Source organism: Natator depressus, chromosome 10, assembly GCF_965152275.1.
Source record: "Natator depressus isolate rNatDep1 chromosome 10, rNatDep2.hap1, whole genome shotgun sequence".
Lineage (NCBI taxonomy): Eukaryota > Metazoa > Chordata > Testudines > Cheloniidae > Natator > Natator depressus.
The window spans coordinates 78,297,627-78,548,221 of NC_134243.1; the positions used below are offsets into that span (position 1 = coordinate 78,297,627).

The window sequence follows — 250,595 nt, forward strand, 5'->3', positions numbered from 1 at the left end:
CAGCTTTATGGATATTTATGATCTATGTATCTGGCCCTGGGACTATATGGTCTGGGTCTCCCTGCAATTCTTAGGGCGGCTCACTAGGTTTGCCACAGCAGTGCTTTCCCCCAGCATTAGGGATGTCTGCGGAATAACTCTATGATGCTTGGATTGCCTAAGGAACTGCAACTTTTTTCTGAGGAGGGCAAGCTTCATATGCTCCATAGACCCAGCCGTATGACATTGATTTGAGGGTGGGGTGAGCCACATGTTTCTTCAGCTCTGCTCCCTGCACCCTCATTAAACCCCAGTTCAATGCTCCAGAATTACCAGACCTAAACATGTAGAATCACGAGTTGCCCTCCCCCAAAAACTCATGAGTTGGACTTAAAAATCATGAGAGTTTAGAAACCAGCCCCACAGAAGGGGTATTTTATATTTGCCCTCTGGTGTCTGGGCTGAGAGGATGTGCTTGGGTCACGGTTTTCAAGTTTTGCTCTGCAACTCTGTGGACAGGAAACTGTCTCAGTTTTCATTTTAACAAAAGTTCCTCTCCTATTCACAGGAGTCCAGGAACTGGGGCATAAAAATACCTCACCCCAACTATCACCTGGGTAACAAGGACCCTTCCCTCCTCAGCACCAGCTCCATGCCCCCTCTGGCTCAATTTCCCTCAGAGCCATCCCTCCCGTCCCCCAGGCCATCCCTATCCCCTCAGCACCACCTCCCTCAGGGCCAGCCCTATCCTCCCCGCAGCACCATCCCTGTCCCCTCAGCTCCACCTCCCTCAGCACCAGCCCTATCCTCCCCCCATATCACCATCCCTATGTCCCTCCGCGCCACCTCTCTCAGCACCTGCCCTATCCTCCCCCCATAGCACAATCCCTGTCCCCTCAGCCCCACCTCCCTCACAGCCAGCCCTATCCTCCCCCCAGCACCATCCCTATGCCCCTCAGCCCCACCTCCCTCAGCACCAGCCCTATCCTCCCGCCATAGCACCCCCACTGTCCCCTCAGCCCCACCTCCCTCAGGGCCCGTGCCCTCCTCCCCCCCCCCCGCACCATCCCTGTCCCCTCAGCCCCACCTCCCTCAGCACCAGCCCTATCCTCCCCCCCCAGCACTATCCCTATGTCCCTCCACGCCACCTCCTCCAGCACCAGTCCTATCCTCCCCCCAGCACCATCCGTCCCCTCCGCGCCACCTCCCTCAGCACCAGCCCTATCCTCCCCCCAGCACCATCCGTCCCCTCCGCGCCACCTCCCTCAGCACCAGCCCTATCCTCCCCCCAGCACCATCCGTCCCCTCCGCGCCACCTCCCTCAGCACCAGCCCTATCCTCCCCCCAGCACCATCCCTATGTCCCTCCGCGCCACCTTCCCCCAGCACCAGCCCTATGCCCCTCAGCCCCACCTCCCTCAGCACCAGCACCAGCCCTATCCTCCCCCCCCGCACCATCCCTGTCCCCTCAGCCCCACCTCCCTCAGCGCCCGTGCCCCCCTCCCCCGGCCTCCTGCGCCCCCGCCCCACTCCCTGTGGCTGCCCTCCCGCCCTCCGAGGCAGGCTCCTCCCTGCCGGCGGAGGCCGGCGTTGGGCTGTCGCGCGCGGCGCCGCCTCCATTCTCCTCCGGGCGCGGGCGCTGAGGGGCCTGCCCGGGCGTCCGGCGCCTCCCCGCGGCCCGATGCAGCGCACGGAGAAGGTGCTGCAGCTGCGGGGCCTGCACGGCCGCTCGGTGCGCGTCGTGCGGGAGCACTACCTGCGCCCCGACGTGCCCTGCCGCAGCGCCCTGTGCCAGGCCGCCTGCCCCCGCGGTGAGGGGGGCCGGGGGCGCCTGGCGTGGGCGGGAGTGTCCGGGGGGTGGGCGGGCAGCAGGGGCTAGTGGAGGGAGGGTAAGAGCACAAGGACCATGGTGCTGGGGGGATAGGCGGCCGGGAGGGGTGGTGGAGGCAGGGGAGGAGGAGTAAGGGGCATGGGGGCACAAGGACTAGGGTGTTTGAGGGGTCTGGGAGGCGGAGGGGGGCGCCAGGGACTAGTGGCACCAGGAGTAGAAAGCATGAGAGGCTGGGGGCACAAGCACTGTGGTGCTGGGGGCATAGGAGGGCAGCAGGCCTGGGGGAGAATGGTGGAGGGTGGCTTTCCGGGGCTAGGCTACTGGAGGCTGCTGGCCCCAGGTTTAAGGGGCCCCGGAAGGAGGGTATAGAGGGGGGTCACTCAGGAAGCTAGTGGAAGCGGGTCGCAGGCACCAGGTGTAGAGGGTAAAAGAGGGAATGCAGCCGGTGTAGGGTGCAGAAGGAGACACCCTAGTCTCATGCAGGGGTAGGCAACCTATGGCACGCGAGCTGAGTTTCGGTGGCACTAACACTGCCCGGGTCCTGGCCACCGGTCCGGGGGGCTCTGCATTTTAATTTAATTTTAAATGAAGCTTCTTAAACATTTTAAAAACCTTATTTACTTTACATACAACAATAGTTTAGTTACATATTAAAGGCTTACAGAAAGAGACCTTCCAAAAATGTTAAAATGTATTACTGGCACGCGAAACCTTAAATTAGAGTGAATAAATGAAGAGTTGGCACACCACTTCTCAAAGGTTGCTGACCCCTGGTCTAGTGGTACCATAGAACTTCAGAGCTATAGACACCTTGGGAATGGAGGTTTGTTCGTAATTCTGAAATGTTCATAACTGAGAACAAAATGTTATGGTTGTTCTTTCAACAGTTTACAGTTAAACAGTGATTTAATACAGCTTTGAAACTTTACTATGCAGAAGAAAATGTGCCTTTTAACCATCTTAATTTAAATGAAACGAGCACAGAAACAGTTTCCTTATGCTGGAAAAAATGTCTTAAACTTCCCTTTGTTATGCTGCACTTGCTTCTGTGTGTGTGTGTCTTCTGCTGCCTGATTGCGTGGTTCCGAGTGAGGTGTGTGCTTAACCGGTTATTTCATAACTCTGGTGTTCATAACTCTGAGGTTCTACTGTAGTGGATGGGGTGGCACCATGTGTAAAAGACACTGGAGTCGGGGGTGCAGATAAAGGCACCAGGGACTGGTGGCGAGGCCTGGGGGTATGTTGATACTAGGTGCTGACAAAGGAGATGGGATAGAGGTTAGAAGACAGCAGGTGTAGGGTTCAGGGGTCACAGGCATGTAGAGGAGGGCTTGGAGGCACTAATAATGAATCTTAGTTTTCCCCAGCCAAAGCTTTGGGGGTGCTGTACCACAACAGATACAATAGTAGAACGGGGAAAACTGAGTTCTCAGGTTATAAAAATATCATTTGTTAATGAGACCATTTGCATTGTATCAGTTCTTGGGGAACCTGAGAAAGTCAGTCGATTTGTCAGGATATGCGCAATTTAAATATAGTCCACCGATGCTTGCTGTACATGCTGCAATCCCATGTTAAAAATGGCATTAGGAGCAAATGGATACACAGAGAAAAAAATATAGCTGATCATAAGAAAACATTATTTGCTCTCCCAACAACCCAGGAATGCTAAATGAAATTAAAACAATCAGTGCTGAGGAACATTTTCCAATGTATTTCTGCCATGAAGGATTTCTCAGGAAGTTTTTTAGAGAGTTAGGCCCAGCAGAATGTGTATGGTCTTTCTTTAGGGTAAACGATAGTGATATTTTAGATCTGAAACCTTTCCTGTTACAGAATTCTCTTCTTTCCAAGCATGTACATTTGTGCAATATTTTATATAGACATACAGGTAAAGAACTCTCTGCTAGCTCTCTGGTAGTAAGTGGGTATTAACAAATCATGAAATCTGTGGAAGCAGTGGTATGGAAGTACCTCTCTCCCTCTTCTCCCCCCACATGCCCCTCCCCCCAAATAAATCATAAGAGTATTTGTTTCAGATACTTTAAAAAAAAATCTTTTCATGTGAAAAGTAGAGAAAATTGATCTGTTCTCTGCACTTTAAGTGATCTATTTTGTAATGAAATTAGATTTTTGCTCACTTTAATTTTTTAATTGAATTTTCACCAGATTGTTCCATCGATGCAGATCCCTTATGACCCCAATCACAGATAATGTAGTTTGAGAAGGTTGTATTATATGTGATTATATTTTATTTTATTCATTAGAAAAAATATTGTATAAGAGAGTTAAGGATTACTATGTTTTTCTTTTACACTTCAGGGAAGTTCTGTGGCCTGTGTTATGCAGAAGGTCAGACTAGATAACACCGTAGTCCCTGTTGGCCTTATAATCTAAGAATCTGTGAACTAGGATTTCCTGGCATGGGGGCATTATTAATAAACCACAATTGAAAATGTTTAAACTTTTAAACTTTGAATTATATTTCAGATGGGAAATTGTTGTCAGATGATGTGACTCATTATGTTGTCCCTGACTGGAAGATTGTTCAAGATTACCTTGAGATTCTTGAGTTTCCAGAGCTGAAGGGTATTATCTTCATGCAAACAGCATGTCAAGCTGTCCAGCATCAAAGGGGTCGCAGGTATCTATGCCATAATAATATACTACTTCTTTAGACTTGTAAAATTTGTTGGAATTGAAATGGCAAAATGTAGAAGCATTTAAACATGGAAACCTGAGCTCACCAAGACACTGATTATTTCTAATGTTTAAAAATCCCACAAGAAACTTTATAATGTAATTGGGGGGGCGGGAGAGAAATTGTGACTAGTTGGATATACAGAAGCATCATTTTCTTTTCCTCTTTGACAGGATAAGAGCAATAGTACAACTTGCATAGTATTCAGCAATCAGATGCCTTCTTAGTCGAAGCTAAAGACAGTATGACTGCAGTTTTTGCATTTTACATGCTAAAAATGCATAATTGTAAAGCAATATAATTGTATACATTTTATAAAAGTGTTGTACATGGCTTACATTTGTGTTTTGTACTGTGTATTTCTTTTGTGTTACTATAAAAATGTACATAAAATAGATCAAAGTGAAGATTTTTCTGGCTGATCTGTTTCTGAAATAGTTAAAAAATTACTTGACTCAGACATATTTTGTTGCTACTCTTATGCTCTTTCATCTTTAAAAGAAAATCTAAATGCTAAGTATTATATAATCAATTTCAATTTTTGGTCACTAAAATATATTTCTTGGACATGTAAAGGTTAATAGTGTACTGCAGAAACTATGCGAGTTAATCTGTGCTCTAAAGTCTGAGATACCCAAAAGTTAATCAAGGTTGGTCTAGCTGAAGTTGGTCATAGGAATATTACCTGTGAATATTTCAAAGGTTAGATTTCAAGTATGCTTAATGGAAATATTTCTACTTCCTGAGCGGTTGTAAGCAAAAAACTTTAAGTAAAATACTTCTGGTTATCCCATCATTTGCCTTTTTAGCCCTGGAACATTTCCCTGGCTATGCTTAAGTTTTCTTGTGAGTGGTATGCCACAGCATTTGGGGCATATACTAGCAATATTTTATGGCATACTATTTGACCTTTTGTCTTGAAGTGAATGTCCTCTAAGAACATCTTAATCTTGCTCCATTTTTACATAAAAAGTGTTATGATCCCAATTTTACAAATGGGGAAACTGAGGCATAGAGAGGCTTAGGCTTATCTGATGTCACATAATGCTTTGCTGCTAGAGGCTGAGTAAAGCGTTGGTGTCCTGATTTGCAACTCCCTGGCCTAACCTATAGTTTACTCTGAAAATACTGTATAGAAATAGCAAAGTATTTCTAAAAGTGTTTGGTGTATACATACTGTTTTAGTAACTGTTCATTTTGCTCTACAAAGGTCAAATCCTTTTCCCATTAAAGTCAGTGGCAAGACTTCCATCAACTATACTGGGATCAGGATTCAGCTTTATAGTGTTAAAACTAATTGTTGTAATTTTCCTTCATTTTTCCACTAAATCTTTAACTAGAGTTGAAACAGCATTATTAAAAAGGTGACACAGTGTACATTTGTCTTGCTCATATTCCAGACAGTACAACAAGTTGCGAAATCTAGTGAAGGATGCCCGTCATGACTGTATTCTGTTTGCTAATGAATTCCAGCAGTATTGTTATCTGCCAAGAGAGAGGGGAGAATCAATGGAGAAATGGCAGACTAGGTATGTTTTAACTAATAATGGGGGTGTTCAGTTTTGCACTGAACAAAAAAGGCATGACTGTATAGACCGTTCATGTCTAGAAATTCTAGGGCATTGGATATGTAAGACCTAAAGCGGTCAGACTACCTGGCCACAAGGTAATATAAAGCATTTTAAGTCCTTTTGTGATTAAGAATGTATTAAATTATTTTAAAATATATTTGCCTCTATTTTTATGTAATCATAAGTTTATAATAAGTAGATAAAAATAAACTGAACTGAGGTAAATTCAAAGATGGGTTCTGAAGAGATCTGTAATTGTAGGAGGTAGAACACAGTTTTATTCGGATGTTCAGGCTGAGTAGTTGTAGGCCCTTTCTGAGCAGCAGCACAGCACTGTGTCTATAATGGAAATAACTTTTAATATTCTTATCACAATAGTCTTCTGGAACACATTAAGCCAAACTTCCAAAACTTTGATGCGTACTTTCATGAAGAAAATGTATGCAGCAACAGGCTTGACTTTCATGCTTGTATTGACATATTCAGCTTGCATTCTATTTGCATGGTCAAAGCAGCATTTGCTCACACAATTACTTGACTTGCACTTGCAATTGTAATATATATGCATTTTGAATTTTTTAGGGGGCAAGGGGGCCTGAGTCTTTTAAAAATAAATTGCTCCATTAATGTATGATACCTTACCTGAACCATAGACTCTCACTGACTTCAGTGAAAGATGGATTGGGAGGAACTTGCTTACTTCTGTCTGAGGTACTTGAGGATTTAGGGTGTACAAAACTGTTGTGGCTAAGATATGGTGTTCTTAGGCACTGTGCCTAAAACTGGTCACAGACCGAAGAGCAGCTCTGGCTAGAGTTTTTACACCTGCTTTGGAAAGTAATGAAGTATACTCCCACCAATGCCTGCTGCCAGACATTATTGTAGGTGCCAGAATGTTAGAGACATGGCTACATTCCAACTTGTTTTACAACCTTGCACTCAAAGGTGCCATATGTCTTTGTCGCAGCTGGGTCCCATGTGGATGTGTTTTAGGGAAGGAGTGAGGCTACCTGTTCTATCTTTCTCTGATAGAGCACCCATAATTTTGACTAATATGTTGGCTATATGCTAACCTGATTTCCAGATCTCTGAGTATGCATGTTAGAATGTTAGAAATGTAATCACTGCTATGTAGACCCTAGAAAATGTCTTAAACATAACAGATGTGATGTGATAGACATGTTAGTGTGAACTGTACTTTTCTAGGAGTATTTACAATGCAGCAGTATGGTATTATAATCACTGCTTGGGTCAGCTGCCGGTTGTTATGGTAACAGAAGACGAAGATGCTATCAGAGAATATGGAGGTGAAACGGAAGGAGTGTTTGTGATTTTATTCAAGGTAACGTGTTAAAAGAAGTAGAAGAAAGTTACCTTTGTGCAAGATTAAAATAATGACAAATTAAGGACTATAACGTATAATGTGTGTGTTAAGCCGTCTCAGAGATTGCAAGAAAAAAATACTACACTCCTAACTTTTAAGTTAGGAGGTATAAATGAAAGCAAGGATTTGGATAGTAGGAATACATCAGAATAGATAGAGGTAGATAAAACGGAGGAGGTTTGGAAGAAAACAGCAGGTGCAGGCTGTTCCTTGCTCATGCTTAGATGCTTTGGGGGCCTTTTCATCTTTTTTCCAGTTTTCGTTAAATTTTATGTTAGCGAATGATGTCTGCAGTGCAGGTACAGCGCAGGCAGCACAGCATAAGATTCATCTTCATTGTTCTGCCCATGAGCCTCAGCCTTGAGTAGTTGGGACTGTCTGTAGTAATGGGAAGGTAGTTCAGTCAGCCTCCATGATCCATTCAGTTACTGGCCTCTGTTTTGAGACTGTCAGCGTGTACGTGTGTGGGGAGAGGAGGACAGCTGATGCCAATTGTTATGTGGACACTGTTTTATTAGTAACCAAACTGAAACTTCACCAGTTCACTTATGTAACCACGAAATATCTGCTAAGTGTACACCACTTCTGATTACTACCAACCTGGCTTGTATTCACTCTTGTGACTTAGTGGTAAAAATACTATAGGTGATGAAAGGGGTGTTAGGCTAACAATAACATTTAAACAAACTAACAAAAACCCCACTTCTTTTAAACAGCATCTTGGACTATTAAAAATGAAGTAACTTTAACTAAATCTAATTTACTTTAAATTAGGGCTGTCAATTAATCACAGTTAACTCACACGATTAACTAAAAAAAAATTAATTGTGATTAATCACAGTTTTAATCGCACTGTTAATAAAATACCAATTGAAATTTATTAAATAGTTTTGGATGTTTTTCTACATTTTGAAAGATATCGATTTCAATTACAACACAGAATACAAAGTGTACAGTGCTCACTTTATATTATTTTTTATTACAAATATTTGCATGTCTTCTGGAATGATGGTTGAAGCATGAAAGGACATATGAATCTTTAGTGCATCTGGCATGTAAATATCTTGCAACACGGGCTACAGCAGTGCTATGTGAACACCTGTTCTCACTTTCTGGTGACATTGTAAACAAGAAGCGGGTAGCATTATCTCCTGCAAATTGTAACCAACCTTGTTTGTCTGAGCAACTGGCTGAAGTAGTTACTGAGTGGACTTGTAGGCTCTAAAGTTTTACATTGTTTTATTTTTGAATGCAGTTTTTTTGTACATAATTCTACATTTGTAAGTTCAACTTTCATAATAAAGAGATTGCACTACAGTACTTCTATTAGGTGAATTGAAAAATACTATTTCTTTTGTTTTTACGGTGCAAATATTTGTAATAAAAATAAACATAAAGTGAGCACTGTACACTTTGTAGTCTGTTGTAATTGAAATTAATATATCTGAAAATGTAGAAAACATCCAAAAATATTTAAATAAATGGTATTCTATTATTGTTTAACAGCATGATTAATTGTGATTTTTTTAATTGCTTTATAGTCCTACTTTGAATTAGATCTTTCAAAAAGTTATTTAATTTTTATAGTTAAAATGTTATCTGAAACTAAGATAATGATAAAAACCCCTTCTACAGTATTTGTGGTAGCAAAGTGATTTAGTGGGGTACTACACTGTTCTTCTCTAGAGATATGGATTAAAATGTGTGTTAGCTTACTGCTGGAATGGGTTTGTGGTATTTAGGATACTGACCACCAGCATCACAGAAGCATTGTAGAGTCTGCGTAGAATTCTGTTGTGAATAGAACCATAGCTCTCTATTTAAAATCTTTTGTGCTCTGTTTATAATGTGTATATACAGAATTACTTGGATAATTTTTGGCCTGACTTAAAAGCTATCCATGAACTCTACGATTCTATACTTCAATCTCGGCGTGAACGAGAGTCTGAAAGCCAAGAAAACAATGGGAAGGAATACCCTGAACATCTTCCTATGGAAATATTGGAGGCTGGGATCAAATCTGGAAGATATATACAGGTAATCTATTATTTATAGAGCAGACAAAGAAAGATGAGGCCTGCGCCAAGGAATTTATAGTCTAACTCAGAAAACTGTGATATATGAAATAACATTAAATGCAGAAGGTTGGGAGAATGCATTGGTGAGGGAACATGTATTATAAGGCTTCAAAAAAAGCAGTGTGGTGAGCGGGTGGGCTAAAAAAAGTGGAAAACTGTTCCCAGAATAGAAGTGACATAAAAGAAAACATACAGGTAACAGTGAGAGAAGGGATTGGAAGGAGTGTAATGAGCAAAGAGGGAGTATGAGGTAGATAACAAGTAAACTTTGAGAATCTTTTTGTTCCAGTCCCCTTCTTCTCAAATAAAATGAAAAAGTTGATCAGATGAGTCCTGTGGATTCCATAATTTTTTCTTCAATTTCTTGCTTTCATGGAAAAGGATTTGATGGGAGCCTGTTGGTGCTAATCTTCAGCTGGCCTTTAAAGATCATTGTGTTAGCACATGATTCACACATCAGTTGGGAAAGTAGATACTGTGTTTAGAAGCAACACATCTATTTTTTAAAAAATACAAATAAAATGTGAAGCTATAATACCTCTCACCTTGAGGTTGTCCGTTTGAATCCAGTTCAGGTCATTAGTAATCAGCATTCTGTACCAGCTTATGGCTGTTCATTGGCTTACGTTCAGCTGTTAGTGGATACATGTCCATGTTATGAAAAATAAAAAAACACCAAAAGAGGCAGCAACCTGGTACCTTTATTGGCAACCTCAGCAGAAAGGCAAGAATAGAATACACAGACTTAATTTTTTGCCTCTTAGGTGGTAACTCTGAGTCAAGACAGGGCAGTGCCATGTGTGTAAGTTTGCACTGACTCTGCTTGTGGTCTGCCTAGTCTGTGGATAAAAAGAGAGCTGTAGTAGTCTTCAGAGCTTTCATCTGTGCTACATTAAATAAAAAATATCTAGAAAGAATGCTTGGCTCTTTCAAGAATTCAGTATGTCTGCTCTATTCTATGTAGTATGTGCCCCACAAGGAGAAACAGTCTTGTTCTAAATTTCCTATGAAAATGATTATGATGGATTTTTAAGCAGTGAGTACTTTTAATGTATATAAAGTTGGCCATTTTGAGGTGTGGAGATTTCTTTCCCCCCTGTAGTTGCATCTATTGGTTAGTGACTATTGCTTTATTTTAGGGTGTCCTGAATGTCAATAAGCACAGAGCACAAATGGAAGCTTTTGTTCGACTTCAAGGAGCCAGTGGTAAAGAAACAGGTGAAAATATTTCTGATAAAATGCTATATTTAAAGATTAGTTTGAGTGATTTCCACGCCACCTTCTGGTGACTCCTTCTAGCTTACTCAGGAACAACGGTTCCAGGCTCTCTACAAGAAGCCATACAAACTGCTCAGTCAGTAGGACAGTTGGGAGAGAAAATACAAGAAATTGGGTTGCTCCGGTTTTCTTCATGTGCTGAGAAGGACTCTGAAAACTGCTCCACATGTATCCCCTTTAAACAATAATCTGTATTTCAGCCTTCCCTTCTCCCACACTATACAGTTTAATGGATTATGGCTCTGTCTGTCCTGCATGGTTTGGAACAACCCTGACGCCCCATAGTTGGGCAAACACTTATGCATGTGCTTAGCTTTGGCTTCAGTGAGACTACTCACATGATTAAAGTTAAGCATGTGCACAAATGTTTGCAGGAAAAGGGCATTGGTCATTGTGGGCTGATGACAATGTGATTGTTTTATCCAAGACTCCAAATACCAAACTTAGCTTTTTAAAAAACTAAGAGATTCCTCCTGACAATGTAGCATTGGTACTTGCCCACAGTCTTTTTTGGGAGCAGTCCTATAAGAACTGCCAGATTACTGCAAACTATTGTTTCAACAAAAAATAGCCAGTGGAGGAGTGGTGTGAATTTTCAGGAATGTATAGTCTATTTTGTTATTATTTTAAACCTAGATCTCCAAAGTGATATACTTATTCATGGTACCAAAGCTCGGAACCGTGCAATCCATGGTGATGTAGTAGCTGTAGAGTTGTTACTCCGGCATGAATGGAAAGGAAGAACTGCTTCTCTTTGTGAGAATGATTCTGAAGAAAAGGCACCAGGAGACACCTCCAGTGAACCTATGCCCACAGGTAAAGTAGACAACAGTGCAAAGTAGGTTGAAAGTATTTGCCTTCCTCAATTTATGGGACTGTCTTGTGCTTGTGGTTCCACAAACTGCCCCCTTTCCCAAATTTCCATGTTTAATCATGGAAAGAGATACCATACTAATAAACAAGATTGCAGTTTTGTGTGTAATATATATATATATACACAATGATTTGATTATATATATATACACACACACACACACACACACACACAAAAACATTGTTCAAGTTGCAAAGTCAAGCACTCTGAAGTTAGGAAATGGCAGAATTAAGGTGGTCTGTGCAGCCTTTAATCAGCCTCCTTGTACATATGCATTATGATGCACGATCACATACTGTTTTTTTCCACAGGACCCTCTTTCAGTGCACTGAATGGACAGTGCTCATTGAACAATGAGAAAACAATATAGAACACCTGTTTATTTAATGTGTGGCTCTATGCCTTATTTACTGCATTCTATTCAAACAAACACCTGTTCTCACCTTCAGGTGACATTGTAAATAAGATGCAGGCAGCATTATCTCCCATAAATGTAAACAAACTTGTTTGTCTTAGCGATTGGCTGAACAAGAAGTAGGACTGAGTGGACTTGTAGCCTCTAAAGTTTTACATTGTTTTGTTTTTGAGTGCAGTTATGTAACAAAAAAACCCCCTACATTTGTAAGTTACACTTTCAGGATAAAGAGATTGCACTACAGTATTTGTATGAGGTGAATTGAAAAATACTATTTCTTTTATTTATATTGTTTACAGTGCAAATATTTGTAATAAAAATAATAACAAAGTGAGCACTGTACACTTTGTATTCTGTGTTGTAATAGAAATCAATATATTTGAAAATGTAGAAAAACATCCACAAATATTTAATACATTTCAATTGGTTTTCGATTACTTAACAGTGCGATTAATCCCGATTAATTTTTTTGAGTTAATCGCATGAGTTAACTGCAATTAATCAACAGCCCTAGTCAAAACTGTTCATTAATTTTGGGTGCCCAATTTGAGACACTCAGGACCTGATTTTTCAGAGAATTTATTATATAAAATTTAATATGTTCAAAGTACAGCTCCCATTGACTACAAACCAGGGTCTCCAGTCAGGCTCCCAGAAAATGAGGAACACACTATTAGTGACTATCTGTGAAAAATTTGGCTTAAGTGACTTCACTAGCACAATTTAGGCATTCTGTGGCAGAAACTTAGATAGAATCCAGTTCTCCAGGGCAGCGTTATTCCCTAGCCTTATTCTTGGAAGTGGTTGAACCATTTTGGGCTTAAATTTTCCAGAAATAATTAGCCTGAGGGATGCAGCTGGCATGGAAAACTTCAGTAAAAATGGTTAGTTTAACAAATTTGTAAGTAACTGAAAATAGATCTTACAATAGAAGATATTAAGGTCGACCTTAATAATAAGGCAGTGCTGTTGACCCCACCTATAATATTCCCACAGAGTTATAGTTGCTCAAATGCATTTATCAACAACACAATCACTAAACATTAAGGTGATTGGCAGTTAAGATGAAATTGGTTTGAATGAGAATATCTTGCATACTTTACTATCGAAACACACAGTCTCTCACTTCACAACATATTAACTCTCAAATCCGAGAGAATCACTCACGGTGCACACTGCTCCCAATTCTGCGTAATCACACTCAAACACAAAACATTTAGTGCAACCTCCTACTTTCCCATGTTCAAAGTAACATTACAAGTAAAACTTTCAAAAACACCTAATGACAGGTTTCAGAGTAGCAGCCGTGTTAGTCTGTATTCACAAAAAGAAAAGGAGGACTTGTGGCACCATAGAGACTAACCAATTTATTTGATCATAAGCTTTCGTGAGCTACAGCTCACTTCATCGGATGCATAAAGTGGAAAATACAGTGAGGAGATTTATATACACACAGACCATGAAAAAATGGGTGTTTATCATACACATTGTAAGGAGAGTGATCACTTAAGATGAGCTATTACCAAAAGGTTTTCTCTCCCCCCACCCCACTCTCCTGCTGGTAATAGCTCATCTTAAGTGATCACTCTCCTTACAGTGTGTATGATAACACCCATTTTTTCATGTTCTGTGTGTATATAAATCTCCTCACTGTATTTTCCACTTTATGCATCCGATGAAGTGAGCTGTAGCTCACGAAAGCTTATGCTCAAATAAATTGGTTAGTCTCTAAGGTGCCACAAATACTCCTTTTCTTTTTGCAAAAACACCTAAGTAATTTAAGTGCCCATCTCCCATTGAAAACCAAAGGATCTAGGCTCCAAAATCACTTTGGCACCTTTGAAAATTTTACCCTACCATCATACCAGTAAATTCATACCTACCAGTAAGAGATCTTAAGTTTGCTCAAGTCAGAGTTCACGTTTTAGGAGATGTATTCTTCTTTTCCTGTCATAAAATGAGAAATGAATTTGCTGTTGACGATTAAGCAGTTGCCACATTCCACTCCAGAGTTGGCTGCATTTCAATGATGAATTAAGGAGATTCCTGTGGATAGTTTACGGATAACCGGTTTAAGTCTATAAAGTACACTGGGGTCCTTCGGGATGAATGGTGCTATATAAATTTAGCTCATTATAGCCTAGCTGTGTAAATGTCAGTTTATCATAAACTTGTATTTGAACAACATTCATATTGATTTTGATCCAAACACTAAGGTATAGCTCTCAAAACATATATTCACAATCTAAAGCTCATTAGTCTCTTGCATACCAGATCTTGTTAGCAATGCTGGTATTGACTTGTGGGATACACAAGTTCATACTGCAGAGTGATGAATCCACCAAACCTCCTACTTTAATATTTCTCCCTAACCCAGTGGTCCGCAAACTGTGGGGCACACCCGCCCAGGTGGGGCACAGCAGGGCCCAGGCCAACCCCCATAGGGGGCAGGAAGGGAGCCTCCGGCCCCAGCCATAGCTCTGCCCTCATTCCCTTTCCACCCCTAGGTCAGCTCCGCCTCTAGCCCCGGCTCCTCTTCCATCCCCAGTTCTTCCCCCAGCTCCATCACTGCTGAGGAAGCCTTGGCTGTGCAGTAATGGAGCAGGGGCACAGGTAGATTCCATTACTAGTAACAGAGGCTGGGCACAACAGGCCAAGTTTGGGCACCCCCGGCCTAATCATTTGATGTCTAGCCAACGGTACTCCTCTTTCAAAGGTAGAGTTGTTGGAATCATTCAGAAGAATTGGCGAGATTATGTGGTCACTTTTCCATCCAAAGAAGAGAGTCAATCTCAGGGTAAAAATGCCCAGAAAATCCTTGTTACACCTTGGGATTACAGAATTCCTAAAATCAGGATCAGTACACAGCAGGCTGAGGCACTACAGGTAAATAATATGACTGCTATTTCTGCATTGTGTATGCCAATATGATAGTGCTGGTGTCATATATTTTAATATAATGATTTCAATGGCAGTGAAAGGCTTAAAATTAACTTAAGCCACTAACGGTAGTCCAAATTTTGGCCTCACAAGTGTGTATTCAACTAGTTGCTTCATTTCATGCTAATGGGAGCTTATCGGAATCCTGAATTTGGGCCATTAACTACTTATTCAAACAACACTTTCTTTTGGCATCTTCAGTTAAGCAATGAAATTTGGACTGTTTCTTCATATTTTCAAATTCTTCCTTTTAGGATAATGCCATGGTAAAACCTAATGAGTATATACCTGAAATCCAATTTGAATTAAGTCTTTAATACATTTTAAAGAGACCCTTTTAAGATAAAATTCATGTTTATTTTTTAAAAGTTGTCTTTGTGATACTAAATTCACTTCACGTTATTAAAAATGAATTATTTTAAAATCTAGTGTTCTTTACAGTATTATGCTGTTTATTTTGTGAATTCCTCTGAGCTTGACCATTGAAAATAATTAGTCAACTTCTTTTTGTTTCTAGTGTGTTTCTTTTTCTGGTTGTCATGCATTAACAACATGCTGCAATGTTTGGGTTGCAGATACTTTAGAGGGATGTTTAAATCTCAAGCTATCTATTTTCATGTAATCGTTAAACAAATTACTTGAAAATATTTCTGTTAATATTGGGTTTCATGTAATCTTTTGGGGTATTGGGAGGAAGGGAGGGTGAAGTATAATCTATCTGGCATATGTCCTTTCAGACTGAATCCCAAATGCAGTATTATTTGGGCAATGCTTATAGATGTATAGACAAATAAAATAAATACTCACCGCCCCCAAAATCGTATATGTAAAATAAATGTAAATAAATACATGGAAGATGAGGTAAGAGGCTGTATTTTTGGTATATATAGTGTTTGATAGTTGCTATATCCACTTTTATTTAAATTTTCCTCCTCAATCTGTCAGTCCTCAGAAGCAGATGCAACATCTTATTTTCATGGCAGTCCAGCAGCAGCGAGGACATAATAAACACATGAAATGCCGTCATACAACTATTACTTATAGCATTAGCCACAAATGCACTACATGTGAATTAAAATACATGGGTCTCCTTCCTTCCGACTGCTGGTTATAGACTGTAATATATTTTGCAACGAGTAGCTTCAAGTAGCTAATATATATTTTTTTTAAATGATCAAGAAGTAAATTCTGGTAGTTTGGATAACAAATTCTAATTCCACCATGAAATTAAGAATTTATCAGCTATCTTTGACTTATTTTTTTTTTTTATAGATTATGACTCACATATGCTAGTATAAAGATTGTGTGGGATAGTATGAATGACAGTACTGACTTTAAGTTAAAAACAACATGGCCTAGATTGTCTGCTGCAGCCGAGATCATCTGGAGGCAGCAGAGGTGCCGTCAGAAAGGAGCTATGACTTCTTGATTCTCTGCCCCATTGTACGTCAGATATGCGTGAATGTAGACCTATATGCATCTTGATTTTTAATTTAATGATGCAGATTCTGTTATTAAATGCTTAGCCGTGGTCTTTGATAAGGAAAATGTATAGTCTCCTTCAGTGTGTATTTTATTTATTTTCATGATTGCCAGTGTCTTTGGATTTCACTATTTGTGTCTCTGCTAGCACTTATGTTGATTGCTTTTCAGTAATGCATTGCTGCCCTAACATGAGTTATTGCCTTACCGCAGGACTGTCGAGTTATTGTGCGTATTGATTCTTGGGAGTCAACGTCTGTGTATCCAAATGGACATTTTGTACGAGTTTTAGGACGGATAGGAGATCTCGAAGGGGAAACTGCAGTTATTCTAGTGGAGAATGGCATTTCTGTTGCCCCTTTCTCAGAAGCCCAGGTTTGATTTCGTGATTAATTGCACTGTTTAACATTGTGGTTCCCAAACTGTGGTCTCCCAAAGAGAGGAACCCACGGATGGTTTGAAAAGACCTAGCTGATCACCTGGCACCATCTCTCATCCCACCAATTTCCAGTTTCTGAAAATACAGGATTAAGACTACTTTTTCACCTAAGCAATTGCTATCTTTGCACCAAATCATATTATACAGTTGCAAACCACAGGGAAAGTGGTTTGAGATAATCTCTCTGTTAAGATGTGCTTCACACTGTGAAAAAGTTTAAGAATTTCTGCTTCAATATAGTCGTTCTAGGTGGAGTTTTAAAATAGTTCTGTCTTTAATATGAGGTGTTCATAATAATGATCCTTTATAGCCCAGTCTTACTATTGAAGTCAGTGTCACAATTCCTATTGATTCCAACAGGAGCAGGGACCTGCTGTCCAAGCAGAGTGTTTTGATTCTGTCCATTGTATACTTTATAAACTGAGTGCAATAAACAGATATGCAAAAGACAAGATACATTATTGATATTTGCAAGACCTGTAATATCACTCAGTTATTAGTCTCCAAAGGTCACTTGGAAGATTACCATATTAAAGTATGGGACATTATTACTTTCTGTAAGGCAAACATGAAGGAAAGACTTGGCGAATACAAAGAGGGAACATGTTTCAAATGTCTATTTCCTGAATGAAAAATTTATAAACCAGTAATAGATACTGATATTTTGTGGCACTGTAAGAGAAAAAGGGAATTTTAAATCTAGTTTGTAAACTCTGTATGTAGAAAATTCATAAAGTTATGATTGCCAATACTCTTTGCGCAGACGTGTGAGATGCCTTCCAGTACCTCAGAGAATCCATGGAAAGTGAATCCAGAGGAGGAACTAAAACGCATTGACTTGAGGAATACGCATTTAGTATTCAGCATTGACCCCAAAGGCTGTGAAGATGTGGATGATGCATTGTCCATTCGGACACTAGCCAATGGGAACCTAGAGCTAGGTGTCCATATTGCAGATGTAACCCATTTTGTGGCAGTAAATTCTTACACTGACATTGAGGCCAGAGCAAGGTAAGTTTTATTTGGAAAGTGTGTTTTATTCTATGGAAAGTGTAAAGCATATTGGGGAAGGAAGAGGAGCTGGAAGTTTGAAGTGAGACTGTCTTAAACAATATAAAGAAATTACTGAGCGTGGGAAGCCTTTTGCTTTAAAATTAAAGTAGGTAGATAAGGTGTCATGTTCACTAGGCTCAGCGGCTGCAAAAATATTTGGTGAGCCACTAGTGGCCTGCTGTCTGCTCTGGAGACAGCAGGATTATAGGGCAAGGAATCCCTGTTGACCAGTCTTGTGTCCTTTTGTTATCCATAAAATGTCTCCTTCTCAGTGAGTAATGTCTTGAAGTTTAGTAAACTTAATTACTTTATGCAATTAAAAGTATTGTCCTGTATTATTTCAGTGCTCATATACTCGTTTATTTTGGGAGGGACTGTATCTTTACAGAAGACAGAACATCTGTTGCACAGGAAGCAGCCCTTACATGAATTCCAGCGTATACACATCATTGCTTAAAGCATAAGAGAGGCTCTTTTGTGCTATCACACAGCAGAGCCAACAAGTAAAATTTCTGATCCTTAGAATTGTCAGCTGGAAAACTTATGACTGTGAGGAGGATACTGACGTACTGGATTTTCATTTGCCAGATGTGTCAGTCCTTTTCTAGTCTTGCCATTATTTTGAAATTAAAATATTCAGACATTGTTTTTATTAAATTAAATATATTGCTTTATGCAATTGCAGACTTTTATAAACTTGATAGCAAGTAGTGAAGATACATGGTACAAGTTTATAAAAGTCTGCAATTGCATAAAGCAATATCCTTGTGTACCTACAACTCCAGATTGAAGTTGCATGAGGAAAGCAGGATTGGGCCCATAATTTGTAAATGAATGTTTATTTAACTTGATTGCATTACTGCCCTTGTGTGCATTGTGTAAAACTAACCTTTTGAAATCATGCTGACATTTGTATCTTGTTATGCTGAAGCTATGTTGCAAACTGCTTGAGAGATGTACATGAATGTGTCCCTGTGAAGAGTACAATAAATGTGTTTTATGTTCAGGGCAACAACCTGTTATTTAGCTGATCGTCGTTATGATATGCTGCCTTCCATCCTGAGTGCTGATTTATGCTCTCTTCTTAGCAGAGTTGAAAGGTATGATTTTTGTAATATTTATGACTAAAGAGGGATCTACTGACGCATGAAGGATTTACACAAATAACTTTCTTATTGCTACCAACAGCTACTTGAGTACATCCCTTGTTCAAACATCCAGTATTAACATGTTTGGGATCATGTATATAAATATCCCATGTGTAGTGAGATTAATTCTGTAAAACTAATAAGGAATTGTGACCAGGTGCCTGGAAGGGCCATGCTGAGAGTGCCATACTCAGGGCAGACTGCAAGAAATACGGCAGACAATCCCCAAAAACTAGTGGTTTATTCTATAATTAGATTCACCAAGCCAGTAACAAAGGAGCTTCTGCAGTACCCACACTGGTTAACCAGAAGCCAAACACAGTCCCCTTTAGGCATTCCAGAGCCAAGGGCCAAATATCACGCTGTGAGCCAATCCTTAGTAAACTAACTACAGATGTATTAATAAAAAAGAAGAGTGTTATATATGGTTAAGGAATCATATACATACAAGTGATTGCAAAGTCCTAATATTAGATTTGTAGCAGTGATGGAACAGACTGCTGGCTTGCAAAAGTCTCTCTGCTAATTCCAAAAGGTTGGAAGGTCCTCAGTCTGCAGTTCAGGATGCTCCTTTTAGTTGTAAATCCACAGTCCAGAGAATTAGAGCAGGAAAGAGGCAAAATAGAGGGGTCTCAGAGGTCTTTTATACACTTTGCCATGTGCATGGAAGTTTACTGTTCCAAGCAAAGCCCACACAGCCCAGGTGCATGGAAAATTACTGGCCCAAGATGGAGTCAAGGGTCATATGAGCATATCACATGTCCTTACATGGTTTGCTGAATTGTAGGAGGTGGCCATTGGCTCCTCGTTGTCTGAGGCATCCTCAGGAAGAGCTATCTGGGCAGAATGAATTTTGTCTATGGCCCATTGTGAGTGTGGAGGGTCCTCAAGGGCCATCAACACATAGCTGTTTAGCCTTGATGTAAATCTGTCTGGAGGGTGTCACCCAGAAATACAACACAGGTTTAAGATTCAAGCACATAGTAAATATTCATTACTTCAGATACAAAGATGGTACTTGCATATAAACAGGATAATCATACTTCGCAAATCATAACTTTTCCATTGATACCTTAAATGGTACAAAGAAAAGGAGTACTTGTGGCACCTTAGAGACTAACAAGTACTCCTTTTCTTTTTGCGGATACAGACTAACACGGCTGCTACTCTGAAACCTTACATGGTGTACTTTGTGTAAGATTTATTGCAACTTGGTACCCATGGTGACTGTATTAGTGTAACCAGTCATTTTTATACAGCATCACGGGAATCACTTCTTTAAAAAATTGGGAAACATGTACTTTTAGTTATTTACTTTGGAGGTGTAAGTTAATGTGCATAATGTGTATGTGCATTTTTTTAAATCCCCAAGTTAGAAAATTACATGCATTTTAAAAAAATCGCTATCTTACCTGTGAAATAACTGCCTTATACCATGGTCCTACAAAGATTTATACATGTGCTGCCTTTTTATTTAGTGAGAATAGTTCTGTTTGCCAGTCTAGTATGTACATAACTCTTTGTAAGATTAGAGCCTTAGTGTGCAATCACAATTGAAATTGAGGTGGGGCCTTTTTATTAAAATGTAATATATTCCCACAACATTTTTTGGCATGTAAGTGTCCCTTTGGTAATACTCCCTTAATGGCCATTCCTCTCCATTTTTAAAGAGATTTTTTGGGATGAATTTCATGCTAACAGCAATTCTACGGGTCAGAGTATAGTTGGTTTTTATACCCATTCAAACATTGGCACCTGAGTCTGTCCACAAAAGGGTATCAGTTGTGCTTGATGTTTCCTGACGCGGACACCTCTACAATGGGAATTGCCATCAGATGTTAATAACTTAGGCAACCAGAACTTAATTTAACTGGTGACCTAGAGATGAAAGGGTCTTCTCTTCTTTGAGTGATTGTCCACATGGACTCCACTCCTGGTGTGTGGTGCCCCAAGTGTGCAATATAGGTGTCTGTTGGGGTCACACCTATGCCCGAGATGTCCTCAGCCCCCTTCCTCTCCCTAGGGCATCCCTCAGTTCCTTCTTACTGCCCAGGGTTGTGAGACAGAACCTGTGCAGCGTCTGCCTTCTCTTTGCACTGTTCTACAGTTAGTTGTGTTACAGCTCAGTTACTTACTAGTTCATATAGTTATTTGCCTGTTGACCAGAAAAAAAACAAACAAAGATTTTTTTTCAGTTGAGGCTAGACAGCCCTCCCACTTGTACAATAGTGCTTGCAACATGGCAGGAGCTAAATCTCTGGGGTTCCTGTGATGCTTCAGTACTGATTAACAATGAGCGCATAGGAGAAGGACCTATTCCTGAAAATGTTGCTCTCTTTAAGCAAACTCAGAAAGCTACAGGAGCCAGCCTGAGGTTGTTCCTCCTTGAGACTTTGATGCAAGCCTCCTATGGACACTGTAAGGAAGGACATTGCTAACCACAGTCCCTCTCCATTAGTGGCCAGGTAAACCAAGATTCCACCCCAAGCTCTTGAGCTTGCCAAGAGTGGAATCCATGGGGGCAATAACGCAAAGAAGAGAGAAGGGTTACTTACCTTAACAGTGACTGTGGTCCTTTGAGATGTGTTGTCCATGTGGATTCTATGACCTACTCTCCTTCCCTGCTAGGACAGAGTCCTCTCTGGGATTTTGTATTGGCGAAGGAACTGAGGGATGGCTGAGCCCATTCCACGCTTTATGCCCTCAGATTTTGGGGGGGGGGGTGCAAGGACATATGGGGGGTAAGTGTGGCCTCAGTGGACACTGCTGGCTAAAAGAATCCACTCATGCATGAATGAGGCACATTCATTACCAAGAGTGGAATCCATGTGGACAGCACATCTCAAAGACCCACAGTAACAACTGTTCTTTCTAATTACCGATCACCTGAGCCAATGAGAAATATAAATATAAAACATAGACTTTTTATAGGTTAAAAATAACAAAGATCAAGATGCTCTTGGTATATTTCACTAAGATGCCTTCAAAGTAAATGAAAACATTACAGAACAACTGCACTTTAAAAACAAAAGTGGCGGTATTTCTTAGAAATAGAATACCGCCATTACTGATATAATTCATCTTCACGTATTGGCCACGTTGTCCCCAGGGTTGAAAGGCAAGTGCATGAGCAAGTGGCACTACCATGCCTGTTTGTTTCATGAAGTATGACGATAGAGCTGTTAGTACAAGAAACAAAATGGAATCTGTAGGTTTGTCACATGTTGACATCTTTCAAGTTCTGTTTTATGAAAACTGGAAGTGGTTGATTAACTGAGGTTTTTATTTTTAAGGTATGCTGTCAGTGTCATGTGGGAGCTAGATAAAAATTCCTATGAAATCCTGAGAGTCTGGTACAACAGAACCATCATTCAGTCTTCGTACAAACTGGTCTACGAGGTAGCTCAAGGATTATTAGATGGTGACCTAAGTGTTGTTGATGATATCCTAGAACTCAAAGAACTGGATGAGAGAACTAGACAACAGAAGCTGGAAGAATTGGTCTGGGCAATAGGAAAACTGACTGATATAGCTCGACATGTTCGGGCTAAACGTGACAGCTGTGGTGCTCTAGAGCTGGAAGGAGTAGAAATAAGAGTGCAGCTGGATGATAAAAAGAACATTCATGATCTCATCCCTAAACAGCCACTGGAGGTGCATGAGACTGTTGCTGAATGTATGATCCTTGCCAACCACTGGGTGGCAAAGATAATTTGGGAGAACTTTCCTCACCACGCTTTGCTGCGCCAACACCCTCCACCACGACAAGAGTTTTTTTCTGAGCTCCGAGAATGCGCCAGTGCCAAAGGCTTTTCCATAGACACACGGTACCTTTTACTTCTCTTAATTTGTTTTAAGCACTCAGAGTGAAATTCCAGTGGTTAACCATAGACAAATATTTACAAACTATGATAAAAGTCACTGTAATTGACTTCTCATTTCAGCGTGGCCTTTCAGTGAATTGGGTGTTGCCATTCTAACTGAGGGATGTTATCTGAAGCTCATTTGGCTGGGCCAGGAATAGATGTTACCTGAGTCATCTGGAACAGCCTTCCAAGGGGAATAGTGGGGGCAAAAACCTAACTTGTTTTAAGACTGACCTTGATAAGTTCATGGAGGGGATGATATGAGGAGATTGCCTACAGTGGCATGTGGCCCATCTGAGACTGCTATTAGCAAATCGCTCCCGTGGCCGGAGATGAGACAGTAGAGGGGGAGGGCTCTGAGTTACTACTGAGAATTCTTTCCCAGCTGTCTGGTGGGTCTCGCCAACATGGTCAGGATCTAACTGATTGCCATATTTGGGGTCAGGAAGGAATTTTTCCTAGGTCAGACTGGCAGAGACTCTGGAGGGTTTTCTCCTTCTTCTGCAGCATGTGCCACGGGTCACATGCTGGTTTGAACTAGAGAAAACGGTGGTTTCTCTGTAACTTGAAGTCTTCAAATCAAGATATGAAGACTGCATTAACTCAGTGAGAGGTTATGGGCTTATTACAGGAGTGTGTGGGTGAGGTTCTGTGGCCTGCGATGTGTAATAGGTCAGATTAGAAACTAGACGATCATGATGGTCCCTTCTGGCCTGAGTGTAAATGTGTCCAAACATTCTGTCCAGTCAGTGTGGAAGGGCCAAATTGTATTCACTCTGATTTTTAAGACAGTTCTAGCTTTGGTTGCTCCCTAGTTCCTCTGGTAGCAACCTGAGGGATTGTCCTTGTTTGAGTAAAGGAGATTCAGTGGAATATAAATTAGTATTTAAAATGTAGGGAAAGGTTGTATCAGTGAAGGTCGTGGTGTTGACCAGTGTGACTCCAATGGAAGCACCTTCCGGAGCTCCTGTGAATACCTGTGTATTCACAACTACATCCTTTTTGGTTGGGGTGCAGCTTACCCCACCTGCCATGTGGCCCGCTCTGCAGACCACTGCTTGTAGAGTGGGTGAAACCAGCTCCTCCGTCCATTTTATGATACTGGGCAACCTCACAGAAATAAGGATAGAGTAGCCCCCAGTCCTGCCTGGCATGGCACGCATCAGAGGAGCAGAAGAGGAAGAGTAACTAAATGAAATTTGGCATTTTCAAGTAAGAATACTGTTCTAGGGCAGAGGTGCTGCTACAGTTTTTGGTATAGACGTTTTAATGACTAAGCAGAATGCAATCTGATTATTAATTACTTGAATGTGTATTGCCTTGCTGTTCTTTAATCGCACGCTCTAATGTTCAGGGACGCGTAATGAATTAATGGTTTGTTTTTGGTAGGTCTAATAAAGCACTGGCTGATTCTCTGAGTAAAGCAGATGATCCCTTAGATCCAACTGTGAATAAATTACTGCGGTCCATGGCTACTCAGGCAATGTCTAATGCACTGTACTTCTCGACTGGCTCATGCCCCGAAGAAGAGTTCCATCATTATGGTACCCTAGCCCTGGTCTGTGTGTGTCTGTGTCTGTGTGTGCGCATGTGCAGTTCCATGTATCTTTGTTAAATCACTTGTGGTTTTTTTTTTTTTAATTACTTTCTTTTTTCGTCACTGTTTCCCTTTGTCTTAGGACTTGCCCTAGATAAATATACCCATTTTACTTCTCCAATTAGAAGATATGCTGATATTGTCGTCCACAGACTGCTAATGGCTGCCACTTTAAAAGATACTAAAGTAGATGTTACAGTTAATTTGTTCAGCAACAAAGATCTTGAGGAATTGTGTAGACACATCAACAACAGAAACAGGGTAAGATGGACAGCAGTTATGTCTTCAGATGAGTTTGAACAACACCTTGTGCAATGGGCCCTGATCCTGATTGGGAGCCTCTGGGTGGTACAGTAACACATAGTAAAGTTAGTCTTTTAATTAAATAATTATTAAACATAATTAAATACCAGTGTAAAGTGGAGACCGTAATCAAAGTAAAAAACTTGAAATTGTCATTACAGCTTACACTGAGTCAAAACAGGAAAATATATAACCAGGCATGCAAAGTTTGAGTCCTCTTGAGTATGCGGTGAAGCATGAGAAAGGCAGGGTATTTCCTACACTTAAAGTTAACAGGAACTTGCAACATGTGCTTATTCAGTGAGGGATATTACAGAAACTTTAAATAGTAATTCCTTTTTTTAAATGATTAACAAGAAACCCCAACCTTTTTAAAACATCATGTTTCTCAAAGAAGGCTCTGGAGTTGTAAGGATTTGAAAAAAACAAATCACACTTAGGGTTTCTCTGCTTCAGCCTGAGCCACAGCATTTTGACAACACAGTAACTACTGTATAGGGAAGCTGGCCCTGTTTTGCTTGTGCTGAAAGCAGCCTTGATGGCAGGAGATGCTAAAGTTTGGACTGAAAATACCAAAATGTCTTTTGATTTTGGAGGGCTGAGAGTCTTCAGTCTGTGTGTCCCTTGCCGCAGCTGAGCAAAAATTGGTACCATTGGGCTAAATTTTGTTCTCAAAGCCATGTGCACATTTGAGGAATAGACTGTTGCCTTTTGTTGACCTGGTTGCTTCGTTTCTCAGCTATTGTATTAGTGCTAAAAATGAATGACTGTTATTTTAAGAAGGTTAACAATACTTCAGTTTCTTTGATGGGGCATCTCGGAGTTCTTCAATTTTCTTCTCTAATGTTTTTCAGACCTGAAAACCCTTACTCCCAAAATATTAGTGAGTTTTCACTGAAGTTCTGATGTTCAAAAATGTACAGCTTGATTCTGAGAATATGTAGCTATCTTCAACCTTGGGATAAAAATTTGGGAATTAACCTTCAAAATCTTTTGATGTTCCTGCTAGAACTACATGCTTGACATTTTCATTTTTTTTTTTAAAAAAGTTTTTTGCCAGTTCATAGCCTGACTTGCGTCAGGCAAATTCCGCTGATGTAAGTAAATTTTCCTGTATCGAGCTTTTAACAGAGCAGCTAACAAAGCTGTAAATCTGTAGGGACAGAGTGTGATAAGATCTTGAAGAGACAAACAAGTAATTTAGGTTTAAAGAGTAATGGGACTTGCATCACTTATGAAAAGGGAGGGTCAGAGAGAATAAATCATAGATTTTAGCTACACTTTTTGCTTTGGATTTCTTGCAGAGGCAAACTGTCCCTCTCTCTGGGACAGAAAGCCCCTTCTACCTCTGCAAAGATTGTGTCATCAGCAGGGCCTGCAGCAGAAGCTAGCTAAAAGTAGCCTAAGGGCTTGTCTGCACAGTGGGGTAATGCTCACTATGAGGGTGTGATTTCTAAAGTTCACTAACATATGCCTTAATTGGTCCCTGTGTAGACCCTGCTGGTGTGCACTAAATATTCCCTAACATGCTTTAACGTGTACAAAATAAATAATAAAGAGCTTGCTGGAGTCAGGGACTCCTGAGCCGCTTAGTGGACCAGTTACACTGAAGCCAGCCCTCTGTACTTAGTTTCTGCTCCAGCTGTACTGGCCTAGTCCACCTGTTAATTCTTCCCATCCCATTTGCTCAAAATGGAGGAAATAGTGGGAGTAGGGTTGGTGATAGTGGCTTCTCTCTGCAAACAGAAAGGAAAAGGATCTGATATGGATTTCCCCACACCAAATAAACTATAATAAGCTGTGATGTGCTTGAAGGGGCCTGGTCTACACTACAAAGTTAGGTCAATGACCTAGTTGTGCATTTGTCTACACTTAAATTTGTACCACTGATGTAAGTGCCCCATTACAGCAATGCCATACCACCACTTCTGCAAGCAGCATTGAGCCATGGTCGATGTACTGAGACCGATGCAGTGAGAGTGGATGGAGACAGTTGCACACTGAGAAGTTGACCCCTGGCTCACAGTCACCCCTGCACAACTCGTTTCTGCCCCACATGCATTGCCAAAAGTTCCCAAAAGACAGTGTGCTGGATGGTGGTGGGTTGTACACTGGGATATCTATCCATTGAGCACTGCACTATATGTCAACACAAGCACTCCTGGTGAGTATATGTAGTGCCCATGTGAGGAGCCAAGTATGCCCGCACACAAGCCATGTACTAACTGTGGCGGCTTTATGCCTACATAACTTGCATTGATCAAAGTTTGTAGTGTAGACATGACATTAGGGCTGGTTTACACTGGAAACTTATATTGGCATAACTACATCTCTCAGGGATGTGAAAAATCCACTCCCCTGAGATGTGTAGCTATGCCGAACTAACCCCCAGTGTAGACAGTGCTAAGTGGATGAAAGAATTCTTCCATCAGCCTAGCTCCTGCCTTTTGGGGAGGTGGATTAACTATCGCGACAGGAGAATCCCTCCTGTGGCTATTGAGTGTCTGTCTATGCTTAAGTGCGACAATAGTACAGATTCAGTGCTCCAAGTGTAGACGAGCCCTAAATTGAGCAATGCTGCTGGAGAACCAACACAGGCCTGACAGGGTTGCAGTAAAAAGACAAGGTGGGTGCGGTAATAACTTCTATTGGACCATTTTCTGTTGGTGAAAGACACAAGCTTGTGAGCTTACATAGAGCCCTTCTTCAGGTCTGGGAAAGGTGCTCAGTGTCGTAGTTAAATAAGGGATGGAACAGATAAGGAATTAACATGATGTAAGAGACCATTCAAGGTGAAGTGGGTAGTTAGCACCTCTATAGTTATAGGACAAAGGTGGGTTAGTTGGTTACAGATTGTTGTAATAAGCTGTAAATCCAGTGTCTTTATTATGTCCCTGGTTTTTGGTGTCTAGTAGAGTTATGAATTTAAGTTCCCAGGCTCATCTTTTGAAGGTGTTGTGCAGGTTTCCTTTGAGGACTGAGAGGGTTTGAGTTCATTTGAGAATATAGTGATTGTATTGTTTCACCCACATAGTTGTTGTTGGCGCATTGAATGCACTGGATGAGAGATGCCACATGTGATAAGTATCCGAAGGATCCATGGGCTTGAACGGTGTTGTAGGAGGGTATTGATCAGTATACCCGTGGATATATGTCTGCAGGTTTTGCATATGTTATTGTAGGGGGTGGTGTTGCTTTGGGTTGGTTAACACTCAGTTAATTTATTTGTAGTTAACACTCCATTTATTTCAGTTTCTGTAAGAGATGTTAAATGCACACTGCTCAGCCCTGTACAAGATGGTAGCACAACATTTCAGAAGTACTTCCTAATGTGTTTGCACTGTAATTGATATTAACTTTTGCAAAGCTGTCTGTCTTAAGGCATTTCGTCTTTAAATACCGTTCTCTCTTAAGGTAACTGGAACAGAAAGGTATGAAAATTATAAAATTGAAGAGTTTGGCTAGTTTGTTTTCTTCCAGGAGTTATAATAACTTTAACGTTATACATCTTTCTATGAAGGTGTATTTTTGTAAAAAAAAAAAAAAAAAAAGTGGAATGACCTTTCTAGAGACTTACAATTCCTGAAGTTAAATAAGCGTCTTCTAGAACATTTTATTTTAACATCTTTCTAAAGTCTTTTTATGGGGCACTCTTTTGACAGGCTGCACAACATGCCCAGAAACAGTCTACTGAGCTTTTCCAGTGTATGTATTTCAAAGACAAAGTCCCTGAAACAGAAGAGCGCTGTACAGCAGATGGTGTTATTTATTCCATTCGAACAAATGGTGTACTTGTTTTTGTACCAAGGTAAGTTAGGGCTTGCTGGTGGTAGAGAAATAAGATTTAGCAGGGTGTATTAGTGGTGTATTAATGGAAACTTCTGGTTCTTGAGAAAGGCAGCAGTAGCTAACTATAGCGTTGTTGGAAGATGGCTCAGTTTTAATGTTTGGGTTTTTTTTAAATTTAGGCCCAATGGCTTTCTAGCCCTTGACTCTAAAAAGCATAAAAGTTCCTAAAAGGAGGAAAAAAGAGGATGATATATACAGTATATCTATTTTGAATTCTTAATTTCTGACCTTAAACGACTGTCTGAACCCTCCTCCTTCCGTTGCCCGGCTTCCTTTTAATTGAAATTTGTGTCCCTAACAGCTACTTTAAAATTTTCCAATAACAAAATTAATTTGGTCTACTTAAAACTAAGTGTTTTTATAGTAGAAAAAATGACAACTCTGTTCCCTGGAGGAAGTTTAAAACTGTGCATTCCCCAGCTGCCGCTACTTTGCACTGCATTAATTTCCCCCCATTATTTAACATAAGGGGTATTTAGATTTTCAGGGGTCAGAGTTGATACCAGCTGTGCCCTATTTTTCTTATTTTAATAGCATCCCATCTGTGTCTGAGGATATAAGGGTGGTGGTGGGGAGAGTGAGTAGATGTGACAACACTATATGGGTTGGGAGCATTTGTGGCTCAGCTTTCTTGGCCAAACAGATGTGGTAGCAGTACCCAGAGGAATTGCTTCCATGATGCTAACATAATTATAGATATGGGTTTCTGTAAGTGACGGTACGTTAGCATCATGTGCTGGGGAGATATCCGCTAAGGACCTCTTACATGACACAATTTTAATCTTGAATTTCTGATCTTGGAAATGTGTTTAAAATAGCTTCTCACTCTACTAAATGTGTTAAGCATGTGATATAACAAACTATACTGAACGGAATGAGTTGGGAAAAGCAGCTGGATCTGTGTAGAGGTTGGACAGCCCTACATTTCACAGTAAGGAGAGATTTCTCCAGTCCCCAAATACCAGTGAAGAGCAGCTTGTGCTGCTAAAGTAGCAGGGGCACCCTGCTTTCTATTGACAGTGTAATTATACTTCTGATTAGCTTCTTGAGAGGTGTCTGAGTTGGGGGGTGAGATGGACTTTAGCACCGGTTAAATGGAGGGCAGATATGCAGAATAAGTGTGTAATATCTTTATGGTTTTACTTTTTTGTTCTTCCCCTTCCCAACTGCCTGCTCTTTTTATTTAGATTGTAATTTTTTGACAGAGGGGCTCTCTTCATGACTGTGACACTGAGCACTGTCATTGCTTGATAAATATCTTCCCTCAAACTCAATGTCAATGTACCTGAAACATTAGGGGCATTATGATCAAGATACAATGCATTCCTATTCTGTAGTATTGTTTACATAGGTTTAATCCTTCTTCTTCAGTATGGGAATGGTTTAAATTCACTAAAATGATTGATAGTTCTTAATAGTACCATAATATTATTTGTCAAATACATTTGTATTTTCACTTTGTGCGTCTCGTAGGTATGGCATTAAAGGTGCTGCTTATCTGAAAAACAAGGAAGGTTTGGTCATCTCCTGTCAGTCTGATGGCAGTTGTGTGTGGAAACCTGGTTCTCTTCAGCGTTTTCAGAACAGAATTACTTCCACTACAGTTGCTGGAGAATCTGTTACATTGAGTCTGTTTGACCATATAACAGTAAGTCTTAATAAATTTGCTAATGGAAGCACCAGAGGACAAATGAAGGGAAAAAATAACAGTGTACTTTTGTTTCTAAGGTAAAAGTATCTGTGCAGAGTTCACGCTGCCATCCTGACACCATCAAGCTTGAAATAATTAGCAACATACCTCACAAGAATACAGCCACAGAGCTTTACCAGAAGAATTTCCACATAATGAAAACTGACTTAGTAAAAGAAGTAACCAGATCTGCAGAGGAAGCTCTACTTGCCCAAGAAAAAAACAGAGTTGAAGTAATTCAAGAAGAACATCAGGAGTATTGCCAAACAAAGGGAGTTAGCTTGTACCAACTGCTTGAGGAAATTAGGGACTTGGCTCTACTAGATGTATCAGCTGGTAACTGAGCATGAAGTAGTATTTAGCTGTGCTCCACTGAAGCAGGTTTGCACAATTTTAAATCGTTTTTAAAACGGATAGTGTAAGCTGATAAACCATTTTTAATGTTTTCTGCTTTTTGCTAATTTGAACTGTACCTTAAGTAAAATTTAACAGTGATTTTTAGAGTGAAACAGCACTAGTTGATTTAAGATGTTTTACACATGGTTAACTACTGTATTCTCACTGAAAGACTAAAGATTGTATTGTGGTAAACTACTTAAGATGCCTTTTTAAAAAAACAAATCTGATCTTGATCTAAAAAATAGGTGACTGGACATTGTTTTTTCTAAACTAGATTCTTGTAGGGAACCTACATATATCTGCATAAGCAATACGACACTGATGTAGCCAGAACACCACTAATCTTGCCCCTTTAGTTTTGATCCAATTAATTTAACTTTAAATACCTTTTAATTCTACAGCTTTATTTACATTAAACCTGAATGAAGCAGTTCTGCTTCACCCTTTATATGCTTGTTACACAAAAGTGCACTTTAAAAAAACCTCAAAGCTGTCTACAATTACAATACAAATTAAATCACGCTTCCAGGCCTTATTCCAAGATTATCAACATAGTTGTGGGTGATTTTCACTGGCCTCTAACTCAGTTACTGCATAAACAAACAAAAATGGTTACTGGTACATGTGGTTTTAACTTGATTACTGGAACCTCTGTGGGTATTTATAACATACTAATGGAAGGGACACTTTAGGGGAGCCTTGCTGCCACTATCAAAATTAATATGAAGCTAAATGTAGCATTGTTTGATGGCTTCAATAAAGCATGAAAGGATTATCATCTGAAGAATTTTTTTGGGGAGGTTTTCAAAGACAGAAAAGGGAAGTTAAACACCAATTCCTATAGAAAGTCCATTCAACTTTCCTGTATTGGTATACTACCACACTTAAAAAAGACCTATTCTAACTTAATTTTCAATGGAGTTTTGCAAGCTTTCTGTGCTTACTCCCTTCTCTAAAAGAAGGATTAAAATAGGGGAATAAATACATAGCACTTGTTGTAGGAGGCAAAAATCCTTGAAAAGGATAACCAGAATTATCAGATGATTTGTTGATGAATGGCTAAGTCCACTATCAGATACCCCCCTCTTGACCACAGAATGCTTTAACAATTGTAAATCTGAAGCTACTTAACTTCCTGTCATGTGATTTTCTCATGACTTAAGCAACACCAATGAGTAGAGTATGTTTAGAGCAGATTTGATCAACAAATGTGTGGGCCATCATATGAGTGTATGTAGAGAATATTTTTCAAATTTGGTTTCCAAAATTTAATAACTTACTAAAATATAAGCATTTCATAACGAAGTACTGTTACAAAATGCTTCAGAACAATTAAGACAGGATGCATGTTCATACTGAGCAAAAAGTTCCTGACACTGAACCATCACTTATGTTCTATTTAAAAAAAAAAACAAACCCACAATTAACGTGATGTAAAAAACTTTATACAAACTCAGGCTTTCAAGACCCAGGTAAGTTAAACTTGAGGAATGTGAATTGTATAAATTAAAAAAAAAAGTCACTTCATAGTATAGGTCCAAGAAATTAATGTCAATATTTTCACTGATACCTTTTTTTGTCTCTGTGGAAAACGCAAGTTTTTTTAAAACAGTTGAAATAGAGAGTAGTTGTGTTAGTTTCCTTTCCTGAATTACGGTATTGGAGAAAACAGTTACTAGAGCTGATATCTGCTTTTTTACACAGAGAAACGGATGAATTTGGTCCAGCTACATTGATGTCATGACTAAGATTTCCATAGAATGTCCAAGGTTTAAAGGGGAGGGAGGGAGAATTCAGTGACACTTGAGCATATTAAGATATCTGGGTCTTTCTAAAACGTCATTGTATCCAGATGGAAAGGTTATTTGATTTCTTTTGCACCTTTAAGTTGTATATCTTTGTCTACAGCTTCCATATCAGTAGCTTGAATTTCTACTTCTGTCAGGTCAGCTGGATCCTGAGCCACAATTGTTTTAAATTCTTCATTTGGCTGGGTGGCAGACAGATCTGTTTAAAAAAGTAAAACATTATTGCCTATGATGTTAAAGGACTCCAGTTTAATTTACCATCTGCAATTTAATTGCTCAGGCTCACACCTCTGAGCCATCCTCCTCAAGGATTCAGGACAGTCACTAATTTGAAATCTCTGACCAGCAAAGATAATTGCACAGGGTTTTGCTGGGAGATGGATAAAGATGCAGCAATCAACTTACTTTCTGCATTTTAGAAAAAAAGTGCTATCAGTTATCCCTGAAGTAGAAGTCTAGCTGCAACTTCTTGGTTGGGAATAATAGACAGAGTCAAAATGAACATTTTGCCAAGGATATCTTTCTGTAATAATCCCAGATAAAACCCTAGCAGGAATACAGAGGATGATGATAGAATTTATGTAAAATAATAAAAGATCAAGAATGAGTGCACATACTTTATGCAGACCAGAAATATTCTGTTACTATCAAGCCAGACAGACAGATCAAAGCAGTACTGGACTGGGGGTGCTCTAACCCAGTCAAACACTAGGCCTTTACACTGCCAAAATTTTCTTGTTCAATAATCACACCTTCCAGAAATTTATACACATCCTTTAGCAAAGGCTACTCTATGGGTTTGGACTAGAACTAGAGAAGAAATTATTTTCCCTTGCTAATGACATCTGTTGCAAATGATCCAGATCAGGGGTCGGCAACCTTTGAGAAGTGGTGTGCAGAGTCTTCATTTATTCACTCTAAGGTTTCGTGTGCCAGTAACACATTAATGTTTTTAGAAGGTCTCTTTCTATAAGTCTATAATATACAGTAGTTTAGTTATATGTAAAGTAAATAAGGTTTTTAAAATGTTTAAGAAGCTTCATTTAAAATTGAACTAAAATGCAGAGCCCCCCGGACCGGTGGCCAAGACCCGGGCAGCGTGAGTGCCACTGAAAATCAGTGCGTATGCTGCCTTTGACACACGTGCCATAGGTTGCCTACCCCGATCCAGATCTTAACCCAAACTGCAAACCATAGTGATTTAAAAACTGGGAAAGTCATAGAATACAAACAGTTGACTAGCTATTAAGCAAAAAAAAAAATTGAGATCAAAACTAACTGGCACACACTCCTATGGCAGGGGTTCTCAGCCTTTTCCTCAGTGAGGCCCCCCCCACCCCCCAACATGCTATAAAAACTCCACATCCCAGCTATGCCACAACAACGTTTTTCCTGTATATAAAAGCCAGGGCTGGCGTTAGGAGGTATCAAAGAGGACAACTGCCCAGGGCCCCACACCACAGTGGGCGCCACAAAGCTACATTGCTCAGGCTTTGGCATCTGGTAGTGGGTCTCAGGCCCCAGGCTTCAGTCCCATTCAGCAGGGCTTTGGCTTTCTTCCCTGGGCCCCAGCAAATCTAATGCTAGTCATGCTTGGTGGACCCCCTGAAACCTGCTTGCGGCCCCAGACCTCTGGTTGAGAACCACTGTCCTATGGTACCAGTACTTTCAGGTTAGGCATTACGTTTCTCAACTGTCTATAGAACAGCTTTTCTAGACAGCTAACTTTAATAGAAACAATAGCATCTGGACAAAAAACCCCAAAAACTAATTTGTAGCACCTTTTCAGACAACTTTCCTAACAAAGAAAAAAAATAAGTGTCTATGTGACATGCTGGGAAGGGATCTATATAGACAAATCACCCCAGAGGAATGGAGTCTGATCTACAAAAAAGGGACCAGCAACCTCAGTCTGTAGCATGATAAGAAAATTTATTTGAGATACTATTTCAGTGGTACCCTCACACCCATCAGGTTAATAGATGGATACATTCTGGAGAAATTATGGCGAAAGATTTTTATGCACAGATGATGGCCATATCTAGCCAGAGAGTACTGGGATGGAATTTGTAACCAAATATCACAAATAATTGGATATTTATTACCAATGTATCCTTTGCTTTGTATCCTGGGGCTTCCTAGTGGAAATGGTCACACAGCAGGAAATGAAGAATTATCTTATCTACTACTAGTAGGCTATTGATAGCCTCCCACTTGGGGGTGGGAAAGAGGAGGAAGAGCAAGGGCGCAGCAGACTCAGGGGAAGGGGTGGGGGCCTTAGGGGAAGGAGTGGAGTGACGCTGGGGCAGAGCCAGAGGTTGAGCAGTGAGCACCCTGTAGCACATTGGAAAGTTGGCACCTGTAGTTCCAGCCCCGGAGTTGGCGCCTATGCAAGGAGCTGCATATTAAACCTCTGAAGAGCTGCATGGGGCTCTGGAGCCACAGGGTGGCCACCCCTGCCCTAGAAAATCAGCAGCTTTTTAAAAGTATTTTTAAAGCATGTCCTGGTCTCTTCTTTGGTTTGATGGTGTGGGCTTTGAGATTTCTAAGCTATGAACATTACTTATCAGCATTTAAACTGCAAAATTCTGTTACTATTTACCATTTTGTTGTGACTGACTGTTAAATTGCAACTTTGCCTGTCTTCTTTCCAAGGCTAGTTGCCGGTTTCTCTCAATTCTTCGCTGTTGCTCCTCTGTCAGGGCAGTACTTGAGTGAGAATCAAATTCTTCCTTCACATGTTCAGAAAAGGGGTCTAATTCTTCTTCAGGAGACATTTTGAGCCCATTATTTCCCCCTCCACTACCTGTATATAAAAAGGCATGAGTAAAAACCATCAGCACTTTTGAAGACAAAGTTTTACTATTAGTGAAACCAAAAGTTTCAATGTAGGTCTAAGATTGTAAAACCACGTTAGAAAATAAATTTTAAAATTGTAAAGACTACATTGGTAGCTAGAGATAATTCACTGGTTTAAAATGAGGCTAACTAGTGGGCCTCTGATTTCTATAAAATCTGTGTTCTTTCCCCCTGGAATACTAACAGTGTTGACCAGCACCAAATAGACCACATTAAAAAAAAAACAAACCAAAAAAACATTAAAAGTTCTGAATGCACAGAGGTTTTTGGTTTTTCTGTTTTGTGTTTTTGGCTGCACCAGGGTCCATACATTGGGCTTGAAGGTTTGAGGTGAATAAGAGGTAGGACAAAGGGCTTGTCTTCACATACAGTCTTGCAGTGCTGCCGCTGTAGCGCTTTAGTGAACATGCTACTATGCCAACGGGAGAACTTCTCCCGTTGGCATAGTTAATCTACCTCCCTGAGTGTGGATTTTTATACTGATATAAGTCTGGCCAAATCAATGACACATTAAATCCTCGTTAAAAGGTTCAGATTCTCCACTGTGCCACATTTCCTCCTGGTGAAGAAAAATGGAGGGTTAGAGCTGACTGATTCTCTGATGCTGGGAATCAACAGGACATGTTCAAATACATTTGTTAATTTAGCTGTCTATAAAATGCAAAAACAGTCACTCTTTAGAACTCCTCATTATGTTGCTACAAATAGGGAATACTTATCACCATGACTGCCATATTTTACAATATGCAAAATGGAGGTAGAGAAATCAAGTGACTTGCGCAAGTGTACAGAGTATTAGAAATCAGGAGTTCCTGGTTTTAACTCCATTATAGACACACCCCTCTCCCAGCAGAGTAGAGGATTAGGGTGTCCTTTCACTTGAAAGGAATGCATCTCAGAAGTGCCCCAAGGCAATGAGATGGCAGAAAATGTTTTTGAATAGAATTTTCAAGCTGACTTCCGCCAAGCAACTGCTCAAATTTTTCAACTACTTCTGAAAATTCTCTATGAAACATCTCTCTTTGAAATCTGAGGACTGGTCTACACTAGGAAATTAGGTCAGTATATTTATGTCGCTCAGGGGTGTGAAAAATCCAGACCCCTGAGCAACGCAGTTAAACTGACCTAATACGCAACGTAGATAGCGTTAGGTCGACAGGAAAATTCTCCCGTCGACCTAGCTACCACTGCTCAGGGAGGTGGATTACCAATGCCGTCGGGAGAACCCCTCCTGTTGGTATAGGCAGTAGTGCAGCTGTGCTGCTGCAGTGTTTTAAATGCAGACAAACCCTGAGGCATCTATCATGGCGGTATAACTGCTAGTGCCATTAGTCTTAATCTCTCTCTTTAAAAAAAAAAAAAAAAAAAAAAAGACAGCAGAATCTTGATTTTATGAATGCCAATCTTACGAACAACCTGTAATAAAAACTATTTTTCCCTGACTGGGAGGGAAATAAATGTGTTGTTGAAGAACAAGTGAACATCCCTGCACATTCTGACACCTTGAGTGCATTGACCAACTGCCTGGCATTGGTTTGAAGGACAAGAAGAAACTGATGCAGTGCAGCATACCTACTGTAATTTTGAGTTGTTCAATTTTATTAACTCCTCAATCAGTTTGTAAAATTGGTGTTCTACTATAACATGATTTTAAAAACTAGTGTATGGAGCCATCGCACAGAAAGTCTGATAACTAGACAGACTCTGTCGGCAGGAACCATGTGTTTTAATGTACGTGGCTGCTTAGGGTTGCATTAGATTACTAACAAATACAACCAACAGCAAATACAGCCACATTTATGTAGTTGCACTAATGTCTCACACTGGGTTTGAACTCATGTCTCCTGCACAACATATTTGATCACAAAGCTAGTTAGCTTTTTCTCAGCACTGTTTTTCATGGCACGGAGTCACCTGAAAATATGAAGTGTCATTCACACATTGTCCTATTATCTTTTTTTTTCAGAAACACTGCAGTGAAAGCATGAGTGTTACAAAACACTGTCTGTACATTAACATCTGCGTTCTCTAAAGGTTTTCTGCATTTAATGACAAAATGGTCTATGGACATACGTTTTTGTGTCTATGCTATTCAGTAAGATACCTCATATTTGTAGATGATCAATTAAAATTGATAAAATAAACCTCACTATTTTTTCTAGTATTAACTCTTGTGCTTATAGTTTATATTTCTTGACTTTACATGCCAACATTGTTCCATTGTCACACAGAGGAGAACCTACACAATATTAATAGATCCTTCCCAAAATGAAGTAGATACACTGGGCTATGATAAGGATTGGCCCCAGTCACAGTATCTCCCTCTTCAGGCTGACTCACTGTGGGACAATAAGGAGGCCAGAAGACAAAAAAACACTCAACATGAAAAGGAACAAGGAAGTATAAAAAGAATTGACTGAGATGACTGCAACCCCCTGTGGACACAATTTATTTATTGTGTAGCTCCAAGACATCATCTAGACTGGAGATTTGGCCAGATTACAGTCACTGCTATAGAGGCAACAGCATCTGATCACTAATCTAATCAACTCCCCATGGTAACTAATACCTCATCTAGATAATTTAGAACTACTGTTCATAGCACAGCCTAAACAGATTTTATCCACAATGAAACAAGCCGACAAGGAAGGTGGTAATATGTTTCACTAGTTCTGCCACAGAATGATCATAGAGAAAAAGGAAAAGATTTCTTACTGCTTGCTCACCATAAGCAATGAGGACCCAAGGGAGAACTATGGTCTGTTACTTCTCTCTAGTATTACAATTTCTTGCACAACACTCACTGAATCCAACTCACTTTTCATGCAAGGAAAACATTTTTCCACAGACTAGTAATAAGACTACTTTCTGGTTCATCTGAAACACTATTTGATTATATAAAGAACTGTTGCATTAGCCACTTCAAAATTCCCTATTGCCATTAAAAAAAAAAAAAGTATGATTTTGAGATAGTGGAAAGAATTAAAAGGAGTAGTACGTACACAGAGAGCTAAATACAGTAGTGGCAGCAGACACCAATAAGTATTTTTAACAAGAAAAGAATCATCATATAGACTGACTACTCTGTTAAAATGGGAAACTTATACATACATAAAATCACTTGATGTACTTAATGAACCTTCTATTTCCTATCAACCACAGACTAGTAAACTGCAAGAGCACTTCGATTCTGCACCTCTACAGGTGAAGTGGAACCCTAATGTTCATTTTATGTCAAAATAGAAAGCTTCTTGAAGCCTCTAACAAGTCAAACATTGTTGATGTCCTGCTTTTGGGTTAATGTATTCTCCACTACCTATTTCCCTGCTGAGAATGGATAATAAGATGTTGAGAAACTTCTCCTTTACTGAAAGCTACTCATCCCTAGAGATATATATAGCCTGATCAGGCTGTAGAGGATAGACTTAAATTTGATCAAAGAAAATTTAGCATAATTCTATAAGTCTTCTACAGAGGCATGTTATTAAAAGCGAGGACCAGATAATACTAGGAGTTCCCCCCTCCCCCCATACAAGGATGCAGATGTATTATTTTTCCATTGTACCTTATTTTTTCATTGACTGTGAAAGTTGAGAACAAGTTAATGTTTAAATAAACTACTGGAACAAGCTGCAGAAAAGCATACATGCCTTCATTACTTGTAAAATCTTCATGCAAAATTGGAAGATCAAGTCTAATTCGCTTTAAGCAGGTCTGAAATGAGAACAGATGCTGTTTATTATAGATCAATGTTTTCACCAAAACATCTTTGCACTATTTCTCAGTAAAACAAGAGAGTTACATAAAGCTTAATGTAAAACCTGAAACTTAATTGGTAAATTTATATACAACTGAGGATACAGGGTGTAATCACAGGGCTTCCTGCCACCACACCAGGCGCGCACACCTTTACTAACATTTCAATCACTGATGTCCTGCATAGTCCAGAAGGAAGAAAACCACACTGGGGTCCCTAGGGAAAAGAAAATCAGCTAAATGGTATGCTGCCTTCCATCTACTCACCGTTCTCACACCTACATCAGAATGGAAGAGAAGCTGAACTTGGCAGTAAGCCTCCCTCTCCCTCCAAAAAATTTTAGTATAAATTTATGGAGGTTAATACCATATTAATTCCTACAGCACTTGATCTTCCACTGCCTTTCCCCAAACCCGGGATTCTGCAGAGTGCAACAATGGACTGGCAGTAAATAGCAGCATAATTACTGGTCCTGCCATACTGATGCAGCTTGAAGCAAGTACTGCGGGGCCTCTGGCTTCCACTTCTTTTTTTGGCTCACCCTTAACCAATTCCACTATGCTACACCCGTGTCAAGACTTGTGAGATTTTGAATTACTTTGTTTCCCTCCATATGCTCTTGTATTAGAAGAGATGGTTACGAGCCTTTGTATGTATTAGACCAGGTCAGATAAAATTTAACATCTGTGAGTCAATCAGTTTTAGCAATATAACTTGAATGTCTCCAACAGCCAGGCTAAGAGGAATTGGAGCACATTTTACTTTTAACCAATACAGAGGAAAGTAGACAGATTGTGAACAATTGCCTCTTTTGCTAGGCTTTTGGCGACTAAAAGTTTTCCTACTCAGGTCTCCATTCACAGTTGTCTACTGGTCTGCTATTTTTGCCTGTGAGGTATCATCTCTTTCTAGTGGTAGATGGTAAAGTGTCTAACCTGCTTTCACCCTCTTTTCCCCTCCCAGGAAGATCTGTGCCTTTCTTCACAGTTCCTTACAATTCCTCTTTTTCCCTGCTTCTCTGTTTGGGCTGAAACTCTGTGCTGTTAGAAGTTTGTTTTTCGGGTTCCCCATCTTTCCTTAAGCAGTGCAGGAAACAGCACACCTACTAAACACCCTGCTGCAGATGTAAATGTAAAAATAAATTCCAGCACTCCAAAATAACTTACTTTGGTAATAAAGGATGCACCTACAAGTTACAGCATGTTCTCTGAAATACTGTTTCGAATGAAAGGTAATGTATAATGAACTCTTAAACAATTTATTCAACACTGATTGAGATTGTTACTTCAATTAAATGAAGATGTGCATTTAATTTAATTAATTATTTAGGAGAGCATTATAACTTGTCTTCCTTTTTTGCACAGTATTATTCTCCCAAACTCTGCCTCTTGTACAATATGGTATTTGTAACAAAATAAAAAAAGGACATGACAAGCACTCACTTGAACTTCCTTTTTATTTCCCAAAGACTCTACTCTCTCCATGAAATCATCAAACTGCAGTTTAGGGAACAGCCTATGAGCCCAGTGTTCCATGTGTCGTAAAAGTGTCTTCAAGTCCTCTGTCTGGAACATGAATAAATGACATGCCATTCCAACAGTTGGATAAGTCTGCAGATTATAGCGTGAGAAACATTTTCAAAGAGACACTGGTAGCACTTGTTTTTTGCAAGGCTGAAAGTCTCCTGGAAACTGAACAGGTAAGCGTATCAGGTGATCTTACATTGTACTAGATAAATTAATGATTGCTATTATGGGCTATTACAAAAGAGTGTAGCCAATCTATAATAAGAATGGTGATCAGCATTCAGATACACACCTGCATAGACTTTAAAAGCACCTTTTCAGAAACCTATAAATTGAAAATTAATTTTTTTGTAAACAAAAGCTCTTTAACAGAAGAGAAAAAAAACAAACAAGTGGTGAAAGATTCATTGTCACAATTGTGACAATCAGGGTCCAGAGACCCCAAGCAGAGAACAGAAGGTTTAAAACCCCCCCAAAAGAGCAGATGAAGCAAATGACTGCGTACTGTATTATTGTACTATGCAAGTGTATTGAGTAAAGTCTTATGAAAGCTTGCAATGTTCTGAACTTGATGATCATGAGATACGTAGACTCTGGTTCTGAATGTGGGTGGGTGGAAGGAGGAGGAAAGATGGAAAAGCGTTGTAAAAGCAGGTTTGCAATTGAGGTTTTCTTCCAGAAACTGAGGGGCAGTCATTTGGCAAGTGATGTCAGTGAAACTCTGGATTCTCCCTATGGCTAGGGCATACACTGGGAAACTGTTTAAAGGCAATAGGTATATGGAAGTGTAAAGCCTAAGGTTGCATCTTTTTTATTATAAAAGTTACACAGAAATGTTTAAAGAACGAGGATACTTGTGGCACCTTAGAGACTAACAAATTTATTTGAGCATAAGCTTTCGTGGGCTAAAACCCACTTCACTGGATGCATGCAGTGGGAAATACAGTAGGAAGATTACACACACATACACACATCATGAAAAAATGGGTGCTGTTATAGTGTATGGCAACACCCATTTTTTCCATGTTCTCTGTATGTATATATATATATACACACACACACAGTAGAAAGATATATATATAAAAATGGGTGTTGCCATACACACTATAACAGCACCATTTTTTCATGGGGGGCGGGAGGGGTGTGTGTGTGTGTGTGTGATCTTCCTACTGTATTTTCCACTGCATGCATCCAGTGAAGTGGGTTTTAGCCCACGAAAGTTTATGCTCAAATTTGTTAGTCTGTAAGGTGCCACAAGTACTCCTCATTCTTTTTGTTGATACAGACTAACACGGCTACCACTCTGAAACAGTAATGTTTACTCTCCCTTCCTATTTCATCTTTGAATCTGTGGCTTTTCTATTCAATAAACCTTTAGTTTATTTTTACTCCAAGTAAACAGCAGAAACTGTGTTCCCCCAAAGTCAACTGAGGGGCAAGATTCATACCTTTAGGGGTGATGAACCAAAGGGGAATAATCAGAGGTATGGTAGTTAAGAACTCGGGGAGGATGGATTTGGGGAGACGTGGGGATAGAAGGGTTATTGGTGTCACCCTGCAAGAAGTAAGTAGGCTGGTGGAAACCAGGGTGAGACTTTGTGGGCAGGTGGCTTGTGTCAGGGATCTGAGCCATAGTAGCACAGCATTAAGGGACCCCAAGGTTATACGGCAGGTGATAACAGAACCCCTAACTGGGTGATCCCTAAAACATCACAAAAATAGTCTAACATTAACTGAATTACAAGAATTAAATATAGATATATTTTTAAAACCATCCCATTCTTGCAAACATTTCAGATCAGATCCTTAGTTTTGCCGAAGTCCTTTTCATGCTACTGCTGCTGTGATACAAAGGGAATTTAAAATGACCTCAGATAGGTTTACACCAAATGCTTTTCCCACCACTTCAAGTGGAGAATCATGCCCAAGGGTGAGACCAGAGCACACAGGACTTCAGCTGATCCTCTAACAAAGGAACATTCCAACTCAGTGTCATTTAGAATGGCCCCCAAAAATGCTTAAGTACATGCAATGTTGTAACTGAGATTTTACAAAGTCAAGGAATTTGGTGGTTCCCACAGCAATCATAGCAGTCCACATACATCGTATGTTCTATTCTAGTCATGTTAATTTATTCTTTAAGGTTAAAAATTAAATTACAGCTGTTGTGGGAACAATAACTTTGAATTTCCTAGTACTTTCCTAACTTTTGTATGTGTAAAACTTAATTAAACCACGTTATTAAGTCAAACTATTCAAAGACACTAACAATATCTGTTGAAAACAGAATAATCAGTCTTATTACCCTCCCAAAGTTTAAAAACAATCGTTCTGTGGGCACATCAAAAGTTCCAGCAGAATGGTTCTAGTTTGGAAAGTTAACTAGAAATGGTTTAAGGTCAGGATGCATTTTTCCGATCATATTTCTTCAATTGATGTAGCTTAATATGACTGAAAAATCCCCAACAAGATGCATTTGAAATAGCATTAGCTGGCCCTATTTTAGTCTAGGGTGAAGTTTTTATACATTTTTAGAAGGTAATGTTTGATTTAGTTCTGGAGCTGTACTTCACTCCTCCCAAATTACAAAGAAAAAAAAAAAAGTAAACCTTTCATCCAAACTATATTCCTAAGAAACAGGATAAAAATTGTTCAATATTTCTTACCTCATGTCCTTTACCCTTAAATTTTGCATTATCAAATACATGTCGCAAGGCTGGAAGTCCTCTCTCTGAAATTAACCTGTGAATATGAAAAATGTCCTGAGTTAATATGATTTTCAATTTTTTTTAAAGTTATTCAACTAGAAATTCTAAAGCTTACTATTTGTGATTTTTTATTAGGGCTGTCGATTAATCACAGTTAACTCACGCAATTAACTCAAAAAAATTAATTGCACTGTTAAACAATAGAATACCAATTGAAATTTATTAAATATTTTGGATGTTTTTCTACATTTTCAAATATATTTATTTCAATTACAACACAGAATACAGAGTGTACAGTATTCACTTCATATTTTTATTACAAATATTTGCACTGTAAAAATGATAAAAGAAATAATATGTTTCAATTCACTTCATACAAGTCCTGCAGTGCAATCTCTATCATGAAAGCGCAACTTACAAATGTTGATTTTTTGTTGTTGTTACATAACTGCACTCAAAAAACAAAACAATGTAAAACTTCAGAGCCTACAAGTCCACTCAGTCCTACTTCTTGTTCAGCCAATCGCTAAGACAAACAAGTTTGTTTACATTTATGGGAGATAATGCATGGCACTTTTGTAGCCGGCATTGCAAGGTATTTACATGAGATATGCCAAACATTTGTATTCCTCAATCAGGATCAGGGCCACATTGTACAGTGTCTAATACAAACGTAATAAAAAACGGTCCCAGCCCTAACAATTTAAGTCTATGTGGAACAGAGAGGATGACCAGTGCTAGTATACAGATAACCAAAAGGTTAATATTGAATGCTTCCAAGACACTCAAGTATGATATCCTAGAATAACATTTAGTATACCTAAGAGACACATCTTCACAATATAGGGATTCAGCCCTGTTTACTTTTCCATTTAAAAAGAAACAGAAGGAAATTATTTTGTGCTCCTTAACAATGCTAACTCCAACAAATATAATCTTGAGAGCAAGAATTTGTATAATATCTACAAAAATCAGATTTTACGGCACTTCACAAGACCGGATAACACCTGGGAAAGATCAACAGTCTGAAGTCTTATTTTGAAGGATTTCCCAATTAAAAAAAAAATCAGAAGAAATATTCTTGAGGCAGGCTGAAATCTGAAATAATCTGAAGGACAGATAAAAGATATTATACAGAAAAAATGCACTCTCATATACGACACTTTACCGGTAAGACAGTTTTCATGTCCCAAAGTGCTTACAATAAAAGTATGATGTAGGATAACAGCACTATAAAGGTAAGTGAAGAACAAAAGGATCAGGTACATTTGGCAACAATAAGCTAAATATATTCATCTCTTAATCTAAAACCTGGTAATGACCAAGTGGTTAATGTGAAAACATATAAACACCCTAAATCAATTTCTGCCAGGCAGTCACACAAAGATTACTATTTTTTGAACACTGAAATCACCACCAGTATATAGGAACATTGTGCAATAAATACCTTTGAGCATCTAATTTAGGTATTGGCCTTTTAACTGCCTTCTGTATAGACACAGTAGAATCCTTCGTTTGGGATGGTTTATTTCCATCTTGCTCTGACAAATAGAACACAACATACTATAAATCTATAATGCAAGTGATACAAACTATCATTACTCAAATTAATGTTTTGCATGTTTACGTTCTACTAATATCTCACTGGCTCTACCAGTTGCCAGTTTTCCTCTGAATGTTTACAGTGCACATTCTGTACATGTCATTGTGAATAACTGATACTTGTATGTTCTCTCCTTCCTTTCCCCCCAAATGCACTTTATTAAAAAAGTGTTTAAAAAGAAAAAGGAATATTCCTGGTATCTTAAAAGAATGATCTTTTCTGGCAAATAATAAAACTATTTCCCATCTTAATGAAAAACTCTACTTTTAAAATGTGTACCTTATTTTGTTAATTAGTGTAAACAACAATATACTGTGTGTGCTTTAACACCAAAAGTCAAGGCTATAAATTATAACTATGGTGTCAGGAGCCCTTAAGGATTTTTTTTTGGGGGGGGGAGGTGAGGGGGGGAGAAAGGGTGAGGAGGGGAAGAGAGGAGGAGTTAGCTGCAACAACAAAATAAAAGGTAACTAGACTAAGGCCTGATTGTGCAAAGATTTACACACGTGCTTAACTTTACACAATGCATAATCCTATTTCCTTAAACAGTGCATAAAGTTAAGCATGTGTTAAGAGTAAGGCTTAAGTTAAGTGCTCTCAGGGTAAAGCTATGTGAAACTGGTATCTATTTAGGGAGGCAAAACTTTCTCAAGTGCCCTAAGCCAATGGTATTCAAAATTTTTTCATTTGCGGATCCATAACAAATTTCGAATGGAGGTGTGGACCCTTTTGGAAATCTTAGGCATAGTCTGTAGACCCTCACTGCCCTAAACAGATGGTGATTAATTCAAAATTGAATGAAAAGTAGGGATGCTGACCAGAGCCACCTGAGTAATGGCCATGTCACCTAAACTTTAGAGAGTCATAGTAGAATAACCAACAAAGCAATACTTTAACAGTATTCTTGTTTTGGAGTCAACATGAGATTTCTCAGAGGATTACAAAAACAAGCCAAATTAATTTATTGGTAATTCTCACCCCCTCACTTTTTTCTTTTTCAAAGTATCCAAAAAGAAAGAGGCTCATACATAATTAATCCCCTCAGGTGAAAAATAAACTGGGATATACTGTATCAGCAAATTTTTAAAAATCCTTAGGAGTTTGCTAAATGAGTGTAGTGCATTAGATAGAGAGAAGAGAAGAAAAGAACAGAGACTTCTCTTTGCAATGCCTCTCTGTGACAGTCCTGATATAACTACAGACCTGGTAGCCATTGCCAGTTATGAAAGATAGATTTCTGGGAATCAAAAATAAAACAGCTGAACTCAGTGAAATATGGAAATAATATTACTGGATAACCCTGTAGGATATGACTAAGACCCTGATTGCGTAACGTGTTCTGAAAAGGCAGTTCCATGAACCAAAACTGACTTCAAACAGGACTCTATGTGGTCACAGGGTCCATCCTTACCGGTCTCATCACAAGACTAGGGTCTATGTTAATCAGATTTATTACAGTAATACCTAAGGGCCAACCAAGAACGGTGCCCCATTACTATAGGCACTGTACAATCTGTACATAAATTCTTATATTACAGGCTTTATTCTCTGAAGTTCAGAAAATTCAACAGTTGGGAAATTCATTTCCACATATCAACATTAGTGTGCTTATCCAAACCAATCTATTCCTGATCAGTAAGCGTTTCACTTTATTCTAAAAGGGATGTAAATCAAGAATCAAGGAATTCATATGTAAAATCTAATATTTGAGAAATGGAAGTTTAACATTATTCATAGTCAAAGTGTACCATCTTTATATAAAACAACTGTCCAGTCAACTTATTTGGCTATCAGATATTCAAGTCTTCCAAATTTTTAAACTAAGAATAAACGAGCTACCATAGTGAGTCAGACCATGGTCCATCTTGCCCAGTATCGTGTCTTGGACAGTGGCCCATACCAGAGCCTCAAGGGGCAATTACGGAGTGATCCACCATCTTGGCTTCTCATGGTCAGAAGTTTAGGGTTGCCCCAAACATGCGGTTGCATCCCTGACCCTCTGGATTAATAGCCATTGATGGACTTATTCCTCATTAACTTATGCAGTCCTTGTTTTTAACCCAGTTATACTTTTGGCCACACAATATCCCACAGCAATGAATTCCCCAGGTTATCTGTGTGTTGTGTGAAAAAGTACTTCCTCTTGTTTAATAGGCAGCAGGTTTAATACAATTTCTTAAAAGGTAAACAAAACTTCTCTATTCACTTTTTCCAAAATCAAGAATGGAGTGATAGGCCTCCAACATATTCCCATCCCATGTCATCTCTATTAATCTGAACAGTCCATAAACATTTTTGTTGCCCTTCTCTGACCTTTTTCTAGTTCCACTGTATCCTTTTTGAGATGGGGCAACTAGAATTGGACAGTATTCAAGGTGCGGGTACCCCACAGATTTATAGAGTGGCATTATAATATTTTATTTTCTATCCGTTTCCTAATAGTTTCTAACATACGGTTAGCTTTTTTGACCACTACTGTGCACGGAGCAGAAGTTTTCAGAGAAATATCAATGGTGACGCCAAGATCTCTTTTTTGGGTGCTAACAGCTAATTTGGAATCCACCGTTGTATATGTAAAGTTGGGATTATTTTTTCAGATGTGCTTTACTTTGCACTTATCAACATAGAATTTTATCTGCCATTTTATTTGTTGCCCAGTCACCCAGTTTTGTGAGATCCCCCTGTAATGCCTTGCACTCTATTTGGACTTAACTATCCTGATTAATTTTGCATCATCTGCAAGCTTTGCCACTTCCCTGTTCACCCCCTTAAAATTAAAATATATCCTGAAGTACTTAATAATTGGATTTTTCTTAATCCATATAATTACAACCTGTTATGCTTAGCACCCTTCTTCTTCAGAATGTTACAACTCCTGTTCCATTAAAAAAAAAAGTCACACTTTGCAATGTGTGAAAGTATTTTATTACTGGTAATCTGAAGCAAGTGGTGTTCACTGACTATTTGGTTTCTGTGTTGTAGTATTCATTCCTTTTCATTGATATTACAAGAATATATATTTTTCAGAATAAAAAAGTACATTGAAAGATCTATTTTGTTTTACAGATATTTTGATGGGGAGTGTGCAATACAGAAAATGTTTCCTTCCCCTGCAGGGTTTATCATGCACAATCAGGTCCAATTTTAATTTACAGAAGCAGAACAATTTTTCCAATCAATTTTAGATAACTAGAATTTTATAAACCAATTTAACAGAGTACGACACTAACATCACAGTCAATGTCACAGTATTTCAGTATCTATGCTGCAATACAAATTCTTTAGTTCTAGAAGATATTCACCTTCATTAGCGAGGGCTCCTTCAACATCATCTCTCCCTGGGGAGGAAGGAGGTGGAAGAGGTGGAAAAGTTTCATCTTCTGTATCATCGTACTCAGGAAGATCAAACAAGTTGTTTGCTAGTGGATCTATCATCTTCACAATTAAGCTTTTTCCCCTAAAGAAGAGTGTCAGACATTCAAATAGGTGGGGTGTGGAGAACAGGATGTGAACTATTAAAAAGATACACATACGTTGTCTGACGATACCCGCATTTTATGGAAAATATGTTTGCCAGTTAACATGAGGGATTCAAAACATCAAGTAGTCCAGAAGATTAAAAGGATGGGATACTTACACAGATAATCACAGTGGTAGCCGTGTTAGTCTTCATCTGTAAAAGCGGCAGAGTCCTGTGGCACCTTATAGGCTAACAGATGTATTGGAGCATAAGCTTTCGTGGGTGAATACCCACTTCGTCGGATGCATGTAGTGGAAATTCCCAGAGGCAGGTATAAATATGCAAGCAAGAATCAGGCTAGGGATAACGAGGTTAGTTCAATCAGGGAGGATGAGGCCCTCTTCTAGCAGCCGAGGTGTGAACACCAAGGGAGGAGAAACTGCTTGTAGTTGGCTAGCCATTCACAGTCTTTGTTTAATCCTGAGCTGATAGTGTCAAATTTGCAAATGAACTGAAGCTCAGCAGTTTCTCTTTGAAGTCTGGTCCTGAAGTTTTTTTTGCTACAGGATGGCTACCTTTAAATCTGCTATTGTGTGTCCAACGAGGTTGAAGTGTTCTCCTACAGGCTTTTGTATATTGCCATTCCTAATATCGGATGCGTGTCCATTTATCCTTTTACATAGGGACTGTCCAGTTTGGCCGATGTACATAGCAGAGGGGCATTGCTGGCACATGATGGCGTATATTACATTGGTGGACGTGCAGGTGAATGAGCCGGTGATGGTGTGGCTGATCTGGTTAGGTCCTGTGATAGTGTGGCTGGTGTAGATATGTGGGCAGAGTTGGCATCGAGGTTTGTTGCCTGGATTGGTTTCTGAGTTAGAATTACTATGGTGCAGTGTGTAGTTGCTGGTGAGAATATGCTTCAGGTTGGCAGGTTGTCTGTGGGCGAGGACTGGCCTGCCCCCAAGGCCTGTGAAAGTGAGGGACTGCTGTCCAGGATGGGTTGTAGATCACTGATTATGTGTTGGAAAGGTTTTAGCTGAGGACTGTATGTGATGGCCAGTGGAGTTCTGTTGGTTTCTTCCTTGGGCTTGTCTTGCAGCAGGAGGCTTCTGGGTACACGTCTGGCTCTGCTGATCTGCCTCCTTACTTCCTCGTGTGGGTATCGTAGTTTTGAGAATGCTTGGTGAAGCTCTTGTAGTTGTTGGTCTCTATAGACCGTAGTAACTCTAACTCAGGAACCAATCCATGCAACAAACCTCGATGCCAACTCTGCCCACATATCTACAGCAGCGACATCATCACAGGATCTAACCAGATCAGCCACACAATCACTGGTTCATTCACCTGCACGTCCACCAATGTGATATATGCCATCATGTGCCAGCAATGCCCCTCTGCTATGTACACTGGCCAAACTGGACTGTCCCTATGTAAAAGGATAAATGGACACAAATCAGATATCAGGAATGGCAATATACAAAAACCTGTAGGAGAACAAAAAGAAAAGGAGTACTTGTGGCACCTTAGAGACTAACCAATTTATTTGAGCATAAGCTTTCGTGAGCTACAGGTTGGCAGGTTGTCTGTGGGCGACACTTCAACCTCTTTGGACACACAATAGCAGATTTAAAGGTAGCCATCCTGCAGCAAAAAAACTTCAGGACCAGACTTCAAAGAGAAACTGCTGAGCTTCAGTTCATTTGCAAATTTGACACTATCAGCTCAGGATTAAACAAAGACTGTGAATGGCTAGCCAACTACAAAAGCAGTTTCTCCTCCCTTGGTGTTCACACTTTGACTGCCAGAAGAGGGCCTCATCCTCCCTGATTGAGCTAACCTCATTATCCCTACCCTGATTCTTGCTTGCCTGCCTCTGGGAATTTCCACTACATGCATCCGACGAAGTGGGTATTCACCCACGAAAGCTTATGCTCCAATGCATCTGTTAGCCTATAAGGTGCCACAGGACTCTGCCGCTTGCACAGATAAATTGCCTGGACAGTTTCATTATGGGACATAAATAGGAGGGCTGGTCAAAAACTGTCCATCAGAACAGTCTGACAAAAATATTTGGTCATATTTTATGAGACATGTCTGCTTTCCATGGAAAACATTGTGTCAAAAAATGAAAACATTCTGGGGTATTTTTGATGAAAATAAAAATAATCAACATTTCCTGGAAAAAAAATAATCCAACCAGCTCTAACATAAATCTTTGTGCTTCAAAGCATAGTTTAACCCCAAATTAATGGGACTAGAAATAAAACCTTCCCCTGTCACCAAGCTATTCCATAATGACCGATTATGAGAGGGGTGGGTAACCTACAGCATGCGGGCTGGAAGCCCCAAGCCTTGGCATCCCCCCAGCAGAGCTGGAGCCGGGAGCACTGGCTCACCCCATTGCAGGGGAAGCAGGTGTTGCCAGGCCGTTAAAACTCTGATTGGCTCCACACAGCTCCCAGAAGCGGCCGGCACGTCCCTGCAGCCCCCTAGGAGCAGGAGTGACCAGGGACGCTCCACATGCGCTGCCCATCACCAGTGCCAGCTCCACAGTTCCCACTGGCCGGGAACAGCAGACAATGTTAGCTGTGGGGGTGGCACCTGTGGGCGTGGGCAGCATGCACTGTGCAGACCCTCCTGGCCGCGCCTCCGCCTAGGGGCCAGACATGTTGGCTGCTTCTGGGAACAGTGCGGAGGTCGGGCAGGCAGGGAGCCTGCCTTAGCCCTGCTGCTGACCAGGAGCCGCCGGAGGTAAGCACCACCCGGCCGGAGCCTGCACCCTGAACCCCCTGTCCCAGGTTAGAACCCCACCCCCACTCTAACTCCCTCCCAGAGCCCACATCCCAAACCTCCTCCCAACCCCCTACCCCAGCTGTGAGCCCACTCCTGCATGCCAAAACTTGGCCGCAGCCCAGAGCCCCCTCCTGCACCTCAAACTCCTAGGCCACAGCCGCCCCCTCCCAGAGCTCACACCCCAACCACCGTCCCAGCCTGGAGCCCCCTTCCACACCCTGAACGCCTCATTTCTGCCCCCACCCCAGAGTTTAGGGGACACCCCCAGCCTCTACGCCCTCCCCCCAGGCTGTGTGTGGCCTGCTCTTGATTTTTTCTGTGGGTCAGTGGCCCCTGATAGAAAAAAGGTTCCCCAGCCCTGCACTGTGAGGATTTTAGTGCTTTCCCCTGAAGCAGCTGGTCCACTTATAGAGACAGGTTCGACAAGCCGTCAGCTTGACCCACTCGGGCAGTTCCTAAGGTCCCCAAAACTAGAGAGAGAAATAGTTGGCCTCCGATCTCCTTCAGTTACAGGCGTCCGATCGGTACCCGCAGCAGGAGGCGGAGCCATCTCCAGGCACGGGTGGCTGTTGGACTGCCCGTGTACCCCCTACCCGGCTCCGCCGGGGGTCGGCAGGCTCCGGGCTGGGCCACAGCTCAGCCGGCTGCGTGAGGCCAGCGGGCGACACGGCCCTCCACAGTCGAGGTGCCCAGGGCCAGGCGATCCCGCTCCCCTCTGGCCCCCAACCAAGGCCTGGCCCGGAGCTCGCCTGGGTGCAAAGTACTAACGAGCCGGCCGGCTCCCGGACCGGTCAGGCCACTCACAGAGGCCGGGGGGAGAGGGGTGCTTGCCCCACCCACTGAGGAAGACAGGGTCTGAGAGGACCGAGCCGCCATGGGAAGGAGGGTAACCGAGACCCTCCGCCTGACGGAGGCTCCCCGAGGCAGCCCCTCTTTCATTCCGTCCCCCAGGAGAGCCGGCTGGGCAGTGGGGAGCGAGGGAACGGCGCTCTGTACCTCAGGGCCGGCCCCGGCCTCGCGCCAGCCCCTCCCCCACGTCCCGGCGGCTGGAAGGCAAATCCAGCGCGCCCGCCTCTGCCATCGACCGGGCAGCCGCGCAGGCAGAGGAGGAGTAACGAGGAAAGACCGCGAGAACACGACCGCGCTCGCGCCCTCTCCCCGTCCGGTCAAAGCTTGGCTCTCCTCCCGCCCTCGGTAATGAAATCTCGCGAGTGTTCAAAAAAAACCAAACACCGCGCGCGACGCATTCTCGCAGTTCTTTTGTGCTTCGGCCTCTCTTGGCGCCAAAAATCCCAACGGCCTCGCTCGCTCGGGTTGAGGGACTCGGCGCGTGGTGAAGCACCCCGGGTTCTCCCTCAGCTCTGCTCGGAGTCTCTAACTCCCTCCAGCAACAATTCTCCGCCTTTTTGAACGAGGCCTCGCCTTCGCATTGTGTTGTTCTTGGAGGCCCCTTATAGTCCTGAGTCAGTAATTTATTACTCATTGCTAATTGATCAGTTAATCCAGGAATTAAGGCTGATGGAGCCAAACATAGTGAAATAGCGTGGCGACCCGTTACATTAATTATTCATTATTAGATGGCTCCCCCCATACTGACCCTGCCAAGGGCATCCCTCGTGGGGGGTCGCTGCCTTCGTGCAGCCCGGGGAATGGCCCATTTGCCTGGGCTTAGTTCCCTATAGTTCTGCAGTCAAACAAATGATCTTATGGAATTATTTGTTTGATGTTACATTGGGGGGAGGGGAGCTCATAACGCAGAAGTGAAGGATGGCTCCATTTTACAGTATTGCCAACCCCAAGTATTCAAAAAATTAAAAGTCAAGCCTGCCAAAAATTAGCTTTGTTCCATAATACATTGTGGGTTCTTTTTATTTTCCTTCTGGGTTTTGAGCCTTTTGGTCAGTCTTGGGTCATGTTTTCATGCTTTTTCCATAAGTTGAGGGCTCGGAATCCGCCCTCCCACCCCCGAAAACAAATGATCATATAATGACTGGCTTTCAGGACTTGGGGCTTTAAGGAATGCATAAGTTACTGTGAGAGTTAACAACATTATCAAATATAATAAAATATAACTGAGCTACCCCTAAAAAAATAGGATTGAGATTTTATCATATAGTTTACTATGGGCTGCCTACGTTGCCCATATCACAAATAAAATCACTTTTCAGTAGGTCTCGGAAATGTAAATTGCAAGTGAAAAAATCATTTTCCAGTGTGTCTTTCATATTTCCATACAAATATAATTTATTTTATTCTTAATATGACAAAACAACTATTGACACTTTTCAATGAAGCAAAATAACATTTTATCTTTCAGTTAAAAACTAATTTTACATCTGATACTGTAAAACTGTTTCATCACGAATTGCAGGAACATAATATATAGGCAAGAATGTATGCAAAATACTAAGCAGATTATTTGTTTAGTAGCTGTTTGAAACTATTAAAAGTCATACATGTTTGTCAGCATTCCTGTTTGCATTTATTTCTCTGCTTTCTAGATATCGTGTCAAAGCTCTTCAATTTACTGCAGCTCACTAGTTTGAAAAGAAATCTAGCCAGAGAAATATTAATAGTAACATAGCAAGTGTTGCGCTTACCAATCAAAATACATAACCTGCTTTATATAAAAATATGTACATATCATATCGTAACTAATTCACATTTAATGTTGGTTTCAATAATGACATGAAAGGAAGCATAATTACTGAAAATAAAAATTTCATAAACCATAGCAACACTGCTCTTTGTACTACAAATTAATAAATAACAATAAAATCACTATTTACACATTAACAGAAAATCTCCACAAAAGAAGGAATCAAATGAATAATTTATATGTGGTGGTGAAATGTGAATACATTGTTGATTCAAAAGTGTTACTGTGTGTGGATCTTTTTCTTGAGGTTTTCTTCAATTTTTAATATATTTTTGTCTAAGAATTAATTGGTTTTGGATTACTTTGGCTGTGCTAATTAAGGGGTATATCTTTGATTATGCCAAAGGTGGAAAAATTGTATTTCCCACCATTTGCTTTTAAGTAGCGTGAAGATATCTTGATTTATTCAAAGCCTTGTCTACACTAGAAAACATTTATAACAATTTCTCGTAGTTCCTAATACTGATACAGCTGTATTGAGGTTAGCAACACTAGGATCCCTAACACAGACAGCTCCTTGGTACTGGCCGCTGTTTTCAGTAGCATATTAATAGTGTTCCCTGTTTTCAGTTTTTACCGATTTCTACCAATAAATTAACAGGTTTTTTATTAAAGGAGTTCAATTTTTACTGATTTACATCTGTTTATCAATCCACTCAGTATTTTTTTGGGGTACTTATTTTTGTTAAACACTAATGCTTTACATTCCTGCGTCTCCGAAATTGAAGCAGTTTCACGAAAAACAGAACACATATAGGGTGGTAGTTGGAAAAGTCAAACAATGTTAATATCGCGCTATGGTTAGCTCAGAAGGAGATGCTGCTCACCTATTTCTTTGTGTCCGTTTAGTGCAGCGTTTAGTGCATCGTTAATTGCAATTGTGCACATCTGACATTTTCTCTCTATTCTTACAGGAAGAATTAAATAGTCAGTAGTGTTGACATCTAGATTATCATCTATCTTCACACCGTAGAGATGAATAAGGTAGTTTGCAACAATCAGAGCAAAAACAATTTCTACAGTGCTTAGTTCATTGCTTTTGTTATAAACATGAAGTAGAAACTATCAAAAGATTAAAGCAAAGTCTCATACAGAATGTCTGTGTAACAAGTACGCTGCTTTGTTAGAGTAGAATCTTTACACAACTTTACATAAATCATTTTTAATTTACTTCATTAAATAGAAAGTGTATGGCAAGTGATATGGATTGTTTTTCCCGGGAAATGAATAACTAGCCACATGTTGATAAGTTAAAAAAAAAAAAATCAGGACTTGCTTGTATTATTGAAAGGTCTTTTGCTTTTTAGTTGTAAATGAGTTATAGATGCTACTTGCTGGCTCCAATATTGAACAGTAGTATTTTGTCTGAAAAAGTGGAGAAAATTAGCAGTGTAGTTTCTATTTCTGAAATTTTCCTTTCCAGTTTTGTTCTCCAGAGCAAACGTGACAAAAACAGCCAAGTTTAATGTATGGCATAAAAATATAAAAAAATAGGAGGTTTACATTTAAATTATTTACAAGTTTGTTATTCCAAATTCTACTCTGCATTAATTTAACAAAATAAATTATTATGCCTTCAAGTTCGTTTTTTCTGGTGAAGAATATTGATTTTGTCCATACTATTATTTTTTTCTGAAATTGATCCTTTCACCACTAAATAGACTATATACCAGTCAGTCCTACATAAAGCTGTGCAGGTGCCTGAGCAGTAATATTCACAGTTTTATGTATGCAGTCTAGTTTTAGAAATTGAGCCCTTATTCTATATAGGTAGCTGTGCATGGGGTGGGTGGAGATGATACTGGCAATGCTAATGCTGCTTTTTGTGCATTACATAGTGGCTCTCAAATACTCAGGCCTTATCTTTACTAGAAAAAAAAAGGTGTTTTTTACCACATTAGTTAACTTGGTAAAATCCCAGTGTAGGCGAAGCAGTTGTTTTCACAAATATTAGCAAGTGAAGTAAACCCAGATTCCTTGCTAGCATTTACTTGGACCTGCTCACGCATGTAAAACTATAAATTGCCATTTCCACACTAGGATTATACCAAGCGTTAGTTACCACATTAGTTTACACATGGTTAAAAACTACCTTTTACAGAGTGTGGAAAACGCCTTCAGGTTTCTGGGCAGATTTGAAGGTATGGTCTGGTACAACTTGATGCAAATTTTAATGTCTTATTAACCTTTTTCCGCATAAATCATAATATGGCCCTTTGTTTACCTTGGTTATTAAAACAGGTAGCAGGGACACCTGCCAGCTCACTCTATTTTGGAGGCATAGTCCTTACTTTCATTAATGTCCATTTTCTGTACATGCCCTATTTATATATTTTTTAAAATATTGGCAAACGCCCATTTCTACTTTGGCTTTTTTTTAAGTGTTCTCATATACTTCTATCATAAACATTTTTTTCAAACAATCATTTTTCCTACATGTTAAAGGTTTATTTTTAAAAACAGACACGCATCTATGAAAAAGACACAAAAAATGTATATAATTGTAGTTTATGTTTTAAGAAAAAATGCATTTTAAAATCTGTTGGAGTTTTTTCAGAAAGGGTTAGCAGATTTGGGGCCAATTCTGTTCAGTTACATGGATTTAAATTGATTAATTTTAGTCTAACTGGTCTGAGAGTCACTCTGTGATGCCAGATTCTGCTTTCAACACATTGCTGTAAATCTGGAGCAACTCTTCTGAAGATAGATTCGTGTAATTCAGAGTGGAATCTAGTGTATTCTATATCCGATTTAAAGTTTCAGTGACTTTTAGCACTAGCCAGAACAGACTGGTTTAACTAAATATTTTTGCGGATAATTTGACTATTGATATCTTGGTAAATTAGAGACCAGTTCTTCAAACCTTTACTCCCCTGAGCATTTTTATGCTAGTAATTCCACAGAAATTTGGGATTATGTATTTTAGTGAAGATTTACAGGATTGCACCCTCATTTATTGCATTTTTTAATGTCATCAACAAGAGTTAATAAATTGTTCTTGTTCCTGTAATCAGATCTATGCAGAGTCCTATTGCCTTAAATGAGATTCTGTGCAAAAATAATGGTCAGCCCATGCAGATCAGATTGCAGAATCTGGGCCATTGTTTTTAATACCTTGATATCTATATGCCATAATATTATTTTATTTGTATAGTCAGTCAATTCAGAATATATTTATTTTCTCATTTTAACACAAAATGGCATATTATAGGCCTTAAAAGATAATGGATTAATAAAACACATTTTCCTATTGTTTTACAAAAGTTCAGATTTGTGTTTGCAGTATAAGTATATATTTCACCACAGGAGGGAGCAGTCTCTTAATCAGATATTATCAGTTACTTGGGGCTGGAGAGAAGCTATATGTTTGATGATCAGACCTGTGAAAATGATAAAATAATTTTACCTTTTGTAGTTTAAAAAGGGTAGGTAGCTAGGAGTGATATAATACATTATTTTGTTATATAAAAACAAACAGTATTGACGGGAAAGAGTAATTCAAACACTAGGAGAAATTCTTCAGCTGACAGGAAAAAAATATTTCCTCAATGCACAATTTTTTTTTAAATCACCTTAATAAGCCAGGTGATTCTAGAGAAGAAGACAGAAAAGAACTCCAGTGGAGAAAAAAAGCAGTAGACTTTTAAAATCCCATTGGCAAATTTGTGGGACCGTTATTAGTGCAGGCAGTCACGACAATTGCATGTGCAATAGCAGTATTTTGTGTATGAAATCAACCAGTTAGATATCTAAGTGTTCTGAAATTATCATAATTGACATCAGTGGTTAATTGCACATGTAATTGGATGTGCACAGTTAAAAAGATCTGGCTAATTTTAAAGTCATTTTTGGTGCTTGGTGAACAAATAAGAGTTTTTTGTATTCATTGCATATTGAAGATGAATTAAAAGATTTAGACAAAATAAGTGTGTTAAAACAATATATTTTTATAAGCAAATTTAAAGTGGAATAAATGGCTGCTGTAGAGATAAGCTCTGGAGGATAAGAAAAACGGTTTGGAAAATAAAATGATGGCTCATGTATTATCAGAAGAAAAAGACACCCTGAAATGGAGGCGCTCCTAGCAACTAAGAGTTGTTTTCTGGTTATATGAAAAAATAGCTTTTCTTTTGTTATGAAACATAACAGCCACAGTGAGAAATGGCTACGTCAATTTCTTGTGACAAATAAATCCACTTCTAGTCTAGAGAGAATTCTGTCAAGTGGGTTATCAATGGTAAGCATGTCCCATACATATTGAGGAGTAGTACATCTAGATCAAGAAGGGCCTGCAAGTCAGGACACTTGTCTTGAATTCTATTCTTCGCTAGGGCAAGTTATTTCACCTTTTGTGCCTTTGTTTCACTATGTGTAAAAGAGGGACCTGCTTCACCCAGGCCTTGTCTTTACTAAGAAAAAAAGTAAGTTTTTAACATGTTAGTTAACATGTAAAATCCTAGTGTAGCCAAGACAAGTTGTAATTTTAACATTTTAGTTGGTTGAGATAAACCCTATGGTCCCCACTGGGGTTTACCTTGACCAGGTAACACTTGTTAACACTAAAACTGGCTTGTCTGTATTAGGCTCCAGATCCTCAGCTGGTATAAATTGTCATAGCTCCACTCCTTGGCTTCAATGGTTCTGTACCAATTTACACCAGCTAAAGATCAGGGCCTAGGCTTTTAACATGTTAGCATGCGTTAGCTAACGAAAGTGTCAAAATATACCTTTTTTCCTAGTGTAGACATGGCCCAAAAGACACATGAGGTTGAGATAATGTCAGAGTGAACATCCTCTGGCCCACTAACCAGTTGCATAGCTAAAATGACATACAGACAGTGATCTACAACAAAGGGGTACATTCAGTGACTTGTCTCATACAGAAGCATCTCTGTATGAAGGATTGTCAGAGAATTACTGAAAAGATGCATAATTGCTTACAGTGACACTGTCAACTTGAGATGTTTTAAAACTGATTATTTTCAGTTTTCTGATAGGGCACCTTTAAATACTATATCCTGAATTTTAAAAATAAAAATTCCTTTACAAAGTTGTAGTAGTTTTCCTGCTTCTTTACTGATGTTTAAAGGGGTCTTTTTTGCTAATAGAAAAGCAAATAAAATGCCAAAAAAAAGACATAGCATTCAATTTTAAGGCAGAATAATTTTCTTGATAATTAATACCTTTTAGATTGGCAAATCATTGAGTGAATTATCTCCTAAAATTGCATTCATGCAATAATTAAAAGCTGCCTATTTGTTTTGTGTAACATTTTGTTTCTGTTGATATGAGTACATCTGGAGTGGTGGAATGTGAACTCTGTATTATCTTTTACAATAAACGTGTTCTAAATATCACTGACGAGTGTGTGTAAGTATAGTGAACACACTCAACAGCCATGGTGATTTCAATGCTAAGACTCAAGATAGTATTTATTATTTGTACTAAAAGAACGCTTTAGAGATTGAGATCCTAAAAATAGTGGCAGATAGCACCCATTTACCTATAGTCAAAAAGCCCTATAGATGTGTTAACTGGATTCCACAGTACAGTTTGTTAGCCTTAAGGCTTTACCTCACTCATTAAGAAAAAACACTGAAATTCTTTTCAAAGCCTACAGCATAGTCAGTGATCAGTCTTAGAAGAAAATGTGCTACTGGGAGGGTCTGATCCCAAGCCCATTGAAGTCAATGGAAAGATTTCATTGTCCTAAGACAGTATCAGTTTTTCAAAATTAAACTGTTATTGAAATATGTACTGTATTTCAAAAGTTCTTTTGATTGTTCACCTTATAATTCATGAAAGTAGATTTGGGCATTGAATCCAGGGGCTCAGTTGTGAGCCTTTCTGTGCACTCGCACAGAGGGGCAAAGGAGAACAACAGATGAAACAGGTATCTGTCCCCACACAGGCTGCCTACGTCTCTGGAGTCTGTGTGGGGTGGGGAAAGACCAGCCACTGCCTGGATGCAATGGCATCAGTGGCGTTGGAACAGTTTGTATAGTGGGGGTGCTGAAGGCCATTGAACAAAACTGTAAACCCTGTATATGATGGAAACCACTTTAAGCCAGGGGGTGCTGCCACACACCCAGCACCCCTGAATGGTGTCTACAGCCATGTTCACATTAAGTATCAATGGCAGGGGTGCCAATTGGGGGCAGGGATGCCTAGGGAGGCAAAAGGGTCACTTTGCCCGAGGCCTCTCATTTGAGAGGGCCAAATCAAGGGGCATTGCCACCTGGCATGTGGGGTTGCAGCACCCACTCATTTTTGACTGGCGGCCCCTCTGTCAAGGGTCTGCTGGGCCAAACCTGAGTGGTGCTGCGACCTCACCTCCCAGGTCGCAACAATGTGTTAATAACAGCAATCTTTGTATCTGGTCTTCATGCCTATTTTAATATTTATAATGAGTTATTTTCTAATTGTATTCTTAAAGTTTAATTTTTATTTCAAGTGTTTATGGGGAGAAATACTTAGCAACCATTAATACACAAATTCAGCTAATGTTTTAATTATAAATACAATAGTTCCAATATAAAGTATACAGAGTAATGATTTTATATCGGAAGTAAAATAAATTGTGCTTCATTGAACACTGATTTAACAGTGTAGGAGGATATGCAAAGACAGTATTTATGGTAGACATTTTCTAATTTAATTGCTACTAATATCCTCATAATTCCATTTCACAGTACTTCTGAGAAGTTATAAACAAAAGGTTACATGCCAATAGCAGATTAATTTACTGGATGTTGACAGTTCCTTCTGTAATCCTGTTTTAAATACAAAGCACAAATTAAATTGGGCTCATTTAGTTATGGTACAGTGACATTCTTCTGCTTAATTTATTAAGTATTAGCTTAATTGTCGTACCTTTCAAGCAACCATTAACCTACAGGATGTTCTGGTGACATGGGACCCTAAGATTCACCCTTATGAATTATAAACCATTTGGAACAGCTTAAAAAACAAAACAAAACTGGCCAACAAATTATTAGAATGCAGCAGAGAGGAAAAAGAAGAGCTGGATTGTGTGGGTTTCCTGTTGTCTTTCTGGAAGCATTGACACTGCAAACTAGGTTGCTACAAGGAAACGTCTAAATGCTAAGATGCTTTTAAAAATACATATAACATTGCTCTTTCACACAGTATACCACATTCAATGAACTACTCTATCATGTCATCCAACGCTCATAACTCTGTAATAGTCACAACATTCATATTGTTTTGATCCATTTTCCTGACTTCCGATGGGAATCATGTCCTCCTCTGATCTCACCCTCTATGTCACTGGACATAGCCCATTCTCCTTTCGAAAGAATACATTTCTGTATATTTTGCCCATTGCTCTTGTCTTGTAATCCCCTTTCAATTTATAGTTTTAACCAGTGGCACCCTTTAAGATTGGGGAGTGGGAGGGAGAACTTTAACCATGATTCCATTCCAGGGGATACTTAGGCACCTGAAAACACCTGAAACTTTTTGCAGGTACTAACTTAGAAATTAGCTGACAGGAACACTGTTCCTAATTCCTATTTGGGAAAATCCAGGCATTCACAAAGGAATCAGCATTTCTGTGTCACAGCCTATGAACCTAACCCAAAGCCCATTGTTGGCAAAGGAAAGACTCCAATAGACAAGTGAGACTAAATGGCACAATAAATGGCCACACAGGGGTATCGCCATTCACTACAAAATTAGGGAGTTGGGGAAAAATGGAAAGTTTTAAGTGTAATTGAAACAATATTTGTGGTGGTGGCAGCTCATACTTGGTTCTTCACATCAGGGAAAGATTACAAGTTTTCTATTCTTCAGCACTGCTCTTGCAGCCTGGCTGTGCTTTACTTTCTGCATTTATCTAAGATACATAGCCTTTTAAAAAAGGTTTTGGAACCTTTTGTAGTCTATGGTTTTAAAACGGAAAAGTTTTGTTTTTTTTTAAATAAGTTATAGATACTGGAACTAGGGGTACTGGGGGTGCAGCACCCCCTGGTTTGAAGTGGTTTCCATCATATACAGGGCCAGCACAATGGCTACATGATATCTAGGTTATTCTTGGCCATAATATTTTTGGAGATCTTTCCAATTCATCATGAAAGAAAATTTCAGGTTATGTGTTGTAACTTGATCTTTCTCCACTAACATAAATGAGCTGATGCTAAACTACAGGGGTTAAGATGAACATTTTAAAGTTTGTCAAGTGGGAAAGTAGCATTAGAGGGAAAGTATGTGCATTAATTAACAGATGAAGGGGGGGGATGAAATTAATGATGGCTCAAAAGTAGATGAGGTATCAAATTAAAAAAAAAATCTCTTAAAAAGTCACTGTCTAATTAAAATGATGGATGTTAGCACCATGGATCTATACAAAATTTTGGCAGCCAAATCTTACAAATTGTTCAGATTGACTTGGGTTTATGTGCACTGAAAGGTTTATACAAATAGTTATGATAAATAGAAAGGATTAAGTTGGAAGGATTTGAGAGAGTAAACATCATGTCAATGAAATTCACGAGTGGTACTCAAGTTTGTGAGACTGCCATCCTCAGAAATATTAAAGAAAAAGTAAACAGGAGCTAAGATTACTTACCAGCTGGAAGAGAAGGACATACAGCACAGCAGACACACAGCTATAAGGTGGCTGTGTAAGGGCAGGACAGCAGTTGCTTGTATCTGCACAAAAAGATCAGTTTTCAGAGCAGTAGCCGTGTTAGCCTGTATCAGCAAAAATAACTAAGAGTCCTTGTGGCCCCTTAGAGACTAACAAATTTATTTGGGCATAAGCTTTTGTGGGTTAGAACCGACTTCATCAGATGCATGGAGTGAAAATACAGGAGCAGGTATAAATACATGAAAGGATGGGGGTTGCTTTAGCAAGTGTGAGGTCAGTCTCAGGAGATAAATCAATTAACAACAGGATACCAAGGGAGAAAAAATAACTTTTGAAGTGGTAAGAGAGTGGCCCATTACAGACAGTTGACAAGAAGGTGTGAGTAACAGTAGGGAGAAAGGTCCTAGAAAAGTGCAACCCTGAAGAAATTTGGTAAGATCAAGGCATTCACAGAGGAATCAGCATTTGTGTGTAACAGGTTGTAGAGCTCTATCTGGCAACCTGACCTAAAGTCCACTGTAGGTAAAGGAAACACTCCCACAGACAAGTGGGACTAAATGGCCATACTGGGGTACTGCCCTTCCCCCCAAAATTGGAGAATTGGAAAAAATGGGAAAGCATTAAGGGTAATTTAAGCACTATTTGTGGTGTGACACCTCATATTGGTTTCTTGACAGCAGGGAAAGATCGCAGGTGGTCATTCTTCAGCACTGCTGTTGCAGCCTGAAACTTGGGCTGGCTGTGGGGATAATTATCCCCTGAATGTGCGTGGGGCAGCAGCAGCCCCCTCCTCCCCTGCTTGAGTAGCCGTGTCTACTGATGTCACAAGGGGCTTGCTCCTGCCTTTGTAACATGTCCTCACCTGAAGGTAAGGGGCAGTTGAGTCTAGGCAGATCATGATGAAATTTGCAGCAGGCATCTTCTGACCTAAGCACAGAGGTTCCTTCCCCTGACCACTTCCTGAGCATGTTTGTTTCAAGGAAAAGATGAATTTGAAAAAAGTGCTGCGGAAACCCCCAGCCCTGCTATTGGCTCTGCCAGATACACCTCTGCATTCCTATTGGCTGAGCGAAGACTTGCCAGCCCAGGGAGGGGAGGGGGTCCTCACTGGAATCCTGGGAGGTGAGTGGGCACAAGCCCGCCCATGTCTAAAGGCCCCTCCCCCAGCCTTGCGGGGGGGGACCACTGGGGGAGGGGCCTTTGGGGGGGGGACATGGGGGACAACTAATGAATAACAGGGTTAGGAGTGAAGGTCACACGTTCAAAACTAGGGATCCATTGGGAGACATCGAACAGAGAACGCTGGACAGGGGCTGGGGGACAAGAGTGAGACTTTTAAGCAGAGACTTGGCTCTGGCGGGGGGGCACTCAGCAAAGCTTCCCCTACTGGGTGGGGAGGGGGAAGAGGAGTAAGTGAGGCCAGCAACCTGACTGCTGTCTCCTTTGTGTTTTGCTTTTGCTGCTGCAGTTCTTGCCAGTCAGGAGGTGATTTCAACCCAGCTCCTGATTTCATGACAGCCAGGCGCCAAGCAGGAGTTGGCATTGGCTGGGCCTTTTGTTCTGCTGGATGAGTGTGCCTTGCTGCTCTCACTCCCGGCTGGGGAGGAGTAAGCAACTTGCCCGCGCTGCCTCTTGTCCTGGCTGGGGAGGGGGCAGCCCCCACCCTCCTTAAACGGCGCCAGTGGTTAACAAGAGGGGGGTGTGTGGGTGTGATCTGAAGGATAACCGAGTGATTCCAATCACTTAGTTCTTGCAGACTAGGGGCTGTGTCCGAGAGGTTCCGCGCCCATGCGAAACGGGTGAGAAGCGGTGCTGCACTGGGTGCAGTAGTGAGACTGAAGGGAGAGAAACCCTGAGCTCTGGGGAGTAGCCTTAGGAGGATGGGATCCGGAGTCGAGGGGCGCCCTCGATCCCCAGGCCAACATTTTCCTGCATCGTCCCGCCCTGGTTTTCAAAGGAAAAAGAGTACCTTGCTCGCCACAGCTACGCAGGCGCCAGGCTCACGCACCTTCCCCCATACACTTGAAGGGAAACTAAGGGCAAAGGTTTCCATTGAGCTTCACTTCCCAGTGCCCATGTGCAGCTGCGCCACACTTGCGCACTGGGGGCGCCCGAGAAGTTTGCACATGCACAGTAGCGGAGAGGGACACATTTTGAGAGCGGGCAGTGTTTGCTACCACGGTGCGGCTCGGGGAACTCCTCACTGCTCAGTCGGGGAGTGGCCCCTGGCGCTGGTAGATCTGGAGCTTCTAGGAGAGTCCCTTAACTCTGCTTAGCTAGGGAGAGCCCGCTGGCTGGTAGGAGCGGGAGCTGCTGGAGGAGCCCGCCCCGGGAGCTGGAGAGATCGCCCTGTAGCCCGGCTGGAGCGAGAACTGCCGGAGGAGCCCCTCACTCTGCCTAGCGGGAGGGAGCCCCCTGGAGCTGGCTGGAGCAGGAAGGGGGATTTTCGGAAGTTTAAGCTCTATTATTCCTATTTAAAATGCCTAAAAAGAAGCCCATGCCCATTCAGCTGAACCCGGCTCCAGATAGCTCCACCATCAATGGGACCAGCACTGCAGAGTGAGTACCGCCTCTCTGGGGTTTGGGTGTTACTAGAGGGAGGAGAGGGATGGTGAAGTTAAAACGCACTATTTGCTCTACTGCTGTGTCTATGGGGATTGCTCCTAAATCTCTGAGTCTGGGGATAACGAGAAACGTTATTCCTGCTCGCTCTTTCGGACTCCAGCAATGCAAAGTGAGAGGATGTTATTTTGCAGGAACTCCTCAATCTCTGTTTTAAAAAAATGCACACAGGAGGTGTTAAAGGGTATTGTCAACATGATTTTTTTTTTAAAACCCTACCATTAAAAAAAAAAACACAGGTTCTGTTAGAGCAGCCTTTTATCATGGCCTAATTAAAAAAAAAATCGAGGTTTTTTGTTCCCTTGCTGATGTGTTCTTTCCGAAAAGACAGTGTATTTGGCAACACAAAATGTCAGAGATACATAAAGTAAACAATGTGAAAAAATTGAGAATATAGCTTCAGTTACAGTTTGTAATTCTAGTAGATACAAAATTTCAGGTGGAAATGTAAATGTGATTTCCAGTTAATAGTATCGTTTTAATGTCTGTACTATAGAATAAGTACTTAGCAAATGTCAACTAAATTTTCCTTTTCTAATAGGAAAATTTTATATATGTAGAAAAAATAGGTTGCACTGGAAATCAAAGCATCATTTCTCCACTTTTATTCTATAATAGACTGCAGTCCATTTTATTAAATCTGTCTTTCAGTCACCTCCGCTGTCGCATTTAGTTAAAAAATAATGTGGAAACTAGATACTACATCTGAGCTTTCCTGGGTATAATGAAAACATTGAAAAAAAAATTCAGGAGGGAAATAGCTATGCATGGTGGAAAGGGAGGTCTGACTGACTGACTCTGATTCTTCATTTAACAACAATAAAGATTGCAATCCTTAAACCGTTACACTTTAATTATGGGTTACCTGTGAATTTATGGGTAAGGAAACATACTTGCTTCAGAAGCCTGTATGTAAACTATCTGTAGTATAAAAGAATGAAGTATTACAAAAAGTTTGTTAAAGACAACATGTTTGCACTCATCACTTCGTTCTTAGCCTGAGGTTATGAGAGAGATAAATAGAGGTTTGAAATACCTACATTCCCTGGACTCACAGGTTGCTGTCCCAGAAAGATCAGTTTGGCCCCTCTGCTTTCTTAGGCAGATAAAATGAAGTTTGTGGGCGGGTTTTTCAGAGGACACCTGAAATGGAGGTCCTGTTAGTCATGTGGGGCTGACACCCGCAATTGGTGACAGGTTTTCAAATGAGCTCAGCTTTCATTGTTACCTATATAATACTCCAATTTTCAAAACTATGTAGCACCCAGTAGCTCCCATTGTTTTCCCAGATTTTCAGAAGCACTCAGTACGCATTGTGCTGATCTTTTAAAAAAAAAAATCTAACCAACTGCTTTGGTGCCTAAATGGGAGCTGACTTCTTCTGAAAATCTGTTTTGGACAGCAGGTGTAGAGCTCTTCTGAGAATTCTGGCCTAAATGTCACAGGGGGTTTGTCCTGGATTGCTTGGTAAAGATTAATATAATGATATTTTTATAATATTTCCTATTCAAGGACCTTCATGGTGGTTAAAAACGTAATTTGATTTAACATTACACATCTGTGAGAGGTGGATATTGTTATCCCCATTTTACAGAGGAGAAGCTGAGGCACAAGTCAGTTTTTTTTATTTTGATACCTAAAATTAAAAAGCACCTATCAATTGCATCTCTCCAATGTTCCAACTTTCAAGCAATGTTACTCCTTTTATTGGAAATTTCCATACAACATTGCATTCAAATTTGGAGTCCCCTCACTTCTCTTGTTGCAAGTTATTTACATCAAAAATAGAGTCATGAAACTAAGGTTATATAGAAAATGTTTTTTACACTGAAGATACGGATCTCACCGCATTTTCAGTTTCTTGTAGTAATAATTGTTATGTGTTTTCCCCCCTCATTTTGGATCTTTGTTATATGTTGCATCTCATATTTAAACCTTGGGAGATTTAAAAGGTATGGTAGGTGCTTTTGATGACACAATTAACATAAAGAGCAAATCCAGCAATCTGCCCATGCTTACCCAGAAAGAATTAACCAATCAGAAACACTCAATCTTCCCAACAAATGCTAACCCTCATTGTGATACTTCCTGTGTGACTTTCGATGCATGAAGTAGAGCTGGGAATGAATCCCAAATCTTACTCCATTTCTATGACTTATGAGACCATATTATACTTTCTTTTGCCTTCTACCCCTTCCTTTCCAAGTTCTGCCATGTCATGATTGGTTAATGCCTGCTTTCTACTGCAACAGAGGTGCCTGAATTTCAGTAGTGTTGTATGCATATCATTTGGAAAGTTTTGGGGATTCTATGGGAAGAAAGGTGTTATGTATTTGTAAGGTTATTAGCCTTTTTGACAGTTCATTTGCTAGTTTTATGCAGTCCTGGCCTATTCAGTTGCTGGTCATTTTGAGCCCCAAGTTGTTACTCCTTTGTTGGCCTCGTACACATACTTGCCAATCCAGTGCAATTGTCCTGCTTGTTCCTGTATTCTTTCTCTCACCTGTTCTGTTGTATAGTGAAGTTTTTAAAATATATCTTGCAAAGCCTGTTTCTCATTTACACTAAAGCTCCTTTATACCACTGGTATTATAAAAGTGGCTTTAGTGCAGTGTACTTTAAGGGTATGTACACTGAACATTTAGCCCCTGAATTCCTGGGGCTGTTGCCTACAACCAGTGCTTCATTCCCCACTAATCATTCACCCAGGCTATTTCAAATTCATCTGGGGCTCCCCAGTGCACTTGTCAGCCCGTCAAATACTAGACTAACACTGCTACCACTCTGAAACCTATGAAAACTTGGTGCAGGATTGCAGGTCCTCTGTCAAACTGTTCACTTTTATTTTTAACTCTACTCCGAAGAACAGTCTCATAGGAGGGAGGATTGCACCACTGTTGTACTCTTTGCATCCACTGCTACCTGAGGGAGTAGGTACACCACAGTGGAACTTAGTGCAATACTGACCAGACTCATATTAGTTTTATTCTAGTGCTGCTGCAAGTGGAGAGCAGAGATTAGATAGAGAGGGCAACAAGCAAACAGAAAATAAGAAAACTAATCAGAGTGGAAATAATATTTCTTTCTCTTACTAAATTATTTGTGATAATTCATTGACGTGATAGCCAGAAGAAAGAAGGAAACAACATCAATTTTTCATTCCCCTAAAACTTCTGCATTCCCTTCCTCCATCTGAAACTTTGTAAGCATTCCAGGTCCATGTGAGGTTAAATGTGCTCATTCTTAAGGCCAGGCTGGATTGCGCATCCTAGACAGAACCTATTCAGTGAAGCAGAGACAGAGAGAGTAGTTTTAGAGAGAATACTTCTTTTTATTCTAAAAAAGTTCCTTGTTTATTGTTAGAAAAAAGCAACTCCATGTGATTCCTAGGCTGTGTCTTCACTCCAAAAAAACTAAGTGTATTTTTTATATCGAGATAGGTATCTCGATGTAAAATTCTAGTGGAGCCAAGGCACAGGTAGTTTTTACCTTGAAGTAGCTAGTCAAGGTAAACCCCAGGTGAAGGAGTGTAGGAATGACCTCTGCTAGCAAAATTGAGCTAAAAACTACAGTGCCTTCTCTCCACTAGGATTTTATATCGAGATAGGTATCTTGATGTAAAAACACTTCATTTTTCTAGTGAAGACAAAGCCTTTTACACTGCCACATGACAGTCCTGTGATGGAAAATATGAAATGAAAGCACAGCATTGTCTTAGAACTCCTAGCTCCTGATGTCTCTCCTGAGCACTTCTGTCCTCTTAATTTTGCACTGCCTTAATGACTCATCTGAAACACAATAGCAGAAGTCCCAGCACAACTAGCAGCAGCAGCAGCACACAACCGGTAAATCTACACTTCGAGCTAGAGGTGTGATTGCCAGCTTGAGGAGGCATACTTGCACTAGTGCTCATTGAGCTAGCGTACTAAAATAACGTACTTGAGACAAAAAAAAAAGCAAGGTGTGTTTGTGGCACCTTAAAGACTAACAAATTTATTTTGGGCATAAGTTTTCATGGGCTAGAACCCACTTCATCAGATGTATGAAGTAAAAGATACAGGAGCAGGTATAAATACATGAAAGGACTTGGGACAATGCAAGTGATAGAATGGGCTAGCAGCGCATGCGTAGTGTCTCTGATGGGTGCATGCTCAGAGCAACTAACCCATGCTACCGCTCACGCTGCCCTAGCTACATTTTATATTTAGCATGCTCGCTCAATGAGAGTTAGTGCAAGAATGTCTCCTGGAGCTGGGAATCACATCCCTAACCTCAAGTGTAGATATACCCTAAGGGCTGATTTACAAACAAGCTTCCACCAATTCAGCTAAACTGTTTTCCTAAGCCCAATCTAGTTATTTTAGTGCAAGTCTGTGTTTGAATATTTACTTTGGAATAAAAGTGGCTGAAGATGATTTAGTTAAAATTGGTTACACTAAGAGGCAGCACCTGTGCAGTGCATGGTGGCTCCAAGGAGATTGCTATAGTTGCACCTTCCAAGATAATCTTTCGCTAATGTTTACTAGGTGTTTTGTTGGAGCTCATTGGAAACTAGCAAATAAAAGGATCAGTATAATGTTGGGTTATAATTTAAACTGATTAAGTCAAGTAAACTTCATAGTTCATGTCTAAATATTGTAATAGCCTCAGAAAATTGAGTAAACTTATGTCTGCAAGAATACCTATGCACAAAAGGGTCTGTAAAGGAGAATCAGGATAAACTTGTGGGGTCTAAACTACAAGTAAAGAGACTGGTTATGAATGCATATGGTATTAATAGATCTTCTAAAACCATGTACTGGATTGTTGTAATGTTGGTAGTAAGCACTGTCTTCTTGTTTCCATTTGAGACAAGTAGGTTAACTTGTCTTTCCCCAGAATGACTTCTGTTCCCTTCTGAAAATAGCCATTAATCATAGAAATTTAGAGGTTATCCAGTCCATCCCCCCCATCTTGAGACAGGACCAAGTATCCAGGATGTCTGGTATTGCTGAAGTACTTGCATTTTTAATTTCAGAGGTAGCACTTGGGACCTCTCTAGATTACTGTGCTTGCTCATCAGACATACCACCAAAATGCCGACCTACTAATGGGGCAGTTCCAAAGTTTAATTTTTACCTTGATTAAGTAGATAATGGATACTTCCCTTTCTCTGACACTGTAATCTGGACTTGCATGGGGTGTCTAAAACTGTGGGGTCTGTCCTGATGAAACATAAAAACCATGTAAAGTTTCAATTACAAGTGTATTGACACATTTGGTATCTCTCTTGTGTATTGTATCATGCAAAAGTTTTAATTGCATAAGAATATATGCATTCTGGGTCAGACCAATGGTCCATCTAGCTCAGTATCCTATCTTCCAAGTGTGGACAATCCTAGGTGCTTCAGAGGGAATGAACAGAACAGGTAATCATCGAGTGATCCATCTTCTGTCGTCCACTCCCAGCTTCTGGCAAAGAGAGTCTAGGGACACCATCCCTGCCCACCCTGTCTCATAGCCATTGAAGGATCTATTCTCCATTAACTTTATCTAGTTCTTTTTTTAACCAAGTTATAGTTTTGACTTTCACAACATCTAATGGCAATGAGTTCCGCAGGTTAGCTGTGCATTGTGTAAAGAAATACTTCCTTTTGTTTGTTTTAAACCTGCTGCCTATTAATTTAATTGGATGACCTCTGATTCTTGTTTTATGGGAAGGAGTACATAACATTTCCTTATTCACTTTCTCCACACCAGTCATGATTTTATAGATCTCTATCATATCGCCCCTGAATCATCTCTTTTTCAAGCTGAGACGTTCCAGTCTTTTTAATCTCTCTTCATACAGAAGCTGTTCCATACCCCTAATCATTTGTGTTGCCTTTTTCTGTATCTTTTCCAATTACAATATATCTTTTTTTTTGAAATGGGGGATCAGATACGAACGCAGTATTCAGGATGTACCATGGATTTGTGTAGAGGTATTATGATATGTTATTTCTTGTTATCTATCCCTTTTCCTAATATTCTGTTAGCTTTTTTGACTGCCACTGCATATTGGGCAGATGTTTTCAGAGGACTATCCTCAGTGACTCAAAGATCTCTTTCTTGAGTAGTAACAGCTAATTTAGACCCCATCATTTTGTATGTTTAGTTGGGATTGTGTTTTCCAGTGTTCATTACTTTGCATTTATCAACATGGAATTTCATTTGCCATTTTGTTGCCCAGTCACCCAGTTTTGTGAGATCCCTTTGTAACTTTTTGCAGTCTGTTTTGGACTTAAAGGTGATTTGAATTGAAATCTCGAGTTAGATTCTTGTTTGTTTAAGGAATTCCAGAATATTCAATGTACAGAAGAATATACTTTACCGGCATCCAAAAGTATGCTGAGCTCCTCCAATTCAAATAAAAGAAATGATTTCTGTTCCAAGAAGATAATTCCAAGCCAATTTCAGACATGATACAACAAGGGGTAACAAGGCAGTAGGGTGAGACATAAGATAATGGAGAGGGGCGCCATCAATAAGATTATGTTCTTACTGAGCAAGGCTAGTGACAGTATGACGAAAATTTTTTTTTAATGAAATAAAAGGAAGAATTAATAAGTAGAAGATCTAATTAGCACACTTCTTGAGGCATTGTATAAGAAGTGGGTCTTGGGAGGGATTTAAAAGAGGAGAAGATAGTGGCTTTGCAGACAATCTCAGGAAAGGTGTTTCATCCATAGAGGGTGGCATGGAAAAAAAGGCCACAGGTGATTGTGGGCTGTTGCCTACTATGGAGAGATTGCTGCTGCTGCTATCTATGCAGCAAGGATCGATTTAGTGGGTCTAGTGAAGACCCGCTAAATCGATGGCAGAGCGCTCTCCAGTCAAGCCTGATACTGTAGCTCTCCGAGAAGAGTAAGGGAAGTTGACCATAGAGCATCTCTCAACTCAGCGCATTGAAAATACTGGGGTAAGTTGAGCTAAGCTACGTTATTCACGTAGCTTGAGTAGCGTAACTTAGGTCAGTTTACCCCCGTAGTGAAGACAAGCCCTGTGAAAGAAGTAGAGAAATAGGGTATATAGGATGGTAGTATCATTGACAATGCAGAGTTGGGCATGGGATGAGATAATCAAATATTGTTTCTTTTAGTCTTTGTATAATGGATCCAGTCCTTAGAAATATTCAATGCACAATTAAGAGTAATTCCTGAGAAAATTTTGAGTAAAGAAATATCTTTGCAGCATTGGACATATTTTAGCCTCTCCTTGCAGCCTGTTCATTCTGTCAAGTGGGATTAAAGAAGCCACTGAATAGCTGGCACTATCCTCTGCTTACTGTTGCCTGTATTTGATGGCAGAGAAGAGTTCAGGAAATTATCTCATGCAGAATTGGCTTGGAATTCAATTCATAATACAACTTGCAAATGAACTATACAGTGACTCATTTCATATGTACCTCACAGGTTTCCCTTAGCCAAAACATCTTGGGCCAAAATCTTCATCAAGAAAATTTTGTTATATGCCTAATGGGGATAGAAAGGCACCTTGACTCCAAGTAGCACTGCTGTTGTCTCTTCAAGTCTGTTTGATAACATTCTTGCATTTTTACTCTTCTCTTCCTCCTACCCCCCAATTATGATGATTTTTCTTTTGCCATTGCAAAAGGGACCTAAATGAAGAGTGTAACAGAGTTAGATAGGTTGGGCCAGATCCTGGCAGATCTGGTCCTCTGAGGATTTGTCCTATGTGGGGGAATCATTAAGAAGTGTAGGGCTACCAGAGTCTTTTTTTACCACCATGTCTTTAGGCTTCCTGCAAGTGGATTTAGACAACATGGTTTAAAAAGCAAACAAACCAAAACCCACTGCTTGTCTCAGTAATGCTCCCACTGTATAATTTTTTTTTTTTTTTTAAAAGATCAGGTTAGAAATGGTCCATACACAGAATTCCCACTGATTTCAATGGGAGCTCTGAGCTTGGAATACTCTACCGGATTAAACTCTAAAGCCTCTGAAAAATGGAATTTTATAATAGCTATAATGGCTATTCAGCTATTTCAATCTTTTGTGTATACAATTATTGTAGATTTATAAAAGTTTCTCTTTTAAGAGCTTATGTTAAAAGCCGTCTCCTTTTTCATCCACTGTTGATAACAGGTTAACCAGTCTTCCAAATATGTGTGGTATGAGGGTGTACTTAGTACATTTGGCATTATGAGTTCAAGATAACTATGAACCTTTTGTTATTAAATAGATCCTTCAAATTCAAATTAAAACCCTACCCATTTCATATCCTCCAGTTCAAATCTGCATGTGGCTGATATTTTCCTTAATTGCATTAGACATTTTGTTTTAATAATACTAAAAAAGGATAATATAACATTAATTATCTAATATTAAAATAATGGATATTCAGAATCTGCAACACTGTCTTAATTTTGTCCACTGTGACGGGGTGTATCCATTTTAAAAAAAACCCCAATAAGTAATTAATTATTTCAAACTAATACAAAAATATGCACAAACGCTAAACTAATTAAACAAAACGTACATCATTCGTTGCTTCTGACAAAATAAAGTCTCTGCATCTGGTAAGGATACAGAAGGATTTGCAGAAGCTTAAAACTGATGTTCCGGCTGATATTAAGTCTTATTATACATTTCTGACTGTGTGACAGCAAAATATTGAAAAAGTGATTTTAATGTAATTCATAAGACAAATTTGGTTTTGTTTAGTAAGCATAAATTAAGCATCAACAAACCTGTTTGTTTAGCGAAGTAAGCTATAATGAACTCGAGTGGGGGAAAAAAAGCTTGTCAGATCACTTTTAAATTGTCTAGTTACACTCTAAACATTAAATAAATGTGTATAATTGTTTCCTGTAATACCAAATTTGCAAACACTATTTGTAAGCTCAGAAACTTGTCTTTTTCCCCGACAGAAGTTGGTCCAATAAAAGATATTACCTCACTCACCTTGTCTCTCTGTTAGTCTGGAACCAACAAGGCTACAACTATTTCTGAGATACTTTACTGCATTGTGATTAATTGCTTTGTTCTTCTGGATATACATTGATGTACTGTATAAACATGATTAATTTCATAGTGCATTTCTTTCTAAAAGGCTATTTCTCTTTACACACAAAATCTCTGGCTTTATTTTATTAAGCAAGGGAAGAGGTAAATTTCTGTTTTAAACAGTTAATATACAGCAATAGAATTAGAAGTGAGAGTCCAGCATCACAACAGGGGTATTATAACAGAGCTCCTATAGTTCCATATTGCTACAACCTACTATATCAAAGACCTTTTAAAATATATAAATTACTTAAACTTTGTATTAATTTGTATAAATATTTTTAAAAAACTAAACGTTCTACTAGAAATTTAATTGATTCAGTATCATGAGAATAATGGCACAGGTTTCCCACAAGTTAAAATATTTTTCTATTAAGCAGTAAAGTCACAAAAATGCTTTTTAGTTTTATTTTATTTATTTGTTTTAACAAAACTGAAGTCTTAAAAAATATTATCCTTACTGATCAAAGGAAAAATATTCTGAACTCCTTCCAGTCCTTCACAGACGCAACATACATGTGAGGTGCTGTACCATCTTGAGCTTGGAAATGGTTAAAATCTTAGCAATGTTAAACAGAGATTAAAAATGTACTTCATTATTTTAATTGCTGCACATCCTACAGTTCTATAATCCAGAGTGACTTTATGTTTTGCTTTTTGGAAATATCAAAACATATTTTTTAATATGCCATATAAAAAGGTCAGATTTGCTTTGATTTAGACTTCCAAAGGATAAATGGACAAGTGTTTACCATTTCCCGTTTTAAAGAAAAGAGCTCAAAACCATCAACCAGACAAAATTGATCATCTTTGCTCTTTTTCACGTGTCTACACACACAATTACCACAGAAAAATTTGTAGGCCTGATTCTCTTCTGCTATGCACCTGGTATAGTCATTCACACCTATGCATAATAAGTCCATAATGTTTCCATTCCCATTTAGTAGCATTTAGAATTTTTGGGGCTCCAAGAACAATACTACCAAACTTGCTTGAACCCAGTTCTCTGCTGATGCATGCTTGCTGCATCTTTCATATATAATTTTAGCTTTGCTACTGCTGTTACTGGTAAACACCCATTTGGAGGACATGGGAAATGGTGTATACTTGAGTTCCGCCCACTGCAGTTCAAGAAAGAGTCTTCCTGCCCATGCATGAGACAGGAAGCGCAGCTGGTCAGAAGCAAAACAGTGTAACTGACTATATGTTAAGTTTATTTGTATACCCAAGATACACACACTGAAAAAAAGGTGTGAATTTCTATACATGGAAGAGAGAGAGGTGTTGCATATAACAGAGTGGGTACCAAATTTTTGGATATGAATGTGATTTGTTTTTTTAAGTCACCCTTTACTGTTGCTAGAAGCAACCTTGGGGATTGCCTGGGATTTATAAGGTTTGCAGACTGTACTGCTATCAGCCAAAAATTCCTCTCCTAGGAGGAGCAATAGTTGACAACTTCAGGTTCTAACTTGCAGAATTTTCATTTTGTTTCTCCCCCTCCCACAGGTTTTTCTTTGGAGGGAGCAGTCAGCTGTAAGTGTTTTCTAGATGCATATTGTTTTATCATTGGAATGTCATGACCAAATGATTTCTGTTGTGGTAAATGTTCAATAGTATTAGTTCAGACAAATATTGCTTCTGAGGAGACAGTACGTTGGAAGGCACATGCCAACCGTGCTGCCAGTTACTGCCCCACAGGGCATGAACAACTATTTTGGAGAAGGGAATAATTCACTGCTTAGTAACTCTTCTCAAACATCTGCTAAAGCGGAACCCATTGTTACCCGCAGCCATTCATACAGTCATGCCTGAACTAGAAGAGAGTGAATTGCAATAGAACTTCATCTACTGTCAGCTTAATTTATGATCTTGTGCCTATATTTCATCAATTCTGAGACATTCCATCAGGAGAGAGTATGGTGTGATGTCAGTGATCAGATGATACATAGGAAACTAATGTGCAGGAAAGTAGATTATTTTAATTTACAGTCTCTGTGGGACTTGGTACAACAATTCTGTCCCCCAGATTCTCTATAGAGTAATACCTTTTCTTTTCTTGTTTTTTTAAAGACCTTACCAGCAGCATTTTTGCCTGGATTTTTTAAAAATCTGTTTTGTGCTTCATTGGGGGGGGGGGGGGTGTTGCAGGAGGGGGTATTATGAGTCAGCAGTTTTGATTCTCAAATGAAGACATTCAAGGATTGCTGGATTTGTCATATAAAGTCACAGCAGAGCAGAGGTTCACTTGATTCAATGGCTGGGTCAGCCAGAGCAAGCTGCGTAGTTTATCATAATTATAGACAGATTTGTGAACTTTATATCAAAGGGTTGATTTAATCCCAACAAGCTTTTGGGGGGGAATTTTTTTTTTGTTAATTTTATTTTTCTCCTCCACTCCTGCTCCATTAAGCTGGCTACAGGTTGTGACAAAGTTCCTGGGGGGGGTGGGTGTGTGTGTGTGTGTGTGTTGCTTCCTTGTCTCCACATATCTAAGGAATGTGTATGAGATTGTGAGTCATGAACTTCTGACTTCTAATCCTGGCTCTGCCGCAGACTTTATAGCCTTAAGCAATTTATTTCATCCCATTGTGCCTGACATCCTCATCTCTGCTATGAAAATAATATTTACCTACCTGTTGGGGAGGAGTTCAAAATGTTTTACAAATCAATTAATCTTCACATGTAAAAGTGCTGTATCATCAAAATATTATTTGTATGTATAATAACCCAATGGAAGGGCTGTTGTGTGTATGTATTGTAACTGTAAAGTTGACCACCCATCAACTGGTTACACCAGTGGTCCTCAACCTATTTACCATTATGGGCTGCATATGCAGCTCTCAGTGTTATGTGGGCCACATACACAGAATATATATACTGTCTGTATTACCTGAGAATGTCACATGGGCTGCAGCTGTGTGCTAATTGAGCCACAAGTGGCCCATGGGCTGTGGATTGAGAACCACTGGATTACACAATTGTGTTTGCAGTAGCTGGGTGGCGCAGCTTTGTAGGGTATAAGTATATCCACTCGGACTGGGTAGAAGCCATTGGGATACTTTACATGAGGGTTCTAAACATGGGTATCTGGAGAAGAAATGCTAATGCACTAAACGTAGTGATGTACGTATGAAGGCCCATTCTGCTTTGAAATAAAAATATAGTTCTGCATCACAGAAATAGATTATTGAATACAAAACTGTTTAGGCTCTTAACAAAGGGAAAGAGAGGTCAGCTGTTCAGCGAAGGTTATTTAGTTGCTAAAGGATTGGATTGTTACCATAGTACAGAGGGCTTTATATGTTTGTTGGTAAGGATTAAACTAAATCTTTGGAAAATGGATAAAGTAGCTTGAAAAAAATCTCTCGTTTGATTTTTTTTTTTTTTTTTTTTTTTTTTTTTTTTTTGGTATAGTGTTTGCTTTTATGTATATTGTTGGTAACTTGGAGGTGGGGAAAAAATCAATGATTTTTTTAAAAATTAGAATTTACCTTGATTACAGCTAGGCATTATTATTTTATTAATGACTAACATCATGTGAAGTGAAATTTTGCTTGTTTTTCAAGACAATTGAATCAGATTTAAAGCACCCTCAAACTTTAGGGAAATTCAGACCCAGATCTGGATCTCCCTCCATTATAAATTATTAAATGGTGGATTTTTCTGGTCATGTCAACTGTAAGTTAATATTTACTGTTAGTACATCATGATGTATTGTATACCATGGAAACATTGGACTATTATTAGTCACTCTTCAAAGCTTTCTGGATATAGTACTTGCTATAAAAATTTTGAAAACCTGTAACTTCCTGGTATTCCATCCTAATGAAAAGTCCCACAGAATAGACTGGCAAACCGTAACATGTATTTTTACTGCTGAGGGGCAGTCTGTGTATCCAAAGGAATTTCCAAAGAACCCTTTAAACCTATTCAAGGGACACAGGATAAATGTTTTAAAAAGTATTCCTTAAGTGTTTTGTTAATCACTCTGTATTAGAACTGAAATAATTTTGAAAATCTAGCATTTGCTTTCTCTGAATGTTTGTTTGTCTCAGTCATTCAGATCATGTGACTGGCCTGCAGAAGTTCTAATTAGATATATCCACATGTGTTATGGATGGGGAAATTGTTTGTGACATGCAGTTTCTTTCAACAGATTTATATTAGATAGTTACTTGTCAGAAACTGGATCAGAATTCATTAAAGATTTTTTTTTTTTATTTTTTGTTATAAAAGCTAATTCCAAGTGCAACTGAGTAGGAATGAGTGCCACACTGAAGACATGTCTATATGGAAACACACAGGAAAGTTAAGGTGAATCAACTGAAAATGTGAAGTCAGTGCACATAAATTTAAAAATTAGTTTAACCTTAGTTTGCTGTAACTTTGAACGAAGGACATAGATGCCTGTCTGAGAGCATCCACTTGGGAGTTTAATGCACTTTAATGTATGTACATTGATTTCAGATCTTTGATTTGCCTTAACTTTCTTGAGTGTCTCTATGTAGACAACCCTTTACGGTAGTGTACATCTTTAACAATAAGATCATTAGTTTAATTCAGGAAGAGGCTGCAGCAACAATAGTTTCCATATACTCTGCACCTTGGGATCAAATTTATTTTTCTTCTTGATATAGTTTTCCAAAGGTGAGACATGGGTAACTCTCACCATTCAAACAAAATCTGTATGAAAGCTGAAGCAAACTTTTTTTTTTTTTTTAAATGGAAAATGTGTAGCTAGCTTGAAGTAGTAACTTTATGGCTTAGTCTATGCTTAAAAGTGAGGTCAACATAGCAGTGTCAGTCAGGGGTGTGAAAAATACACACCCCTGAGTGCCACATCTATGCCAACCTGCTGCAGAGGAGCATGTGGATTGGATGGAGACTTCTCTTAGAGGAATGTCTATTGATAGAGATTCTCTAGGTTTTAGTGAGGAGGAGAGGATGGAAGAGGATAAAGTATGGGCCAGATCAGACGAGAAACATTCACATAAAAAAGAATCTGACGCATCAGAAAAGGGCAGAAAAATAAACAGTGACAAGTTTTTAAAATGCTTGTACACAAATGCTAGAAGTCTAAATAATAAGATGGGTGAACTAGAGTCCCTCGTGTTAAAGGAGGATATTGATATAATAGGCGTCACAGAAACCTGGTGGAGTGAGGACAATCAATGGGACACAATCATTCCGAGGTACAAAATATATCGGAAGGACAGAACAGGTCGTGTGGGGGGACGGAGGGGGGAGTGGCAATATGTGAAAGAAAATGTAGAATCAAATGAAGTAAAAATCTTAAATGAATCCACATGTTCCATAGAATCTCTATGGATAGTAATTCCATGCTCTAATAAGAATATAACAGTAGGGATCTATTATCGACCACCTGACCAGGACAGTGATAGTGATGATGAAATGCTATCAAAATAAAGAACTCAATAATAGTGTGGTATTTCAATTATCCTCATATTAACTGGGTACATGTCACCTCAGGACAAAATGCAGAGACAAAATTTCTCGATACTTTAAATGACTGCTTCTTGGAGCAGCTGGTACAGGAACCCAGAAGGGGAGAGGCAACTCTCGATTTGGTCCTGAGTGGAGCGCAGGATCTGGTCCAAGAGGTAATTATAACAGGACTGCTTGGAAATAGTGACCATAATATAATAACATTTAACATTCCTGTGGTGGGAAGAACACCTCAACAGCCCAACACTGTGGCATTTAATTTCAGAAAGGGGAACTATGCAAAAATGAGGAGGTTAGTTAAACAGAAATTAAAAGGTACAGTGACTAGAGTGAAATCCCTGCAAGCTGCATGGACACTTTTCAAAGACACTATAATAGAGGCCCAACTTAAATGTGTAGCCCAAATTAAAAAACACACAGTAAAAGAACTAAAAAAGAGCCGCTGTGGCTTAACAACCACGTAAAAGAAGCAGTGAGAGATAAAAAGGCATCTTTAAAAAGTGGAAGTCAAATCCTAGTGAGGTAAATAGAAAGAAGCATAAACACTGCCAAATTAAGTGTAAAAATGTAATAAGAAAAGCCAAAAAGGAGTTTGAAGAACAGCAAGCCAAAAACTCAAAAGGTAGTAACAAAATGTTTTTTTTAAGTACATCAGAAGCAGGAAGCCTGCTAAACAACCAGTGGGGCCCCTGGATGATCAAGATAGAAAAGGAGCACTTAAAGATGATAGTCATTGCAGAGAAACTAAATGAATTCTTTGCTTCAGTCTTCATGGCTGAGGATGTTAGGGAGATTCCCAAACCTGAGCCGTCTTTTGTAGGTGACAAATCTGAGGAATTGTCACAGATTCAAATGTCACTAGAGGAGGTTTTGGAATTACCGTAATTGATAAACTTAACAGTAACAAGTCACCGGGACCAGATGGCATTCACCCAAGAGTTCTGAAAGAACTCAAATGTGAAATATGCGGAACTATTAACTATGGTTTGTAACCTGTCCTTTAAATCGGCTTCTGTACCCAATGACTGGAAGATAGCTAATGTAATGCCAATATTTAAAAAGGGCTCTAGAGGTGATCCCAGCAATTACATGCTGGTAAGTCTAACGTCCGTACTGGGCAAATTAGTTGAAACAATAGTGAAGAATTAAAGTGTCAGACACATAGAAGAACATAAATTGTTGGGCAAAAGTCAGCATGGTTTCTGTAAAGGGAAATCGTGTCTTACTAATCGATTAGAGTTCTTTGAACGGGTCAACAAACATGTGGACAAGGGGGATCCAGTGGACATAATGTACTTAGACTTCCAGAAAGCCTTTGACAAAGTCCCTCACCAAAGACTCTTACGTAAATTAAGTTGTCATGGGATAAGAGGGAAGATCCTTTCATGGATTGAGAACTGGTTAAAAGACAGGGAACAAAGGGTAGGAATAAATGGTAAATTTTCAGAATGGAGAGGGGTAACTAGTGGTGTTCCCCAAGGGTCAGTCCTAGGACCAATCCTATTCAACATATTCATAAATGATCTGGAGAAAGGGGTAAACACTGAGGTGGCAAAGTCTGCAGATGATACTAAACTGCTGAAGATAGTTAAGACCAAAGCAGACTGTGAAGAACTTCAAAAAGATCTCACAAAACTAAGTGATTGGGCAACAAAATGGCAAATGAAATTTAATTTGGATAAATATAAAGTAATGCACATTGGAAAAAATAACCCCAACTATACATACAATGTGATGGGGGGCTAATTTAGCTACAACTAATCAGGAAAGAGATCTTGGAGTCATTGTGGATAGTTCTCTGAAGACATCCACGCAGTGTGCAGCGGCAGTCAAAAAAGCGAACAAGATGTGGAGAATATCTTATTGCCCTTATATAAATCCATGGTATGCCCACATCTTGAATACTGTATACAGATGTGGTCTCCTCATCTCAAAAAAAGATATACTGGCATTAGAAAAGGTTCAGAGAAAGGCAACTAAAATGATTAGGGGTTTGGAACGGGTCCCATATGAGGAGAGATTAAAGAGGCTAGGACTTTTCAGCTTGGAAAAGAGGAGACTAAGGGGGGGGTATGATAGACATATATAAAATCATGAGTAGTGTGGAGAAAGTGAATAAGGAAAAGTTTCAGAGTAACAGCCGTGTTAGTCTGTATTCGCAAAAAGAAAAGGAGTACTTGTGGCACCTTAGAGACTAACCAATTTATTTGAGCATAAGCTTTCGTGAGCTAAAGCTTATGCTCAAATAAATTGGTTAGTCTCTAAGGAAAAGTTATTTACTTGTTCCCATAATATAAGAACTAGGGTCCACCAAATGAAATTAATGGGCAGCAGGTTTAAAACAAATAAAAGGAAGTTCTTCTTCACATAGTGCACAGTCAACATGTGGAACTCCTTGCCTGAGGAGGTTGTGAAGGCTACGACTATACCAGGGTTTAAAAGAGAACTAGATAAATTCATGGAGGTTAAGTCCATTAATGGCTATTAGCCAGGATGGGTAAGGAATGGTGTCCCTAGCCTCTGTTTGTCAGAAGGTGGAGATGGATGGCAGGAGAGAGATCATTTGATCGTTACCTGTTAGGTTCACTCCCTCTGGGGCATCTGGTATTGGCCACTGTCGGTAGACAGGATACTGGGCTGGATGGACCTTTGGTCTGGCCCCAGTATAGCCATTCTTATGTTCTTATGTTAACCTAACCCTAGTGTGGATGCAGCTATGTCTGTGAGAGAATGCTTCCATCAATGTAGCTACTGTCTCTCAGGGAGGTGGTCATACAATGACCAAAAAAACCCCTTTGTCAGAGTAGACTGCGTCTACAGTGATCTTGCTATGCCAATACAGTCTCCGTAGTGTAGACATACCAGGGGTGGGCAAACTTTTTGGCCCAAGGGCAACATCGGGGTTACAAAACTATATGGAGGGCTAGGTAGGGAAGGCTGTGCCTCCCCAAACAGCCTGACCCCTGCCCCCTATCCGCCCCCTCCCACTTCCTGCCCCCTGACTGCCCCCCTCAGAATCCCCAACCCATCCAACCCCCCCCCCACTCCTTCTCCCCTGACCCTGCCCCGGGACCCCACCCCCTACCCAACCGCCCCTTCTCCCTGTCCCCTGACTGCCCCGACTCCTATCCACACCCCCACCCCCTGACAGGCCTCCTGGGACTCCCACGCCTATCCAACCCCCCCTGCTCCCTGTCCCCTGTCTGCCCTCCAGGACTCCCCACTCCCTTACCATGCTGGAGCCAGCCACATCGCTGTGCTGCCCGGCAGGAGCGGCGGGCCAGAGCGCTGGTGGCGCGGCGCGCTGAGGCTGCGGGGGTGGGGGGACAGCAGGGGAGGGGCTGGGGGCTAGCTTCCCTGGCCGGGGGCTCAGGGGCTGGGCAGGACAGTCCCGCCTCTGAGACATACCCTATATAACAAATCAAACCTTATCTGTTGTCTAAAACATTTGAAACAGTTGTGAATTGTGTGTGAGCTGTGTACAACTGAATCATTTTAAGTAAAATTCCAGTCTTGGTTGAGTAAGACCACATCTTGATTATCATATACAATGATAAAATGATTTAGCTAATGCCTTTGGTGCTGAATACTCCATGATTAGCAGTATGTTCAGAACATTCCTCTTCTCTCTAGACATGTTTTAATGAAATTTCTAAATTTACCCTTTTTAAACCTCAGTTGGTGAAAGAGGCTAACTGAAACCAGTATTTGCTTCACTGTTTAAGTAAAACTGTGGAGATATTTCAGAGAGTCTGGAAAACATGCCACCCTGAGCTCTTGTATGTAATGTAGTTGTAGCCGTGACAATCCCAGGATATTAGAGATATGAAGTAGGTGAGGTAATATCTTTTATCGGACCAACTTCTGTTTGGTGAGAAAGACAAGCTTTCGAGCCACACAGAGTTCAAAGTAGGTCCTGAAGAAGAGCTCTGTGTGGCTTGAAAGCTTCTCTCTCTCTGTCTCTCACCAACAGAAGTTGGTACCATAAAAGATATTATGTCGCCCACTTTTTCCACTGACCAGCATTTTTGCACGCTGTAGTCTGCTAGCTGAAAATCACAGGGCCTGTGATTACCCATAATTCCCATCTACTTCAGTTGGAGTGATGGATGCTGAGAACACCTGCAAATCAGGCAACTGGATTTTTTGTGCCACTAAGCACTACACTGTCACGCTCCAGCTCTTTCTTTATAGAAAGACAGGAGAGTTTACTGTAACTTGAAATCTAGGACAACTGTATTTTAAAGTCTGTTAGCCCAAGACCTATCCCCATCATTACCATACCAATCTGTATCTCCTGTTCTTATATAGAGAATATATATATACACAGAGATTAATAGGACAGTGGGAAAAACAGGACCTCTGTAAGCACAAATAGATTGTTGGTGCTTACAGCCTGCTACTGTAATTTCTGAGAGATATTTACTTTCTATTGCAGTACTGTTTCTTCTAATCCATCATGTAGGTGTATGCTTCTGTCTATAAGCAAAACCTAAATTGTCTGTTTCAAGATTACTGTTGATTATGATGGGGGGAGAATGAATTTTCTTTAGTTATTTCTGAGTTCTTATTGAGTTTTCAGTATTTTTTGTTGTTGTTGGTTGGTTTAACCTCTGGTTGAAACCCTTTTTTATAGCACACTTGAGTTTGGCAGTAAGGTCTCCCTGTGGAGGTCTTGTTAATTGGGCAGAAGCAACTAATCACATTGTCATGCACCATCATCAGTCCCCATGGCTTCCCTTCTTCCTATGATCTGCTCCAGTGTCTGTTTTGTTTCAGTTCAGTTCATACATGTTTTACTGAGACTGTCTCCTCGAAAAGCATATGTTTCAGGTTTTCTGTGACATCAGGAACGCTGTGGCAAAGGAGGAAGAACCAAGAGAAGGATTCTTGGTTTTTCAGTCCAATCTATAAACTACTTTTGCAGATTTATTTTCTGCCGTTGGTTGCAGAGCCCTTACTCTGCAGGGTTGTGCCAGAGCCCTTCAACTCATCTGGCCACCTCTTTTCCTTCGTCTGAAGACCATATCTTCCAGCTTTTGAAGATTGAGGACATGGATTGTCAGTCTGGAGAGATAATATTACACAAAACAAAATGTGCTTGGCTATACTTTCTTTTTACATTCCTTCTATCATTGAAAGTCTGTTTTTTAAATAGAGCTGTTTCCATTTTGGTCCTCATTGATGTTTGTGTCCTGATGATACTAAACCTGAAAATGTGTCTTAATCCATCCCAGAAATGAGGTGATGGCTAATCTGCAGGCAATTCCTGACACTAACCTTTTTTATTTATGGGCTACTCAAGGGCATGTTGGAAATTGAGCAATTTCTTTGATGACTGACTTCAGTGGCAGCCTTTATATTCTGGGCTGATCCTCAGTGGTTTAAATCAGTGTGGGTAGCTCCACTGATTTCAATGGAGCATCTGTTACAAGTTATCTTTAAGAAGGCTTATGTTTCTACTTGGAAGAAGCAGGAGGAAAATAGACTGAATCTCTTCTTTCCTTGGCAATATATGAGGACTTCCTCAAGATCCTAACATACTTCTGGCTTCTTGTCTAATCTTAGATTGTCTGCATTGCTTCTTGGGTAGGTGGCAATGGGAGGATGTTGGAGGAAGATCTGGACCAGGCATTAAAGCAGAGGTGGGCAAATTACGGGTGGCCCGTGGGACCCTCCTGACCGGCCCCTGAGCTCCTGGCCCGGGAGGCTAGTCCCCGGCCCCTCCCTCACTGTCCCTCCTCCCCCACACCCTCACCTCGCCGCACTGCCGGCGCAATGCTTGGGGCGGCAAGCTCCTGGGGCAGCGCAGCTGCAGAGCCTGGCCTGACCTGGTGCTCTGGGCTGTGCAGTGGCGTGGTTGGCTCCAGCCACCGGTGCTCCAGGCAGCGTGGTAAGGGGGCAGGGAGTAGGGGGGTTGGATAGAGGGCCTGGGAGTTCTGGGGTGGGGGGGGGCGTGGACAGGGGTTGGGGCGGTCAGAGGGCGGGGAACAGGGGGTTGAATGGGGGCAGGGGTCCGGGGGGGCAGTCAGGAAGGAGGGGGGGTTGAATGGGGGTGGTGGGGGGCAGTCAGGAATGAGAGGACAGGTTGGATGCGGTGGGGGGGGCATGGGTTTCAGGGGCAGTCAGAGAGAAGGGGTGGTTGGATGAGGCAGGGGTCCTGAGGGGGGCAGTCAGGAATGAGAGGAAGGGTTGGATGGGGTGGCGGGGGGTAGTCAGGGGTGGGGGTTCCGGGGGCGGTCAGGGGACAGGGAGCCGGGGGGGGGGTGGATGGGGAAGGGGTCCAGGGGGAGGCATCAGGAGGCAAGAAGCGGGTGGGGGGGGAATCTGGGGCAGAGGCCGGGGCTGGGCCACCCCTGGCTGTTGAGGGAGGCGCAGCCTCCCCGAACCAGCTCTCCATACAATTTCTGAAACCCGATGCGGCCCTCAGGCCAAAAAGTTTGCCCACTCCTACATTAAAGGCTACTTCTGACTGGATACATTCTTCTCGCATTCTTCCTAGCTGCTGGGCAGGTGTTCAGTAATTTGGCATATGCTGAACTACTGTTTTGGAGGAAGCTGTTAGCATAATATGAATTGATTTTGTGGTAGAATTTCTAGAAATTGCCCCTCTAGTTCATCCTCATCAACCCTCAAGGCCTCAGAGAAATTCAGACTGAAGGAAAATGTAGCCTCTTATATCATCTGGGGCACATCACATCATCATCTTTGCCTCAGTTTCTCCATAGGTAGATTGGAATAATGATACTTGCCTTCTGTTCTATAGTTCATTGAGTTCTATGGATCTGATGTGGTATAGTAGAGCTTATTATTTTTTATTCTTCAGAGGAGAGGATCCTAAAGAACAGAACATGATTTAGCCTTTACAGAATGTAGTGAGAAAAGGAATTGTGCCATTTAATTGGTTACTATCAATTACCATATCTTCACTGGATAGAGCTTGATGAGTTTTCTACTCTGTCCCCCCAAAAAGCATTCTTTTAAGCTTTGTTATGCTCTTTGTATGAAAGAATGGATCAACCAGATGCATAGGAAGGAACAGGTTGTGTCCAGGCATGTGATAAGTTTGCAGTCCTGTCTGTGATTGCAACAGAAACACTGCGCAATAGTTTTTGCAAAGTGATAGAGCAGTTTTGTTTCAGTGGAACTACTCATGGAGTAAAATACTACTCTGTGTGAGTCAAAGTAGCAGAATCTGGACCTTCGACCCCTATTCAAGAAAGCAGTGAAGCACAATCTAGTCACATTCAATCAATACCTAACACTGAAGTCAGTGAGGTGGAAGCACATACTGCAGGGCTTTGCTGAACTGGGGCTTATAGTTGCCGACACATATGAAGAATCTTATTTTGGATTTTTTTCTTTTATCTCTATTAAATAGATGGACAGATAAAGTTAATGCATTGGTGCCAAATATCAGTTGTCCAGTCATTGTGAGCATTAATTTTGAAATCAAATCTATTGTAAAAACGGAAAATAGATGAAATTGACAGAATGTACAGAAATTATTACTGTTTTTGTGCCAAAGAACAGAGTCCTTTGCACATTTTGAATGAATTTACATATCTTGGATAAATCTTTGTGGACTGTGTTCTGGCTGTCACTTTGTCTTTCAAAATGTATAAGATGTCCTCATGATCTTAGTTCAGAATTTTTTTCAGTTCCCTGATTGCAGTGGTTCATGCAAATCATGTAGTGCACTGCCTACTTTCTTTTTAGAGTTGACAGGTGTGTAGGCGTGTAGAAAAGCGTTCCTGTCACTGTTCCAGAAAACAGCCTCCGGTAGATCTGAAGGATACTGTACCTTCTTCTGCAGTCACAGAATTGCACCTCTTTTTGAATAGATTGTAAAAATACACACAGCTAAAATGAATAAAAATCAGCAACTCAACAAATATTTGAAGTATTCAGGCACAAAGATTTACAGATAATGTATTACCTCAAAAAGTATTTTAAGAGTATTAACGTTGTGGTATATTATTAATTATTCTGTCACGGATGTGAATCCGAAATGATCTTACCCTCTTTTAAAATGTAAATAGAAATCTGTTTGGTTTGGTCTAATGGGTTTGGCATTATTGGTAGTGTGCTTTGAAAATGAGGAGTTCTTTTCTGCTTCTCTGGGGCTAGATTGTGACATTACCATCTAGCACAGAGTAAGCGGCAGCAGTCTCCTTTCCTGTCTCCCAGCTGCTCCAAGGAAGGAGTATGCTGCTTCAGGTTTCAAGGTTCACTGTCCAGATTGATGGGCCTTAAAAGTGACGTAGCTTAAGTGGTAGCATCTGGATGACATTTTGCCCCTTCAGGAGTCCCTGGTGAGATTATGTACTGCACCTTTAGAAGGCCCAGCTCTGTCCCCAGGGACAAGTAGGGACTAAAGTGGATTTTAGCCAGCTGTTCACCCTCCAGATTCTGGACTGCTCAAGGGGCCTTTGTCTAATTTAGTTGTCCCTTGGGGCCTGTCTAAATTATGGTAGCCTTTCTGGGCTTCCCTATGGGCAGCAGCACTGGCCAGATTCTCCACTGGTTCTGTGCTGTTGGCCCTGCCTCTGACACATTCCTTCTGATTCCAGCCATGCTCCTGGCATACCTCTGTGCTGTGACTGAGAGTGTGACAGCCCTGGCCAGAACTGGGGCTTTTACCGGGTATAAAGGGGCCGGCGTAAGATTATGAACCTCTCCCCATGTATGGCAATATTATTGATTGATTGATTGGGAAGCTGATCTCTGCTACTACTCACACAAAATCTGAAAAAGTAGCCCCAAATACATACATACCTTGCAAGAAAATCCTGCCTTTCAATTGGTCCGCATACATATACCTAAATTTAACTTAGACGTATGCACAGCACATTTGTTCTGGTTTGACTTTATTGCAGTGAATTGCTTCGAAATGCAAAAGCAGAATTGTGAAATTACTGCAGTTACAGAAATGTTCCTTGTGCAACAGGCTGGGAATTATGTCTACAGTGTTGTGTCTGAGGCCACGTCTACACTACCCACTGGATCTGCGGGTAGTGATCTATCTATCGGGGATCGATTTATCGTGTCTAGTGTAGATGCGATAAATCGATCCCTGATCGCTCTGCTGTCGACTCCGGAACTCCACCAGGGTGAGGGGCGAGAGGCGGAAGTGGAGTTGACGGGGGAGCGGCGGCCATCGATCCTGCGCCGCGAGGATGCGAAATAAGTGATTCTAAGTCGATCTAAGATGTGTCGACTTCAGCTACGCTATTCTCGTAGCTGAAGTTGCGTATCTTAGATTGAACCCCTCCCTGTGTAGACTAGGCCTGAGGGAAGAGGTAATGCAACATACCCCAAGAGAGTTATGACTAGGCAGGATGGGAACGGAGCCAGCCCCCAACCCTGTAAACCTAATACCTTGACACTGGTGTTGCATTTTCTTTAAAAAGACGTAAGTTCTGCTAGTTGGTTGTTTTTTTCCACCTTTATTGCCCTAGAAGGCATTCTGTAGGCATAGTCCCTCCAGCCTGACTGTTCAGGCATGGCACTTTCTAGAATTACAGGGTGCCTTTAGCAAATGGAGTGACATTACTACTGCTCTGTTTAGATGATCATGGCTACAAAATCTGGACTCGTTCACTACTGCAGAGTGTCTAATATCTGTGCTTGTGCTGGAAAGTCATAGAAATGAATGAAATGGTAGCACCTGTTTTAAAATAATACTTGGAATACTGAAACATTGGATGGCTTGATTATTTCTTGTTTTGATGGAACTCTGGCAAAGGCATAGCTTTTTGACAATGAAAAACTGACTCCAAGACCGCATACAGCAATGGTGATGAATTTTAATAGGTAGTTTTGTCTTTTAATAAGAGTTTTTTATATAAAGATACAGTATCTACCAGACTTTTTCACAGTCAATTACTACCTCTTCCCGCTGATCAAGCTGCCTTAATGTTTCTCACAGTGCACTGGTCTTGAAGACACTGGTATATGAATTCCCCATAATCTTCCTCTTCGTTTGTTTTGTAAAATTTCATATGCAAGGCCCTGGGACGACAGATCTAAAGAAACTTGGGGATCTGTAGGACTTTCTCCAGTCCTCTTGCACCATGTTCCTCACTCTACAACTTAGCTGTTATGGGGAATTTCACCTGGTAAGGATCGAAAGAATCGAGATTTTCCTCTGCTCTTTCCAAACTTCTAAGTTCCCTGGGTTAATTCAAATTCTCAGCCTTTGAGAACTTAACTACCAATGTGGTGTTGCTAGAGATTTTTTTAAGTCGTGCAGATCACCCTTTCCCTGACCAACTGAAATCTTATACTGTATTTCTTATCTGTGGCAATTGATAAGGATATTCCATATGAGCAATATGGCAGCTGTAAGATTTGCAAAGAGAAAATGCTGAATTAGTTGGAATTTTTCTCTTCCTCAAAAAGGATATTGAAAAGTCGTCTGGCATCCTGTCTGTATATGAGTCTGGTTTCTTGGTCCTTCCAGTTGTGTATTCCTACCACTGAGAGGGAATCTCTTGTTTCCTCTGACTGGCCTTCAAGAGGGTGCACGAGCCCCTTAAAGGGAAGCTTTGTAGCAGGCCTTTTGTTAGCAAGTGTAACAGTCCCCCTCAAGACTACTTGCAAATAAAGACGTGGATTTTGGCACCCCCCCTCCCCCAATAGTCAGCAGCATACAGACCAGATTTTCTAAAGTTGTTATTCCCCATTGAGGCCAGATTTTCAGAAGACCTCAGTCCCCATTTAGGCACCAAAATCAGTGGCCAGAGCTGAACATGTTGAGTGCTGAACGCTCTGTTATTTAGGCATATGCTTTTCAAAAGTGCCTAAGTGACTTAGGAGCACAAGTCCATTGAATTTCAATGAGACTTGTCCTTCTAAACAACTTGAGTGCTTTAAAAAATCCTGCCCTAGGTGCCTAAATAGGATCTGAGGTCTTTTGAAAGAGAGGCCCAAGTTATGGTGGCTGAGCACTTGTACATCCGTCTTTGAGCTCTTTTGAAAATCTGGCCCTTTGTGTTAGACCCAGGACAGTGTGTCTTCTGCATAGAAATCATGTTAGACAAAAATGATTCTTTGGTTTAATACACCTTAATGGACCATATGTTCTTGATCATCACAGGCCCTATTTAATGCAAATAAATAAAGTAGCTGAAAAGGACACTATGAAGGAGTTCAGTTTTAATGGGAGTGTACTGAAGCTCTGGGAAGGTGCTCCAGGTGTCCATAGGGAGACATTTTAAAGGATGCAAAATTTGGATGGGTGACCCAAAGAATATCCCTCTCCTCACCCTCCTGTAATTTTGTAGCTTTCCCATAAAGCATATAGAGCTGTACTTCCAAAGTGTATTTATCTGTCTTTGTATCTCTTTATTACACAATATGTTCAACATTGGTTAGGAATGTGCATGGAATATTTGTTGTTTAGTTCTGCTTCAGTGACCAGGTGGGTGAGGTAATATCTTTTATTGGACCAACTTCTATTGATGAGAGAGACAAGCTTTCAAGCTATACAGAGCGCTTTTTCAGGTCTGGGAAAGGCACTCCGGGTGCCATAGATAAATACAAGATCGAATAGCTAGTTTAGCATAAATAGTATCAGAGGGGTAGCCGTGTTAGTCTGGATCTGTAAAAGTGGCAAAAAGAGTCCTGTGGCACCTTATAGACAGACGTATTGGAGCATAAGCTTTCGTGGGTGATCCGATGAAATGGAGCATAAGCTTTTGTGGGTGAATACCCACTTTGTTGGTATTCGTCAGAAGTAGGTACTCACCCACGAAAGCTTATGCTCCAATACTTCTGTTAGTCTATAAGGTGCCACAGGACTCTTTGCCACTTTAGCATAAATTAGTTAGCACATATGCTAAGGGACCATTCAAGGTGAAGTGGCCCATGACGAATGGACAATCTGGTCTCTTACTGGCGAGCTGTGAGTGTAGCACGTGGCCATTTGACTAAACTATAACCTGCTGAAGACTTCAGCTGACATGGTACACTCTCTGACTTAGTAAATGGACATGAGGTGAGTGGGCCTGTCAGCATGTGTTCTTTGAAAACATGAGCTGCTTATTCTCATCTGTCAGCAAACTTCCGGTGCAGGGTATAGAATTTGCTTGCATCAATGCTCAAGAGTTTACTGTAACATAATAAAGGGTACTTAACTCCTGTTAATCGTTCCCTGCTCTTATTTTTATCATGTAATTATCTCAGTAAGAAAAGAAACGGAGGACAGCTGCATTCCCCGAAATATATATTTTACTTGACCTGATGCTAAGTTATTTTTCACTGGGCATATTTGAGAAAATTCGTTTGCTAGTTGGCTTTTAGTCTTATGCTTGGGAAGTTAGATGAGGAAAAAGTATGCCTTTTTCTTTACAGCTCAACTTTACAACAGTGTCTGTCTGCCGGACTCCTTTAGCTATTGGGCTTTTCTACATGGGAAAATGTCTTGTTACAGCTATCTTGAAATAGCTATTCCATTATAGTGATACTGGTGTAAATCCCTGTGTGGAACCTGATTCTGGTATAATTACTCTGCTTCCAAATTATTCTGTTTAATTTCTGAATAAAATCACTTTGATCCCAGAATAAAGTGTCCACACAGGGACTTAAAATGGTATTACTATAGTGCAGAAAAATGATTATAGTATAGTTATGCCAGGAAATTTTCCCATGTAGACTAGTTTATATGTAAAGTAGCCTTGCAAAATTACACTTGTCCAGGGTGAGTAGATTGCGCATTTTTCTTTTCCTTCGTTCTTTTTTATTAATAAGTGAGTAAAATATTATATTTCTGCTCATCCTCTTGGTAAGGGTGGATGAGCTGATCTTGTGCCTCCGCTAGTAAATCACTATTAAATTCAGCATTATTGCAATGAGAATAGGGTTCAGTACTGGAGAAATAGACCTCAGGAATTCTCAGACTCTGTATACAGCTTGCTTAATAAAGGGATAATGCTTAGAAAGAACTAAGTTAACCTTAATTGTGTCTTGTGTCTTAACTCAACCGTTCAGACTTCTAACTGATCTAAGAGTAGGGTGGCGTACAAATCATGATTGTGATCATATTCAGGGAAAGGGCTGTTAACAATGCCTAGGTGTGTTGTGTGTTGTGTGTGTGTGTGTGTGTGTTTTAACCCTTTCATGCTCAGATGGTTGGATTAAGTTTTCTCACAAATGGGCTCTTAATTGAACCTGCTTACCCCTTCTTGATGCTAATTCCATGTCTGCTGTGGAAGCTCAAAGAGGGATAACTTCTAATTTTGGGTGCTCTCTTTGGCTCTGAAGGAGCAGTTTAGCGGAAGTGAAGTGAGGGAAGTCATGTGCCTGATAATTTTACCGTCCACTCAGACTTATTGCTATATTAAGATAATTTGTCGCTGCTGTTTAGAGAAACTACCTTGCAGCAATTGAAGTGGTCTGTGTCTGGCTGAGAACTCAGAATGCATCTTCCCTTCAGCCATGGTTTTGAAAGTGAATAGTATTTATAAAGTGATGCTTATAAATGGTTTTGCTGGATATCATCCTTCACTTCTTTAAAATCATCCCTAGAGAACGTGTTCCTGCTGCACTCTCTAAAAGGCTGTGAGCCAGCTCCTGAAATCCTTACTCTGACAGTACTGAGTTCATTGGGAATGTTGCCTGGGTAAGAGCTTCATGATTTGGCTGAGCAATAATTTGAAGGCTTGTCCCTAGATATTTGCTGCAGCTGCAATTTATTATTATTGTTGGATTCAGGAATCACTGTATCTGCATGGATTCTTGTTCAGATGTTCTGTTTCTTAGATATGAAATACTTCTAAGATCTGGAGTTAAATTATGGTTTGTTTTCTTCATGTAGAAGTTGAATGTATTGGCTGCTGTCCCAAATTTAGCTGTCCTTTGAATTGCTATATTTGGCTCTTCTTTATTTTTCTACCAATATTAAATCAAGCTTTCTGGTTGGCATGTTATTGACCAGAATAAGTAGTGAACTTGAAACCTTTTTGACTGATTATTATTGAAGCAGTTTATTTTGTCCCTGTAGTGGCTATTTTATGTATGTATTTTCTGTTTGTGCATGATTTGAATGGCTTAATTGCTTTATTCTATTGGCTATGCTTTATTTGCTCCTGTTCTCTGCCTGTGGTACACAAAAATTTAGTCTCTGGAGGATTGTAATACTTTGGTGTAATACTGGTTGTTGGGGTGATGTGTGAGTACTAGGTGGTCTTGGTGGCCTGTGACATACAGGAGGTCAGACAAGATGATCTGATGGTCCCTTGTGGCCTTAAACTCTCTGACTTTCTTTGTATCACAATGCAAGTGAGAGGTTTTTGAATGGATTGTCAGATCTTTAATCACATGTGAAGATCAGTGTTTAAAACATTCAGACAAACTTTGCAGGAAGTTGCATATCGCCTATTAAAAATCTGAATCCAAAAATAGTTTGTGTGGAGGTGGTATAATATTAATCAAACCATTAACCAGTACTGCGGAGTCATTGAACCCACTAGGTGGATCAAGGAGTTCCACCAGACATGAATTTGGTCCAGTGCCTCAAAGAGGAGGGGGATAGACATTATCTAGCTGCTTTTGTATTATTTTGTCAGTACTGAAACTATTTACATACACCAAGGACCTAGTTGTGTGACTCTTGTGAGTGAGCACGTAAGACGTGATCCGGCAAGATGATGCATGTAAGTGTAAGGATTCAGGGTCTTACTCCAGTAGTCTTTGATTTCAGTGGTACTGCTCCTCTCACCCCTGCAACATTGTTTAGGCCTGGTCTACATGTAAAAGTTAGATTGATCTGGCTATGTCATTCAGAGCTGAAAACTTCACGCCCTGACTCCCGTAGTTAGATTGACCTAACCCCCAGTGTAGATATGGATAGGTTGACAGTAGAGTTCTTTCAATGACCTAGGTACCACCTCTCAGAGAGGTGGATTAACTATATTGATGCAGAAACCCCTTCTGTTGATGTTGGAAGTGTCTATACAATGGTGCTGCAGTGCCATATCTGTGCCGCTGTAACGGCTGTAGTGTAGACATCTCCTTAGTGAGATCAGATAGCTTAATGAAATTACACTCTCTTTGCTGCATAGGACAAATTTAGAGGCGCTGCAGAAGAAGCTGGAAGAGTTAGAATTGGATGAGCAGCAACGTAAACGTCTTGAAGCTTTCCTTACTCAGAAGCAAAAAGTTGGGGAACTGAAGGATGACGACTTCGAGAAAATCAGTGAACTGGGAGCAGGAAACGGCGGTGTGGTCTTCAAAGTATCTCACAAACCTTCTGGCCTCATTATGGCAAGAAAGGTGAGAACCTCCGTGGCAACAGGAGCTTTAATGATGCCTTTTCAAAGCTTAGTGCCCATCACAAAGTGACATTGACATACAGAATATTACTAAAGACCACTTCCAGGAGAAGTGGAGATGCCTTCTCAAAATAGCAAAGGTCAAATACTTCTTTAGCCTCCACTTCCCCTATCTGTGGAGATGGTATTATGTTCCATGTTGTCGCAATGAAAGGCCAATAATCCCCTCCCTTTTTTGTTAGCAGCTTCTCATATTTTGTAAAGTAAGAGGTATTTTATTTACTGCCAAAAATCTTCTCTCTCTGACGCAAAATCTAAATACACCATAGAACCTCACTAATGACTAGGATATCCACAACTAATTACTAAATGTTTTGGATTAGCATAGCGGCATATCCTGTCCCCTAAGCCAGGCTTGTGTACAGAGGCTTAATACGTTTTACACTGTTGGGGTTGGAGGAGCGGGAAATTCTTCTCCTCATACTTCTCCCTCCACAGGCTGCTGAAGAGGAGTAGACCTACTCTGTGTCTGCTACTGCACCATCAGGGCTCCTTTATTGTGGAGCAGGGGGAATGGCCAATGGAACCGCTGTCTCAGCCCCCCTGTCTCCTTCACTGGAATTCAGGAAGAGCCCCTTGTCTGTGTAGTAGGAATACCCTGCCGCAGGAAGAGCTCTTTCTGGCGAAATAAAAAATGTAACTGTATGCATTTGGCAAGTGTCATGTAATTATTTAATATTGCATAGCATGCTAGTAAATCATGATTATTAATCATGTTTATTAGAGTAGCGACTAAGGGCCAACCAAGAATAGGGTCCCATTGTCCTAGGTGCTGCACAAACGGAGAGCAGCAGACTGCCCTGGCCCTGAGTAGCTTGCACTCTCAATAGACAATGCAGACAGGGGAAAGGGATAAACACAAAAGTAGCATGAACAATGTGATGGTGATAACATCATGTTATTGCCACAATTTATTTATTGTTTGAGATGGTTTTAGTTAAGAGGGGATCAGCTAAATGGAAGGGAGAATAGGGTGAGAGGGGTGGGTGTGGAATGAAGCTGACTGAAGAGACTGTCCTGGTGGGTGGGAAGAGAGGGAGAAAACAGCCAATTAGCACAGGGCAGAGGCTATCGGAGAACTTTCTGCAGTTCTCACTAGAATATCCAAGCGTCCTGAGGCCCCTCCTTTGGCTACTTCTGGTTCTACTGGACAGAGTCTCTGGCTGCCTGTTCTCTGCAGTGTCCCCCCAAGGTCATATGGTGGTGTGGGTTGGGGAGTGGAGGTGAGGCATCACTTGGACCCTAGTGCCCCCAGTATGGAAGAGGGGTCTCCCCTCTACAGTTCTGGGTCAAGGTGGTTGTTGGGGGCAGGGACTGTGATGGTTCAGCTCCATTTCACCCCCCCCAATCCCCCCCCAACCCTAGTGCAGCAGTCTGGCAGTTTCTGTAAGAGGAGTAGATTGAAAACTTTCCATCAAAACTCTTTTTCATCTGAAAAATTGGATTTCAGGTACATGAATTTTTTCATGAGAAGTGTCCGCGTTTTGTGGAGGTTTTTTTTACTTTCACTGAAAACAAAAAAACCTTTGATTTTTTGAAATGCTGCTCTGGTATCTCATGAGAACTGTAGTTCAGTTGCCTTTTTCCCCCGTTCTCTATGTGCTGGGTTCCCTGCCAGACTACATCTCTCATGAAGCACTGTGGTCAGGAACATCTATTATGCCCTGCTTTGGCTCAGCAAGAGGGGAGGCCATCATAAATCACAGGAGATGTAATCCAGCTACGGAGCCCCTGGCCCAGAAGGGAATGGGGCATGAGGCACCCACATTATAACCCTTGTGAGGCATCATGGCAGAATTTCAAAATCTGAGTTTTCAGCTGAAAGTTTTTACTTCAAATTTTTGGCTCAAAAGTCCAACATTTCCACAGAAAATTTTCAAGAAAGTGACATTATTTTCATTTGCATCAAAATTTTCCTTGGGGAAAAAAAACATTTTCCAATCAGTTCTCTTCAGTAATATACATTGCTACAATGTTCTACTATCAAAGCTGTGGGAATCAAGGCGAGTTGGCCCTTTTTCAGGGTGAGACTTCTGAAGCTTGCAGATCAGTGAGAGTCTCTTGCACAGAACTGATTTACTTGATTTTTTTTTCACTCATTTTATAAAACATTTAGAGGGAATTTCAGCCTAGTTTGTGTCATTTGACACTTAATTGATTTGATAGCCTATAGGTGATATCTTGGCTTAATTGCTTTTTTTTTAATGTGCCCAGTACCATTTGTTTTCCATAAAGTATTCTCAGTATCTGCACTCTTTATGAGAGAAATAAAAACCCTTTATTTTGCATTAGGCAAAACACAATCTAGCTAAAAAGTGTAATTTTATAGCTTCTCTTTAGATATATATTCATACTGATGAATTTTTTTTTAAATGCCCAAGGTGGGACTGAATTCATTCTTCACTGAATGTATTTGGGACATTACTTTGCAAACATCTGGACAGATGTCTTTCTGCATCTGCTTGAAAGCGATTAGACCTTGTGACATATTTTACTATATAACTTCATTCGTGGATTTTTCTCAGTATACATAGTCTCAATAACTGAAATAGATCCATTAACCGTAAATAGATGGAAGAGGAAAAAAATGCATTGGAACAAAATGTTCCCACTGAACAACTTCTTGAAAAGATAAAAAGCCCACTCCTGGTAATATAAGTACTATACATCAGGTATTCTTTTATGCTATAATTAATGTCTCTCAAGAACTGTGATTGTCATAGAGCAAAGAGTAACATGTTGCATTTTAACAATTATAGTAGATTATCTTTTACTTATCATAATTAGAATTTTAATTTTTATCAAAAGAGCAATTTTCTTACTGCCACTGCAGGTTGGGAAGATTATCTTGCATTTTTGTTTTAATATAGTTGTTTTCTTTTGTATTTTGCTTGTCTTTAAATTGAGGAAGAAAATGTCTTTACACAGTACTCTCATCTGCAATGTTGGGGCTTACTTGTGTAGTTCTAGAATGTCAGAAATGTCCTCCACTTGAAAAATAAATAAAAATCCACACCTTTGGTGCACTCACTGTATAATAAGACTTTTTTATATCTCAGTTGAGGTCTATTTGAGGTTGTGTTATTTATATTAAATATAAAATATTTAGAATATTTGTTTTAGTTGAAATAGACCGTTCCCTAGTGGCCACACACATGCACAGAAAAGTTGCATATTGCAAATTGCATCCTTTGTCAGTTTCACCAGAAAAGCAAGCTATTAACTAGGCACGGAGACTGAGCTATCCCCTGTCTTCAGAGCCTTCTATTCATGTCAAGTTGGTACGGTTCATATGGGGAACTTTTATTGCTCTATGTGTATTGTATCTATTCTGAGGATAATTAGAACTTCACTCTCCATTGCTGTAAATCCAGCATCTTTTCATGAGCACTGGAATTCACATACTGTTGTTTTTATAAAGGGTACAAATATGGAACTCCTCTCCCTCCCCCCGTAACAGGTATGCCTACAGTGTTTAGTATTATTATTTCAGTGGGTTAAAGTAAATATTGTAGCATCCAACTCATGTATTATTTTTTTTTAATTGTCACTGAGGGAACAATAACAATTTGATTTATTTTACAGTTAATTCACTTAGAGATCAAACCAGCTATTCGAAACCAGATCATTCGTGAGCTACAAGTTCTACATGAATGTAACTCTCCATACATAGTGGGCTTCTATGGAGCTTTTTACAGTGATGGAGAGATCAGCATTTGCATGGAACACATGGTAAGTACATGTGTATCTGTGTGTGTTAATCTAAATTTTGGTATCAGACTCCTGTGAATATAAAATCCAATAGATACCATATTCTGAATATATTCATAGAACTTCTGTTAACATGGGAGCCCTTTCTGCATGTATGAGGAGTGGAATATTGGAGTTCAGCTCTACCATGAAAATCTGAGGACTTTTGGATTTAGCATGGTTACAACATGGTTATGTTTTTATGCCCTTTCCAGAGACTGATCCTGTCATATCTGTCATAGTCCTACAAAAGTCCCTATTTTCTTCTCCTTTATCCCTAGTCTTTGAGAATCCACATTATAGCGACCATTCTTACAGCCAGTCAACATGCTGTTTAATTAATCAGAGGCATTACTGTTGAGGAGTATGAGGGGAAAAATAATCTCCTTTTACAGCAACTACCAGCATCGGTGCAGCTCCACCAAAAGTAGCCATCATTGTGACCACCGGTGTAAAAAGGGGTCAGCTGTTTTTTACCACTTGAAAACGAGTTCTGAGCTGGGTTTTTTGACACAATGTTAAAAATACCTGGACTGTAATGCCAGTGGTGGCTTATCATTGGTGCAGCTTCTGTAAATATAGGTATTTAATTTTTCTAGTGTAGATACATTCCCTCTGTTCTCTCTGAAATGATATCTGCCCTGCCCATCCTTTCTGAAATCTTAGAGGAAGTACAGGGGAAACTAGCAAGACCAGAAGCACCATAAACAACGGTTGTTTCATACCAACGTTATTTTTTTGACTTTTTCTTTTTGATAGAAAAGTACACATTATTCTAGCCATCTGCCAGCATTTCTCTAAGCCATATGGAGCCCAATGTTTAGAGCAAGTTTTCTGTGATTAAAGGTCAATCAGATCCCTCCCTTGCTCATCAGGCAGAGGAGGCTTTGAACAATTTCTGTTCAAAGAACCACATTTTCTTTCAAATAAAATGGTATTTATAGAAAGAAGGTTTATTTTATTTTCTGGGGATATTATATGTGATTATATTAATTTTGCCTTGACCTTCTTTAAAGGAAATCTTTAGGGAAAATGTATGGTTGCCTAGATGCATGTGATCACAATCTAATTTATTTTACTATGTGCAAACAGAATACGGTGCTATCCAATAATATATATACTTGATGCTTTAAAGAGGCCTATTCCCCAAAGCTGAAACCAATCTTGAGGAAAACTGAGTGCGTGGAAATGCTTAAACATAAAAACCGGAATGATGATTGGTAATTGTAGTAAAAATGCTTTGATAGATGCCCAAAAAACACAATTCTGCAATCATGAAAGAAGATTTCTTTTAGTTAAAAGCCATCTTGGTTAAGAGGAGAGGTGAAATAAGTGCATGCTGTGTGTGAGTGTGTATTACACATACAAATGGAGAAGCTGATAGCAATGAATACAAATACAGCAGTTAGGAAATGCAGACAATTGATAAGGGAAGCTAAACTTATCAGTCAGTAGGAGTAAGAACAATAAGAAGGAATAATTTTTACAGGAACAAAGAAAATCCTATCAATGCAGATTAAGGGGGGATTTAAATTATTGTCCTTGTCCAGCTGAAAATATCAGAAGTGAATCTTAACTTCAGCTAGCAACAAGTGCTTGACAAGCAAAATATTTGGGGTTTGCTCTTAAAAGCTGCTGAGCTCCTAGACCTTCATAGCAATTGAAGGTTTCAGAGCAGCCATGTTAGTCTGTATTTGCAAAAAGAAAAGGAGTACTTGTGGCACCTTAGAGACTAACAACTTTGTTAGTCTCTAAGGTGCCACAAGTACTCCTTTTCTTATAGCAATTGACGGTATCAGCACCTTGCAGGACTGGGGCCTGATTCAAAGGTCTATAGATTGCCTTGGAGAGTGAATCCTTCTCTCTGATGAATCAGTTTCTGAGAAAAAAGGACTACATGTTTTTTCTACATATTATGTAATGTATGTATTTTACATATATATATATATATATATATTTTTGCACTTTTCTATTGGTGCTTTTATTTCTTTTGGCTGAATTCACATCTGATTACATGAATGTGAGTACGACATTTAACATAGGCTCATATGCACTTTTTAAAATATTTCCCCTGGGAACGTTGGGGTGCACTCCTCTGAATTATAAAAGCTTGCATTGTAGCTTGCATACTATATTGTTCTCTTTAGGGGTATGAAAAGTGACAGAGTACTTTCCACTGCTGTGTTTTGTAAAAGGCAGCAGAAAAATATTATCCCATGGCTGCAGATATGATTTCAAGAACTCTGGAATATTGCAAATCATCAGCCATGTAACTGGATCTTGCTTTTGTTTTAAAGAAATAAAATTTAGAAGTTCTGTTTTTGTTATGTAGTCTCTGTTCTAGAAAATCTGCACAAGGCTACTGTTGAATTAGATCATAATCGGTTGCTAAAAATAAGTATCATTTATACAGCTTTTCTTCTCTGAAGCTCTTAGCAACAGAGTTGCTTGAATTTGAAAGGGTGTAAGTGCATGTGTTAGTAACTTATTTAACTCCGGTAAAATTAGTGGAGTAGTTACTCAACATAAAATCTGAAAAACAATTTTTTAAAATTTTTTTTCTGTTGGTGAGTCATAGCCTGTCCCCTGTGTCTGCATTTGGTGGAGTGCATGACACATTGGCATCCTCCGTTACCATAAATACTGCCTAAAGTTCGTACGGGACTGGCTATCAGTGGGGTTCCAGGGAACATGCTATCGACAACCTCAGTGTTATTTGTTGCAAAAGAGACAGGTTGATATTACCTGATTTCTGAGTGCAGTGGAGCTGATAAATAGTTAAATGATTCCCTACCTAGTGCTCAGAGTTCTTCAGTAACTCCTGTTAACCTTTGAGGTTGGTCTTCAGGTGTCTTTCATAATTGCTATACTGTCTACTCCGAGTGTTCAGGAAATAGAATTACAGAATCAAAACATATACAGACAATGTATGAAAAAACTGTATATGGTTGATGCCTTCCCTATGTTCCTTGTCGTCTTAGATTATAAGCTTTCGAGGGTGTCCATCTCTGTGCACTGTACATAGCACAATGGGGTCCTGATCCTGCTTAGAGCCACTGTGTGCTACTGGACAATCTTCCTGTCTATTGTGTATATTACATCGAACTAGAGTATTGTATTTCCCATCCAGATAAAATGATTCTGAGGTCTGGTCTTGCCTTTATCCCAAAGATCAACTCAGACCATCACAGATCACAAGATATAAACCTTCCATCCTGTCTAAATCCTGAGCATCTAAAAGAGAGACAGTGGCACCCCATGGACATGCAAAGAACAGTTAAAATGGATCTAAATACAACTGTAGGCTGCGGAAATCTTACTGCACTCCTAGTGCTTTGTCACTGCTGGTCATTGGCAAGGCCTCCTTAGTAAGGAGAATCAGCCTGTGCATCGTGGAATTATACAAGGCCAGAAGACCATTAAATGACGCAAGGGGCCACCTCAGTGGTTGACAGGTCTCAGGTTGTTTGATCAGATTAGTATAAAACTGATTTAACCTTTTCTAATGACCAGCTGCACTTTTTTCCCTGATACTCACCACTACAATATAAAGCAAAAAGGATAGTTTATTTCGTCATGAGCAATGGGAAACAGCACATTGTCTGCCTTCAAAATTACAAGATTTTTTTCCTCCCAGACTGTAGGCTTTAAAATGTTTTGGATAAATATGATTAATGTTTTAATATTCAAACACTTATTATTAGGATGGTGGGTCCTTGGATCAAGTACTGAAAAAAGCTGGAAGAATTCCAGAGCAGATTTTGGGCAAAGTTAGCATTGCTGTAAGTATATTTGTAATTTACTCTGGGAAGCAGGGACCAGATGTCTCCATATTATATTAGGACAGTGCCAGATCCAGAAGGCAAAAGCAGCCGGTTTGTGGGATTGAGGAAAATTTAAGTGGGACAGGCAAATATTACTGGGCTTTAAAGTGGTGGGTTTTTTTTTTTTTTTTTTAAAATACATGTCACCACTTTGTAAATAAGGACATTTGGATGGATCACACACATTCCATTGTGTGTGTTTGCTTTGATTTCCAGCTAAGGGATGTCAGCTGCTGTTACTACCACTGGGTGGGAAAAGAACCAGCAAAATAATTCAAATGGTCTGAAAAAGACCGCCTATTAAAATGTTTGGAATGTTACCCTTTAAGTATCTGTACTGCAGTAGGTTGTGTCCATGACATTTCTGGTGGTTGTTTGGTTAACATTATTCTCTTTTATGGCAAATTGGAGTATAAATTTGAACATGACTGCCTTTATTTTCTCTTTGAATTCTTGCCATGGTGTATTGTGCTTTTGATTGTAGATGACATTTTGAAATTCTTGCTTGGACGAAACTCATGTTTTCATTTTTACTGGCTTTACAGCTTTGAAATGTTGAATTTTCTTTTCTCTAGGTAATAAAAGGTCTCACATATTTGAGAGAGAAACATAAGATAATGCATAGAGGTAAGACCATGCATTACATCCCTGGCTTCTCTTTTCCTTGTATATTGAACATCAATAGAAATCAAGAGATTTTTTTCTGTTTGTTTTTCATGTTTTTGTGTCTCATCTTGAATTTGTTTTCACCTGACGTATTGTTTCTCCAAATCTCTCTTTCAACCATTAACCCTGTAGCTGGTGGGTGCTCTCACAACCTCAGTATGTTGCAGGTGTGATGAACATTCTTTGAAATGTTAGCATGCGGCTTCCATCGCATCACGTATGCAGTGGTGATGGTGTAGCTGTGTCGGTCCCAGGATATTAGAGAGATAAAGTGGATGAGGTAATATCTTGTATTGGGCCAACTTCTGTTGGTGAAAGAGATGAGCTTTCAAGCTTACCGTCAGATAAGCCCAAGCCAATCAATATGAGACATGTAGGAATTGGTGTTTGTGTGATTACATATTTGATATACTCTCTTGCTTTATGAAGAAAATTGTTAAATACATTATGAAACAATATTTATGACATTATAGTTCTCTAATTGTAATGGGTTTTCTTCTGGTAGCAACAGGTCTATTAGCCATCTTGGCTAAAAGCTTTGAAGAGTTTCAAAGAAATACAACACGCTGCTTTTAATTTCTGTTAATTTCCATTATCACCATTAAGACTATGGTTCCTCTTTAAATTAAAAGTCACAGGCTTTTAGTAGATGTCTCAGGCATTCATGTGCTATTTATAGAAGTCTACCAGTCAGAAGCGCAGCCCTTTATATTTATTACCTAGTTTAACGGTTGTTAACAATATGGGTAATTGTTAAATCACACAAAAAAGAGGCAGGAGTTTAGTTCTAAATCTGCCCAGGTCTTTGAATGGACTTTACTGTATGGTAAACACCCATAATGTTTCCTGCATCTTTTACCTTAGCCTTTTAAATCCAGCTGTTTTTTAATCGGCTGCATGTCCTACTAAATCAGAAATGGCACTTGTGAAATAAAACATTCTGTGGTTTCTTATGTCACTGTAAATTACGCACCAGAGATGGATTGCTCTACATTTTTGTTGCCTCAGCTCATTGCAGTGATTACACAATATAGCTGTTAGTACTGACCATTCAGCTAGTCTCTTGCATCATTTAGGACTCCACAGACTTTTGGTTATAAAAATATTCCATTCATCAGACTAGTCACCTGATATGTGGTTGTTAGCAAAACCAGGAAAGGATTAATAGGAACGCACGTAGATGTGACAGATTGAAGAACCACTTTAAACATGATGCAGCAGGCTGTATTTATTACATGTTCTCTTTTGGGTTTTACTAACAGCTGAATATAGGCTTCTGCCAAAGGGGTGGTAGGGACTTCATGTGGATTTCTGATGGTAGCTGCAAAGGAATGTGGTTCCTAGTTTAGAGCTTAACAAGGTTTCTTGGAAAAGAGACCCACTGTTTTAGGGCAGACAAAAAATGTCACACTTGTACGCTCTCAACACCTAGTTCAGCAATGGCATAACTCCTTTGACATCAATGGAGTTGCAGCCTCTTATGACAGTGCTAACTTTGATCCTTCAATATTAAACATTGTAATGATGGGTGTGGGGAAGAAGGAGAATAAAACGAACTATATAGTAGTGTGGCTTTTTTTTTTCTGTTTTGTTTGGTGGTAGTGGTGGTTTTTCAGGAGGGGTTGTTTGAGGGGGTTGTTTTGTTTTTGAGATTTTCTTGTTTTTATTTGTTTGCAACATTTAGACTTGCGTGTTTTTGTCATTGGTATATTTTTGAGGTTATAAAAGGGAAAATCAAACACCTCTGATGTTATTACGATCACATCTTGTAAAAAGACATCGTTTGGCCTAGTTAGTAGTGGAATGGGAGACCTCCAAAAAACCACCTTTGTAGTGTTGGTAATTCAGTAGGTGGCATTCTTCGGTTTGAGTCTGTGCTGAACAGTGCCAGCTGGCCTCTGCTCTGATGGAGATACCAAAAGCACCAAAATGACTTAAAAGCCAAGTCCTATTTTCATCAATGACTTAGAAGCCAAAGTCTCATTGAAAATCAATGGGATTTAGGCTCCAAAGTCTTGTAAGCATTTTTGAAAATTTTACCCTAGATCCTTTGTAGAAATCCTAGAAATGTAGGCCTGGAAAGGACCTTGAGAGGTCATCAAATCCAGCCTCCTGCATTGAGGCAGGACCAAGTAAATCTTGACCATCCCTGACATGTGTTTGTCTAACCTGTTCTTAAAAATCTCCAATAATGGGGATTCCACAACCTCCCTTGAAGCTTATTCCAGAATTTAATTACCCTGATAGAAAGTTTTTCCTAATATCTAAACTAAATCTCCCTTGCTGCAGATTAAGCCCATTACTTCTTGTCCTACCTTCAGTGGAGATGGAAATCAGATGATCACTGTCTTCTTTATAACAGTTCTTTATATATTTGAAGGCTATCAGGTCCCCTTTCAGTCTTCGTTTCTCAAGACTAAACATGGCCAGTTTTTTTTAATGTTTCCTCATAGGTCAGGTTTTCTAAGCCTTTTATCACTTTAGTTGCTCTGCTCTGGACTCTCTCCAGTTTGTCTATATCTTTCCTAAAGTGTGGTGCCCAGAATTGGACACAGTACTCCAGGCCGCACCGGTAACGAATAGAGCGGGTCGCCTCCTGAGTCTTACGTACAACGCTTCTGTTAATACACCCTAGAACGATATTAGCCTTTTTCGCAACTGCATCATAGTGTTGACTCCTGTTTAATTTGTGATCCACTATAATCCACAGATGCTTTTCAGCAGTGCCACCCCGTAGCTAGTTATTCCCCATTTTGTAGTTGTGCATGTCATTTTTCCTCCCTAAGTGAAGTACTTGCATTTATCTTTATTGAATTTAATCTTGTTGAATTCAGACCAATTCTCCAATTTGTCAAGGTCATTTTGAATTCTAATCCTGTCCTCCAAAATATTTGCAGCCTCTCGCAACTTGGTGTCATCTGCAAATTTTATAAACATGCTTTCCACTGCATTATCCAAGTAATTTAATGAAAATATTGAATAGTACCGGACCCAGGACTAACCCCTGCAGGACCCCACAAGATTCACCCTTCCAATTTGACAGTGAACCATTGATAACTATTATTTGAGCATGGTCATTTAGGTAGTTGTGCACCCACCTTATAGTAATTTAATCTAGACCACATTTCCCTAGTTGGATTATGAAAATGTCATGTGAGACTGTGTCAAAAGCCTTACTACGATCAAGATATGTCCTGTTTATTGCTTCGCCCCTCTCCACTAGACCAGTAACCCTTTCAAAGAAGGAAATCAGGTTGGTTTGGCATGATTTATTCTTGACAAAGTTATGCTGGCTATTCCTCATAACCCTATTCTCCTTTAGGTGATTAAAAATTCGTTATTTAATAATTGGTTTCAGTATCTTTCCAGGTATCAAATAAGATGTAAATCCAAAATATGGATGTGGTTGTTAAAGATCCTATGGCACATTTTGCAAGGGTAAGACTGACTATTAAGGGCAGGTCTACACTTAAGTTTTACCATCAGATAGGGGTGTGATGATTTTTTTTATGACGTAGCTAGGTTGGTAAAAGCCCTTCTGACAGTATAGCTTATTTCACTCACCAAACCAATATAAATGGTAGTGGCAAGAGCACTTTTGCTAGTATAACTACAGCTACGCTTGGAAGGCTTTGCCAGTGTAGTTATAAAAGCAAAACTTCTAAGTGTAGGCCAGGCTTTAGCCTGGTGTCCTCCTCCGATTTCAGTTTGGGCAGCTACATGCTGCTTATCTCAACTTCTCTCTTTATTCTTCAGTTGATTGTTCTAAGCTGTTGTGCAGCTATTGTACAGCTACCACATTTAGCCCCTTGATTGTGGTATGGGGGGGAAATGAAATGATCCTTGTTCTTAGCTTGTATAACAGTTTAAGGACTTGATCCAACAGGAATGTACAAAAGTACTTGGAAATTAGTACACTGATCTGCACCAGAAGATGCTGCACAGGGTGCACTGCTGACACCAACCCAAATGCCTCCCATCTTGTTGCTGTTATAATTCACGAGGGGCTTAGTCCTGAATTGGAGTCGGAATAATGAAATGGCTGCTGGATGCCTCACTAGTTGCCATTGGATTGTGTTTAGGAATATGTTTGGCCATGCCCTTCCCCTGCCCTTAGATATGTTCACTTTCTCCCCTATGAAATGCTTCACATCGCTGCTTATTACAGGGTCTACTGAGCAGGGCTGTTCATTCGGTGGAAATTCTACTGCACTGCAGCAAGTATGTGCTGAGCACAGACTGCTCAGCACTATGCAACTACTGCTCTGTCAGCCATAGTATTGGGCCCCAAGTCTAAAAAGGCGTTTGGGGTCTGTGCCTGGGGCAAGTGATGATGGTAGTTCCTTTATTTGTTTTAGGCATGGGCCAGATCTGGATCTTTTCATTTGTTGTTGGTGGGCTCAGATCCAAACCCACCTTACCATTCCAAAACCGGAAGGGGCCTATTTTCTGGTAATTGTTCAGCTGCATCGAGAATCTCTCAAAAACAGGCATTCTCATAGGATTTAGGCCCAAGGGGGTGGAGATCTGGTGAGAAAAGTGTTGTTTTATGATACCTAACTGAACCTGAGCTCCAGGAAAATCTGGATCTGAGCACCGAGCACCAACCACCACCTCCTTTCTAGTTTAGTTTGACACTAGATTCTTACTTAAAGATGGTCAGCAGTGTAAAAATGCGTCTCTCTTTTCTGAGTTAAATTCTGCCACAGATTGTGTCAAGATACTTCACCTGGGACACCACAAAGCCTGGGTTTCTGTTGGACAGTTAATGGTGATACTGTATTCTGTACCCAGCCTTTTGTACTCAACACACTGAAAACTCACATGGTGGGAAGTCCTTCTTGTTACTTATAAACTCTGAAACTTAGTTTTAGAATTAATTTTAGCTAATATTAGCACTTCTGGACCTCTTGCTGCCAGTCATTATCTTGGGATGCTGGTGTTAGTGGAATAGTGGAAATCAATATGAGAGATGGCAAACCGCTGTTAAAGTGCAGTGAAAAACATTTTAAATAATTTGAATAAGAAGTCTGCTGTTTGAATTTGTTGGTACATATCAAGGAGCTACAGATGTCCTTTTGTTTTTAAATCCCTAATAAAGCTGGATGGAATCTCACTTGCTGTCTGTGATACTGAGCCTCCATTCTATCACCATCACAAATGGGTGTCACTTTTCACTCCTCTGGTGGCTGCCATATAACACACTCAATAGCAGAAGTTTTTAATTAAAACTTGATTTTAAAAAGTACTGTTTCACAGTTAGGACATGGTGAGAATTGCATCTCTCTATGGGAGCCCTGTGAATGCTGTAAGTAGAATGAGGGATTAATCCAAAACCATTGTAGTTAAAGGGAGCAGTTTCTTTGACATCAGGCCTGCAATGGAGCTTTCTTTGTCAAGTTGACTGTTAAAGATTTATGATCTTTCGAATGTATATCTTAAAGCGAATGCCAACATGTTTCATTGTCTTGATTGGTGACCCATTGATCAGCTTTGACTGATTTTTGGGAGTGCCTTGAGGACTCTGACTTTCTGGCTTAGCAGGTGCTAGATATGAAGCATCAATCTTTCAGTTGATGTGAAGGGGCTGATTGTGTCATTTTTGAAGTGATCCCTGCTTTCTGATGTTTGGCTCCTCACTGGCAAGGCTTGGATTGAACTAGTACACAGGGCTAAGGCATAGTGGCACGTCTTTCACGCTCCTTCCTTGTTCTCTGGAATCTAAGAATCCGCTAATTAAAAAGAGTTTTTGTCTCTAGCCATTGTTGCTGGGATACACTTGGGTCACGTTTTTGAGACTAACTGATGCTGTGACAGCTGCCTGTTTGCACAACCCGAAACAATTCTGAGGTGTGAAGCCCTGCCCGTTCATTTAGATGGGTGCTAACTCAGATGCCCACTGATAATACCTTAAATGTCAACATTCCTTACAATTTCATTGCTTATCAAAGCATGTATGGAAGAAAAAGGAAAATCTTATTGTGAAGATCTGCCCAAATCTACTGTGAGTGACAGCCCATTTGGCCCCAGGAGTGAGTGGCTTTGGTAGATACAGCCACTCCTACCCATATACACACCCAATAAAGGAGTAACCTAGCAGAGCCCAGCTGGGCATCTCCACCTCCCTCCCAAGAGGGAGTGAAGCTCACAAATGCCAGTGGAACATCTGAGGCTTGTCAAGGGGAAGCCAAACTCAAGGAGCCCAGCAAAGGCAGAGGCCCTTTGTGTATTCAGATCCTACCAAGGGCGAGCCAAGTGCTAGGACCCCAGAGAACATGCATGATTAGAGCTTGCATAATCTGCCATGATGGGTGTCTCCGATGGGCAGAGCTTAGCACTCTCTTTAGTTTCCAGACTGATCCCTGACCACTTTCCGAAGAGGGAGCAATCCCATAATGAACAGCTGGAAAAAGTCCTCTAGCTTCATTCAGATATATGGTAAACCCTGTAAAAGGCATCGGCCAAAACTTAACCTGATGATACTGTTTGTGCTAAGGGTCTTGCACCACTTAGTCAGGTTCTGACAATTTTTAGCCGAACTTTAGGGCCAGCTCTTCCTTATGGTGGGTTGGCCTGAGCTTTAGGTTTACAATTTGTAAATCAGATAAATTCTGGTGTGGTAGCTTTGACTCTGTTTAAGTGCAGTCATCCCTCGCAGTCATGGATGCATCAGAGGCTGTTCTTTCAAAGTGCATGGACCAACAGAAGTTCCTCCTTTACATTCCTTCAGTTTATCTATGTTATCCACTTATATAGCTCATTGGCTGTATGGAGCACATGTATCTGCAAACAGTGCATTTTGTATTCAGCTTTGTTGTACTGTGCGTTAACAGGGTCAGGAATATATTCAATTTACACACACTACATATTCTCGGTAGAGAAACTCTTTTAGAGCTGTGGGGTGCTAGGCAAAGCAGAGTGTTTAAAATAATATTAAGATGAATCCTTTGTACTTTAAGGTGATACCACGAGCTACAAGATCAAAAGGAGGAGAAGCAGTCAGTATATTTCCTTATCTTGACACATGTTCATATCTGAGTTCCACACAAGTTCCAACTTGCAGACTCTCACTCTCTATAATGGCTCAGTGTAACTCCCTGGTGAGTGTGATACAGGTTCCTGTCTGTGCCCAATTGGCAGAGGAAATGTCTTTGTGATAGCCACAGCTAGAGAGCATTGGCTCTTTAGCTCAAGTAGCAGCAGCAGCTCAGGAGGACCCAGTTCAGTCCTCAGTGTATTGGCCATGTGACTTCAATGGACCACAGAGGGACACTGTATAAATAGGCTGACTTCATGCCCCACCTCTACCCCTTTATCCTGCTATCTAAGGCACTTGGCTGATTTTTAAAGTTAAAGTAGCTTTTTCACTCCTATTGCAGATCACCTTTCCTGAGACTTCCTTGATCACTGTCTTGAATAGAGAGCTCCTAGTTGCATATGGACCTGGAGCTGGGGTACTAAATAAAGGAGAACCCAAGCAAACTAAAGTGCTTGGGAAAACTTAGGCCATGTCTACACTAGGAGTGCTCTGCTTATCTAGCTATACTGTTTATATTATACCACCAAAGCGCTCCTAGTGTGGATGTACCTTGTTACCAACAAAAAAGCAATTTTGCTGGTATAGCTTATTCCAATTCCCCCAAGCAAAATAAGCTATACTGGTAAAAGCACAGTTTTGCTAATATATCTTCATCTACACTGGGGGCTTTTGTTGGTACCGCTCTGTCATACCCCTTCACAACCCTGACCGACATAGCTATGCCAGCAGAAGTCTGTAGTGCAGACTAGGCCTACAATCCTACCACACATAGCAAACAGTATCACCTGTTTAAAATAGATGGTCTATATTGTACCAAGTTATGTTCCCTTAATGGTGAGATACAAAATGTGAACTCATACCATGGAATGAAAGTCCCCAAATGGTCCCATTTCAGATTGAAACATATGGATTATCTCTCCAGCAAATAACCCCTGGTAACTATGCTGATATTGTAAGATTACAGCAATCAAGTGACTTTCTACAAAAACATGGCTTCACAGATAAATCTCTGCTGTCTTGGGCCAGAACTTTGTAAGAATAGTTTTTTAGTTGTTGTGGTTTGTCACCCATTCATACTTGGTCCAGAAAATAGACCCCTTCAGGTTTGGATCCGAACCAAGAGAAAAAACAGAAGAGGAAAGTTTGGATGTAAAGATTTTAATCAAATTCCTTTGCTCCTTCACACGCACTCTCCCTTCTCTGAAACTCATAAATGTTCAGACTCAAGTTTTTGTTCTGGCTCAGCTCTACTAATAACATTTATTAATACAGAATGTGTTTTATAAATCAAATGTTCTTGTCACAGTTTTTGCAGCTTTGCATTTAATTCTGCTTGGGCAAAACAGTTTAGTCAGTTTCACATTTGGGTTGTCATGAACTTCACATAGTGCTGGTTGTTTTAAACCTTCCCTGCAGTGCTGGAAAACAAAACAACTCCCCTTCCCTCCCCTGAGCTGCAGGTACTGCTTTCTCTTTCTTTGATCTATTTAAACAAAACATTCAGGATAATATCTATTCTCAGGTAGAGTGAAATACAGAATCAACATTATGGGTCTAAGCTATGTGCCTGTGTCCTTTAATTTTTCCGGACTGTTTCTTGGATCACATTGCATCGTCACTATCTTTTGGAGATTGGGTGGAATTAGGGTATATCTGCTTAATAGGAATCAATAAGTACTTGGAAACTGTAGGCCATATAGCACAGGCATTTGCATTAATGTAATTGACTGCAGCTACTGTTGGTCAGCGTAACTGACTTTGCAGCATTGCTGGGCAATGAAACAAAGGAACATTATGGTAACACTAAAAAAAAAAAAAATAGACTCTTACATTTTTCACAAAAAGGGTATTTTATCATAAGATGTTAACAGTAGAGTGCTCCTGAGGTCCAGAGCTAGTATATTTGGTCCACAACACGTCACAGTAACTAGCACAATGGGGCCCTGACTTCTAGGCATTACTTAACACAGATAAATAATAATAATAATGCTGACCTGGAGAAAGAGAATGAAGGGGAAAGGCAAACTTGTTGGTGACACAAAATTAGTTAATTAGTCAAAAGTAGGGCGAATGATAAAGACCTGCAGAGAGACCAAGTGAAACTAAGTAACTAAACAACATGACTTTCAGCGCTAAAACTTTGGTTGCTCGGAGGGGTGTTTTTTCACACCCCTGAACAACCAAAGTTTTAGCGCCGAAAAGCACCAGTATAGACAGCGCTTTATCGTCGGGAGCTGTTCGGGGTGGAGTTTTTTTTATCGCCGTGAGAGCTCTACCCCGGCGATAAAGCATGTCTACGCTGCCGCAGCCGCGCCATAATGTGGGCAGTGTAGACATACCCTTAGAGACACAGGTGGCTCCTGAACTAGCTGTGACCTTTCAGGAAAACTATTCAGGCATCATGATGGACAGTGAAGAAGTCATTAGGGTGCATTAAGAGGAGAATGGAAAATGTTATCCCTTTATATAGATTAACTCATTTGGAATGCTGTGTTTAGTTTTGGTCCTCCTCTCTGAAAGGAGAACTGGAAAAACTTTGGAAGGAAAGAATTAAATCAAGTGGACATAAGGCAAGGATAACTGGAGAAGAGGAAAGGAGGAGGCAGGTAGTGTGAAGAGCTTACCAGGCTAAGAGGATTAGGACTCTTTTTTGCAAGGATTAAGCAGAGGTGTGATAAAGGTACATATACTCTTCCATACTACCAGAATAAAAAGGCTCCAAATGATAAGGAAACAAATTTCCATACTGAGACTAACCCATGAAACTCCTTGTTGCAGAGTATTAAGATAAATGACATGATAGTTGTATTGGTTTGGGTGGGTTTTTTTGTTTTTGTTTTTTGTTTTTTAAAGAAACCATCACTACATGAATAAAAATAGCAAATAGCACCTGCAGATGAGCCAGGATAAAATTCCAATTGCTATCAACTATACTTTCATATAGGGTTTTTATTCTTTTACACGATTGTGTGTGTGTGGAGGATGAGGTTATAAGGAGGTTATTTCACATCCCCATAAACCCTGAAGACCCCCACTGGAAATAAGATGCAAATTTTTAGCAGTGAGGGTAATTAACTGTTAGAACAATATACTAATGGCTATGGTGGATTATTCAACAGTGAAAATGTGTAAATCAAGATTGGATATATTTTTAAAAGATATGCTCTGGCTCAAACTTGAGTGAATTCAGGGAAGTTCTATGGCCTGCGTTCTAGAGGAAGGCAGACTCGATGACCACAGTGGTTCTTTATGGCCTTCCTTATGAATTGCTCTGTTTAGTACCCTCCTCTCTTCAATGTTGTATATCCATCTTTCTGTCTTGAGAGTACTGGCTGGGAATGCTCAGCGCCATTCCTTAGTTGTCTGGAGGGATTGATGTTAAGTGACATGCGATATGCCCTTTCACCTTCTCCAGGGGTTGAGTACATGGCTCCTGCAGCACACTCTGGCCAGCTCTCCTGTGTGATAGTACAGAGCCCGGGACTAATCTCCATGGGGTTGTCCTTTCCCTCAGTGTCGCAGCCAAATGTTTCCATTGTGAAGGGTGTTTTGACATGCTCGTTCGATTTGGGCAATACGAATTGCGTTGGGAAAATACTGGGTGCAGGGAAGCTGCTCAAGAGTAACCTGTTTACAGAGGTGGGGGGTGGAGAGTGGAGTTCCAAACATCATGTTCTCGTTCGAATCAGAAGCTTTAAGCAGACAATGAATATGCTCAAAGAATGGCAGGCTTTATTTCAAAGTCCAGAGTTTGCTGGGCTATTGTAAGAGCTACCATATGTGATTATCAGAGTTGTCAGTAGAAAAACACACGCAAGGCACAGTTTAAGCCTTCAGAGACAAGCTGTATTCCAGGTAGTCCCCAGCACCAGAAGTACTGTTAGAAGTTCACTGACAATGGAACGCTGACATTTTAATTGTTTCTTTTGCCGTGAAAAGATGAAGATGGAATGTTTGTGCTGCTCAGCGAGAGCTGTCAAATGAGATGACGATAGGTTTTTAAAAATTTCTTCTGTGTCTGCATTACATACCAAACCGGTGGGTACGTGCATAAATATAACTAATATAAATATGGCATTCAGCATTTTTCCAGGAGCTGCTGTGGCTTCAAGGTGTCTTATGAACATTCCCACCCTCACTTGTCCCAAAACCAAAACATGGCTAACAAGCCTTATCCGAAAATCCTTGGGTATCCAGGAGTTTTTATAACCTCTCACTGCTGGCCCCAAAGTGCTGAGCCGTGGCTGCTGCTTTCTTATGACTAGGGTTATCCTGTTTCAGGTTCCCAAAAAGAGGACACTGCTGGATGGGGGGAGCAGAGGGGGAGCTGGAGGGAGGGTACAGTTAGGGGGTGCTGGAGGGGTGTGTGTGTGTGCTGGATAGGGGTACCTCAGGGGTGCTGGAAGGGGTACCTGCGGCCTCACCCTTGAGGTGGGGGGGGGCAGTGTTGCTCCCTGTCACGGTGGCAGGGTGGCTGGCGCAGACTTGGGATGCAGCAACAGCCATCAGTCAGCACCTCCCTGTGGGCTCTCTTCCCTCCCCAGTGCTGGGAGCCGGGGTCTGGGTGGGCCGGATCCAGCTGCTGTGGCTGCAGGGGAGGGACCAATCAGGGTGCAGAGACTGCTCTTTCTCAGCTGCAACATCTGTTCCACAAAAATCACAGACACTGCCTCTTATTCGAAAAATCCACCTGGATAGAGGGTGGAGGATCAAAAAAAGGGGCGATGTCGGGGGCGGGAGGGGAACCCGGACATATGGTAACCCTGCTAATGAGTGGAATTTCAAGCTTAAAGATTTACTGCAGAGAGAGACCATGGGCTGGATCCCTCCTACAGTCAGTAGGCAATGCCCTAGCTAAGGGGGAGGAAATGTCCTTGAGGCTCCTGTTGTGTAGAATCCCCTCGGTTGTTCTGTTGCGGGGGTGGGGTTTCCCCCCACCTGGAATTTGCTGCCAGGCTGGCCCTGAGCCCACGATGGTCTCTAAGGATCTCTGCCTGCATTGAGGCCACCTGCACATGCCGCCTGGCAGCAGGCTCCAGGGGAGTCGTACTACCAAGGACTCCCCCAGGAGCTCTTCCTGCCTGTAAAGGGGAAATCGATGTTGCAGAAAAGGCTCCATGGTAAAGCAGTAGGTGTATTATCTTTCCTAGGAGATCTCCATGGAGATGCATCCCTGTGGATATCTTCTTGGGGCCCTATGTAGCAGGGAGGGAGACTGTACTGTGAAGGCATCTGAGCTCCTCTTCTCTGCAGGAGGGGAGAGCGTCATGTGTGCAGCATCCCCTCCATCTTGAGATCTTGGGGCCATGCTGTGTGTGGCCCTATATTAGGTCAGGGTGTGGATTTGCTGTGACTTAAAGCTAGCGCTGAGTTCTGTGTAGTTACTCTGGATTGATGCTACTGTAGCTGAGCTCAAGGAACTCTGGAAGGCATTGAAAAAGCACTTCAGTGTGCCTGGGCATCTTCAAGTGACCCGCTCTAGAGCGGTGGTGCTCAGAACCAGAAACAACAACAAGAATTTCAAAAAGCAAATAACATTTACCCTCCACCTCTGTTTCCTGGTCTGTATGTCCCTCTTCAAATCAAGTGTAACCTTTTACACAGAGCCCTCCCTATTTTGGAGTGCTGTGTTAGCATCAGCTTTCCAAGATTACCCTGCTACGAACATGAACTGCAGACTGACTCCTTTGGGGATGTGTGGCAAGCTGCCTGGAGAATGTTTTATATAAATTCTGAACTAAAATATAGAAGAAAATGTGCTTGGGGTGGGAGCTGCTAAGGCTACATGTTAAAACATTCAGCAGCAGTGGATAAAACAGAAAAGATTCTGCTTCAAGCGTGCTGTGCATATGGTGTTTGCCCAGCTTGCGGTGAAGCATCCAACTTCCTGAAAGCTATTTTAGGCTGTGTCTAATCTATCCATTTTAGGTATTTCCAAGGCCTCATCACCTGCTATCTAAGTACTGTCTGCTTGCTAACAGCACAGAGTGTTTTGTATTCAGTAAAAATGCAATGCGTAGAAAAGAATTTGTCAGCACAGATCTTTCCCCACCTACCTCTTGAGTAGTGCTTTGATTTGAGTGATGAGAATATAGTAACTAAGGAGGAATTGAAGTCTGTGTGCTCTGGGGTCACAGATGCACAAACAGGAATTTTGAAAGTTCAGTTCCTCCCTCAGTCCAAACCAATTTATAATGACCTTTTTTTTGTTTGTTTGTTTTTTTAAACTCATTGGTGGCATTCTTTGCAAGTGTGGCTGCCTGTTTTATAAACCCTGTAATTCATTGGTAATGACTCTGGGTAAGTAGTCAGTTATATTGAGAAACTTCTTATACCTACAACAAAAAGATTAAAAGAAATGCTCCTAGCACTTTAGCATACATAAGCAGGTGGTTAGTAGTTGCCTAGTTACTAAAGACCTGCATTAGGCTTCCATTTAGGGAAGTAGTGCTGAATGTATAATCTCAGCCAGTTTTTCTTCCTTCTCAGGTAAACTTGATCTCAAACTAAACAAACATTTAATTTAATGCAGTGTTTCAGTATCAGGATTGTTTTCAGTTTAAAATAGCCCATTTACTCTGAGTTTATTTGCTAAAGATAGGAAATTGCTGTGTTTTTACACACACACAAATATTTTTATAAGTTTTTGGGATGATAGGACACATGGTTGCATTTCATTTAATGACCCAGTAAACTGAAATGTATAGATTATTAATGATTTTTTATTGACTATTCCTAGGCACCAAAAAAAAAAGCCATCAAAATGGAGTTAAGTTTAAAGTACATATTAGCATGTCTGAGACCCGAATGTGAAAGTCCTTACAAGAATGTTGTAGACACTACAAAACGTACATTGGAAAAACAGGAAATTCTGAATGAGATTTAAACATAAACCTTTTGTACCTTCCAGGGAGAGGAAGGGAATCAGGTTGGAAGTTAAAAGGAGAACAAAGGGAGGCACATGGTTACTCCCACCTTTCATGTTACTTTCATTGTCAAATATTCCCATGTTATATATCTATCTATCTATCTCATCCATTCATTTTTTTTCCCAGATGTTAAACCATCTAACATTTTGGTAAACTCTAGAGGTGAAATCAAGCTTTGTGATTTTGGTGTCAGTGGACAACTGATAGATTCAATGGCAAACTCGTTCGTGGGGACACGGTCCTACATGTCAGTAAGTACAGCTCTTTTAACTTTGAGTTTACTATGCATTGTGGTATAATTTTTGGTGATCAGACAAGAAACCACTGCTGCCATCATTACAGTAATTTACAATTATTACTCACTGCCTCACTGAAGTATTCAAGTGTCACATCAAAGTTCAAAAGTGGATTTGTTGCAATGCATGACTGATGACTTGGAGTCTTCTAACATTGTAAAAGAGATGCTGATGCAACTGCATTGCAAAATCCAATGAGCTAATGCTTTTGGGTACATGCATTTCCAAAAAAGTGTGCAGAGCTTGTTCTCCTTACACAAGTCTTTGTCCCTATCCCAGCCCCCAAAATTTCTCACTGTTGCTACAATTGCGAGCCTAGGCAAGATGCTGTCTACACAAGCGCTTCTACCATTGCTATCACAGGGTGAGTTAAACCAGTTATAGCAACAGAGGGAAACTTTAGGGGGAAAAGGTTAATGTAGACCAGGCTTAGTGGCTAGTGTGGGACTACTTTAGTGGGTGTTCTCTTTTGAAAACTAGTATTCAGGAATAAAGTGCTATTTAAAGAAGCACTGTGTATCATGTGGCAACCAGCACGAACATGAATTGTGGTTCCCTTTCTCTCTAATGTATGACGGTACTTTTCAATTTAATGCAGATTCTATTAACTCATAAAGCTAGGGCTTTCAGAGTTTCTTCTAAAAAAAGAAAGGCGTACTTGTGGCACCTTAGAGACGAACAAATTGATTTGAGCATAAGCTTTCGTGAACTACGGCTCACTTCATCGGATGCATCTGATGAAATGAGCTGTAGCTCACGAAACCACCTTAGAGACTAACAAATTTATTTGAGCATAAGCTTTTGTGCATCCGATGAAGTGAGCTGTAGCTCACGAAAGCTTATGCTCAAATAAATTTGTTAGCTTCTAAGGTGCCACAAGTACTCCTTTTTTTTTTTTTTTTTTTGGCGGATACAGACTAACACGGCTGCTACTCTGAAACCTGAGAGTTTCTTCTGTAGCTATGAAATTGAGCCTGGACCTAAAAACAAAGGGGGGAAAAAAGGTTTACTGCTCATTCTACTCAAAATGGATCCTACTTTTCAGGATACTATCTTCTCCATTTGTCATCTGAGGTGGGTGTCAGATTAGAAGTGAACCAGCAACTTACGTTGCAAACTTGAGCTTTGTGGGTTCTGTTAAACAGCAAAACATTGTCACAGCTCCTCGTTTTTTGCCCCTGACTCTGGTGTTCCCGATCAGAAGAAAAATAAAAACAAGAACAAAGTGTCGCATAGCTTCAGTTTCCAGTGACACGTCACTTCCACAGGTTGAAGGTCTAGGTCGGTCCCATGGCATTGTATTTCAAAGATCAAATCATGGTGGTGAATCTGTTTGTTCTCTGCAGTAGTGTTTGAAGTTCATTCTTTTGCAGGCAATTACCGATATTGCTCAGTGTCTCTCTCAGCACTGTTTTTCAAACTACGGTGAAAACGCTTTGCTGGACCATGATAATTTTGCAGGCAACATCTGATTTTGATGTCTCAATACAGTGAGATTAGCTTGGAGCTATTTTCTATCTCCTGTCCACTATACACTGTTCTGATGCACTTACTGCCATATAGGTCATTTTCATGGCTACTTCCATGCTGCCTTCTACTTCTCATTCATTCACTTTTGTTTTTCATCTAATACTCTCGCAAACTCTAGAATTTATCCCCCTTTGGGGTGGCTTCCTTGCTGCCCAAAATCTGGTAGTTATTCTAAAAAGGCTTTGGCTCCAACTCAGGTGGGACATTGGAGAAGGTCTAAGTATGAACTTGCAGAAATAGTATGTGATTGATAAAACACCAATTACACTTGTCATAGTGGTTCATGGTTGTCATTGGTTAAAGGGTTTAATGGCTATAGACCACTCTGACATCCTATAGGAATATCAGACTGTAAAACTCAGTTTTCAAGGTATGAATGCCTAAATTTGTTCATTAGAGTCTTTGATCTTCGGGAGAACTTGAGGCTCAATAAAGGGGGGCGGGGGGAAGGGCAAAATGAAGTTTTGTATTGAGCCTTCTCAAAGAAAAAAAAATATGAGAACCATGTGGACTATTTTATATGCTAAAACTACAATAGGGAGTGTGTTTTCAGTCTTTACCACTGTTTTTTTTTGTTTTTTTGGCCACACAATACTAATAAAGCAAGTGCAGACTGACTGTATATTTCAGTCTGTGTTTTTCACTTTATACACTGTTTTCATGGACATCTTGAGAACCTTGTCAAGTGATTTTTTGTTGGAATGGCTGGACAAGTTAGAGTGTGACTGTACCTGAAATACATGTTTCATTTCCCCGATGTGCGATTCAATTTTAAAAAACAAAACCATATTTGTAGCTGATGATGTGCCATCTGTTAGAGAGGCTCCTACCTACTTACTTCCCACTTGCTGAAAGGGTAGGTTGGCATGAGTGTGTACACCATGTATACTGCATTTTTAATCTTTACATGAGATTTTTTTTCTCTTTGTCCTTTCTGTGCTCTAATCTTTTCTAAGCAGAACATAATCCCAATAACGTTACATTTCAACATCTGAATGGTTTTGAATGTGCCCATCCCACATGGAAACTATCTGAAATATTTTCTTTCTTTGTTTTTATACTTGTCAATAAAGCACTCCAGGAAACTTACACACACTACTTTTACAAGCCGAACATATGTTTGAATAGCACGGACTCTCACTTTTGAAAAACCTTTTAAATAATTTAAATCTGTTTTTCTTCAGAAGTAACATAAGTATTTTGAAAAAGAAACATCTGAAATTGGAGTTTATTGTTGCGTAATAAGTACATTCTCCACATTGATAAGTATTTCCTTTTATTTAAAAGTACTTAGTTGAGTAATTGAAATTGTTTTTTTTGTTAAGAATATATATTTTTAAATAGTATTTTAATACTCATGAGCAAATGCTAACTGATTGCCTATTCAATGAACTACAGGAGCTGTGGTAAATATTTCGCCTCTCCTGAGTCATGCTATACAGCCCGCAGTTGGCAAATTACTCCTTTGAAATACAGTAAATAGATACACACCAATGTGTTCGAGCCCCAGTTTCATTGTGTCACAGGAATGGTTCGGGATCCAGCTTCTGTCCTGTGCCTAGTTTCTGCCCAGAGCAGAGGCATTCTGGGACTATAATTCTCAGGGTATGGGAACCGTGAGCTGTGCAACAGTGCAATGGAAACCCAAGTGGAATTTAAGGCTTTCGCAAAATGCACTACTGCACAGTCTACAGTTTCCGTGTGCCCTCGAGAGCAAAGGCAGGAGAGGTAATATCTTTTATTGGACCAATTTCTGTTGGTGATAGAGACAAGCTTTTTGAGCTTACACAGAGCTCTTCTTCAGGCCTGGAGAGCTGTCCATTTCAGAATGTCTGTCTTCTGGACAGAAATCTGACGTAGGTAGAAGCTGGACCTTGAACCTCGTTAAAAGGCAGGCTTGCCTTGTGACATTTAGAAAATCTTTAAAGTTTTCCCCTCTTTCTTTCTTGAGGAAAGGGGTGAATCCTTGATTGCCCCAAAATAACTTTTATTTTCTTATTTTTCAATTTACATGTGAGTTCCAGCAATGAATTCTGTTGCAATACTAAGATACTAGCTCAAACACTAGTATTTTCTGTTGCAAAAAGTAGTCAATTACCATTAACAAAATGTTTTAAACACTTCATTAAAGGTACATTTCTATAAATTTAACTGAATTGGGTATCTGAGTTGTGCTACTGATGGTTTAATGATTCAATATTTATTTTAAAATTGTGATTAAATTGTAATGATGGTCTTTAATTGTTAAAGATCAAAGTACCTGAGGTTTAAGGAACTGATGAGAGTTCAGATTCCATACACTTTAAAAAAGTCAATTATGGAGTCCCTGACTGCCATAATGATTTTTTTAAAAAGTCATATTCATATGCTCAAGTGTTTGTTTATTTTATCCATCACTCTTTCCAGGTTATTGCAGTGTGTGATTTTCTTACCTCTTACAGTGTTTTGCCTTTTTTTTTTTTTGTAGCCGGAAAGACTCCAAGGTACTCATTATTCAGTGCAGTCAGACATCTGGAGTATGGGATTGTCACTGGTAGAAATGGCCATTGGCAGATACCCAATTCCCCCTCCTGATTCCAAGGAGCTGGAGCTGATGTTTGGCTGCCCTGTAGAGGGAGACTCTCCAGTTTCTGAGACTTCACCCAGGCAAAGAACACCTGGCCGACCAATGAGCTGTAAGTGCCTGATGCAGTGTAGCATGTGAAAGTTGGATGGGTTTGATGGGAGGAATACATAGCCCAAAGGTGCGGTGGGACGGGGGATAAGAGGGAAAGCCAGATTCACACTGTCCCCTTCCAGCTTCATGGAGCTCCCAGCAAAAAGCTATTAGAACTTTGCTGCCTTTGTCAAGCAGACCTTTGCTTGTACCCTTCCCCAATGGGTCAATGTGTTTGAAAGAGCAAAACTGTAGTATTGTCAGACTGAATGTATTTCTACCTTATTTTACAAATAGTCTGGTTTATTTTTTAATATATTTCATCCATTTGTAGCCTATGGACCAGACAGCAGGCCTCCAATGGCAATCTTTGAACTTCTGGACTACATCGTCAATGAGGTAAACAGCTGTTTACATCTATCAGAACTCCCTTTTAAACTGTTAATTCAAGATTTTGGGGTCCATATTTAAGGTGGTTTTGGTTTTTTTTAGTGTATATTGTAAAACAAGCCTCTTAGCTCTCTTTAAAAACACAGTGGACCAAACTCATCCCTGGTGCAAATGCACTGGCTTGAATGAAGTTATTAGAGCCCCATCTGATCCACAATCTGCAAAAATGGTCTGCAGATATCCACGGATATAAAGCTGATACCCATGGATTTGCAAGGCTCTAGAAGTTACACATGGGATACATTTGGCGTAATCTATTGCAACCGAAGATCAGCCTTTAAATAGGTCTGTGGCTTTCCAATGACACGTGGTTAGAGAGGGTGGCAGAGAGTAATATCAAGTGGCTGCTTAACTATCCCTGTCTTTGTTTTACCGGTATAGTTGTTGTATCTCTAAAATAGAGTTTAGTTACAGTCTAATATTGTGTCAGTTTTGAAGTGTGGTTTTGTGTTTTAGGACAAAAATGCCTGTTAAAACTTGTTACCAAGATTTTCACTGGATTCCCCAACTACAGCTAAACTCACATAATTCCAGTGCTTGTCTTTATTGCATCTTCTTCTATGTGCTGGCAAGGGCTGACCTGCCATAAAGAACAAGAGAAATCCCAGTACCAAGGGATCAACAAACTACTAACTACTAAAGTCAAATAAATTAAATATGATTACCGGTGATTCATGTGTAGGCATTGCTAGGACACTCATAATTACCGGTCAGCATTGATGTTTGGTTCTCCTTGAGTACTAGATTTTACCTGGGTTACTGTTATGCTACTGCAGGGGTTCTCAAACTGGGGTTCAGGACCCCTCAGGGCGTCACGAGGTTATTACATGGGGGGGGTCACAAGCTGTCAGCCTCCACCCCGAACCCTGCTTTGCTTCCAGCATTTATAGTGGTGTTAAATATATAAAAGTGTTTTTTTAATTTGTAAGGGGGGTCGCACACAGAGGCTTGCTCTGTGAAAGGGGTCACCAGTACAAAAGTTTGAGAACCACTGTGCTACTGCATCTGTTTCTAAAAGACAGAACTCCTCTCATGTTCTTATTTCAGAGAGCTTTACAATACCTCTCCTTGGGTCAGTCAAGCCGATTTAACAGTGGGTATCGTTGCAGAATCTTACACTTTGGACTGAAAATGAGGATGTTAAAACATAAAGGCTGATATTTTGCTTAAGCTCTTATTCCTAGCTGCACTGAATCTTCAGACACTGGGACAGAGAGAGGCATTATTATGGATACAAATGAACATGTGTGTGCGTACACACTTGCATTTTCATCATCCTCACGTATAAAATGGCTTCTGTCTTTTATAAGCATTTACTGATGATTCATGTGTGTAATCCATGAGCAATAAATATATATAAATATAAAAGTTTCAAAATCTGACTTGCTGCCAAGTCCATGTCCCTTGCAAAAACTTCTCATTCTATAGTAAATATGATTGCACATGCATTTCCATGGAAATACTAAGTATATGTTTTCATTCTTGAAATACAGCTGGTTTTGGCTTTCTTAATACATTAAGGCCCTGACTGTGCAAACACTTACACACATGAGTAACTGTGTGCATAAGAGTAGGCCCATTGAGTTCAATAGGGCTACTCATGTGCATTAAATTACTCACTAGTGTAAGTGTGTAGATTTAACTCTAATCCAGTAGTGAACAACATGGAGGAGAAGGCAGTGTCTACTCACCTTTACATAAAATAACTCTTGTCTTACCAAAATGCTTTGATTTTAACTAATGATTTTTAATTCAGAACCTGATGACAAATTCTCTGTGGCAGGATATTTAAATTAGGCTACAAATGTTATGCAAATAAAGATATGTAAATGGCTTCTCCCCCACCACCACTAGAGGATGGCAATGTATACAAATCGAATTATACAGTACATACTTGCTGTAAGGCTGTTTGAAGCCCTCATTGTTGGCAGCTATACATAGAAAAATTAATGTGAACTGTGCATGGTGCTTAGCAGCATCTGGGTCCATCATCGGCAGCTAAAATTTCCAGAGAAGGGAACTGCGGTGAGGAGCATATAGCTAACATGGCGACATTAGAGTGTTAATTTGTAACTTTTAAAAACAGACTTTTCCTTCTGTTTAGTAATGCAGATGGGAGTGCTTTCTTCTTTTAATAAAGATGCTCAATAAGTTAAGATTGGACTGGACTGTGGCATTGAATCACTGCCTATCATTAGGGACAGCTGGGAGTAAGCCCTACCCTAGCAAGAGACTCAGGAAGCCTCTGGTTAAATGTGTCACATGGACACATCCTAGGCAGGGTTAGAAAACACAGAACTTAAAACGGCAGCATCTTATCTATCTGAGTGCTCCTCCTTTGGCTGCCATCAGCGGAGCTGTACCAGCTGTGGCAACAGTAGGAAATGTGAGGGAAGAATTCTAGTGTAAGCGGGTGCAACTTGCAGTTTGTATAATACACAATATGGTAACGTTTCCCCTTAGGCTAGCTGTCACCTGAGCACCTATAGTTCAGCCATTGCTAATGCCATTCCAAAAACTGGCCAGTGTTGATTGTAAAGTGTAGTAGGATAGGTTTCCTCTCTGAAATCACGTGTCAGTGTATCTAATCTCCACTGGTCTGAAAGCAAGAGTCATCTTGTCCTTGCTTCAATGCCTCAGCCCTGAAGGATAGCATGGATAGTGTTGCTGTTACACCACTGGGCCCAACAAGCTATATACAGACTTATAACACAAAAATAATCAACCCCTTGAGATGTGAGAGCATCACTCATTCCTTTTGCTTTAATCTACCATTGATTTCATTTCCAGCCTCCTCCAAAATTGCCCAGTGGCGTTTTCAGCCCTGAATTTCAAGATTTTGTGAACAAATGGTGAGTGTTTTATGAGGTGGTTAAGCTTCAAGGGGACCATATTTGGAACATTAGTTTTGCTTTTAGTCAGAAAATGTATTTGCTTTGGGATCCTTTTAAAGCAAAGAGATTAGTTCTTTCTCCAAATGTGAACGTTGCTACTTTGTGGAGCTGTGAACAAATGTTTTCACATAGTCAGGACTCAGTGGTCTTTATGTAATGTTACCTGCAAAAGGGAATACAGTACAAACTTGGGGCCTGATCCTATAAACTCTTACTGCTGGGTGTAGTGCTTACAGCCATAAGTAATCCTATTGAAGGTGTGCAGGTTAGGAAGCACTATACCCAGTAGGTACGGTTGCAGAATCAGGTACTGAATCATCCACACTTTTAGTACTTGGTCCTGTCTCCCCACAGTGATGATTTACACTAGAACTTTCCCCAGTTATCCAAAACTTGTGGCCACTTCAGTAATCAAACTTGTAGTGAACAGGGTGTTTTCTATGTGGATTCACTTCCTATGGAAAATTATGCCTGAAAAATTGTTTAATTTTTACCTTATATTTAACCCGGAATCTTATTTCTTGGTTCCTGGGGCTGAGGCGTCTTGACTAACCGGAGCTGCAGCATTTTCAGCTCCCAAGGGGAGTAGGGGACATTAACAAAACACACAGTGCCAGCAGCCCCTTCCAGCTGGGAGGCTCAAAAGGAGTCGCTCTTGCTCCTCCTCAGTCAGAAGGATGATGTTTGGGGAAGGGATTTTCAGGCCTGGAAACATCCATATTTTGCACACTGAAAATTCAGTTTAACACATAAATCATAGGAATCCTTGCCAGCTGGGTTCCTGTCATGTATTCCTGCCCCCCACAAGAAACAGATACAGCACAACGCCTGGGATAATTTCATACATGAAGTTACAGCCTTGAGATAATTTTACTACCCATTTATGAATACCTAAAAAAAGGTAATTGCTTAGACCCTTAAATGTATAATCAGTGGGAATTGCACCACCATAATGCTTAGGGGTGCGGTAAGAAAAACTTATTTAGGACACTGAAAAATTGATCAGCACAACCTGCTGGTAAAGCCTGTCCTTTACAAGAGAAAATTACTCAATACCTTCGACATTTTCTATTACCATGTTATGTTTTTTTTTCAGCTTAATAAAAAATCCAGCAGAGAGAGCAGATTTGAAGCAACTCATGGTGAGTGAAAGCTCTTTGCTCAGTTATTAAGAGATTCTGGTCCTTATTAGATAACCCAGTACTGTAGCTCTATGCAACTTGGTCCTTTAGAAGAGCCCAGGTAGAATTCTCAGCTCACCTGAGCAAAGAAGGAGGCAAAGACTGGTGTAAGCCATCTTTTCACTTGTTGCGACCCTGTGACCAGCACCAAACGGGCTCCTAGCACAAGTTAGTTTGAACAATCTCTTAGAGAAAATTCTGCCAGCCTGGGATTGGTGGACTGCATCAGGTTCCAGCTCTCTTCCTTCCTGCCCCAAGAACAGCCCCCCTGGGCCAGGAAGAGTTGACATAAAAGGTGGCCATTCCAGGATTCTCCCACATGGCAAGAATCCTCAGCTACCCTATAAAGGCAGCTTTAAGGTCACTGCACTATTCTAGTGGTTCACTGTGACCTTAGCAGGACTGAGGATCCAGCTAGTTGTTTTAGGTCCTTAATTTGGGTGGTGATAGGTTCTGTCACTTTTTTAAAACCACTATCTTAATAGAAACATCTTTCTGATATTTGTTAATTACAATGAGGACAGATTATTCACCTCTTAAACTTCCCTTTCACTATTTAAATGAGCTGCAGCCAGAACAGTCTCTTTGCTTTAATTTAGTAATTAAATTTATAAAATATATTGCAAAAAGAAAAGGAGTACTTGTGGCACCTTAGAGACTAACAAATGTATTTGAGCATAAGCTTGCGTGAGCTACAGCTCACTTCATCGGATGCATGCAGTGAAAAATACAGTGGGGAGATTTATATACATAGAGAACATGAAACAATGGGTGTTACCATACACACTGTAAGGAGAGTGATCACTTAAGGGGAGCTATTACCAGCAAAGGGGGGGGGGGGACCTTTTGTAGTGATAATCAAGGTGGGCCATTTCCAGTCTTGTCAACTGCTGGAAATGGCCCACCTTCATTATCACTACAAAAGGTCGTCGGCTGTCCGTGTCGTCGCCCCCCCCCCCCCCCCCCCCCCCGCTCACCTTAAGTGATCACTCTGGTTACAGTGTGTATGGTAACACCCATTGTTTCATGTTCTCTATGTATATAAATCTCCCCACTGTATTTTCCACTGAATGCATCCGATGAAGTGAGCTGTAGCTCACAAAAGCTTATGCTCAAATAAATTGGTTAGTCTGTAAGGTGCCACAAGTCCTCCTGTTCTTTTTGCGAATACAGACTAACACGGCTGCTACTCTGAAACCTAAAATATATTGGTTATCTTCAGAGGAAGAGACAGTAAGTCCATGTTCCTTTATTGTGGCTGGTTGTTATCTGCTGGAACATCTTGGACTGTTTTGGGGGAACATACAGCTTCCCTTTTCTACTATCAGAGTATTTTTAGAAGAGCTAACATCAAAGGATATAGCGGATTTGCAGCACTCGGTCCCTAGTCCTGCAAGTCACTCTGCATGGGCAGATTCCATTCACTTCATGCAAAGTAACTTGCAAGATCAGGGCCTCAGTCTGCAGCAGAAAGGGAAGATGAATTAAGACTTCCTCTCTCCCAACCCTAAATGTAAATCATGGATGTGAAGAGGTAACCAAATAATTTCCACCACTTAATATAGTGGAAATGTAGCAATGTATGAAGGCATAATACTGTGTGCATTGTATGACTTTACCTATCTTGGATAATTGTGACTCTAACTTACTGCACACTAAGGTGATTGTCTTTGTAATCAGACACCATATTTATGGCGCATGACAGTCGGGAGTTCCTTGAGAATGTTTTGCAACACATATTGCTTCATTATACTAGCATATAAAGCCTGAAAAATGAAATTAATCAGATCATGTTGAGTGCAATACAAAATAAAAAGAAACAACATGAATGGTGAAAGTAAATTAGACTTTTTTAAAGTTTTATTTCCATGTTAATAATTTTAATGTTTGTTTTTAATCTGTGTCCCATTACCTTGTTGTTTAGCTCATTCTCTTTCCTTCTGTCTCTTTATTATAGATTCATGTTTTCATTAAGAGATCTGAAGCTGAGGAAGTGGATTTTGCAGGATGGCTTTGTTCGACTATAGGCCTCAACCAGCCTAGTACACCCACGCATGCTGCTGGAATCTGAATATTGAGAGCAAATCTTGTACTGTGCATCGGTTAAAACGATGCTATTTTGGTCTCATTTCTCAAGCTTGTATCTGTTCAAATATGTATTTCACCTCTTAAGGAAGGAAGTCTGTTCTAGCATGTGCCAAATCCTGTTTGTTATAAATTTTTGTCCTAAATTAATTGGTGTTGTATTGGATTACTTTTACTTTAACTGACCAAAATGTGTGAGATGTTGAAATTATAGTACTTGCTGATTAAGTGAATTTGGATATTTTTTGTAATGGAAATCTCACTGGGGGTACTTTGTCCCAGATTGTTTGAGCTCTATCAGGATTCCTTGTAAGTTGGTGGTACTTCAATCATGCTTATCTAGTCTCTCACACAAGGTTGTTAGAGATCCTCCTAAACAATATTTGTCAAGCATGCTTGTGCTGTTATCAAACTGTGCATCTCAAAGTTAGTCATAATGCTTTTGTGTAGAGAACTCTTTCCAGTTAAACGGGCAAGAGTCCTGTATTGCCATGAAACACAGGGCATCATAACTACTTTTAGACTTCTGTTTATATTTCTATATTTATTTTTAAATGTATTGTCATACTTGGGATTGTTTAGTAGTATGTGTCTCCTTTAATTGGTATTTTTTTTTAAATGTCCTATAGACTCAAAAGCTAAAAGTGCATCAGACTTGCTTCCTTTTAACCCAACTAAAGAAGACTTATGACAACTGTGTGTATAGTGTCTAAAATGTATGAAAATCCTTTTAATTACTTTATTCTTTCAGATGGCTACCAGTTTAATCTTATACTAATAAATATATCATCAAGTAACTTCTTTAGAGGATGGGTATTTTTAAATTCAATATAAGTTGGGAGTAATTGGAATTTAACTGACAGAGCCCACAGCTTTGCTGCAGAGCATGTGCACAAATAAAATGAAATAGCTGTTTAAATATGTTCAGGAAATAAGCATCTGTTTGATACTATTGTGTTACATAAACCCTATTCCAATTACCATAAGCCCACATAGGCCTTTTCACTGTCTCCTGTTGAAGTGAACTGGAATCCAATCCTCATCTTTCAACATACATAATTCACTCACCTGAGTCAGCTTGAAAAAGGAGTTCGGTACTAGCTTCTCTCTAACAGCATCACATACCCTATTTCTGAACAGAGCACTCTTTTCTTACACAGTAGGTAGAGGCTCAGGCCTTCAGTTTACATGTTATTTCTAGAGCTGTGCTGAAACCTTTGCCTGTGTTTTGGTGCCAATGTGCACTGTAGGTGGTGGTGTTTACTCCTTCTCATAACAAGAATGAAGGGTCACTAAATGATATTAATGGGCAGCAGGTTTAAAACAAACAGAAGTATTTCTTCACACAACACCCAGTCAACCCATGGCACTCTGCCTGTTGTGAAGGTTGAGACTATAACAGGGTTCAAAAAAGTAGATAAATTCATGGAGGATAGGTCCATCAATGGTTATTAGCAGGAATGGGTAGTGATGGTGTCCCTAGCCTCTGTTTGCCAGAAACTCAGAATGGATCACTTGATGATTACCTGTTCCGTTATTCCCTCAGAAGCATCTGGCATTGGCCACTGTCAGAATTCGGGATACTGGGCTAGACAGACCATTGGTCTGACCCAGTATAGCCGTTCTTATAATCACATGTACCTCTTGCTGCAATTTGCACCTGCGGTGTGAAATCAGATGCTGGTTCAATTGTACTGTCCAGTAGGGTTTATTAACAGTGTCTCCTCTAATTCTGCCCGCTCCTGTGGGAAATGAGGGACTTTGTTTCTGCCCTTCTTTAGCTGGTGTGGTCAGGTGCTGTTTTGCAAGTGTTGTCCAATAGTCTGTATGTACCTTGACCTGTGTTGAATATACTTAACTGACCACTCCCAAATTATGTAGCACAAACCCTGCATATGTGAGACTGGCATGAGAAAAAATACTATCCCGTGTAAACAAGCAGACTAACTGAACAAATAATGGATATTTGAGGGCACCATTGTCAACTGGGTTTCTTGTTAGGAAGCCAGTTTTGACTGCTTAAAGCAATCCCTACCCTATTATGGTTTTGTGAGGGTTGTTGCATATTTAATATTTGCTCAACTGTTATAAAAGTCCTTTTTCCAGAGGAAACTGTGGCCCTTTGTATTAGGCTCTGGTGCTATTCAGTGAGAGCATTCTACCAAAAGACAGCAAAAACAAAACAAAAACCTCAACAAAAACCAAGTGATTGGGAAATCTTATGAGAACAGACATTTTGAGATTTCTAGAGCTTTCTGATTCCAGCTGGGCCAAAAATACTCAAGACAGCCGTTGTTGTAATCACACATTCTGTCTCTGCAGCAACCCAAAAGTGCAGAGGCAGGTGAATTTAAAGATCACCCACACTTACAAACATTTGAGAAAGGTTTGTTAAGAGGAATGGGAAAAGATCTGGATCAATATGGATTACCTTATCTGAACCTGTTTGGCCATCTGGACTCTGTTATAATCAAGGAATGAAAGGGATAGAATAGGTATAAGATCAACAACAACTTTCCCTGGAAGCAATTTTAAGAACTGCATACACCCTCTTTAAAATTAATTTGACCTTTAAAAAACACACTGAAAAGTAAAGCCTTTTGTGGTATACAAGACAGACTATGCTTGTGCTTGAAGGATTAGACTTTTTTCATCAGTAAGTGTCAAACAATTTCACCCTACACACATGAAAAAATTTCCATTGATGGAAATTTACAGACAGGCAAAGTAAGAGAAATGCTGCTTGAGAACTTAGTTTGATTTAAGGATATTTAGTTTGTATTTTTTGACATGTGATGTTCACAATTTCTTTTAACAGTTATAAAGCTTTAACTTTTTGAATCGCAATGTCTACTGTCATTCAATAATTGTCTAACCCCTGCCTTATAATTTCCTTCAACTGAAAATTTAAATAGATAAAAATAGGAAAAAAATTCTTAAACATCAGTTGAAATTTTAAAAATTGAATCCTGCCAAGCCTACCTAGGCTTATGGTAAAAGCACCGACAGCTTTTGACTGAGCTCTTATAGACATAGTTTGAGGTTTGGAAGAGTATCAATCCCATGGGCTTTTAAAAGCAAAGAACCAAACTAAAACTGGATCCCATTCTTGATATTACTCGGTCAGATAATTGTAGCTATGAACACCAAATACATCCAGTACTGTCCAACTAGGGCCCAGTCAACACTGGTTGAATCAGTTAAACTCATTTTAGATTTGAATACTGTTCTATCCCATTCAAGTTTATGCCACCCTCATCACCAAGTATATGAGCACCTTTCATGTACATTATGATACATCTAAAATAAGCCGTGTGAGATTTATTGTGTCTCAGCAAAGAAAATACTCTGAGAATATATATTTTTTTAAGTTAGACTTTTTCTTTTGTATTAGCGAAGGCAAGTAAAAATCTGCCTTGGCCTTAGAATGGAAGGTGGTGAGGTTTATGATGGGTTAGTTCCAGTAGGAGTTCATTCAGCAATCTTTGGCTGGCCCCCATGAAAGCACTACTTCCTGCACAGATAACCTTTACTCTTGCTAGAAACCCTTACATTGTGCCTGAGGAGCAAAGATGTTGAACACAGTCCTTGTCCTGGAATTAGGACTTTGACACAATATTCCTTGGGGAGCCAGTGTAGAGAGCTGAGGGCAAGTCTGATGTGCTCACAGTAGCTGCACTGCTGTATTTTGTAATAGCTGGAGTTTCCTGCAGACTGATTGCTTCATGTCCACATAGATTGTATTGCTGTAGCCCAGCTGGGAGGTGACTAATGCATATATTATTGAGGGCAGATAATCCACCACCAGAAGAAGATGGAGACCTTTAAACAGCTGAGCATGGCAGCAAGCAACTCATTCTAAGTAAGATCTTAGCATCAGCAAGGAATCCAGGAGCACACCTAAAATTGCAAACTGACTTGACCAACTGTGGATATAGATCCATAACCAAAGGAGACTTGACAGTGGCTGCAAACTCAGTGCTTTTCTCTGACATCAGCATCATGTGTCTTGCCTGGATTCAGCTTCAACCAGCTTTTGTTCAGCCAATCACTAACTTGCTGAAAGTGGCACTGTACATTGCAGAGAGAAGGCAGAGCTGTGTTCATCTGCACTACTGTTGCAATATTGTTGGCAATACAGTCCACATACACACTGAGCAGAAGTGTACAAAGCATTGATCCTTGGATGATACTCAAAGTAAGGCATCTGGTGGCAAAGGAGCAGCTTTCCCATCACTAGGGCTTTGAGCCAATGCTTTCAGAAAGGACTCAAACCATTCTACCACATTGCCCAGGACTCCTGCCATCTACCTCAGTTTCTCATGCTCAGCCGGATCAAATCTGCAGAAGGAGGATGGCAGTCGGCCTTCATCCATCAACAGCAGATCAGCCATCGGTACTGCTAATGCTGTATCCATCCACTCACCTGGCTCAAACCCAAACTGTTTGGTCCCACACTACAAACTATGTTTAAATGGAGTTTAAAAGCTGTTCAGGCTAAGGTCCTGTCTCCAGTAGAAAACTATACCATATGTACAGTAGTAGTGGCCCAGAACTCACAGAACACATAAATCCTATTTTGCCAACACTTACCACACATCCAGCAACATGTTAACCACTTCAAGTGCATTTGGCCCCAGTGGAACAGTGGCAGGAGGCCTAATTGTAGCATGCAAGCTAATCTGCTAGTGTTTGTCTACATTAGCACTACAACTTTAAAAGCAAGCATAGGCTAAGAACGAGTGTTATTTAGACTTCATCAGGGCAAGGTTACATGGTATAAAGCATGCCTTTAAAATGGTAGCAAATGTGTGTAGACACTCAGTCAACAATAACATGCCAAAATTTTCCAGAGTAGATGAGGCCTAAGGCTAACTGTTACAGAACGTGTTTTTGCCTTGAGTTTAGGCAAGGGAAAGGAGGGCAACAAGCTGTTGTTGTCTCAAGATATAAGGGGACAGAGTAGGATGAAGTGCCAGCAAATATACTTACCGCTACAAAAAGGAATGACACAGGTCATGTCCCACAACCCTTACAAACTACGTGTGCAAGGGTATACACACACACACAAAAAATCTGTTTATTTTGACATCCTAACCTAAACTTGGGACAATTCTGGCCCAGAAACATTCCGCCTAGCCTCCTGCAGCTCTGAGTTTGGGGAAAAGCCTGCAAATCATTCTCCTATACAAGACTGAAACTTCAATTACAACAGTATCCAGCCCACTCAGAGCCAGGCTGGTCTTCAGCAACAGAAGATGATGTTATACATTCTAAAACTTAGTTTCCATAACTAAAAACCAAAGCTAAGCTTTAACCAAGAGCCAATAGTCTTTCCTCAAATATTTTCCTACAATCAGGGGCAGGAGCTGTCTAGGAGTTGGCTCATGTTTTATAACCACACCTAGGACACTGAACATATTGCAAACTTCCCCCTCCCCCTTTGTTAAATAAGTAAAATGACACTTATTTGGTTTTCTACTAAGTTTTTGTGCAGGGCTAATATTGCTATAGGAGACATCAACAGGAGCTTTAAAGCTTAATCCTAATCAACACTGGAATGCTTTACACATATTTTATAAAATCAGATTTTTAAAATCTAGTGTATAAACATTTTCTTAGTATGAGAGGTTGACAAGGGTGTCTCAGTTAAGATATTACTTTTATTTTCTATTTTTAGCAGCATAACACAAGTTTGGTTTTCTATGTGTTCTAACATCTATTTAAGGAATGATACAAGAATCAGCTGCAGTGATTTAGTATCTGCAAGTCATCAGGAGAGGAAATGCTTTGTCTGCTGATAAGTGTAACACTAACTTAGTATAACATTACACGAATTCTGGAAGGGCCATCATTTTTCATTACCTAGATCACCACAATTTCCTAATCTCCACTTTTGTGGAATTACAGTTGGAATAGTTATTGCTTTTAGTGCACTAAATTGGTTTAGTTAACTACATTAACTTTTCCCACCTATAAACAAACAAGTAGTAAACTACATTTTAGGCTTTAAATGTAAAAGGGATCATGCTACATATTTGTGCAACAACTTTTCATTCTTTTAACATCCAAAACAAGATTCTGACAAGCTTGTGTCATCTGTGCCACCAGTCTAACCTCACTGGAACCCTCAAAAAGTAATTTTCATTCATTTGTGTAGTTCATATCTGTGTACAGCACCAAGTAGAATCTGATGGGAAGTTCTGCTTGAACAAAGGGGAATTTCCTGAGTCAAGGATAAATAACACCAGCCGTCTCCCATTTTTCCCCCCTTCAGGAGTCAGATTCATCCTCCTCCTCCTCTTCATGGTCTTGAATACTTAGCTGTAATTCAGTTTGATTGATAGCAGCCTCATTGTCCATCTGCCCAAGGGTCTGGTATAACAACAAGTTCAAGTTATCAGTCAAGAGGAATAGTAAAACTGAGCACTTCTATAGCATCTTCCCTCTGAAGATCTCACAGTGCTAATAAAAAATGAAATAAGCTTCAGCACCTTTCAGAACCTCAACCTTTTTAGAGAGAGACCTTTCCGTACTGGAGTCACTGAATAATAAAGCCCACTGAGAGGGTAAGCAGCAACTTCTCCACAGCATAGTTTTAACTAGCTCTGGCCCGATCATATATTTAGCAAAGAGTTACTATTTGACAACGCACCAAATTTCCATCCCCTGTAGTATCCTGGCTAAACAAAGTTACAGCAAAAGCTTTATACTACTTCCTTACTTACAGCATGCTAAGCTTTACTGACTGTGAATTAAAACGGTGTAAATGTAAGGCGAGTGTTTCCCAATCCAACTCCCAGAAACAACTTGGTGGTGTTAGGAGGAAAAGAGGGAGAAGTAATTTATTTGGTCTCTTAGCTGGTGAGTAGCGTAACAATATAAGAACCCTATGTAAAATGTTTACCAGAAACTTCCTCATATAGAGTGACTCAAACAAAAACATAATATTTTGTTGCTTTTCTATTCTTTGATAATTATGCTTCTGTGTAGTATTACATGAGAAATGAGTGAGCCTTCTTCCTTTCAAAAGGCACGAGTGTTCCTTACTTTTTGAGCCTCCTCTGTGATACTTGGTGGAGAGACCATTACATTCTTCTCTCTGGAGCTAATCATAGATTGAAGGGCCAGCTCTTCCACCTAGAAATAAGATATTGGAATAAATCTTTCCAGCAGTTATTTCTTTGTATCTGTTAGCAAGATACACTCAAGTTCTATTTATTGTTTTTGAAGAGTGACAAAGTAGCCATTTGAAGGTAAATTCCAATACATTTAACTCATAGTACCTACTGTTAAAGGTCTTGTGATGATCTTGATGTGAACTATATATCCTGAACAAACATGAAGCTACACACCAGGTTCTGTATCATTTGTCTTGTGGAACAGCCCACAGCGCAGGAACTATTACTAGTTAATAATACCTTTAAAATTACAAATTCTACTTTTAACACAGTATGAAGAAAACAGGAAGCAAGTCTGAATATAAGCTATTCACCAAAGACACTGCTACATACTGGGTGGCACTCTTATACCTGCTTACTGGTATTTGACAAGTCTGATTTATTTCTGATACATACAAAAAAGCATGTCAAACTGAGCAGAGCTTTGTTGCTCTGCTCACATGCTTTTCTGTAGTTAATTTTACAATACCAAATCTTTTTAAATATTTTGAGTCTAAAGGTGATAAAGTGACGGACATCACTTCTGAAAACTGTGATGCTGAAAACTCTGCACATGCCAGCATGTTTCTAAAAGACATTATATCCCCTGCCGGAAATGATATATGATCAGTGCATTCCATGGGTGAATTGTCTATTAATAATTCTGTCACCTTTCTCATACCGCAGTCTTGGCATCTCACAGACAGTCACACTCTGCCTTGCAAAACTTTACGGCATTCAAACAATTGCTGCAGGAAATAGCTATGAAAAGGCTGTATAGGTCATGGCAAGCTATCTCCTGAGTGCTGTAATGAAAGGAGCCTTCACTCAAACAATTTTGTCAATGAACAAGTGCACTTAGTTAAATAATTTATGTTTTAGTATTTTGCACATATAGGACATTTTCAATCAAGGATCTCAAACAGTTTTAAAAACAACTGAATTAAGCCTTACAAAACCTCTGGAACAAAGACATTATCTCTACTTTAAAGATGAGTAAACTGAAGCTATAAAGCAACAAAATGATTTATCAAAGTTTACAAAATGAATCTTGGAAAAGAATGCTGGAGTCTTGACTCCCACGCTCTTGCTCTAATCACCAATCACGCCTCCCAATTTTTAAAGTATTTTAGTTATTAAATACATAAGTAAAATTTAGCTAACTACATCATAATGTCACTTCTTCTTTCAAACAGTATACTATATGAAAAAAATAAAGAAAAGGAAAATAAGGGAATACACAAATGGAAAATAATACGTTTCTGCTTAGTCTAAAATTTCTCTGTTCAACATACAAGCAGAGATTGTACATGGGGGGGGGATTAAGGTGTGATTATAGTTGGAAATAGGGATGTAAATACTTTTAATAAAATTAACCGTTTAAACGCTTTACAAATATTTCGTTTGAACGGCTAACCAATGGAGTGGCTGGGCCCGCTCTGGCCGGTGTGGGGCCAGCCAGCCTGAGGTTAACGCTTAAGGCGGTTCACTGTGTTTACCGTTAACATTTTACATCCCTAGTTAGAAGAGGGGCCATACAGGACCAGCGCCCTTGTAACGAGTCCCAGGGAAGGGGCAGACTTCGAGCCTCCTTCCCTGCAACGGAGCCCGCCCCGGCCCAGCCCGGGGGCTGGGGACGGAACAAGGGCCGGGCTCCAGTGGCGGGGTCAGCGGGATCCAGCGGTTGGGAGGGGCGGGGCCTAGAGGAGGCAAGCCAGGCGGAAGGGGGGGCGGACCCCGCTCGAAGGCACCGGAGCAGGGCCCCAACGCGCAGCCCCGGCAACACGGGGGCGGAGGGGAGACGCCGACGGGGAGGGCCCCCGGGGAGGGGGAGGCAGCACCGCGGCTCGGGACCTGGATCGGGCCCCCCTGACCTTGAGCCGGTTGAGCTGATCGTGCAGCGCCGCCTTCACCCGGAGCAGCGTCTCCTCCTCCTTCCGCAGCTCCTGCAAGCGGCTCAGCATCCTCCCCGCGGCCCGCCCGCCTCAAGCCCCCTGGCGGCGGCGGCGGCGGCGCGTCCCTCGCCCCGCCCCCGGCACCTCAGGCGCCCCACCAACCGCGGGCGGGCAGGCGGCGCAGGCCGATGACGCGCCCCCTAAGCGCCGCGCGCCGTGGGAGCGGCTGCGAAAGGCGCCACCGTGTGTGGGCGGAAGTGCTTTGGCGGCTTCCGGCCCCCTCGGAAAGGCGGGGCCGGCCGCCGTCGGGTCCCTCGCGCCGCCAATCGAGGTCCCGTCGCCGGCTCCGGGGGCCTACCCCAGGCTGAGCCGGGGGCACGGGATGTGGGAGAGCCCGGCCCGCCTGCGGCGGCCCCCCGTGCACGCGCCGTCGTGGCTTCCTGAGGGGAACTGGAACTGCCACGTGCAGCTGCCAGTGTGTCTCGCGCGTCCCCTCAGGGCCCGCCTCCCGGCCAGGAGGCTGCTCCAGCGCCTGCCTCATCCTGGGCAGAGCGGGAGGCCCCAGGGTCGGTCGCTGTCGAGGAGGCCAGAATGGCAGCTGCCACCCAGCCAGGATAGGGCCAGGCTCACCCAGCAGCGAGCGCACCGCTACAGGCCCTTCCCCAAGTCACCGTCCTCTATTCGAGTATTTTAAACTGAGGGAGGTTCAGAGCCCCCGGGTGTTCAGAATGAGAGGTGTTCGCTACGGGCTGGGACAGGTTGCCAAACGAAGGGGTTAGGATGGAAATCAAAGTTCATGATGTGGCTGACAAAATCTGGGGAGCAGGATTTCACTGGTTCGGGCACACAAAGGATGAGACTCTGAGGAGACAGAAGCAAGTAATGGATGGATTGAATCAAAGACCGTAAGCAGGTGCCTCAAACAGATAAAGACGGTTGCTGCTTGGATGATGACCCCAACCCCAAATGATGGGGCAAGGGGAAAGAGGAAGATTTTACATCAAGTGTATTGACCTTAATTGGCCAGTGCAGGTTTCACATGGAGAATAGGCCCACTATAACCTAAGTCTGTTTTAAAACATAGGGTCTGATCAACATGCTTTGAATCAGGACCCTGCTTACTAATTGGAAGCAGGTGGAAAATTTCACTTAAACTGCCCACAATCATAGGTCTACTATTAATGAGTAAATGATTATCTATTCTTGTAAAGTCCAAATTAACAATCCCCTGAAAGTTCACCATTTAAAAGTCCCTCATGACTGTAAAGAATAGATGTTGATAAAAAGGGATAGAGATAACCCTAACTTAAGAGGCTGTGGCTAAGGAGGCTTTTTTAGCTTTTGTTTCTCTCCTTTAAGGCTTGACAATGTCTTAGTGTTAATCAAAACACAATGTTATACTATTGTAGAAGCTTAAGGCAGGGATATTAAGATATTTACAAACAATATCTTGCTTTGGAAAGTGAGGGATTTGTTTATAATTACAAGTCTGTAGCGTAGCCAGAAGTCAAATTTCTCTCTCCTACCATCCACTCCTATGCCTTGTCCTCAAAACCATTCTGTCCTTCATTTCCCATGGGGGAATAAAGGGTTGACTACTTAACACTTGAATATGCAATGATTTTCTCAAGGCACTTGTCAACCCTAAAAACACATTATTTGAAAACCTTATAATTCTAAAAGAGTAAAACATGGCATAGGACCCATAAATTAATTTGGTCCTGCTACAAGGCAAAACTTCTCCTTACTCCTCCACAGACCACCACAGTTCCAAATGCACTAGTACACTTCAGTCATTGGGTAGTTTTCATCTTTCATGTGTAGTAACATAAATAGCATTATAACAAAAGTGTAACTATAGTACCAGCTCCAGATACATCCATATTGTACTCCATCTGTGTGTACACAGTGGTTTTTCACTCCTTCCTGAAATAAGTTAATGATTTTGTGTGCTAAAAACTTGCTATGTAAGATGCAATCCAGACTCATGCAACTCAGAATAGTCCTCTAATATTTGGGATGGATGGAGGTTTGTCACTGATACTTTAAACTAGAAGAGGAAGTTACTTTACTACACTTCATCTGGCAGCTGGTAACAGTTAAAAAAAAAAAAAAAAAAAAGGCATGAAGCAAACAGAAGAGCTAAGAGGCACACTGGTTTCAGTCACTTTGTCTCTATGCCCCATCACGTAGTAAGGATGGTTTAGGAAGAGTATACTTAAATCCTTGGGCCAGTCTACTCTTTGCACCACCCTCTACAAAGATGATGTAAGAAAATGGGAAAACAAGGAAAATCTACAGTAAAGGAATGAGTATAAATAACAAATCAAATATTTTTATAGGAAGTTATACTATATATATAGTATAATAAGATATAGTAATAAACTTGCAAACCAGTATCTTTGATGAAGGCATCTTTTTGCCAGGCTATAAAAAGCTGTCTATTTTCTCAATGCATTACAATCTGCTACTTTAACTTGATTTATAGGGCCTACTGCTGTAATCTGTTGAAAGTTGTTCAGGGGTCTAGCTTTGGTGAATGGCTATATTCATAAATGGCAGTTCCTCCCCCCCCCTTTTGTAACTTTTGCAAATCATATTTCCAAACAAAAATTATTCAAGGGAAGTAAAAAGAAAATGACATTAAAATAAACACAGGATTTAGGTTATTTGTGATTTCATTCTTTACAATAAAAAATCATATGCTATCTGAGGAAGATATGTTAGGAAACTATTAACATACCAGTGATTGGTTGTTAATTGGAAATATGTACAAAGTTAGATTAATTTTTACTCAGCCCCTCTTTATCCTAAAATGGACAGGATTATTTAAACTCTTAAAGGCAAATTGTACATTTGGTTCATAAACATTGTGGAATTTAATTATTTTTCATTATTTTGACTCATGTTTTTGGGCTTTGCTGTCTATCAACAAAGAATATTGGGGAAGAACACAACATCTCTCATTTCTGCTTCAGTCTTAAAAAGTGTATCTGGGGAATAACACCACAGTAGAACCTCACGGTTATGAACACCTTGGGAATGGAGGTTGTTTGTAACTCTGAACAAAACGTTGATTGTTCTTTCAAAAGTTTACAACTGAACACTGACTTAATACAGCTTTGAAACTTTACTGCCCAGAAGAAAAATGTTACTTTCCTTTAATAGTTTACATTTAACACAGTACTGTATTTGCCTTTTTTCATCTCTGCTGGTGTTTGCATCTGAGGATCTACTGTATTTAATAAAAAAATAGCAAACAGGTTTTCTGAAAACGGATCTGTTTTTAAATACATGAGTACTAGTCTCACTTTCCATTTTAGCTTCCAGAGGCTTGTCAGAAATTTTATTAAATGAGCTCATTAAACAGATTAACATTTGGTCTCTTTGTTGTAGGCTTTTGTTTGGGAAGAGTTGATTTTTTTTTTTTGTAATAAAAAAAACCTGACAACTTTTATATCTAAAAAGCTAGAGGGAATTTGAAATATTTAAAACCTGATGGTTTTTATATGAAGTTGGGTTGAATTACTATCTTTCAATCTCAACTCTAGCTACTAATGTAACCTATTACATTAGGTTTATAAACCTAATGAGAATTTATAAATATCGATTTAGAATATTTTAGTTGGATACTTTTCAGAGTAGCAGCCACGTTAGTCTGTATCCGCAAAAAGAAAAGGAGTACTTGTGGCATCTTAGAGACTAACCAATTTATTTGAGCATAAGCTTTCGTGAGCTACAGCTCACTTCATCGGATGAAGCTGTCCACAGTATGCATCTGATGAAGTGAGCTCACGAAAGCTTATGCTCAAATAAATTTGTTAGTCTCTAAGGCGCCACAAGTACTCCTTTTCTTTTAGTCTGATATAGAGCTCTTGTAATTACTGTTGTACCCACAGTGTGAACAGGTGCAAGTTAAGGGTGCTTTTCAATAGCTTATGTGTATGGTAAATAAGATAGTAGCCTTGGACCTAAATGTCAAATCCTTTGCACCAAATTGTGTAGCATAGAGGATGATTAATATAATATGAATGTCATGTCATCCTTAAACATTTTGTAGTCGCTACCCAAAACCAATCGCTATAGTATTCCTACACAAGGGAGATGGGAAATAAGCAGTCTACTGTAAGGTGATGCTCAGTACTAATGTGCTATCATATTCTACTTGAAGGCTAATTGCATATATAGCTGGTCTATGAGCATAGGTTATCGCTGTTACTCTCCTCCTCTGTTCTTCCCTTGGTGCATTTTATATTACACCATAGAATCTTTAGGACAGGGATTTTTGTGGTTTTTTACGTTTATGTAACTCTAGAGTAAATGGGGTCCTAATTCTCATTAGGCTGTTAGATACTAAAATTGTTTTGGCAATTTTAGAAACTAAAAATAAAATACTCTTAGAACATTTGCCTTTATTAGTTTGGCAAGAGAAGTGGGTTGACTAAACAGGCAAACAGATTTCTACTTCTCAACTGCCACCGTGTGGTTGTTACATGTATTGAGTTCTTTGATAGCTAGCAGGGTTCCCCTACTGAGTACCCTCACTATTTTTGATCCAGAAACTATTGGCATCTTATCTGTGATTTCAGTTGCAGTTCATTATGGATCTCCTCAACTAGCAGGATCACATACAGTTACTAAGGAATAAGTATAAGCTCTCGAAATCCCCACTTTTCAAATGTTGGAGTAATGGATTAAAAGTTCTGTTTATGTCCCCAGGTGGTTCTGCAGCTTTGAGCATTCCAACGGCTTAACTGAACTCAATGTTAGTCTTTGTGATCCCATGCTAGGTTGATAAGTTAGAGTCTTAGTAGCACATAGTGAAGTTTCACATGCTTCAGCCTACCGTAGCTAAGATTTACATCTGTTTAACCAGTTTCCATTAAAAACTCTGATTTTGAAATTTTTACATGTCTGTAATGTATAGTCCCTGCACAAAGAACTATGAGAATTTAAGAGGTTATACTGAGAAGCTATTTTTGAATTTGATGTAACATTTGCCTGAAGAGCAGAGGATCCTATTTCTAGGTTTAGTTATAAAAAGGCTGCTAATTCAGTACAACAAACTGCATTTTATAGATTCAGCAAGAGAAAGCATCAAGCTCATACCATCTATAGAGTCATAGTACTCCTCCTAGCCTTTGTTGAAGACAAACTTCAACATAGTGCTGCTTACCTATGTTACCTCCACTATGAGGTTATTCTGTCACCGTTGTCTTTCCAAATAAAGTCCAAACTCTGCCTCTTCGGTCTCAGAGTAAGCCAGCTCATTAGGTCTTCTTTTTATCCACTGCTGGTTTCCCTCATGCTTTTCCAGTCTAGAATTGCACCCTGTCTCCAGCATCTTCTCTTCAAATCCCTCCAACCACACACCCATGTGTCACTTTACTTTCACGGTTGACCACCAGTCCTTAAGTCTATTCTTCCAGTCTTAAGCTTCATTAAATACACAATGTAGAATTTGTCATCTAATTCAAGTCTTCATTTCAATTCTCCTCCCTCCCTTCTCTACACCTTTTTGTAGGATATTACAACTGTGAGGAGGGACAGTGTGTCACTAGTGCACCATGGCAAATTTGACACTATGCAAGTGCTTAAGATAGTTTTCAAAGACTTAAAAGTACTTGCATAGTGTCAAACTTGCCATGGCACCCTAGTAACAAAGATCCAAGTCAACAAGGCAATGTTGGTCAGATTGTTTAATATTAAAACAGGCTTTAGGCAGGGAAGCATCAGTTCTTACTAACGCTCTGGATATTACACACAACTAAGGCTAGTCAAATTTACTATAAACTGAAATATTTTCATTGAAAGTGTTTTTCTTTAGGAAGCTTTGACTTTGGTTTTCAAAAAGCCAAAACATGTCAGTTTTCTATGGAGCAAATGTTTATTATTGACCAGCTTGATTCATACACAATAGAACAATCTTGTATTGTTTGGCAAGTAGTGAGGGTCTCCATACTTTAGAAGCTGGATGGGTCACAAGGAACAGTCAGTGTTGGCATGGGCACCGTACTATAGATTTTTAATGTTTAAAATAGAATACATGGGTCATAGTTCAATATTAAAGGGCAATTTAACTCAACTTTGAGGGGAAACTTCCTTAGAATAAACCTGCTTATCATCTAGGCATTGTCTACACTAAGGGCTTTCCCTTTCCAAAGTTTCCCACTGGATCTAACACCAACTCCAGTAGTAATTCTGCGAGCCCTAGCCAGTGATCCCACAATAACCCAGGTATCAAGTTCCCTTTTAATAAAGTTTAGCTACATTTAAGACTTTGTTTCTTCCAAAACACACCTTTCACTTGTACCCCCCCATTATGCTTTCTGATAGTTATTTTAGTATCCACTGTTGTTTATTCTAATTGCTCATCTATGGTTTAAATTTACTTTCACTGCACCCTTCCTCCCTCCAAAGCATTTGCAGTAGTGGTCACAAATAACAAAGACACTCCACCAACTCAATAGAATATTTATTTGTTGTAAATCCACAGTACAGACTTTAGAACTTAAGTGGATAAGCCTGATGAGTGCATTATGCTGCAGCCTTTGACTTCTTCTCTTGTTTGTTTTTGTGCTGTAGAGGGGGAGGGAAACAAAAGATTAGTCTTCAGAAACATGCACAGAATATATAATAAATAATGCTTAGATTAGGCATCTAACTTGAGTCTCACATTTTGAGCGTGGCGCAGGATAGTATTGCGTCGCATTGTTTTGGCATATGGATTCAGTTTTATCATGACTCTCAAGTTCTTCAGAGGATTCTTCTTGAGAACTCTACGGTGAATCTTTTTACTGTAAAAACAAATTCTCAATTAGTGTACTTCATGGAGATGCAAAACAGTTACTTAAGAGTTGGAATACATTTTACTAAACTCTTTTCTTCCAGAAAAGTGGACCTATCCTTAATTTTCAAAAGACCATGTCAGTGCAGTGTCTGAAGGACACTGATAATATCTTTGGTCTTAAATCCAGACACTGTGTATATTTAGTTTGGTAAGGTAAAGTCAGAAAAACAGGGAAAAGTGAAGGATTATACTACACGATGTATGGCACTCAGCTGGGAAGGGACTGTCCACATTAATATATTTCATTCAGCTTGGAAAAAATGAAATGGAAGCCTAGCTAGTTTCACTTTCTGGTTTTCATACATTAACACAATATTGTATTTTTCTGGTTGTAAAAACACTGAGAAGGTGTAAATTCCTACCGAATAGTTGAAAAATATGGAAGTGTTTCTAAATATTCAATTTATAGCCAACTACTTGACCATGTACCCTGAATTAATCTACATAAAGCCAAGTTCTTCACATAAATAGATTTTTAAACCAAGGAACGGAAAGGATAAGAACATTCTGGTTTGCCATGTTGAGTGTCCTACACCCTCTCATCCCAAAAAATTGAATAAGTGTTCAAATAAATCCTTGTACTTTGTAATCAGATAAAAATAATTACTTTGGTGCACGCAGGGCCTTCTGGATCTCCTGGCTTTTTAAGATTCTTCCAAGGTCTGTATTGGTCATCTTATGCATTGGTAGGCTACACAAAACACAAGCGTTTAGAATCAAAATTAGGTGGGGATATTTAATCTGTACTCAATTTTATGAAGAGCCAGCTATTTAGGAAACCTTACATCCTCAGTTAAGACTAATCTTACCACTAAACTAAAAGTTACAGAACTTTTGTGTTGACTAATACCATATCACTTGTCAGAATTGTCTTACCAAAATTTTTAGCCAAGTCAGTTTCTAGATATACATACTTATAGTCACTCTTTAGGGTAGCAGGTTTGCGCCAGGTACCATACAATTCATCCAACTTGCGGAAGGCACTTTCAGTCCAAATGCAGAAACGCCCAACATGGCCACCTGGAGCAAGTCTCAAAAGATTCAGCTTGTTTACATTGAGAAGAGTAATTCCTAAAATGAGATAAGATCACAGTATTTGTATTTCATTTGATACAATAGCAAAATCAGAGCACTTCAGTCCACAAAAAGCAAGTATGGGTTTACTAGTTTTAAAGGCTTTATACTACAAAGATATATAGGCATCAAGATTACAAAACAATGTATGAAATTTAATTTTACAAATGATATTTGAAAGGACAAAAAAAATTGAGACTGTATCCGTATCAGCAAGTTATCTTTCTGCTCCATATGAACATTTTATCAAATAAATGAAACATTTTATCTAATCATGCCAACAATGCCCTTAAATGTACTAAACAGATTCTTTCAGAGGTAGAGTAAAAGCTGCGTTATCCGGCACTTCACCAACCAGAAAGCTCTATTAACCAGCATTTCTGATATCGCCCAATACAAGTCTTCAATCTAGTAACCGGGACTAGTCCACTGCCCAGGAGGTTATGCAATTGCACATTGTGCACTCTACTTTTATGCAAAAGAGGCAGAAGACAAGCAAGCTGATATCAGGGATTTATTCAAAAAAGCAGCTTCCAGGGTGTGTCATAGGGTCATTACATATTCAGCCCAATCTCCTACACCTTCTACATCTACAATAATAATTGATGTTGATAATGACGACCCTGAGGTACTGCAAGATCCTGAAGTGCCTTCTGAATCAAAGATTAAATTATATTCAGTATAGTTTTAGCGTTAAGTGTATTTTTAGTGATCTGGGTGTATGCCAAGCGCTGCCCATAGCGATAGGTATTGTCATAAGATAGCTTTATCTGGCATGTAGGTTTTTACAGATACGCATACATATACACACGCTCATTGAACTCAAAAGGGTAGTCAGAACTTCCACAAAATCATGCGTTTCAGAAACACGGACCAATGAAGTGGAATCTCATCATTCTAGGTACTCTCATCCAAACAGAAGATCAGAGCCTCCCAATAATAGACATACTGCCATTTGTTCAGTAATTCAAAGTTACCTGGGATATTTCTAAAAGCCTTGATGATGCCATTGTCCTCATTATAGATAATGCAGGGTCCCCTGCGCTGGATACGACGGCGATTCCTCATTTTACCCTTCCCAGCGCGCATACGCTGAGAGGCATAAACCTATGCAGAAAGAAAACATCTAGAAATCCACACAGTACAATTTCCACTATTAAGAGGTAGCAAAATCAAGTAGTCAGATTTTCACCATCATCACTGTTCATCTGAAACACGGACCAGTGAAAAGTTCATCATTCTGGAGATTAATTAGGCTATTAAAATGCTTTTCTATGCAACACTGAAATGAAGAGTCTTAGAAGGAAGCGGGCAGTGATGTGAAGCAGCATAGTGAAAGAGAAATTTGCATTGTTCGGCTATAATTTGGTTTGAACCTACTAAAGTTTGTCAAGCATTTAATTCTTAGCAAAGTGAAGTCAAGATATGAGTAGAGCATATGAAAGCAAACATCAAAATTTATATTATTTACTAATTGAATTATAGCAAATGAAGACTCTTTAGAGCCAACATATTAATTTACTAAGCTGCAGACTGGCATGAGCAATGTTTTAATGGGGATTTAAAGGTTTACTTGTACTGACAGTAATCAACTCACCTTTTTAATGTCATTCCATGCTTTAAGCTTTTTCAGAAGCAGAACGGCTTCCTTGGTTTTCTTGTAACCTTCAACTTTGTCCTCAACTACCAGAGGAAGTTCTGGGACCTCTTCAATGCGGTGGCCTGATAAAGATTTTATGAGAATTTGATTATAAATTATCTATTCTTTTTTGCCCACACAAATCTGTATGTAATAATGAACATGTATAGCAAAAGCAGTAATGCAAACTTCATCACAGGACCCCACTGGTGTCCCCTCAAATCACACCTATAGGGACTACTTCTAGGGCTGAGGTTAGTTCAACCCATTTTGGGCCTCTAATAAGAGTAACAATCATAGTGGTGATCTGGAATGTGACTCAAAACTGGTATTTCTGCAACTGGCTACCATAAACTACCAGGGCAAGACTCACATCAATGACAGGCTGTTTCCATTCTGTTTTGTATAACCTCAATGTACTGTTTTTTCAGCTTTACTCAACATATATGCTCCTTTTATTTGAAACACTTCACATGAAGTGGATATCATTAAACAAGTTGTACTGTAATACTGTACAACACTCAATTTCTTTGGAGTGAACTAAATTACCCCATGACCAAAAAAAGGGTTTCTCACTTTATCATACCTATCTTATCCATTAGTTTATACCAATGGCAATAAATAAGTTGTTGGCACATTGTGCAGCAGTAAACAGCAAACATTCTGGAATTTTCAACATACCCACCTTTAGACATGACCAGTGCTGGGAGAGCGGAAGCTGCCAAAGCAGAACAGATGGCATACCGTTTTTGAGTTGTATTTACTCTGCGGTGCCAACGTCGCCAAGTCTTGGTTGGGGCAAACATACGGCCTCCGCGACACATCTATGCATCCACAGTTAAGAATAAAACTTTTCAAGTGTTTTTACAGAACAAGACATTTTAAAGCCTTGCTCAGCATTAGCTGTTCGTCAACCATCTGTACCAGCTCATTGACAGCAGGCAACTGTCACTGAGTACAGAGTAAGACTCAAATTACAACATCATGGCAAGCTAAACAAACAGCAATGTGTATCTCAAAAATTAAAGTATCTTTCCTCATGGTAACAACGAGGAGTCCAGTGGCACCTTGAAGACTTAACAGATTCCTCACGGTTATCAATTAATTGTTTTGTACATTAAAATACACTTGAATCCACACAAGTGGATCTGTAGCCTTCATATTACTACAGACTTTTGAACTTTTTATGATGCAGTGCAATCTACAGTACATGTAGAAAGAGGAAGACCCTTCACATTTAGATAATCCTGGTAATTAAATCAGAAGATTTCTGCTTCCCCACTCAAAAAGTTCAATTTTACATCGACTCAATAGTCACAACCAAAATCAGAAGGATACATTTCCAAAAGCACCTTGGCCAGAGCGATGAGTTCCACCACCTCGCACTCGGGGAATACGAGCAACAGCTCTTCCAGTACCCCAAGATTCAGCACTGGTCTGATGTCCTGAAACAATAACATTTTTAAATCATCAATAAGAGTCCAGAGAAAGTGAAACAGTATTTTTTCTAAGTCACAGGAATAAAGACCTCAAGATCATCAGAACTTCCACTGATATCATATAGTTCAGAAACACGGACCAATGAAGTGGAATCTCATCATTTATTTCTATGTAGAGAATGAATTAAGACAGATTTCGAAGCTTGAACACCAATTTGCACAGAGACAACAACTGACACTATACTATTAAACTATCAAAATGTGAATGTAAATTACAAAATTCACTGAACTTTAAGATGGATATACCAAACATACACATTTTCACACCAAGTAGGTTTATGCCTGTTTAATACTTGGATGGAAAACTCTGAAGGAAAACTTGTAGCATCAACCCTCCCTGTATCAGGCCATGATCAAGTATGTTGTCTCTTAAATAGAATGTAAAACTGAGATGATGACCTAACCACCAATGGCAATCTGGTATTCTATAGCAGTGGTTCTCAACCAGGGGACATGTACCCATAGGGGATACATCAATTCATCTAGATCAAGGTTTCTCAACCTGAGCCCAGGGGAAGGAGGGGGTGGCAGCGGCGGCATGGGATGGATTTAAGGAGGGCTGCAAGTGCAGGGCTGGTGTTAGAGGGTGGCAAGCAGGGCAGTTGCCTGGAGCCCTATGCCACAGAGAGCCCCACAAAGCTAAGTTACATGCCTCAGCCCTAGGCGGTGGGGCTTGGGCTTTGGCTTCAGACTCCTGAAAGGGGTACAGAAGTCTGGAAAGCTTGAGAACCACTGTTTTATGGCACTTCTCATAACAGGGCTGTTAACTGATTTTGCCTAGCAAAAATTCTCCTGGTGGTTCTAACTGGCTAAGATACTTTCTGCAGTGTTTGTTTCTGGTTCCACACCAGAGGTAGCTGCAGCTCTAAGTCCTTCTGGTTGTACGGTACTATGTAAATTAAGTCCTGGTAGTTTTAGAGCTAAACTTAAAATTCAAATAATGTAAGTGGCATGTATACAGTAAGTTGACAAGTATGATATATTAATGTAATAAAACAACAATCCTGATCTAAATGAACCTATTCAAATTCTGTAGACAAATCATACCTGCAAGTTCACTGACAGCATAGGGTTGTCTATTGTTCTTGCGCAAATTGGTATGAACGAAGTTCACGATATCAGGGCGAATAGGAGCCTTAAATACAGCAGGCATGGTGACATTTTTGCCTGATACCTCCCCCTTTTCGGAGTACACAGATATTAATGGACGAGTACAAGCCTGAAAAAGACAAGAGTTTTCTTCAGCACCGATACGTTAAATTCAAAAAGATTCAAAAAGGTGTTAAAAATATTGCTCAGGGTCAAATGTCTTCAGTTCAACAGCGCCAGCATGATGACAGCAGGCAACTGTCACTGAACACTGGATAAGACGCAAATTATATCATCATAGCAATCACTGTTTCCATTTATATTTATACCAAACACCTTCATAACACTCTAGGAGCAGTCACACACACACTTGGGAGATCAACACATTTCAGCTTCAGCAATGATGTAAATCTCGCTGTTTTACAAATACGATATCCATACTGAATTTTATTTACAGATACTTAATACAATCTATTAATAATCTTTTAATTAAAACAAGTTCATTTATGAAATCTGTGCATTTTGGAGCTTTTTTGGTGCTGTAACTACGAACTTAAAAGTTATTTCACTTACAAAATTATCTTGGAAACCTGAAAAACCAACCAGGCCCAGTATTGCTTCCCCTCCAGTGTCTAATAAGGGCCTCAAATATATATGACCAATATTTTGGAAACAAACTCCGGGCCTCAACAAAATGGTGTGGATCGGCCATTAACGTTGTGAGTGAGGAAATATTTTTCATTCCAACCAACTTCTGTTGTGAAAAAAAAACAAGGTTTCAAGCTACAGAGAGCTCTCCTTCAAGTCACTAACACTGTGTGGCAATACTAAAGGCTTCTCCTTCCCTCCTAAAGGGAAGGAGAAACCTTTAGTATTGCCATACAGTGTTAGTTTTGCTCATATGAGCATTTAGCTAACAACTATGATACATACTATATACTGCAAAAATTCCTAATAATGAAAGTGTCAATTACACTAATTTCCAACACTGACTACTACATCATGACAGCAATTACGACCTCTCCATCAGCTAGATCTGTGGGCTAGGCTGGCAGCAGACATGGAACTACAGGCTGCTCAAGCCAGGTTCTTGCCTCGTGCTACAACGTGGAAAGCTGTAACAGGATTTCACCCCAAGCGTTTTTCAAACCCTGTATTTTTTCTGGGTGGAAGGGAAGAACTGGGACGGGAGAGAGAACAGGGCCCCGCATAGTCCATTGTTAACAGTCCTATATCCAACCCTTCCATGCTTTAAGAAAGGAACAGGCAAGAAGCGGATTAAGCCGAAGCCAGGCTGGACCTGTCCACATCTGTAGCCCCCCCCCAATACAAAGAGACTCTCAGGCGGGGCCCAGAGCTGAGCTACGGGGTCTCAGCCATGGCCCGTTCCGCAGGAGCCAAGCCCGTCTCCATTCCCCCATCGCACACAGGCCTGCTCCCCCAGATTACGTCTTCCCTCCCGCCCAGGCCTACTACGCTCCCCCACGCCGGCTCCACGCGGCAGGCCGAACGCTGACGACTCCCAAGATGGCGGCCGTCCGCCCCGCTGCCGGTGCCCTCTACCCGCAGGCGGCCCAGCTCTGACCACCGATTCCTGTTCCCCGCTCCTTGGCTTCCTACTCGCCCCATTCCCCGGCACCCCCCTGTCGACCTGCCACCCGACAGCCCAGCCCCACAGGCCGCGCCTCACCATGCTGGCAGAGGAGCCTCTGGCTCTCCCTCCTCACTCCGCCACGGCCCCAACCGGAAAAGGAATGACCTGTTACTGCCGTCTCCTTATAAGTAACCCTCCACCGCACCCTTCCCTAACCCATCCCTCCCACACTTGCCAGGGACCGGCACGAAAGCGGGTCTTCTAATCTCCCATCCACCGTCCGATTGAGGTTGTGGAGATATTCTCATACCACAGCCTCCCAGGCTTCCCATCCCTCCCGAGACTGGGGACTATTTTTTGGCGGATGGATTCCGAGGCGGGGCTGACAAAAATTATAATATGAAGGGAAGGGCTTTTTAAAAATAAAATAATGGTGATAAACGCGACAAAAATAACGTACAACGAATTGCTAGAGCTCAACAAATTAAAATAGTGTTTTCTGACCCGGGGCAGTGCTGGGTGTAGTCCCGGCTGCAGGGGCCGTGACCTCAGAGGGGCGGGAAGGCGCGGAGTTCGCTTCGCTTTCCCTGACTGGAAGGCCGGCAGGGCAGGGAATGGGCTCCCACCGGCACCAGGCGGCCCTGCGGCTGTACGACTGTCTGCTGCAGTGAGTGTCCCCGGGGGCTGGCCCAATCCAGGCCTCCCCGAAGGGGTCCGGCAGCTGCCCGGCTCCGGGCCGCTCACTGAGGGGCTGGGAGACGGTCCGGGGGGGCGCAGCGGGAAAAGGAGACGGGCTCGTGAAGAAAAGGGCAACGGGCCTTCCGTTGGGGGCGGCGGGGGGGCAGTCGGTGACAGGCCCATGGGGCTCCCGCCTGATGCGCGGGGTGGCTGCCTGCGGGGCCGCGAGCGGCACGCAGCGGACACCCCCGGGGTTGGCCCCGGAGCCCTTGCAGCCCCGATCCAGGGGGCGGCAGCTTTGAGCGTTAGCCCTGCCTGGGCTGGGGCCTCTTATTGCCACTGCTTGGGTGGAGCGGGTCATCGCCCTCGGAGCAATTGCCTTCGCAGACGGTTACATATGATAAATGGGGAGGGGTGCGGGGCTCTCGGGCTGTGCTTTGGCTCCTGCCCTGAGTCATTTCCAGAGCACGGGAGGTAGGCTGGTTCCGCCAGAGGTTGAGGATTTTGCGATCCAAAGTCGATCATAGAATCATAGAATATCAGGGTTGGAAGGGACCCGAGGAGGTCATCTACTCCAACCCCCTGCTCAAAGCAGGGCCGATCCCCAATTAAATCATCCCAGCCAGGGCTTTGTCAAGCCTGACCTTAAAAACTTCTAAGGAAGGAGATTCCACCACCTCCCTAGGTAACGCATTCCAGTGCTTCACCACCCTCCTAGTGAAAAAGTTTTTCCTAATATCCAACCTAAATCTCCCCCACTGCAACTTGAGACCATTACTCCTTGTTCTGTCATCTTCTACCACTGAGCATAGTCTAGAACCATCCTCTTTGGAACCACCTCTCAGGTAGTTGAAAGCAGCTATCAAATCCCCCCTCATTCTTCTCTTCCGTAGACTAAACATCCCCAGTTCCCTCAGCCTCTCCTCATAAGTCATGTGTTGCAGTCCCCTAATCATTTTTGTTGCCCTCCGCTGGACTCTTTCCAATTTTTCCACATCCTTCTTGTAGTGTGGGGCCCAAAACTGGACACAGTACTCCAGATGAGGCCTCACCAATGTCGAATAGAGGGGAACGATCACGTCCCTCAATCTGCTGGCAATCCCCTCCTTCCGGACTGTAAGTGCTTCAGAGCAGGATTTGCCTCTGTTTCTGTGTCTTAGGCCTGCTCTACACTTAAAAATCAGACTGACCTCACTAGGTCGCTGAGGGGGTATGAAAAATTTCACGCCTTCAGTGCCATATTTAAAATTTTTATTACAGCTAATGTTAAAATTATATAATATACAGGTTGAGAAAAGAGTGTTTGTACATCTGGGTATAGTGTTTAGATTATCCACAAATTCAAGGTTTGTTTTTAAAGTCATAAGATACATATAGTGGATAATCAGCAGTAACCCAAATTTAGATGAATGAATTTAAGAATACAGTTTAGATATTTAGCATCCAAGTATTCGGGTACGTTACTCATGAAAAAAGTTATACAGAGAATTGGTGGTGGAAAGCAAAATATATCAATGAGTGAAGATTGTCCCTCAGTAATTGAGAATTTAGGATAGGTTGTCCGTTTAGAAAAAAACAGTCCATCAGGAAAGTATTTCAGTTACTTTCCTGATAGCTCAGTGGTTTGAGCATTGGCCTGCTAAACCCAGGGTTGTGAGTTCAATCCTTGAGGGGTCCATTTAGGGATCTGGGGCAAAAATTGGGGATTGGTCCTGCTTTGAGCAGGGGGTTGGACTAGATGACCTCCTGAGGTCCCTTCCAACCCTGATATTCTATGATTCTATGACTGCACTTCTCATCAGCACTCCAGCTTATCCCTCTTGGTATTGCTGAGGTCCAGTGATGTGTTCTATGTAGACGTCCCTGACCACCTGATGGCGTCCGACGCCATGAGTTGTTGCATCAGCTGAGCGTAGTGTTGACCAACTTCACATTCTCTCAGCTTTCCCTCATTACCGGGGTCCCATGTGCCCAGGGCTCCGACGATCAGCACATGAGTTTGAACCTTGTAGCCCCTAGTTCTCAGGGTGTCTATTACATCGACCTAACACCCAGTATAGATGTGGCTTGGCTGACGAAAGGAGTCTTCCATGGACCTTGCTACTGCGTCTTGGAGAGGTGGATTAACTATATCAATGAAAAAGCTCTTTCCGTTGAAGTAGGAAGTGTCTACACTATGGCAGTACAGTGGCACTGCTGTAGCAGCTGTAGGGTTATCAACCCTCCTGGTTTGGCCGGGAGTCTCCCAGAATCAGGCTCGATCTCCTGGAGGCTACTGAAGCCAATCCGGGAGATTTTAAGCCACTAAAAGTCTGGCGATGCAGTGGGACTAAAGCAGGCTCCCTACTTACCTTGGCTCCGTGCTGTCCCTGGAAGTGGCAACATGGCCCGCAGCAGCTCTAAGAGGAGGCATGGCAAGAGGGGGGTGTCTCTGCGCACTGCCCCTGCCCGGAGCGCCAACTCCTCAGCTTCCATTGGCCAGGAACAGGGAACCGCAGCCAATGGGCGCTGCAGGGGCAGTGCCACCTGTGGTAAGTGCTGCCTGGCCAGAGCCTGCACCCCACCCCCGTGCCCCAGTCCCCTCCTGTACCCGAACTCCCTCCCAGAGCCTGCACCTCAACCTCTTTCCCTAGCCCTGAGCCCTCTCCTGCACTCAAACTCCCTCCTGGAGTCTGCACCCTGAACCCCCTGCCACACCCCAACACCCTGCCCCAGCCCTGAGCCCTCTCCCACACCCAAATTCCCTCCCAGAACCTGAACCCCCTGCCCCAGACCTGACCCCCCTCTGGCACCCAAACTCCTTCCCAGAGCCTGCACCTGAACCCCCTCCTGCACCCCTGTCCCAGGCCCCTTCTGCACCCAAACACCCTCCCAGATCCTGCACCCCCTCCTGTACCCCAATCCCCTGCCCCAGCCCTGAGCCCCCTCCCACACCCAAACTCCTTCCCAGAGCCTGCACCTGAGTCCCCACCTGCACCCCAACCCTCTGCCCCAGGCTCAGCCCAGAGCCCCCTCCCATGCTCAGAGCCCTTTGGCCCCAGCCCAGAGCCCACACCCCAGCCTGCACCCCTGCCCCAGCCTGGTGAAAGTGAGTGAGGGTCGGGGAGAATGAGTGAGGGCTGGGGGCTGGAGTGAATGTGGGGGCCTCAGAGAAGGGGCAGGGGTGTGGCCTTGGGGCAGGGGGCGGGGCACGGGTGTTTGGGTTTGTGCGATTAGACAGTTGGCAACCCTAAGCAGCTGTAGTGTACGCATGATGTTCTACATTGCTTAACAGGCTGTCAACTCTAGCCACATAATTGTAATAGGAGATGAATACAGTTATTAAGAAGTTGGTATCATCTATACTGGGCAAAGTATTATGGCTGATTGATTAATTTAGTAAAATGAGAGAGTAATGGCAGGTGAAGCTAGCTGCAAAAAAGTGAGTGGCTCTTGGGTAGAAGAAACTGCAGTCAGTCTTGGTCTTGCCTTGGTTTGGTGCAAACTTGGGTTTCGATTCTAGAAAGGGATCCGTGTGATCCCTACATGGAGTTCCACATAGGCACACTGGTCTGTTCATGTCTTTCCCTTTGAGGACTGGGGCCTTAATATAATGTCAGAAATAGCACCTTAAATTCTAGTGTATTCAAAGTGTTATAACTGAAACTTGTTACTGCTTTCTAGGAAAAAAAGGAGTTTTTCTTGATGGCATTGCAGAGAATATTGAGCGAGAACTGGGAAAAGGAAGAGAAGTGAAACTAAGGCCTTGTCAACACTAGAAAGTTATACTGCTTTATATACAATACTATATGCTCCCCCCGCCGGCCTCCACAATGTGGATGCAGTAAAAAGGTGTTTTATATTTGTTTTGTTATTCCCATAAACTATACCTGTATAAAGCACCTTTATACACTGGTATAAAGGTATAATTTAACTGTGTTCATGGTAGAGATTGCACTAATATAACTGGATTGGTTAGAACAAAATTCACAAGCCTAACTGAAATAGTAATACTGGTTCCAAAAACTGTGTGTAGACCAGGCTTAATGCATTTTTAAAAAGAGTAGTTTACTTTAAGAAATGCCAGAAAATTGAGTCTTAAAACATATCTAAAACTTAGAACACCAGAAGAATACCAAGGCTTTGTTTAGATTAGAGTTTTTGGTGCTGTTGTAACCTGAGTTAACTGTTAACATACATATGTAGCCTAGGCGAACCATGACCTGGAATAAACATTTGTGTCTTGGATTAAACATTTTTGGAGTGTCTATGTTAGTATGTACATTCATCTTGGTTAACTCAAGTTATATGGCAGTCATTTAACTTGAGTTATAACAGGCCTGATAATTCATGTCTAGATGAGGGTTGATAGATTGTGTGAAGCTCTCCATTATATTTTAGGGTCTCTGTCCTGTCCAGCTCTGACAGTATGTAAGTTCTCCAAAGGAAATCTATATGCTGTAAGAAGTGGTATTGGTGTTGCTTTCGGTGCTCTGATAGCGCAGTAATAGATATGGCAAAAAAGTCTGAATTGAATGGTTGCTATTTTTCTCCTCTATAATTACTGAACTTTTGCCGCAGTGTTTTAGATGAGATGTGAAAACAAATAGCTTGATCAGTTTTGGTCATTAAAAGATCTCCTGGTTGCTTGTCAGAGTTACGGGTATTAACCAGTAAGAGTAATAATATACTGAAATTGGAATATTCCTATTTTTCTTCACTTCCACTTCTCAAACTAAATTTTTGCTGCTGCCTTTCAGTGGTAGATTAGTGATCCATATTCATACTGCCTGTAAACTGCATTTGGATGCCTCATGGTGAAAGGAGTTAACAGTACGTTGTCAGCCAAAAATTACTCTCCATCTGAATACTTTTTACCCATTGTTGTTTCCAGTAACACCTAAGATTAATATAACTGAAAGAGACTGAAAAATAAGACTTTCTCTACATTTGGAATTTGTTTACTCTGCTCACATGGCACAATTCTGTGTTAAAATCACTAACTATGCTGGAGAAATAGTAAAGTAAGTTTTCCCTTCCATTTGTGAGTGTCTCTCACGGCAACAGAGAGAAACACATTTTTAAAAAAACAAGAATTAGGAAGATACAGACCTGATCTTGCAAACTGAGGTGGGTCAGTGCAGAGCTCCATTAAATTCAGTGGGGTCTGCTCCCATAGAGGAACTTGCAGGATCAGTGCCTATGATTGTAGAACCACAGAGACTGTTAAGGAGACTCCAGCAGCTGTTGAACTTGAAACTTTTTATTTTTCTAAAGTTTTTAAATTGACTAGATTTGAAATAGATAATTCATGTAGTGTAAATGTAGTTTTATTTGGAGTCAGTAGTGTGCCGTAGAGTAAAAACTAAGCTCTGAGGCTCATTTGCTTTCTAGTTTTTAGAGACAAATGTATCATTTGGGGAGGGGGGGAAAGAAAAAATAAACTAAGTGAATATTTTCTTTTATTTCAGAGTATATAATGAAGGAAACAAAGGTATCCCCAAAGACCCATTTCCCTTTGAGGTAAATACATTTTTTCTTTTTTAAAAAAAATAAGCTTAGAAGTGGTTTGAAAAATTTCCAAAGACATGTCAGAGACCATTATTTATTTTTAAATTTATAACAAATGGGTGTGTAGAAGAGAAGCATCTAATCTTGGGATCTTGGCAAATTTGGCATAATTTTAAAAATGAGTAACATTTAAAAACAGCTTTCTCAAAGCTAGAAAATAAATAGCTGAATAGAAATGACAAATCAAACAGTACCCTTAGTGCACTCCTTTTCTTTTCATATTCAAAAGCTGTGCTTTGCTGCATGCCTTGAAAGCAGCAGATTTGGGCTATTTGGGATCAGCTCAGGGACTGAATTCCAAACTTTAGAACCACTCATGGAGAAACTGTCATGAGAAACTCCCCCTCTCTTTTATACCAAGGGGATTACAGCTTGAGTACCTCCACTGACTGCAGCTGCAACAGCACGGCATGGGAAGATGGCAATCTCTTAGGTCTTAAGCTATTCGGGGTTTAATAGGTCATTTTAAACCATACATTTCCCCTGGAAACCAATAGGCAGCCAGTACTGATTTGGGAGCTGTGGTTCATGATATGATGTTATTAAGTGGCTTGCAACATTCTGCATCATCTTAAATTTCTCAGTTGATAATGTTTAGCTCCATGTAGAGTACATTGCAGCTGTCTTATCTTGAAGTGAGAAAGGCATGGATTATTAATGAATGGTTGAAATTATAGTAGAAAATAGTTTGTTGTGTAATTAGTTGTTTTTGAAATCTTTATCACAAAAATGACTTCTAAACACAATGTGTAAATGCAATACATTAAAAAAAATGTTCTTTTCTTTTGGCAGGCTGATGTCCAAGTACGTTTGGTTGATGAGGGTTGCGGAAGTCCCTTAGAAAGTTTTTGGAATGGAAACAGTATGATATTCATTATGCAGAAAGTGGTAAGTGGGTTTTTTTTGTTTTTGTTTTAAAACTAGAGCTTTACGTTTACATCCCTGGAAACGTCCAAATATATTCCAATTTTCAGATTTACATGTGCATTTCTTTTAAAGGGACATGTTGAATTCACTGGCCAAATGGAAGAATCACAAATAGATGATGCCACTTATATTTCAGAGGTTGCACCACAGAAGGGTTCTGGACCAGTTGCTCTGTCTGTTACAAGAGCAAAGTAAGTTTCCATAGTTTTATCTTTTTGTTTAAAAGCAGTTTTATACCTTATTCAACACAAAAGTAAATTCTGTGCAGCAATGTAACTAGTATACTAGCTGTTGTGTATAGCTAAACTAAACAGGCAGCAGGGGATGGATCACTTCATGATTACCTGTTCTGTTCCTTCCCTCTGAAACACCTGGCACTGGCCACTGTCAGAAGACACGGTACTGGGCTAGATGGCCCTTTGGTCTGACCCAGTATGGCTGTTTTTATGTTCTAGCTAATCATAGGAATTTGCAAAGCTGTATATTAATGGGGAGATGACTGTATTTCATCATGGAAAGGGAGCTCATACCTACTAGAAATATTAATAACTGAAGGAGTAATAAACCTGATATAGCAAAGGCACTTGTGAGCAGTCCCATTAACTTAAATTGGACTGCTCGTGTGTGTAAGTGTGCAGGACTGAGACGTAAATGACTTTACTGTTAATACACTAGATTTTGAAGTAGAGTTAACAGAAAGGGGTTAGCTAACATCATGTTAAATTCTGTTAATGATTGTTCTTTTATTACCAGGCAACTGATTTCACTCTATACAATGGCACAAAATCCAAACATGACCCATCTGAAGATAAACAAACCGGTTGTGCTTCCTCCCCTGTGGGTAAGATGTGACAGCTCTGACCCTGAGCATACCTGTTGGCTAGGAGCTGAGCCTCTCAAAAATGGGAACAAAATCACAGGGATCAGTTTTCATACGGTTACATGTAATGGTAAGTTCCTCTTGGCTGTAACGTTACACAGTCAGCCGTTCCCCAAAGTTGAAAGAGGGGAGGACAAGAAATAAATGAGAGTTAATACAGTAACAAGCAATATTCCCATGATGGGTGTCCACTTGTGCTCTATAATCTAAATTTTCATTTTAAAATAATTGTCTCTAGCCCAAATGGTATCAAAAATAACCTTCAAAGTGTGACCGGAATGCAATCAATGCAGTGGTATTGTGTCAGACTGTCTGCAGAGCTGTACCAACAACTTTTAGGGAACTGAGAATTTCTCCCATTCATTTCACTTATATATAGTAACTGAACCCTACTGAACATTGAAAAATGCCATTAATTTGCACTGCTAATTGTACAAAAGCAATAGAGGGATGATTGTATTTTGAAGAATAGCTTTACAGTGAATGGCATCTTATTCTGGTGTCACAAGTGAGCAGAATTTGCATTGTGAGTGGACCTTGGGAGAATACCGCCACTTATTTTTTCCATTTTGATCACTTAATAATTACATCTGAGTGCTAAATTCAATTTGTGGTTAGCATTTTCTGAAAGTCTCTCTTCCTTTCCCAGGTCCTACAGCTGATATAACCTGTTTTGCAAGTCTAGAAGACCTCAAAAAGGCACACAAAATCAGACATCGCTCATCTATTGTAGGTTTTTCATGCTTTCCCATGCTTTGAATATTGTAAATTTAATTATTTTAGTTGTAAGATTCTTTGTATATTTGTTGATTTGTGGGACTTTTTGGTTAGCTTTATGGGTGGTGTTTATATCTTGATTTGTGTGTGGATCTGTAGCACTGTGAGCTCCTGCTAATCTGGGAAGCAAGGGACCACACATGGTACCTAACTTTTGGATGTGCGACATTGCAGTATGTTTCTCTGACACTAGCCAAGTTTTATTTTTAAAGTTCTCTTAAAAATGTTTGATTGATGGAACACCTGCCCAGTACTATGTTGATTTGGCATTTTAGGGCTCTTTTGCAGGCTTCAGGAAGTATCACATAACATTCTTTTGAAAATAATCCTTAGAAAGGTAGATCTCAGTTTTAAATGTCTATTTAAAATATATTCATTCTAGGTGGCAACCAAAGGCTTTGCTCAATATGAGCTCGTTCGATCCACTACATTGGAGGATACAGTGATTGAATCAGAGAGTAATATATATATTGATATTACATGGAGTATTGTGGATAAGATTTTACAGACACCTCCACTCACTGCAGCAGCAACATTGGTAGGAGAAAGCCTCTGTCACTGTTTATACCAAGTATTGTAGATCACAGAAAATATGCTAATTTTTGCTGATTACATTATTGTTGCAGTAGCAATATAGTGTGTTGATAACATTCATAATAAATAGTTCATCAGTTTCGTTAATAAGGTTTTAGCAAATTTGTATTCCAAACTCAAAATCTGATGTGTATTTTTGGAATTTTCAGAACATTAGACTGGAATCTGGGGACCCCAGGAGTCCTGTGTTCCAGTTACATAGAGAACTGCAGTTTCTGATTGTAAGTATAAATGTGAAATTCCCAATTCATATCAGTTTGGTTGTCAACACACAAGGAAAGGTATTTTTTACATTTTTTGTGTTCACAGAATCATAGAAGATTAGGGTTGGAAGGGACCTCAGGAGGTCATCTAGTCAAACACCCTGCTCAAAGCAGGACCAACCCCAACTAAATCATCCCAGCCAGGGCTTGGTCAAGCTGAGTCTTAAAAACCTCTAAGGATGGAGATTCCACCACCTCCCTAGGTACCCATTCCAGTGCTTCACCACCCTCCTAGTGAAATAGTTTTTTCTAATATCCAATCTAGACCTCCCCCATTGCAACTTGAGACCATTGCTCTTTGTTCTGTCATCTGCCACCACTGAGAACAGCCGAGCTCCATCCTCTTTGGAACCCCCCTTTATGTAGTTGAAGGCTGCTGTCAAATCCCCCCTCACTTTTCTCTTCTGCAGACTAAATAAGCCCAGTTCCCTCAACCTCTCCATGTAAACCATGTGCCCCAGCCACCTAATCATTTTCGTTGCCCTCCACTGGACTTTCTCCAATGTGTCCACATCCTTTCTGTAGTGGGGGCACAAAACTGGACACAGTACTCCAGATGTGGCCTCACCAGTGCGGAACAGAGGGGAATAATCACTTCCCTCGATCTGCTGGCTGTGCTCCTACTAATGCAGCCCAATATGCCATTAGCCTTCTTGGCAACAAGAGCGCACTGTTGACTCATATCCAGCTTCTTGTCCACTGTAATTCCCAATTCCTTTTCTGCAGAACTGTCGCTTAGCCAGTTGGCCCCCAGCCTGTAGCGGTGCATGGGATTCTTCCATCCTAAGTGCAGGACTTTGCACTTGTCCTTGTTGAAACTCATCAGATTTCTTTTGGCCCAATCCTCCAATTTGTCTAGATCACTCTGGCCCCTATCCCTACCCTCCAGTGTATCTACCTCTCCCCCCAGCTTAGTGTCATTCACGAACTTGCTGAGGGTGCAATCCACCCCATCATCCAGATCATTAATAAAGATGTTGAACAAAACTGGCCCCAAGACCGACCTCTGGGGCACTCTGCTTGATACTGGCTGCCAACTAGACATAGAGCCATTGGTCACTACCCATTGAGCCCAACGATCTAGCCAGCTTTCCATCCACCTTATAGTCCATTCATCCAATCATACTTCTTTAACTTGCTGACAAGAATACTGTGGGAGACTGTATCAAAAGCTTTGCTAAAATGAAGGTATATCATGTCCACCGCTTTCCCCATATCCTCCGAGCCAGTTATCTCATCATAGAAGGCAATCAGGTTGATCAGGCATGACTTGCCCTTGGTGAATCCATGTTGACTGTTCCTGATCACCTTCCTCTCCTCCAAGTGCTTCAAAATGGATTCCTTGAGGGCCTGCTCCATGATTTTTCCACGGCCTGAGGTGAGGCTGACCAGTCTGTAGTTCCCCGGATTCTCCTCCTTCCCTTTTTTTAAAGATGGGCACTATATTTGCCTTTTTCCAATTGTCCGGGACCTCCCCCGATCGCCATGAGTTTTCAGAGATAATGGCCAATGGCTCTGCAATCATATCAGCCAACTCCCTCAGCACTCGGATGCAGTAGATCTGGACCCATGGACTTGTGCATGTCCAGCTTCTCTAAATAGTCCTTAACCTGTTCTTTCACCACTTGGGGCTGCTTACCTCCTCCCCATACTGTGCTGCCAAGTGCAGCAGTCTGGGAGCTGACCTTGTCTGTGAAGACCAAGGCAAAAAAACCATTGAGTACTTCAGCTTTTTCCACATTTTCTGTCACTAGTTTGCCTCCCCCATTCAGTAAGGGTCCCACACTTTCCCTGATCATCTTGTTGTTGCTAACATACCTGTAGAAACCCTTCTTGTTACCCTTCACATCCCTTGCTAGCTGCAACTCCAACTGCTTTGGCCTTCCTGATTACACCCCTACATGCTTGAGCAATATTTTTATACTCCTCCCTAGTCATCTGTCCAAGTTTCCACTTCCTGCAAACTTCCTTTTTGTGTTTAATCTCACCGAAGATTTCTCTGTTAAGTCAAGCTGGTCGCCTGCCATATTGTCTATTCTTTCTGCACATCGGAATGGTTTGTTCCTGCACTCTCAATAAGGCTTCTTTAAAATACAGCCAGCTCTCCTGGACTCCTTTCCGCCACAATCAGCCTCCCAGGGGATCCTGCCCATCAGTTTCCTGAGGGAGTCAACATCTGTTTTTCTGAAGTCCAGGGTCTGTATTCCGCTGCTATCCTTTCTTCCTTTTGTCAGGATCCTGAACATGACCATCTCCTGGTCACTGCTCCCCAGGTTGCCACCCACTTCTTCTATTCCTACCAATTCTTCCCTATTTGTGAGCAGCAGGTCAAGAGGAACATGGCTCCTGGTTGGTTCCTCCAGCACTTGCACCAGGAAGTTGTCCCCAATACTCTCCAAAAACTGCCTGGATTGTCTGTGCACTGCTGTATTGCTCTCCCAGCAGATGTCAGGGTGGTTGATGTCCCTCATGAGAACCGGGGCCTGCGATCTGGAAACTTCTGTTAGTTGTCCAAAGAAAGCCTTGTCTACCTCCTCTTCCTGGTCTCGTGGTCTATAGCAGATGCCCACCATGACATCACCCTTGTTGCTCTCACCTCTAAACTTAACCCAGAGGCTCTCAACAGGCTTTTCTCCAGTTTCATACTGGAGCTCTGAGCAATCATACTACTTTCTTACATACAATGGAAGTCCTCCACCTTTTGTCCACCGCCTGTCCTTTATACCTTTAAACAGTATATTTTTATGTCCTTTATACAGTTTATACCCATCCATGACAGTGCTCCAGTCATGTGATTTACCCCACCAAGTCTCTATTATTCCAGTCACATCATAGTTCCTTGACTGTGCCAGGACTTCCAATTCTTCCTGCTTGTTTCCCAGGCTTCTTGCGTTTGTGTACAGGCCCCTAAGATAACTAGCTGATTGCCCTGCTTTCTCAGTGTGAATCAGGAGGGCTCCCCTGTTGCACCCTCTTTCCCACTTACCTCGGCGCTTAGGTCTCCATGCCTTGGCAAACCTAGTTTAAAGCCCTCCTCACTAGGTTAGCAAGCCTGCCTGCGAAGATGCTCTTCCCTCTCTTCGTTAGGTGGATCCCATCTCTTCCAAGCAATCCTTCCTGGAATAACGTTCCAGGGTCAAAGAATCCAAAGATCTATCTCTGACACCACCTGCGCAACCAAGCATTTACCTCCACAATTGGATGGTGTTCTTATTTAGAATCTCTGTAGCTGTTTAAAAGGTTCTTTGAAATTACATGAATATATTAAATGCAAAATAATTTTTAATGCAGTGTTAAGGTTGAGAAATAAAGAACACACAAATCAGAACATTCCAAACGTTTCTAACACAACATTAGCTTGGCAGTATTGCGTACCATATACATTTCTTGGTGGAATTTTCATATGGTGGGTAATTTTTCTTTGCAAGTTTAATACACTTTTATATTCTCTGTTATGTGCAGAACCTCAAACAAAATAAGTGTCTCTGGATTTTTTTGTGCTCTTAGGTTTTGGCTGAAGGCTTGAAGACTGGTGTGACTGAATGGCCTGAGCCTTTGGTAGCTGAATCAGCGGTTGAGCTCGTCCAGGAACTTCTGAATGGTATTTTTGTTTAATAATTTGAGATGCTATGATTGGGTGAAATTGTGTGGAGAAGGGCAAATCCTGTAATCAAAATTTATGTTAAGAAAAAAATTGCAAGGGACTTAAAATTTCACAAGAATAAAATGAAAATGCCACATAAGATTATGATAGTATTGGAACTGCAAATAGTAATTTATAAAGGTACTGTAGTCCACCAAAAGTGTTCAAGAAACAGGTTACTTTGTATACCTCTAACTCTCCTGGTGAAATCATGAGAGTCCTGTGCAATGGGTAAACCTTAGTGTTTTTCCCATGTTGTGGAGAATAGGAAGAAAAAAATGAAATGAGACAAATAAAAATCTCTTGTACAACAGTTTACAGACTGAGACAGGAAAGACACATGTAAACATAGTGGCCAAGATTTCAGTGACTAGTGATTTCAGTACACCAATCTTTGTGTGCCCAACTTGTGTTATCCAAAATTATCCTGAATTTCAGAAAGTGCCAAATGCCCACTCTTTGAAAGTACATCCTTTTTAAGGTGCCTCAAACGGAGGCTTCCAAAAATCACTAGTAACTTCTGAAAATTCTGGCCACTGTGCGCAAAAAAATTCATGTCAGAGCGGCTACAGACATGCAAGTTTAAGATTATAGAAAATGGATGTAGAAGAAGAGAAATGGAGAACTTTAGAATGAAACTGAAAATATCCACAAATTAGCATATAGACTAACAGAGAAGCAAAAAAATATAAGGAAGAAAACCAGAGATGTTGATAAACAATAAAACCATCGTTTCAGCATTAGTGAAGAGAGGATAGGTGTTAACAAGCTATCTCTAGGCAACTATTGTAAAAGTTATTGTAAAATATTGTATATTGTATAAAATATTGTATATTGAATATTGTAAAAGTAAGTGTGAAAAACTGACAAAACAATTTACTTTAAAAATACACAAGAAGGGACCATCCCAGACTAAACTGTCCTTAATAGATGGGCATATACAAATAATATAACAAATCCTTCCATTATGCAGCTGAATGTATTAGATGCAGGAGTGTGGTGATTTTTTTTCAACGCATGTGTGCACACCTCCAAACCCTTCTCTTCCACCTCCCCGCCCTTGAGGAGGGCAAGGAACCCATGACAGCATTATGAACTCCTTTTTAGTGGGTGAGGATTTTTTTTCATAAGCCTGATTAGATCATCCACCTGAGGTCCCTTCCAACTCAAATATTCTATTTTCTAATTTTGAATAGTAGAAACAGTGTTTAGAAGGACTCACAAAGAAAGATAATACCTGTCAGTATTTGTTATCCATCCAGCTAATGTCTGTTAGTAGGACCAAAATTGTAACATATCTGAGACTTATACTGTTGTTCAGCTATACATGATTATAGTGGTGCAATTCCTTTCCCTCCCCCTTCTAGATTTAAAGAATAAACTGGATGGATTTAATACATCAGTACATAAAAATGATGCAGAGGTATGTGTATTTTCAGTCATCCTCTTGTTTCTTTCACTGTCTCTGCAGTACTTTGAAAATTTCCCCTGTTGTCCTTACTCAGCATGAACTGTAGGAGATCTATTGTTTCAAAGTACATGTAGCCGTTGGGCACTTAGCTGAACGCGAAATGCCATTTGTGCCTTTTCAAAATCTCTCTCAATGTTTTATAATTTAGCATTTTCCCCGGAGTTTTACTTAGCTTTTAGTACTTGATTGTTATGTTCAAAGAGAAGTAGCTGTGATCTTCTCCAGCAGGCAACACCAATCCTGATGGATAGGAGTGGATTAACTCCACAAAGGTCTGCTTCCTTCTCTCTCTTCCTCTTTACCTATGGGTTGGAGATTTCTCTCTCTGATTTCTTCCAAACACGATCACTTTTCATCATCTTAATCTTCCCCTCTCATCTCCTAAAGTGATCAGTCTCATGCTGCTATTTCACCTTCTTGCATGAAGCGACTTTGATCTCTGTGCCAGTTTCACTCTGCCGCGGCTTGGCTCTCCAGTGGTCCATGGCCTACTGGAGGGTCTGGAAACTGGCAAATTTATCTTTCTAGCTGTTTATGTAACACACACCACCATGGTAATTTCCTGCCTTAAATAACTTCATACAATTTTGTAGGGATTTTAATATTTTTTGTATTTATTTTTAGTAGTTATTTAGTAATTATGTTAGTATTTTTATTTATTTGTCTTCCTCCCTCCATAGTTGAGTTTTTTTTCTTTTTATGGGACGGTTAAGTCAAATAAATTAATTTTCCATTTTGATCTCAAGTCTGTGATTTAATGTACAGCAACAAAATCATAAACTTTAGTCCTGCATCAAAGATCATGGGGAAAACTATATGCTCAGGTAATTTATTTATTTATTTTTTGTATTTGGTGCATTGCAAGTCATATATTAAAAGAAAAAACAAAATCACCTGTGAAACCTGTGCAGTACTAGTCATATCTTTTACTGGTGCTTCTCTAATTCCATTACTGCAGCTGTTTATGCCAGTACTTTCTGTCTATACTAGTATAGCCAGTTGTAAGTCACAGTGGAAGGATAGGTTTGAGGGAGTCAGCGTCCATTTTTACTCATTCTAGGCAAGAATTCTGGTCAAGCTCTGCCTTGCAATGGCCAGAAATCTTTCTTCCCAACATCAATGCCTTTTCGAGGGCACATAACCTTTAGGAATTAGCTGTTTCCCAAGAGGTTAGGACTGTGGCTCCTCACTGGTTTGTTAAGACTTGGTAAAAGCATGTTTCTTAATTGGTATGAAATATGTTTATTTATCAAACTACTGATTGGGCAGGAGAAGAAATATTAATCTTGCGAATAGACTTGGCCATTGGAGAGGATTTGATTTATGTGGATCTTTAGAATAGTGGTGTGCAAACTGGAGCATATGAGATTCTCTGGGGTTTGTGTGAAGAAACTGGGATCCTGTGAGTCCTGCAGAACCCACTATCATAACAGTGGGAACAGGATAAAAATAGACTGGGTATTATGGGGCAGGACAGGAGCGGGATTAAAAAAATAGTCCTCTTGCACTGCAAACAACATGAACGCCCCGCCTAGCAGCCACCCAGCTCTTAAGGCAGCACTGTTGCCAGTAGTAGTGCAGAAGTAAGGGTGGCAATAGAGGGTGGGATGCGATAAATTCTGTGAATGATAAGGGGGGGGCACGATTGGAAAAGTTTGCACACCACTGCTTTAGAATGTTATGACAAATGTTTGACTTCATTTTGAAGGAGCATTTTCAAGTAAAACTCTCTCTTTCAGAAAGTCCAATGTGACTCTGCTGCAGTGGACAGTTCAATAAAATCACTTTTTAATGAACGAGGAGACCTGGATTTTGCTGAACAATTGTGGTGCAAAATGAGAAAGAGTAAGTGTTTTTTCTCACTGCCTTATAACTTTTACACATTTCCTATACCACTTTTTTATACATATTTTAAGAAATTGGTATAAGTTTCTCCAAGTTTTAAGAACTGATTAACTCTTCAGGATGGTTATGCCATAAACAGGCCTAAGGCTCATTGTCATTCATTTAATCATAAGATAGCATGCTCTATTTACGATATTATAGGAAAGTATGGTGACTTGTGGTATGTGCACATTGTCTCCTTGCCGAGTTGATTGTTGGTTCTGTTGAGCAATAAATAGTGCGTACCTACTTTGTTACTGACAGCCATTTATCTATTAAAATAGACTTTACTGGGGCTCATGGAATATATTTAAAGTAGGTAGTTCCTCAGAAAATGTTATAGATGTCAACCTTTGCAAATAATATATGCAGTCTTGAGGGCCTATTAATTAAATCAATTACTGTTTTTTTTATTAACAAGTGACAGTTTTGTCACATAAATGCCTTTTTTTACTTGTAGGGCTGACTTGGAAGTCATGATCATTGTTTTCTGATGTGAATATTGCCACATTAATGAATGCCTTTGTAACATCAAAAGCAGATGACTAAAATGTACTCTATACAAATGTATAATATACCCTACTCAGGTATATCAGTACTTGATGGTTTCTGCTGATGCAGAATGCAGACACTCCTCTCTTAAGTGAGGCAAGCAGTTAAGAGCATATATTAGTTTCTCTGGAGCATGAAGCATTGTTATCTGTTTACTTCAGTTTGTAACAAACACCTTGAACTGCAGTCTATAAAGCCTGACACGGTCTAGGACTTAATTAACTGAGAAATCAGCTCTTTCTCTTCATGTCCTGTTAACAGTATTTATAAACTGTTGAGTTGCTTTCACTGTTGGTTCTGGAGCTGTACTCTAGGGCAGGCATTATCAGTAAAGGGCCATTCTCTGGAACCTGCTCTCACAGACCTCTTGTCAAATATCATGGTGAAGTGCAAGACCTCTTTGTTAAGTCTCACATTTAAACTTATCTTTGGGCCGTTCTGTGCAGTACATTTATGGGATTTTGTTCTTGAAGTTTTTTAAAGTCTTACATTTTGTGCATTGGTCAACTCTTTTATCATCTATGTGATAAAGGAAGATAGATGTTTTTGTAGCCATTATAAATTAAATATTGGAATAACTCTTCTCTCAAGGTGTCACTTCCTATCAAGACTTGGTAGAGTGTTTCACACTGATTATAAAATCCCTAGAACATGGTGAGATACAGCCTTGGGTATGTATGTGTATCCTGAATATGTTTTCATGATAAAAATATCAGCTTTGGATGTGTAAATAAAGTAGGATACATTTCTTTTAAATGTTTGTAAATTACTCTCATTTTGACATATTTTAAATTCAGTTTTTAAATAGTTCACTATTAGTTTGTCTCTTTTTTTTATAATGTCTTGCTTTTAAATTATACTGTGTATTTCATCTATATATTACAAGAAAAATCTTATTTTTTTTAGATTCATCAAGGGAGTAGCAGTTTACTAAGCAAGTTGATTCAACAATCTTATCATGGAGCTATGGAGGCTATTTCCCTCAGTGGTGTCACTCCAATTCAAATGCTTCTGGAGATTGGTCTGGACAAAATGAAGAAAGATTATGTCAGTTGTTTTATAGGTAAACCTGTTATTTAAAGACATGACTGGAAATTCACAAGAAAAGGCTATTTGACCCAAACAATCCATCACCTCTGTTTTTGACTTCTTCTTTTTAACTTCACCTCTCTGTCACCTTAGCCTTTTTCCTTATTGCCCATAAAATCTTTACTTACCACTTAGTGTGTTCCTTTGCTGACTTTTAATTTGAAAGGTTTCAGAGTAATAGCCGTGTTAGTCTGTATTCGCAAAAAGAAAAGGAGTACTGGTGGCACCTTAGAGACTAACCAATTTATTTGAGCATGAGCTTTCGTGAGCTACAGCTCACTTCATCAGATGCATACTGTGGAAATTGCAGAAGACATTATTATATACACAGACACCATGAAACAATACTTCCTCCCACCCCACTCTCCTGCTGGTAATAGCTTATCTAAAGTGATCATCAAGATGGGCCATTTCCAGCACAAATCCAGGTTTTCTCACCCTCCGCCCCCCCACAGACAAACTCACTCTCTTGCTGGTAATAGCCTATCCAAAGTGACCACTCTCCTTACAACGTGCATGAAAATCAAGGTGGGCCATTTCCAGCACAAATACAGGTTTTCTCACCCCCCCACCCCCTCACACACAAACTCACTCTCCTGCTGGCAATAGCTCATCCAAACTGACCACTCTTCCCACAATGTGCATGACAATCAAGGTGGGCCACTTCCAGCATAAATCCAAGTTTAACCAGAAGGCTGGGGGCGGGGGGGGGGTAGGAAAAAACAAGGGGAAATAGGCTACATGGCATAATGACTTAGCCACTCCCAGTCTCTATTTAAGCCTAAATTAATAGTATCCAATTTGCAGATGAATTCCAATTCAGCAGTTTCTCGCTGGACTCTGGATTTGAAGTTTTTTTGTTGTAAGATAGCGACCTTCATGTCTCTGATTGCGTGACCAGAGAGATTGAAGTGTTCTCCGACTGGCTTATGAATGTTATAATTCTTGACATCTGATTTGTGTCCATTTATTCTTTTACGTAGAGACTGTCCAGTTTGACCAATGTACATGGCAGAGGGGCATTGCTGGCACATGATGGCATATATCACATTGGTGGATGTGCAGGTGAACGAGCCTCTGATAGTGTGGCTGATGTTATTAGGCCCTGTGATGGTGTCTCCTGAATAGATATGTGGGCACAGTTGGCAACGGGCTTTGTTGCAAGGATAGATTCCTGGGTTAGTGGTTCTGTTGTGTGGTATGTGGTTGTTGGTGAGTATTCGCTTCAGGTTGGGGGGCTGTCTGTAGGCAAGGACTGGCCTGTCTCCCAAGATTTGTGAGAGAGTTGGGTCATCCTTCAGGATAGGTTGTAGATAGTCTATTTCCAGCAGGAGAGTGAGTTTGTGTGTGTATGGGGGTGGGGGGGGTGAGAGAACCTATATGGGGGTGGGGGGGTGAGAAAACCTGTATTTGTGCTGGAAATGGCCCACCTTGATTTTCATGCACGTTGTAAGGAGAGTGGTCACTTTGGATAGGCTATTACCAGCAGGAGAGTGAGTTTGTGTGTGTGGTTTTTGGAGGGGGGTGAGGGGGTGAGAGAACCTGGATTTCTGCAGGAAATGGCCCACCTTGATTATCATACACATTGTGAAGAGAGTGGTCACTTTGGATGGGCTATTACCAGCAAGAGAGTGAGTTTGTCTGTGGGGAGGCGGAGGGTGAGAAAACCTGGATTTGTGCTGGAAATGGCCCATCTTGATGATCACTTTAGATAAGCTATTACCAGCAGGAGAGTGGGGTGGGAGGAGGTATTGTTTCATGGTGTCTGTGTATATAATAATGTCTTCTGCAATTTCCACAGTATGCATCCGATGAAGTGAGCTGTAGCTCACGAAAGCTCATGCTCAGATAAATTGGTTAGTCTCTAAGGTGCCACCAGTACTCCTTTTCTTTTTAATTTAAAAATTATCTCAGAATAACTATGGCTTATAACTAAGGCTGTAACAGATTTCTAAACTAATCTTTTTATGTAGGTTTTCATAAATGTCAAGATGATAGAAACCTATCAGTCTGAAAAATCTGAAGGGAGAAATTTGAATAATATCCTATTTATTTAACCAGAGCCTGTTTTTAGGTGTGATAATGCTTTAGGTGGGGAAAAATCCTTACTGTCTCTCTTTCTCCCTTCTTGTAATCAAAAGGGGTTGAGGAGAACACAGCCAAGAATACTGACAGTATCATTTATTTTACAAAATGAATGTATCATTTATTTTACAAAATTAATAAATTGCATTCTTGAGCCACACCTTGAAATAGAAGCTAGCATGTAGGGATATTAAAAAAAATAAAATAAATAAATAAAAATTGTTACTTCAATGGTGTTGTGGCTTTATCTTCAGTCTCACAGTTGCATTGTTTCTTTTGCTTCCATTCTGCTGTTGTTTCCATTTTTGTTGTTTTTTGTTTTGTTCATTTTTGTCATTGTCACTTTTATCTTACTCTTTGTTGGAATTATTATTTATCAAGGTATTACCACAAAACTAATTTAACCATAAATTCCTTTTATTAAATCCAAAGGTCAAATGGCATTTATACAATTGTTCTAAACATGCCTAGAAAGTCTAAATAATAAGCAGTTTACTACCTCCAAATAGTAACAAAACATTTATAAGCATTTGATCAGGATACTTACAAACAGGCCAAACTCAGGGATATCTTAGACCCATAGTGGTCGACTCCATCATGGTCTGGCAGGTATTACCAATAAAGTCTTTCAGAGTTTACTTTTTTATATCCCTTAACAAACTATTGATGTCATTGCCAATTATCGGACCTTAGGTAAGGCCATATGAAGGATTTTCTTATAAAGTCAATTATTTACTGCACCTGATACCCAGTTGATTGTGTTTTATTACTATTACTTCAGCTCAAACCTTAAATAAGATAACACTGGTATTTTGAAGGGTCACTACAAGTTTAACACAATAACTTTTCTTTCTGATGTTCTCATTCTTTTTGGTCACATGCTTTGGGCCTATTGCTCATGCTAATATCCCAGCTCAATTTAAAACCATAGTTCACCCAATCTAATGTGGGCCTATATGCCTATGCTACTTTTTTTCAAGGCTTCACTCTTCACCTTTTCTTCATTCCCTGAGTCTTCCTACCACACTGCCAGCCTGTATGCACTCTCATTTGCTCACCTGTTTCTGCTGCTTCAAACCTTACGCTGTTTAGGAGGGAGAAGCATTGAGAACTTTAGGGCTGGTGACCTAGCTGATCCTAGCACCTGCTATGCCTACGTCTGCTGCCCCTTTGCATTTCCATGAAGGGAACATGCCCTGTTGGTGGCTGGCAACCACTGTCTCCAACACCAGCCACTTCATGTTTTTCTTTGTACTTACAGCAGTGAGTACAAAGAAGTCCTCAGGTGTGGTGATTGCACTCTTCTCTTAGTGTGGCTTCCTGTGGCCACCTGTTTTGCTTATGCCTGAAGCTGCCACAGTGTGTAGCATGTTTTTGTTTCTTTAAAAAAAAATCTTTATTTATTTTGCAGGCCAAGAACTTGCAACATTAACCTATCTGGTGAGATATTTTAATTCTTATTTTGAAAGCAATATAGAGTTTTGACATATACTTGTTTAGATTAATTTTCTCTCCAAATTCATAAAGCCTATTTGCAGGATTACAACATATATTCTGAGTTCTCAGCCTTGAAAACTGAGTGTTTTAAAGACTTTTTTAACTCTGGCAAGAGGGTAAAGGAAGGAGAAATTAGGTCAAAGCTGAGGTACCACCTTCTATGTCCTTATCTACAGAGCTACTTCCACTTGAAAAATATGATAGAACCATGGCCAGGATTTTGTCAGGAGCTGTGAAATCCTGTCCATTAATTTGGATCTGCTCCTGAGAATAGAGTGCTTACAGCTGTTGAAACAAAATTTTAACTTCAGTAGTAGAGAAAATTTACATTCAGCCGTGAAGGATTGCGGTTAGAAATAGGGTTTTGTAGCTCTTGCATTTCAGTGCCCCTGAAGGTTTTGCTTGTTTGTCACTCTTTTCAAAAGTTGATAACACTCTGAATTGGTGTTTCATACGTATTTGAAGTGAACACTGTCAACCCTGACAGTCCTAAAATTCTACTATAAAAACACTTTTTCTTCCAAATCATATTCTTAATCATGGAAAGTCTGTCACCTCCTTAAAACTAGGATTGCTGTATGGATAAAATATCAACGTGTGGGATTAATAGTTTAGGTGGTTGGTAACAGCAGCTTAGTCCCCTGGGTAGGGCACCATATTGTAGATCAGGAAATCTAGATTCTCTTCCAGACTCTGCCATTGACTTGCTGTGTGACCTTATGCACAAGAAGTCACATAACCTTTGTGCGTTTTTCCCCATCTCTAAGTGGAGACCATACTTCCCCATTTTTGTAAAAAAGCTTTCAGATCTAGGAATGAAAATTGCACTATGAATGCAAGGTGGTAGTATTTTTGTTAGTATGACATCTCCACATTTCATTTCCAGCTCTCTGGCTCAAACCCAGACCAAAGCCCTGATTCAAACCTACTGAAGTCATTGGTAGTCTTTCCACATCTGTGGTGATCCAAAGTAACCACCGTGTTACAGCTGTTTGACCCATGTGAAAAGAATTGGTAGTCTAGACCCATATGCACAAGCCATCCCAATTAGCATTTTTATTGGTATTTTCAGCAGAGAGCCAAAAATTGCATGGCCATGGAGGTTAAACTACTTTCTCACCCAAGAGGTGGACTTTCCAGGTCAAGGTTGGCGTGTATTTGCAGATTAAAAGGGAACTTGAACTTTTGCCAGTTATTTTGTACATGTCCCATGTATAATCCAGTGTCTTTTTCACCATCACTAAACTTTTTTTTTTTTTTTTTTTTTTTGAAGTAGGGAAGAGAGTGACATTCTAACTTCACTGGCATTTGACTCAATGTCAACAAACTGCGTGTTCTAGGGTTACTTCATGGTTGTAGGGTTGCATGGAGTGTTGCTTCTCTTGGCTGCAAGAAAGCATGGTGTTTCGGTTACAAGAAATATGCTTAATGAAGCATTCTGAGAGCAGGATTTTTATAAATCAACACCCTATTTTCTCATAAAAAAGGGGCAGACAAATGTAGCAGAAAGAGTTGACCTTCAGAATGTGTACAAATTGAGTACTCATCTGGTTAGCATATTTAACCCACCCAACACCAATAGTTACCTTTTAAGAGCTTTGTTTATTTCTTGTTTTCAAGTCTATATTTTCTTCTCTAGGACTACTTCATTTCCACATCAGTAGAGCTACAGGAGCAGGTTAATCGCATTCAAAAACTTCATCATATGCTGGAAATATTGGTCAGCTGCACAGTCTGTCTTCACTTTAAACATGAGAACCTCTTCCCTTTGATGCAGTAATTATTTAATTTTTACTTTCCATCATAAATGTCAATAATAAATGGATTATTTAAATAACTAGATATAGTTAAAAGGCAGACTTTTTATAAACTGTATTTTATTGATAATGATTGTGAGGAACGGGGACTGTAATGGGAGCATTTGGATCTTCCTGTTCAATTTTTCTGCCCTGGTTTAATACCCTTGTACTTTTCCCCATCATCTTGTGAAGGGATTCAGGGAACTCACTAGAATCCTAATTTTCATTTTCTTCTCTTCTTCCTTTTCCTTTCTGAGCTCTCAGATCCCAGCCATTCCTCCATTCTGAAATATGTAAAACGGGTATTCAGAAGAACATACCTTCAGAATAACATTAAAAACAAAAATTTAGTGTGTTTTTTTTTTTAACCTTAGCTTTTTTGTTGCTGCAGATTCTTTCTTGCATGTCTTGTTTTATCAGCCCTTTCAAGTCATGCTTTCAAACCTTGCAATTTTTTGAGGCTTTCATCCATTTAGCTCTTAACTAATGCAAAATCCCAACATACTTCATATTTATTTTCAATGCTACAAAGTTTCTGTGACTGGATAGTGTGAAAAATTAGCCTTCCATTCTAAAAAATACGCTGGTTTTAGAGGGAACATTTGTGAGGAATAAATATTGTGCAACTGCAATTTGTCAAGTATAGTAACTCTTATGAAGTCACTGTTGTGGTATGATCATTTTCTGCTGACCTGGGAAGCAAGAGCCAAAATCAAGTTTCGGAATCAAGGTTTTCTGCAAGTGCATAGTAACTGATCTATTGTCATGAAAGCATGAAAATGTAGTTAGTTTTGCATGTATATTTATCTGGGGTTGAATAGTTGCATAAACACTCATCCAAGAAGTAATAAGTAACAGTATTTGACTGCTTTTATCACAGGTCCTGCATAAAATATTACAAAGAAAATCCTCTGAATGAGAAGCATGTGTTTCAGCTACCAATCAGACCAGCTGTTGTCAATAAGTTCTATCAAAAGTAAGCAAACCTCAGCTTTCATAATAGGGAAATTCCTATCTTGATTGAGTACATAATTATTAGGGTTTTTTTGTGCTCTTTGATTATTCCCTCAGTGATCACACACAAATATGGAGGGTGGAAATAAATAGTGGACATGGTCAGAAGGAGGTTAAAACAGTATGGCAGCTTAGCACTAGTCCTCCTGTTGAACATATGACTTCGAACAACCCAGGTAAGGAACCATTTCTGGTATAAAATATTAAAATGATACTGTAAGCTTGAATTTTTTTTAAATTAACTAGTGGTGTATTGTTTTGTTTGACCCAGTGTCTCATACAGCACTTTTTAAACAGTGTGGCTTAAATATTTTTTGTTTCCTTTTTATGCATAAGAATTTCTTCAGCAAGGGAGAAATTGACTATATGTAGAAAAAGTGAAACTGGCTAAATGTAAAAAGTGTTGCTGCATACACAAAGTAAACAAATGAGGTGGGGAAAAAACCTTTCTGTTATAATATTATTAGGTATTAGTTGTAACTATATGAGGTACAAAATTTTCAGTGTGAGATGATTTTCCCTCCCCAGCCTGACAGTTACTTTTAAAATGGACTATAACATAGCTCTACATATAACTGTCTTTGAACTTTGGCATCCTGCTTCTCAGCCCAATAGAGAGGGTAAACGTATTGTTAACATGAAGGGTAGGTGTCCAGATTTCAGGGATAGGTGTTCAGGCTGGAGCAACGTTTTAAAAAACTCTTGAAAAACTAGGGAAGAATTCCAAGTATAGGACAGTTGATTTGATTTGCCTTTCTTTTGATAGTGGCAAAAGAGACTAACGTTTTAGTAGATCTTGGACATTTTCTTATCTTTCAAAATAATTTTGAGAGCCTATTAATTTCAGTGGAAGGTGGTGCTTATAACAGATTCTTGAAGCCATCATGTCAAACTTTCTTATGAGCTGTCATTTGTAAGAATACCATGTTAATACTTAGTTCTTTTGTACTGCAGGAGTACTTTGTGATACAACAGTTAATGGAAACACCGAAGAAAGTATGTATTTTATTACCATGGCTAACTGCAGTCAGGTGCATTTTACATAAAAGAATGCTGGTGTACAGATAGATGCTTAGAAGGTACAGTAAATCGAAAATATTGTCAGCATATTTGCTTCCCCAAGTATATCTAAATATATTTTATGGTTGGAAGATTGATACCCTATATTTGTTAGTTATTTGTTGTGTTGAAGTTTAGAATCTACATAGACCCATAATTGAACAGTATGTGTATAGTTTGTAACATGCAGTTATTTTAAAAAATTAGTATAAGATGTAATTGCTTTTAAAACTAATTTTGATAGTTTATAAATTATGAATATTCTACTTTTTAACATTGTTTTAATTTTATTTTTATTGCTTATTGTACAAAGTAGCTGACCAAGAGCAAACAGCATTATAAAATATTTGCTGGTGTCACATGATGTTACATCAGTAAAACCTATTTGGAGAGATGCTCTACCAGTGCCATTTAAATTTTGTAAAAGAACTTCAGTTTTCTCTAGCCCTATATTTATATTTTGGAGTTGTTCTTCTCATCCAGCCCAAATTCAACATTCCTTTAAATGCAAATAATTGATTTTAATCACTTTTTTTCATTTGTACTTTTGAGTTATTTTTATAAAGAACATTCATATAACTATTAAAACGTTGATTTGATTTACAGTTAAATATAGCCTTTACATTAGATTTGGTACTACTTTTTGCTAGGAGGATGCACATTTATCTAATTATATAGCATAACGTACATTTGTTCAGTAATTTGAGGCTAAAGCTTTTCTGCACAACAGAAACTGTAAGTACTGACATTTGGAAAAAAGTAACTGCCAGCATTCATTCTGTTGTCAAAACTGAAAATGATATAGATCATACCATATTATTAAGTTTGACCCCAAAATGTAGTTAAAGATGTTTTCTCCCTGATTTTATATACCAAAAAACAGCCTTTATAGTTTGAAAAGGGCTCGTTGAATCAGTGTATGAGATTTTTATTTATTCAGATTTCTTTAAATTATTTTAATAGATTATATTCAGTTTAGGCTTTAGCATAGGTTGTCATAAATTCAAATTTAAATAAATTAATCTGTCTTAAAAAAACCCACACATTTAAACTGTATTTCAAAATTTAACTTTTAATTTAAATTTTAATATGTTTTTATTTTTAAAGTAATTGATTTTTATTCACTCTTCTTGAATAGAAGCTAAGAAATCTATCTGTTTTGTGCACAGTTAACCTGACATCCACAATTGAGTTTGTGTTTTGGAATTTTGGTAAAAGTTGAACATAAAGTCTTGCTTTGAAGGAATCATTTCAGGCCAAGCAATGGCAGGTTGCTAGCCATACTCGGGAACTAGTTCAGTTCTGTATAAGCAGGTGCATCTTGAGTAAGCTGTACTCCCTTACAGCAGGACTGAATTTGGTACAGTATCTTAACTCACATGTCCAAGTCCTTGGATCACATTTTTTTGTGTCTGTAACATTCTGTAATAAAGAAAGTATTATGAGTTAGGGCCCTACCAAATTCACAGTGAAAAATGTGTAATGGATCGTGAAATCTGGTCTCCCCCATGAAATCTGGTCTCCCTTGTGAAATCTGTTTGTCGTGTTATTGCCACCCTTACATCTGTGCTGCTGCTGGTGGCGACACTGCCTTCAGAGCTGGGGTCCCAGCCAGCAGCTGCCACTCTCCAGCTGTCCAGCTCTGAAGGCAGCAGTTCAGAAGAAATGGTGGCTATATCATGAACCCCTACAGTAGCCTTGCGAACCCCCCTATCCTCCCCAAGCCCTTTCTAGGTTGGGACCCCCATGGTTACAGCACTATGGAATTTCAGATTTAAATATTGGAAACTGTGAAATTTCCAATTTTTATAATCCTATGACCATGAAATTGACCAAAATGGACCATGAATTTGGTAGGGTCCTAATGATGAGGTAGGTCTAGTGGCCTAAGCATAGGACTGGACATCAGGATTCTTTACTTCTGGTTCTGGCTCTGACCGTAAGTCTGTGAACAAGTCAGTTAGCCTATCACATTTATTCCACCCATGTGCAAAATTTGGGTTAATAATACCTAATTATTATTGTTATAAAGAGAGGTTTCAAAGAGGGATGGGCTATTACCAGCAGGAGAGTGAGTTTGTATGTGTGTCTGGGGGGGGGGGGGGAGGGGAAGGGTGAGAAAACCTGGATTTGTGCTGGAAATGGCCCTCCTTGATGATCACTTTAGATAAGCTGTTACCAGCAGGACAGTGGGGTGGGAGGAAGTTTTGTTTCATGGTCTCTGTGTGTATATAATGTCTTCTGCAGTTTCCACGATATGCTATGCATCCGATGAAGTGAGCTGTAGCTCACGAAAGCTCATGCTCAAATAAACTGGTTAGTCTCTAAGGTGCCACAAGTACTCCTTTTCTTTTTTCTTTTTACGAATACAGACTAACACGGCTGTTACTCTGAAACCTGTTTGGGGATGAATAGTTAATGTTTATGCAATGGCATTAAGAGTTTGAAGTATGATATGCTCTAAGTATTCTATGTTCAGATTTCGAAATTAGCACTTCCATGGTAATTTAAAAATACAGTGATGAACAGGTTGAAAACAGAACTTGCCAACAATCTGCCTATCCTTCAAATATATATTGGCAAGCTTTGAAACAATTTAATCTCAGCCAACTGTTATCCTAATGAAGAAACTGCAAACTTTGCAAAACATGAAGGAAGATAAAATCTGCAGTTGAATTTTGATAGCTATTAATACTGAGACATGAATTGCCTTTGTAAAATTTCTAAATTATGTCTTATGGCTGAAATTGAATAAAATGTAGAAGCAACAATATGTACACAAAAGTAAAGCTGAATTTTTTTTTAACATTACAGTGTTACGTAAAGGCGGCATCTGTGGAAACCTTTAAAACAGTGTAAGAATAAGAATGACATTTTATTGCTTATGCAAAATGAAGATGTTATGTAAACTTGTAGTTTTAGTTGCACTTCCGAAGGAGGAACATTAATAGAATGGCACTGATAAGTATGCAGAGTGTGAACACTGTTGGCACAACAATCTCAGTCACCATTTCCATGTGAGTAGTCAAGGGATCTGAAATTTGAGAAAAGAAACAATAATAGATAAGATCTGTTCTAATGGGACAATTTTAGTTATTTCTTCATTCTGTTTTTTAAGCAGAGATGAACAGCTTTGAATCTTTTTGAACATAATTTGTTTAAAGCTAAAATAATTTTTTTTACATATTGGCATCTGCATTAAACTGGCATCATTAGAAACAACAGAAAGAAAGAAAGAAATTGTAAAAGCTAGAATAAACATTAACATGTTTTATGTATTTTGAAAATCTGCAGCAAGTTTGTTAGGTTCTCTTCATCTATATCTTTTGTGGTAAATTCTGAAACATGTCAGTGCTCAGAGGGTTACAAAAAATTGTGCTTACCATGAATTAGTCTCAGTATATTAGCAGCAGTATTCCGCTGTTCCTCTAATTTTCAAGGAAAAGGGAAAAAAGAAAATAGTCAAAGAAAAATCCTTGGAAAGCACTCTAACCCTTTGAGGACTGCATTTTATCTCTGCGGAATTAAAATTAAATTGTTTCTTTAAACTTTTATTTGGTGAGTGTAGTACAAATTATTTTGATGCACATATATATAATATATATATATATATATGTGCATCAAAATAATTTGTACTACACTCACCAAATAAAAGTTTAAAGAAGCAATTTAATTTTAATATGATAGTAGCCCTCAAAGAGTTGAATGAGAAACACACTTAAGCTATACTGCCATGCTAACTCATAGGGATGGACCTGTCGTATCTTAATCCTACAATATGGGCCACACACATGTACGGTATTCATCCCATCTTCCTTAATGGTTTCAGGTGTCCACTCCAACAGAGTGTTTCCCCCAGTTCAGGAACTGATGACCCCTTCACAAGCCCCAGCATGGGAGATGGAGCAGGAGGCAGAAGGGAGGTGTTGGAGGCAGGCCACAGCACTGTGGATATTCCAGGAAGTGCTGTGGTTTGTAGGGCAGTCTGGAGAAGCTGCCTAATTTAGATTCTGAGAGCCTGTGAAATTTATGCCAGGAGCTTCTCCATTCCCCAGAGCAGCAAAGCACAAAGGTGGTTTAAAGTCACCTTAGCTCTCCCTCCCACTGGGCTGCAAATTCTCATCCCTAGTTTTTAGGCTCATCATTCAGAGGCTACACATTTGCCTTTTTTTTTTTTTTCCTGTCGCATGATTGCCCTGGATTTGGTTTTTGTTTTTGTTTTTGCTTTAGTGTTTGAAAAAAGCATTGAGAAATACTAATATCTGCAGAAGTAAGTTTTTAACAGCTGTGGCTCCTCAGTGTTTTTACTATAATTCTTAAGTAAAGAAAATTCAGAAATATTAATAAACTGTAATACAATCCTGTTAGCTGCACTATTTTGAACTACTAGTAGTAAATTAAGAGGTACTGTTTGATTCTGAAGTTTGTCATAATTTTTAAAAAGATTTGGCTTTCTATTTTCAAGGAGAAAATATTTCAAAACCCAGTTTTTCAGTCACAGAAATGTTTTCCCTTTAAACCCATATCATATATATTTACTGGATGAGTAAAACAGAATAAATGTACAGTAGTTACCTGCAGCAAGGAGTTGGTTTGTGATAGAACAAGTCTCTATGGCCTTTTGGTGCCAACTTTTCACCTAATAAATTCAATATTATTTATTATTTGATTTGATACTAATGGTTTCACTAAACTATGAATATATTGTCTTCTTAGCGCCATTTTCTATGCCTCTGAACTTTAGTCATTTACAACTCTCTTTCCAGTATTCTCTTATTCTCACACTACATGTCGATTGTATGACTTTTTATGTTACTTTGTACATGTTATGATGAATACTATTGTAATACGTTTTCATGTTGTTAATTGTTTGGTACAATACAAAATAAACTGGAAAACCCACTCAATATTTTCCATATTATTTTCCAGGGTTTTTCTTGTTTTAGATATCATGCACATGCAATGTCTGGAAAGCACAAAAGGCAATGTCTCTAAACATAGTATATTATTAATGTGGGGATTGTGATTACAAAGTTTTATTTAAGTAGTTAATTTACTTATGTGTTCAAAAACATTGAAAATGTTATAAAAGAACAATAAGAGTAAGATTAGATTTCATCATTCTCTTCCCTTCCTCATCCCCCTCCCACAATTTGACACAATCCTAAATTAAATGAGTAGGTATACTATAGTAATCTAAGGTCAAATCCCATATACTTTACTCATGCGAGTTATTTTTTATCAAACTCAAAGCAGAATTTGGTCCTAAATTAGGAATAAGCAGGTTTAATGATTGAACTCACCTCTCTTGCATTTGGGAATCCATTTGCACTGATGATCATCTTGTAATAGTGAACAGATGCCTTTGGGTATCGGGGTTTATTCCCCTTTTTAAAGTCAACATGGTATAATCCAAATCTTTCAGAATAACCTTTATTCCATTCAAATTTATCCAGCAGAGACCAGACAGTGTAACCCTTTACATTAACGCCATCGTTTATGGCTGAAAATAGATTTCAGATTTGTTAACAACCAGATGAAGTTTATGTCTTCACTAGAAACATAGTGCTAAGCAAGCCCTATTTTATACCAAAAATGAGGGAAAAATTTGGGTTAAAATTTTCAAAAGCATGTAAGTCACTTAGGTGCCTGACTCTTATTGAAAGTCAATGAGACTTAGGCTCCTAAGTCACTTAGGCACTTTTGAAACTGTTATCCTTAGTCTAGAGGCACTGGAAGATTTCATAGGCGTAATTACAGTATATTATTAGGTGCAGTTTTTATTTTGTAAATATGGAAATTGATAAATTATTCCAATGTCGAAATTCTGACCTATACTGGGTTCAAAGCGTTAGACTATCAAAATGCTTAAAACCAAATTTTGGAACACATTTTATTGTGACTTTGTCCATTTTTTAAAGTTCACCTTTTAGCATCTCATTAATATACCCTTTCAGATATTCAATTCTCCATTCATCACACAACTGAGTACACTGCAGCTTTTCTGATACTCCATTCTCTGTTACGTAAATGAGAGGATTCCCATACTGTGTCTACAAAGAAAAACATTCATTGGAATAATGAAACAATGTTATACTTCATACAACTACAATTAATTTTTTAACAAAACTAAATTTCTAGAAAACTGGTTTCAATCTGTTTACTAGATTTTTTTTTATTTTTAATTTTTTTTTAACTATAGTTACGTTTAAAAGAAAAGCGTAGTTAAAAGTTTAAATTTTTTCTTTGGGTTAGCTGAAGTTTATTATAAACTATCTCTATGAATATAGTGCAAAGAGGCCTCAACTGAGATTGAGGCCCCATTGTGCTAGGTATGTGGCAATAAACAAGACTTCAATATGCAAATAAGAATACTGGTGGATGTGTTGGATATTATTTCCTGACACTGAGATACAGATTCATACCCTGTATTAAACAAGATTGTTAGTTAAACTTCTTTTAAAGAAGACTTAGTTTAAAATTACCTTAATGAAGTTCAGTAACCTTCTAAATCCCCAGGGCACAGAATATAGCCATTTAGATCCTGGATCTGGCCACTTTGGATCAACCAGTTCTGCCAAATCACGATCAGTGTGGTAACTGGGCCCTTTGAGGGCAGAATAATTTTTCTGTATGATGTAACGAGTGGTAAAATGACTTAATCCCAGGAAATCAGATGTACCCTTGATGTAGCTTTTTTCTTGCACGGAGAAGGTTGGTAATCTTGATGTTCCCAGGCCTTGTTGAACACTCTTTTTATCTATTAAATCAAAATTTTTCAAAAAAAGATGGTAAATGCATCTTCCGCACATGATTGAATCTTTCTGCTTTTCTTTACACCACAAAAGCAAAACTAAACTATCCTAAATTTTAAGTGCTAATATTGTGTAGCTTTGAATGAGCACTTTCTCTCTGAACACAACAATCTTCCTCTTTCTACCTTTAAAGAAAGGATAGTAAAGGATAAACTTTACTTGATGTGGCTAAAACAGAAGAAATGTGGTCTAGATTGGGATTTTCAGAGGTGCAACAGGAATTTAGGTGTCCAACTCCCATAGTCTCCTTTGAAAATCCCAATCTTAAAGCACATCACTGGGAGTCGGGTGTTCGCCCCTAACTTGCCATGTGTCCTTGGGCACGTAACTTAACTTCTTTCTTCTGTTTCTCCATTGGTAAAAATATGGATAATTATACTTTTTAGAGGAGCATGCTACCGTTTGTTTTTAATAAAGACAAATATTTTTGTCTTTATCTGGAATCTTTCAGAAAAAATATTTTTATTAACAATCCTCCTCCAAAACCCTATCCTTAATTTTGACTAAAATACACATTGATCAGATTATGTCACTTTCCCATCATAAAATGTTGTAACTATATTATTTATTCAAGGTGTAAATAGTCAGCATGACTTACCTACATAATTCTTCATAACTTCAGGATAGTCTCCACTGTAAATAGGATTTGCAAACCATCCCAAGTAAAACTGTACGTATCTTTCGGCAGCTTCAATGTCCTTCTGGCTAGTTAGATCAACAGGTTCACCCCAGGCACTAGTTAAAGAAATTCCAACCATACCTTAAAATAGAAAGTGACAGTTCTGCAGTTATGCATAATCTTTTAAGTCTTACTGCAGAGGCATAATTACACAATGAATGCTTATTACCTTGTTGCTTGCTACGCCATGTCTTATTATAAGAATGCCAGACCTTTGCATGAGTCTGTAATTAAAAGAACATATGTATATGCTAACCTATCGTGCAATAATTAGTACAGGAAGAGTCAATGAATCTGTGACAGATATGGCAATATCCTCTACATATCTTATTGAATTAAGTTAAACCTTTTTAATTTAAATTTCAGTACCTTCGGAGTTCATTATCTTAAAAATGCAAATATGTATGTATTATTGTGGGATTGTATGTAATGTCTCTAGGGAGGAGACATGGCTAATGTGAACCCTGGGAAGTTGTTATGAGTTTCAAATGTCTCTTTGAAACAATGTGCTGCAAAACAAAGCTCATTGGGATTCCTAGGAAATACTTGGGAGGAGGGAAAGGCAACTTTTCACTTATTGACCCAACCTTTTGAAACTGGGCCATGAGCAGAAACCCATTGTCTACTGATCACTGTTATGTGAGGACAAGATCAGAGGCCCAGACTGGATAAAAGAGTGATTCTGAGATTCCTGGAGATGGTTGTTCTGAACCAAGGCAGTTATGAACAGGAAAAAAAAACCCTTAGTGGGGTTTGAAGGACTGTTCACCAGCCAGAGCTCCTCTTGACGTTCGGGTGATCTTTGGTAACCTTATTAGCTTGTGTGTAGGTTTTTATTTTTTAAATATTTTTTCTCTAATGCTTTTACCTTAAGGATAAATGTACTTGCTTAGAAAGAGCTGTTTGGTAACTTATACTGGTAGACAATTCTGCTATTTATAGCCTCTGAGGATTTGGAGAAGGTAAAGCACTGCTGAGGTAGTGTATTCTGCTGGGGAATTCACAGCGTAGGTAGGGAACCTGTGCAGCCTGGATACACCCCAGTCAGGAGAGAGAGAGATGCATGTCTCCACCCAAGAATGGTGAGAACAAGGGAGCCAGGAGCCTGAGAGTGGATAGATGATGGAAGGTACAGTTGCCCTGAACTGTGACAGAAGCATGGAAGGTAAACTTGTCGCACAAATGCATGTCTGGAAATTGTTACCGTAGGTTTTTCAAAAAAAAATTTCTGTTTCTCATGGAAGCCCGATCTATGTGAAAGTCCTTTGCAGCTCCCAAGATGGCCTCGTGAAGGTGACATGAACATTTAATGGAGAGTTCTGTGTTCCTGCAGATCTGTTCTACTGTGTGTCTGTATTTAAATGAGAAACTTTTTCTTTAAATGAAGTTTTTTCACTTTGGGTGAAATCCTGGCCTTGTTGAAGTTAATCTCAAAACTCCTATTGAGATTAGTGAGGCAGAATTTCACCCTTTTGTTTATAGAAGCTACCTTAAAATTCTCTCTTCGTATGTATTTGGCAGTATGTTCAATGAGACACTTAAAAAAACTGTCCTCTGAATTGTTGCAGCTGAGTGTTATGTCATGCACCCAATACTACGTAAGTATGCAGTATCTCAGCACCAGTAGTTTATAATTCCGTTTAAATTAACTCTTGAATGCTTTTCGGTATGCTGTTCAGAAATTGAATCTTTGCTACAAAACCTTATTTTCCTGGGGAAAAAAAATTAAGACCCACTTATCTCAGTCATAAAATGAGATAGCAATACAAGAAAGAACATATTTCTAGTTTTACTTTAATTATATGATGTGCTGCTTTGTATGCCCCTATTCCACTGAGCTTCAGTCCTGGTGCATGCTCTCCTGTCTCATAGCCCTCTTCAGCAACCGCCTACAAGTACATGAGAAAAAAATTGTAACTATAAGGTCACTCCCAAAATTTGGGAACCAAATCTATGTAGCTCAAAAGACCTGTAGGAAGCCATCAGTAACTTACCCAAGGGTTATTAAAAGTAATCCAGTATTTTACACGATCACCGAACTTCTCGAAACACAGATTCGCATAATCATTAAAATAACTTATCATGCTTATATTCTGCCACCCACCATACTTTTCTTGGAGCACCTGTATATGTAATAATTACAAGAATTAACAGATATGTAACTTAAAATTCAATATGCCATTATTTTTTGATAAAGGTTATATTGTATGTAACTCAATATACATAGTAGCTAGGCTAGGATGTGCACTTAAGGTGATTTAGTGAAACTGAATAAGCAGTTTGAATGAGGCAGAATTCAGTGACTCACAGTGGGAATGCAACAGTGCTTAAGTATATAAAATGATAGCTCAGAGAAATTATTGATAACTTGAAAGCATGCTGGAGTATTTAAAATGTTTTCTTAAAATGATCCAGATTGTGTTTATTTTTACAAATAAGTTAGCTACCAAAACCCTACATTAGACAACATAATAAATTTAAATATTCTCAGACCTGTGGAAGATCCCAGTGGTAGAGGGTCACAATAGGGATAATCTTGTTCTCCAAAAGACTATTAATTGTATCATTATAGAACTTTATCCCCTTTTCATTCACCTGTTCTTCTGGGGAAACAAATGTTGAAGAAAATTAATTGTTTTTACATCATTTAGATATTAATCATTGGAAAATGTTTTCTAAAATGATATAAGCTACATATATCTATATAGATAGATACAGATATATTACATTGGTGTATGTATAGGCACCTGTATGCAATGGAAAGGGCTGACATTGTAAGGATCCTGATAGAGAAATAGATATATATTTCCCAGTATATGTGACAAATATACCATGTCATTGTTTATGGTATTCTCGAATGTAGCAAAGTTGTTTTGCTTATATGTGCTTTTAGGTTTATAGTTAAATGGTTATGCTTACTTTTAATACCAGTGGGCATAATACGAGGCCATGAAATAGAAAGCAGGTAATGATTAACTTTCAACTCCTTCAGTAACTGAATATCATCCTGCAAAAAGAAAATCCAATTAAAATATTACTCACTAATCCCAATAGACTTAATTCTTCAGATTATTAATCTACAAATTAAAGCAATTTTAACGAAAGACTTTGAGTTGAGGAAATGTGAAAGAAGAGAGGATTGCACAAAAACAATGTGCTCTGCCAGTTATTTTCTGTTTTCTGTGAAAAAATGACTATTTGCAGAAGCTGGTGGGGCATGAGTTTATTCAAGTACACAGAAGTCCTAAGCCTGTGTATTTTACCTCAGTTGATTGCCATGGAAATTGTGAATGTAATGTTAAATTCCGAATTCATTGCCTTTACTGTGGAATCAAGCATGGAAAGAAAATGTGTTGTGAAGGAACAAGTTTTCTTACAAAATGTGCCTAGCATCATCTTAAAATATTTTTAACTGACCCTCCCTTTCAAACTAAATAAATAAAATAGGGAAGGTTGTGGATAAGAGCAACCAAGCTTGGTTCACATACCTCTGCCCAGGTCAGAAACTATGTCCATGAGATCTAGCTGCAGGCTAAGGTGGAGATGTCTGGGAGTGTTATTTTCCATGTTTGTGTAATTGCTAAGAAGGAGTCAATGTTCAGCCCTGGACCTCTACCCATGTCCCCTCCTTTTCCACACATAACTTACTGTTCCTACATTTTTTCAAGTCCAAATAGCTATTTGCATATGCAGTGAGATTGTTGGGTATCCAACTGCTTGATTTGCATATGCACCTATATTTATGGATACAGCCTGGTGTATGTCTGCAAAATTAGACTGAAGAATTTGGCCCCAAACATATTAACTCTTTGCTAGAACAAATTCATGCTAGAACAAATTCGTGCTGAAACTCTTGAATATAAGGATTTTATACAGGGTCATCTGCAAATAAATCACCCACGCTGCTAGTCTCCCAGTTTTGTGTACAAGGTGCTGTTAATTTGGAATTTATCTACATTTTATAGCATTGACATATTCTGAAACCCTCACATTTGATGCTCGGATCTGCTAGATAGAAATTTTCAGTCTCCTCCCTGTAATACCAGTAAACTCTTCAATTCAAATCTGACATTTTATTTACATGATGCAAGAACTGTTGGGAAACTTGCATATAGTGTTCTATTTCCAACGGTAGAAAAATACCATAGTGGTTCAACATACCTGTCATAAAGGACAGAACCTGTTTCCCTGCCTGCTGGTATAGGACTATAATATAAAGATTCAAATATAAGATTGTAGAGACTGACTGAATTTTGTTTCCAGGTTAGACTCTAGTACATCCTGACCACAAACAATCAAACTACTACTTTCCAAAACCCTGTTCACCAGATTTTTAACTCGAGTTATTTTCTAGCATAGTGTAAATAGTACAATAGTGTAGTTTTAGGGAGTGGTTTTAGATGTACTATTTCTACTTAGCAAGAGAGTGGAAGCATGGGTCAATGGTTAGGGCATGAGCCTGGCTCTCCAGAGACCCGTGTTCAGTTCCTGGCTCTGGCACAGACTTTCTAGGCCCCTAAAACCTGTGATGGTTTTGAAAATCCCATTTGGTGCCTAAATACCTTTAAAATTTGGCCCTTGTGCTCTCTTTGTGCACTACCCTAACTAACAAGGTGAAAATTAACACATTAAAGATTGTGAGAGGCTCAGAGACTGTGGTAACTGGGACTATATAATTGCCTAAGATACAGAGATAAACCAGTTCCTTCTCCTTTATGACACAGGAGTTAATCCAGCCCTAGTTTGGAAATATCCCAAGAGTATGTGCAGTTGTGAGGAAAGAGGTCTATCTAGATGTTTACATTGTTCTCATCCCTGGCATCTGAGGAATAGACTGAGATGGGAATTGGCCAGCTAATTTATATGAGTTCCTCTCCCAGTAAGCAGCTTCAAGACTCCCAGAGGTAGAGCTATCTCCTTTTGTTTTTCTCTTTTTGCTGGCAGTGTCTAGAAGGCCCCAATATAATTTCATTTTAAACTGTGCAGAGACTTGTACTCTTCACAGTCCTCTAGGTGTTAAGGATGTTCTTTGCTGTGACAACAGGTTCCTGACTCTGGTGTTTGTAGGTAAGCGAAGGCTGAGCTGTATTTCAGATGTATGTTGCTGACAGTTTTAAGTAATAGGCATATTCTGTTGCTGCTTTAGGTCTAGATTGTGTGCCCCCTTCTCTCACCTTGAGATCCACACTTGGATCTTCATCTCTCACACAGAACAGGGCTAAGCTACTTCTGCAGTACTGTTCCCATGATCTAAAGAGAAGGAGGATCTGAATTCAGGGAAGGCAGGTGGGGGACACATCAAGCATAATCTGTCAGGGCAGAAATGATGCAGTCTGGAGAGACCATCCTCAAGGGTCCTGGAGGCAGCCAGAGCCATGGCACTGTGCTGCCTGTGAGCTTGGAAAGGACCAGTGAGGCCACAGATCCACAAGTTTTTGTGGCAGTCTTTTCTGGTTGTAAGGGAAGGGAGAGACCAGTGCATAACCTGTACCCCTGCAGTAACGGGGAATTCTAGGAGCAGAAGATATCCTCCCCTAGAGTGGGATTTACTATAGAAGGGCAAGCATAACCTGACCCATAGACCACAAACAGCATTTTAACAGCTCGTCAGTTCATCTTAAATTCCAGTGAAAAAAGGCTTTTGTTTGTACTTAAACATTCCTCTGCAGTTTCTGAGCTGGGGTTTTGCAGTTTTGTTCTGGCATATGAAAACCATATTGTGAAACTGACAAGAGACCATTTTCATTTCCCAAGTATCAGAGTAACAGCCGTGTTAGTCTGTATTCGCAAAAAGAAAAGGAGTACTTGTGGCACCTTAGAGACTAACCAATTTATTTGCGCATAAGCTTTCTTGAGCTACAGCTCACTTCATCGGAAAGCTTATGCTCAAATAAATTGGTTAGTCTCTAAGGTGCCACAAGTATTCCTTTTCTATTTCCCAAGTAGTTTATGAAAGCAGACTCAAAGAGTTTGGCTTGTTTAGCCTAACCAAAAGAAGGCTGAGGGGAGATATGATTGCTCTCTATAAATACATCAGAGGGATAAATACAAGGGAGGGGTGTTATTTAAGTTAAGCGCCAATGTGGACACAAGAACAAATGGCTGTAAACTGGCCATCAACAAGTTTAGGCTCAAACTTAGGCAAAGGTTTCTAACCATCAGAGGAGTCAAGTTCTGGAACAGCCTTTCAAGGGAAGCAGTGGGGGGCAAAAAACCTAACTGGCTTCAAGACAGCTTAATAAATGTATTGCCTACAATGGCATTTGGCCCATTGGCGACTGCCAGTAGCAAAAATCCTCAAATGCTGGAAATGGGACCCTAGATGGGGAAGGCTCTGAGTTATTACAGCGAATTTTTCCCTAGCTGTCTGCCTGGTGGGTCTTGCCCACATGTTCAGCTTCTAACTGATTGCCATATTTGGGGTTGGGAAGGAATTTTTCCCCAAGTCAGATTGGCAGAGACCCTAAGGGTTTTTCACCTTCCTCTGCAGCATGGGGCACGGGTCACTTGCAGGTTTAAACTAGTGTAAAAATGGTGAACTCTCTGTAACTTGAAGTCTTTAAACCATGATTTGAGGACTTCAATAACTCAGCCAGAGGTTAGGGGTTTATTTCAGGAGTGGGTGAGGTTCTGTGGCCTGGAATGTGCTGGAGGTCGGACTAGATGATCATGGTGGTCCCTTCTGACCTTAAAGTCTATCACTCTATGAAATGACATGGGGAAAAAAGTCAGCAAACAACAGAAATGATTGTGTCAATTTTTAATCTCATTTCTTGTAACAAATATTTAATTGTTTTCTTTAGAAACAGTGGACCTGATCCTGCAAACCTTTATTGAATGAGGAAAATCGAGATGTCAAAATCTCTCCTGAATTTTCCCATTGTGAGTCAATAAGGTTTTATTTATGATTTTAACTTACATCTGAACCCTCCACTTACTCCTAGACTTTTCAAATTTAGTCAGCCCCACTAAGTAAAGGAGTGATAACAGTTTCACTAGAATTCCAATTCCTGCAATGCTGGCTCAGTATAGAACAACCATTTGGAATCTGTCTTCCTGTGTATATTTCTTTTCACTGGGAAAATTAATTCTAAAAAACTATCCTCAGTACCTTGAAGACTGGACACTTACGGCTGAAGCAAACAACAGTTCCTAGCTTAACAGCTTGGTGTAGGAATCTAGTTGCAGACTTCAAGAGCAGCAGATTAAAGTATCTGTTATATTTGCAGTTAATTCAATTGTGACTAACAACTGTTCAGTATTTTTTCTATATTATGGATATTCCCTGTTTTAATCATACCTTAACTTTGTAGTAGCCTTCACATGATGAATCTGCTGTGTCATTCATAAACACTTTCCCTTTCTTGTGAGTAAAAGCATCCCAGATACTCGGTCCTTTCCCATTCTTGTCCCAGGCTCCTTCAGTCTGGTAGGCAGAACTCCCAACACCCCATAAAAATCCTAAAGGTAACAAGTAAATACATTGATGACAATCTGGAGACTAAAACTAAGAAGTGGCTTTAAGGACTAAATGTTCATATGTGTAAGTAACTGGGATGCCCTCAGAATGTTGCATCTGAGTGTGCAAAGTAGGTGGCTTTGTGCCTAATTAAACACTTTACACACACACAAACAAATATGTGTGGTTTTGCACATGCAAACTGATATCCCTGTAAATTTTTTAGGTTCATCTCTCTGCCCTGAATGGCTCTGTATTATGCATATAATCTCTCTTCAAAAGGAGAATCTTTTACCAACTTTCTTGTACTAAACAGGAATGGATCTAGAATATTATAAAACCACAGACAGATATAGATTAAAAGTACCAGTTGGAAAAGTGCCGTAATAGAAGGAGCCAGGGTTATTCTTTGTCCATTGGAAATCCTCAGCTGTATTCAGACACAGCACCAACACAAGCACATACCACACTTTCAAAACATATGTCTTCATCACTATTAATGTCTGCACTGCAAAATGTCCACTTCAGAGCCCCACCTGATAATACAGAAGAATCATTGATGAATGTTGCATCTCATTCACACAGAAGCATATTGTCATTGCTCACAGGGAACCCTGATTCAAACTCTGCAGGTTCAGGGGGCTTTTAAGGCTGTTACAGTGCAGGTGGAAGATTAACCTTCTGTCAGGGTTCTGAGGGTGAGAAAAGGGCTGAGTGCAAAATCCCTGCCATCAGAGTTACTCCGGGGGCGGGGGGGGATGTCTCTTTGTTGAAAACTCTTTTGGTTTGGATTTCAAATTTCCCCTGCCATGTCTGTAACCCATATCCTGCACATTGTGCTTGTGCATGATAGCCAGAAGGAGAAACTCATTAGACTTACATTGTCCACACTGAATAAAATATGTAACAAGCTTCATAAGATTTTTAGATTTTCAATTGTTGCAGTTGTAATAATCTCAGCTCTTACCTTGACAGCGTCCCTTTTACACATATTCCAGCATTGATTTAAAAGAGTAGTATTTATATCCTGAAGTTATTTCTAACTGGTGTGATTCTTGACTGCAGAATTAGGGTTTCCGATAGGGGGTGCTCAGTTGTGCCCATTACAATTAAGGTTGCAAAACAGTTTGTTACAACTTCATCTTGTCACAGACTTAACTTTTTCTAAAAGTTGACCTCTTACATGCCTGATTCTCAACTGATGGTGAATTTTTTGGGAGACTTTGAGGAAAATCCCTTGAGGTGTTTGAGTTTGAGGAGCACAAATATACATTCAATTTAAAAAAATCGAATCACGCTTTTTTAGCTATAGTTTAAAAAAAAATCTGAGTATTTGAAAGGTGAAACCTGGCATGAAGATAGCCCTCAGAGGAGTAGTGCTTCTGTTTTCTTAAAATATTATGGTGCACATTTAAAGTGTCACTGCATATTCAGAGGCAGCTAGGTAGGTGCATACTTTTCAGAACTTGACATAAACATTCACAACCTTAACTACTGAAACAATTTTTTCCAAATATGTTCTGCAGAACTTGGTGAGACCTAAATATCAAGCAGACTTAAAGAAAATGGGGTAATTTTAAGGTTATGAATGTTTAACATCTGCAAGCCCTGGGAACCCACTCAGCTCAAAGAGATAAATATGGCACAGGGATAGACATGGCGGTTTAGCCAAGTAACTGGAACTGCCACTGGATCAAAGATATGATGCTGTGCCCCCATCCCTTGCTGGCCTTCTGCACATGCCTACAAGGAGCCAGCTTGGAGACTTCTTCTGCAGCATGTGGGGAATGCAAGAGGTCTTCTGCATGGCACCTTTGTGGATTCCTTTTACATAGCCTCCAGTGCAGGGTATAAGTGCTATAATTAGATGATATAGGTTGGGTCCTCTCCCCAAGGGGAAATGGCATTTGAAATGCTCTTTGGTCCTTTCATATTTGAGAGATTTCCATACTGGGAGCAACTGGGTACACTGATCACTCAGCTAAGCAATAAGAGTTTACTTTTGACTAACTTTCTACAATGTTTCAGCAGTATCTCCTCCTGCCTGCAAATCTAGCACCTGATCCAAAGCTCAAAAGAAGTCTTTCCATTGACTCCACTGGACTTTGGTTCAAGCCTCCAGTGACCCCAGTGTACTGGACCACAAACTCCTATTTATCACTTACGGCTATTTACAGGTAGGCTCTTGGTAAATATAAAAGGAATGAGTCTGGCTAGAATAAAAAGGTAAAGAAAACTTTCTTCGGTGCACATAATAAAGTACGACTTCAGAGAACATTTTTCCTACTTAACAGAGGAACTGCACAACTGGTTTGGGAAAATGTATCGGGTACTACATTAAAAGATTGTAAACAATGCCTAAAAGAATCTTCAGCCCTGCATTTGTAATGTGAGAATTAAACATTGTAAAGAAAGCTCTGAACAGCACTGGCTTTGACCATTAGGAAATACTTCTGTTTTGGAGCAGCTTGTGGAGCAAAGCAGGAGACTCACATTTGGGGGTTAATCTTGCTCCAGGGATGGAGAAGGCCAAACACTTCGTGAAGGTAATATAGTCTAGTGATGAGGAGGCTGCAAGGGGCACAGGTCCACCAGCCAATCCACAACGGGGCTTTTAAGGCCACCTCTGAGAAGGTCACTTACTCCATCCTGTCAGTCAGAGGGCATATTGGCATCTAGTGTATGTGTGTATTTATGGGATTCACCAAGCTCTCTATTTATAAATATACACATACATTCAATAGCAGTTATAACATACCCGTTTGTGAATGTGCATGTATTAATTCTATTCAGTGACAGTAAAATACTGTTCTTGAGCCCAATGTTTCTTGCATTACCCCCTTGGATTTTTGTTAGAGCTGACTGAGTATTGTGAGGAAGCAGCAGGGAGAATAGTGGAGCATGTGTGATGTCAGGACGGTTGTTGCATTGGTGTTGGGGTAATAGTTTGTGCTGTTGTAGGGAAGCTGGCCTTTTTGGTGTCTGGCTAGATGTTACAATGGTTTGGATTGTATATAATGTCGTCATATATTTGTAATTAGCTGATTCTTATTTTGGGCTAATAATTCACCTGGAGCTAGGGACAGGCACTAAATCAAAATCAATACCTTTTTCTTTTCATGAGGTGACCACATCAAAGACAGCTACAACGGTTCAAAAATGCCATAAGGTTATATTTGAAACATATTTGGAAAAAATTGTTTCAATAGTTTTTAAGGTTGTGAATGTTTATGTCAAGTTCTGAAAAGTATGCACCTACCTAGCTGCCCATGAGTGTGCAGTGACACTTTAAATATTATAAAATAAACACACTACTCAATATAATATACGAGAAATACATTTTTAGACAAGCATTTGTGATTTTACAACATCCTTCCTGTACTGAATCAAGTATCTTTTATAAAGAATTAAGTGTCTGTTAGAGCTACTTTTTGTTCTTTTTTTTTTTTTTTTTTTTAATATAGGCTTTTGCAAATACAACAATGCAAGCAGCTAGTTTATCAATGCCAAACTATAAGTAGTAAGTCCATTTAGGTTAGATAATACAACTGTTTTAATTCCTAAAACACTCATCCATTTCCTGTACTGTAGGCTTGCAAATATGATCTCTTTCTTGTGTAGCATGCACAAGCTGTGACACTCTACCTAGGTAAACGTCTGCACTGCAGGACTTTTCTGCTGTTTCTGACTTACCTGTCCCTCTTCCTTTCCCATATGTTCTGACTGGGAGAGTCCTCCAAACTGCCAGAAATTTACCAGAGCATTTAGAATAAATTTACCTTCACAGAATAATCACACAGAATTCATCCGATTGTCACAAAACACTAGGAGAAACATCTAGTTGAAAACAGTGTTCTGTTGATTTAAAGCCACAACAAAACGGAACAATCCTTCTCTATTCAAAATCAATGATGCAGAAAAAGATTTAGCTTAACCAGACAAATCTTTTTGCAAAGGAGATTTTACTTTGTAAGCAAAGTTAATTTTATTAGAATGATCACCACCTAACTGTACATGCCCCTGAGTTGGGGAGGTCTATACAAGCATCTTTATACTGAACTATATTTGGTATCTGACTATAGGATTGTCTTGTCCTTTTCCTTTTATACTGAATCATTTTGTTCAAGAATTTCAGGGGAAGTCTTAAGAGAGTATATACTTTACTTTTTTCCCTTGCTACTGGATAGACCTGGGTTCTATTCCAGGCTCTGTCACTGATCTGCTGGGTAATGTTGAGCAAGTCACTTCACCTCTCTGTAACTCAGTTTTCCCGTCTGTAAAATGGGGTTAATGGTATTGATCTCTTTTGTAAAGCTTTTTGAGATCTACTGATGAAAAGTGCTATATAAGAGCTAGGAATTATTGTTATTATTTCATTAGAAGTCTTCCTCTCTTATTTGATAATGTGCTCAGAAGAGGATGCCTTCTGCTGTCTTTGGAACCCCCTGAAACTAAAGGGAACTGGATGTAGAATTAGGTTGCTATGAAGATCTCAGTGTCAACTCTCAGGGTCCAAATACTGGCTGCTCCATCCATGTGTACAGTAGAAGAGTGGATCCTGCTTACAACTGCTGAGTCCTTCTCCCAGCTCCACCAAATTCTTCAAAGTAAAAGGCCTTCCCACAAAAAACATGCTTGCTTCTGCAGTGTCAGCTCGGTAGCTCAGATATCTCTGATATCGTGGGCCCGCTTTTTGAGAAGAAGTAATTCAATCATATGAGATCCTGTCCCCTGAACAAAGTAGCAGGAATAATAGATAGTATTTTCCAAATAATATGATAGTTAACCTTTTCTTTATTGTGGAAAACAGCTAGCTCCTTCCCAGAATAATTGTATCTCTTCTTTTCCATTTGATTGGGTGCTCCTGTAATTATACCTGCGGGAATCTAGCATACATTAATAAACCAAGGCTTTATGTCTCATATTCAGCACCTTTGTCATATTATAAAATTGAAATTCAGGTTAGGGCCTTTTCCTGTGAAGGTATCCCTTAGATATGTGAGTTAACCATGTTGGTGCTTTACCAATTAATATTAAAACAGATTCTGCAGAAGGGTATTTTCCAGTTATGCATTTGCAGTATCTTTGGCTCTGTTTACAAAGTTCTGTAGAAACTGCCATACTTTAATTGATGAGAACGTGAAAGAAGACACCTTGATGGAAACTGTACATAGAAGCGATACTGATAAATCACAAGATAAATAAAGGATATAACCATCAGGAGTATAATCCCTCTACCTTTAAAGTACACAAAGACAATCTATGGTAATTATAGTTTTAGCAGTACACCATCAACTCACTCCTTCATAAGAACGGCCATACTGGGTCAGACCAAAGGTCCATCTAGCCAAGTATCCTGTCTTCCGACTGTGGCTAATGCCAGGTACCCCAGAGCGAATGAACAGAACAGATAACCATAAAGTGATCCATCCCCTGTCACCCATTCCCAGCTTCTGGCAAATAGAGGCTAGGGACTCCATCCTGGCTAATAGCTGTTGATGGACCTATCCTCCATGAACTTATCTAGTTCTTTTTTGAACCATACAATCATACAAACCTAGAGAATCAGACAATTAAGGATTATATGAATCCCACGACCAGCATTGCTGTAAACTACTACTAACCAAAATGTAACATTTATTCCAGGAATCCAGCTCCAGTTCCCCACTGTGATTTGGAAGATTGATGCAGGTTCTCCTACCTCTTCATTCCACTCTTCATAGGATATGTCACCTTTCACTTTCATGTGTTATGCCAATATTATAATCACAACATTAGCAACTTCATAGCAGTTGATCCACAATGACAATCTCCATGTTGCTTTCAGTCTCCAAAGTGCACACTCCACCACCATTCTGCACCTGCTGAGTTATGAGATTGGGCTCCCATTGTGCCAGGGGCCATACATACACAGAGAGAAAGACGGTCCTTGCCCCAGCAATTTAACAATCTAAAGAGACAAGACAGAAAAAGGGTCAGAGGGCAGAGGCAGCTCAAGACAGTCTCCTGCCCTAGCCAAAACTTCAGTGTGGCACCCCCCTCCTACCTTCTAGAATAGAGGTTCTCTCCTGGAAGGGCATGTCCCCCTGGGGGAGCACGTCAGACTTTCAGGAAGGGATGAGGTGAGCTTTCTGATAGTTCGGTGGTTATGGTAGAAGTGAGTGGGGGGGGGGGCAAGCCCTAGGTTGCAGGACCACTCTGGTTTGATAGTGGGGGGCATCTGGACTACACTTTCATGAGAAGTGTTGCAATCTAGTGCTCCACAGCACTGCTCGGTTTTGGCTTGGCTGACCCCTGCTGCCCTAGGTAGAGTCTGCCACCCTAGGCAGCTGTCTAGTTTGCCAATAGCTAAAGTGTCCCCTGGGGAAGGGAAACAGACTTGCCCAAAGTCTCACTGTAGGTCATTGGCAGAACTGGGACTACAGCTAATTTCTCCTGACTCCTAGTTCAATGCCTAAACTACAGCTGAACTGATGTCTCTCAAGGTTTGTATAGTCTGTAAAATGGTTTTGTTAGGTGTGGGCAAAAGAAGATTTGCAGGGCCACCCAGAATCACAATGGGGATGCAGATACAATGAATCTTAATGCTGTTCTTTGGGAATAGAGGATTCCCCGCTCTCCACTCCTGCAAAGTCTAGAGTTTTTGAAAATGTCATTGTGCACTTTGCCTGGCCACCCCTATGTATGTGCCCAGGGTCCTGCCACAGAGACTCTAAAGATACATCTACACTGCAGACGGGGTGTAATTTCTGTCCCAGGTAGACGTACCTTAAGGCTGCATCGCCACTGAGTAGTTCCCCTTTCTTTGGGGTTGGAAATCCCAACTGTTTAAATCCCACAATGAGCTCTGGCATGTTGGCTGTCTTCATCACATGCAACACACTGCTTTTGCTATGCACACCTCCATGACAATAGCACCCGCTGTGGACTTCCTGACCACAAGCTGGTGCCCAAGTGACTAGTACATCACTGTGGTAGCCAATATCAACAGGGCAAACACTGCTTTCCTTTCCATAGGGAGCAGTGATCTCACTCTGGTGGCCTGGCAGTGCAGCATTAGGGGAAGCTCACCGCGTGCGTACAATTAAGTCTCCTTTTTCATGCAAGAGCTATGCAGCCCCTGAAGCTCATCCCAGGATTTGTAAACAAATTGGTCCTGCGGCCTTGGTTCTCACCCAAAAGCAGCAGTCTACCTCAGTGAACATCATACTCCAGGACGGCATGGGACAACTTCTCAGGAGGTGAGCAAAAGCTGTGAGCTTGTGGTCTTTGTCTCCAGCTGTCCAGAGGCCCGACTCACCACAGCTTCCTCAGATCCCTCCTGGCTCTTCTCAAAATAAATCTTGCTGAGTAAGGACAAAGAGGGGAACAATTGTCTGCTCTGCCTCTTGAGAAAAGGTCTAGAAAATGTTACCAGCACCCAGGGACAAATGGGACCTTCCTCCCATTCTCCCACAGTTCCACAGGGCTCCATGAAGGATCAAAGAAGGCCTTTTTAAGCTACTCCAGAAACCACTGCATCAGGGAGCTGTGGTGGTAGGGATAGGTATGCGGGGTAATGCAGCTGCAATCATTGTTGCTCTATGACTTCTGTTTATTACACTGATCATAACTATCTGTCTGATTATTACCTTGTGTTCCTCCATCTGGCTGAATCCTGTTGTATTCTACCTAGATTGTGAGTGCAATGGAGCAGGAGTGGTCTTTTCAATATATTGGTATATGGTGTTTAGCACAATAATACCTGGCTCTTATATAGCACTTTTTTATTATCAGTAGATCTTGTAGCACTTTAGAAAGGGAGATCAACATTATTATCCCTTTGTTAGAGGAAGGGAAACTGAGGCACAGAGAGGGGAAGTGACTTGCCCACGGTCACCCAGCAGCAGAGCCAGGTATAATAGCCAGGTGTGCTAAATCCCAGTCCAGTGCTCTATCCACTAGGACACACTGCCTCTTCAATGGGACCCTGATCTTCACTGGGGCTTCAAGGTGCTACTCGGATGCAAATAATAATATTTTGTGATAAAGTATAGAGTCAGGGTAAAACTGCAACCAAAATATCATGGCTATCACTGGTTCAATTTCCAGTGGTTCAGTTCTCTGGAGTATAAATTGTAGCACATGACCAAACCCCCAATGCCATTATCAGTGGATATTTTGTATGATGGCCTGACTCAAAGGTCATTGAAGTCAAGGTTAAATGCTAACTTTTTTACTATGGACTTCAGGGGAGTTGTATGTGGCGACCTGAGAGCCAACATTTGGCCCATGGATTCTGGTGTAAAGATCATTTTCCAGTCCCAGCGCTTTGTCCGTGTCACCGCTCTCTTTGAATCTCTTCACAGGCTCCCTTTTCTCTCGTGTATGTAGCTACTTGTCTTCACTTCCAAGGCCGTTCACTATCTATCCCTACTCTCCCTGTCATCTCTCATTTAGTACTGAAAGGTTGACTCCCACCTCCAATTGGCTCATGTCAGCCTCCATTGCCCACCTGTTAAATTTTCAGACAAGCCCCTTCATGATTTCTCCCATGCTGCTCCTCATGCCTGGGACAAGTTTCCTGTAAACACCCACAAAACTAACTCATTATCCTCCTTCAAAACCCTCCTTCAAACTTTCCTTGCCATGAGGCTTTCAGAAACATTGGTATCAGGCTGCTTGTGTGCTGAGACACAGCCTACAATGCTGACCATAGTTTCTAATTGTTTCCTTGTACAGTACTCCCCTGTCCGTCTGTCTGTATCCATTCATCTCTTGTCTTGTACTTAGACTGAAATGTAAGCTCTTTTGGGGCAGGGGCTGCCTTTTTTTGTTCTGTGTTTGTACAGTGCCTAGCACAATGGAATCCTAGTCCATGACTGGGAATATGATAATACAAAGAAATAGTAATAACACTTAGTGGTGTGTGATAAATGCAGAGTGGGACCATCTGCCGGCTTAAAGTTCATATTGCAGCTGCAGAAACTCAAAGGGTTTCATTGCCAGAGCGTCTTTCAACATGACTTGTAGTGCCTCCCAATAAAGCAGGGGTTCAAATGATGTGAATAAGACATGTATTCAGAATATATTTTTTTAAAAGATACATTTTTATTTGGATTTTATAAGCAGAACTGCAGGAAGTAAAAAGTGGTTGGCTAATGTTTATATTCCGAATCTGGTGGGGGAAAAAAAACATCCATTCTTAAGTCAGAATTTGTGAATAATCCTAATTGAGTTTGTTGGGATTGCTTGTGTGAGAGAAATTATGCACATGTTTAAGTGGTTGCAGGATTGGGACAACTCTGAAAGAGATGTCAAATGACAAGGAAACACTGCTTGTTGGGGCTGAAAACTCATGCTTTTGGACAGTAGTTGCTGTTCACAGGGTATTTCAGGGTCTGTTCTTTCCCTTGGTATCCTGCGGAACTTGATCTTTAAATAATTAGAAATTAAGTTTTGTTTTTTAAAGAATTAGTAATTCTTTGGCAGGGGTGAGGGAGTGGGGGTGAATCATGGGAATCAGACACTCTTCCCATATTGCAAACTGATCTCCACAGACAGATGTGAAGATCTGCTTTAGCCTAATGCTTCATGAAATGTTAGTATTTGTGTAGAGTTATACCCTGGAGCAAAGGGCCCTTGCAAAAGCAGCAGGGCTGCAAAGGGGGGAACCTTGGGCCGTGTATTACCTGTGCAGAAAGGGTTCTGGGCCTGCAGATGTTAGCACAGCGGGGTGTTCCCTGCAGCACTTGCTACAGTTGGCACAGAGGGGCTGTGGTGGCTGCTATTCCATACTGGAATTGTATGTGGGGAGTGACTCATGCCCATGGAGCATGTCATCAGCTAGACAATGGTAGTTTTTTAACTTTGCAGCCACAAAACCTGTACGTCAAGTCTCTTTATTGCTCTGTTTTGTATTTCTGAAACTGTGATGGTTGCCTCTGAGGGCTAATTTAATAGGAGAAAATTAATGTACAAATTTGTCACCTGGTTGATGAAATAAACCTGGAATAAACAATAATATTGTATGGTTATACACTGCCTGTCATCCTGGAGGTGCTCAAAGGGCACTGAAACTTTGTACATACAGCATACAGTGCCACTGAAATGCAGCCATCTCTGGGTTGGAAGGCAGTGACCATGACCATACCACTCACAGCATGTTGCAAAACAGGGGAGAGATGATGACTCCTGATCAATCCCTTATTATTTTATAATTATTTATACTATGCCATGTATATGGTGGTTTATTAGCAGATAAAGGCAAATTCCCTGGCCTTAGGCACTTACAAATCCAAAGGTCAGGCACCAGGAAAATTCAGTGTTGACAGCAGTTATTAATACCAGTTATGCTTTTGACACAATTCATGTTCACACAAAGACACGAGTGGTGAAGTGGTGTACAAGAGTCACCAGTGCTTTCACAGTTGCACTTGATTGTAGGAAGTTCCATTCGTTGGATTCAGGTCTGTGAGCAGCTGAGAGACTATAAGGCTGTTCTCAACTCTGTCTGGCTCCCCCAACTCTCTAATCATCCCCTAACATAGGTAGATCATAAGTAAAACATCCCTGTAACATAGGTAGAATTGGTTGAATCCCTGGCAGCGTGGCACTCGAAAGTATTCATGTGGGGTGACTTGCATAAGCCACTATTGAATAATTTATTTATATTACAGTTTGACCTAAAGGCCCCAACCAAGATCAGGGTCTAATTGTGCTAGGCACTGTATAAACACATTGTAAGAAACAGTCCCTGCCTCTAGCAGCTTGCAGTCTAAGTAGACAAGTCAATAGGACTGCCATGTGTCTGGTTTTCGACTGGAACATCCAGTTGAAAAGGGAACCTGGGTGCGACCGGTCAGCATAGCTGACTGGATGCTAAAAGTCCGGTTGGCTGCAGTAACTGGCCTCTGCCACTGGGGAGAGGAAGAGCAGCAGCTGTGGGTGGAGTCACGTGAAGCAGCTGCTGTGCTCAGCTGCTGCCACCTGACAGAGAGCAATGGCTGGCTTCCAGACCGGGTTCCAAGAGGTAGGTGCCACCACTGGGGGTGTGTGTGTCTTGTCCACCCCCCCCCCCTTCTGCCCTGCCATGCCCTGATTGCCTTGGCCCTCACTATGGGGACTGACCCCTCCCTCCCCCTTGCTACGGGACCAACGCCTGTGTTGCCTTGGCTCTGGCTATGGGGACTGATCTCACCCCACCCCGACCCCTTGCTCTGGGGACCAACCCCTGCCGTGCCCTGATTGCCCTGACCCCTTGCTCCAGGGCCCAGCCCCTGATGTGCCCTAATTGCCATGGCCCTGGCTCTTGCTACAGGGACCAAGTCCGACCCCTCCCTGCTCCGGCTCCTTGCGCTGGGGCAGGTTCCCGTCGTGCCCCGATTGCTCCGGCCCTGGTCCTCGCTACCAGAGCCGACCCCTCTACCTCACTGTGCCCTGACTGGGCAGGTGGGCAGGCTCCACATCAGCTCCTCCCAGCCTGGCTCTGCAGGCAGGTGAGTCCCGGGAGCGGGGGAGTGAGTGGGGGATGGGGGTGAAGAGTGAGTGATGGAGGGTGGGGGGAGAGGAGTGAGCAGGGGATGGGGACTCAGAGGAAGAGGCAGGGCAAAGGTGTTCAGTTTTCAGAAATTAGAAAGTTGGCAACCTTACAAGACAGATGAAAGGTGGGAGAGACGGATCACCATCCTCATCCCATTCTTTATAGATGGGAAGCTGAGGCCAAGAGAAATTAAACGACTTTACAAGGACGACGCAAAGAGTCTGTAGCCAAGCCAGAAACCGGGTCTTCCAGCTCTCTGTCCAGTACCTTAAATGCAAAACTAGTCTTCCTCTTCGTGGACTAGATCTTGCATCACTGAAGTCATTGGGAGCACTGTCACTGACTTTGAGTGCAGGATCAAGCCGTAGATGTGTATAGTAATTAGAGTTGAGTGAATGTTTGATTTTTTGGTTTGGGGCTAAATCAAAATAGCCAAAACAAAAAAAAAATCCAATTTGGTTCAAAGCAAAACTGATTTTTGGGGGGTTTTCTCACTGAAATGAAAAGAATGAAAAAAAAAATTCAGGTTGAACTAAATAGTTTGTTCAGCTTGAAACAAAACAAAACAAAAAAAGGTTTTTCATTTTGGGTCATTTTTGGGTGTTTTTCAACCCTGTAAAAAAAAATTAGCAAAATTTCTAACCAGAACATTGTTTGGATGCAGAAAGTCATAATGCTGTGTTTCAAATTGGATGAAATAAACCGTTATGTCTTTCTATCCTTTTGTCCATTTTTTCAGCTCAAATTATTTGCCAAATTCTACCTGAACTGGTAAATTGTTCTGGTGTGTCGAAAAATGTTTTGGCAAATTTACTATTTCATCAAAAAAAATTGCTCAGCTCTAACAGAAATGTGGCCATACCAAACCACTTTTATCTCTGACTGTCCGAAACATCATCTACTTTCATCTCTATATGTTGCTCTATATCTAGATCCCTGCTGACCTGTTTTTATCTCAAGATATTTTTTCTTGGTTTCACAGTGTAAAAAGCAATTTTTAAAATAAAACTATTAGGGGTTAAACCACCTCAACTTAAGTAATGATGGGCCATTTACGTTACCGCTAGCGATTTGTCATTTTTTCCCCTTACTGTGTTTGATCTTGAAAAGTTTTATTAGCAACAATTTTGAAAAATGTACCAAAAATACATCAAGACTATGTAATAATTTTAAAAGTATTTTATTTTATTGGTGAGTTAAAAGTATGTTAAAAATATTTACCCACTGGAGTCCATCCAAAAATGTCCTGTGATGGCTGTAAAGTAATATATTGGAAAGTAAATTATCAGATTGAGTTATTGCAGAATGCTGTGAAGTCAGGGGAAAGTCATGATTGTCTCCCATTCTAGGTTTGTCCATGAGATACTTGTCTAGGACTCAGGCAGGGCATTTAGGCTACAGAGACATTTAAAAATTGAGGTGCTGGACTATAGCTGTTCCAACGTGCCTCTCTTGTGCACACGCGTGTGAACACACGCTGCTGTCTGAGGCCACCAACTCTCTGTTCACTCATGCACTGTAACACTTTTTTTACATTCCCTTTTGTTTCAAAAAGAAAAGGAGTACTTGTGGCATCTTAGAGACTAACCAATTTATTTGAGCATAAGCTTTCGTGAGCTACAGCTCACTTCATCGGATGCATACTGTGGAAGATACAGAAGACTTTTTTATACACACAAACCATGAAAAAATGGGTGATTATCACTACAAAAGGTTTTCTCTCCCCCCACCCCACTCTCCTGCTGGTAATAGCTTATGTAAAGTGATCACTCTCCTTACAGTGTGTATGATAATCAAGGTGGGCCATTTCCAGCACAAATCCAAGTTTTCTCCCCACCTCACCCCAGCAGTGCCGCTGATTTGAAGGTCAGACACCACTGACTTCCTGAGGAAACAACAATCCATCGGTGATCTTCCTGATAACACCATCCTGGCCACTGTGGATGTAGAAGCCCTCTTCACCAACATTCCACACAAAGATGGACTACAAGCCATCAAGAACACTATCCCCGATAATGTCACGGCTAACCTGGTGGCTGAACTTTGTGACTTTGTCCTTACCCATAACTATTTTACATTTGGGGACAATGTTTACCTTCAAATCAGCGGCACTGCTATGGGTACCCGCATGGCCCCACAGTATGCCAACTTTTTTATGGCTGACTTAGAACAACGCTTCCTCAGCTCTCGTCCCCTAACGCCCCTACTCTACTTGCGCTATATTGATGACATCTTCATCATCTGGACCCATGGAAAAGAAGCTCTTGAGGAATTCCACCATGATTTCAACAATTTCCATCCCACCATCAACCTCAGCCTGCTCCAGTCCACACAAGAGATCCACTTCCTGGACACTACAGTGCTAATAAATGATGGTCACATAAACACCACCCTATACCGGAAACCTACTGACCGCTATTCCTACCTACATGCCTCCAGCTTTCACCGTGACCACACCACACGATCCATTGTCTACAGCCAAGCTCTGCGATACAACAGCATTTGCTCCAACCCCTCAGACAAAGACAAACACCTACAAGATCTCTATCAAGCGTTCTTACAACTACAATACCCACCTGCGGAAGTGAAGAAACAGATTGATAGAGCCAGAAGAGTTCCCAGAAGTCACCTACTACAGGACAGGCCTAACAAAGAAAATAACAGAACGGCACTAGCCGTCACCTTCAGCCCCCAACTAAAACCCTCCAACGCATTATCAAGGATCTACAACCTATCCTGAAGGATGACCCAACACTCTCACAAATCTTGGGAGACAGGCCAGTCCTTGCCTACAGACAGCCCCCCAACCTGAAGCGAATACTCACCAGCAACCACATACCACACAACAGAACCACTAACCCAGGAACCTATCCTTGCAACAAAGCCCGTTGCCAGCTGTGCCCACATATCTATTCAGGGGACACCATCACAGGACCTAATCACATCAGCCACGCTATCAGAGGCTCGTTCACCTGCACATCTACCAATGTGATATATGCCATCATGTGCCAGCAATGCCCCTCTGCCATGTACATTGGTCAAACTGGACAGTCTCTACGTAAAAGAATAAATGGACACAAATCAGATGTCAAGAATTATAACATTCATAAACCAGTTGGAGAACACTTCAATCTCTCTGGTCACGCGATTACAGACATGAAAGTTGCGATATTACAACAGAAAAACTTCAAATCCAGACTCCAGCGAGAGACTGCTGAATTGGAATTCATTTGCAAATTGGATACAATTAACTTAGGCTTGAATAGAGGCTGGGAGTGGCTAAGTCATTATTGCAAGGTAACCTATTTCCCCTTGTTTTTTCCTACCCCACCCCCCTTCCTCAGACATTCTTGTTAAACCCTGGATTTGTGCTGGAAATGGCCCACCTTGATTATCATACACATTGTAAGAAGAGTGATCGCTTTACATAAGCTATTACCAGCAAGAGAGTGGGGTGGGGGGAGAGAAAACCTTTTGTAGTGATAATCACCCATTTTTTCATGGTTTGTGTGTATAAAAAAGTCTTCTGTATCTTCCACAGTATGCATCCGATGAAGTGAGCTGTAGCTCACGAAAGCTTATGCTCAAATAAATTGGTTAGTCTCTAAGGTGACACAAGTACTCCTTTTCTTTTTGCGAATACAGACTAACACGGCTGTTACTCTGAAACCTTTTCTTTCAAAACACTTTGTCTCCAGCTGGGCACCCAAAAATTAGTGCATTTTTTTAATTTAAATGTTTTAAAAATTGTGGCCATAATAACCTGCCCAGGTCAGTGACTGCATAGAACCCAGTATGCCTAATTCCCAGGCTCTTGCGCTAACCATTAGACCACACTCCCTTACTAGAATCAGGAACAAAACCCAGCATTCCTGATTCTTAGTCCCTTGCACTAATGACTGAGTTATATTCCCTCTTTGACCTTGGTTAGGCCCCTTTTATCTCTGTGATTTCTTTATGATTATACAGCACACAAAATGGCACGTAACTTGTTCCAAATGTGTGGTCTCAGCTTCTGCAACAGCCCTGACGTATTTGAGATGTTTCTAAAAACCCCACTTATAATTGCTCCTTTGAACAAGAGCGAGAATCTGAGAGTACGACTGTAATTGGATCTGGAATAACATTTTTGTGTGTCACAAAATTACCATGTTTGTATCCTACTATCTCTTTTAGGAGGCTTTTTACCTAACACTGAGCTGTGCCAGTGGTTTAGATTTGCTTGTAAGAAAAAGAACTCTGGAAACAATTTAAATGATGATGTCTTGCTTCCCAGTAAATCATGTTGCTTTGACTTGAAGCACTTGGAGCAGCATAGGTGTTAATTTAGAAAAGATGTTTTGAACCATTACTTGTGGCCGAGTGCATTCTGATGAAGGAAATGGGTATTTTATAAATGTGGGGGATGCATTTTATTGCCTTAAAAAAAATCTTTGCGAGAGAGCGCTGAAGGCTCATTCCTGTCTAAAGAACCTATAGGCCACGTTGTTCTGCTGATGCATGTCAGATTTACACACATGGTAGTGATCGCTGTAGATCAAGAGCTAACCATTTTTTTGGAACTCTTGTAGCTAAATGGTGATTTTTTTTCATGGTGGGTGATATGTCTTTAAGTAATGACCCGTGATGGCAACAAGTACACATTCATTTGAATTGGTTAGAGTTGTCTGAGATAAATGAAGTTTGTTACCTCTGGTGTTTGAACTGTGAGATGAGAGAAAGATCAGTAGTGACACAAGGCTCAGATCATATTCACCTCGCAAATTTCTAAACTATAATGAAAGCTAATGGCATAATAATATCTTATGTCATCTGTAGCATTAAATGTCTTTATTCTATCTCCAGCCTATTTTTTTAAGCTGGACTGCTTATGAAGGACCAACTTATTTAGAAGTTTGCCATCTTTTTGCAGAAGTAGATTGTAATGACTGGGGAGGATATGGGCAAATCTGCAAAGTCTGTTTCAGCTTCACTTTAAACTTCATTTTAGATAAACTGAACATTTAAGGGCACATTTTCAAACAGGCTCTACATTGTGTCTGTAAAAAAAAACATGCTTTTATGTATACAGAGAGGTGCACAAATTCCTTCTTCTGCTACCCATACTGGGCTTCCGGAGGATTGCACCTAATGATACTTTGCACTGGTTCATTGACCTTTCAAAGCTTCCTAACAGATTTTTGATTTTAGGAAGTGATTCTGAAAATCTGTCCTATAAAATATAGCAGGTGATGGGTACTATCGATATTACAGAGTGCAATTAAGAAGGCATACTAAACATTTGCCCTTAAAAATCTAATTTGACTTTTTTCCTGCTGATGGTTTTACACTAGCCATTGCTCTGATTTTGATATAAATGTTGAGAAACTGCTGAATTCACCAGTCTGAATTTGCTTTTGTTGAAGTCCAGTCGCATACTCTACCATCATCTGTTTGTGATCATACAAAAGATACTTATGAATCTTGGGAATGAGAGAAAATGAAGTGATTTGATCAACTACAAAATACTAAGAATAACTTTAGCTGTTCTCCCATCACTGATTATGAGTGTGAAAAGAAAGACACAGCTAGAAATGTTTTTGGGGCACCCAAAAGGTGCTGGAACAAGGGGTGCTGGGGGTGCTACCACACCCCCTGCCTTTAAGTGGGTTCCATGATATACAGGGTTTACAGTTTGGTTCAATGGCTCTCAGCACCTCCACTATAAAAAATTGTTCCAGCACCCCTGCCTACATTATCCCCAATAACAACAGCAATAATAATAATTAATAATAAAGTACTAATTTCTGTAAATCTATGAGCATTGTATAGAAACTAATCTAAATGCAAATCTGGCAATGATTTATAACTTATGCAGTAGCTCTGGCTTTGATGCAATTGACTCAAATCATCCATATAAAATTCAGATTCTTTCCTTCATAGATACTCAATGTAGCTAATCAAAAACGCAGATTTGGTGCTTAGTATTTGTGGCTGTTCAGTCTAAAAATCAGTTTTATACTATATCACCCTACAAATTTTAGCTTCTGAGTCATGTTATCCTCTTTCATAATGTAACATTAGTATATTTCATAATGAGATGTTGTGCAAGACATCTGATATCCGGACAGCAATCATAGGCAGCATGGGGAAGATGTAATACCCTGATAGTTAATGATATTGGGCTCAATCTTGCTCCCATTGCAGTTACTAGGAATCTTTTCTTCAATGGGAACTTTGAACCCTTTAAACTGTTCTGTTTTATTCCATTACGAGATAGCATTGTGTAGTGATGAAAGAAGCAGCCTGGGAATCAGGATTCTAATCCTTTCTGCAGCCCAGTGTCTCCCGCAAGTCTTGATGTGTGGGCTGCTCATGGAAGCAGATCAGCTTTTTGATGCTGCCTTTCTGGCCACTCCTCCCTTTGCTCCTGCTTGGGGCCAGATTCTCTGCCTCTGTGCTAGCATAGGGAAGGTGGTTTCAGTTCTCCTGCCTTTTCATCTGCCTAAGGCTTTTTTAAAATTACTCTGAATCTTGTGAAGTGAGCTGTAGCTCACGAAAGCTCATGCTCAAATAAACTGGTTAGTCTCTAAGGTGCCACAAGTACTCCTTTTCTTTTTTCTTTTTTCTGAATCTTGGGGCAGTGGTGAGCAGCATTCTCCCTCCCTAGCCTCCCCTGCCCTGGACCAATTTTTAGTCAGTTGTTGGAACCCACCTGGAGCCTTAGCTTCAGTGCCTCCCTGCTGGCTCCTCTGCACCTTTTAGGTATGGCAGAACAGCCTAAAAAGCTCCAATAAATACATAAATAAATAAAATAAAAAATTCAAACTGAGCTCCCTCTATGAGATAGCCTTCCTGGGCTCAGCAGACTGAGTTGTGCCCAGCTTGCACCCGGCCTTCCTTTCCTAACTCTGTTCAGTACCAGGGCTATGAGTCGGACAGGCACATGGGATTCCCTCCCAGCAGAGCATCCACAACTCCAACATGGGAAAACGGATCAGGTGTCTCTGGGCTGAGTAGGGAGAGGCTCCAAGGACCAGGAGGACCCCAAAGGATCCCTGGAGAACAGACAGGGCAGATTTGCGGGGTCACAAATTCCCCTTAAAATGGATCCTGAGTGCCCTGGAAATAGGGTTACCAGATAGCAACTATGAAAAAATGGGACAGGGAGTCGGGGTAATAGGCGCCTCTATAAGAAAAAGTCCCCAAAAATGGGACTGTCCCTTTAAAAATGGGACAGATGGTCACCCTACCTGGAAAGAGAAGCAGCCCCCCCCCTTTCCTAGTCAGCCAGGAGGACTCTGGAAGCATGTGCCTTCCCCACTCCCTGGGGGAATGGGACCCAGCAGATGAGGGCTCAAACAGATCTCCTGAGAGGACTTCAGGCCTTTAGGATGGCTAGTGGCAAAAGGCCTCAACACTGCTGCTCCAGAGCTGGTACACTCTAAGTGAGCAAAAAAAGGAAAGAAAAAGCATAAAAGATCAAGGCAATATGAATCATCTCATTCCTTCTCCTCCTCATGCCTCCCTCTTCTACAGAGGATGGTGAATTGTTGGGCCGTGACTCCGATCAGGACCAGGGAAAGACTCCGCAAAGGTTTTTTCCTCTGAGGAATTTGAGGCCATGTGCAACAAGGTTGTATCCACTATTCAGATTCAGCTTGAACAAACCCCAAATCTTCAGAGCAGATTTCTCCCCTCAGAATTCTCCCCTGAGGCTGCAATTCCCTTACGCTCCTCCTTGGAGGAGGTAATCAGGGATGAATGGGATACACCAGAGAAGGGCAAGCACATTAGAAAAAATGCCCTTAGGTTATATAAGGTCCAGGAACCAAAGGACCTGATTACTGAGATTGTTCTAGCATTCCTGGCAAGAGATAGTGTTATCCCCTCAGAAGGAGAGTTCTGTCCTACAGACCCTATGGATAGAAAAATGGAGACCACTCTCAAAAAAGACTTTGAGGCCTCCTCAGCCTCCCTTGGGGTGCCCTGAGCAGCTTCTTGCTTTGTGAGAGTATCTCTCTCCTGGCTGGAAGATCTCAGAGCCCTCCAGAGTAGATATCGCCCTGACTTCAGCTATATTTTAAAGAATGTTTCCTGACAATAGTATTTGTTGCTGACACCTTAATAGATGCGATGAGATTCTCAGCCAAAGTCGTGGCCCCCAGCTCAGTGATCAGGCGCCCTCTATGGCGGTGTTCCTGGAAGGTGCATAGCCATTCGAAGGAGGTGCTGTGCTCCGCCAAATTCATGGGAGCCTTGCTTTTTGGCAGCTGGACAAGGTAGTGGCGAGCAATGCTGCAAAATCTAAACAGACCCTTCCAATGCCACATCATGCCTTTAAGAGACAGTACAGACCTGGCTTCAAATAAAGGCACTCCTTTCAGTCTTCATCCTTGCAGAAATGCCAGTGAAGGGACAGCAGGTTCTCCAAAGGAAAGCTATGGAACTGTGGCTTGGGAGGAAAGTCCAGAGGGAGCCCTGCCATTCTCAAAGCCTCTGTATGACAAAGATTGCATAGGTCTCCACTGAGAGCTGAAGCTAGGGAGCAGGATTTCCCATTTCCTGGAGGAATGGGTTGCATTGACTGTGGGCCAATGGGTCAAGGATACTCCCTTGAGTTATGGGCTCTGCTGTATTCATTTTCCATCCAGTCCTCAATCTTGAATGACCCTCAAAGCGCAGTGTAATCCCAAATGAGATTTCTCACCTCCTGGATATAGGAGTAATAGAGAGCTGAGCATTCCTGCAGAAGAAAGATTCTCAGGGTTCTACTCCATCTTTTTTTTAACTCAGAAGTGTAAAAGGGGAATCTGAACCACTGTAGATCCCAAAAGGCTCAACAAGTAGATGAAGAACACAAAGTTCCAGATGGACACCCTAACCTCTGCAGTGACATTCCTGTTCAAGGAGGATTTTGTGACTTAAGTGGACATGGCAGATGCATACCTCCATGTGTCCTGATCAGATCCTGCCATCGCAGATATCTTCCTGCCTATGGCAGGCAACATTATTAATATTGGATGCTCCCGTTCAGCTTGTTCTTGTCCCATGGTCTTTACAAAGATGGTGGTGGTAATCATAGCCAGACTCAGGTCAGAGGGGATCCACCTGTACCCCTTCCTGGATGGCATGTGAATCAGAGCTTCACCCTCAGCACGGCACACAGAGATACATTCCTGATGTTGAATCTCCTGCCAGCACATGGCTTTACTATCAATGTCAAGAAAAGCGCCTTGATTCCGTCCACCCAAATAACTTGCTTGGGAGTGGACATAGACACCTCAATAGCAAGGATCTACCCATCTCTAGAGAGGTTCCAGAAGATTCAGAACCTCCTGGCATTGTTTTGGAACTTCAAGAGGCCCACTGTAGCACTGAGCATTCAGAGGCTAGGCCTTCTAGTATCATGCATAGGGATCTCTCCTTGGGCACAATCACACATCAAGCACTTTCCAGGCTTCATCTTAAAGGTATGGTACCACTCCCCAGAATGCATGAAAGATCAAGTGAGAGTTCCAGTGCAGGTGACCAACTCCTTAAAATGGCAGCCAGCCCAGGGCAATGTCTGTAAAGGCCCCCAGACCTATGAGGACAGATGCCCTATCACACAGATGGCCCCAGGGCCTCCTCTATGGCATTTCAAACCATTGATGTGAATGTCAGTGTTTTATGATTTTAGCCCACTGCTGTTGTGATCAGCGCCTAGAGACCTGCCCTTTTATGGCTTGAAGATTTAAAATGTCTTGATTTTCTCTCTCTCTCTAAGTTCAAAAATGAAGGAACAAGACAAACAACATAGGTGTGGATAAGAAAATTATGATAAAACAGATCAGAGCTGAGATTAATAAATCTCAGAAAAGCATGAAAAGAGGTAATTACAGGCTCTTTAAGATTACTGTCTTAAGTTCCTTCAGTTGCTGGCACTAGGATGATTACACTGTATATCTTGTCCCATGCACTGGTGAGTTGAATATCCATGTGTTAGTTCATATCTTTTTCTCTTTTTTTAAATCTACCTTTGTGGAATTTCTTTTCAGTATTATTTCTCAAGGAACGCTGCTGTCACTAGTCTTCGCATGTCTGATTTCTCAGAGACATCAGACACAAGAATGACTAGTACAAACTGCTGGTAAGTTCTGTTTTCCTACCCTGTCTTTGAACATACCTGGAAAATTCCAACAGCGTTGTGCTGTGTGATCCAGAATCCCCCTTCTGCAGCTCGAACCAAATATAACGTTTATGTTCACTCAAACCATGTATGGCAAATGTTACATCACCATTGCTTCCAAAGACTTCAGGCATAGAGGCAACGTGACACAGACTTCTGCTTCCCTGTCTGTTACAAGTGTATATTCCTGTGGCTTGATTGAGGACATCAATTGCTGGATTTGTATACATTATTCTCAGTTAGGCTGAGGAACTTTGTACTTTGCCAATATTTGAATGTGAAGTTTAAATAATTTAATTTCAATGGGAGTTAAGTGCCCAAATACCTTTGAGGATCTTGCCCTGACCCTTTGTTTCCACATCTTTAAAATGGAGATAATATTATAGTCCTCAGTACATCACAAAGGCACTGTGCAGCTTAACTGCGAAGTGCTTTGAGATCCTCACATGGATGGAGCTAAGTATTGAGTATTCCATACAGTATATTTTTTGGGCAGGGACCATCTTTTTGTTCTGTGCTTGTACAATGCACAGCACAGTGGGGTCCTGGTCCGTGACTGGGGTCCCTAGCTGCTACTGCAGTACAAATACATAATAATAATTAATAACTAATAAATATGCATGGTATTGTGCAGTAGAAGGAGGTGCCAAAATGGGCAATGTTTTCAACCCCAAAGGGTTTACAATCTACAGGCACAAAAAGATCAGGAGCAGTATAAAAGTCCGTGAAGTTGAACAGGCCCTACTGGACAACTCAGTTTCCGGCATTAATATCGCACGATTTGGGCCATTGAGGATTCGGAGCACTGTGAAGATAATTTGCTCTCACTCTTGGGTCCAAGGGTTCATCAAACATTGCTCATTCCCTCCTCTTAGTGGGAACTGACTTTTTCAAAATGCTGCTTGCTGTTGTGGATGGAGTGTGTATGAGAGGTAAACAAAGCTGTAATGTGGAAGTGAGGATGAATTGATCATACCGGGGAAAAACATATCATGGTATGAAATGATGGGTGAGGGAGGCTAAACCTTATAAACGCTGCAAGGAGCAGCCGTGATTTCTGAGTGTCTGCCTTAGGCATATGAGGCCTGATCCAAACTCTGTTAGAATTTATAGGCTTTGGATCTGGCTCATAACATGTTCTTTTTAGGGAGTGTGCAGGAGGAAGAGTTTGTGATTTGGACAATAAGGTCTAATACACTCAGGACAAATAAGAGACCTTTTCTAGACTAGGGGAAGTAGCACTGGTATAACTTAAGGAGTGAATTTAAACTGATATAGTTAAACCAGTGCAAAAGGCTATGTGGACACTTTTATTTTGGTTAAGAGCAGCTTATGTCCAAATCAACTTAAACTAAATCAAAATAAATTACTCTTAATCTAAGTAATTGATTTTAAAAGACAGTTCAAGTTATCCTGCTGCGACTTTCTCATGTAGTCACATTTTAAGAAAAAGTTGGGCTTTTTTTTTTTTTTAAGGTTGCTAAGTGGTGCTTAAAATTGTGTTACTTAATTTGGTTTTTTTTAACACATCATTTGCCTGGTGTAAACAAAGCCAAAAAGAATGTGAGCTGCATTTGTTGATGAAATACTCCAATGTGAAATAAGCCCAACTAAATTTATTTGGAAAAAAAATACATTCTTTACGACTAGATCTGTCAGTTATGCCAAAAGCACAAATTCCAGAATATATTTGTAATAATAATAATGCTAAAGACCGCAAATATGCCAAATTTCCAGACCTGTGGATATAAACTGTATGCACTGTACATTTTTCTTTCAGCGCTCATCTGTTCATTGAAGACGTGATCAGTGAGAAATAGTTTGAGACAGGAGATGTGGACAAGAAGGACTGAACGGGGGTGCAAATACACTAAGTCATGTTAGGTTTTCCAGAAGTGTTTGCGACCATAGCTGCCATCTTCCCTCATCTCTGATCATAAAACTCCAGCTGTCAGTCAAAGATCAAGAAATCTTATAAAATGGACAGGCGTCCCAAAGAAAACTGAATCTCCTCCAAAGCAACTGTATCTGAGCAATGACATCACTCCACAAATGTCTTAATCTTGGCTAGTTCAACCACACTTCCTCTATAGCTAAGAGTAGAGCCAGTACATATGCACTTTTGTTGTCGCTCCCTCATAGTGAATATGTCTGCTAAAAAGACCCACTGAAAGTTGGTAGTTCTAAAAATTAACTGACTTTAACAGTTGTCCGACATTGAAGGACTTACTGGGAGGATCCTTGCTGTGTAGTTTTGTCCTTCAGCCAATCCTTGCTGCAGTGTAGCTAACCATAATACAAAGCAGGCCTATGAAGTGACAAACTCTCCCATTCTCAAGTAGCTTGATATTAGTAGATCTTCCCCGGCACAGTACTAACATTTAATTTTTACTGCATTAAGCTCGCTAAAAATCACAGTGCGTAAAGTTAACCATGTGTAGGGTTGGGGCCTTAGACGGTACTTCTTATCTTTGAAGTATTTTACAGGCAGTTAATGAAAGCAGCATGATCCAGTTATCCACTGGGAATCAGGACTCTGGGTTCTATATTCCTGCCTTTGCCACTGACCTGCTGTATAAAGTTGTGCAAGTATTTTCATCTCTCTGTCTCAGTTTCCCCATCTGTGACATGGGGGTAATGATACTGACCAACTTTTGTTAAGTGTTTTAAGGTCTACAGATGAAAAGCGACATGTAAGAGCCAAGCATTATTTATTAGTAATCTATATTCATTTTTATACCATGCTCATCACCACAGTTCTGAATGCCTATTCTGTGAGCATATTAATTATCATAACACTGCTTGGACAAAGTTTAGTACAGTTCATGTATTGGGTTAAACCCCCTTCAATTGCTGCCCTTTATTCAGGTTAAATGTAAGAAACAATAGCGGTCTCCAAAACAAAGCCAAGGCCTCTGAGGAATTCTAAGGACTGTGCAGAGCGGTGTTTGCTGAGTATTCTTTTTTGGTGTGTGTTGGGGGGATAGACACAGCACAAGGGGAGAGACACACTTGGACAGAAAGAGAGAGAAGTAGAAAGAAAGCCACGCAGACTAGAAGTGTGGCGTGTGGCCCACGGAGATGCCTATAGAGAGATTCTGAGTCAAAGTGCTGGTGCTGTGAGCAAGGGAGTCCTGATTTTTTTTGTTTTTGTTTCCTTCTGTGTTTGGAGAAACAGGACTTCATATATTCCTTGTAACTGAACAAGATTGAATCAAAGTACCTGTCTCCATTCTCAATATCTCTTCTCAAATGGAATAACTAGCAGGACCCCAAACTTTGACTAGCCACTTGAGTCAAAAGGGGTAGCAGTACTATTATCCCCATTTTACTGATGGGGAAACAGACACAGTGAGGAGTTATGGCTTGTCTAGGGAGATAGTGCAGCAGAACTGAGATTAAAACTCAAGCTCCAAATACTCTAAACTACTACACTCCACTCCTGAATAATGTCTCTTGAAGGGTAGAAGTAACCCTCCTCCCATCTCTCCCTATCGGAGTAATATTTTGAACCTGACTTCTAGCTTCCTGAAGTGGTTTTCATCTTGTCCTCCTAGAAGAACTTTAAATTTTTTGAATTATCATGTTCAGCTCCATATAATTTCAAATGTATAACAACCCCCCTTGTATTTACACAGTGCAGCAAAACATACCTCTAAGGAGAAAGCATTGCTTCACTGTGACTATTGGTCTTTAATGACTATTAGAAGCCTTATAGCTTGTGCCTTGGATTTTAGAGCTCTGATTTCAAGCTTAATGTGGTCAGGAAATATAAAAATACATTTATTTATGTCATCTACTAAAAATCCCAACCTATTTTACAGCTCGTCTAACCCAATCTGTGTTTATACTGGAGATGAATGATCGGTCTGTAGCTGTCTGTGTTTCCAGCCAGACTGAATGGAATGATTCTGCAGCAGAACTATAAATTTTTTTTAATTTACCACATGTGGCAGCTATTTCCTTCCTCCCAGAGCCCACTGCATAGTTCTCAAGGGCATTACAGCTGTTTGACTCCTAACAAGCTGTGTGCGCGGAGTGATATGATTTATTAAACTTTGCTTGATCATCAAAATGCTGGAAAATACTTCACTCTGACAAATAGCTGTTTACAGTTGTGGAGCTGGACTTGCCTCACTTTTCAGACTCCTTAAAGGCCGTACATCAGCAACCGCTCCCCGGCTGACGTTTGTGCACACTTCATGTGTGTTTAACCTTTTGGACATATGCTTTGTCAATAATTTCTCCATGTATATTTATGGCACCAAGCATACAATCTAGGATGGGGCCCAAATCCGTTCCCACTGAAGTCAGTGGCACAGCATCAGATCTGGGATGTTTTCCAGTAGTTAAAAGCATTTTAAAGTCTGATTTTCAGATGTGCTGGGGGGCCTATGGACCTTTGAAAACCAAGCTCTTGAGTCTTCTCCCAAACCATGCGACTGAATGTATTCAGGATGCAACATTCATCTCTACTAAACAATACAAAACACATTGAAATAGCCCCGTTAAATCTGAGCCGATTAACAGGTATCTTGTGTCATGACTTCTGCTCTGAGATTTTGACTATTTAACAGCCCCTCTACCAGCTGTCTCTTTGTACAGTAGTACTGGGCATACTCATTCCTGTTTTACTCTACATCATCATGTATTTCTTTAGCCAAACTCCACTGGGAGACTTTCCGGTTGTATCAATGGGTATTGGCCTGTAGTCAATAGGAAAGTTTTGAAGGAGAAGAAAGCTTTGAGATCTTGATGCAATATGCTCCAGGAGCTAGCCCATTTATTGTCCATGCATCTCACTTTGTTTTACCCCATGCCTGATGGACCTATAGTTTCTGTGTCATTTTGTCTTATTCTTGTGTGAAGTCAAAACTAAGGAAAAAGTTTGACAGTGCTGGAGACCAAAGTCTCTGCTGAGCCACATAACTGATGAACCCTGGACAACTGTGGTACAAGTTTTCCCTTCACTACTTTGCCAATGCATCTCAGTCCTGACCTAGAAATGAGAAAGAGAGGTCCTCAGACTCCATGCTCTCTATTCCCCTCTGTCTCTGTGCTTGGCCACTCTTCTGAGTCTTCCAATGAAATTGCCAATTGGTGTCAACTGTGGTGGTTGTTTCAATGATGGAGATACTTGTCCATGTTGAATTGGACTGAGACTTAATCTGAACTGCATTTAAACTGGCAACATAGAGATGAAAATCTCCATATATCATTACTAATCCTCTGAGTCATCTAGGCCTCTGATATAACAGTCTGGCAGTGTTTGTCTGAAAACCCACCCCGTTAGCAGTTGATTACTCTTGACTCACTGTTGCAGATGGCCCCTTATTTGGCTATAAGGGAGCTAGGAGTGGCTTTATAGAGAGAGGGCCTAGGGTATGAGCTGAGCAGTTTTGAGGTAGGAACCCTGGGAAAAAGCTGGGTTTTGTGTTGCTTTATTTTTGTGATCCTCTTGCAAATGAAACAAAACGTCAGGATAGGGAGTAAGTTTTGAGCTACTAAAACTTGTATGGGTTGTGTATGGAGCAGGTTGGGGAAGCCACCGGCTCCCACTCAGAGTTATGCTCATAGATATATTTATACAATATGTGCCTATTTATATCTTCCTGTTAAGACTAATTCATGCAGTGATCTGAGATCATTGACCTCCTTGTGTGCTGGAATACAGACCTTATGCTGGCAATCATTTGCCTGAGAAAGTTGTGTTAAAAGTACCATGAATAGAGGAAAATTTGTGTCCTCAAGATGTAGGAAAGATTAAAAAAAACCGAAGGTCTTTTCTGGACCAGTTTTTGTGCTGGACCAGGTATAATGATACAGAATCTTGTATAGTCTCTCCTTTACACTGTGACTTCGACTAATTTAATGGCTATGGATATATAGCAAATGTCTACTATGGGGGGTAGGCAACCTATGGCATGCGTGCCAAAGGCGGCACGCGAGCTGATTTTCAGTGGCACTCACGCTGCCCGGGTCCTGGCCACTGGTCTGGGGGGGCTCTGCATTTTAATTTAATTTTAAATGAAGCTTGTTAAACATTTTAAAAACCTTATTTACTTTACATACAACAATAGTTTAGTTATGTATTATAGACTTACAGAAAAAGACTTTCTAAAAACGTTAAAATGTACTGGCACGTGAAACCTTAAATTAGAGTGAATAAATGAAGACTCTGCACACCACTTCTGAAAGGTTGCCGACCCCTAGTCTACTACATGCTCTCCATCATGCCATTCCATTGGTTGGCCATTCAGTCCTGAGTGGGGTTAAAATGTACCTTTAATTATTTCTTCTTTCCTCTCCTCCCATAAAAAGGCTGCTTTCCTCCGCTACAGTTAATTCAATCTGAGGCATTGGAGGAATATTCACCTGGGCAGTATCCAGTCCTGCAACTGTTTGGTTTTACTGGGTGCATTGCGGTGTCAGACTGAATCTGAATGGGGTTAATGACAAATATATTTTTGAAATGTCCCAATTTAATATCGCCCGGGATTCTTTTTCTTTTATTGAAAAACAGCAAACACCTTTCAGCTAGAGATGATTGAATTGGTTCCATTGAAAATCCTCCAGTGACCAGCACTTTTGCCTGCAGCTCAAACCAAACCAAACAGGCTTGAGGACTGAAGAAGTTGAAATAACGTTTTAATAAAGAATTTCCCTTTTCACCTGTCCCACAGTTCCTGGTTCCACCCGGCACTAGAAGCAGATTTGTCAAAAGGACCTTCTTAATTAATTCCAAGCCCCAGTTTGCAATCTCAGGTGGTAGTTGGCCTATGTGACGTGAGTTTGATGGTCTATATCCCAGTGGATGAATGTCCACTTTACAAAAAACAACCCTACAAGTGGCATGAATTCATAGATTTTCATACCAGAAGGAACCAGTGGTCATCTAGTCTGAACTCCTGCAAAATGCAGGCCATTGAGTCTCAGCCAGTGAGTTCTGCACTAAGGGAACTGTTCTTTCTTACTGAATAAGCAAACATTATTAAGCCCAATCACTTGTGGTTGAACTGGAGAATGTTTCAGAAAGACATTCAGTCTGGGTTTTGTTGATCTTGTTGGAAGTCTCTCTGGAAATGGGGAGATGGGACCTAAAGACCAAACCATTGTCTCACCATGAGAGTTGGTCCTTCTAGGTCAGAGTTGAGGCTTCTTGATAGTGGAGTGGGTGGGAGGGGAAGCTTGCACTTTTGCTCTTTGTGCTATACCTGCAATGTGGATTGAGGATTTGATCCAAAAGCCATTGAAGTCAGTGGGCATCTTTCCATTAATGTAAATGGGCTTTGGATTAGACCCAAATAGTAGACTTCAGTCTGCAGGGCTGCACCTTTCACCAGTACTGAATGAAACACCTTACATGGGAAAGACCATATATTTTTATTTTCATGGGCACAAAGAACTCTTGTGTTCTTTTCCTTAATAGATGCTTTGCAGGATGACACTTCTCTGTTTAACTGAAGTGATGTACTTGAGTAAACCGGATCAGATGGGCTCCAGCCCCCTCACTTATCCTCCAGTCTTTTACTTGTGCTTTATTTTTGTTTTTCCTTCACTGGATCTGTTTTGGGATGAAATAATATGCACAGATCTCTCCACTGAGCTTTGTAACAGCAAACAAAATAGGTTAGATTCCTCAAAGCCCACAGAATGCTGGGTTTTTTTGTTTAATTTTTGGAACGGATACAGTTTTGTAAATCCGAGAGACACTGTCGTTACCAAGACCTCCTCTGCAAGGAGCGAGCCCTTTTGGCACAAATACACATAACCTTTTTGTTACTGCTAATTTCATATCCTGTGTAGGTGAACAATGAATACTAATGTAGTGCAAATAATTTCCTTTTCAGAGTAAAGGCTCCCTGATTAAAAACATAACATCCAAGAATTTAGGGCCTGGTCCAACTCCCACTGAACTCAATTCCAGCTTTGCTGTTGACTTCAATGGTTGCAGAATCAGTCTCATGTTTCCAAAATAGACTTTCACAAACAGCTGGAGTTATTTCAGAAGTCTAGAGTTGGCTATAAAATCAGCAGTGGAGGCTTGTGCATGATGCTGCACTAAAAGGCTTGGCCAAAAATCACAGAGTGGGGAAAGAGGATGAAGAAACATCTTTAAATAGGACAATCCCGAGATGAAGGATTTAGAAGTGTGTCAGAATAATGTGGTATGGGGCCAATGGAAAGCATTAAGGGGCCTCTTTTGTTAATATAAGCAGAGCGGGCTATTGTAAAGCTTGGAAGCTGGTGGTCCAAAGTGTTGTGGCGCTTCCACAACTTCTTAGATTTTACTTGCTCTGTGAAGTGATCCAGGCCATTCCTGTCATCTCTTTAACTCCCTGGTAAATGATTTGTTTGGCTAATTAAAGGCTGCATCTCAAATGACCAGACTCCCTATTTTCTCTCCCACAGAGGGAGAAAGTTGTAGGTGTCTCTCCCCTGGTTGCCATCTTTGCATTGATCTTCCCTTGTGTGTGGATTTTCTTTAGGGATCATGGCAGATTCAGGATGGACTGGAAACCTTGACTTACCCACCAAGAAGGGACAGCATGAGCCGTACAAGCTTCCCCACTGCTTCCTAGTCAATGTGCCTCAGCCCTGACCCGGAGGAACCACTGCTGGAGGTGAGCGAATCATTCATTTTCAAGGCTGTTTGGGCCAGACTGTGGAACGACCTCACTCTGAGCAAGCTGGTGCATAGGAATGATGCAAGCCGTTTTAATACTGTCAAGTATTTGGCAACTCCAAGTGAAGAGCATTAGCAAAATGATGTGGAGATCCTCTGGAATGCTTTCTGGTACATACTAAGTGCTCTTAGCAGCTACTCCTAGTCTCTGCTAACTGTTATTCTCTGTGACTTGTGAATATTGCTAACCAATATGTGTATCCTCTGCTGTAAGGGCTATATCGTGGCCATCAAAGCCAGTTCCATGTTGGAGGCCTGCAGACGAGCCGACAGAAAGAACAGCGGCAAGCAGAATGTGAGGCACAGATGGGGATGGTAACTACTGCACTTTTTACGAGCGCAGTGTGTGCTTCCCCCAACAGTGCGCTTCGTGGACGGCCAGTGAGGAAGGTAGTGGGGCTGTGGATGTGACTCTGCCCTCTGGGGGGGCTCTGGTAACTCTGATTGTACTAACACTACTCAAGTTGCAGGATTCTGCTGCACATTGAGTAGTTGTGCAAGGGGAAAAGGACTTTCTGCACCTCTTCTTCCCTCTGCCTGTCTACACAAAGGGATCCAGGAGCAGATTCTAGGGAGATGTTTGTTCATTTGTGATCAATATTATTTACATGCAAAACAAAACCACAAAAATAATAAGCAGGCTAGTGGGAGCTCAGAGTGAGAATGTAAATCAAAGGCTGCTCTGATATCATAGGCTCATAGAAGATTAGGGTTGGAAGAGACCTCAGGAAGTCATCTAGTCCAACCCCCTGCTCAAAGCAGGACCAGCCCCAACTAAATCATCCCAGCCAGGGCTTTGTCAAGCTGGGCCTTAAAAACCTCTAAGGATGGAGATCCCACCACCTCCCTAGGTATCCTGCCCAAGTTTATTTGTTTACACTGAATGTTACTGTAAGACCCATTGTAATTCTTTGGAAGGAAGTTTTACTTTTTCAAACATCAGACAGTACTGAAATTATTATCTGTGACTTGAGCACAGACAGATCAGAGAGGCAGCAAGGTCCAGCAGGCAGTGCATTGTGCTGGCAGTTAGGGTAGGGATTGTCCCTCATTCTGCATTTGTATAGTACCCAGCACAATAGGATCACATGTCAGTTGGGGTCTGTAGGCACTTCCCTAATAAATAATAATAATAATAATTTCTGGTCATTTAGTTGCTAAGCCATGTTTACTGAACTGCTTCTTGTGATTATCTTGTGAATATCCCTAGCTAGATGGCGGTATTACAGCCTTCCTGTTGTAAAGAGTACATAAAAGTCTTGTTTAGGAAATGAAAATCCAGCTGTGCATTGGACAACTATTGCGCTATTAAAGTGCTGTTGTATCCTCTATAGCAATCACATGACACCGCTATGACAGACATGGCAATTTCCTGCAATATCCTGAACAAACCTTATTGAATTAAGTTAAGCCTTATTGAACTAAATTACAGTATCTTAGGAGTTCATTTTTCAAAAATGCAAATGTTTGTATAGTATTGTGGGATTGTATGTAACATCTAAGGGAGAGATGTGACTAATGAAAACCCTGGGAAATGGTATGATCTTCGAAGGACTCTTTTAAACGATGTATCTCTCCCTCCTCTGGTAATGCAAAAACCCAGCATTTTGAAGCTTCTCCTTGAGGAGGGGACTTTTGTCTGCTCATCTGTTATATCAGGACAAGATCAGAGGCCCAAATTGTATAAAGGAGTGACTTAGATTCAGGGGGTGTTTGTTCTGTGTCAAAGCAGTTATAAACCACGGAAAAACTCTGGGGTAGGGTTTGAAGGACTATTCACTTGCCAGAGCCGCTGTTGCAGTTGGCGTGATCTCTGGTGAGCGTATTAGCATGCTTGTAAGTCCTGTTTAAAAAAAAATCTTTTCTCGCAGTTGCTTAGGCAGTCTACTTGGCTGGAGAACTCAGTGTAGGCAGGGAACTGTGCAGCCTAGAAAAACCCTGGTCAGGAGCAATGTTCCCTCTAATTTTTTATATCCATGTGCGGAATGAATTTTGTTATGTGCACCAATATGGAGTGATGTGTGGCGGGAGAGGGGCCGAGGAGTTTGGAGTGTGGGAGGGGGCTCAGGGCTGGGGCAGAGGGTTAGGGTGCGGGGGGGAGGGCTCTGGCCGGGGGTGCGGGCTTTGGGGTGGGGCCGGGGATGAGGGGTTTGAGGTACAGGCTGCCCCGGGGCTGCAGTGGGGAGAGAGGACTCCCCCCAGCTCTCTCTCACCGCAGCAGCCCGGGGCTGGGGGAGAGCGCCTCTCCCCAGCCATGGCAGCTCTGGGGCTGGGGGAGAGGCGCCTCTCCCCGGCTGTGGCAGCTCCCGGGCTGAGGCCAGGGAAGATGCGCCTCTCCCCAACTGTGTGGCCCTTGATAGCCTGCTGCGTGATCGCACAGCTTAGAGGGAACTTAGGTCAGGAGGAAGAGAGACATAAGTCTCTGCCCAAGACACATGATAGCTAGGAGCTGAAACCCTGAGGTTGGTTGCCCTTTGTGAACCACAGGGGGAATACATCTGCAATTGCCCTGAATTGTGACAGCCACTATGCAATATATATCCAACAACCTCAACAAGTTGTATTTAAAAAAAGAGTCCATTGATAAAAGGACAACAACAGATCAGCCTTCCTAATGATTCCCTGCAACTGCAAGAAACTGGTCATGTGGGATAAACACTGACAGCTGATATTTGTTCAGTGTTACGGGGAAGGTGACATCTCACTGCCAATACCATACTGGCAACAAGATAACTAAACTGATCATGTTCTCACTATCTTTCCAAATTTGTGTCTCAGCTCGATGGATGGGCAGAGGAAGTAGTCTGACAGCAAGAATAACTTCAAGTATCACGGGGTAGCCGTGTTATCCACAGTCTATATCCACAAAGTCCATATCCACAAAAACAACAAGGAGTCCGCTGGCACTTTAAAGACTAACAGATTTATTTGGGCATAAGCTTTTGTGGGTAAAAAAACCCACTTCTTCAGATGCATGGAGTGAAAATTACAGATGTAGGCATTATTATACTGACACATGAAGAGAAGGGAGTTACGTCACAAGTGGAGAACCAGTGTTGACTGGGCCAATTTGATCAGGGTGGATGGTGTCCACTCCCAATAATTGATGAGGAGGTGTCAATTCCAGGAGAGACAAAGCTGCTTTTGTAGTGAGCCAGCCACTCCCAGTCCCTATTCAAGCCAAAATTAATGATGTTAAATTTGCAAATGAATTTTAGTTCTGCAGTTTCTCTTTGAAGTCTGTTTCTGAAGTTTTTTTGTTCAAGTATGGCTACTTTTAAATCTGTTGTTGAATGTCCAGGGAGATTGAAGTGTTCTCCTACTGGCTTTTGTATGTTACCATTCCTGATGTCTGATTTGTGTCCATTTATTCTTTTACGTAGAGACTGTATGGTTTGGCCAATGTACATGGCAGAGGGGCATTGCTGGCACATGATGGCATATATCACATTGGTAGATGTGCAGGTGAATGAGCTCATGTGGTTGGATCCTCTGATGGTGTCGCTAGAGTAGATATGGGGACAGAGTAGGCAACGCGGTTTGTTACAGTGATTGGTTCCTGGGTTAGTGTTTCTGTGGTGTGGTATGTAGTTGCTGGTGAGTATTTGTTTCAGGTTGGGGGGCTGTCTGTAAGCCAGGACTGGCCTGCCTCTCAAGGTCTGTGAGAGTGAGGGAACATTTTCCAGGGTAGGTTGTAGATCGTTGATGATGTGCTGGAGAGGTTTTAGCTGGGGGCTTTATGTGATGGCCAGTGGCGTTCTGTTGTTTTCCTTGTTGGGCCTGTCCTGTAGTAGGTGACTTCTCGGTACCCGTCTTGCTCTGTCAATCTGTTTCCTCACTTCCCCAGGTGGTATTGTAGTTTTGAGAATGCTTGATAAAGATCTTACACGTGTTTGTCTCTGTCTGAGGGATTGGAGCAAATTCGGTTGTATTTTAAGGCTTGGCTGTAGACAGTGGATCGTGTGATGTGTCCTGGATGGAAGCTGGAGGCATGTAGGTAGGAATAGCAGTCAGTAGGTTTCCGGTATAGGGTGGTGTTTATGTGACCATCACTTATTTGCACTGTAGTGTCCAGGAAGTGGATTTCTTGTGTGGACTGGTCCAGGCTGAGGTTGATGGTGGGGTGGAAATTGTTGAAATCCAGGTGGAATTCTTCAAGGGCCTCCTTCCCGTGCGTCCATATGATGAAGATGTCATCAATGTAGCACAAGTAGAGGAGGGATGCTAGGGGACGAGAGCTGAGGAAGCGTTGTTCTAAGTCAGCCGTAAAAATGTTGGCATACTGTGGGGCCATGTGGGTACCCATAGCAGTGCCACTGACTTGAAGGTATAAGTTGTCCTCAAATCTGAAATGGTTGTGGGTGAGGACAAAGTCGCAAAGCTCAGCCACCAGGTGTGCCATTCCTCATCAGGGATACTGTTCCTGACAGCTTGTAGTCCATCCTCATGTGGAATATTGGTATAAAGAGCTTCTACGTCCATGGTGGCCAGAATGGTGTTTTCAGGAAGATCACCAAGACATCATAGTTTCCTCAGGAAGTCGGTGGTGTCTCGAAGATAGCTAGGAGTGCTGGTAGCGTAGGGTCTGAGGAGAGAGTCCAAATAGCCAGATAATTCTGCTGTAAGAGTGCCGATGCCTGAGATGATGGGGTGTCCAGGGTTTTCAGGTTTATGGATCTTGGGTATCAGATAGAATACCCTTGGTCAGGGCTCTGGCGGTGTGTCCGTGTAGATTTGTTCCTGTGCTATAACAGGGAGTTTCTTGAGCAGATGGTGTAGCTTCTTTTGGTACTCCTCAGTGGGATTGGAGGATAGTGGCCTGTAGAATGTGGTGTTGGAGAGTTGCCTGGCAGCCTCCTGTTCATAATCCGACCTGTTCATTATGACTACAGCACCTCCTTTGTCAGCCCCTTTGATTATAATGTCAGAGCTGTTTCTGAGGCTGTGGATGGCATTGCATTCTGTATGGCTGAGGTTATGGGTCAAGTGATGCTGTCTGTTCACAATTTCAGCCTGTGCATGTCTGCAGAAGCACTCTATGTAGAAGTCCAGTCTGTCATTTCAACCGTCAGGAGGAGTCTGAATGTTGTCTGAATGTTTATAAAAGCTCCTTGATGAATTCTGCCCATGGGAGATTGTGTGATCATGAATACACTAATCCCTATTGCCATCAGATTTCTTAACTTCACCATTTGTATTATTATCAGTTATTTATATTATGGTAGCACTACGATAGCCCTGATAAAGAGCAATGCCATTGTGCTAGGGGCTGTACAAAGCTAGAACATTGCTTCCTTGCTGATGCATAACCGTGCCTTCCTTTTCTGTGATTTCTTCTTAGAATTCATGGTCTGACTTAATCAAATGACTGAAGTCCATGATTTCAAGGAAAGATGCACAAAGACATTTTGTCATTTCGTAAGCTGCTTCTGATCAATAGATATAGCACATGGAAATTTTAGTTGTTTACGTTATAGTGCACCATCAAATCTATATGGTTATTTCTTCCCAGCTGTTCTATCAAAGCTTTTATATTTATTTCTTTAGTGTTAATGAAGTCAAGGACTGAATAGGAGCTATTTTGTCTTTAGATATTAGGATCCATCGAATTCAGCACTGAATAAATCATTATTAATATGCCTTCTAAGAGCAGGGTCATTTAGTCAGTCTGTTCCATTGAAGAGAGGCCTATTTACAGGTGTCCTCTATTAGGACAGGCATTGATGTCTTGGCCAATGGCCTTTTGTCAAGATGATAGTCTGAACATCCTAATGAATATCCTAATGAATGACACCTGGAAGGAAAATAAAGCTCTCTCTAATAAGAGAAAGACAGTCTTAAAGACCTTTTCTGAAGAAGAGTGCTCTTGCATGAGCATTCATCTAGGGTTGGTTATAATTTAGGCCATTGCTCAAAGCAGAAGTCAGTCAAAGAACAATTAACTGTCACTAAAGCTAAGATTAAACCCAAGGCTCCACAAATGTCAGCCAGTTGTATTTGAGTGTGTGTGTGAAGGGGGGGCTGCCTCTTTGGGTTGCTGTTAAGCAAGTGTTGCCATGAATTTTTCAATGAGGAAACACTTTTGGGGATCCCAATCCTGCATTCTTTAGCCATGCAAAGTCTGACGTACTGAATTCAATGGCACTCCTTGCTAAAGACTACTGGCCAGGTTTTCAATGGTATTTAGGGGCCTGAAGATGCAGCTAGGTACCTAGTATGATTTGCAAAAGTGCCTATCTCCCATTGATTTTGATGGAAATTAGATACCTGACCTTCTTGGGGGATTTGAGAATCCCACCAGAAGCCTATCTGCATCTTCAGGCATGTAAATACCTTTGACCATCTGGCTGCATGAGGTCAGTCTAATGTCCATTGAAGTCAATAGAAAGGACTCTGAATCACACCCCGTTTGCATGAATGAGTAAGGATTTCAAGGCTGGGGCCTCAAGGACTGCGAGAAGCAATGTTCGTATAAACAGAGGAGCGGAAAATAATGCTAAATATCATTCATCTTTGAAAAACAGGCTGCAGAGGTGCAGAATTATTTAATTGTTTTTGCCAGTCATGCCTGGTTCCAAATTAACACTGCTTCAGATAACAAGTGTCACACAGGTCAATGCATCAGACATTTTAGCTTTGTTAACGCAAAGCACTTCTGGATTTACACTGGTTTCCTGGGTTTTTTCTTTTCAAAAGCATGAAATTCTGGAAAGATTATGGCAAGAATGCTCTTGTGACTCCTAATAATTCTTATTAATAATTACTATCTTACTCTTATTAAGCATATTTTATTGAGGGGGTTTAAACTAGGTACTGATTCTGCAAATATTTACCCAGTCCCATTCTGATTGATAAGACCATTAATGTCTGTAGAGGTATTCAAATGCACGAGTGTTTGCAGGTGTAGGGGTTAGATGTATAAAGCAATTGCTTCATCTGCTACTGGAATGCAGCCAGCTCTGGGGTGGAATTGTCAGTTCTTTACCCGCACACAGCATGTCTACCCAACAATTTAGGATGAGAAGTGAAGACTGCCATGTACTACTGAAGTCATATTTATACTCAGCTTCCCATTCCATGCCCCAACAATACAGAATGCATAAATGACAGTCTGAATTATGGATATTCCTAAAGACTAAAATACCAGTAATTCACATCCACCAAGCGACTTTGTTTAGGAAGGCACCTATAACACGTGATGCCAAGCCCTAAGGCTGCTTTAGAAATTGAAGGTCTTACATATTATGCTCTGAATGGAATCTTTCTGGATGATACATTTTTTTAAAAGTTCTTTGACGTGGATAAGGATTCCCATGTAGCTTAGCTGAAAGGTAACCGAGCCCTCTCGGGTTATGTTGTCTTGTTTGGCCACAGTAATGTTGTCTGAACTGCACTGGGTTGGGAAAGAGGCCATACAGGAAAATAGAACAGGCTCCTTTTGTAACTAATAACTTCCCCTAATTGGTAATTAAACTGCCTGCTACTTATAAATGTCAATAAAGGTCAAAATATTTAGAAGCAGAATCGTTTTAGTGGCTTCCCATTCCTCATTGTGTAAGCTGCTCTTTCAGACCACACACATACAGATTCAGATATGGTTAGGGTTGAGAGCCCTATCTTCCCATCAAATTCTTATATCAGCTGGCCCATAAGGGGATACAGCTTTAGTCAATAGGAGGAAGGATGTGAACCAAACCTACTGGGTGAGCATTCCGAACATTTTGCAATACCACCACAGGCACTGAGGCTGAATTAGGGAAGGGGTGAGACAGATAGCACATTCATCTATTTTTTAATTCAAAGAAACAGTCTCACGTCTGATCCATGTGCAAAATGACATGAGGAGACTGGGAGAAAAACTGCCTGGTAACAGATTAAATACAAACTGAACTTTAATATGTGAATTTATTGGGCTAAATTCTGCTCTGGTGAAAATCTGGAGTATCTCCACTGGACAAGGAAGGATATGGGGCAGAGTCTCTGAGTTTGTTCACAGTCTCCAGGTAAAATTAATTTGTATGAATGATTCACAGCACAAGAGCCACTTTGCTTTAACTTTAATTCCCTGTTATTTGTGGGTCAGATTCTGTCCATTGAAATTACTGGGGTTGCAAAGTGGTAAGTGAGGGCAGAATTGGGCTTAAAGAACACAAAGGATGGGCTTTGTTCGAGCTTTGTTCTTGTGTTGATATTTTACTATTATTTACCTAGTCACAAAGTCACTGTTTGAAAAGTATATCTAAATCTCCACTCTTTTGGGTTACAGTACCTGGACATTTATAAAATTAAACACCAGAGAGTGTGCTTTTTGTATTTCACTTTTTAAATACAATTTCTTATTAATGTTCTTTCAAATACAAAAATTCAAGCAATTTTTATGATTTCATCTCACTCACGATCCAGTTACCTAATAGAGTTTTCACTGGGAGACAACTACTTGAATTTTTAGGTGAAGAACAAGTAGAAAAAATACTCCTAATAATTTTTTGGGGGACAAAACCTTTAATGTTTTTTTCATAGCACATACAAAAGCAAAAAAAAAAAAAAAGTGGAAGCCCCACCTCTTGTGCTTTGTTTTCCTGGTCACCTTTAAGAGAAAGGTTTGCCTGTTGAAGAGAGTCCTTGATATCAGTTGCAGTATGTATAGAAAACTTCAGCCACCCTGGAATTAGAGCTACCTTTGGCGAGTCAAATACAACGGTGTCAACAGCACTTAGAGACTTTACAAAGGAGTTTAGTTCAGAAAATGAAGTGAAATCAGTATCGCAAGCCCCAAGTATTCAGAAATCATGAGTCAAGCCCCCCCAAATCATGATTTTTAAAAAAAATTGGGTTCCTCTTATTTGCCTTCTGATTTTTGAAACTGTAAGCTCTTCTCTGCAAACACGAGGGCTAGAAACTTGGCTTGTTGGTGGGTTTTTTTTTTTTTTAAAAAGAAAGCTGAGATTCTCATAAAATAACATGACTCCGGAAGCTGGGGTTTTAAGAAAGACACCAAATATTGTGAGACTCACAAGAGTTGGCAACACTAAAAAGTGCAGGACCCAATGGCAACTGCTGAGGGAATTTTTAGTTTTTGTAGTGAGATCATAGGGTATGTCTACACTGCACACTAAACTTGGGTCTGTGGGACTCAGGCTTGTGGACTCAATGTTTCCAAGCATGCAGTTGACTGGCTACCCTGCATTGCAAACCTGGGTTTACAATTGCTGGACCTGGGTCTCCTGGTTGTGCTTAGGTTTCAGAGTAACAGCCGTGTTAGTCTGTATTCGCAAAAAGAAAAGGAGGACTTGTGGCACCTTAGAGACTAACCAATTTATTTGAGCATGAGCTTTCGTGAGCTACAGCTCACTTCATCGGATGCATACTGTGGAAATTGCAGAAGACATTATATACACAGACACCATGAAACAATACCTCCTCCCACCCCACTCTCCTGCTTGTAATAGCTTATCTAAAGTGATCATCAAGTTGGGCCATTTCCAGCACAAATCCAGGTTTTCTCACCCTCTGCCCCCCCACAGACAAACTCACTCTCTTGCTGGTAATAGCCCATCCAAAGTGACCACTCTCTTCACAATGTGTATGATAATCAAGGTGGGCCATTTCCTGCAGAAATCCAGGTTCTCTTACCCCCTCACCCCCCTCCAAAAACCACACACAAACTCACTCTCCTGCTGGTAATAGCCTATCCAAAGTGACCACTCTCCTTACAACCTGCATGAAAATCAAGGTGGGCCATTTCCAGCACAAATACAGGTTTTCTCACTCCCCCACCCCCATACACACACAAACTCACTCTCCTGCTGGTAATAGCCTATCCAAAGTGACCACTCTCCTTACAACCTGCATGAAAATCAAGGTGGGCCATTTCCAGCACAAATACAGGTTTTCTCACTCCCCCACCCCCATACACACACAAACTCACTCTCCTGCTGGTAATAGCTCATCCAAAGTGACCACTCTCCCTACAATGTGCATGATAATCAAGGTGGGCCATTTCCAGCACAAATCCAGGTTTTCTCACCCCCACCCCCCCCACACACAAACTCACTCTCCTGCTGGCAATAGCTCATCCAAACTGACCACTCTCCCCACAATGTGCATGACAATCAAGGTGGGCCACTTCCAGCATAAATCCAAGTTTAACCAGAACGTCGGGGGGGGGGGGGGGGATAGGAAAAAACAAGGGGAAATAGGCTACCTTGCACAATGACTTAGCCACTCCCAGTCTCTATTTAAGCCTAAATTAATAGTATCCAATTTGCAAATGAATTCCAATTCAGCAGTTTCTCGCTGGACTCTGGATTTGAAGTTTTTTTGTTGTAAGATAGCGACCTTCATGTCCCTGATTGCGTGACCAGAGAGATTGAAGTGTTCTCCGACTGGTTTATGAATGTTATAATTCTTGACATCTGATTTGTGTCCATTTATTCTTTTACGTAGAGACTGTCCAGTTTGACCAATGTACATGGCAGAGGGGCATTGCTGGCACATGATGGCACATATCACATTGGTGGATGTGCAGGTGAACGAGCCTCTGATAGTGTGGCTGATGTTGTTAGGCCCTGTGATGGTGTCCCCTGAATAGATATGTGGGCACAGTTGGCAACGGGCTTTGTTGCAAGGATAGGTTCCTGGGTTAGTGGTTCCGTTGTGTGGTATGTGGTTGTTGGTGAGTATTCGCTTCAGGTTGGGGGGCTGTCTGTAGGCAAGGACTGGCCTGTCTCCCAAGATTTGTGAGAGTGTTGGGTCATCCTTCAGGATAGGTTGTAGATCCTTAATAATGCGTTGGAGGGGTTTTAGTTGGGGGCTGAAGGTGACGGCTGGTGGCGTTCTGTTATTTTCTTTGTTAGGCCTGTCCTGTAGTAGGTGACTTCTGGGAACTCTTCTGGCTCTATCAATCTGTTTCTTCACTTCCGCAGGTGGGTATTGTAGTTGTAAGAATGCTTGATAGAGATCTTGTAGGTGTTTGTCTCTGTCTGAGGGGTTGGAGCAAATGCGGTTGTATCGCAGAGCTTGGCTGTGCTTAGACATCCAAAATACACCATGTGGGTCTGTGGCTTGAGCTGCATCCATGCTGCAAAATGACAGGGTTTGGCCCTGAGTCTCAGTGGGACTCAGGTTCAGATCCAGCCCTCTAGCAGGATCATAGGATCCGGGTCCTGAGTGCTTGCTGACCTGCATCAGACTGATTTGTGTGTGGATGGAGACAGTGCTTGGGCTCAAACCTGCATCAGAGCCTGGGTTTAGTGGGCAGTGTAGACGTACCAGTCGTCACCTAAAATGAAATTTGGACAGGACACCATGGTTAAAACTCTTGCAAAAGCGCCACAAAGTTTTCAGCAACCATGAGTTGTCCAGAGGGCCTCATTCTTTTCATCATATCCAAAAGATATCCTCTGTAGCAGCATAGTGCCCCCGAGCACCAGGCTAGGGCATTAATACTGTATTGTACTGATCCACAGGGGAAATCCTAGAACTGAATCCCCAGCAGAGTTTCCTGTGGCACCTGCCTTTCCTTGGAGTCAAACTGGCTCTCTTAGCCCAGTGCACTCTGTGGCAAGTCATCTGTAGAGAGTTAAAGGGTCAGCATGATCATTTGGTCCCACTGCTGCAGAGTGAGAAAATGAGCAGGCAGGCAGCTCTCCTGAAGACTGGGAAGTCTGGAGGAAGTGAGGAGGGCCTGCTCCCCAAGGTGAATAGGGCAGAGCAAGAAGGTCCCATCTGCCACCCCAGGAACTTGACAGAAGGGAACGGGTAAAAGGGCATTGAGCTGCCCTGTCACCTGGATGGCAGTGCCAGATAACTGTGGAGCCCAGGCTTTTTGGGGGTGGTAGAAGGAGCCTGGAGTCTTCTCCCACTTTCCCTCTGACAAAGAACAGGTATCTGTGAGGGTTCTTCCATCTTGTCCCCTTTGCCAAGGGAGGAGCACACTGTGCTGCTGGGCCAGGTAGAGAGGAAGGGCCCCGTTAGCTAGCCAAGTGGAGCTAGGAGTGGAAGATGAATGCACCTCTATTGCTGAGTTGCCTAAAATGAAATCTGAGGGTGTTAGAAGGGCACAGAATACATGCCCATGCCTCCCATCTCCTGTAGGATAGCACTAGGCTAGGTGATGGGAGGACTGACCTGAATATCTGGCCTCTGAAAAGTTCCTGAAATAAGCAACATCCTGCTGGCGAATTGCACCCACATTCATTCAATTGGCCCATCCCAGCCAGGCACCATTGCATGATGTGTGTTAGTTGTTAACTAATAAAACATGTTGTTGGCTTTAAATATAGACATATTTATGCCATAAAAGTATCAAAAATGGAATGCACAAGGGTCAGTCATCCAATAGCTGAACGTTTCTTGCTTGCTTGCTCTCTGTTTCTGCCAGAGATTTGACGAAGTGTCTGTGAGCAACGATATTGCTAAATCCAAGTGCAAGCATTCAAAAATTGTGAGGCTCCCCCACAAAATCATGACTGTAGCTTAAAATAATTAGATTAAAAAACAAAATAAAATATCCCAAACAAACAACAACCAAATGTTTGATTCTTTTTATTGCCTTCTGATTTCTGAGCCTTCGGGCTGCATTTACTTTGTGTTTTCAAATTTTTCTGTGCAACAATGAAGGCTAGAGACTTACTATTTTAAACTTGAAAACTTAAATTCTCATGCAATCCCTCAATTCCAGCAGCTGGGGCTTTAAAAAGAACACAGCAAATATTGCAAGATTTGCAATAAAATCACAACAGTTGGTAACCCTAGAACAGTAACAGAACATTTGACAAGCCGTTCAGTTTTTTCCATGCACACTGGAAGTCCATGTATCCAAGATACCGTGTTCCCTGCATCAGGCATAAACTAAATTATGTTCCAAGACCCCTGTAGTCTGCAGCACTCCGATACTGCAGATTGAAGATTCTGCAACTGCCTGGACCCATTTAAAATTTTAATATTTTATCAAATAAAATATTTAAATGAATAAAGCAGACAACCTTTGTAGCGCCTACTATGTATATAATTACATATTAAATTTAGTTTGCTCAGGCTACCCTCTCTAAATGTTTAAATCTCTGTGCCTTGCAGAATTTGGCATTGGAAAATCAATAATTGTACTAGAGGAATTCTCAGGGGGAAGATGAAAGTTATGGCAGTTGTAGATGGGGAATGCTTGAATTATGGAAAAAGAGGAAGGGCCATGAAGGTCAAGTGGCTTGTTTTAATTTAAACAGTAATGAGAAGAGGGCCATAAGACAGAAGTGCGGTATCCCCTAAAAGTAGAAAGGGGGCCTAGTCCCTCTAAGCCTCCCCGCCCCATAATTTGAGCATTGGCAGAGGGACTTTGGGGCTTTGGGCACCTGGGAAGGTGTGGGAGGAAGTCTGGATTTGTGGGCTAAACACAATAGTTGGATGTTAAAATAATTAGACCGAAATAGCTAACAATGTTGACAATTAAACTTGCATCATTAGATTTCAACTACACTGAGATGAATGTGGCACTCACACCTCTCAGAGCTATTGTTGTTTCAGGCTGTCTGCAGACTCAGGCAGGCATCTCTGCGATGGTTTGGACTTGGTTCACTTTTGGAAGGTGATCTTTGCCAACATGAGATCTGGAACTTCGATACACTTGGATTTAGGAGCACATTTTTGTGGCAAAGGATGGGCTCCAACTCAAAATTCCTGGCCATGAAATCAATGAGTTTGCAGGACCCTGCTTATTCCTCGTAAGGGAACCTTACTGCACAGCTTCAACGTGTTTACTACCTGTTGGTGTTCTACATTGGAGTTGCTTAAACACTCAGCCTTTGGAGATAGTGTAAGGGCCTGTCTACGCATGAAAATTATTCCAGATTAAGTCGGGTGTGAATTTAAAGCAGAATAGCTATTTCTGAATAACTGCATGTGTAAACAACCCCTACATTGAATGTAATGTAACAGCTGTGCTAAACTGAGGTCTCAGTTCTCAGAGGATTGTGTGAGCTGGTTTTCAATTTCAGTTCATGTTTCTTCATGGCCCTTGAATTTCACTTTAATTTCTGGGTTCATAGTGAACCTGAATCTTAAAGCAAACTGGATTGGTGTGTGTATATCTTGTTGATACACAAGTATTATTAAAAAATATATTAAAAAAATTATTTTAAACTCCATTTTATCTCATGGTTGTAGTAACACCATCAAGGTTCTCACCTTTGGCTTAATCGTCATTTGAAACTCTCAACAATAAAAATTCAGTGGTACGTCAGTTACAGAAAGCTTTTTGCTAGTAATTGTTTGTGTGCACCTTCCTGTCCCAACTCATTTCATTCCAACCAACTGAATTACAGTATGTAAATACTTGGAGGAGGAGTAAAGGAGAGGGATGACCTGTGACTAATATCATGGTCCCAAGGGTGCTGGAACAATTGGTTTTGTGGGGGTGCTGAGAGCCATTGAACCAAACTGTAAACCCTGAATATAATGGAAATGGAGTGACGTAAGAGGGAGGAGGAAGAGGAGAAAAAGGGAAAGGCAGGAAAAATGAAGAGGGGATGGAGGAAAAGGAGGGGAAGGGAAGCTATATTTGAAGATCCAATTCCACCACTGAGCAGTAAGAGTGTTAGGAGAGTGGTATATAAAAAGCAGTATCTATCTATAGTGTGCATGTGTGTTTATATAAAAAGATTACCATCTAGTGACAGATAATAATAGCGACTGTTGTATTGTTCATAATTCTGTAGATTCAATAAAGTTGTTGTTATGCCCTGCAAATGGCTTCCTGTGTCCAACTCTTAGCAGTAAGAGGGCATGTCCAACTCTTAGCAGTAAGAGGGCAGTGGCAGAGTTGAAATGGAGGACAAAGGAAAGAAGAGCAAAGGGAGGGAAAGAGATGAAGGGGTTAAGGGAGGAAATGCAGTGCCAGCTCCATATACCCATGGATGCTGGCTAGCATTGCCCATCTGTCTGTCTGTCTGTCATTCAGGGTAGAAAAGTTTAGATGAACAACAGCAAAGCGGCAGAAATGCTTGGGTCCACCTGGCTGGCAGACTGAAATCCTGCAGATAGCACCAGCATGAGTTCCCCTCTGTCTTCATTTGAACTACTTCTTGTGTCTTGCTGTAAGTTATTATGGAGCTAAGGCTGTAGTTGGCCTGTGGAAGTACTTGTGATCATTCCTTAGGAATTCTTTCCACAATTCCTTTCTCTTCTATTTCACACAAACTGTAAATCACTGCTGTCAATTATATAACACTCAGCATCAGCAGTGCAGTTTGGCTCTTACATAACATCGAGCAGTGACAGCAAGAGTCAACCAGCAAATGGTGCTGCACATTTTCCTTTACAGTTTCCCAGCACGGCGTGAATGATTTAGATGCCTAGCTCCTAAAGTACTCCATTGGGTTTCCTTTAATATTGCATTATATTACTCATAATGCATAGTCAATTCCATTGGCTCCATTTACTTTAGCAATGATAAATGTCAGAAACTGTATGAGAAGTTTATAAATTTTAAGTGCTTTGCAGGCAACTGTTGCTCTGAGAAATCTTCGTACTGTTCATTACTGACAAAGTGTAAAGGTCATGAAAAATAGCTCCCAGCAACTCTGCTAATAGTTTCAAAATGCATGAATCCTTTATGACTATGAAGGATTTTAGTGTCAGGATTTCCCTCTCTGTGCTAAACAATTCCGCACAGTTAATATTTAAAAAGGTTACAAGAATTTAGCCAAAAAAACTTGCAACTCAGCTTTTCTCAATGTAACATTCTCATGATGAAGTGTCAGGTTCCTAAAAACGCTTTCTGTTCAAAATCAGAAATTGGCAGCGGTGTACTGTTGGTCTTGAATGTCCTGGCTTTGATGATGTCCATACCTAATGTAACTATTTACACTGCTGGAGAGAAACCACACTTCGGTCAGGCTGGTGTTAATACAAGTCTGCATAGCCCTCGGAATTTGTGTTCATAAGATTGCATTATAGAAGAAGTTGGAGGCTATGCATTGTGGTCCTGCCAGCCCGTTCTTTACAGGGGGAATGGGTTGGCCTACCGTGTGTTGCTGGTCCTCTGGCTGTTTGCTGGCCACAGATTAGCCTCATATTAGGATGTAAATGGGTCTGTTGGCCTGCTGTCTCACTGCTGAAAACATTACGCAGCAGCTAATAGAGCTGGGAGGAAAAAAAAAATCAGAAAGCAAGATGCCAGTAGAAGAGAGTTTTGCAACAGGATAATGGTCTTTTAATTTTGCATAAATGGTGAAGTAAAGTCCAGGCAATTAGCAAAAAAAAAAAAAGCATTGAGGGGAATTGAAGACATTTAATTTTACAGCCTGGAGACATTAATCCTATGACAGTGGAACATATTCTGTCCTGAGATGTCCATTATTATTTGATTACAGTATTAATAGAGACCCCATTCAACAGCAGAGCCCCATTGTGGTATGCACTGTACAACAACACAGGGAGATATGGCCCCACTGCCTTGAAGAGCTTGCCAAAAAGGGTGTGCTCAGACATACGTGCCACTGAATTCAAAGGAAGCTGCACAGCTGCATTCAAAGATAGAATCTGAGCAATAGCATTTGTCCTTTGAAAGTAACTTTATTGCTATCTAACCAACTTACTGGTGCAGATTTATTGTTTTATCTAATACACTGGAGAGACAGGGGAATAATGACAAGTTCATTATCTCATGGTTGAGCTGTTACATTTGGCTGGCGGAAGCCTCTATGCCTATGTCTTTACTCCAGAGTTAACTCTAGTTAGCTACACTCAAGTTACTCCTCTCGAGATAGCTGAACTCGAGGGAGAGCAGCCACACCAAAAGAACACTGGAACCTCCCAAAGGGATTAGGATACTGCAACAGTGACAGTTTTAGCACCTGAGAGTTGGGCCAGCTTTAGCTGTCGCCTACACCCCCTCTGGGGTCAGCTAACTACCATGTTCAAATTAAAGGCTTCCATGTGTGGATGGAAATCAAGTTAGTGGCAACACTCGAGTTATAACTTCAGTTAACTATGAAGCAAAGATAAATCCTGATCTTCTTAGCCCCATAATCAGTCAGTAGGACTGAGCTACTCAGATGAGTAAGGAAGCAGGATCTTGTCTGAGGTCTACTCCCTAAGCCAATCAGTGACCACCTTATAAATTAAAGTACAGGTTTGCTTTAAACTATGCTTGAACTTGATTCACAAACTGTCTGCAACTTTAATATTTTATTTTATATGTATACATATAATATATACATATTTTATATGTAATTTTATCTTTTATCTGTGAATGATTGCCAGCCACAGATTCAGTCTGGTATGTAATTGTAATACAGCAGTAGAACCATGTGGCTAGCAGCATCGACTGCTTTCAAGCTCTGTGATAAACTCTTCCCCCACACGATGGCAGCATGGGAACAGCTCTCTCATTCCTGTTTCTTTGACCAGCACCAGCTCTTCCAGGTTTATGGGATAAGCAACCACGTGCAGAAGAGCAGAGCTACATTTGAAAAAAAGTTTTCAACTATACGGAAATACAAAACACCACTGTGCAAGTCAGTCTTTAGCTTTGTGTTCTTTCCCTGTATGCTGTTTTTGCAGTAGGTCAGTGTTATTTTACATTAGACTTTGACATCCTACTTTCCTGTTTTTTGTGGTTTCTTGTTTCCCTTCCCCCTCTAACAACTTTTAAGGAGATGAAGGATAGGAGTGGAGGTCAAAGTGGTAAAAAACAACACAATGAAGGGGCATATATCAGTGAGCAAAGGCTAATTTACGAAGGGCAGATTGTAAGCAGGTACAGTTCCATGCAAAGTCTGTGTGTGTCTCAGTGTCCGTAATAAATAAGCAATGAGAAGTCAGACCTGGTTTGTCACAGCTTTAGAATCTGTAGTTATTGAAGCATCTGAGCAGTAGGCAATGTGGAAGATCTTTGAAAGAATATAGTAAAAGTAATCAGCCACCGCCGGATATGATGCATTGTTTGCTAATCTCAGATCCATTTGGTGTCATAGGGCAGCTGCATAATGATATCAAACCAAGCTTTCTGTCTCTTGCATATCCTACTTAAAAGATGGGCATTGTCGGATTTGGCCTCTTTCATAAGTGAGAATCTTCTGGCTGTCATTTGTCCATAGACCTCCCACTATGTGATAGATGAATGAAAATCTTTTTACGTTTTTTTGCCAGGCTTAGCGAAATGATGATGGTGTATTTAGTGCCTTTGATCTGTCTGGAATGAACATTTTTATTGAAAGAGGCAGATGAGTCATCTTATATTTGATATATACCTGTCTTGGAATGCCTCCCCGTTTGCCTTTTCAAGCTCATCCTCTTTTCTATTTTTTGCATGTGTCTATAAATATTCTGCTCTGTGAGAAGCATGGCTCCATAAAGGTCTGTTGTTTTTTTTAAATGAAAGAGCTCTATTCCAAATAGGAAAAACACACTTAGCTAAGGTTTGTGCAGGGCATATTTAGTGGTAGAAGGTACTGTGTTGGCCCTGCCTTGCTTTTCAATACAATATCCTGCAGTGTGAAATGAATGGCAGTATTTAGAGGTGTCTGGACTTGATGACTGACATTTGGAGAAGTTACAAGGCTTTTCCTTTTCCACCTGAACTCTCCAACCTGGCATTTCCACAGCAATGAAATACTTCTGGGGCTGAGATCATCTGATTATTATTTCCCCTTATTTTAATATTACAAATATATTCTTAAACTGCTTGAGTTTTGGATTCTTCAGCAAAGTTCACTGGCATGACAGGGTTATTGGACTTTCTCCCCTAGGATTATTTAGCTGTGATTACTAAATGAAAACTCCAAATGTGCAACAACAACAACAACAACAAAAGGTCTCAATAAAATTGTTGTTTCTTTGCTACTTTGCCAGCATATTATATAGTCAGTTCTGCAAAATTTAAATTTGTGTTTAAAACAGTTAAAAGCCAGGAATCCAGAAATTTGATTTGTTTCACTATCCAATATTTCCCTCTCCTCCCTTCTTTGGAAAAATTGATCACATTCTGTACTAATCTAGCATTGTTGCTGGTCATAAATTTGTATTGTTCCTGGTGCTTGGACAGCCAATATTTGGTTCATTGTTGCAGAAATATTTTCATGTAATTCTTTTACTATAGAAAAACAAAACATGATCAGGCGTCTCACTCTGTCTCGCACACACAGTACTAGACATGCAAGTGCACACACATTTCTTATGGGACTGATAGAGAAAGGATAGAGAAATTAGGAGTGGTAAAAGGGTTTCCTAACCTACCTAAAACTTTAATCTTTTTTAAGAAACTGTAATCCTCTCTACGGCCTGATCCAAAGGCCACTAAAGTCAATGGGAGTCTTTCTGTTGACATCTATGATTTTTGGATCAAAGCTACTGGTTTTACTTGTTTGGCTTACAAGCAACAAAAAAGTAAGAAAGTCTTGGGAGATAGATCTCTTCCAATCTGTCTTTTTGTAATACGTATTTCTTCATCACTTGTTTTAGAATATTACATAGTGTGCGGTTCTGCATTAGGAGATATTTTGTCTGTTGGATTTTTCTGCACATGATTACACAGTAGCCATCCGTTCCTAACATCTGTGTTTATTAAAACCTTTCCAATAAATCTGTGCAGAAAGGAACTGTCTGCAGTTCCTCAGAGTGCTGGGGCTGGGAGAGGAGCTGCGGCCCAGAGCCAAGGCTGGGGGCGGGGCCAGGGCCAAGAGTGGCTCCGTTCCTGGCGATGGCCCCAGCCTCGGGTCCTGACTGCAGCCCTGCCACAGCTCTGTTCCTGACCCCAGCCATGGCCCCAGTCCTGGTCCCAGGCTCCACTCCTGGCACCAGCCCTGCTCCCGGCCACAGACCCACCCCCCAGCTGCGGCCCCAGCCTCGGCCCCTGGCTCCCGGCCCAGATGCAACTCTGGCCCCAGCCTCCACCCCCGGCTCCACTCCCAGCCATGGCCCTGGCCCTGACTGTGGCCCTACTCCCAGCCCCAGCAGACAGAGGTAAGGGGGAGCATGAGATAAAAAGTTTGGGGACTGCTGCTCTAAGGGTAGTTAAGCTCTGGAATAGGTTTCCAAGGGATGTTGTGGAATCCCCATCGCTGGCGGTTTTTAAGAATAGGTTGGACAAACGCCTGTCAGGGATGGTCTAGATGTACTTGGTCTTGCTGTAGCTCAGGGCAGTAGACTAGGTGACTTCTTGAGGTCCCTTCCAGCCCTATGTTTCTACGATTCCATTATTCTACGTAGACCTGGCCTTAGAGTGTAGGATTGCTAAGGTGGCTTTAAAACCCCTTTCACCTTGCCTTCTGCTATTATGCTGAGTGCATCTTGGCCAGACTAGAGGATTTTGCCCTTGATGCTGAGATAATGTGAATGCTTTCGGTACAGAAATTTACGCTGCATGACCAGTTGCTCTGTGGCTTTGGATTCTGGAATAGGTGAGCCTACAGTTCGGCTCAATCAGATGGATCAGTGTAAAGTCACAAGCCATTCCCCTCCCTCCAAGGGTTGAAAACGCAGCCTCTGCAGCATTTCCAGCTTCTGCTGGCCAAGTGAGGGAAAGGGAGACAAAATCCAAGCTCAGCCTTCAGCATGCCCACGTGCTGAACATACCATGCCACCACTTGTCTGGCCCTGCCCAGCTTTTAAAAATGCCTCTAGGTTTTGCATTCAGAAATTACATATACAGCAGTGGTCACCCTAATGTGTGATTAGGCTATGGGTAATTACCACAAACCACTACACAGACAACACTCTCAGCACTGCTGTTCACAGTGTTCCCGTGGATCTTGTTTATTATTTATTTCCATTTACAATCCAGCATTACAGTGACAATGGCTATATTCATTTTCTGTTATCCAATGGTGTACAATCTTGTCTATGGAAAAGCATGGGAGCATTAGCTTTAATTCAGGCAATCAGAGTTCTGAGTAGTTAAGCAGATTTCCAGTGGAGATAGAGGGACATGAACTTCTTTTAGATAACATGACTTTGAGTGGAAGGATGGTCTTGCGGCTAAGTAGCCGGAATGAACTCAGGGGACCAGGATTCAGTGCTTGACACCTGCACAGACGCTTGGGCAAGTGATTTATTCTCTCTGTCTTGTTTCCCATCTGTAAATAAATAGATAAATAAAGATTCAAAACCAAAAACCCTACCCCAAACAGAGTTTTGACTCCAAGAAGCGGTAAGTGCCAAACTCCATGATCTCCACATGGGACTTTGCTATCAGTATTTATTTTGTGTGGAAGGTGCTCAGATACTATGGTGGTGGGTGGCAGCGTAAAACCCTAAGATAGATAAATCCAATGGGCAAAATACTACTGGTACTTCCTTGCTCCCTTTATCAGTCATATCTCTTTAGACTGCAAGCTCTTTGAGGTAGGGACTGTCTTGTGTGTATATCTGTAGCACAGCACAAAGGGGCTCTGGACTCTACTGAAATACACACTTAAATATTTTGGGGAGGAACTGTGGTTTGATTAATCAAAGTTAAACTGTAGCAACTTTCTTGATTTAGGCTGCTGCTCCACTTGTCCCAACTTATTTCCAATCCCATTCGGAGACAGATTTCATGGAAATGTGAGCAATCTGTGGCTTTGTATTTCTTTCAAACTGTGTGAAAATTACACATGAGAGGTTTGAATATCACCCCACTCACATCCAGGCCACTAAAGCATCTAATGGCATCAAATGGGGGATATGCTATTGGGTGCTCTCTCATTTGAGTGTGCTTGGGTATTTGACATAGATAACCCATTTGGGGTCTGATCCAGAGCCTAGTGAAGTCATTGGAAAGAATATTGTTAATTTCAGTGGGCTTTGGATCAGGCTCTATAATATCTGAAGGGACTGTTTTTTTGTTCTGTGTGTGTATAGCACCTAGTACAGTGCAGTCCTGGGCCATGAGTGGCGTGCCAAGGCACTCAATAATATAAATAATAAATTAATAGTGTTATCGATCTGGCTTCCTCGAACTCCATTGCTGTGATTTTTAGAATGTTGTTTTCCCTTTCTTCTCATGTGTGTTTTACATACAAGTCCCGGTATTTTGGTTTAGCCCACAAACAACATGAGTCTGTTTTGAATGCTTTTATTTTTCCTGCCTAGCACAAACCAGACTTTTACCCAACAGTCAATTATCTAGAAGGGATTGCGTATGTAAAACCACACCAGAAAGTTAGAACGTTATTTTAACTTCTTAAAAAAGGTTGTATTCAAGTGTGTGTGTTTGTGTGTGCGTGTGTGTGTCTTTGGGGTGCATTGCTACCACTGCTGAGTAGTAGCAGATTTCAGGGTCGTGCAGGTTGTTTCCCCATTGCAGGAGAAATCACTGACATGGAATCTGGGTATTTTCATAGTATCACTTATGTTATTTACAGCATAGACACCAGTTCTGGAACAGAGGTGGTCACAAACAGCATACAGGCAGTCCTCTCTTCCAGGGTCCTCAGACACCAACACCTTGTTCCTTGGAAGAAACTATGCCCCAAGAACTGACTGTAGTTAGAGAGATTAAGGCAGAGACTCAGGCAAACTCTCCTGCTACTTGCCACAGCTCCTCCAAAAGAAACAATCATCACAAAGCTTACAACAACACTCGTGTTTCTTCAAAGCCTGAATTTTGCTCACACACTGAGAAAAATAACTTTGAATATTATGTGTAGCAGCACCTCCTGGTGGCTCATGCCATAACACTAATTATTAATTATTATCTGTATTGCAGTAGTGCCTATGGGCCCTGCTCTGCCAGAGGCTTTGAAAAGACAACAAAAAGGGTCCCCACCCCAAAATGCTGACAATCTAAGTATAAGACCAGACACAACAGGTGGATATAGCAGATGGGTGAGGAGCACAAGGGAGCAACTTCAAAATTTCAAAATTACAAGTAAAAATAGGTTTTCACTTTTCAACCAGCTCTAGGGATGACAACTGAGGATTTAGATTTCAGTTTCATATTGGCAGGATAGTTGTTAATCTCCCCCAACAACACGGACAGCATGTTTTAAACCGATACTGTCAAATAAAGGGTTAAAATATTTTGTTTGCTTCCTTTTTCAGCTGTCCATGGGTTTGCTGCAGATCCCATATCAGCCGTGCTTGGGTAACAGGCTCTTCTAGTAAATGCTGAGTTGTTGCTGCTGGCAGCTGCTGAGAAACAATCTTGTCATGAATCATGTTTGCAAACACAGTTCCATGATGTGACCAATTCTCAGCCCCCATCATTAACAGCCAGTTCCTTCCTCTCACCAAAGGCAAAAACTCAAATGGCTGAAAGAAATGCATGTTTTGGGGAGCAGTGGGAGCAGATGTACAGTATCAGTTCATATGTCCGTGCACCCTTCACAGACAGAATACAATACTATGGGACAAACTCAGCCCTGGCTTAAATAGACACAACTGTCAAGAGTGTGTTCCCCCAGTGTTGAGTTTGGGCCTTTGCATTCAGACGAAATGAGGGATTAGGCAATGTGAGATGGGAGAAAAAAGATTAATTATAAACCATATGAAGACATAGTTATAATCACAGCAGGCTGCTGCAGGTTCAAACTGGTCCACCTAGGTAACAGTCCCCATGTGTGTGTGTGTGTGTGTGTGTGTGTGTGTGTGTGTGTGTGTGTACATATGCATGAACATGAGAGACAGAGAGAGAGCTGTATAATACCACAGCCACAATTCAAACCAGAACGTTTATAGCCTCTTGACAACAGTCCTGCCTACTCTTCTGCTTAGCTAGTAGAACCAAAGCTCAGCTTTATTCATCTGGAATTTGTGTGGTGGAAACCAATGTGGTTTAGAAGACTGGGTATGAGAATGAGAGCCAGGAACTCATGAGCAGAGCTGGGATTGATTAATTTATTTAGCAATTTTTGTTCTCTGCATGAATTATCTGCTAACAGAATTTTGATTCCTACTGATTTGTTCATTATTTGTAACTGTACAGCGATCACTTCCTGGGAAAAGACAGCGGCCTAAGGGCTGTTCTCAAGCTATTTGTTTCTACTGTTTCTTTCACTGTTTGTTTTTTGAGGTATCTGAGTGTCACATGAGTCACATCATGATGATTCTTCTTCCTGATTGGCTGACTGAAATTGTATAAACGGGAAGAATCAAATCAGGGATTTTGGCACGCAAACACTCCCATGTTGAACCTTCACATGCCAAACCAAAGTATTCAGAAATCATGACTCAGGCCCTAAATACTATGCAATTGGCACAAAAGTCATGTGATTCTAAAAAATAATAAATGTTGAGTACTTTTCATTTGCCTTCCTATTTTTGAGCCTTTAGGGTTCATTGTTTCAAGTGTCCTTCCACAACCATGAAAGCTAGAAACTTACTGAAAAAAATGGTAACTTAGATTTGTAACATAATCACTTGACTCCAAGATCTGGGACTTTAAGAAAACCATCAAATATCTGAAGATTTGCAATACTTGGCAACACTGTGACACACATTCACTTGAGTATTTGGGAGACTTCTGCTCACCTCAGTCATTCTTGAGAACAAAATTATATATGGAAATTTGCAGACAGATAAAAAGGACGGTGAATGCTGTGGAAGCAAATGTTCATTTTCATTTGAATGCATGTTCCTGACTACTCTTTTGCACCTTTGCTTCTGAGTTTTAACCCCAGGTCTGCCACTGACTTGTGTGGCTTTGGAGAAATCAGCTTTTCTGTGTCTTACAAAATGGGGGTAAGAACACTTCCAGGAGGTTTATGAGGATTTGTTAGCGAATATCTATATAGTTCTTTCAAGATTTAAAGGGCAAAATATTATTATTGGTGTATGTAGGCAGGTATGTCTCTCTTCTGTGTGCTGCATCTTTACATGGGAGGAGTCTTGTTGCTTCTCTGCTGGGTGGGGCTGGGATGAAGGCAGTTCAAGATGTCTGGGGTTGTGGAGTGAGTCACACACACTGTGCTCTCACGGCAATTTTACATTTGCGTTTTTTCTTGTTTTGGTGTTTTCCTCAACCAAAAAGGAAAAAAGTCATTAAGGGTGAAAGTCTGCATCCCTCTTTGTGGTTGGATAGCATAATGTCTTCAGCAGATGCTGTGATTCATGACCTGAAACACCTAACAGATCAAAATGAAAAAGGAATTCAGCATGTTTTCTTTCCAAAAGCATTCTGTAATTGTGCAAAATGAAAGTGACTATCAGATTTTACAGCATGTTTACGTGATCATGTGAAATTGAACTATTTCTACAGTTGAAAATGTCAGTGGTGATAAAGCAGGAATGTAGAAACACATCCACCTGCTACTGTGCCAGCCTGATCAGAATTGAATTCCAAAATACATAATTTGTATAATTTCCCCAAGGTTTCCCTTAGGTTGATTTACCTCCCAGAGCTCCTAAAATGTTGGGAAGGATAGTGTGGGAATTATCTTTTGCATTACTGCACTCTAATAATCCTAGTGACATTCTGGAGTTGACTAACTTTATAAAAAATAAATGCAGAACAGACCTGCAGGCTATCTGGCATACAAATTCAATTTTCCAGCTAGTGGGCAAAATTGGGCTGGAAAAATAATGAGATCAACTTTCTTGTGAGATTATCAGACATGCTGTCAAGCGGGTATGTTGTGAACAACCCTTCTTGCAGAATATTTCTGATTCTGGACAGTAAATTTGGCTTTGATTTGGTTTTTTGATAGATTCTCAGTTTATCTGAACCAGCTTGCCCAACCGTAACGAGAACTAGACAATTGAGGCCTGCGCATGAAATTGCTGCACGACCTGCAGAACTCCCACGGACTAGGGTGGGAGCTCTGTTGGCGGCAGTGACTGCAGAATGTCTACACTTAGCTCCGGAGCGATCGATCCAGCCGGTGGTGGGGGGGAAGAAAACCTTTTGTAGTGATAATCAAGGTGGGCCATTTCCAGCAGTTGACCCATGGAAAAGAAGCCCTTGAGGAATTCTACCATGATTTCAACAATTTCCATCCCACCATCAACCTCAGCCTGGACCAGTCCACACAAGAGATCCACTTCCTGGATACTATGGTGATAATAAGCGATGGTCACATAAACACCACCCTATACCGGAAACCTACTGACCGCTATGCCTACCTACATGCCTCCAGCTTTCACCCAGACCACGCCACACGATCCATTGTCTACAGCCAAGCTCTGCGATACAACCGCATTTGCTCCAACCCCTCAGACAGAGACAAACACCTACAAGATCTCTATCAAGTGTTCTTACAACTACAATACTCACCTGCTGAAGTGAAGAAACAGATTGACAGAGCCAGAAGAGTACCCAGAAGTCACCTACTACAGGACAGGCCCAACAAAGAAAATAACGGAACGCCACTAGCCATCACCTTCAGCCCCCAACTAAAACCTCTCCAATGCATCATCAAGGATCTACAACCTATCCTGAAGGACGACCCATCGCTCTCACAGATCTTGGGAGACAGGCCAGTCCTTGCTTACAGACAGCCCCCCAACCTGAAGCAAATACTCACCAGCAACCACACACCACACAACAGAACCACTAACCCAGGAACCTATCCTTGCAACAAAGCCCGTTGCCAACTGTGTCCACATATCTATTCAGGGGACACCATCACAGGGCCTAATCACATCAGCCACACTATCAGAGGCTTGTTCACCTGCTCATCTACCAATGTGATATATGCCATCATGTGCCAGCAATGCCCCTCTGCCATGTACATTGGTCAAACTGGACAGTCTCTACGTAAAAGAATAAATGGACACAAATCAGACGTCAAGAATTATAACATTCAAAAACCGGTCGGAGAACACTTCAATCTCTGTGGTCACTCGATTACAGACCTAAAAGTGGCAATTCTTCAACAAAAAAACTTCAAATCCAGAGTCCAGCGAGAAACTGCTGAATTGGAATTAATTTGCAAACTGGATACAATTAACTTAGGCTTGAATAGAGACTGGGAGTGGGTGGGTCATTACGCAAAGTAAAACTATTTCCCCTTGTTTATTCCCCCCCACCCCCCACTGTTCCTCAGACGTTCTTGTCAACTGCTGGAAATGGCCCACCTTGATTATCACTACAAAAGGTGTCCCCCCCGCCGCTCTCCTGCTGGTAATAGCTCATCTTACGTGATCACTCTCCTTACAGTGTGTATGGTAACGCCCATTGTTTCATGTTCTCTATGTATATAAATCTCCCCACTGTATTTTCCACTGAATGCATCCGATGCCGTGAGCTGTAGCTCACGAAAGCTTATGTTCAAATAAATTTGTTAGTCTCTAAGGTGTCACAAGTACTCCTTTTCTTTTTGCGAATACAGACTAACACGGCTGCTACTCTGAAACCTTTTGTCTTAGTGTTTTCCAAGGATTTTTGGAACTGCTTTAAAAAAAAAATTGACATTGACAAAAACAGCCGTATAAAGAGAGTTCAGTCTTCTGAGAGGTGGAATACTTTGGTCTCTATTGGCTTGGTGTGGGTGTGGTTGGGTGACATTTAGTGGCCAGGGATATATAAGAGGTCATGCTAGATAATCTGGTGGGCCTTAGACTTTATGACTCCATGAGAGCGTATGGAGAAGAGCCAAACAATGACAGAAAGTGTGTGGTCTTGAAACATATCCACAGCATAAGGGTTCTATCTGACATAATAAAAATAACGTGTCTAGCGGCTCTATCATATTTCCTCTACAGCTTTTACCTGAGAGCTGAATTTTATCATCTGGTTGAAGCAAAAAAACACTGTGTATGTGGGAGGGGTGTTGCTAAATGCACAGATGTGCATGAAAAGTCAGCTGTTGCTTTGGGACCTACCCAGGTTTACCATACACAAGGATTTATCACATGCTCACATCTGGAGTTTATACAGGGCCTTGACAAATAAATTAACAGTAGCTATCACTTAGCTGTGGTCCAGGGGCAGAAAGTAAACAGTTGTGGTGTACGAAGCTGGAGGTGCTTTAAGAGAATTTAGGACTCAGCATCATGCAAATGCACTCTGACTGTTACAGGAGATTTCCAGGCAGTGCATATTATAAAGTCAGAGTAAATGGATTTGCATGATTCCTTTGCAGTCTTATAAAGGCAGAGCTTACTAGAGCACATACAGATTGTGGACACTGAAGACAATCACAACTATACCACCTCATGATTCTAGAATCTTGAAACAGTTAAGTTACCTTTCTGGGCAGTCTTCCACTGATTAAATAGTTCACAACCATTGTCACAGCTCCCCCATTTTGGCCCAGATCCTCAAAGGTATTCAGGCTCCCAACTTCCATTGATTTCAGTGGGCCTTTGTGATTAAAGATGGGTGAGTTGGTTTGAATCAAGTAAGAACTGCTTCTCACCATTATCCAA

General features: G+C 40.6%; 7 protein-coding genes and 5 non-coding genes across 20 annotated transcripts; 3 read left to right on the top strand and 9 right to left on the bottom strand.

Moving 5' to 3' along the window:
- The first annotated feature begins 1,651 nt into the window (after positions 1-1,651).
- On the top strand, positions 1,652-32,652 carry DIS3L (DIS3 like exosome 3'-5' exoribonuclease). 3 transcript variants are annotated; one of them, XM_074966587.1, is made up of 17 exons: positions 1,652-1,789; positions 4,300-4,453; positions 5,911-6,039; positions 7,291-7,423; positions 9,326-9,502; positions 10,683-10,761; positions 11,458-11,637; positions 14,827-14,996; positions 16,746-16,907; positions 17,735-17,982; positions 19,032-19,124; positions 22,466-22,999; positions 24,428-24,582; positions 24,718-24,896; positions 28,601-28,746; positions 30,261-30,435; positions 30,516-32,642. In XM_074966587.1, exons 1-17 carry the CDS (start codon positions 1,660-1,662, stop codon positions 30,819-30,821), a joined length of 3,150 nt encoding a protein of 1,049 aa, XP_074822688.1. In that variant the 5' UTR covers positions 1,652-1,659; the 3' UTR covers positions 30,822-32,642. The 3 variants fall into 3 exon arrangements, with proteins under 3 accessions (XP_074822688.1, XP_074822687.1, XP_074822689.1); XM_074966586.1 differs by having other exon boundaries at positions 7,288-7,423; positions 30,516-32,640; XM_074966588.1 differs by lacking the exons at positions 1,652-1,789; positions 4,300-4,453; positions 5,911-6,039; ... (1 more) ...; positions 9,326-9,502; positions 14,827-14,996 and having other exon boundaries at positions 10,684-10,761; positions 30,516-32,652.
- Positions 32,314-64,724, bottom strand: TIPIN (TIMELESS interacting protein). 4 transcript variants are annotated; one of them, XM_074966593.1, is made up of 9 exons: positions 64,636-64,724; positions 62,646-62,728; positions 48,440-48,594; positions 44,982-45,075; positions 43,493-43,568; positions 40,743-40,910; positions 39,194-39,257; positions 35,287-35,490; positions 32,314-32,883 (listed from the first exon to the last, which is right to left on the bottom strand). In XM_074966593.1, exons 1-9 carry the CDS (start codon positions 64,717-64,719, stop codon positions 32,738-32,740), a joined length of 1,074 nt encoding a protein of 357 aa, XP_074822694.1. In that variant the 5' UTR covers positions 64,720-64,724; the 3' UTR covers positions 32,314-32,737. The 4 variants fall into 4 exon arrangements, with proteins under 4 accessions (XP_074822694.1, XP_074822697.1, XP_074822696.1 ...); XM_074966594.1 differs by having other exon boundaries at positions 32,318-32,883; positions 40,743-40,865; positions 64,636-64,718; XM_074966596.1 differs by lacking the exons at positions 62,646-62,728; positions 64,636-64,724 and adding an exon at positions 52,201-52,336.
- On the bottom strand, positions 37,203-37,338 carry LOC141995491 (small Cajal body-specific RNA 14). The gene has a single exon (XR_012641339.1).
- Positions 64,725-64,763: 39 nt separating the features above from the next.
- Positions 64,764-129,940, top strand: MAP2K1 (mitogen-activated protein kinase kinase 1). Of its 3 annotated transcripts, XM_074966590.1 has the most exons (12): positions 64,764-65,225; positions 75,845-75,871; positions 94,870-95,080; positions 98,725-98,871; positions 102,594-102,671; positions 103,289-103,340; positions 117,474-117,598; positions 121,641-121,848; positions 122,164-122,228; positions 125,070-125,131; positions 126,270-126,315; positions 128,312-129,939. In XM_074966590.1, the coding sequence occupies exons 1-12, from the start codon at positions 65,146-65,148 to the stop codon at positions 128,423-128,425; spliced, it is 1,215 nt and encodes a 404-aa protein (XP_074822691.1). In that variant the 5' UTR covers positions 64,764-65,145; the 3' UTR covers positions 128,426-129,939. The 3 variants fall into 3 exon arrangements, with proteins under 3 accessions (XP_074822691.1, XP_074822692.1, XP_074822693.1); XM_074966591.1 differs by lacking the exon at positions 75,845-75,871 and having other exon boundaries at positions 64,766-65,225; positions 128,312-129,919; XM_074966592.1 differs by lacking the exons at positions 64,764-65,225; positions 75,845-75,871 and adding an exon at positions 93,357-93,428 and having other exon boundaries at positions 128,312-129,940.
- A 1,345-nt stretch (positions 129,941-131,285) lies between these two features.
- On the bottom strand, positions 131,286-137,624 carry SNAPC5 (small nuclear RNA activating complex polypeptide 5). The gene is made up of 3 exons (XM_074966597.1): positions 137,474-137,624; positions 135,490-135,579; positions 131,286-134,814 (listed from the first exon to the last, which is right to left on the bottom strand). Exons 1-3 carry the CDS (start codon positions 137,561-137,563, stop codon positions 134,713-134,715), a joined length of 282 nt encoding a protein of 93 aa, XP_074822698.1. The 5' UTR covers positions 137,564-137,624; the 3' UTR covers positions 131,286-134,712.
- A 6,327-nt stretch (positions 137,625-143,951) lies between these two features.
- Positions 143,952-151,453, bottom strand: RPL4 (ribosomal protein L4). The gene is made up of 10 exons (XM_074966601.1): positions 151,336-151,453; positions 149,604-149,775; positions 148,396-148,502; positions 147,743-147,881; positions 147,016-147,140; positions 146,396-146,525; positions 145,259-145,415; positions 144,952-145,035; positions 144,171-144,291; positions 143,952-144,073 (listed from the first exon to the last, which is right to left on the bottom strand). The coding sequence occupies exons 1-10, from the start codon at positions 151,336-151,338 to the stop codon at positions 144,032-144,034; spliced, it is 1,080 nt and encodes a 359-aa protein (XP_074822702.1). The 5' UTR covers positions 151,339-151,453; the 3' UTR covers positions 143,952-144,031.
- On the bottom strand, positions 146,249-146,319 carry LOC141995483 (small nucleolar RNA SNORD18). Its single transcript, XR_012641331.1, has one exon. It is a non-coding gene; the product is annotated as a small nucleolar RNA SNORD18 (small nucleolar RNA).
- Positions 147,948-148,047, bottom strand: LOC141995485 (small nucleolar RNA SNORD16). The gene has a single exon (XR_012641333.1). It is a non-coding gene; the product is annotated as a small nucleolar RNA SNORD16 (small nucleolar RNA).
- Positions 148,592-148,663, bottom strand: LOC141995484 (small nucleolar RNA SNORD18). Its single transcript, XR_012641332.1, has one exon. It is a non-coding gene; the product is annotated as a small nucleolar RNA SNORD18 (small nucleolar RNA).
- Positions 149,849-149,948, bottom strand: LOC141995486 (small nucleolar RNA SNORD16). The gene has a single exon (XR_012641334.1). It is a non-coding gene; the product is annotated as a small nucleolar RNA SNORD16 (small nucleolar RNA).
- Positions 151,454-151,789: 336 nt separating the features above from the next.
- On the top strand, positions 151,790-181,789 carry ZWILCH (zwilch kinetochore protein). 2 transcript variants are annotated; one of them, XR_012641317.1, is made up of 20 exons: positions 151,790-151,906; positions 157,368-157,419; positions 158,260-158,355; positions 158,467-158,585; positions 159,148-159,344; positions 159,924-160,003; positions 160,434-160,589; positions 160,795-160,866; positions 164,416-164,509; positions 165,919-165,974; positions 167,762-167,867; positions 169,050-169,129; positions 169,365-169,521; positions 173,044-173,072; positions 174,769-174,905; positions 175,809-175,904; positions 176,000-176,118; positions 176,897-177,021; positions 179,816-179,856; positions 180,831-181,789. XR_012641317.1 is itself a non-coding variant. In XM_074966599.1 (19 exons), the coding sequence occupies exons 1-18, from the start codon at positions 151,854-151,856 to the stop codon at positions 176,986-176,988; spliced, it is 1,791 nt and encodes a 596-aa protein (XP_074822700.1). In that variant the 5' UTR covers positions 151,790-151,853; the 3' UTR covers positions 176,989-177,021; positions 179,816-180,602. The 2 variants fall into 2 exon arrangements, 1 of the variants encoding a protein (XP_074822700.1); XM_074966599.1 differs by lacking the exon at positions 180,831-181,789 and having other exon boundaries at positions 179,816-180,602.
- On the bottom strand, positions 179,920-187,488 carry LCTL (lactase like). The gene is made up of 11 exons (XM_074966600.1): positions 187,415-187,488; positions 186,989-187,098; positions 186,490-186,618; positions 186,289-186,384; positions 184,665-184,719; positions 184,415-184,576; positions 183,487-183,761; positions 182,928-183,054; positions 182,305-182,504; positions 181,577-181,640; positions 179,920-180,035 (listed from the first exon to the last, which is right to left on the bottom strand). The coding sequence occupies exons 1-11, from the start codon at positions 187,431-187,433 to the stop codon at positions 179,920-179,922; spliced, it is 1,353 nt and encodes a 450-aa protein (XP_074822701.1). The 5' UTR covers positions 187,434-187,488.
- Between the last annotated feature and the right edge of the window lie 63,107 nt (positions 187,489-250,595).

Coding starts and splice junctions, on each gene's coding strand:
- RPL4 (XM_074966601.1), bottom strand. Junction 147,882..148,395: donor GCCAAGGTGCTTTTGGAAAT/GTATCCTTCTGA, acceptor GTGGATGCATAG/ATGTGTCGCGGAGGCCGTAT. Junction 145,036..145,258: donor ACCCTAAAGAGTGACTATAA/GTATGTATATCT, acceptor TGTTTTGTGTAG/CCTACCAATGCATAAGATGA.
- MAP2K1 (XM_074966590.1), top strand. CDS start 65,146: ATGCCTAAAAAGAAGCCCATGCCCATTCAGCTGAACCCGGCTCCAGAT. Junction 65,226..75,844: donor AATGGGACCAGCACTGCAGA/GTGAGTACCGCC, acceptor CCCCTCCCACAG/GTTTTTCTTTGGAGGGAGCA. Junction 95,081..98,724: donor GCCTCATTATGGCAAGAAAG/GTGAGAACCTCC, acceptor TTTATTTTACAG/TTAATTCACTTAGAGATCAA.
- DIS3L (XM_074966586.1), top strand. CDS start 1,660: ATGCAGCGCACGGAGAAGGTGCTGCAGCTGCGGGGCCTGCACGGCCGC. Junction 23,000..24,427: donor GGCTTTTCCATAGACACACG/GTACCTTTTACT, acceptor TGTTTTTGGTAG/GTCTAATAAAGCACTGGCTG. Junction 28,747..30,260: donor GTACTTGTTTTTGTACCAAG/GTAAGTTAGGGC, acceptor TGCGTCTCGTAG/GTATGGCATTAAAGGTGCTG.
- LCTL (XM_074966600.1), bottom strand. Junction 186,619..186,988: donor ACCACTGGGATCTTCCACAG/GTCTGAGAATAT, acceptor TTACATATACAG/GTGCTCCAAGAAAAGTATGG. Junction 183,762..184,414: donor AGTTATGAAGAATTATGTAG/GTAAGTCATGCT, acceptor TTGATTTAATAG/ATAAAAAGAGTGTTCAACAA.
- SNAPC5 (XM_074966597.1), bottom strand. CDS start 137,563: ATGCTGAGCCGCTTGCAGGAGCTGCGGAAGGAGGAGGAGACGCTGCTC. Junction 135,580..137,473: donor ATCAGCTCAACCGGCTCAAG/GTCAGGGGGGCC, acceptor TCTTATTTCTAG/GTGGAAGAGCTGGCCCTTCA. Junction 134,815..135,489: donor TCACAGAGGAGGCTCAAAAA/GTAAGGAACACT, acceptor TTGTTATACCAG/ACCCTTGGGCAGATGGACAA.
- TIPIN (XM_074966593.1), bottom strand. CDS start 64,719: ATGGAAACCTTTGCCCTTAGTTTCCCTTCAAGTGTATGGGGGAAGGTG. Junction 48,595..62,645: donor ATGTCCTTCTCTTCCAGCTG/GTAAGTAATCTT, acceptor ACTCTTCTTTAG/GGGAAAAAGCTTAATTGTGA. Junction 32,884..35,286: donor CAGTCAGTCACAACAAAATG/GTAAATAGTAAC, acceptor TTTTTTAAACAG/ATCTGTCTGCCACCCAGCCA.
- ZWILCH (XM_074966599.1), top strand. CDS start 151,854: ATGGGCTCCCACCGGCACCAGGCGGCCCTGCGGCTGTACGACTGTCTG. Junction 159,345..159,923: donor TCATACGGTTACATGTAATG/GTAAGTTCCTCT, acceptor TTCCTTTCCCAG/GTCCTACAGCTGATATAACC. Junction 160,590..160,794: donor TCACTGCAGCAGCAACATTG/GTAGGAGAAAGC, acceptor TGGAATTTTCAG/AACATTAGACTGGAATCTGG.